Raw genomic sequence first — 288358 nt, forward strand, 5'->3', positions numbered from 1 at the left:
GCTGTAATCAACATTTTGGTATGTTTTCCATGAGAAATAAACCATGCCATCCCTGCCAGTCCCCTCATTCCAGGGCATTTCTGCAGAATGGAAAGGCTTTGGGTATCCACAGCCTCTCCCTAAACCCATCAGTCTTGTAAGAGTTTCCTTTTCTTTTTCCGATTATCAGAGTGTCCATAGCAGCTCAGTAACATCAACAGATCCCTCTGCAGCTGCTGAAGGAAGCTTCCAGGGGTTGATCCTAACCCACTCTGCGTATGGTTACTGGGACTCTTTAATATTAATCTTTAGTTTCTTCTCTTCTTCTTTTTAGTATTTACTGTCTAGGATTGGGATCTCAAATGGGTGCCTCTGGGAAACAACATGTCCTTCTGTACATCTTGTTAGTGCTTGCCAAGTTTCCCTCCCCCAGAGTAGATTCTTTTAATTCCAGATACAATTAGATGGGCATCTGGCATGCCATCAAGAAAGTGGCCAGCCTCCACTCTCATCTTTATTTTCCCCAATCCTTCTGAGCCCTCTGTGGGCTCCACAGGCATTCTTAGACAGTAGAAATGGTGGATGCAACATCCACCATGACAGTCTTTTAGTAAAGAAAACCTCTGTGTGGTAGCCATTTTAAAATATTGCCCACAATATGCGTTCAAGAGTCCACCAGCACCCAAAGTCTGGGACTTTGCATCTATAACAGTAATCTTTCAGCAATGGTTAGATACAGCAAACTAAGAAAGGATCACGAAACCCATGTACCCATAGTTTATGGAGTTCACAAAATATTCCTAGTACAGTTCAGATTTTGAACATTAATGGTTGTAAAGAGAGGATCAGTCTGGCTTACTATACAGAAAATGACTGTAATAGTCCCTGCTTTCAAGTTTTCTTCAAGCCATATTATTTCAGTCTAAGCTCCATCAGAAAGCATTGTTCAGTTCTAGAAGTTAAGTACCATAGTAAAAAGCCAGCATTTGTAACCATCTTGCAAACTCATGCCAAAAGAAATGGTAGTGATCAGTCAGTCTAGTCCCACGGAGGGCACATTTCACTGTTTGACTATTCTCTGGATGGCCATGCCATGAATGAGCCAGGCTGTCATGCGCTGCCTGCCTCTGAATAATACTCAGACACTGGTTCGTGGATCAGGCTCTGATTTATTCACCGCGCAGTTACAGCGTTGGAAGAAAAAAGCTGAGAGTGACAGGAGCGCGCCGGTGCGGGGTTTAAATACCCCGCGCCGGTCAGCGCCCCCTCACTCGCGGTCACGTCACCCCCCTTTGTCCAATACGTTGCCCTGCTGGTGGGTGAGGGGTTCCGGGATCGCCCATCATCAGGTTTTCTATTCCTCTGCTGATTGCTGTCAGCTGGGCGATCTCCATTGTATTGGCGCTGATGGCTTGGGTGTGCTCCGTGATCCGTTTAGTTATTGTTTGTTGGCCGTTAGTCGTTGTGGGTTGATGGCTACTTATCTTGCACCCCTTCACCTATTTCCTTGCTATTGTCATGTGTGCCATTGCGCTGATGACTTCAGCTCAACGGCACTCATGACATACTGCCCCCTTTCCGAATAGTGTTCCCCCCCGGTTTTCTGGGTTTTTTTTTTTTTTTTTTTTTTTCCGGTGGAGCTGTCAAAATGGCACTTTTTTTTTTTTTTTTTTTTTTCAAAATTCCCGCCGGAGTAGTTGTTGCCCCTCCCTTTGCTCCTCCCTCTACCACGTGCCTTCCCAGGGTGTGTCCATGGTGCGCATGCTCGGGTCCTGTCCTGGCGTGCGCATGCTCCAGCCACACCCTGTTTGTTTGGCTCAGTTCGGCGAGGAGAGAGGCGTGGCTGGTCGGGTGCTTATCAGCTCCAGGTGGGGCCCTTCTTTTTTCTCATTTAAAGTGCGTCGCCTTTGTTGTATCTCCTGGGCGTTGCCCCCAGGTTGCCCTGTTGACTTGCTTGCCACTCCCCCGCGGCCGGGGGGGCGGGGGGAGGGTGCTGGCGAACGCTTGTCACCACCCCGTGGGCCCGGGGCGGGGGGAGTGAGTCCCGGGGGGGGGAGGTCCACCCAAGTCGCGGGCTTGGGGGGGCCCTTTCCCTTGGGGCACGGGAGGCGGGGGGGGCCTGCGGGGGGGGGTTTGGCTTGCTGACCTTTGTTGTGGTTTGTCGGGGTATGCCCGGTGAAATGCTCTGGTCAGGTCAGGCGCGTTAACGTTGTGCGCCGCCACCCATTCCGGGTGGGGGAAGTGTTTCCACCTGACCAGATAGTGTAGAGTTCCTCGTTGCTTGCGGGAGTTGAGAATGTCCCTTATCTCGAAGTGGTGTTGCCCGTCGATCATCACCGGTGCGGGCTGTGGCGTGCTTGGGTGCCATCGGGAGGTGGTTGCCGGTTTCAGGAGGCTGGTGTGGAACACCGGGTGGAGTCTCCGTAGGTTGTGTGGCAGGTCCAAGCGTATTGCTACCGGGTTCACTATTTGCGTGACTCGGAACGGCCCGATGTACTTAGGCCCCAGTTTTTTCGAGGGTTGGGTTGACTTTAGGAACTTGGTGGATAGGTAGGCCATATCCCCCGCTTGGAACGTCGGTTGTTGGCGCCGGTGCTTGTCGGCCTGCTCTTTGTAGGCTGCCTGTGCCTCCTTCAGCGCCGCCGTGATTACTGGCCATGCTTCCGCGATCTTCCGTCCCCAGTCGCTAGCGTCCACCTGGGGTTCCGGGGGTTGAGGTAGCTCCGGTATGGGGACGAAGTCGCGCCCCGAGACTACTTCAAACGGAGTTTTCCCCGTGCTCGTGTGGACGGCGTTGTTGTATGCGACTTCGGCGAACGGGAGCAGTTCAGCCCAGTCGTCTTGGTGGTAGTTAGTATATGATCGTATGAATTGCTCCAAGGTGGCATTAAGAACCTCTGTGGCTCCGTCCGTCTGGGGGTGCCAAGCCGTAGATAGGGCCTGTTGGGTCCCCGTCAGCTTTAGGAAGGCCCGCCAGAATTTGGAGGTGAACTGTGTGCCCCTGTCGGTCACCACACGTGCGGGACATCCGTGTAGCCTGTACACGTGGATGAGGAAGAGTTTGGCTAGCTGTTGTGAGGATGGGACCGACGTGCAGGGGATGAAGTGGGCCTGCTTTGAGAAGTAGTCCTTCACCACCCAAATGGCCGTTTTCTTCTGGCTGGGTGGGAGGTCCACTATAAAATCCATAGAGATTTCCTCCCATGGGCGGGAGGGTTCTGCCACCCGTTGTAATAGCCCCGCGGGTTTTCCTGGTGCCCGTTTGGCCCTAGCGCACGTTGGGCAGGACGCTACGTAGGTTTTTACGTCTCGCCTGAGCGCGGGCCACCAGAATTGACGCCGTGTTAGGTGTAGGGTCTTGAGGAACCCAAAGTGTCCCACTTGTTTGGCGTCGTGTGACCTATGCAAGATCGCCTGGCGTTGCGAGTCTGGGACGTAGATTCTGCCTTCCCCCCATGCCAGGTCCTGTGCCATCGTTACCTTGTCGGGGTTTGCCAGGAACCAGGGGTCGGTTTTGAGGGCGGCGGCGAGGTCCGTGCGCATTCCCCCTGGTAGTTGCGGTTGGCTTCTTCCGGTCACCAGTTGTCCCGCCGTCGGCTGCGCCGTAGAGTCGAGCTGCCTCCGCGCGCCGCTTCGGGTGGTCACGGCCATCCCCAGTTGCGAGGCGGATAGGACCGTCCCAATGGTGTCTGGGGCGGGCTCTTCGTCTTGGGGCAGTCGGGAGAGGGCGTCGGCCAGGAAGTTCTTTTTGCCCGGCATGAACTTCAGCTGGAAATTAAAGCGGCTGAAGAATTGGGCCCATCGGACCTGTTTTGGGCTAAGGCGTCTAGGCGTTCGTAGGGCCTCGAGGTTCCGGTGGTCAGTCCAGACCTCGAATGGTTGGGTGGCTCCCTCGAGTAGGTGTCGCCATGTCTCTAGCGCTGATTTCACCGCGAAGGCTTCTTTCTCCCAGACGTGCCATCGCCTTTCTGTCTCGGAGAACTTCCTTGACAGGTAGGCGCATGGTTTCAGGAGTCCCGTGGGGTCTTTCTGTAGCAGGATGGCTCCCAGGGAGAAGTCTGAGGCGTCGGCTTGGACCACGAACGGCCGTTCTGGGTCCGGGTGCGCGAGGATTGGCTCCGTAGTGAACAGCGCTTTCAGCTTGTTGAATGCGGTCTGGCACGCGGGAGTCCAATTCAGCACTGTGCCTGGGTTCTTGGCGCGTCGGGTGTCCCCCACCCCTTTGGTTTTGAGGAGGTCCGTTAGGGGGAGGGCTATCTCTGCGAACCCCCGGGCGAATGACCTGTAAAAATTCGCGAATCCGAGGAAGCTCTGTAGTTGGCGTCTGTTGCGGGGGCGCTCCCAGTTTAGCACCGCTTCGACTTTTGCGGGGTCCATTTCGATGCCGTCCCCGGAGATTCGGTACCCCAGATAGTCTAGGCGCTCTTTGTGAAACTCGCACTTTGTAGGCTTGGCATAGAGCTGCGCCCTTCTGAGCTTGTCGAGGACTTGCCTGACTAGGGTCACATGTTCCTCGTGCGTTTTTGTGTAAATAAGGACGTCGTCGATGTAGACCAGGACCCCTTTGAACAGATGTTCATGCAGTACCTCATTGATGAGCTGCATGAACACCCCAGGGGCCCCCGCGAGTCCGAAGGGCAGTACTTTGTACTGGAAGGCGCCTAGGGGGCAGTTGAACGCCGTCTTCCATTCGTCCCCCTCCCTGATTCGGATGCGATAGTATGCCTCGCGAAGGTCCAGTTTGGAAAAGACTTTGCCCGTGGACAGGTGGGCGAGCATGTCCTTCACCAGGGGTAAGGGGTATTTGTTGGACAGGGAAGCCGCGTTTAGGCCCCGGTAGTCGGTGCAGAGCCGTAGGGTCCCGTCTTTCTTCTCCCGGAATAAGACGGGGGCTCCGACCGGTGAGCATGCTGGCTCTATGAATCCCCTGTCTAGGTTTTTATCGATGAACTCCCGGAGGGTTGCCATCTCCTTCGGGGTCATCGAATAGATCTTTGGTCTAGGTAAGGGGACGTCGGGCAGTAGGTCGATCCGGCAATCCGTCTTGCGGTGGGGGGGTAGTTGGTCAGCTTCTGCCTCTCCGAAGACCTCGGAGAAGTCGGCGTATTGTTCTGGTAGGTCTGCTGTGGTAGCGGCGTTGTCTTGTGTGGTCGCCTCCGCTCGTCCTACCGTGGGGTTGGTTCTGCCCGCTGGAACTGGTGCTCGATACTCGCCGTCGCCGAATGTGAAGGTGCGGGTCTCCCAGTTGATCCGCGGGTTGTTTGTCGCGAGCCATGGCATCCCCAGGACTGCAATGGGCCGTCCGATGTGCGTGACGATGAACGATGTGCGCTCGGTGTGAGTGCCCATTTGCAGGGTGACCGGCTCGGTTTGTAGCATGGCTGGTTTCCCTCCCGCTGTGGAGCCGTCCAGCTGGTGGAATGCCAGCGGCGTGGGGAGGGGGAAGCAGCGGAGGTCGAGTTTGGCGACTAGGTTGGGGTGGATGAGGTTTTTTGAGCACCCCGAGTCCACTAGTGCCGCGGCCGTGGTGGCTCCGTTGCCGGCAGAGAGTTTGATTGCTGCCATTATTACGGGGCTTTCGTCGTTCCGTCGAGGTGGTCCGCGCTGCTGTCCCACCGCCTGCCTCGCCACGTGTTTCAGGGCAGGCGGGGAGCTTTTCCCGCCGGCTGGTCGGGGTCTGCGTTATCTTCTTCCCCCCCAGTAAGCGTCCCAGCCTTCCTCTGGTGTCGCTGTGGCCACGGTCATTCGGCGGTGAGGGGGCGGCCCCAGGTTGGGTGGTTTGGGGCTAATTTTCGGGGTGGGTTTGGGCGCACTGGTCGGCGGTCGGTCGGCGAAGCAATCCACCGTCTTGTGCCCTAATTTGCCACACCTCCCGCAGGGCTCTCGGTTGAATTTCTTTTTTGGGTATATGGGGCCGGCCATCCCCACGTGTGGTGCGGGTACCTTTTTCCCGGCATAGTTTGTGTCCTCCGTGGTTGTCATGAGGAAGGTGCGGTGCGCGTGTTCGGCTTTCCCCGCGAGGTGGATCCACCCGTGTAGCGTTTCTGGGTCGTCGCGGTAGAGGGCCCATTGGAGAACGTCGCGGTTGAGCCCCCTTTTGAACATTTCCAGCAGGGTGGTCTCGGACCAGTCGCTGACCTTCCCCGCGAGGGCTTTGAACTCCAGGGCGTAGTCAGGGACTGTGCGTGTGCCCTGTTTAAGTCTTTGGAGTGCGCTTTTCGCCCTTACTTTGGCTAGTGGGTCTTCGAAGTAGTTTTTCATCTCATTGATGAAAGCAGGGAAGGTGGCGAGGGCGGGGGAGCTGGACTCGTACAGTTGGACGTACCAGTCCGCCGCCCTGTCTTGGAGTTTGATCACCACGGCGGCGATCTTGTCGGCCTCGGAGTCGTAGGAGTGTCCGTGCCTCCCCATGAACTCCCTAGCGTTCGTGACGAAAAACGAGAGTTTCGTGGGGGTCCCATCGAAGAAGATGGGGAAGTCCTTTGGGGCCCGGGCGTTTTGTGCGGCCCCGCCTCTCGCTTCCCGGTGTGTGGTGTCGTCCACCTATGCCGTCTGCTGACCCTCCGCTGGCCCGTGGGGGTTCGGTGCTTCGCTCGGGGTGTGGGCCTGTGCGGGGACGTCGTTGGGTGGCGCGGGGGGCATAAGCGACTGGAGCATGGTCCGGAGTTCCGTCAGTTGAGCCCGCATGGCCGCGAGTTCAGCTCGTGCCTCCTCGTCCACAGCCCGCGCCGCCGCTGGGGCCGGTTCCGTTGGCGCGTCCTCGGGGGTGGGTTGCCGGCGGGGTTCATCGTCCCTCTGCCGCGGGTCCGCTTCCTCCGCCGTCTGCTGGGTGTCTCCGTCGTCCTCCTCCGTGTTGACCGCCGTTGGGCTGTCGCTCCATGCCCGTTGCTGGGGTGCGATGTGGGGCGCGGGGTCCTCCGCTGGTTTCGGAAGTCGTGCTGCTCCCTCCCGCGGTCGGGTTGCCTCCGTCGCCATCTCCCCTTGGGGTTGGAGCTGAGGCTCGGGTCGGGTGGGGTGGGCGTCCATGGCTCCGGGAGTCCGCGGTGCCTCTGGCCTTGGTCGGTCCTCCTCTGTCTCTTGCCGCGCGGCTCGCCCTCCTTGCCCGCGCCGCTCCGGCCTCATCTTGCTGGTCTTCTCGCCGTCTACTCCTCCCGCGGCTCGTTGTCGTCCGGTGGGGCTCGGCGAGGCTGAGTTTATGACTCTCAGCTTTATGTCATGCGCTGCCTGCCTCTGAATAATACTCAGACACTGGTTCGTGGATCAGGCTCTGATTTATTCACCGCGCAGTTACAGCGTTGGAAGAAAAAAGCTGAGAGTGACAGGAGCGCGCCGGTGCGGGGTTTAAATACCCCGCGCCGGTCAGCGCCCCCTCACTCGCGGTCACGTCACCCCCCTTTGTCCAATACGTTGCCCTGCCGGTGGGTGAGGGGTTCCGGGATCGCCCATCATCAGGTTTTCTATTCCTCTGCTGATTGCTGTCAGCTGGGCGATCTCCGTTGTATTGGCGCTGATGGCTTGGGTGTGCTCCGTGATCCGTTTAGTTATTGTTTGTTGGCCGTTAGTCGTTGTGGGTTGATGGCTACTTATCTTGCACCCCTTCACCTATTTCCTTGCTATTGTCATGTGTGCCATTGCGCTGATGACTTCAGCTCAACGGCACTCATGACACAGGCATGAAATTGACTTGAAGCACCTTAGTGTTGTGGTGCTATAAGACTGATTTTTATTACATGCCACTGCCCTTTGGAAAAACAGCCCAGAACCTATAACTAGGTTATGCACTGAAATGTTGTGGTTTCCATAGCAAACATCTCATTTAAATATCAGTGGAGTACATACCAAAATATACAAGTTGCATGTCTCAACAGCTAATAGCTAAAGGTTAGAGAGAACTCAACTCCATTTGAAGTAGAGCTGTGCTGAATTTTTGCCCTCAGTAATTTCTGGGGTATTAAGAAGGCTTTCAAAAGAAGGAGGTGCAGGGGAGTGGGGGGGGGAAGATTATCCACTTTTTCTGGGTTTTTTTTTCCAGATCTGTTGTAAAAAAAAAGGGGGGGTGCATTAGCATTATTTTCTACTTATTGAAGAAAATTCCAAGCAGGCTGCTATGTCAGTTTACAATACCACAACAAGGATATTTTTGCCATTTGCCTATCACATTTGCTTAGTTGCTCAGTCAGGTGGTTTTATTCACTCCCTCTTAGAAAAATTTCCCCATCAGTACAGCCAGAAAATGTAGGAAGACTGTTTAGTCATTCCACCTTTCTATTGTAATAGCAAGCTTGTGTACAGCCAAATCCTTTTTTTTTTCCTTACAGGGTCTACAGGATCAGGCTGCCAACATTCTGAGATGTATAAAACAAGGACATTTTTGTGTGTGTGTGATTAAATCAAGCTCTAAAATAGGGCATTAAAAATTACAATACTACTGCTTCTCTCTACCCTATATTCTGTTTTAGTCCCTAGACTACACATGACTGGGATGCAACTGGCAGCCTACTTGAAAGCTAAAACAGTCCTATTTCTCTTGTTCGTAAATGTATTATCAAGGAATGTTGCCCCAGTGGCCAACTTCTGACATAGGAGGAGGCAGCCCCAGAATCCAACTCATCAAAGATGTTTCTTCAAAAGATGCAAGAAATAGTTTAATAACATAGGAAGCCACCGTGCTGAGTCAGACCATTATTCTCTCTAGACTAATACAAAGGACAGCCTATTGGCAACAGCAATCCAGGTTTTTGGGTTTTACCATCTCTATCTGGAGATTCCAGGGACTGAACCTCTTGCCTTTGGCAAGTCCTAAAACACATACAATCCAGCCTATAAATATCTTGATGAGAGCAAACATTTTAGAACCCACCCCCCCGCATTGCTCTGACAAGACTTTCTTAAGGATGCCATATGTGTGATGATGACAGCAAACAATACTGACTCATATCTTCTTCCAATGAGTGCTGGGCTACTAAATAATTGGGCATAGAACATCCATGAGAAAACAGCAGTTGGTCTCTTGATCAGCTGTAATCCCCAGATTTGCAGCTTTAATTTTTAGAAAAGGGTTGATCTTCAGAGCTTCTAGAAGCTGTGTTGCAAATTACTTAGACACTTTTCTGCCCTTTAGTTTTTAAAGAAAGCTGGCTTTTCAATGTTTAATACAAAAAATGAAGGATCTGACATAGAGGCTGACATAGAGAATGTCTGGAAAAAGATGTGTGTGTGTTGGGGGGATGTTTGTGGGGTTTTTCCCCACGTGAAAACAAAATAAGAAATCCAGTCCTTTGGTGTGTTATGTCCAGTGCAAAGACAGGAGTTAGTAATATTTCTAGTGCAGATTTTACTTTTTTTTAAAATGGTGGCTTTTGGGACTTTCTAAATACTTTTAAAAAGCTTTCTGGCCAAGGCATGCAAATAAAACCCATCTTTATTATATACAAATTGCAAAAACAAGTTTGGTAGCTGAGAGATTCTGAGTTATACCCATTATTATCAGGAATGAGTAGCAAAGAATTGTCCACCGTTGAAGCATTCTTCTCCAGTTTCCTGGGGTTTCTGTCCGCCCCACCGGGTAAACCAAACCAGGAAATCAACTCCACAGGAAGGTAACACTACTTTTATTGAGAGTGGCCATAATAACAGAATCTGACTGACTGTGCTGTACTTCCTCCTTATTTTTATATTCCACTGATTTAGGGAGGTGTCTGCTTGAGCAGCTTCTGAATATTATCCGGCTATTCTGGACTTAAACAATGCTTTAGCCCCTTTTGCCTTGGCAAAGGAGTCTGCATATCTCCATCAAGGTCATCTTCCTTACTCTCTACAGTTTATGAGGTCTGTTTAAGGAAAGGGATCAGATGAGGTAGGTGGAATGAAGGTGGTCTGTAGTGGCAGTGCAATTTTATAAAAACTGGAACATTCAGGTGTATGTTTGCACAGCGCTAAGCTGGGCTGCAAATGTTCTTTTCTTTTACCTCTTGGTAGACCTGTTCCCTTTCTCTCGGAACTGGCTTTGAGGTCATGATAATATTGTTAATGTTTTCCACTACAGATTAAGGTTACTATGGTAACTAATCATTTTGGCCCGGTGAAGAGGTTGAATTCAACTGTCCCCTTTTCGAATGTTAATTTTTGCACCTGGGGGGAACAACTTGCCTGGACTTGTTTTAGTTTCTGTTTCCCTTCTGTGTAGGCATGTAGAGTTAAGCAGCTCTCACTGAGAGCCTGCAAGAATGCAGAAGCCTTTAAAGATGTTTTGCTTTCTGTAAATAAAATTATTTTTATAGAAATGCCTGGTGTGTGACTTTTCTGATCTCTCCTGGGCCAAAGGCTTTCCCAGCAATCTGCCAACAAATATGCCAAATGCGTCCCCAGAAATGGGTGTTTTCTAAACAGTGTTGTTGGTGTGACATGTGAATCTCCTGCCTGCTAATTAACATTGAAAGAAAAGGGCCAGGGACTAAAAAGGCCACTGGCACCTGGATATTTCCCCCCTTCCCATCCTGCAAGCTTGACCAAGTGGCATTATGTGTCAGAGAAAGTACTTATTTATTAGGTGCATGCTGTTTTCTCTCCAAAACTGCACTCATAGCAGCTAGCATTTTCTTGATTTGCCTTTTGACTGATCTATCTAATCTGAATAGATCAGTCAAACAAACTAGTGAGATACTTACACCATACAACTGTTTCCAAATTCTAAAGAGCACAAACTTTAGCATGCTTCAACACTCCCCCCACAGCAGTTGCGGAGGGCTGATACAAAAAAGTCCCCTATGAGCTGAGACTGTGCCCCTGTGGACAAAGGGCTGTTGAAACCACAGCTCATGTCCTGCTACATTGTACCCTCTATAAGGACACAAGGACCCACCTTATCTGGTAAAACACCCAAGAAATTGCGATCTTTTTAATGTTCAGTTGTTATCAGATCAGTATGATTCAGTCTCCTTGAAGGTAGCTAAATTTTGCTATACTGCTTGTAAAATGAGACAGGCGTTGATTGTCCACTGATGAACCCACCACCATTTGTAATATTTTATCTTGCTTTGTTTTTACTTTATTTTTAATTTTAATGTGTTTTTGTTTGCAATTCTGGTCAGTGACCGTTTACATACATATGTATGTATGTATGTATGTATGTATTCTGAATTAAGTACCAGCATGTTTAATTTTATGCAGTCCATGGCCAATTTTTTTTTAAAAAATTAGAATTTGAAGAGCTTCCTTGGCTTTCATATCCTTGAGGATTTTAGCTTCAAGTGGAAAACTATTGTCAGGATACCAGATATACCCACTGAAAAGTAAGGTATACCAGGTATACCCACTGAGACTTAGTATACCAATTACTCAAGGTCAGGCCTCTGTTGCTAAAGCTATTCAGTCCGTAGAACTTACATTCATAAGAGGAGAGCTGTGTTCGTCTCTTGTAGCCAAAAATCAGGAGGTGTCTGGTAGCACCTTTTCAGGCTAACACGTTTTATTAAAAGGTATAAACTTTTGGAACTGCGGCTGATTTCATCAGATGCATGGTGTGGTTAAACTGCTGTAGGATTAAAGTAGGGATGAAGCAAGGAGTGGGGGGAGAAAGGATAACCACTATTTCTTTTCCTCCCTTGCCTCATCCCTATCTTAACCAACCTTTCTTTCTCTGCCTGCCCCCCTTCCGCTTCATCCCTATTTTAATCCTACTGCAGCTTAATCACTCCATACATCTGATGAAATCAGCCGCAGTTCATAAAAAAATATGGTTTCAAATAAAATTGAATAAGGTGCTACTAGATTCCAAAAAAACATTCTTATTTATTTGTTTATCTATGGTCCAAGATCAGGGCACAAAAAAATAAAATGTAACACATCACAGATACATACATACCCGGCAATACTTACATATAAAAGAGGAAGAACCCCTATAAAATCAACACTTCTTTGAAGGCACCAAATGGTTTCTATAAGCTAAGGCTATAAATGAAAATTCTATAAACCAAAAATATTGATTGTTGAGTAAGAATACCTCAGTCTCCTCATCATGAGTGGAGTTTATCAGATTCAGGAGGGGGTATATTATCTCTGCCAATGAGAATACAGTGGGCACTTTAAAAGGATGTGTGAAACAGACTCAACTTCTATGTTTGAGCAGATAACATGATCTTCATGTGGAAGGTTAGCATTTTGACCAGCTGTCACCCTAACAGAGAGAGCATCAATCACTCTTGTAATATATGTGACATGATTCAGGCCAATCGCACCTTTCTCCCAATGCCAGCTGTAAAATAAATTGTTCATGGACTCCACGGCCGCTCCCTACGGAATTCTCACTGGCAATGCCAAGATGATGGGAACAGTTGTGTCGACCCTCTGCCTTGCATGCAGAAACTCTCTGGCTTAATCTTTGACCACTTCAAATAGGTTGGCAAAAAGACTTCTGTCTCAAAAACATGGCGGGCAGTTCCCAGTCAGTTTGGACAATACTGTAGTAGGTGGTCTGATGCTTTTCCTGGCAAATTTTTGAAGTTATAAAATCAATTAAAAAGTTTTAAAAACGTCTGTACTGTGTTTCTGTCAGAAATGCAACACTAAGCTACAAAGCACACAGACAAGAAAAGCAGTCAGGTTTGTTGCAAATGTTTGTACAAAGTGAGCAAATTATAATAATGCCATATAATCCAGCTTTTATTTCTCCTGATTTGCAAAAGAATTCCTACGGATATCAGTGGGAGGGGGAACATCTTCTTTCCTGGTCCCAGTGATGGAAGCACTTTTGTTGGTTGAAACATACCACTGGATTTCACCCAAATTATTGAAGAATCCATTGACAGCTTTCAAATTAGGGCAAAAGAAAAATGTAAATGCATGGAACCTTTCAGAAACAAATTGATTGTAATTCTTACCGTCAGATGGAAGATCTGAACTGATGGTTTTTTTCTTCCACTATTGTATTTTAACTGAAGTTGTCATTTTAAAAATGGAAAACACAACAGATCTGTGCCAACTGTCTTTTCATGCAGCTAATGTATGCTTTAAAAACAACAGTGGTATCAATGCTGGGTTCATGCTCCTACAAGTGAGCTCCAAGGAATGCGATAAACTCTAATAGGATCATGATGTTAATAATTATTAGTTTTCTCTTAAAATAAAAGAAGAAAGGATATTTATATGTATATCAGACAACTGTATAAATTAAGAAGCAAAATAATTGAAAACTAAGTTTTTCACATATCAACAAATAATTATAATGTTGAAGCTTGGGGCTATCTACTAAAATTTCCATGAATAATATCTCTCCACTAAGGATTGTAGAAACATGGAGAAGACTGAAACATAGTAATGTGATGCCCACCAGGACAAAACAATTCCTAGATTCATAAATAGAGTGCTGGGGATGAACTATGAAAGACTGACCAGGATCTTAAGGAGCTGGTGAATATGTCAAGGAAGTATTGAGTCAGTCTGCAGCTGCTATGAAAAAGGTGCATTTCCTGTTGGGATCATTACAAAACGAATAAACAACAACACTGCCAGTATTATAGCACAATTATACAAGTCCGTGGTGCACACCGTATACAGTTCTAGTCATCCTAGCTGAAAAAATATATTGTAGAGCCAGAAAATGCCAAAGAGGGCAACCCAAATGAAGAATGGGAGCATATCGTTGATCAAGAACAGTTACAAATGTAAGATCTTTTAGGGGGGAAAGCCAAGTGGGTTTATAGAGATATATAAAATCATGCATAGTCTGGAGAGAGTGGAGAAGAAGACATTTTTCTCCTTCAAATGATTAGGGTCATCCAATTACACTGAATGGTGGGAGATTCAGAGCAGATAAAAGGAAGAAACTTAAATGCATTCTGGCAGGAAATCCCCTCCCTTAACTGACTCACTATAAGAGGATTGGGTATTAAAACCATCACTCAAAGAATGGTAACATAGGTCACATCCTCCCAGTTTAAATTCCAGAGGGAGAGGAGAATGAAGAGAATGGGATTTGGGAGACGGGGGTGGAAGGACAGGTTTGGGAAAAGCTCAAGGAAATACTTCAACGGTCAGGAATATAAATTATAAATTATTGCCAACAAAGGGAAGGTTTAGCAGCCTGCTGATACTTGGAAAAAATAGAAGTTATTAGAAGTCAATTTGCTGTGAGAGCATGTTAACCTAACTGGTACTATTCAGAGAACCGGTTTATAATTCATTTTAAGTTAATGTATAAACATATAAAAAGCAAATGTGCTGTTCCATATCTTCTCAAAGTTCTACCAAACTACCGAAAGAAATAAAGAAGAAAAGCAACATTTCCAAATCAGGAAAGGGTTTGAAGGTTGCAGCAAAACCAATAGATCCCTTAGAGATCGTCCTGGGTGAATGGGATTCCATTTTAATTTTGAAGAACGAAGTACGAAAGGAAAAGACAAGACACTGACCACAATCAGGGTGCATCACACACTGCTATAAGCAGCAGCTTGATGGGCAGAGAAATGCTGAACTCAGTGGCTGTGTTGTTGAGGAACAAAGATGAAAAAACTGCACTGGGAAAAGATAGGATTATGTGTGGGAGACGGAATGGCTCCAGGGGTGTGCCAATCTTCATAGAATAAAAATCTTTTCTGTCTATGGGTAGAGGAGAAGTCAGGAGCACCAGGACACCATGCTGACTGGGCAGGAAAAAAGAAAGAAGCTCAAGATTAAAAAAAAGTATGTTTGGACTGATTTGGTAAAAGAGGAGGGCAGACAGCATCACAGAAGAATTACTGTTTTGCTACTGTTTTATGTCAGCATAATCTCCAGGAGCCACAAAAATAGAGGTGGGGACCACATGCAATCCATGGATCAAAGGTTGCTATCCTCCCATTAGAATATGTACAGAGAGCCTGAGAATAGGGAAATCAGTCCCTACTCAGCTGTGAATCTCATTCAGAGACCTTGAAACAGTTGCTAACTTACCTCTCGGTTTATCTGGTCCCACAGGACAGTTATGAAAATAAAACAGAGAAAGAACCAGGCACACTGTCCTGAGTTCCTTGGTGGAAATAAGATGCTAATAAAATAAATGCACCCTGATGGCTCTTCATCTACTACAGAAGCTCCCTAAAATGATGGATGACTGAATTAGTAAATATTTTGCGTACTAAAAAAAGGGATGTACTTGGTAAATATAACAAATTCACTGCCACCCATAGTAAGGACAATAAAAAAATCTTTCAGAAGTTTGATAATTTAACAGTGACTGAGTTACTCTCATCTTTTTGTCCTTGTTTTAAGGCTGGCGCTGTCCATTGTATTCAACTTCTCTCCATTGAGATGGATGGGCTTTCTGGAGGCAAACAGGGATAGCAGAGTCCATAGGGAGATTCAAAGTGTATTTCAGAAAGGAACATTCTGACTCAGCCGAAGTGTGCAATGACCACCAATAAGAATAGTAGGACAAAAAGCAAATCATCATCATCATCATCATCATCATCATCATCATCATCATCCTGTTCAGACTATGAGACAGCCAGGCAGAATCACTCTTAAATTCTTTATTTACAATTAACTATTTACAACAATGAAAGTCCTTAGAATAGATTAGACAGTGCAGTTTAATCAAATCCACCCAGGCAGTGGAAGAAAACAGGACAGGGCTGAAGAATCAAAGGTGGCAGGAGATCATGGCAAAACAGCAAGGCAGAACTCAGATAAACCCCTGAATGAGGCGGCAAGACTTGGTGTGGCTAGAATGCATGGCAATGAGGAGGCTTGAGGTGCGGTTGTCTTGCTTGACAGGGAGGCTAGGCAAGGCTTGGATCTAGAGGCAAGGCAGGACTCAGGTGGAACAGCAAGGCAGGGCATGGAACTGGAAGCGGAGCTGGACTTGGCTGGAGCGACTAGACTAGGCTTGGAACTAGGAGCAAGACTAGATGTGGCTGGAGTGGTGGAATGAGGCTTGATGCTGGGAACAAGGCTGGACATGGCTGGAGTGCCAGAACGAGGCTTGGTGCTGGAAGCGAGGCTGTGTTCGGCTGGATCGGCAAAATTTGTCCTGTTCAGACTAAGCACCAGACAGGTTCTCAAAGAATAATCTTTATTAAATAACTATTTACAATAATGAAGTCCTTGATACGTGAGACTTGGCTAAACATGCCCAACTGGGCCAACTGGAGGCAACGGTTCTCAACTGGAATGGTACTGGAATGGCACTGACACTGAATCTCTGACTCACTGGACCTGGAACAGGACTACGAACAACAGACGGGGGTGAACTGGAGACTTGGGGCAGGACTCGAACTTAGAGCAAGGTTAGACTTGCCTGGGGGTTGGACTAGTCTAGGTACTCTGCACTGAAGACTTGAGGACAAGGCTTGAAACTGGAGCAAGGCTGGACTCGGCTGGAAGCCCCGAATTAGGTTGGACTCTCTGGACTGGAGACCTGGAGCAAGGCTGGAAACTAGGAACAAGACTAGACTCAGCTGGGAGCCCTGGATCAAGCTGGTTTCTCTGGACCAGAGACTTGGGGCAAGGCTGAAAGCTAGAATTAGGACTGGATCTGACTGGAAGCCCCGGACTACACTGGAACACAGATCCAGAACAAGATAGGGGTGTGATACCTGAACACGGCTGAGCACACAAAGCGTGGTAAAATGGAAGCGAGGGTACATGGTGGTGCTGGAGTTTCAAGGCACAAAGAAGCTGCTTGGAAGATTGTGGAGTTTCAAGGCTGGAAGCAAGGTGAAGACTGCTGGGCACGGTTGACACCAATTCCTTGGTTGCAGCAGACATAAGATTCAATTCCTCTTCAGAGTGGAGCTCAGGTGCTGATTCCTCTTTGGCCGCAGACACTGCCTCCAATGCCAGTAAGGACTCTTCTTCTGAAGCTGCAGGCTCAGAGGATCAGTTGTCTCTGGCAGCCCACTCTCTGTGCGGCTGCCTTTTATCCCAATCTTTGGTGCGTTTGGAGTCTCCTGCAGCCAAACGGGCTGCCAATCGGGCTGCCTTCTCCTTCACACATTTTTCAGCCTGTCTCTGGCATGCACTGATTGGCGCATTCAATTCTTCCTCCGGATCTCGCCCAATCAGCGTCGTGGATTCTTCCCGCTCTGCTGAGTCATGCTGGAGTTTTGTTTCTCCGATTCCAGCCTGGTAAGTCTCCAATTCCTCCTCTGACTCAGAAAGTGAAACTCATTCTGAGTCAGAGGCAAGCTTGGTTCCAACAAGACTAGACTCAATTGGAGTGACATGCAAAGGAAGCTGGTCCACAATGGCAGGAGGAGCTGTCTCTGATTCCGCGACAGCTACAGATCAGGCTTCTGACTCCGGTAAGGACTCTTCTGCAGAGGCTGTGAGCTTGAAGGATCAGTTGTCTCCAGAAGCTTGCTCTTGGCACTGTTGCCTTTTTATGTGATCCTTTTCACACCATTTTCCTTCAGCAGCCAATCAGGTTGCTTTTTGTTTCACACGCTTCTCTGCTCTTCTCTCTCAAGCACTGATTGGAGGATTCAAGCCTCCCTCCGGAGTTTGTCCAATCAGTGCCTGCAATTTCTCCCACTCTGCTGAGTCACTCCTGGATTCTATTTCCCCAATTCCCTCCAGATAAATCTCGTTTTCCCCTTCTGGCTCAAGGTAAGTTTCATTTTCAGAGTCAGAGTCAAACCTCACAATAATAAACAACTGGGGATTTTAATTGGAAATATAAACCAGAGCTGTTCTTCAGGGAAATTTTTGACAGTCAGGAATATGAAAGATGAGTAACTTTGTAAAGAGTTGCTACACTTGAGAGAGAGAAGAAAAGAATTTGGAGCAAATGGCTGCAAACCAACCAACATATTTCTCCTGATTTTACATCTTCAGGAGAATAAAGTCCTAATCTGGAGCGGGTACACAGACAGAGTACATGCTAAGCCCTAAGGATGGCTTCAAGAATCACTCTAAGTTAAAAAATAAACCTTGTTTTAGCAAGGAAAAGGTAGGGTCAGAACAAAAAATAAATTCAACTCATTTACCATTATATTTAATTGAAATTTAATTTAATTAGTATGATTAGTTTGTCAAATATTTAATAGTTTTCCACTTCTGCCACATTCAAACTCTCAATGTGGCAACAACTGTTGAGGGCCTCGGGAATCACATGTGATCCTGGGATCTCAGGCTCTGCTGAGCATTATTATGAACCAAGATTATTATGTGTGGCCTCAGTTAATCACTTCCTTTTCTAATTTTGCTGGAAAGAGCACAGAATTTTCTTTCATCATCATCTATCCAATAAGTTCCTATTTGTGCAAATTCCCCAGTTTCTTCTTCAAGGCTCCAGGTAAGCTGGTAAAAAGCAAGCTAATGGCATTTCACTATTGAAATGAGCAGTCCTTCCATCCCTTCTGCTATGTGATTCTATAGTTATATTCGTCTCCCCAGCCAACCAAAATGTTTTAGGATGTTGTGTTACCTCTTGCCCTTTAGTTTGGGTGAATTCCCCCATAGTGGAGAAAAAGGGGACTCACCTCAAATGTCTTTATTTGGACAGGATTCAGTCTGTGCCTGAATTAAATTTTTCTTAACCCAACCTCTTTTTCAGCTAAGACCTATTTGTATGTACACACAGAAAACAGCCTTCCAACCTCCATAGTCTTCCCTTTCTACACTTCATTAGCAATAGGAAGACCTCACCACTGAGAAGTCTGTTCTTCAAGCCACAATGAAATATTCAGTGGTTCAACGGTGCCCCCATCCTGAAGACTGATATGCTGTTCCCATGGATCCTGATGATAAATTTGTTATGACTCATGGACGTGACCTTCTCAGGAGAGATTCTGGAAGTGCCCACAGTCCAAGGAATCATAGAAAATGACATTGCCACCCACCTTAATCATTACACAAGGGCACTGCATACCAAGATGCTGGAAGTCTTTTGGGGTGGTGCCTAGATTGAAGGGTGGATACCAGGCTATGTTCAGGCTAAGTGTAATGGGGGGGTGGGGGGGTGAGGAGAGAGAAAATGAATTTTTCATTTAATAACTCATTAAGATCTTCTGTATTGAAGTTCTTTTTTCTTCAACCCACATGTTCTCAGTTTTGAGTTTCAACCCTATTTCTGATTTATTCGTTCTGTAGCATCTGTTATTTCTCATGATCATCATATCTGTGTAGGATTCTTATTTCCAGGCATATACGTTTGGGTGTTCTTGGACCCATGTCCAAGTTCTGGTCCTCATTCCACCTTCTCAGCATGTGCCTGCAAATGGTACGCACATACTACCATGAACTAACATGCCAGAAACAACTGTTAATAAATGCAATGAACTTTGTACATTGAATCTTGAAATATTAAATTCCCTCTTTCCCCCACCACTTCAGAGACATGTCATAGGTTGTAGTCAATTGCCTTCCTCTCTACAGGTACCAACAACATAGGTTAACTATTTCCTTTTTTAGGCAGACTATTCCTTTGGTGCCCATGCATTTTGCAGCTTAACACCAGGACCATGTCATTTTAGCTTACTCTCTGAAAATAAATGGAAAATGATACACAGGATTGAAAGCAGCAGTTTTCTAACTGAGTTATACAATTAGGCGGTGGCTGGAGAATCTTGTCTGCAGTTCTGGCATGCTGCTACATACAATAATATAGTGATGCAGCAGCAACAGGACCAAAGAGCAGATGGGGAACTTATGAGAGTCAGAGAGAGAGCGGGGGAGAAAGCATGCTGAAGGCCTTATCCTAACAGAAAATGGAGATGGATAGAGAAAATGAACTCTTGTCATTCATTCCAGCGGCTGCGTCTGGGGTGAGGAAATTTATCATGTTACCATCAAAAGCAGTTTAACCATCAAAAGGAATTACTTACTTATTAGATTTATCACAACTTTTCTCCCCAAATACTTGGCAGCTTACAACATCTCAGTGAAGTTGGTTGGGCTGGAGAAATCAACTGACTCAAAGTCATCCAATAAATGTCCATGGCTGAGGGTGGACTCGAATCTGGACCCTCCTAATCCCAGTCCAAAACCGTAACTAGTCTATCACACTGGTTCATTTAGGAGCAGCAAAATCCAACAGTAAACCCAAAAATAAAAGAGTAATTCTACACAAGATCATTATCCCGGTTAATAAACTTCCCATCATAGCTATTTCATGTTTTTGTACCACATAATATGGAAGAACTGCCACACCCCTTTCCTATCATCTTTCTCTTATAGGCTACACTTCAGCTGAATCCCTCACGACAATTAATCTGGATCACAACCCTTGCTTGACCCATACATCTGGATGAAAATGTATTTTCCCATGCCTTAGTCGCCATGACAGTATGGGTTCTTCAAAACATTCATTTTGGAGTGTGCAGCTTTGTGGATTCAGATGTCTGTTCTGTTCTTTTCTTGTACATTCTTATTCAGGGAATGGCAAATGCCAGCAGAGAATAATTTAACTTTCGAAATTAATTTCCACTGGAGTTGGTGGGGGAAACAGAAAGGTGTGACATGTGTGGAGGCCGAGGAATGGAAAAGCTCCAGACAGGCGGTGCCGAGACATGACTGAAGAGGATATGTCTAAGGCTAAAAAGGAGGAGAGTGTGAAAAAAAGTAGCAGCAGGGAGATTAAAAAAGCAGCTGTCATTAACACTCCCAGAATATCCTACCAACAAGGAGCGTAAAAGAGGGCAGCATCCTGACCGTTACCCTGTGGGACAGGAGAAACAACCATGAAGAAGAAATAAGAGAAGCAAATTCTTTGCTTTCTGAGACATGTGCCCAGACATACAGTGGGGTAGATGGAGAAAAGATCCGTGTCCTGCTCTTTTTTGTTCAACAAAAACAAATCAGACTAATTTGCATAATGTACAAATTAGAATGCTGGGGGGCGGGTGGTTAGGAATATGGGAACCCTTTTTTGAAGGGAAGAGGGAATGGCTAGCAGAGTCACAGTCTGTTAAGGAGTAACAAAAGCCTTTGGGCTTGCTGACAGAATGCAAGGTTGAGTAGTTTTTCAGCAAGGCAAGGCGATTAGCTGTGGAGTGCAGAGGGCTAACCGGAGACACTGCCTTGTAAGGAAGCTTTCACTCTGCTTTGAGGCAGGGTGATGGAGCAGGTTTTGCACCAGCATGCTGATTCATGAGGAAGCTGTCCAGACAGCCACGAATACCATAGCTCGAACAGGTTCAGCAGACGTGCCACTGACTGATATTTTGGGAAATCTTCCCAGCCTGCTCTGAGAAACAACAAAGAGCAACTTTTCTCTCTCCCCACCTCCCCCACCGAAAGTGCTAGACTACCCACGAGCACAAAGTCTTTGTTGTCAGGGTAGCCTTACTCCCAATAAGACACGGACTCACTTAGAGGGTCTAAGGATTTCCGGTTTATTGAAAGCAGATTGTCTACATAGAAAAAAGATGGGAATGTGGGTGTGGTGGTGGGGTACCCTGTATATACCCGCGTGGCAGACCTTGTCCCGCTCCACCCCCCATTGTCCCACAAGCTGGATCCAGATGGGCGATCTGAAGCGGTATGGGTCTGTCGATGGGCGATTCAGGTGATCTCCACTGGTCTCCTTTGTCTTCTCATTCTTGTCCGGTGCAGGTGCGTCCCCCGGGGTAATGTGTGGAAGTTCCCCCGATCTGTTAATGGTTCTTTAGGTCCGGGCAGAGGTGTGCCTCTATTGTCCTGGTGATTGTTTTAGGCGTTTGTGTGCTTAGAGGCTAATGGTTATCCCTTCCTCCTTCCTGATAGGCATGTTCCCTGTTGTGATGCACATATGCCTTGTAACGGGGAACATGACATTGCTTTAATTCTTATTGGTTATGCTCAGCCTTCTGAGATGCCAAAATTAGAGCCAGACACCATGATTTTGGGCACAGGTGTGCCATGTAATAAAGCACCCAAAGTACATCTTGGAGAACTGCCCTAGCCAGAAAGTGGATCTTCCTACGGATTGGGTGATTCTGCCAAACTAGGCTGGCTGTTAGCTTTCTTCACAGGTTATTGTTCTGGCACATCAGAAGGATTTTGTCTGGACAAAAATAGCGTATTTTTCTGGGCGTATTCTTTGGGCTCATTTTTTGATTTGGACCCTCCAGCTCTGTTGGCTCCCATCCAAAACCTGCCTTTGTTCTATGCTGAACACGCCACCTGAATGCATTTTCTTGTCTTTTTTTGGGGGGGGCGGGGGCAGAAAGTCCCTGCTGCAGGAGGGATTCACGTGGTGTACGTGAGCACTCTCCTTAAGCAGCCTTCCCTCCTGCTGCGTTGAGGTAAAGGGGGTGGACAGGATGGTGGTAGCAATGGTGACCCAGAAATGCCAGCCATGAGAGTTGATCCTTTCCCTATTTTCAGACAGAGCTTGAGCCTTCACTAGAATCCCAGCAAGGTATCCAAAACGTTTTGGCTGTTGCAGGTTTTTAAGCATATCATGTTCCAGCTCCAGCTCATCTGCCTTCAAAAAGAACATGATGCCAACAGCATGGCTATGAGGGCCTTCTCTTGCACTGCTTCCAGGCTCCATGTGCTTGGATGCGCTCTGTTATACATGTGTTCCCTTTGCAATGTTCCCTTGGATCCGACATAGCAATAATCTCGTGTGTGTTTCATTCAGAAGAAACACATTGGCTGTAAGGATTGCCTACCCTAATAGATGCAGACTCACAAGCAGGAACTTAATGATATCGGATTTATTAAAAAATAGTATGCAAATACAGAGAAAGTTGAGAATGAGCAAAAGCGCGCCAAATACAAACTAAAAACCCTCGGCTCAAACGTAATCCCTCCCCTCGCCCCGTTGTTGCAAACTCCCCCCCCCCCCCAGATGCTGGTAACTGTTTCTGCTGATGTCCTGGGAAAGGAACCTTGAACACAGGAGATAACCCAAACACATTCCAATCCAGCTGCCAACATATAACAATCCCACGAGAAGGAATCCTCCTCCCCTCCCAGACGAAACATGCATCAGCCAAATGACATGCGAAACATTACAATGCAACGGTAACATTGGAACGGTGAACATGACATACCCCCCCCCCCCAAAAAAACACTAAGGAGCAGGTTTCAGAGGATAAGCCAGATGCAAGCGTTGAACTAAAACAGGAGATTGAACATCACGGGCAGACACCCACTCAGGGTGGGGAAAGTGTTTCCACCGAATGAGGTACTGCAGGGTGCCACGAAGTCGGTGAGAATCAAGGACCTCCTTCACCTCAAAATGTTGCTGTCCGTCAATCATGATTGGAGCAGGAGGTGGGGGTTGCGGATGCCAATGATCGGAGTGGTTGGCAGGTTTGAGCAAGCTGCAATGAAAAACAGGATGTAAACGTTTCAGATTGTGTGGCAAATCCAGTTTAAACGTGACAGGGTTCACAACTCCCACAATGGGAAAAGGACCAACAAACCTAGGAGCCAACTTCCTCGAGGGCTGAGGGGACTTAATGAACTTGGTGGAAAGGTAGACCTTATCACCAACTTTAAAAGCAGGTTGAAGGGCTCATCGCTTATCAGCATGCAGTTTATAGGCAGATTGGGCATCAGCCAACGCCTGCTGAATCACTGGCCACGAATCAGCCAGTTGAGCAGCACCATTAAGAAGCAGAGCAGGGCTGCGCAGGGGGTTGAGGCAACTCAGGAATGGGAACAAAATCCCGTCCAAAAATAATATGGAAAGGGCCCTGTGCCCTGTGCTCTAGACGGCGTTGTTATAAGCCACCTCAGCAAAAGGTAGCAGATCAACCCAATTATCCTGCTGATAGTTGACAAATGCCCTCAAAAATTGCTCCAGGGTCGAATTAAGAACCTCCGTAGATCCGTCAGTCTCCAGATGCGACGCAGTGGACAACGCCTGCTTGGTGCCCACCAGCTTCAAAAATGCCTTCCAAAATTGGGAAGTGAACTGTGTCCTGTGGTCCGTGACCAAGCAGGAGGGGCTACCGTGAATCCGGTAGATGTGGATTAGAAAAAGGCAGGCCAATTGCTGAGCAGACGGAATAGAAGCACATGGAATGAAATGGGCTTGCTTGGAAAAGTAGTCCTTTACCACCCAAATCACAGTCTTTCTCTGACTAGGAGGCAAATCCACAATGAAGTCCATAGAGACCTCCTCCCAAGGATGGGAGGGGCTGGCCACCGGCTGCAGCAGCCCTTGCGGTTTACCCCCCTTCCGTTTTGACATGGCACAGACAGGACAAGAAGCAGCATAACTTTTTATATCACGTCTCAATGTGGGCCACCAAAATTGGCGGCGTACCAGATGCAAGGTTTTGACAAACCCAAAATGACCAGCCACTTTATCATCATGAGACCTAATCAAAATTTCCCTTCGCAAACTGTCAGGGACATAGAGGCAGTTTTGCTTCCAAGCTAAGCCTCTGTCAAATGTAACATTGTCTCTATTCGCTTGCAACCAAGTATCAGATTTCACCTCTAGCAGAAACTCTTGTTGCAATTGCGAGGGAATTGGTGTCCTTCCCCCAGCCGGTGAAACCGAAGCTGGGGGCAGCTGCGCACGGGTTTGACTACGTGTGACAGCTTGCAAACCCAATTGGGGTTCTGTCCACAGTGTACCCACAATGTCAGGTGCCTGGACCGAATCCTGGGGCAGGCGGGAAAGCGCATGAGCCAGGAAGTTTTTCTTGCCCGGAATGAATTTCAACTTAAAGTCAAAGCGACTGAAAAATTGAGCCCAGCGGATCTGCTTAGGACTGAGCTTACGGGGCATGCTGAGCGCTTCCAAATTTTTATGGTCAGTCCAGACCTCAAAAGGACATTTAGCCCCCTCTAAGAGGTGGCGCCATGCCTCCAAAGCAGCCTTGACTGAAAAAGCTTCTTTCTCCCAAACATGCCACTGCCTTTCCATCTCGGAAAATTTCCGGGACAGATACGCACACGGCTTCAGGCAGTTGTCAGCATCCGCTTGCAGCAAGAGCGCTCCAATTGAGAAATCAGAAGCATCCACTTGAACCACAAAGGGTTTAGTGGGATCAGGGTGTTGAAGAATGGGTTCAGCAGTGAACAGGCTTTTGAGTTTGTCGAAAGCCAACTGGCAGTCAGGTGTCCAATTGAGCAATGCCCCCAGGTTCTTTACCTTGTGTGTGTCCCCCAACCCCTTTGTATGTAACAAGTCAGTGAGAGGCAATGCAATTTTTGTGAACCCCTGGATGAATTGGCAGTAATAGTTGGAAAACCCAAGAAAACTTTGGAGCTGCCTGCGGGTGCGCGGGCGCTCCCACCCCAAAATGGCTTGAATCTTTGCAGGATCCATCTCAATGCCCTTGTCAGAGATCCTGTACTCCAGGTAGTCAAGCTGAGTCTGATGAAATTCACACTTAGAAAGCTTAGCATAGAGCTTAGCCTTTCTCAGTTTGCTAAGCACCTGTCTCACCAAGCGCTCATGTTCCTCTTCCATTTCAGTATAAATCAAAACATCATCCAAATAGACCAGTACACCCTTGAACAAATGTTCATGCAACACTTCATTGATCAATTGCATGAACACCCTTGGTGCCCCTGCCAACCCAAAAGGCAAAACTTTATACTGAAAAGAACCCAGTGGACAATTGAAAGCAGTCTTCCATTCATCCCCCTCCCGTATGCGGATGCGGAAATAGGCTTCCTGCAAATCCAGCTTAGAGAAGATTTTCCCCTTAGCCAGATGTGCTAACATGTCTTTTATTAACGGCAGAGGATATTTGTTTGATATCGAGACCACATTTAATCCGCGGTAATCTGTACAAAGTCTCAATGTCCCATCCTTCTTCACTCGAAACAAGACGGGGGCGCCCACTGGCGAATTTGCTGGTTCAATAAAACCCCTGGCCAAGTTTTTGTCCACAAACTCCCTCAACACCGCCAGTTCCTTTTGAGTCATGGCATAAATTTTTGGTTTGGGCAGTTGAACATCGGGGACCAACTCTATTGCAGTCAGTTTTTCGATGAAGTAGGAGTTGGTCCGCTTCTTTCTCACCAAACACATCCGCAAAGCCTTGGTATTGCTCCGGCAAGCCCTCCAGTGGTGTGACAGCGAAATGCGGGGTTGCTGCCGCTGCCCTCCCCACTGCAGCCTCCGGAGCGTCATCCTCCCCAGGGGCTTGATAGAAACCATCCCCAAAAGTCAAAGTCCTGTGCACCCAATTTATATAGGGGTTTTGTTGGACCAACCAAGGAATCCCCAGAATGACTAAGGGATGCCCCACAGGTGCCACCACAAACGGCAGCCCCTCATGGTGGCTGCCCATTTGCAACACCACCATGCCCGTGAAATGGGTGACTGGTTTCCCCCCCACTGTAGAACCATCCAGCTGGGTGAAAATCATGGGACGTTGCAGTGGAAAGCTGGGCAACTCCAAAGCAGCCACCACGTCAGGGTGCATCAAGCAACATGAACACCCCGAATCGATCAATGCCCAAACTTCAACGGTTCTTGTGCGGGAGCCTAACTTCACTTTCACGTTCAGTGTGGGATAGTCGGCACTCACCGAAACATGTTTGTGCCCGTCCTCCACCACCTGCCCACAGGCGCTCCTTAGAGCAGGTGGCTGGTGTTTCCCGCTGGCTGGTGTAGATCAGGCTCCCCCTCGGCCCCGAAGTAAGGAACCTCCTCCACTTCAGTTTCAGCCATGGCTGCCTTCATTTTCCTGGGTAGGGAGGGAGATTTCCCCATCGGCTTCCCCAAACGATCATCGGTCTTGCCCTTCGGGCATGCCGCCGCTCGGTGACCTTCCTTTCCACATCGGAGGCACTGCCCTTTCGCATAGCGGCGCTCCCTCTCCTCCTCCCAGGCATGTTGACCGGACTTTCCAGTGGGTGCAGCAGGGCGGGAACCCTTGCTGAGCCCGGAATATCTCATCACCTTCCTGTGAGTGAAGGTTTCATGGGCATGCTCAGCCTTCCCTGCCAACTGTATCCATTCATACAGGGTATCTGGGTCCCTACCGAGCGACCACCTCAGGACCTCCATGTTCAGACCGTCCTTAAAAAGTTCTATTAAGGTAGATTGGGACCAATCCTCAACCTTCCCAGCCAGAGCCTTAAATTCCAGAGCATAGTCTGCTACTGATCATGGCCCCTGGCTAAGCTCCCTCAGCACCCGTTTTGCCCTTTCTTTAGCTAACGGGTCTTCAAAGTGTAGCTTCAATGCCCACAGGAATTCTTTGAACTCCTCCAGTTCAGGGGCATCCGATTGGCATAACTGCACATACCAATCAGCAGCCCGCCCCTTGAGCTTAGTGGCAATGGCATTAATCTTGGCTCTTTCTGAATGAAAATACAGTTCCCATTCATCCATATAACTCCTTGCATTGGTAAGGAAGAACGATAGCTTAGTTGGATCTCCATCAAATTTAACGGTAAAGTCCTTAACCCCCACTCCGGGTGGTCCCTTCGCCACAGCTGGGCGGTCGGACTTTCTTTTAGCTCCCAGGGATCTCCGCTCTCGAGGAGGGGATCTTGAAATTCTCACCCTCGGTGCCCTTGCTTCCTCTCTGCACCGGGTCCTACTCCTTTCCTCCGAAGAAGGTGGGGGCGAAGAAGGGGACGAATGCCTATTACTAGACTCCTCTCTCCTCCTCTCCCGGGGACCCCAGTCCATTGATTTTTTCTGAAGCATAAATTCTATTGACTCCAATTTGGCCTCCACCAGTCTTATACAGTCAGGGGTTTGGGAATCCTCCTTTCCCTCCTGCCTCACCACAGTTGGGGAACTCGGGTACTGCTGTTTCCAAGATGTTTTGGGTGTCCCTGGTAGGGGTCCCTGTGTTTCACCCCAGGTGACCAGTTCGCCTGGCGACTCGCTGGTCGGTTCAGGGGCTCTTTTACCTCCAGCCTCCTCTTGTCCCAGGCTGGCGCTCGACACCTCCCAAATTTCTGAGAGCTCCCGAGTAGGGACCCTCTCTGTTCTTATCACCGTGGAGTCGGGTTCCGCCTCATTTGATTCCTCGCTTTCCGTGGTTTGGGGATTTGGATTGCTCATCGCTAGCACTTCTCCCTCACAAAATAAATCTGGAAAGGGGCTAACGGTAAATGTTTTGAGATTCCCAGCTTTATGTAAGGATTGCCTACCCTAATAGACACAGACTCACAAGCAGGAACTTAATGATATCTGATTTATTAAAGAATAGTGTGCAAATACAGAGAAAGCTGAGAATGAGCAAAAGCGCGCCAAATACAAACTAAAAACCCTCGGCTCAAACGTAATCCCTCCCCTCGCCCTGCCGTTGCAAACTCCCCCCCCCCCGCCCCCCCCAGGTGCTGGTAACTGTTTCTGCTGATGTCCTGGGAAAGGAACCTTGAACGCACGAGATAACCCAAACACATTCCAATCCAGCTGCTAACATATAACAATCCCACGAGATGGAATCCTCCTCCCCTCCCAGACGAAACACGCATCAGCCAAATGACATGCGAAACGTTACGATGTACCAGCAACATTGGAACGGTGAACGTGACATTGGCCTTCACGTGAGGTAGATTTCTGCTATACAACAAAACAACCCAACTTTTTCAGGCTTCTGTACAAGTTTGAAAAAAAAGAAGAAAGAGATGATACTACTGTACTCTGCGGAATCCATTCATTCACATTGAGAATCTGAAAGCTACAGAACCTTTTTCAGGCTTGTGGGAAGGCTGAAAAAGAGAGAATAGATATTGCACTCACATGATGTCCAAAGCTGTTCTTCCGAATCATTTCTGTAGTGTTGCTCAGACCTAAAGTATGCATTTTCTTCTAATCCATTCAGTTGTGTCCAATTCTCTGAGACTGCCTGGAGAAGTCTCAGCAGTTTTCTTGGCAAGGCTTTTCAGAAGTGGTTTGCCTTTGCCTGCTTCCCAGGGCTGAGAGAGTGACCAGCCCAAGGTCACCAGCTGGCTTTATGCCTAAGGCAGCACTAGGACTCACGGTCTCCTGGTTTCTAGCCTGGTGCCTTAACCACTACACCAAACTGGCTCTCTATATGCGTTAGGAATGGGGCAAAAAAAAAAAAAAAAGCAGAGTAGGGGAAACAGTTGCAATACCAATATTACATTTTCCATTTGCAAAATGGTACTTATTTTCTTTTTTTTTTTTAGTGCTCAACATTACTTTAGAGAGTGTCAGTCTCTTATCCCAATGTTACAGATGAAGAACAGAGCAGAACTTTTTCAGTGCCATCCTTCACATCTAGAACAAGAATAGGAATTGGACCCGTGTCATCCTGGCCTCCCTGCAGCTTCCTATCTCCTGCTGCAGATTGTGTGCCTGTGACATGAATGACTGAAATTACGCCTCTTTGGCCAGCAGACAAATATCCAGCTGTTTTCTGTAGGTGGACTGATGATGCCTAGTGAAGCTGCCGTTGATGTTTTGTACACAGGACACATTGACAAGACTGCAGAGATGGTAAGAAAGACGGTAAAATATTAATCAAAAGTGCTGGGCAGGGTGGCAAAACTCCCCTCAAGATGTTCTAGTACTCTTTCTTCTTTTCTGTGTAAAGTTGGAAGGGAAATGAAGAACTTTGATCTGTTTTATATTCCAGTTTCTTTCTCTCCCCTACAGTAAGTAAGAGTCCTTGATGGAGAGAATCAAAAGGAAACCAGCTATCATCATGACTCATATTGGGACTCCTAGAAGATGCTCTATTTCAAAGGCAAACAGTTCTAATCTTTAAAATGCCTTCACACTATGTAACCTCATTCGCATCTAAATCTGTGCCAGGGCTGACATGATATACCAAGGCCCAGGGCGAGAGCCAGACATTCTTCTGCTTTTTTTCCCCTTACCAGTTCTCATTCAGTTGCATGAAAAAGAATTCTTTCAAAGGGGTACCGGTTTAAGGAAATTCTTAAAGGTGGAGTAAGTAAGGTGGTGTATTGGGTGTCAAGGGAGGGGTAGCAACTCTGGTGGAGCGGCCTGCCATGCCCTTTCTAGGGCTGCTCATTCACCAACCTAGTGCTCAGCACTCACCTGTGGCTCCAAGTAGCTGTAGCATGCACAACAGCCACACCCTAGTAAATTGTCTCAATAGATGGGCTAAACCAGGTGAGGGTAGCCAGTTGGCCTTTGACTCTTGGTGAGATAGGGGGTTTGTCTATCCCAGTGTGTTTAGTCTGGCCCTGACAAATTGAGTGGAGGAGACTGATCAACTGTCCAACAGTCAAGAAGGCAGGCCCAGCAGGCATCATGGAGCACTAAGAGCGCAACGAGACACTTAGAGGTCCTGGCCACCCACTGCAGCAGGAGAGCTCTTCAGCCATCATGGTTCTCCATGCCACTGGATTAAGGTCTCTTATGCCGAGAGAGTGGGACTGGCCCGGTGCAATGGCTGCTCCACTTAAAACCCCATCATGCACAGGTTTCTGTTGTGCAACATTGCACAACAGCATGTCTTCTTTGAACCTGAAGGACTACCATAATGGGTGGAGTATGATAAAATGGCTGTGTGTGTGTGTGTGTATGTGTGCCTTTCCTTATCCAATCATCTCTCTAGAAATCTACAGCATTCCTGGCCTCTCACACTCTTTTCTTTTTTAAAAATATTTTTTATTGAAAAATTTTATTACAATAGTAAAGGCCAATATAAACTAAACTCAGAGAAAAAAAGAAAAATATAAAGAAAGAATCAAAAGTGCAAGGAAAGAAAAAGAAAAAGGAAAGAAAGTAAGAAAAAGGAAAGGAAAGGAATAAAGAATATTTAGTCTGGAATCTTTAGTCTCCTCTAGTGTCAATTTCTGAAATCATAAAGTCTCAAACTTCTGTTATGATCTAGGATAGACAGAACAATTTAGTACCCATGAAAGGCTGCTTATTTATATCCTTATTTCCAAAATCTTACGGTAAAAGTCCTAATATTCCAAATTTGCCTGGTCCCTTAATTCGTTGGATCAAAGTCTTATTTAGATTTTTGCCCTTTATTTCCAATTCTTTAAATTCTTAAACTTATGGTTAAGTTTTGTTTTGTTCAAGAATGAAGGTGAACTCACCAGGTGGCTTTTCAAGCTTGTAGTTTTGAAGATCTCCAATAGCCTTAAGATAGTTAAATAGGTAAGTACTGTAAGTGATTAGAAAGTGAGGCTAGTGAACCCAGTGTCTTTTAAAAGGCTCCACCATGGTTGAGAGTGTGATTGCTTTTCTTTGTCTACTGGTATTCAAACCCATGGTCTCCTCGTAAGAAGCAGCTGTCTGGAGCACATGTGGGTAACCTCCTATCCTCTCCTTAGCCGGAGAGGTTCTGTAGGACTGGTCTATTTGCTGATTCTTCAGTGTTTGCTGCAGTCGTCATCTTTGCTCATTTGTAGATGTGCTAATTTACCATTCCTCCCATGGAAGTCCCTGGATTTTCACACTTTCATTAAATTCCAGGGAAAGACAACATAAGGAAACTTGTCTATGACTGGCTCTGCTCATCTCACCGGAATGGCAGGGTTGGCACACTCCAGATCCCTTCTATTAGACAATGGCTTCTGGTGGGATCTAGGAGCCATGCCTTCTCTGTTGCTGTGCCTGCCCCAGAATCTCCCCAGAGATCCAGATGGCCCTGATCCTGCTGGCCTTTTATAAGATGTTAAAGACCTAGATGTTCCCACAGGCATTTGGGCTAGAAAGTTAAACAAGCCCTGTTGGTTGGTTGATTTATTGCTTTAGTGATTTGAAGCAGAATGATTTTTTTACCCCAGGCATGCACTATATTACTGTTTTCTGGATATTGATTTTTATAAATGGTGTTACATTACTGGGTTTTTTTGGGGGGTGGTAGTTTTATTTTGGTTTTAATCCTCTGTATACAACCTAGCATCACTTCAGTGAGATGGGTATATAAGTAGTATAAATAAATAAATAAACTTCCCATTGGGTCTTTTCAGTAATAGCACTATATTAATTGTTGCATAATTGTTGCATAATTTCTTCTTCCTTTGAAAAATTTGGAGAAAACATCCAATTTTCTCTGCCTGCAAATTTTGTACAGAATTTCCAAAGGCCCTTTATACCTACTGGAACTTCTTTACGTCTAGCTGTTCCCCAGAGTTCTGTAGAAGACAACCTGAAGTATGCTGGGGGACTTGCAGGAGCCCCTTGTTAAAGTTTTTGGGATTATATAAACAATTGATTTTAAGTAAATGGTTGGCGACATCATTACAAGTCTTAAGAAAGTGGCAGCTGAAAGCAAAAGAGGTGGTGGGTGTGAATGACAGCAGGAGAGAAGGATGGGGCAGAGGTAACCCAAAGAGTGGGGTAGTATGGTGGAGAGCAGAAGAGGGGATGAAGGAAAGGAATCTGAAGCAATTGATTGTGGAGCATGAGAAGCTATGGACGGTCTGGGATATAGAGAAAAAGGAGGGACAGAAGAAGGAGAAGCTGTTGCAAACCAAGGGGATGGACTTTAGAGGTGGAAGGCATGCGGGATGTGTGTGTGTGTGTGTGTGTGTGTGTAAAGAGTTTGTTGATGAACGGAACCAGTGGGGTGCAGGGAGATAGTTGGATTGTAGAATTAAACATTATGTCATGTTTAGTTAGTGTTTCTGTTGTGGTTTCAAACTGAAAAGGCAAAGCACTTTAAATCAAAACCAGTCAATCTATCACTGTGGAACAGAATGCTCTCCATTCATGGTAACAATGGCTACAGTAGAATTACCCAGTATAAGAAAGAACTCATCCAAATTTCTAGATTGTTGGCCTCAAATCCAAGGTTAATACTTTAAAAGCGTATTATGAATTGCTGGCTGTTAAAAGCAAATATTTAGGCTTAATATATTTTCAAATATTCACTAGACAACCTGTGACCCATTGGGTCATCTTTTCAGAGATATTTCCTATTTCTAAACAGAGAAACAGAATGACCACGGGTGGGCAAAAAAGCAGTAGGAGCAGGAGCGACTTCTGACTTCCTGCCGGCTTCCCCGTTGACTTTGCTTGTGAGAAGCTGGCAGGGAGCATTGGACATCCCTCCTCCTCCTCAGCTGAGTCACAGAACTGCCTGCCACCTGCTGGGGGGACGGGGAACAAAAGTTGCTGTGGACTGTGAGGAAAACTGCAACCCCGCTCCCTATCCTGGCATGTCCCCAAGGGCCCCCTCCCTCCAGGGAGGAAGAGGGCTCATCTGTTGACTGCTGGCACACCCCAGCCAGCCCTACTTCACCAGCAAGAATCCAAGTCACTCCCTCGTCCTTCCCTCACTGCCCCCATTTCAAATTTCAGGTTCAGTTCCAAAGCAGCCAATTGGGTACAGGGGCCAGAGGGAGGTGGGAAAGAGGGCAGGGATATGCCTCTCCCATCTTCCCTTGTGCCACACAACCTACGGGTTTCTGGGAAGTATAGTCAGAAGTTGCAGTGGCACTGAAGTGGCCACAACTTTACCAAATTTCAATCCCATGGGAGTAATGGGTCCTGGATGTTGGATGCATTCTGTAAGTTAACTCATTTGAGGTACCTTGGTTCAAAAATTGTTGCCCTATGATCTACCATTTTGACCAACTGAAGGTTACAAACAGACAAAAGAGTTTTAGTAGTATATAGATGGTTTGTGTCCAGAAAAAAGAGAAACATATCCATGTATCTGTGATTAGATAAACTTTTGGTGGGTACAAATGGAAAATCTAAGGAAGTCATCAAGTTTCTTTAAGAAAGAAGAAAATGATGAATATTCACCACTGAGTGTACATTTAAAAATGATCAACATTTTAGAATAATTTTTTAAAAGTTATTCAGTAAGTGACAGCATCAATAGAAAAGGCATGGACATTACTATTCATATTTTTAATGCAGTATACTGTCTGTCAAAACAAAATAGATCTTTGCCTGATACTGATGCTGCTCCATATAGCAGAAGAAAAATTGAGTTGATAAAAGCAATGGTCTTCATTCATGACGTTTGGCAACTCATTGTTGGACACTTTTTTTTCCAGATAAGAAATGTATAAAGAAAATTGCTTAACTAAAATGCAAAGGTATGTATAATCGATGAACTGCTAAAGAAAGTTCTTTGCATATTTTAATTAGCTTATATTTTGTGTTTTATGGAAATATTTGTTCTTAATTTATATAAACCCAACTACATTTTGTAACTAAAAGCTCTTTGTTAACAAATTGGGAGCATTCTTTGAAGACATAGCCATAAACTAAGAAAGTCTTCTTCAGTTTAAATGTTGAAGTTCACTTCCCATAATGTTCAGTCAACTGGCTTGGAGTTATTTAAGTTCAATAAATCTAGAGGATTCGGTGTTTGTATGTGTGTGTTTGTGTGTGTGTGTTTGTGTGTATGTGTATGGGTTCGTGCACATACGTGGGCCTTTAAGTCAGTATGTTGACTCCTGGCATCTGCCTCAACTTGGCAAGATTTCAGAAGTGGTTTGCCCTTGCCTGCTTCCTAGGGCTGAGAGAGAGTGACTGGCCCAAAGTCTCCCTTCTGCCTTTGTGCCTAAGGAAGGACTAGAACTCACGGTCTCCTGGTTTCTAGCCTGGTACCTCAACCACTACACCAAATCGGCTCTCTATCAAACAGTACAACGTCAAAATTCTCCTATAATGATTGTTTTTGTTTCTCAGCTGCTTCTATTTTAACTTTTATAATGTTTGTAATTGCTCAGTGCACTTGGGCAGAGCAAATAGTTAATTGCTTTGGGGGGCAGTATAAAAAATTAGTAGAAATTAAAAAAATTAAAAGGCACTTCCAATGCAAAGGAATGGTGGTACAAGAGGATACAAAAATTATGTAATTTAAGGTGGGATTACTAGGGGTGATTATAGACTAAATATGAGCCTTCAACCAACACAGCAGCAACTGGAGCCTGCTATTGCTCTCTTGAAGTTACCAGTATTTTGTTTTGGTATTACTGTGATTTATTCTTTGTCACATGCCAGCTGGGCAGCAATTGTGTTTTGGGAAAAGATAGTACTGTACGGTGCCTGATATATGAAAAGGGTTTTGGAGTAGACTCTGCTCTGGAGAGCTGTTGTGAAGCCAGTGCTGAGTTAGATAGACTGACATCTATATAAAACAGTATAAAGCAGGTTCCTATATCGTTATGACAGTTTTTGGTGTTTCTGTACTTGTGGGTGCGTGCATGAGTGTGTTTTCACTGATATGCTTTGGTAAAGAGAAATTTAAAAATGAAATGTATTTAACATTTAGTTTTAATTTGATTACTACATCTTCTGCTCTTGGCAAGGCACTTGGGCAGAAAGGGGGGCTCCAAATACATTGCATATGCCAGCAAAACGAGTTCCAATAAATTATGGAAAAAAGAATACTCTCTTTCTTTGATGCATTTTGTGTGAGTATGCATGTGCTTTGCATTTTCCCAGGGAAACAAGCATAAAAGGGACGCTTGATTAGATTAGACACTGCCTTTTATCTGGAGGAGAAAACATTCACCCTTTTGTTGTTTTGAGAGAATCAAGCTTCCTGCCTATTATGTCTGCTTTGCATGCCTCTCTATAGCTCACTCAGGAAAAAAAAAAATGCCTATATATATAAGATCAGGAGCATATAAATTAAACTTCTGGAACTCTGAAAACATGTCCTGCATCTGAATGGTATGTAAAATCATTCTGGCTTCTAGTGACGCCTGGTGGCGGGGGGTATACTAGCATTAATGTTGCTTGGGTCAAAACATGGGGTGCAGATCCAGGCTTCTAGCTGGGAGGTGGGATTTCCCTTCTCCCCTCCTTTGCAGATTCATTTTTTAAAAAACCCTCTAACTGTGAATAAGAACAGCTTTAATATTTGCAGTAAGGAAACAACAACCATACAGACAGTATTGCACTGGTACATGAAGAATGTTAAAACCACACAATGTTCTTGAGCTCTTTGGGTTGGATCCTACAGAGAAGGTTTGCTGAGAATCTAGCAGGCCATTCTTTCTCTTTCTCGCTCTCACATACATATAAATATGACAGACTGAGAATCTCCTTAAAGGTATGATACATTTCAAAGGCACAGTACATATTGAAAACAATCATCTCTCCTTCCCTTTTCAAATGCCCACGACAACAGCTGGGGCATGTAGCTGTTTCCTCACTCTTTTCCTTTTGGCTGCTTGATCCCTCCCTCTGAGTTGGATCACTCCCCTCCTCACCCAACTGATCGAGGCCGCATCTCTTTTTGGCTCAGTCCTTCCTCAATTGATTCATTGGGTGATTTTCTCATAGGGATTTGCCAGCCTCTTTCTCTCCATTGGCCAGGCATTGCCAGCTGGTGCTCTTGGTTCCTTTTGTACCGTTCTGCACTGGCATGAAATCCTCTTTGTACTTATCTTCTCAGCAGAATATCCCACCAGACAGGCCTAACAAATAGGGCACAATGTGTTCATAAGTCTTGCTTGAGGATCTACCATCTTTAGGATAGGTTACCCAATGACCGACTCAGCTTCAAATATTTTTTCCCCACAGAAGCCCAGAGATCTTATGGTCAGAAATGAATTAAAGCAAAAAGAGAGTATCTAGGAATTACACTTTCCCCAGAAGCTCAGGAGATCCTTATACCAAGTTGGAGAGCATTTACAGAATATGCTACCAGAGGAGCTAGGATTTTGACTCCTTTACAAGGCTTAGAAAAATGTGCTGTAGGCTTCTGGAGGAAGAAATGGCAGAATGAAGGTGGAGCAAAGAACAAAGAGCCAGTGAGTAGACTGGCTCTTCGAACCTCCCCAGATAAGGAAGGACAGGAGATCGCCCATTAAGTGCTCCAGACAGTTGCTCCTCATGGTCTGTGGTGGGTTTTGACCACTGGGAGACGAAGGGGTAGCCATCTTGCTCAAACTGTGGTCAGAGCCTTCAAAAGGACACTAAGCTCACATACTTTCTTTTCTAATCACATTCAGCAATTGCTTGTTAACTATTCTCAGCTATTAGAGAGCTTTGGATCAACAAATGTGAAAACACTGGGCGGATCTGTCTTCAATTCTTAATGAAAGAAAATTTTAACTACAAGCTTAAGAATTTAAGAAATTTGAAATAAACTTCAAAAAGCTAATTAAGCCTTTGGTTTTAGAAAAGTTATAACTGGATTAAGGGTCCAGATAAATTTGAAATAAGATTTTGGAATTACTTATGGTATCAGAAGTTAATATCAACAATGTCAATAACAATGTTTGCTTCTACAGATAAGACTGTGTCCAAAAGATGTTATGGAAGAAATGGCAGCAGAAGAACAAGTTGTATCCGAAAAGACAGAGACAGAGTTGACACTGAAAGTGGAACTACAAATGATAAGCTACAAGAATGACATGGTAAAAGATGATTTAAAAATCAAAAGGGAATTACAAATAATATACCAGGAGAATGACCTGGATAATTCTTTTATGCTGGATTCATAAAAGAGGTGTGTTAAAGCTTGGATGAATCTTTAGAACCCTAAACCAAGTTCTACAACATTACTTGAAAGTACTGAAGATTAGCGAGACTCATGTGGCGCAGAGGGGTAGGTGGCAGTATTGCAACTGAAACTCTCCCCATGGCCTGAGTTCGATCCCAGGGGAAGCTGGTTTCTCAGGTAGCTGGCTCAGGTTGACTCAGCCTTCCATCCTCCTGAGGTCAGTAAAATGAGTACCTGGCTTGCTGGGGGAAAGGTAATTACAACTGGGGAAGGCAATGGCAATCCACCCCACTCTATAGTCTGCCAAGAAAATGTCGCGAAAGTGGCATCCCCCAAGGAGTCAGAAAATGACTTGGGGACCTATCTTCAGAGCCTCGTGTGGCACAGTGGTAGGCAGCAGTATTGCAACCGAAAACTCTCCCCGTGACTCGAGTTCAATCCCAGCGGAAGCTGGACTCTCAGATAGCCGGCTCAGGTCGACTCAGCCTTCCATCCTTCTGAGGTCGGTAAAATGAGTACCCGGCTTGCTGGGGAAGGTGACGACTGGGGAAGGCAATGGCAAACCAGCCTGCTCTATAGTCTGCCAGGAAAATATTAGAAAAGCGGTGTCCCCCCAAAGGGTCAGACATGACTCGGTGCTTGCACAGGGGACCTTTCACCTTTCACACTGAAGATTAAGATAGTTAGAAGTAAAAGAAAGGAATATAAAGTTAGTTTATTTGATAAACATTAAAATTTCTGGCAACACTTAATGGACTTTTGCTGACATCAGGACTGAAATGACAATGTTTTACAGATTTGTTTATAGATAAGAGATGGGACATGGGATGAAGAGATCATTGGTTGTAAATTAAGAGGAGGTGAAAAGTTACTAAAATTGTTTATATTTGTAGTGATGAAGGTTGGAAATCATGTCTTTCTATTCTCTACATCTTTTTCTTTTCCTTTGCACTTTTTACTCTTTCTTTCTACTCTTATTTTTTTCTTTTAGTTTGTATTAGTTTTTACTATTGCAATTATAATATTTAATAAAATTAATTTTAAAAAAGAGAAAAGAAAAATGTGCTCTAATGGCAGGGTCAATACTTTTACTAGAATTTTCCCCTTTTTAGCAGCTATTTGTCATTTTCAGAGATGTTTCCAGTTTTAACACTATGACTTTAGTGACCTGCAGAAAGAAAAACCATAGCCTCTCAAGTCAAAGAAAGCAGTGACAGAGAAAAGGTAACAAAATTAATAATTTCATGTCTTAAAATAGAAACTACACATATTCAAAGTTCAATTCTTAAGTTATAGGTCTTGAAAGAATTCAGTATTTTTTAAACGAGTGAAAAATCTACAGACTAATTCTATGCATTATGATGTCGAAGGAACATATGATCTGCTATATGCTGCTAAACTACAGTTCTCAGCATTCTTCACCTTTGGTTATGCTGTCTGGCGCTGTTGGAAGTTGTAGTTCCCCAGTATCAGGAAAGCAAATGTTCTGTATCCATACAATACATATTTACTAGGAAAAAAAGTCTGAGTTTAATGAGACAATGGAGAACCAATATGGTATAACTGGGTGTTGGTGACCATGGTATGTCACCCAAAACGTTGTGGTGTGTCATGTTTGACACATGTGTCATAGGTTCACCATTACTGATGTATACATACCCATGCTGATGTCTCAATGTCCAAAACATTCCTGATTAATTCCACTTTAAAGTAGAATTAGTTGACTCTCTAGAAATGTCCTAAAAGTAACAACAACAACACAAAAAAACCTGGTAAAAACTGTAAGTATTTTCATTTGAAATTAGGTGTATTGCTAGAAACAAATGTGAAGCCCCAGAAGGCTCTAGTTTTGTGTGCAGCTATAATAAAATATTCCAATAACCACAAAACACCATGTGTTCTTGGCTTCATCCCATGGAAAAATGCCACTAATTGGCTTGGGGCAGAGAATATAGTTAAATAGCACCTTTCAAGATCTGGTTCCAGTTGTAGAGCAGATTTACTTGTTAATTAAGAAAAGACATAAAATAGTTGTATACAATATAATGAAAGAAAAAATAGTTGCTATATAAGAAGCATTTATTATACATTTTGTGGTTGGATTTGGCAGCTTGATACTACCTGATGCATGATTTTAACCACTGTGTATTGTTTTGCTTCCATAAACTGATGCTAAAGAAAGAAAACATGATTGGGAGTAAATCTAGCAATATTTTCCATTCCAAAAGAAATAAAATGCCAAGTTTTTTTTAGTATTTTTAGTGCTTTTTTAGATAATAACAGAAAAAAACAAAAACAAAAAACAATACATGAAGATACATACATTGTCAAAAAAATCCAACAGGTGCTTAAAAAATGAGAAAAGTATAATAGAAAAAAGTAAAATAAAAATATGAAATATATCATTACAACAATAATCAGTTACAATTCTCTATATATATTTATCTAATGCAGATATGATGCAAATATATATCTATATTTCTAATACAATTAAATAACCATCATGCTTTCCCTAAACTACTGTATAAATGAGTCCCATATTTCATTGTACTTGTCCATACAAAGTCTATGTCTATAGGCAATCCTCTCATAGGTGGCAAGTGTAACCAGGTCTTCAATTCATTGAGTAAATGGGGCCATACATTTATCTTTCCAATGCTGCAATATCAGTCTTTTGGCCATAGTAAGGGCACAGAGAATCCAATTATGTTGTCCTGTTGCCAAATTCCATGTACTAGGTATGTATTTCAGAAGAATATTGTCCTCTGAAAATTTTAGCTTTTGTCGCACAGTCACATTTATGTGCTCCACTACTTTCCCCCCAAACTTAGTAAATATAGGACACTGTAAGAACATATATTTTAAAGAAGCATTATCCTTATTACATCTCCAACAGTGTGTTGTCTTAGACAATCCTTTTCTTTACAAATGTAATGCAGTCCAAGAAATTCTAAATATTATTTTTTGTTGTATAATACATACCTTAAGGTCCATTGACATGCCATTGGATAAGGTCATCTGTTGGGACAGGGTCAAGACTCATTAGTATGCTGATGATATACAGCATTACATCTTTACCCTCGGTCAACCAAGTGGTGCCTTCAGGGTTCTTTCCCGGTGTCTGGTGACTGTGAGAGTGTAGGTGCAGAAGATAGGCTTCAGCTCAATCCAAGCAAGACCAAGTGGCTGTAGGCTTTAAGACTCCCCTGGATCTGGATACTTCCTGTCTTTAATTTTGGATGGGGTTGCACTCCTTTAGATAGAGCTGGTATGCAGTTTGGGGTCCTCTTGGACTAATGGATCCTACTTAAAAAGCAGATGACAGCTGTGGCCAAGAGTGCCATTCTCCAACTCCATCTGATGCACCAATTGTGGCCATTCTTGGATTGGGAGGCTCTGCTCACAGTCACTTGGGCTTTCGTAGCCTCCTGTACATGGGGCTGCTATTGAAGACCATCCAAATGCAACAGTTGATCCAGAACACAGAATTCCCCCTAATATCCCCCTCCCCAATCCAGAGGATAGTCATAAAATCTTTTCCCCACTCACATGCATGACACAGTTTGTTCAGGCTGCTTCATCACCCCACATGCTGCACTGATTAAGTGAAGAGCCTAGCCCCAAAGAGGTTGCCCACTGCTGTTCTCATTCTTAGAAAATACAGTGTGGAATAGGAGTGTCTGCCTTATGAATGAACATTATATCTGATTAGAGAACCCAAGGCAAACCTTTATCTCATTGCCTCCTGCCCTCTGTTCTGCAAGACACAGGGATATGCAGTGGCCTCCCTTACATGTTTGTTGCAACGAGTGCAACAAGTGCATTCAGTACTTGAGAAAGGCAGACACACACAGAACAAGCATGGCAAAAAGGGTGTTATGAGTAAGATATTCATAAGGGCTGATTAGGGTATGAATTCATTTCAGAGCCTACAAAATCGAGACTTTATGGCAAGCATATTATTCAATAATAAATTCGGGGTATAAAATAGGGCATATAATGGAAATTATTTTCTTAGATTTAATTAAGTTACCATCTTTCCTTCTTTACTTTCATGTTAAAAATGTCCCCTGAGATTTCTGGAACGCCTGAGGAAAAAATCACGATTACACGGCTTGTAATGAAATAGGAAATGGAGCTTTCTGCCTGGCAAATTTGCTCATTTTATGACAGGAAATTCCCACCAGATTCTCTTGAACATAACTGCCCATCTTTGCTGGAATTACTGTTGATGCTTGCTTACACTGCTGCTTCGTTTAGAAGCTCAAACACCTCTCAAGACCATTTTCTGGGTGTTCCTAGCATTAATTAACTCATTAGAGATTTGCACAATCATAATGGCCTCTACATTCAAGTCACATTTAACTAACACGACAATTCTGCAGTATTTGCAAGACAGTGCAGATAGAAGTACTGCAGATCCCAAAGAAATATGATTTTTTCTGAGCCAAAACCAGATCAAGAGATAAAAGATCAAATGTTTCTCAGAGAAAGAGATCCCACCACTCTTGCACACCAAACCAAAGACAGCGCTTGAGGAATGATGGCCTTTCGGGATCCTCAATGTCAGGCCCCAGATGTGGGGCAAAATCCAGGAAGCAAGGACAACACAGTTTTCAGTGAGGCACCTTTAATGCTAGTCTTGGAGTAAATATAGAATCTTGGAAACTGTTAAGAGGAATGTCGAGCTCTTGTTTCTTGTGAATTACTGTAATTATGGTGGAATCACTTTGAGTGCTTTGAACTGCTTCTTGTCTGATTTCTCTTCACCTGGGCTGAATTGCTGTTTGTAAGATAAGATGTGTGGACTTCAACTCCCAGAAGTTGAATGCTGGCTGGGGAATTCTGGGAGTTGAAGTCCACTCATCTTAAAGTTGCCAAGTTTGAAAAAAACACTGTTCTATCTCTTGATCATTTATATTTACTCTCCCTTCCGTTATTTCCACAGCCTCCCCATAATCTCTCATAATCAGGGCATTTCAGCAAAGGTTCTTTGCTCTGAGGAATCAGTTCCATTGCTACCATTCTTGTGGCCTGTGCAAAGTCCAGAAACCAAGCCAGTTTATTACCACCTTTGCTTCAATGCATATGAAACTGTGGGAAATCTGTTTGTTTAAATTTCTCTTTGCAGCTTTACAGATGTTGAGGAGTCTCACCTCATCCCCCCTTGGCTTTCTTTTTCTTGTTTTCTGCATTTCAACTATGGGGGCAATGAGGATGATTGTGGATCAGCTTCCCACTGCTTTTGTTGGGTTAGGATTAGCCCTTCAAGGTAGTCCAGACAATAAGCATAAACCATGAGTACTAACACTACCTTTATTGTTAACTTACAGTAACAGAATCTTGCAAGTCTGAAAGCACCTCTCCCTTCTTTACTTTTATTTTCCAGAAAACTAGGGAGGATTCCTTCTGAGATGCTTCCCATTCTGGAAGTTTAAGTCCACACATCTTAAAGTTGCCAAGGTTGAGAAACACTGATCTAGAAGGAAGACCAGCATCAAGGAGAGTGGAGGAAATAAACTGATGTCCTCATGGGGAGGTTGGTAGCCATGGCTTGTTTCAGTGAACTCATCATGATGAATCTTTAGGAGGTAAGGTGATCTCTTTAGAGACCTTTGTACAGCAAGGAAATCACTGATGTTCATAAATAATAGCAAAAACTGGGGTTTTTTTCCTAGACAGAATATTTCTCAACAACAGGAGCTTTGTTTTGCAGCAGTCATCCTGCCAAAATAGAAGCTACCGAGCAGGTGTGTCCACAGGAGAGGAACAAAAAAATCAAGATGGCGGCCATAATCTTGTAGTTGAAGTCCTGCCCCCTTTTGACATATGTAAAAAAAGGGTGGGACTTCAATTGCACAAATGGGTCTGCCATCTTGACATTTTTGACATCCCCTGGAATGGTCCTTCTACAGTACGTCAATTAGCTACATTTCTTATACACATTTCCATTTGAGAGGCTGTTTGAAGACAGTTCTCTCTTTGAAAGTGCTCTGTATAGGAAGAAAGTCTTATTCTAGTGAGGCAGTATGGTATAGTAGTTAAGGTGTTGGACTAGGATTGGGAAACGCAGGTTTCAGTCCATCCTCAATCACAGAATTTACTGGGTGACTTTGGGCAAGTCACTCTTTTGTAGCCAAACCTACTCCATAGAGTTGCAGTGATAATGAAAGAGGACCCTTCCATGTGAGGAACCTTGAGTTCCTGGAGAAAAGGCAGGATAACAACAACAACAACTTACTCTTTGTTCTTTTTACTGTGTTATTTCTTGAAGTACAAAAACAAATAATATACAATGCCAAGTGGCAGCAGAGTAGCTCAAAAGGAATTTAAAAAGATTGCAAAATAACAGGACTTAACGACTAAAATACAGAGATTATGATTAAACCAGCAAAAGTTTTCCCGATAACTATTGGCGCATTAGGAGTTGTATAACCATAGCATTGTCCAAAGAGTTGAAAAATTAGAATTATTTCATCTCACAACATTTAGTTTTCAAAAAACAGCTTTATTCAGAACCGTGTATATGTTATGGACAATCCTTAGACCTACAGTTGATGTCCTGACAATTGTTTATTGTTTATCTGTTATGCTAACTGCTTAACTGCTGCAGCATGTTCTAATTAGTGGGGATTTTTTTTTAATCTGCCTTGATAATGCCCAAAAAAGTTCTGCCACCTTCATCCTTCACTAAAGTGACAGTGTTGGCAGCTGATGAGTAAGATGTGATGGCTGTTTTTCTCAAGATTAGTGTACAAAAGCTATTAAAGACCCTGTTAGCACTGTAAGTTCCAGAATGTACAGTATACATGGTTGGAGGTCAGCAGATACATTTTTAACTGATTTACTTGAGATGGCTAAGACTCTTCAGGATAAAATGAAGTCTCAGTCTCACTGGGCTTTTAATCTACATGTCATTGGAGTTTTGGACAAACCTGAGGAAGCTTCCTGAATAATATTCAGGTTTGCTTGAATATTATAAGCTAGATGTTAAGAGAGTTTACTGTTTCCAGCATCTCCTTGATAAACATCTGATAAATTCCAGATATTTATTGTAAATGTTCTTTGATTTGCTATCAGGAATTACATTTAAACTTGGCCTGCTGTGCCTATATAATCAAAAGGGGGAGGGGAGCTCCTAATTTTTTCCCCTGATTATACTAAGGAAATCCAACAACCCAGCAAAATGTGAGAACCATATGAAATATCACCCAAGAGAAGAATCCTCAATATTTTATCAGGTTTCCGGTCATCATATTCTGAAATTATCAGATTGTACTCAGATATCATTGCATAAGAATGCAAAAACTGAAAAAAGCTTCTCCTGAACATACAGGATTTTTTCTTCTCCTATCTATTGTTTTGCTGTTACCTTCACTTCTCTACAGTCAGTTATACTTCGTTTTATTTGGCTCTTAATTATACCTTTGTATTAATTTATGTATGAATGTGGTTACAGTGACAGTTTATGAACTGTAAACTCTTTGCACATATTCAATCTCTTTTTCCCCTCTTTTTCTCCTCCCCCCTTGTTTTATTCCCCTCTTTTTAAAATTAGTCTTTATTCTAGTTGTTTTCAGGTGCAAGTTAAGGTCCTGATGGTCACCTACAAAACCCTTCATGGTATGGGGCTGGGATATTTGAGGGACTGCCTCTCTCCAATAACCCCCACCAGTCCCATCAAGTAGTTCAGTCAGTTTGCTTAAACAGCCGACAGACCATAACAAAATAACATGTTTTTAAAATATCCAACATTATGTAACTTCCTTAATTGTAGCCCTCAGTGTCCCTCTTTCAATTAAAAGCAAATTGCTTCCTTTTCCTAATAGTACCAGTTAGAAACTTTGCCACTTCTAAAGTCACTTCAGGAATTTCATCACAGAAAAGATATTTAACATAGAATTGATCTGAATGTCCAGGCAATGATGTTAAAATAGGATTAATCAGGTCATTATGCAAATTAAGACCAAAGCTATAACAGAGGAGTATATGCTTCGTTGAATCTACATCATGGTTATTACAAGGATATACTTGTGGGGGAGCTGGTTCCCTTATACTTTCCCCTAGCATCTGGGAGGGGAAGGCATTCAGCTTAGTCCTACCAAAAGCCCTTCTATATTTAAATATAGAAATATTTTTAATGCAAGTTGTAAGCCAAAAGGCTTTCCCCTATCTTATTCCAAAGTATACCGGGAAGCAAGATGCTTTAGCTGTTGCTTGCAAATCCTGGTGGACGTTATCTAAAAGCCTCTATCCAATTTAAACATTTGCTCAGGAATAATCTAAACCTGATAGCCTTCTCAAATCAATACCTATTTGCCATATCTTGTCTACCAAAACAGATTAGGGCCAATAGGCCATCCAATATTCTAAAAATGTATAATTTCAACCATAATTTAATAGCAGCTAACCTGGTTGAAATTGAAAGAGGACATAAACTTGTTTCCAGTAACAAGACTATACTGGGGACACAATGTAGGACTTGAAGCAGAGCATGAAGGAATTGGGCTTGTAATGAATGATGATAATCTTTCATGCCTTTAACGCAGATTGCTGCCCATATAAAAACTGTGCCACTGTTTGAGGTTTTAAAAACTTGAATTATTGTTGAGGAGTGTTAGTTTCCCTTGGAATTGAAGATTTTAAGTATTGTTGACCTAGAGGCAGATGCCTTCTTAGTAACAAAATTTGAGGAGCAGGTGGCAGCCACGGCTAGTGGGGCCTTTGCACAGCTAGGTCTTGTGTGCCAATTGTGTCCATTTCTGGACTGGGAGCCCCCCCCCACCCCCACATAGATGAACCATGTAAAGTGCCCTCTTAAGAAAACATTTACAGCAAGGTTTCCCATTTTGAAGCTGATGTACAATCTTTTTCTTTTTTAATAAGAATTTTATTAGATGTAAAGCAAAGATAAAAACTACAAAAAAAAAAAAACTACAAAAAGAAAAAAAAACTAAAAAAGTGTGAAAACACAAAGATAATTTTTTTAAAGATTACATAAAGAGGTGACTTCCAACTTTTAATAGCAAGAATATACAACAAATTTCCATAATCAATCCTTTACTCTATATTAAACAAAAATCATATTATTTCTATAAAGCATTCTATTAGCATATTATATAAATCACTAAATACCTTTGCTCCTTCCCCTTATATGAAAAAAGAAAACAAACAGACAAAACTCCTAATCAACTTCCCTCCCCAAAGATAACATTTATTTGATTATTTCCTTCCTACTATTATTTTATATCTTTCTGTCTGCTATAATAAAGATCTAACTAAAAAGCATATAAATTGTTTACCATTATAGTTAACAGTACAATTATAGTAATCATAATCATATTAAACCTAAAACCAAACATTTATTCTTATATCTTATTAAACTTAATCCAAATCACTAAAAAAATGTGAAGTCAAATAAGCCCTAAAAGCAATCCAAATAATTATTCTTAAACCCTTACCCCACTTCAAAATAAACCAAAGCATTTACATATCTCCATAATATACACGGAGCATTTTTCATAAGGAAATCAGACAACCCTGTTGGTATTTGTTTTTTTCTCCCACTTTTGGCTGTAGAGCCATTAAGGTTACCATGGTAATTGAGTACTTCCTTAAGTATCAGCAGGGTGAAGAGGTCGAATTTAATTGTCCTCAATTTAGGTGTTAATAGCTGCATTTCCTGGGGGAGGGCAACTTGCTTCTTACTTGTTTAGTTTTCACTTTTGCAGCCGAGTAAGCAGCCCGGTGCTCTCTGAGCGCGTGTGAATGCACAAACCTGTAAATATGTTTTTGAGCTTTCTGCAAATAAATTTATTTTTATAGAAATGCCTGGTGTGTGATTTTTCTGATCTCTCTGCTTACCAGCACTCTGCAACAAACCCAACTGCCCCCTTTAAAAACACTGACTTCTCAGCAGAAAAACTCCCATAGATAACAACCCCATCTTTTCCATAACATTCGATCAAAAAGTCAATCTCATTCATGGCTTGCAATTCATTCTGCTCCTTTAAATTCTTCTCAACTGCCTGACCATCATCTGGCATTTTAACAAAAGCCTCAATCTTGATGTTATTAGAAACGTTCCTATCGTTTTTCAGCTGTTCAATTTCTTCCATAACATCCCCAGCCAGCTGACACATTTTGGAACTGATGTTCTCTGCGATGTCCCGAGTATCTTGCATAATAGCTTGACAGGAATTGAAAAGAATCTGTTTAAACTCACAACGGAGCTCCAAGAAAGTCTGCTTGAAATACTCCATGTTTCACGCAGTAGATTATGGTGCCCCCTAAGTACTTAACTAGTGAAAGTAAGAGGTAATGGAAAGTTTTCAAAAGATGTTTACACAAGTGATAACAAGCAGTCCCAGAGAAAGTAGCAAGAGAAAACTAGAAGTTCAAAACAGCAGATTCAATGTGCAGGAAAATAGTAAAATCTTTAAATTTAATACAAAAATAATAACAGGGAGACGATTATGTATTCTCAGCACTCCTTAATATTTGGATGGAAAGCAAAATCCAAAGCTTAAGAAAAAAAAATTATAAAATTAATCCCAAAAATAACAATAAGCACCAAGAGAGCTTGCTTCTCCTTGCTGTGAAAATCCTCTCTTAGGGTACATAAACTTAAAAAAGGAATAAATTGGGTGGTTTAGAAATGGGGTGGCTGGTCTTAGTGTCCCTTTAAGGCTACAGCATGGCTTGGAAATGGTGTCATCCCAGCCTCCCAGCGGCTCTTACCAGATTAGCGCAAACTCTGTTTATGATCTTCTGGCTGCAAGTTGCTGTTCTGGAGGGCAAATGGGATAATTCCGAGCATTTTCTCTCCACAAAAATGCTCCAGGGCTTCAGGAAAAACCTGCCTGAGCCCCAAAAAACCTGCTGTGTCGTCAGTTCTGCCCATGGAGCCCACAGGCACAGCTGTTCACTCCGCCATGTTCCCACCAGAAGTCCGCTGATGTACAATTAAGTACCTCTTTAGTAGTCACTGGTCTACAGTATGGTAGGGAGTCATTTATATCCCCAAATGAATGAATGAGGGAATTAATACTATCAGAATCTATACAAATAGACTTAAACTGGTTCTCCCATACTAGAGCTGTTATACTAGGTTCTGGAGCTTGGGTTTGATCATACAGAGCATTACTGTAGAGTCTTAGGACGAAAATGTTTTAGAGTTATCATGTAATAATGCACTTAATACCGGAGACCAAAATTCTTAATCTTTCTTCCATTTTTTTGCCAACTAAGAGAATTTTATAGTTATTTTTCGTTTGGAAGAGGGAGCCTGGGGTTTTAGTAAGGCCAGACTGCCTATAATTTCGGTATGCTTCTCTAAGCTTCTTTTTTGACAGATGTCATTCTGAATCAAACCAAGGATGCCTATTAGGTAACAGTGATACAGTTGCACTTTGAGCAGCCCTAATAGCAGGAAATGTATCCTGAAGCAATGAGATTAAATCATTATAGGCCCTTAAAACACTCAGATGAGTCTTGAGAGCAGATCACGTATTTTAAACTGTTGGCTTTCTCAAAATCTAATAGCAACTCAGTATGTCTACAGCAGGATTTCTCAACCAGGGTTCCATGGAACCCTAGGGTTCCGTGACAGGTCACTAGGGGTTCCCTGGGAGATTTCAATATTTTTCAGGCCTCACCAGGGAACTCATTGCACATTCAGGCTCAAATACAGGCCAGAGATAACAAAATTATTATATTCATTTCATGTGTAGGCCTGTATATACTGTATGCATTAACAACGTTCTTAAACCAAAAATAAAGAATGAAACTTAACCTCTTTACTGTGAAGTTGCCTGTATTTGAAATAATTGTTTAAATAAATTGTGATCTTGTTCATATCATTTATAAAGGATTTAACCTTCTTAAATTGCATGATCTTATCCAAGAGACCTTGCTGTAATGTACTTTATTTTCACAATGTCCTTCAGACAGAATGGGAATGAAATAAAAGGAGCCATCCGTTTGCCAAAGTGCAATTTGCGATGTCATTGAGATAAATTACCCTTTGGCTTAGGAAAATTAACAAAAGCTAACTTATTAGGAACAAGAAACAGATGCCAATCGAAGTTTTGTGAATTTGCTAGTGGACAGATGGGGCAAAGGGAAGCCAAAGCTGAACAATTTAAACTCTGTGGATCTTTGCCATAATTATTGTCAATAGGTGTGTTAGTCCCACAATCAGCTGTAGCTGGATCATAAGAGTTAATTTCCTGAGGTACAGTCTCAAGTGCTGCTGGTGTAGCTGGAATCCATCTAGAAAGTGTCTTTCTTGTGCTGTTTCTTCTCAATAGTAGGCTTAAGGCTTTTCCTATGTTTATTCTCACAAATATTTAAGAGCCTCTGAATCCCTATAGGCTTTGGGTAATATTAGTCTTTTACGTTTTTAGGTTTATTAGTTCGTAGTTGTTTTCCTTTTGCTTCCAGTACATTCCTCCGAGAGGTCCTTGATATAATGGCCTGACCTTTTGATGAATTTGGGCAAACTGGGTTTATAGTAGACTGTGTTGAGGACTGTGAGGAGGTTATAAGTCCAGTCACTTGAAAATGTGAGAAGTCGTTTGTTTCCAGACTTCCTAAGCTTGCATCTGTCAATGTAGTTAGCAATGCTTCACACTCTGACAAGAACACTTTTCTCAGAAGGAATTCAGTCATCCAGAATAATGCGAATGCTAATTCACTAAACTGGACTGTTGCTTGCTCATGAATCTTGGTTTGCAGACTGTAAGTCTTGCTTGTGGATTTGGAAGGCTATTCACCAAGTTGATCTACAGTTTCACTTTCTAAAGTCAAGTTCTTTGAGCAGTTGTTGATCACATTTACAGGTGAGTACAATTCTGTACAGTTTTGTTTCTCTGCCAGAATAACTCTGTGGTTAAGGCATTATTGGGTTTGGTACGTTTGGTTATAAAAATACATGTTGGATCTAATGACCAGTCCAAAACAGAGGATTGTATTACTGGGCTTGCAACAACAGAGGAACAATTTGTTGATTGTTTTACAATAAAGAACTCAGGTATTTTAGTTTGAACTATTCTCCATCCTTCTGCCAGTGCAATCAATATCTGTTATTAGAAAAGGTAAGCCAAAAATTTTATATCCTCTTCTAGTTAATTGTAAGGATCGTCTTATCATAAACAGCATGCAGACGCTGAACTTGGAAAGCAGGTTCTGAGTTTATTTAGATAGCTACCATCCAGGAAAAAGCTGAGAGTAGCGTAGTGTTGTCACAGATTCAAATAAATTACCTTGTTCCCGCCAATGTTCCTCCCCCCCACCATTGCTCCGCCCTCTTTCCCGGATTTCCTTATTTGGGTATGGTCGAGCCGTGACTGCGCATGTCTCGACCTCGCCCTACTTGTTCCTGCATTGCTCGTTGTCGGGACAATGGTGTTGATGGTCGAGTGCCGGCTCAGCCCAGCTAAGGTAATTCCAGGCTATTGCTTTCTTTTGTCCTGCTAACTACTTCTCCCTTTTTTCTTTGTCACTGAGGCTTCCTTTTGTCATGTGGGCGCTGCCATGCTACCGCCCTCCCCCAATAGAAAGATGAGGGGGAGAGGAGAGGGGGGGGCCCAAAGGAGGGGAAAGTTTTTTAAACTGCGGGATTGGCGGGGTGTGCATCGTGGAAAGCGCAGACTAAGTCGGGGGCTCGCACATCGCGAGCTGCTACCCATTTGGGTTGGGGAAAGTGTCGCCATTTTATTAGGTATTGGAGGGTACCCCTGTACTTGCAGGAGTCCAGTACCTCTTTTACCTCGAAATGCTGTTGCTCATCAATCATGATGGGCACTGGGGTTGGTTCTTGCGGGTGCCACTGTGGGTGTTGGTTTGCTGGCTTGAGGAGGCTGCAGCGGAATACTGGCTGCAGCCGTTTTAGGTTGTGCGGGAGGTCTAGTTTTACAGTGACCGGGTTTACGATTCCTGTGATGGGGAACGGGCCTATGAATTTTGGCGCCAGCTTTTTGGAAGGTTGGGTGGACTTAATAAATTTAGTGGAGAGGTATACCAAGTCCCCTATTTGGAAAGTCGGCTGTTTGCGTCTGCGTTTGTCAGCGTGCAGCTTGTATGCGGCTTGCACTTCCCTAAGTGCATCATTGATGACCGGCCAGGACTCCATGATCTTTGCGCCCCATTCTCCAGCGCCTACTGCTGCCTCTGGTGGCTGCGGGAGATCGGGGATGGGGATGAAATCTCTGCCCGAGACCACAGCGAATGGGGTTTTCCCCGTGCTTTGATGGACGGTGTTGTTATATGCCATCTCTGCGAGTGGAAGGAGCTCGACCCAGTCGGATTGCTGGTAGTTCACGTACGCACGTAGGAATTGTTCTAGGGTCGAGTTAAGAACCTCAGTTGCGCCATCTCCTGCAGGGTGATTTGCTGTTGTGAGGGCCTGTTTGGTACCAATGAGTTTTAGGAAGGCTCTCCAAAATCGGGAGGTGAAGCTTGACCCCCTGTCTGTGAGTATACGGGATGGGCAGCTGTGCAGTCGGTACACGTGGGTCAAGAATAACTTTGCCAATTGCTGTGCCGTTGGGACGGAAGTGCAGGGCATGAAGTGCGCCTGTTTGGAGAAGAAGTCTTTGACAACCCAGATGACCGTCTTCTTTTGGCTCGGTGGCAAGTCTACAATGAAATCCATGGAGATTTCATCCCATGGTCAGGCGGGGCTAGCTACTGGCTGCAGTAATCCCTGGGGTTTTCCCGGCAGTCGTTTGGTCGCCGGGCAAACAGGGCAGGACTTTATGTATTCCTTGACATCTTTCCGCATCGACGGCCACCAGAATTGGCACCGGAGTAAATGGAGGGTCTTATGGAATCCAAAGTGTCCGGCCTGCTTGCTATCGTGCGAACGGTTAAGCGCTGTCGCCCGCTGTGGGTCCAGGACATACAGCCGCTGTCCAACCCATGCGAGACCCTGTGCCATTGCCACTTTCCCGGGGTTCGCCAGGAGCCATGGGTCTGATGTCAGCGTGGACGCAAATTCTGCCTGAAGCCCCCCCAGCTCCCGTGCGCGCCTGCGGCCCGGGCCAAGTGGCTCTGCCGGTGTTTGTGCGGCGTGAGAGTTGGCCCGATCTGCAGCGCGGCTTCTGGTAGTCGTGGTCAAGCCCAGTTGGGATGCAAAAAAGACCGTTCCCATGACTTTGGGGGCGGGCTCGTCATCTTGGGGGAGTTGAGAGAGCGCGTCCGCTAGGAAGTTCTTCTTCCCCAGGATGTATTTCAACGTAAAGTTGAACCGGCTAAAGAATTGTGCCCAACGGATTTGCTTTGGGTATAGGTGTCGGTGCGCCCGAAGGGCTTCCAAGTTCCTATGGTCCATCCATACCTCGAAGGGGTGGGTTGCCCTCTCCAGGAAATGGCACCAGTGGTCTAGGGCTGTTTTCATGGCGAAAGCCTCCTTCTCCCAAACGTGCCAGTGCCTCTCCGTCTCGGAAAATTTCCTAGACCAGTATGCGCAGGGTTTGAGGGCTCCAGTGGCGTCTCTTTGGAGGAGGATGGCCCCAATGGAGAAGTCGGAGGCATCTACCTGCACTACGAATTCCTTTTCGGGGTCCGAGTGAGCCAAAATGGGTTCGGAAGTGAATAGGGTTTTCAAGCGGTCGAATGCTGCCTGACACTCAGGGGTCCAGTTGAGCACCGCCCCCGGGTTTTTCACTCTGCGGGTCTCTCCCATGCCTCGCATGCATAACAAATCCGTGAGTGGCAGTGCAATTTCAGAAAACCCCGGTATGAAATTTCTGTAATGGTTGGCGAATCCTAAGAAGGATTGTAATTGTCTGTGCTTTCGGGGCCTTTCCCATTTGAGGATGGCCCGGACCTTGCCTGGGTCCATCTCCACCCCCTGTACCGAGATCCTGTAGCCCAAGTAATCTATGCTAGACTTGTGGAACTCACATTTCGAGAGCTTAACGTACAGTTTAGCATCCCTGAGTTTAGCAAGTACTTGTCGCACTAGCTCTACATGATCCCTTTCGTTCTTTGAATAGATTCGAATATCGTCAAAATACACAAGCACGCCTTTGAACAGAAAGTTGTGTAACACTTCGTTAATAAGTTGCATAAATACTCCCGGGGCTCCCGCTAGGCCGAATGGCAGGACTTTGTATTGAAAAGAGCCCAAGGGGCAGTTAAAAGCCGTCTTCCATTCATCGCCCGCTCTAATCCGCACCTGGTAGTATGCCTCCCTCACATCCAATTTGGAGAAAACCTTCCCCGTGCATAGGTGTGCCAACAATTGCTTCGCCAGGGGCATTGCATACTTATTACAGATAGATACAGCATTCAAATTTCGATAGTCCGTGCAAAGTCGTAGAGTCCCATCCTTCTTATCGTGGAAAAGTACAGGCACACCGACCGGGGAGTTTGCCAGTTCGATGAAGCCCCATGTGAGATTTTTGTCAATAAATTCCCGCAAAGCCATCATTTCGCGCTGCGACATTGCATACGTTTTTGGTCTTGGGAGGTGGACATCAGGGAGGAATTCAATACGACAGTCAGTTTTCCTGTGGGGGGGGGGTAATTCATCAGCTTCTTCCACCCCAAATACGTCTGCCAGGTTGGCATACTGTGCGGCAATTCCTCCAGTGGGGAGTCCTCTCCTGGAGGTTGAACGATTTCCCCCCTCCCCACCAATACAGCTGAGTCCTTGATCTCAGTTGGTGCTTGGTATGTCCCGTCGGTAAACTCGATCGATCGGGCCTTCCAATCAATGTGGGGGTTGTTACGGGTTAGCCATGTGATGCCCAGTACGACCATGGGCTGGCTTACCGGGGCGACCACAAATTGTATGGCTTCTTGGTGTGTGCCGAGTCGAAGGGTGACTACCCCCATCCCCAGAGTTGCCGGTCCCGTCCCCCCCCCCCCCGCTGTGGAACCGTCTAGTTGCTGGAAGTCCAGTGGTTCCGGGAGGGGAAAGTGAGGTGACTTCAATGCCGCGACTATGGAGGGGTGGATTAGATTTCTGGAACAACCAGAGTTTACAATGGCCCCTACTGCGATGGTCTGGCCCCCAAAAGTCAGTTCGACGATGATTTTGAGGATCGGAACGTATTTACTCACGTTGCTGGCCCTGCGTGTCTTCCCTTCCACCTGCCCCTCCGCGCCGTTCAGAACAGGTGGAAATCGTTTCCCACCAGCTGCATTGGCGAATCGGAGGCATCCTCCTCAAAGTAAGAGTCCTCAGTCACGGTTGTGGCGGCGACTTTCCCGGCAAGTATTTGCGGCTGGGGTTGAGGTTTGGAGACTGGTTTTGGCGACGCCTTGGGCAGTTGGTTCCTCGTCCGAGGTTCGCTGCAGTCCGCTGCTCTGTGGCCCTCTCTGACACATTTAAGGCATAGCCCTCGGGTCAGCCGCCGGTGCCGTTCGTCGTCCCAGATCGTTCTCGGTGGTGGTGTTGGTCTTCTTTCATGGGTGGCCATCTCGTCGCTCCGGGTCGCCATACGGAAGACGTCCTTGGCATTCTCAGTCTTCCCGGCTAGTCGTATCCATTCGTTTAGCGAGTCCGGGTTGTCCCTATACACTGCCCACTGCAGGATATCGTGGTTCAGGCCCCATTTAAATAAGTCAGTCAGTGTAGCCTCCCCCCATTCCGGGACTTTTCCGGCTAGCACCTTGAATTGCAGTGCGTATTCCGCTACGGACTTCTGTCCCTGTTTGAGTCCCGTAAGAGCGATTTTGGCCTTGTTCTTAGCTAGCGGGTCTTCAAAGTATTCTCTCAGTGTTGTTAGAAAGGTCTCGCAACTAGCCAGGGCTGGGTCCCTAGAGTCTAGCATCTGTACATACCAGTCTGCGGCCCTGCCCCTCAGTTTGGTGGCCATGGCCAAGACTATCGCTCTCTCAGAGGTAAAGTGATGGCCCTGTTGTAGCACGTAGTCTCTCGCGTTAGCTAGAAAGGAGAGGTTTGCCAGCTCACCGTCAAACTTCACGCCAAAGTCTTTTGCGACTTCACCTCTTGGATTGTTTCTCGGGCGCGCTTGAGCCAGGGTAGACGTGGTCGGAAGGTTTGCGCGCTAGTCGGCTACGAAGTCTTGCGCCTGGTCTCCATCCCTCAGAGCCAGCGATTGGTGAGGTGAGTTGCCGTTGGGCCCCCTTGGTCTTGCTGCCGCTACGTTCGTCGCGATGTCACGGAGTGCCTGCGCCATGGATTGTATCGTAGTTTCGATTGACCGTATTCGGGTCTCGATCCCTTGGCACCAGTCTCTCTGTGCTTCTGCTGCCTGCTGCTCCATCTGTCGTTTGGTGAGCACTTTCGCTGATGTTCTGACGGAGTGGGGTTGTTCCGCTTCATGGGGTGACTCTGGTTGGGGTTCGGAGGCATCGTCCCATTCCAGGGTGTCCGGCTCGCCAATCACCACATCTAGGTCTCCCATCTGTATGGAGTCTTCTTCGTGGTGGCATTGTGCCGTTGCTGTTAGGGGCCACACCGGTGTAGCCATCGCTAGCTTAATCTCTCGCAAAAAAAATTTTTCTTGGTAGAGGCTAGCGGATTTGGAAGTGACTCTCGGCTTTATGTAAGGATCGTCTTATCATAAACAGCATGCAGACGCTGAACTTGGAAAGCAGGTTCTGAGTTTATTTAGATAGCTACCATCCAGGAAAAAGCCGAGAGTAGCGTAGCGTTGTCACAGATTCAAATATATTACCTTGTTCCCGCCAATGTTCCTCCCCCCCACCATTGCTCTGCCCTCTTTCCTGGATTTCCTTATTTGGGTATGGTCGAGCCGTGACTGCACATGTCTCGACCTCGCCCTACTTGTTCCTGTGTTGCTCGTTGTCGGGACAATGGTGTTGATGGTCGAGTGCCGGCTCAGCCCAGCTAAGGTAATTCCAGGCTATTGCTTTCTTTTGTCCTGCTAACTACTTCTCCCTTTTTTCTTTGTCACTTAGGCTTCCTTTTGTCATGTGGGCGCTGCCATGCTTTGCCCCATGGCAGTGCACTCGTGACATTAATACTACTTTCTAATAGATATTGCAATTAGTATGCTGAGTCATAGATTGGCATGCAATGAAATAGATAAGCATCTGCAGTAAATTAACTTAATTTGTCCAAGCAATTAATAAACATACGACTTAAAACAATCTTATCAGCAGTAATATGAGTCAAGATACTTGTGAAAGAGCTTGTAGAAATCTATGAAAGAAAGCTCAGCATACACATCCATCCTCTAATGGTGATTTTCTCTTCTCTGCCCCAGGAAGACAGTCAGGAGGGGCATGCTCCAGGTCCATTTGATTAGGGAATGTCAACTTGCAGGACCCAGGAAGGGTGCCTTTTCTGTTGTGGCACATACCCTTTGGAACACCATAGCACCTGAGGTTAGGTTGACCCTGATCTTGCTGGCCTTTCAGAAAGCCCTTAAGCCTGGGCATGGTGGTTGGAAGATTAGGTGATCCCATTATGTGCTGATTGATGGGTTTCTTCAGTTGCCGTTTTCTGTTCTTTTGTTTCAGATTTTTATTGCTTTATTATATTATTATTTTGCATTAATATTTTAAAGGGTTAGCTGCCCTAAGCCACGTTTGTGAGATGGGCAGCCATATAAATACAGTAAATGAAAATATCAATATATAAATAAATGAATGTCAGTGGACCATATAGTAGATGGAGATGATTTAAATCCAAAGTTGGGTGAATGTTTACATTGTAATACCTCACCACCCAAATTATATTTTCAAGTTTATAATATATTGCTAGTATTAATCTTCTTGGTAGGGAGTATATCTTTCTTTCCTCCATACGTAGGGACTGATCTCAGCTAGATCTTGATTTCTTATTCTTTGATACTTAAAGTTAAAGCAGAACATGCTCTACTCATTTCCTCTATTTCATGAAAATTGCCAAATACTTTTTAAGTGATCTGGAATGTATTCTTGCAGAACGACAAAGCTTTTGTTAAACAAGAAATGGTAGAATATTTTGGTCTTAAGAGGGATTCAGTTGCATTATTGTCTTTGATGTGGGACACCACTAAATCATTTATTTGAGGTTACGGTACTGCATATGCTTCATAAAAAAGAGAACAATAATTGACTAAAGTTAAATTTTTAGCAGAGAAGAAATTATTATTTTATGTATCTTATCCACCTCCAAACTGATGATGATGATGATGATGATGATGATCCTCCTCCTCCGAAAACGGGTTTACTACATTTATCAGAGAATTGTGTTATTGACATTATATCAAATAACATACCACATCTTTCATTTCAAGAAATTGTCATACGTAAGTATGTGAACTTGGGGAAGGCTACTGGTCCTGATGGTTTTTCAGTTGCCTGCTATTAAAATTACACTGAGTTTTTGTCTCCATTTTTAAGGGATCTACTATGAAGCTTTTTCAAATAAGTCCCTTCCTTTAATTTAGTTTATTTGAAGTGAGACAACCATCATAGCTGTTCATAAGCTGGGCAAGGACTTTATTGTTCTAACTCTATTTTCTTGATTAATGTGGATAATAAGATTGTAACTACTACTTTGGTCTATAGATGATAGGATATTCTTCTAACTGTGGTGCCCTCAGCTCTGGCTTGATTTTCTATATTGCCATCGGCCTTCTGACAACGTAAGAATTTTAATTGAAGCTCTTACTCTGACTCAAAATTAACAAGACACAGCATCTATAATGTCTTTGGAAGCTGAGAAAAGTTTAATATTGTCCCTTGGCAGTTTTTACAATGGGTTTTGTTTTATTTTGGGTTTCTGCAAAGTTTTATATTTTGGATTAATAAGATTCATCCAACTCCTAAATCAGGAATGAGTATTACTCTTGTGTCTTCTTTGTTGAATTTATATCAAGATACATTTATATCAAGATACCCTTTTTCTACTTTCCTTTTAAATTTGTTTTAGAACCATTTGCCTGCATAATTACAAATTCTGAAAATATCAATAGAATTTTTAGGAATAAGAATTTACTACATGTTGATGATGTTTGATGTTTTATAAATAGACCAGAAATCTTTCTATCCTATCCTATCCTATCCTATCCTATCCTATCCTATCCTATCCTATCCTATCCTGTCCTCAGTTTTGCATCGTGTCTGGTTGATCTATAAACTGGAGTAAATCAGACTTGATGCTACTGGGTCACAATAACAATTTACAAAATTATAAGGATTGAGCTTTTGGTTTATGATCCAACTCCTTTGTCTATCTTGGTATAAGAATTCTCAGGCAAGTTTTTAACTGGAAAACTTAAACTCATCTTCTGTTTTGGTGCAGATGGAAAAACTAGACAGGCACGGGAGGGTTGCATTCTGAAACATTACATGAAGGAATACACACTTCTCTCTCTCCAGCTTCATCACACTGCCCCTTCCTTCACCACTGCTGGTCAACTGCTCTTCAGAGTGATCCAGGTCTCTGAGCTGCAGACAGGTACAGGGGGAGAGTCCAGTATGAAGGATATGGAGGATCTCCCTACCCAATGCAGAACAACCCTGGAAGCCAGTGCATAGGAACCAGAGAGGAGAGGGCAGGCCCACACCAACCTAAAGTGGCCAATAGGTATCAAACTGATGCTACCCCATTATGATCACTTGACTATGCCAGCAATGGAATGGTAGGTAAAAATACATCCTTGGCAAAACTAATGTTAGAATAAGGAGAAAAACACTCCTTTAATATCTGGGCAATTAAGAACAACTTAAGCCTGTCTCAGATATTAACTGAGGATCAGATGAAGGCAAAGTTATGAGGATCCAACATTAAAAAAGATGCTGCCTGGAAATGTTTTTGCTGCAGTTTTCAGTGGGTAGGGAAAAGTTCTGGATATTTTGGGTGTGTGTGTGTGTGTGTTTGTGGATGTTCTGATTTATGGACAAACAGGGCCTCTCATAACATTACTGTTATGGATTAACAACTCATATCTGAAGAAGTTGCTTTTAAAACTTTTCAAGAATCAAAAATAAATTTAATTTACTGCAGAGTGTTTCTTGTTAATTTATTCAGCTTAACCATTTATTACTTGGTTTCTTTAATCTTCATTAACTGCTGTTTCTGAAGTGCCATGCTAAGAAGTTCTGGAGGAATTATCTGTAGCTCCTAAGTGACTAACCCTTTTTTATATGAAGTTGGAAAAAGTTGATGAAATTGATACTAGTTATTTACATGATCTTTGAAATAACAAGCTTGAATATCCTGTTCTGGTTAATCTATAGAGGGTTTCATTAAATAACATGAAATTAGTTTATACAGCAAACAATTTTGTTTCATGTATATTGAATACTTCACAGTGTATTTAATAGGGACTGATTACATTCCGCTTTTGAAAATTTAACTCAATACTTAGAACAAAATTCATATGATTTTATCTTGTCCTCCTATTGGTAGACTTCGGGCTGACATCGATGGGATAATGACTCTGGATTAATCATTGTATGTTAAGGATGCATATGTTCATATTGACTATATCTCCAATATTGAAATTTTTAAAGAATTGTGGATTTGAGGGGAAGAGTGATTGGCTAAAAAAAAATTACTAGATAACACTGGAAGAAGTCTGTGCTTGCTTTGCAACAGTAGATTACTGATCTGTGCCATTTTTTCAGTTCTTCTATTTATAACATAATTTCCAATATGTTTTTTCTCCTTTTTCTCCTGTTTCCTTTATTTATTGCTGTGCTTATTAATTTTGTAGTTGTGCTGATCTTTTAATACTGCCGTAGGCATTCATATTTTTTCATTAGTTTACAGAATAAAATACAAAATTAAAATATTAAAGAATAGTAAGCATATAAGCCACATGATGTATTGTTCCCCACTATAAGTTAAATTTCTATTTAAATTGTATTTTTATATGTTTACATCTCTATATCTAAATTACTATATGCAAACTTCATTTACACCATCTTTTTTCTTTCTTTTTTTTTTATGAGGCATTTTCTCTGTTTGGAAGCTGGCCTGAAGCCACCAGTTTAATGACATCAAGTATGATTTGTCTGTTGCATTTTCCAATCAAGTTTTTATGTGACCAACTTAAGATTAGGGTAAAACTGTTAAGAGTCAAATTCTTTCTACATAGAAAGGAAAAGAATAACATATGTCTAAGCCTGTACTTTTGTAAAAATGATTTCTTTCTTTGGGAACAGCTGTCTTTTCAGCTGTCGTGATCTTAGACATAATAATGTAATCTCTTCGTTATTTGACATTCCCAACCTTACAGACTCTGGCTGGTAGCTCTGTCACACTCTTCATATGAGACCATTTTGAATGAACTAGAAATAATCTATAATTTAGAAGCACTGGGGTTAGTTGGGAAATTATATGTGTCAGAAATGATTTGAAAGCAATTTAAATTGTTAAAAGAGTGCACTACCTCTAGGCTGCATGGATAGTTTTTTCTCAGCTCCGTTTCAAAGTGTTAAAGTGGCCTGTCTTGGGATTAACATTTATCCTTCTTGTGCTATGTTTTTAAAAATGTTTACAGTATTCTTGAATACAAGCTCCCACTCCCATTTTTAAATGGAAGACTCTGTATTTAGAAATAATTTAGATCCCAAATGCTTAAAATAGACCCACTAAAATTCATGCAAGGTAGTTGAGACTAATGTCAATGGTGTCTGTGAATGGGTGTGTGTGTGTCAAAGAAGTCAAGAGGGCAGTCACAGAGTGCATGTGTGTGTACAAAGGGCTTTGAGTGCATGCTATGACAGCAATCTTGACTTTTTTGACTCTCTTTCCCCCAAATATTGTTTAGGTCCCATAAGATGATACTGCCTAATACAAATGACCTGAAGCATGCCAACTCTGCTGGTTCTGGTGAGGCTGTCAGAAAACCATGTTCAAAAAGACAATTAATCAGCCATTTCAGTGTTGCATCAGCCAGCCTGCCCTGTGAACTAGCTTTTCAGAAAAGGAAAGGAGAGTGCAGGCTACTAATTACAACTGCTGTGCAGTTTGCTGATAAACAAACTGTTAATGGGCAAAGCTCTCTTTCAGGATGAAACACAGGTAGCAAACTCAGGCATAGATAGATGGATGGATGGGGATATGGATAGATAGCACCCCTCCAAGAGAGTGGTGGTGGAAGTCATGTAAAATGGGGGCATGACGTAATATAACATCTGTATCTTTCTGCTCTGTGGCCATGGATTGAAATGGAGAATTCTGCTTCATTTTTAATCTTCCCATCCACCATCTATATACTACTAAAACTCTCATGTCTGTTTGTAACCTTCAGTTGAGTGAAATAGTGCATCATAGGCAACAATTTTTGAATCAACATATCTTAAATGAGTTACCTTATAGAATGTGTCCAAAATCCAGGACCCACAACTCCCACGGGATTGAAATTGGCAAAGTTGTGGCTGCTTCAGCACCACTGTGCCTTCCGACTACATTTCCCAGAAACGCATAGGTTGCATACTGCAAGGGAAGATGGGAGGGGCATATCTCTGCCCTCTTTCCTACCTCCTTCTGGCCCCTGTGCCCAATCAGGTGGTGGCAAGGCCTGACAGGCAAGCAGCAATTGGCTGCTTTGGAACCAAGGCTGAAATTTGAAATTTCTTAATGGTGTGGGGTGGTAAGAGAAGGACAAGGGAGTGACTTGGATGCCTGCTGTCAAGGTAGGGCTGGCTGGGAGGCACTGGCAGTCGATGGGTGAGCCCTCTTCCTCCCTGGAGGGAGGTGAACCTTGGGGATACACTGGCATGGGGAGCAAGGGTGCAGTTTTCCTCACAGTCTGCAGCTCCCTTTCTTCTCCCTCACCCCAGGAAAGCGGCAGGCAGTTCTGCAGGTCAGCTGAGGAGGATGAGGAGTGATTTCCAAGGCTCCCTGCCAACTTCCCACAAGCAAAGTCAGTGGGGAAGCTGGCAAAAGGTTGGAAGGCACTCCTGCTCCCACTGCTGTTTTGCCCACCTGTGGTCATTTTGTTTTTCTGTTTAGGTAAGGAAATATCTCTGACAGGATGGACCAGTGGGTCATGGGTTGTCTAGTATGCTATTATTGCCCAGATATTGGAAAGTAGAGTGAGGGTTAGATACATATGTCTATTTCACTTGTCTGAGAGACAAAATGGGCTGAATATTTCAAAGACGCATTAAGCACATGTCTGAAAAGCTACACGTTACTACTGAACAGAGGAGAGGCAAGAAATAAAATTCAAAGTTAGGAAAGAGACTGAAAGCTCTGGAGCTGTGGAAGGCAGACCCAGACAGATCTACAAGAGTGAGAAAGGAGAGAAGCAGAAGTTTAGCTTGGGGAGCAATGGTGAGGGCAAAGAAAAGGAAGAACCTACTCTAGTTAAGTCATCCTAAGAAGACCAACACAGTCTTCTTAGAGTAAGGAGAAAATATTTAATTTAAGAGAGAGGAAAAGATAACTCGTGAGTAAGAAACAACAGATGGGGGAGGGGGGAACTCTGGATTTTTCTCCCTGAAGCGCTTTGCCCAGCGAATCAGTTCCTCGAACTCAAGACCAACTTCTGTGTTACAGCAGGGGGACACTTGTTATCCCAAAGATGACATAACTAATTAACATCAATTTTATCAACTTTGTTCAACTTTCTATAAGGAAGAGTTTCTGGCATAGGAACTACTGTTAATTCCCCCCAAACCTCCAACCACTATAAGACTTCACAGCAGTAAAAGCATCTGGACTAGATGATGAAGCAACTGAATCACAACTTTTTAAAGTTTAACTACTTGCTAGGATTTCAGTGGCGTCAGATAAGAACTCTCAAGTTTTGCCTAAAGAAAAGCTGAATGTTGGTGTTATTCCAACCAGCAACACACAATACAATCCTTGCCCAGTTTAGAAATAACTGTGACATTTTCCTCATTAAAACTAAAGGCATGAATTTATGAGGGCTGAATGAAAAGTAATGCCTCCACTTTCATTGTTGTCATTTATGTAGGGATATTTTAATAAATGAAACAGGAAAATAATCCTAGAAATGAGCTCTTCTGTTACTGTATTCACCACAGTTCAGTACACACTTCTGCCAACCATGGACAAGCTTCTTAAAGCTGTCATGAAATAATATTTTGTCTCTTCTTTCAAGTCTTGACAGTCATTTCTACCTCTTCATTTGAGTCAAACAGATGCTCACAAAGGTGTTCCTTCAATTTTGGGAAAAGGTGGAAATTGCATGATACCAATTTGGGATTGTATGGCAGATGGGGTAAGACAGTGTGGTCCAACTTTGCAACTGTCTCTTGGGCGGCTCATGAAGCCTAGTGTCATGTTGCAGCAAAATATCTTTCTTGCGCTTCCAAACTCTGCTTATTCATTGTTTCAAATTTTTGAGTGTCGTAGTGCAGTGCTCTGAGTGGATCATTATGCCAGATTTGAAGAAATCCTTGTGAATAATACCATCTGCTTCCCAAAAACTTTAACCATGAGTTTTTCTGCCAAACCTGGGTTTTTATTTTTATTTTTTACAGGTGAAGCTTGCTGGTGTTATTCCATGGAGTGATGCTTCATTTCTGGGTCATAATGGTAATTCCATGTTTCATCGGCTGTCACAATGCTGTGTGAAGAAATTCCTCATTTTCATTCTTATAGCATAACAATTGCTGCAAATCTGAACTCTTCTTTATCTTTGCTGTCACCATATAAGGAACTCAGCTTGCACAAACTTTCTGATATTGAAGAACATGAATATTGTAACTTATACATTCCTGAGAATGCTCAGCAGTGATTTCCCTTTGCACGAACTGCCAATTGTCAATCAGTTCATCAACTTTCTTATTGGTTACTGTCACAGGCCATCCTGATCACACAATCAACTCTTCCTGGTTCACCACCTTTACATTTTTTGGCCCACGGATGCACAGTATTCATGTCAACACAATAATCACCATAAACAACCTGCATTTGATAGAGAATTTCAGTTGGAGGGACTCCTTTGGCAGTCAGCCATGGTGTGTTATTTAAAGTTCAGCCATGGTGTGTTATTTAAAGCACTCTGAGGAGTAATCACTGCAGACTTCCATTTCATGAACAATATGATAATGAATAAACTCTTCTCTTGACCCAATCTCTTTTCCTCCTCCCCAGATTATGATTATTAATTTTTTTTTTTATCACTTGGAATTGCCTGGAGTAATATTTGGCCTCTTGCTCTTCCTGTCTGCTTGGACTACAGGGGTGAGGGAGAAGAAAGGGAGCTGCAGACTGTGAGGAAAACTGCACCCTTGCTCCCCATGCCAGTGTATCCCCAAGGTTCACCTCCCTCCAGCGACACAACCTTTACACAGCAATGTCCAGTACCATCTCTTGGTGACTTATAACATTGAAGGCATTACTTTTCATTCAACCCTCATATTTAAAAGGGTTCATCATATATCTTTATTAAGTAGTTCGAACAAAATTTTTTATCAATCTACTGAAAAATCAAGATGACAATCTTACTGATTACACTCATTTGGAGTGCTTCCCTACAGATAAAAGACAATACGCATCACCAAATAAAAGGCACAGCATGCTTGTTCATCTTTGTATATGAGGGTCTATGTGTAATTTTTTTAAAAAGAGAGACCAAAATGGGTTAAAAAAATGAAAAAAATCCCTCGCCCCCATGCTATTAACTGCAGGAAAGTGGTACCATAAAAACCTAATCTGAAAGCACCATGTCCAGTTAATAAAGCAATGTCCCATCACTTCATCCTGAATATTACTATTCTGAACCAAGTTATGCTGATCTCCCATTTAATAGAGGTGTATGATGAATGCTTTCAAATTCGAGTGTAGGAGCCTACAGACTAATGCATGATTAGCAGTAGGAATCCATAGATCCTGTAAGCACCTACAGACAAGAGACATTAATGATATAAACATCAGCGTGACTTTTCTGACACTCTTCATCCTCCTCAATTTTCTAAAAAGTAGGTATGATTAATATGTGTTGTGCTAATCACTATATTAACGTTATATCAAGGCAATAGTGTTGATGAATATATCTTGCTAGCATGAAAGTACCATGAGACATTTTTAGCATGTTTTCATTTCAGTAATCTAATATGCCCAAGGGTTGCCTGCAGAGAGCCAAGCATGAATTTCTTGTCAAAATGTCTGAATCTCTGCTATCCAAAGCAGTTTTTTCTGGAACTATACATGTTATTTGAAATCCAATAATTTTGCTTTCCTGTCTTACAGGTCAAATTGTATAAAAGCATATAACAATGTAACAACACTAAATATAATATTCAGAATTTATTATATAATAACTAACTCCTTAAAGACAAGGCTAAGTGCAATTATTTTCAGATATGCACACTAATAGATTAAAACAGCAACCTTCCAATTAAAACCAAAAAATGCAGGCATACCTCCCCTGTAGTCCAAGCAGACAGGAAGAGCAAGAGGCCAAATATTACTCCAGGCAATTCCAAGTGATAAGAAAAAAAATTAATAATCATAATCTGGGGAGGAGGAAAAGAGATTGGGTCAAGAGAAGAGTTTATTCATTAACAGCTCTGAGCACGTATTTGACCAATTACAGTTTCTGTTCAGGATGAAAAGCTAAGCCCACAAAACCTGTCACCACTTCAGCAAATTGCTGAATCAGCTATGTCAATCTTTCTGAACCTGGGGCTCACCAGATGTCTTGGATTACAATTCCCAATGTGGGTTAACTGTACTGGCTAGAAATTCTGAGCTGTAGCTCATTAGATCCAGAGGTCATAATGCTGGGGAAGGCTGAATTATTGTTATTTTATTTACATATCTTTCTTCATCTTACTGAATTTGGAATAGCGTACAAGACAATAATTGAAATATCCGATAAAAAGTGAATGAAAATGTAAATGTGTTGTAATTGAGCGGTCAAGCTATTAATAAATATAAGATTATTTATCCAGCTTGGAACAATTCTTTAAGTGTCCTCCTCTGGAAATCCTCCTTCCAAACTTCTTTATCTCTATTTTCTTAGTAGCTGGAGATCTCGGTTTACATTACAATACAACTCATTAGAATTCTGAATGAACTATCTAGCTTCTTAAAGACTGACAGTTGCTAAATCTTTCTTTATTGATGGAATGCTTAATTGTTGTACGCTGCCCACAGTTGCCTTGTGTGAGATGGGCAGCCATTTAAATGCGAGTAATAAATAAATAAATGAATGCACTCATTATACCAAATCATAGTTTACTGAGGAGTAGTGTTGAATATCTCATGTCTTGCTGGGTCCCAACAACATGCTAAATCATGGCTGGATACCCTCAAAACTCTAAGCCAAAACTAGCTAATCTTGCTATGGCTTAGTACTAAGGCTGTGCAGAGACCACTCAAGCTGTTTTAAGAATAAGATGATTGTCCAGAAATAGCTCTTCTTAATTTTGGTTAGTCTGAGAGAAATTTGCTCTGGTTCATTCCTAGTTCTCAAGCATGATTCTTGAAACTGTAATTCCATATACTGAGGTAAGAGTTCTCCTTGTCTCCTTAAAAAAAAATCTGTTCAGGTTGTTCTGTGCTTTCACTGAAAAAGTGTTGGGGTGCAGCCATGATCTTCTAAAGGTCTCTGTTAGGCAGTGAATCGGCCAGACCTTTAAAGGAAGACTATACAAATTGCCTTTAGCAGACCTGTTCTAAGTCTTTCTCAAGAGATGGTGCAGGCTGGATCTTTGCATACAGGGAAGGGCTGACATTCCTTCTGATGCTTCCCCAGCCCATTCTGTCTGACAATACTGACTCAGGTCTTCCAGGCTTGAGTCTGGCACAACCCATCTAAGCATTTGTTACTTAGTGTTTTAATCTGTTTATGACCACAACTACTTGTTGACTTTTTCTTCAGCATCCCAGAAGCCCATTTGTTCCAGCCTGCCTACAACCTCTCTAGCTTGCCCCCTGCACTGCATAATCAGTATCTGAAAAGTCCTCTCCCTATGGTCTCACCACCCATCTAAATGGCTGCAGCTGAGTGACTGATGATGGTCTGATCACCAGGGTAACCCTCATCTGAGAACAAGCCTGTCAATCAATGCATCTAATCTCCTCCCTTCCCTACCAAGATACTTGTCTGAGAAATCTTTTTCTTTTTCTCTCCAGTCTGACAAACCTGCTACAGTGCAGCCCTTCAAAGGGCAGTGAAGCTTCATAACAACAAATCAGGATCAGAGATCTTGAAGCAAGGGGTTTGAATCAAGACTGGCAGATTAAACTCATCCACTTTATCTCAAATGAGTAAATCTCAACTTGCACAGCCCTACCTATCAAAATGTCTGAATCCCATCACAAGCTCTCTTTTGTCAACATGCATCATTTTGATTTCTATTATCTGATGATTGTAAAGAATTATGGATTGTCTAAGTTCAGAAGATGCCAGTTGTGAATAATTGGTTCACCAGCAGACTGTTCTCCTTCCTGTAGTGCAGGAGGCACTTGATATTCTTCATGCATGTGCCTGTAGGTTATTCTGAGTGAAACCTGTTCCAGCAGATCTGCAGAATTATTCAGGACTGATTTCCGCAAAGGGTTAGGAAGTTGTCAGGTTACAAGGTTATTGGTTATTCTAAAAGATAAAGGAGGTTGCAGGAGGACTGTGATCACCGCCTTTCAAGTCTTTGGCAAACTGCTTTTGGCAGCTATACAAGCTGGTGGTCTATAGCTTATTAATCGAGTCCTGCTGATTCTATTGGTGGAAGATTTTCGTGAATTTCAACCTGAATATTTTTCAGATACTCTGGAAAATGTGTGTGTGTGTGTGTGTGTGTGTGTGTGGTGTACGTCTGCATCTCCCTCTTTGGAGATCTGAACTGAGTATTGGTTGCATCAATCCTCATATCACAAAGGAAAAAAAAAATGCATAGCCTTTATCAATGGAACAACAAGGTTCCATTGTACAACTCCAGAAGATACAGCTCTGATGAGAAATCAGAGAAATTCTGAAAATCTCCTGTTCACTTGTTTTTTGTAGCCTATTGATATTTCTCATCAGTTATTTTAATTAAGCACGCATGCATTTGCTTGGATTTTGCAAATCTTCAGCAAACACTGAGGTTTTGCAAGTTTCTCCAAACATGTCATTCTTAAGAGGGGGAATTTTTGCTGTTCATTACCGTGATGGCACATGGGATATTACGTTTTCACAGAGCCATGTTTTGTGCCTGACTGAGCACACTTCTTTTGTTTATCCTCTGGGATGACTCTCTGTAAAGACTGCTACACAGGGCACATTTAATTCACCTAAGGTATTTTAAGAATATACCTAAATGTAAAGTGAGGGACGCGGTGGCGCTGCGGGTTAAACCGCTGAGCTGTCGATCGGAAGGTCAGCGGTTCGAAACCGCGCGGCGGGGTGAGCTCCCGTTGCTAGTCCCAGCTCCTGCTCACCTAGCAGTTCGAAAACATGCAAATGTGAGTAGATCAATAGGTACCGCTTCGGCGGGAAGGTAATGGCGTTCCGTGTCGTCATGCCGGCCACATGACCGAGAAGTGTCTACGGACAACGCCGGCTCTAAGGCTTAGAAACGGAGATGAGCACCGCCCCCGAGAGTCGGACACGACTGGACTTTACGTCAAGGGAAACCTTTACCTTTTCCTTTAAAGTGCAAAAGCAACACTGATTATGTTCAAACATTCAAATATGTATTTCATAATGGTACGTTTCTAAGTATGGTGTAGTTGGGTGAATATGCCAACCTCGTGTAAAGAATGAAATCTGAATCCTACATTAGTCTTTTTAAAGTTACAGGTAAGGGAAAATACCTATAATGCTGACTGGACTACTTGCCCTGAAATAGGTACTAATTCCAACACCATCCAGAAAGAAAGATTTGATTTATACCCCACGCTTTCTGCTCTGGTGAGTGCTCAAGATACTTTGGCTCTCATAATCTGAAAGCATAAACTAAATACAGAGAATTAAAAATGTAGATTAAAAATAACAGTAAAGAACAAACTCATTTCACAGGTAAAGGCTTGGTGAAAGAGTTTCATCTTGATAATTGTCCTAAACACTGAGAAAGTAGGCCCAAACATACACCCTTGAAATAATGCAGAAGCCCCTCTCCTGTATACTAAAAAGATATGCCTTTTGAGAAAGGGAGAATTTTTATAGGGCCTGTCCTGAAAAGATAGCAACCAGACAGGCTGATAACGGGAGTGTCCAGATTGAAGTTACCCAGACCGGGCATACAGAAACCCATTATGAAGAAAGTTATGCAGGTCACCATAATAGATTTCCTTGAGAAAGTGGTGGCTTTGAGTCCCTTGCACTGGCCCCTACGGCCAGCCACGTCTTCCTGCAGTGCTCTCATACTGATTGCTGCAGCAAAGCTAAATCTTGATCTTATTTTGATTTTAACAATATCTTGGCTGAATTTTGCCACAGCCTGATGGTGATTACATCCCTTTGCACACAGTAGGAAGTAATTCTAAAGACTGTGACTCCTGCTGAGAGCTCTTGAGGGTCAAATGAATGTGAGCAAAAAGGTCAAAGCAAATGTAGCAGTCTCTGAATGCTAATAACTGTACGTGTTCAGATGGGATCCACTAAAAATGGATACAAAAATACTCTAGGCTGTCAACTACAGGTTATATACCTTTGTCTACCTATACCTACGGTATACCTATACCTATACCTGAGTCTCGCGTGGCGCAGAGTGGTAGGCGGCAGTATTGCAACCAAAACTCTCCCCACAACCCAAGTTTGATCGCAGTGGAAGCTGGATTCTCGGGTAGCTGGCTCAGGTCGACTCAGCCTTCCATCCTTCCGAGGTCAGTAAAATGAGTACCCGGCTTGCTGGAGAAGGTGACGACTGAGGAAGGCAATGGCAACCCACCCTGCTCTATAGTCTGCCAAGAAAACATCGTGAAAGTGGCGTTCCCCCAGAGGGTCAGACATGACTTGGTGCTTGCACAGGGGACCTTTCATCTTCACCATACCTATAACTATACCTATTTATCTCATACATGATTACATAAGCATAAACATGAGTTTTAACATTCATTTCTAATGTATAGGTCCACCTTTCTCTACATTACAACTATTGCCAAACTTGTCAAGTTTGCAGTCCAGAATTGTATGTGTGTGTTGCACAAATTCCCTTGGTAATGTTTGTAGGCCGGATTTTACTGGTACTTATGTCAGACTGAAACATAGATATTTATCCCCTGATAAGTTTAATTTTGTGGATATTTAGTCTTCTGCCTGCCATCACAGTCCTTGGATGGGATTTGATTTCCTTTTTTTAATCATCTATTTCTTTCCTTGCTGGTACCTCTCTGCAACATATTAGAAGTAGATTGGTAGCAGTAAGTGTGTATCTTGAAATCTTACCTCATGAGAAAGTTTCTGAATGTCTTTCTTTTATTTTATTGCTCTGAAATATTAAAATGAATTCTGGCTGTTATCTAATATATGAGAGATGGACAAGCTCTCCCAGGCTCTTCTGGAATTCACTCAGAAATGATGCAACATTATCTGTGGTGAAAAAAGAGAAAATATTGGATAACTTCTTTGAATTAATTCAGATGAACCCTTTGCTGCACCTTTTTCTCTCTGCCATGATCCCCAAATACTCTCTTTTGCTCCACTCTCAAATAATCGTAAGAAATTAAAGAATGTATAGAAAAAGGAGGTGGCTTTTCCCCCATATTTGTTTTTTTTCTCAATTGCTGTGAAAAAAAATAGTATCAACCAGGAAGGGGATAAGGATATGGCAGATTTGTTCTGGCAATAGATCAAATGAATCTTACATCTAATTAAACCATTTAACTTAGAACTGTCCTTGTCTCCAGAGCTTTACACAGGAGGCCTTGTCAGTTCTTCTACATGGTGATGGCAGGGATTGAACCCAGGATCTTCTCACATGCAAAATAGATGCTTTACCATCAAGCTGTGATTCTTTTCCAATTGTAGGTGGAAGTGAGGAAGTAGGTGGGTAAATGGAAAATGCCCTTAAGCCAAATGCTTGTTTCCTTGTTTAAGTTTGTGGGAGGACTCTGTCTTTCCCTGTTCATTTGTCTGCCTGTGCTGGGACACCTCTCATTTTTAATAGCTGACTTCTGGGCATGCTGTTGTTCAAAATGAGAAGAGGAAAGAAAGGCTATGCTTCTTTTTGGTAGATAAGTAATTGTATGCAATCTAATGTTGCTACCCCGTTCGAGTTCATGTCAACCTATTCCTGTAGTTATGAACCTATGGTCAGACTCTGCAGGTTTGTTTTATGCCACTCTCTGGTCCAACATGGTACCCAAGTCTACCTTTTCTGTCTAGATGATGCTATTATAGGGGGTACTGTTCAGGGCGGTGGAGAATGATGAAGTTGAAGTGAGCCTGGCCACCATGAGTCATTCTACCCCAGGCAATGCTCTTCCATCCATAAAGGGCAGAAACATAAGTGATGGCAGCCTGGAGAATTACCGAGGGAGCCTTGGATAGCAGTCTCCTGCAGCTCTGAGAAACTCCCATGTCAAGTAACCACTGTAGTGCTTATAGCTCCTTTTATTACTTCTAAAGCAATGACTTGGTGGGAATATAGAGGGGGATGTTCTTACAGGAAGAAATAAAAGACTGAAAAAAAGAAAAGAATCCATCCCATCAAAAACAACAACCATAAATAAAACATGAAGCTTCTAAAAGAGGCCATTTGATGTTTATTTAACCTGAATAGCGCTTCAACCTTGAACAGAGCAGCTGGAATTAAAACACGACTCACAGGAAACAATCACCATGGGAAAGCAGGAGAGGTAATGTGGGGACTTGGTACCCGACTCTGATTGCAACGACATGCTCCGTTTCCCTTTCAAGTGGAAACATCCGTTTCAGGCCAATCAGCCAGGAAGAGATCCACAGGATGGCTCTGTAGAAGGAGAATCGTGTTAGTCTCTGGTGGCAAAAAATCAGAAGTCTGGTCGTACCTTTTCTGATGAACCAGTTTTTATCAAAAGACATAAGCTCACAGGTAACTCAGACAATGGGTATAGCAGATTTGGGTTCTCTTTTTCAAGATTTAGACCAAGGTGGTAGTAGGGGAACTCTGAACCCTCCAGAGGGTGTTGAAAGAAACCTCCTAGCAGCCTGGTCAGCTGGGCTGAAGGTTGCTGGGAGTTCCTATTGGACAACATCTGGAGGGCCCCTGCTTTCCCAGCCCTGATTGAAATGATTCAGTGGTGACTCACCTTTAGATTAAGTGTTCTTCAGATTGTGTCCAAAGGCTATTCTAAAGTACAGTGTGGTGCAGGCTTTCTTATTTCTGAGAAATTGGCATTATAATTTTGCTGGTGAAACAGCCAGCAGTACCGTGTTGGAAAGATAGGCAGCACTGCAAGGTAGGCCGATAGGGCCCTGTTGGGATTATAAATCATCTTTTAAAACTGGCACAGGCTGTCTAGGTACTGTTCTTAAAACAGCCGAGGGACACAGTAAGTACTGCCACTTTTACTACTGTTACTGTACTGTAGTTCAGGAATAGAATACAAGCTTTTTGCTGTAGTGAGCCAATCTGAAATTTGACAGCTTGTCATAAACACACACAAAATGGCTGCCACAGTTAAGTAAGAACACTCAGAGAGAGCAAATTGGTGAGGGTGCCCTCTTCTAATTTATTCTGGACTGTTCTCACTTCAATTTTTGCCTTCTTTTGGCCAAGCGGGAACTTTGCAAATAAACCACTGGGCCGCAGCCCCTCACCCCACCCCTTTATTTTGAAATACTGTGAAGCATATGGGTCTGAAATGGACCGTGTCCTGCTCAGGGATGTGGTGAGCTGGTCCCTGTGGCTCTCTCAAGCAGGGCTTCCTAAGACCATCCCACACAATCCTTACTGTTGCAGCCTCCCACTGCCTGGGTGAGGGGTTTCTCTGGTCCTTGCTAGCCCTGCGTTCTCTCTCTCTTTTGGCCATTTGCCTTTCTGCAGCTGCTGGAATGGCCAAGACAAGCGTAGGCTGAAAACAGCCTTTTGGAATGAGACTTACTGGTTTCAGAAGAAGATACCAGTGATTTGTTATGTAGATTAAAGTTAATGGAGAATTGAAGACAATGGGAGGAAGGAAAATAGCGTAACTTCTGCAGGCTTCTAAACTCACCCCTGTCTTCCAGACACAAATACGTGCCCAGAGACACACACACTCTATACAGCTAGAACAAGATAGGACTAAGAAGACAAAGAAATCGCTTAGGTCAATCCATACTAGAAAGAAAGATATTCCAATGTTAATGTGGATTCTAGCTCCACATTTCCCCAGGTGGCTATTTTTTTCCCAACCCTTCTCCAGGTTGGGGTGTATTTCTTAAGTAGCAGGTGCCAAAATGAGAAGCTAGACATCTCTTTGAGATGGAATGCAAAATGAAGCTGGCCCTCTCTCCTAGGGGAGACTCACAATAAATTGCCAGACTCACTATCTAGATTGGCAAATTTATTTTCGACTGATGCTTGGCAAATGTAGCACTTGTTGATTAATGCTTTCATATCTGAATCTTTGGGGGTGTTTTCTCCTTTACTATAGTAGCCTGTGTGGAACCCAGAGGTACTGGTGCAAATAAAGATGATGCCAAGGCTGCTGCACTGCTTTGTCATTTGGTTTTAAATTAAATAATCTTTTTAAAAAAGGAAAAATCAGAGGGATAGAAATCTGGTACACACTGAAGAAAGTGTCTATGGGCACACTGTTGGTAAGAAATCACTGGCAACTCCAGTCTCTTAGGTCACACTAGTTCAGCGGGTTTCCTATTCCTTGGCCTGTAGACAAATCCAAGAAATGACACCAAAATTTCAGAGATTTTCAAGGGGAAAACAACTCAAAGTGCCATGTAAGCTGTTGTTTAGGCTTAATATAGTAATAAAATGAAGCAGAAAAAAAGTTTACTGTCAACCCCAGCCCTCCTAATTTTGGTGATATCAGGACTTGACTTCCTTGACCATCATCTCTTTGATACACTGGGCAATGCTTTGCCAGAATTGATTCCACCTCTGGTGGGAACAGCTCAGGAAGAGTTCTAAAGTAAGAGACCTGGACGAAACGACAGGCCGCCTCTCCAGTGCCACACCCCCCCCCCCCAATGGAACTCCTTATCCCTAGAGATCCATAAAGCTCCCTCCCTTGTGGTTTTTGGAAGATCTTTAAAGACTGTTTTATTTTACCAGGCCTTCAAATCTAGCTAAGCTGTCCATCTTGGAGTAGGGTTCGCTTTTGTTTAAATCATTTTGATTTTTATCTATTGTTGCCTTTATCATTTTAACTGGTTGTAATCTGCCCCATTTGTTTGTTTTTTTCAGTTTGGTAGCCATAAAAACTTTTAAATAAATGAATGATTGAATGAATGAATGAATAAATAAATAAATAAATACACCCCACCCCCTGCCATAAAAAGAAAGTACAGCCTCCTACCTACCTACCTCTCTTTTAGGTTGACGTTCTTCTATTTGCTGCTCCTGTCAGTAGCAACTGCTTTCCTCCTGCTGTTTTCTCATCTGATGCTTACTCAACCTTATGTCCCTGGAAATTATGGACAATACAATGATCTAAAATCTGCTAGGTGTATCACCCTTGGTTGAGGCTAGGGATGGCTCTGCCAATCATCCTCTTCTGAATAGTTCATTCATAGCACCCATATAAACTTGATATTACATTGCAGAGTCATATATTATATTTATTTATTATATAAATTAACACAGAGAGCCAGTTTGGTATAGTGGTTAAAAAGGCAGGACCAGAATCCAGGAGACTGTGAGTTGTAGTCCTCACAGGCATGGAAGCCAGCCAGGTGACAGGAGCAGTCACCTTCTCTCAGCCCTAAATTGGGAATATTTTTCAACAGCTCTCTACCAACCTGCACTGGTTCCATGTAATAGATTACAACCTGTAACCTTCAACAGAGAGGCATTCATCCTGCAGTGGACTGATTTGGGCTGAATAATAACAATAACAGTAATGACAACAACAGATTTGAGATTAGTGCAGAACTTCCAATGATCGTACAGCATTGCCTCTTTTTCTCTAATCCACAGTTTCTCTTGCTTTGTTGGGGAGCTTTTTAAAACCAGAGCCCTGCAGGAATGAACGTTCTGCCAGGGAGTAGCAACAATCTCAAGTGTGGTTTGACCTTGGACTGCTCCTCAGATCCCGCCTCCTGCTCATCCATCATTCTGGGGAGCTGTCATAGCTGAGCAGCGGAGCTCATTAATTATATATTAACTCCATTCATGACTTTTGAGCCATAAGTGGGCAAGCAGGGGTGAGTTTAGTTTCTCTTCCCTCTTCTTCCTTTTGTTTGCTAAATTAAGTAAGCAGCACGTTCTAGGATTATAAGCAAACTGGCACTTAACATTTAAAACACCTGAAAGCAGGGAAAATAAATAATGAATGCTTTTCAAAGAAAGAGAATTAATCAGACTAGATTTTTTTAAAACAGTGATAAATCGTTGAACTTGGGGCCAGCATAGAGAACCTGTAACACTTTAGATGCTGTTGATCTACAACTCCCAGGAGCTCCAGCCTAGGCTAGTGGTGAGGAATCCTGGGAGTTCCAATCCAGCCATAATTGTAGGCCTAGACATTCCTTCCCCCTGGGGTGACTGATGCTGTGTTAGTTCAGTTAATTTAGGAAACAAAAATACACCTGTGACCAATGACAACCAAAATCTATTTGAAGGCATGTACAGGAAATGAGCACCGAGCTTAGGGTATCATTATTTTCATGAATGTAATTGGACTAGCTCCTTTCTAGAATGTAACAAGCAGCCATAGAGTAGGTATCCTATGGGAAACAAGAAGAGAAAGTTCTCTGTCTGCAAAGATCCTACCAAAACTTGCCACTCTGATTTGTACTTCAGTGGCAAGTACCTTAAAAAAGTGATTTTTGTTGGAATCTTGGCACTGAGAAAAAGGTTTAAATTGACTTCTAGCCTTCACAGTCCAGCTATTTTAGTTTTTTTTTTATCACAAAAATGTGTGTATTAATTGCATTTATTCAACTGAAGTTGTACCTGATATGCCCCTTAGGTTAAAATCAAAAGGGAGCTACTGTCCACTGAACTCAATGGGATAATTCTGGGTGACACGTATGGAGCTGTACCCATAGGATTGCATTCTATTCCTGGTCTTGTAACAGCCGTAACAAAATGACGAAGCCAGTGAAGTCTGAAACTAGAAGTGGACAAGACCAGGTCTGAATCTCTAACTCTTTCTGAGCTTAAACCAACCCACCAGTGTCTTGTAAGGATAAAAAACAGGGAGAGAATGAAGGAACAGCGTACTCTGCCTTCAGCTCCTGAAATGGAATAATGTAATATATTAAAATAAATGAAAGCAAACATTTCCATTAACTGACTTAGCAGCCCACATTCTTTTCATGTGACCCTCAATTCTGCAAGATGTGGCTATTAATAATATTGTCTTAGTTCACCCAGCAGCTGTATGTCTTACTGAAATAATAAATGAATGCTGCTTGTTTGAAATATCCTAGAAGTACTACATAAATGTTACCTGTTTATCTATGAACTAACCTGGAACAACTAGAAAGCTATAGTGCTTATTAAAAGATTGTAAGGTGAATCAAGTACATGTGCTTGGGGGGCTCCTAGGTACGTTATCAATTGTTACTTTTGAGGCAGGGAGGCTGATTTCTTCAAATAAGCAGTCGAAGCCACAACTTTTCAAATCAAAGTTCTGGATAGAGGATCTGTCAAATCATCAGGGAATCACAGCCAGCAGCATTAAAACTTTGGGAAGCAGGAGAGGGAAGAAAACTCAGACCTGACAATGCATCATTGTTGCAGGGTCCTCTTATTTATTATATGTTTTAGAACTTATTCCTCTGTGGCCTCTATTGACTATAACAGAAGTTGCCCATAAAGTACAGCTTGCTGGATCATACCAAGGATCCACCAGGTGTCATCTTCTGTAGTTTTTCCAAAGTTTCTGAGAAAATCATAGATGAGGGAGAAAGACAAGAGCTAAGTCACTTTTACTGTTTTTTGAATATTTTACATCCTTTAAATCAGTTGCCATCAGCCTGATGCCCTCCAAATGTGTTGGACTTCAGTAACTGCAAATGGAGTCTACCCTGTTCCACCAATCTTCCTAGACCAAGTTAGCAAAATGTAATTGCCTGACTCTTCAACAGTAGTCAGTGATGCCCATCTAGTCGGCTCAGATGGCATACAGCCATCAACACAAATTAAGACATGTTGAGAAACCAAGTGTTTGCCTTGAAAGAACCTTTATTTTACTGCACTGCAATCTTTTTTGGGAATGGGAGGAATTGATGTATATGGCCTTTACTCACTTGTTTCTACTATGACATGGGTCTTCAGGATCTCAGTAGAAGCCATCCCAGCCTCCTTCTGTCTCAGAAAAGAATATCTGAAGATGGATTTATGTAGATCCCAGGTGTTTCTGCTCTGTTTAGGCAGGAAGACACTTGATTAGATCTACACATTTACCCCTCTATCTCATTCCAGCTTGAATGGCCAGGGGTCAGACCTACAGCCTTGACCATTGTAAAATCTTTTCTGGGCACTCTTTGAAAGACTGAAAATGTCTGGTTTCATTCCATATTGTGATGTGACATTAGATATGGGAACTACTTTGCAATTCTGAAGGAGCTGGCTGGCTTATCCAAGTTAATGATAATATGTTGGCATAAGAAGGATCCAATCATTTAACTGAACTTGACATGCTCCTCTCCACTTGGAAGCAAACATGGACAGCAATGTAAAAACAACTTTGAAAAGGTTATTGCTCTGATGGATTGACAAAATTTAGATTGGAGAAGACATGTATTCATTCAGATTGGAATCAAATATCTACTGTTGGTAACTGAGGCTGCTCTACTATCCTCATCTTTTTGTAACAAAAATCAGCAGAAGACAATGAAGGCTAGGATGCACCACAGGAATTGGGTTCACATACTGCAATAAACACCAGACTTTTCTCAGCCATGGTTTATTAAATAAATAATTAGGTTCACAGAATGACCAAGTCCAAGCCAAACAAATGATGTTATGGCAATAAAGCAAAGTGTAAACACCATGATATACAAACGTGATTTGTCTTTTGAAGTAAGTAGTAGAAAATAACTATTATAAGATTTAGGCCTTCTAAAACTTGAAGTATTATATTCAGAATCAGTTTTCACCAGCCTTAAACTTCTTAAGATTTGATGTTTTAACTTTAAAATTCATTTTACTCCAGTTTATGAACCTTTGAAGCTGGAGCCCTTTGAATTATGTCCCAGTCTCAAGGTTCATTGGGGAAAGCATACAAAGGAAAATGGGTCAAGTGCAAGGTCACTGCATGAATACCCTTTGTGAATCACAGTTATCACACTAATTCAGTGAAAAGCCTCTTGCCAGGGAAACAATCAGTAGGATTGGGAGAAAGCATTGCTTTTCATTGGGCAACTGCTATGGGCAGACACAAAATTAACAACATTCACCGCAAAGGCAAGATTTGGATGGCAGTGCATCTGATTAAATTGCCAACACAAACAAACAGACCAAAAGTACTTCAAGTATGGCTGTTACCAACGTTTTCCCCTCCCAGCTTAGAAATCTCAACAGTTCAATAGTCTTATCACAAATACAAAGTAAGTATTATTTCTTGGAGCATTCAAGTCAGACTTTAATCCCAGATGTATACATTCACCTTCTCACTGATCTCCAGACTGTTTGCTCTCCTTCCTATTGATATATTAGTCTCCTTATCATTTTGTCAAAGTGATAAGAAGAGAGGGAGATCTACTGCTATGGCACCTGAGATGCTGTAAGTTTGAGCTAAGATTGCTGGGAAATGTAGCTTCCGGCAGAGAGATTATTGCACTTGCAAAGATGGAAAGATTCGGCATTACCCACAATGGAGGAATGGTTGGTGAAGATGATGGAACTTGCTGAGATGGCCAAATTGACTTCTTTGATCAGAGAAAAGATAATCTCTATTGCTGACTGGAAAACAGAAAAAGATGAGGTTATGATTTGTGGTTTTGATGATTAGACAGGATAGATTATAGACAGAAGAGAGTCCTGTTGTAACCTTAGAAAAAGAGGTGAATTTATAATTGTACTTATAACTGCTGTAAGGAAGATCAGAAGCCACTTCTTTGTATCTTTTTTCTTCCTTTTCTATTTTTCTTTTACTTTTTTCCTTCCTTGCAGTTTTAGCTTTCTTTCTGATTTTTTTTCTTTTCTTCTTTTTACTTTATATTACTTTATATTCGTTTGTATTAGTATCTCTCTCTCTCTCTCTCTCTCTCTCTGAAAGAGAACAGACTTTCCTACCTCCTGTCTACCACTGATGGAAGAGTTCTTTGGATTTTTCATTTTACAAAATTAATTTTCATCATATTCACCACATTCTTGATAAGGGATAGTGGATGGTCATGCTTGATAAAGGATGGTCTGAAATATTTTTCATAGATTAAAAAAAAGAGAGCGAAGGGTGAGCAACAATGGGTAGATGACTGGGTGAGATGAAGCTTGGGGAAGCTTTAGAGCCTCACCTAAGATTTCAAGTAGGAATTATATCTTGTCACAACCCCAATCTCACTGGGATTGTCAAAAAGCCAATTTGCTTTGTAATACTGTAAAGTATTTCTGATCAACAATTTGGATGCATTTGCCTCCCCACTTAGCACCCTTCAAGCATGAGAAGACAGGATTCATGCCAACAGTATTGCCTACCATGACAATGTCTTCCAAAGGGAAAATCTTGGATTCACAGTAAGGAGAGGCCAGTTTGTATCAGAGGAAATAAAAGCATCCTGCCATCTCCTGTAATGACCCTTAGGAGCATATTTTATTTTTAAAATGTATCATTGCACAAACTGCCTGACAGCACACCGCTTTTCATGTATCACTCTGCTGTGAACTTATAAATCTTACTGTGAAAAAAGAAATTAGACCTATTATTTTTGCAGAGTGCCACTGTTAGATAGGCTTTTGAATCAACAAATCGGCTGTGAAAACATATTCATCTGAGCTTGGTTTTAGCAGGCTGTTATTACGAAAATTGCCAGATATATATTATTTGTATTAATTGAGTTAGCCTAGCCATCCTACTGGGAGGATTTTGGTGATGGTGACAGAGTAAATGATGGTCATAAAACAAAAGGAAGCATGTGCCACTTTTTAATATGACCCAACCTACGCGCTCTTATGTAAGAGCAATTCTCATAAGAGGGTTCAGTGTGATTTATTTCTAAGTTAAAATGCACAGGATTGGGTTATAAAACTACAATCTATACACATATAATTTCCTTAAATGTTATCGGATGGCTTTCCTCAGTTTCAGAAGTACAGGAATACTGCCCCAGATGATGTGTTATAAAATCTGTAAAATATAATCAACTTGGGAATAAACCCCCACCGAACCAGGGACACGTTCACATAACAAGCATCAGAGCTAGAGGAGTATAAAAGCTTGGAGATTCAGCAGTGAACGAAGAAACTGCTAGTTGTCTCACCTGTGCTGTGAACGGGCTTCCAGCAAGTCTTACAATTCAACCTCGCAACTAGAACTCGGTGATAACAACATTAGCGCTGCTCTATATAAAGAAACCCTAAATGATTAATCATACAGGTTCTAACTGATTGCTGGGCAATCTTATCCTCATGTACTCTAGTAAATCCCCCTGAGTTCAACGGAATTTATTCCTAGTTAAGGATATGCTATACTCTGTATAGTAAAGGTAAAGGTTTCCCTTGACGTAAAGTCCAGTCGAATCCGACTCTAGGGGGCGGTGCTCATCTCCGTTTCAAAGCCGAAGAGCCGGCGTTTGTCCGTAGACACTTCCGGGTCATGTGGCCAGCATGACAACTCGGAACGCCGTTACCTTCCCGCCGAAGCGGTACCTATTGATCTACTCACATTTGCATGTTTTCGAACTGCTAGGTGAGCAGGAGCTGGGACTAGCAGCGGGAGCTCACCCCGCCGCGTGGTTTCGAACCGCCGACCTTCCGATCGGCAGCTAAAAAAACATTCAAAGATAACCTCATGATATACAATAAGCTTCTCCAACCAAATGTTAGGCTACAACATCCCCATGGGGCTACTACAGCCCCTTGTGCACTTAATGGCAGTTGTAGTTCAACGTTTAGAGGTGGGGAAGACCGGTGTATGATGACAAATGTGACATCATCTTGAAAGGTTCCCTCAAAGTACTCTGCATGCTGTGAAGTTGTTCCAAGCCTCACATCTGATGGTGCCGTGTTGGTAGAACTATTTTGTAAACAAAACAAAACAAAAACAGCTGCAGAGAGAGACAAACTCTTACTATGCCTTTCACCAGGGATTTTCTCCTGCAAATGAAATCCTTGAAATGAATCTCCTTTATACATTTTTTTTCCAATTTCCTTTTTTCCACTTGAAATCACAAGCTTATAGCCTACCCCATAGGAAATGTTTGTGTGCTTGTGTATATAATACATATGTGCTACCAACAGAAGCACTTAAAAACCCGTAAACAAGAGTGAAATCTTTGGAGGATCATGTTTCTATATACACAGCCTAATATTAAAGGTGAGATGAAATGTAAAATGATGGTGAACTACTTCAAAGGAGAATGCTTCAAAGTTTGTTATGAAATGACAGTTCCACTCTATGAGTGCAAGACTACACTTACCTCCTAAATCTAATTTTTAGATGCACTCAGAGAACGTTTTGCTAAGGGTGAAGATATGAAATAGAATGGAAACAGCTAAGCTTAGTTCTAGAATACCATGGAAAATAGCATTCCTTGTTAAACATAGAGTCTTAGACACTGCCCTACTGTATTGGGTTGGTATCCAATGGCAAGTTTGGATCCTGTTGGTTGAGTGACCAAATTGATGGACAGCATGTTGTTCCTTTTGTGAAAATTATTTTAAGCTTAGAACAAAACTGTTTGTAAAGTTCATTATGTTTTACTCACCTCTCAGTACAGACAATAACAACAGTCACCTCTAACTTTTCCTAGAAGTATGGCAGACTGAGATTAGAAGCAATCTGCTTTTATCTTCTAATGCCCTCTTCTTGTGGAGGAAAAAAATAAAACCCAACCATTGCAGAATTGCTTATTTGGGATCAAGATCCCACCATGGGGGGAAAGGAGAACATTCAGGAGACATGGCTAAGTATTGAATGCACATCACACTGAGCCATCGACCACATGAGTCCACACAACATGCTAAACTAAAACTAAGCAAATATGGCTTAGCACAAAGTGCGAACCCTGTTACAGAGTGCTAGAAAGCCTTTGGCCCAGGAGAGATCAGAAAAGTCACACACCAGGCATTTCTATAAAAATAATTTTATTTACAGAAAGCAAACATATTTAAAGGCTGTTTGCTGAGAGGAGAGATTTCTCTCAGCTGCATATTCTCTGCAAGCCTACACAGAAGGGAAACTGAAACTAAAACAAGTCCAGGCAAGTTCTTCTCCCCAGGTGCAAAAATTAACATTCAAAAAGAAGACAATTAAATTCAACCTCTTCACCTGGCCAAAATGATTAGTTACCGTAGTAACCTTAATCTGTAGTAGAAAACATATTAACACTCCCCCTTTTATACTACAGAATAAGATGCAAACCAATTTTCTTTGACAACTCTGTCTTTCCATTCACAATATTTTAACATTATCTCTGCTTTGGTTGAACAGAAAGCTACCATCCTTCTCCCTGTGTATTTCCAAACCTAGGTAATTTGTTACTGTTCCAAGGCTTTTTAATGTGAAATGGCTTTTCATGCAGGCTTCAAAATCAAGCCTTTGTTTTTCTGTTGGTGTGAACAGCAGCAAATCATCAGCATAAATGCACAGATACATACAGCCTTGTTTGTCTTTCTTCATATATACACATGGGTCTGCTTTTCCTTTTTCAAAACCAAAATTCTGCAGATTTTCATCTAATTTTTAGTTCCAGGATCTAGCAGCTTGTTTTAACCCATAGATTGACTTCTGCAGTTCACAGACTAGTTTCTCCCCTTTTTTCATAGCCAGGGGGTTGCTGCATGTATAATTTGTGGTCTAAATCACCATAGAGAAATGCAGTTTGAATGTCATAGTGGTGAACTGACATTCCTTTGAGTGCAGCAATTTTTAACAGTAATCTAATTGATTCACCTTTAGTAACTGGTGCAGAAGTCTTGTCAAAGTCTAAATCTTTCCTTTGAGTGAACCCTTTTGCAACCAACCTTGCTTTATATTTTTGGATTTTGCCATCAGCATCCCTTTTCAGTTTGAAAACCCACCTACAACCCAGACAGCGTTCATTGGGAGGTAGATTTACCAGTTTCCATGTTTTATTTTCTTTCAAGGATGCTAATTCCTGTTGCATGGCAGAATGCCAATTTTGTGCAATCTCAGGTGGTAAAGCATTCACTTGTTCTAAAGACTCAGGTTCTGTGAATATGTGAAAAGCCTTTACTGTTTCAGCCTGAAAATGTGATGCAGGGACACCTTTATTACTCCTATGATATCCGCAAGGTAATACAGGGCTTTAATTTTGACTCCTATCACTTTCCTGAGAAGCATCTGTCTCATCAGACAGAGATTCAGTTTGCTTTTCTGGTTTAATGTCCTCATCAGGCAAAAGATCACCATCAGCAAGTCCTTGCTGTTCTCTTGTGGTGGTCAGATCAACTGGAGAGCTAGAGTTTAATCTCCCCCAGTTTTGTTCAGCAAAAGAAGCGCTTTTGCTAATTATTAATTTCTCTCCCATTATGAACCTGTAGCTCCTCTGGCTTTGTTCATAGCCAACAAAGATGCTTTCTTTGTTGTGGGGCCTCCTTTCCTTCTCTGTTGGTTTGGAATATGAACCCAAGCAGTGCTACCAAACACTCTCAGATGGTTTACCTTTGGTTTCACACCATAAAACAAATGGAATGGAGTGTCCTGAGTCACAGTTATACAATCTGTTTTGTACATAAGTGGCAGTAGACATGGCCTCTCCCCAGTACTTAAAAGATAAATGTGAATCTTTAATCATGCATTCCATTGCATTTTGCAAGGTTCTGCCCTTTCTTTCAGCAACACCATTTTGCTGAGGGGTGTAAGGGTTAGAAAGAATTTGTTCTATCCCCTTTTCAGCTAGGAACCTTTTGAATTTGTGAGAAAGGTACTCTCCTCCTCTATCACATTGGAGTGCAGATACAGGCCTAGGGAATTTTCCATTTGCCCATGTCACAAAACCTTTAAATTTCTGAAATGCCTCTTCTTTTGTTTTAAGATGTAGATAAAAGTGTATCTTGAGAAATCATCAATGGTGGCATTGCATACCTTGCTTGTCCAAGACTTGGAGCAAAAAGACCAATAATGTCAGAGTGTACAATTTCCAAAGGTCTAGTTGTAACTCTGTCACTGTGCTTACTCACAGGAGCTTTTGGTGTTTTGCATTCTTTGCAAACTACACAATCTAAGTATTTATCACAGGGTTTTATCTTTAGGTCAGCACACAGCTGTGGCATTTGTGCTATATACTTGAAATTAGCATGACCAAATCTCCTGCGCATTAGGTGTACACATTGGTCATGATATGGCGTGTTGCCAACTGCAGCCTTGCAGCTTGGCTTCCTTGCATTTTGCACAATGTACAAGGAGTCTTTTAATATACCAGTAGCACGCAATTTCCCATTTTTACGTATCTCACATCCATTTTTCTTAAATGTTATGACATACCCTGTTGCAGCCAGTTGTGCCACAGATAAAAGGTTTGATTATAAATTTGGCACATACAACACACCTTTTACAGTTTCTCCCAAGCAGGATAAATACAAGTCACCTTGTCCCATAATTTTGGTCACAGACCCATCAGCCAAAGATACACTTTGTCTTTCAGTTTTAGACAGTGACACAAAACAGCTTTTACAATTACATAAATGACAATTGGCCCCAGAATCTAACACCCATACATCAGAATTACCCTTCTCAGCAACCTGTGCAGTTTGGGTTGTCTGAAGAGCCTTCTTCTGTGTTGCCCTTGTGTTCTTCTTCTCTGTCTTTCTACTCTTGGGTCTCAAGGCACAGTCTTTCTGCAAATGTCCAGCTGAACCACAGGTGAAGCATCGCTGGCTGGCTAGCGCTGTGGCCTCAGCTTCCTTTCCCTTCTTTTCCCTTGTTTTCTGGTACTGCAGCTTTCCAGAAGAGATGGGGGGGGGATCTTTCCTCTCTCTTCTCCCATTCAGCGAGTAAGCGCTGTGTAACATACAATGGGGTGAGGTCTGCTTCGGGCATAGCCTCCAGGGTACAAATCAGTGTGTCCCACGTTTCATTCAGTGAGGACAGGAGGATATAGGATTTTGTGTGAGGTGTAAATTCCATTCCTCTCTCCTGCAACTCAACAAACAGCTGCTGAATATAATGCAGGTGCTCAGGAAGTCTATCTCCTTCTGCAAGGTAGGCTTTGTACAGCTTTTTTGTCAGGGTAACTTTACTCCCTGCTGTTGCCTTTACCTACAAGTCTCTCAAAGCATCCCAAAGTTGCTTTGCAGACTGCATACCTCGCACGTGGACTAGCTGATTGTCCTCAACTCCCAGGATAATGGTGGCTCTAGCCCGCTCATCCTGTCTCAGCCATTCAGCATTGGGATTTTGGGGGGGTTGCTCACCAATCGGCAGCCAAAGACTCTCTCTGCGAAGATACATCTCCATCTTCAGGGCCCAATTCAAGTAGTTGGTCTCTGATAGGCGCTCCAGAGGCATCGCTGAGGGCTGGGAGGTAGCCATGGCTTCTTCTTTCTTTTGCAAGTCACCTCAGCTGGCTTCTTTGTCCTGTAGACTGGCAGTTGCTGGAAAATCTCCATGTGGCTCCAAAGAAAATCTTCACAGGTCTTTGCTACCTGCCTTTAAATTGTGCATGAAGTGTGGAGCTGATCTCTCTATTCTCTCTAGGTTTTACTGGGCTTACTGGGCTGCTTACTGGGCCCATAAACTTTCACAGAGTGCTAGAAAGTTTTGGCCCAGGAGAGATCAGAAAAGTCACACACCAGGCATTTCTATAAAAATAATTTTATTTACAGAAAGCAAACATATTTAAAGGCTGTTTGCTGAGAGGAGAGATTTCTCTCAGCTGCATATTCTCTGCAAGCCTACACAGAAGGGAGACTGAAACTAAGGCAAGTCCAGGCAAGTTCTTCCCCCCAGGTGCAAAAATTAACATCCAAAAAGAGGACAATTAAATTCAATCTCTTAACCCGGCCAAAATGATTAGTTACCATAGTAACCTTAATCTGTAGTAGAAAACATATTAACAAATCCAGCCTATTATACTTCAAAATATTGCTAAGAATCTCTACTGCTATTTCTCCACATTAAAAACTCCTGCTGGTAAAAATTAAACATCAGAGAAAAAAGGCCTTCTTTAGCCCCCTCCCTGACGTTTCCCCTGAAGTATGTTCTTAATATAGAGATTACTATTTAACAGAAAGCATTTGAACATCATTTCCCATTGTAACATAATAGGAAATAGTAGGGTGGCTTTTTTTCACTCTCTCTTCTGAATGGGCAAGCTGTCTATCCATAATTAAGCAATCTCCCAGCTACAATAAGAGGTGGAAATAATGTGTTCAGACAAAGAATCAGACATGCTTGATTGTCTTGTCAGTGAATGGAAACTGTAGTAGCCTTCCCATTGACTTAATTATGGAATCCTATCAATTTGAGTTCCAACGGTAGGTGATACAGGGTGGCTGTTGTGGGGAAAATAGGAGGAGGAAGGAGTATTAGGTATGTTCGCTGCCTTGAGTTATTTATAAAAATAAAAAAGGCGGGATAGAAAATAAATAAATAAACTTATTCATCTTTAGGACGGGCTGAGAAAGAAACCTGGAAACTACCATCAGCATGAATGATGCTGAGCTTGTCAAATTAACTGGGGAAACAGAGAACAAGGAGATTTGTAGGCTGTCAGCCCTCCCAGGTAAACCAGTCAGGAAACATGACTAGATGAGCTAATTCTACAGGTAGTCCTTGCTTAACGACCCCAATTAAGACCGGAATTTCAGTTGCTAGCAAAGTGGTCATTAAGCAAATTCAACCTGATTTTACAACCTTTTTTGCAGCGGTCATTAAGCAAATCACCACAGTCATTAAGAAAACCACATGGTCGTTAACCGAATCACCTGGTTCCCCATTCACTGTGCTTGCCAGAAGCTGGCCAGGTAGGTCAAAAATGACAATCACTTTACTGTAGGATGCTGTGACTGTCATAAATGTGAACCGGTTGCCAAGTGCCCAAATCATGATCATGTGACCACAGGGACGCTGCCACGGTTGTAAGTGTGAGCATCAGTTATAAGTCAGGTTTTTTCAGCACCATTGTAAGTCTGAACCATCACTACACAAATGGTCATTAGTGAGGACTACCTGTACTTTATTGTAAGGCTACATTAACAGATTCTAGCAAGTCTGAAAGGCCAAACCTCCCGCCCTCCCTATTTACCACCTGAGTAGTTAGGGCAGGTCCTTCCTAAGTGTCTTTCTCTGGCTGTTACTCTGTTGCGGGCTCCTTTCTCTTTTATCTGATCATTCCCTAGGTGGCATCTCCACCCCGCTTCTTCCAAGGTCACCGTCACATTCCAACATAGCTGTGAAGCATATCTTCATATCTGGGTAGTGACTACATTTGACTTTGTGTATCACTTTTAAAAAGAAATACCCCAGAGAATATACAGCAGGTGTCAAAAGTCAAATGATAATGAGAAGAGCGACAGAACAACTGTCTCCAATTAATGAATTCCTTGTGTATATTTAAATAATTCTCCCTTACTCTCAGGTATTTTCGAAATCAAGCCAAATAGAGATCTGCATTAAGAAGGCATAAATACATATTAAGCACTTTAATTTCCTCATAAATGTACCAATCAACACTGAAAGTATTTAATAATAGTAATAATAATAATACAATTTAATATAAATTTAATGCATTTATAATAAACACAAATTTATTTATTATATTATTGCAACTTTAAAATTAATAATAAATTTAATAATTATGAAATTTATAAGTCACCTGACTCCCAGTGACTCTGGGCAATTTCTAGCATACAAACCGCCCAGAGTCCCTCTTTTGGGGGCAGAAGGGCAGTGGCAAAATTTGATAAATAAATAAATACTCACTACAGTTGATGCAATTATAGGGTAATCTACTCTTCACAGGAGACTGAGAAATCCCCAGTTTGCCAGAGTCTACAAATATCAAGAGGGAGTTAAGTTCTTGGTACTTAAAATCTGCAATATAGGAAGGAGGCTGTTTCCTATGTCCTCAACTGAATATTGTTTATGATGGCTACCACAGTACTCCAGGAACTGAGGCAGGGGTCTTTGGTAAACCCATCTGGAGAACAGGCAGCATGCCCCTCAATATCACTTAAGGCCTTCCAGATGTTCACTACACCTCACAGCAACTCCAGCCAGCATAGCTAATAGTGAGATACACTGGGAGTAGATCAATAACATCTGGTTTGCCATCCCTGCCTTAATTATTTATGTTGCTTCTACCATAATGGGTTTTGTTTTAAACTTTTTTGATTTAAGCTAAACTTCCATAATAATGGAAGTAATATTGGTGTCACAGTCCAAGACATTCAGAGCGAACAGTGCTGCCGTGCCCTGGGATAGGGAGCTATTTATCTCACTCTTTCACAAAATTACAACCAGGTTATCCAAAAATGGTGGGTGGCTCAGATGAAGCACTTAAAATGGTTACATGTGGAGAAGTCCACCAATCAGGATGATTCCAGAAAATTAGAGAAATTCAAGGAGGCTACAGCTGGGGACATGTTCTAATTAGAAATTCCCCAAAGCATCTCTTTGGCCACTATGGGAGCAGAGTCCTGGACTCACCTGCCCTTTGGCCTGATCTTCCATAGCTTTCCTCATGTTCATATACAGAAGATACCCAGGTGGCCTTCTATACACAAAACATGTTCTCTGTCTACAACCTCCTTTGTTTAGTATGCTGAATCTTAAATGATAGAAGTCTGGTTCTTATTATATAATTGAGGTTACATTGCTATGCAAATGTTTGGCTACAAAGTCTCTCCCACCTTCTAAATTATCTTAGTCCATCCCTTTTGAGTAATCAGACCAAAAAGACACTATTTCCCATCTACATTCTTTTTAATACTTGCACAAGTTCCCTGGGTCTGGCACAGACGGCATGGCAGCAAATGCTCTAAAACTCGGGCTTATGCTCTCCACACAAGTAGCCTTCATGCCTTCAAAATATTATTCCCCCAAACAGTGCTCTTTATATTATTTTTCTTCTAAAAAATATGGCCAATTCAAACTGCCAATGCTGAAGGATTGTGCTCTTAAACTTAAATAATGTTGTCTTTATGATGCTAAAAATATGTATCTTAAGTTAGTCTTGGAAGGCTTTCTGCATTCATCTCAGAATTGAGGAGAATGGGCAAATTCCTCTTCCCCTAAACAGGAAATCCCCAGAGATATAGTATTTTAATTTTTTTTTAAAAGCCGTTACAACGCCAGATGGCTAGATGGAATGCATAGTGTGGAAAGACTCACACTACTCAATAATAGGAGAGCAGAAAGAGACTCAATCAGAGCTCACAGAATGCGGGATCTCTTCACAAGGATGTCATTGCTCTCCAGGTCTTCCTTACAGAGGTTAGCCCGAAAAGACTTCACTTTATCCTGGATCTCAGAAAGGATTGCGATCTTTTGTGTCAGCATGGTTTCGAACTGGGTGGCGTAAAACTCCATGTCATATTCAACATCTTCAGCCATTTTCAGGAAAGCTTTGAGCCATCTCAGAGATTCCTGATGATCTTCTGTCTGAGCTTTCTCATCAGCCTCTTTCCTCTTCTTCTGTACTTTTCCTCTGGAGATGAAGCTAACAGCTGGCAAAGGGACTTGATCCTCTTTTTGTACACAGATGACTTTGAACTCATCTGTCTCAGGCAAGCTCTGAATGTTCCAAGGCTGGGTCACCTCCTCCAGCTGATACAGGGACTTGGACAGGATAGGATGGCACTGTTTGAAGGCGCTGGGGTCAACCACCAGCCCTTTTACCCGATCAGCATATCTGAGGGTATTGAGTGTGTGCTCACATGACTTCATGCCTGGGGAGATGGTGGCAATCATGCAGGTGCAAGAGTTTTCTCCAACGAACGAGTCTCTTAGCACTTGGGTCAGCTTGCTAGCTCGAAAAGGTGTGTGGCCTTTATTGCGCCCCAAGGCTCGGATGCATTCCTTCAGGGCTAAGAGGCTCTTATTGATCTCAGCTCCCTCTAGCCTGGTCAGTCGGTCTGCCCTGGAGGTGTCTGCTCCCCGCTCGCTGCCAGCCAAGTCAATCAAGGAAAACTTGCCATATAGTCTCCCCCTGCGTTTGAGGATAATCTGGAAAACTGCATGGCTCCGGGAGGAATGGGAGTTGGCTGAGGTCTGGCCGGAGGTCCTGCATCGGTTCCCTATCTCAATGAGCTTCAAGACGTCCTCAACGCAGATGACCTTCTGTTCCAGCAGCCCCACCACCTGGACTTGCTGATTGCTATCCTCCAGGACCCTTAGCCGGTTCTTCCAGTTCAGCAAATCGTAGACTTTCCCCCAGTAGATCTCAAAAAAGGCCCCAAAGACCTGGAGCTCCAGCATCTTGTAAGTGGGCTCCTGGAGCAAGAAGAAGACATCCCGGGCAGCCATGGCGTAGATGCCTTTGGTGGAGTCCTGCTTCTTGCCAGAGAAGTCCCCTCCCATCGTGTGGGTCTTGCCGCTGCCCGTCTGCCCGTAGGCGAAGCACGTGGCCATGCCACCCCGGAAGATGGTCTCTACCAGCGGCTGGGCCGTGTGCTTGTAGACGCTTTCGTTGGTGGCGCGGTCGTCAAAGGCGTGATCGAAGCGGAAGGTCTGGTGCTCCAAGTAGCGGGTGAGGTCCAGCTTTTGCCTGGCTTCGTGCACCATCACCACGCCCGAGCACGGGATGGTCACCACGTCCACATCCTTGATCTCCGCCTCCCGCTGGTTGAGCGGCCGCTTGCGAACGCAGACGCAGATCTTGCGGGAAGCAGCCCCGCCGTTGCGGCTGCTCTCCGGCGGGCAGCTCTGGGCCAGCAAGGCAGCGGCGCCACCGCGCAGCAGGGCGGCGCGGTACCGCTCGATCGTGGCAATCACGTCCGCGTGCGGGTGCGCGTCCCGGGCCTCGCGCCGGGCCCGCATCTCCAGCAGCGCCAAGTGGCGCTTTTCCCGCTCCTCGCGCAGCCGCTCCACCTCGAGCACGCAGGGCGACTTGCGGGCAGAGCTGAGGCTGGGGCTGCTTTTGCCCGTCGAAGGGGGCCTTCTGAACTCGCGCTCCACGCTGTCCCCTCCCGGCTTCTCTTTGGTGATCGGGGTCACCACGTAGTTGGGAGGCGGCGTGGAGTGGTCGCCCTGCTCCGAGAGCGTTCCCGGGCTGAGCGCCGCTGGGGCCAGGTGAGGGTTGAGATTGAAGGCCAGGCTCAGCTCCACTTTCTTGCCCTTGTTGGCGCCCTTTTCGATCCATTCCACGGTCACGCTGTTGGTGTCCTCGTGCAGCGCCGTCACCAGCGCCGGGTGGATCCGCCCGTCGCTCCTCTTGATGTCCAGATAGGTTCCCACCCGGATGGCCCCAAACTGCTTCGCCATGGCGGTCGGCGGCTTTGGCTCGGGGTCGGAGGGGCAGCCCCTGCCAATCCCCGGCAGCAATGGGAAGCGAGAGAAGCGGGCGGGTTGGCAAGATGCCGCCCAAGATGGACAGTCACGCTCATCCAGCGCCTGGTGGTAAAAGGCACCCGTGCGCATGGCCCAGTCAGAGCCCTTGGCCGTCTGCCGTGTTTGGCGGTCATCCGCACAACGGCCTGCGTCATAAGCGCTCCCCGAAGTAATTACGACCCATGCCTCGGGCTTTACATTTGCCCCGTTGCTTTGCAGGACCTCGCAGGATCCTCTGGGTCAGGGAAGAGCCGTCGGTAAAACTTAATCTTGCAGCAGGATCTATCACCTCCGTTTACCGGTACCTTCTAACGAGCTTGTCAAGTGACCAGAAATACTGTCTTCCGTACTTAATAGGTCGCTGTTCAAAGCTCCCATTCTTATGCATCCAGCTCGTCCCAAACAGGTAGAATACGGATCCCCAAATATTGTTGAATTCCCGGTTTAAAAGCGAGAAGAGGGTGTGGGTTTGAATGAGGCTGAAATGAGTTTAATAAAGATAGAGAAAAATAATTTCCAAGTAAATCAGTTCTAATCTTCCCCATCCTTCCAGTTAAGTTAGACTGTACCTCCTAATATTCACAGCCATTGAGTAAACTGGCTGGGAGTTCTGGAGGGTCCTGGGTTGGGGAAGAGCCAGTTTGGTCTAGTGGTTAAGGCACCAGGCTAGAAACCAGGAGTCTGTGAGTTCTAGTCCTGCCTGAGGCATGACAGCCGGCTGGGTGACCTTGGGACAGTCCTTCTCTCTCAGCCCAACCCACCTCACAGGGTGGTTGTTGTGGGGAAAAGAGGAGGAGGAAGGAGTATTAGTAGGTTCCCTGCCTTGAGTTATTTATAAAAAATAATAATAAAGGGATAGAAAATAAATAAATTAATTAAAAAGATACATAGCTTTTGCCCCATGCCCCCCCCCCAATACTAGAAGGGTAGTAGCTCCCTGGTCAGTCTGCTATCCATAGCATTAAAACTATGGCATTAAGAACTTTAGTAATGGTATTGTGCAATGATGACACAGTCCATGCTCAGTTTGCTGATTGGATAATGGATTCATGGTCCAATATTGTGAGTCTACTACCTAAGCATGCATAGAACCAGAACTGATGCTTTATAGTGCGTCTTCTTAGCAGGAATCCTCCCTGAGTTGATTCTTACTTCCATGTACGTGTATGGTAACTTCAGTTCTTTCTAAATATGTTTGGTGTCCTCCAGGAAAATGGATACCTTATATTTTCCAAGTAGAAGTAGGCTAAAACTGGGAAGACCCAGGTTCAGATTTCTAATAAAGCTCATTGGGCAATTTTCGGCCTGCCACTACCTTGTGGACTAAATTGCCTTACAAAATGGGGTGGATTAGATGGAGGTGGTGGGTGTTTACCGTGTACATTGGCGTGAAGTTCTAGAAGTAAGGCAGGATATAAATGTAATAGATATTTCTAATGAATTGGAAATCTCATAAGATGTCATCATTTTTTTCTAATTTTTATGTGTTACTAAGTGTGGTCTGAAAAATGCACACTCATTTTAAACTATGCAAATTGCTAAAAATTTATTTTGCATTGGTGTTCTATTGGGAAGTAAGGCCAGGATGTTTTGGTGATGTGATGTGATTTCATTTGGGCATCATAGATCCTGGAAATTTTCCAACATCCCAATGTTAGGGGACATTAAAAAAAAGAATCCCTGAAAGCATTAATCACATCATTCATCTAGTTAACTGATTGATTTACTAATTACTGATCTACAGTAAATGCAGTGTCGCAAATAATTAATTTAATTAATATTCCTTTGTAATATCTAGTCATGGGAATCTTCACTGAATAGCTGCAAAAGAACTTATTCGTTGAAGCTGTGTTATAATGCTGTGTTTCTATTCATTGTTTAATTTAGCTGAGACATTTCACTGACTCTGAAACATTTGTGCTGATAACTTCTGTATTAAGTGAACAAGGTGCAAGTCATGGCACAGGAAAAAAAGGTCTTTAAGAACTGTCAACTTAATTTCAGAAAAGAGTATGTATGTGGACATGGTTCGCATGGTGTTCCATCTTCAGGTTAGCAAAAAAGTAGCCTCTTATTTTCTGGCTACAGTTATGTGTCAGGTTTAAATTGAACAGGTGAAGCATTATGCTGCCCATTCCTCTTGCATATCTTTTAAATATATGATTACTAATGTTAAATGCCTGCCAGAAATATGGAAGACACAATGCTCATTTGAGTGTGAGAGAGATGGGAAGGGCACATTGCATTAAATCATGATTTATTGAACCATGTTTCAGAATTGGTTGGATTCACATGAGATGGTAAACCCAAATCAAGCAAACATAATTACTGCTGAGCGTAATGTGTAATTCTGAGCATGGATTTCTTTTGCCCTTCTACAAGTGTAACTCCTCAGATCCTTAAGTACCTCACTGTTTAAATCCTGTTTTCTCTCTCTCCAAAAAGAGCTGACTAATGTGGAAAAGTAAACTATCAGGGACAGTCACGAAATGAAATATCTGGTGTAACTATATTTGCTTTGTGGGGATTTAAGATCAGTTTACGGCGTCTCATAGGAAGCCCTCCCCCCCCCCATAATTCTTACCCTGCAGACCTGCTTTTACAGTTGCATCCAGGTTTTCTTGATTGTGTTGCCTTCCCAACTGAGAACTATAACAAACAATTCCCCCCCCCCCAAAAAAAAACAAGAGAAAACCAGCCCTCGGTTGTCAGATCTAAAAAGGTCAAGAATCATTGGACTGACAAGTTGACATCCCCCAAAAGGGACCAGTGAGGGGTTAGAAAGTAGATCTTGGATTCAGTTCATGCATGTTTATCAGGACATCTTGTGGAAATTTGTGGAGGTTATTCCAAAATAACTGTTGTTCAGCTCCAGGTATTAATGACCGATTTTTATTTTTTTAAAGGGTGTTTGCAGCTTTGGCCACATCATTGTTCAGCTGAGCTTTTTATTCATCCATTTTGGAAGAGATGCACTGTAAGATTTCTTTTCCTATTCCGCTTCTGTTGTTTCTGGAAGAAACGCTAAGAGAGTGGGTGGCCAAAGAGTTGCTTGCCTGTGCGCCCCCCAGTATTCCTTTTACAGCACCCGGTGCACCCCTGTAGTGGGTTGTTGAGGAGGACCTTATAAAAGGGTTGAGAGATTTAAGGGACAAACTGATGCTTTAGTTTTTAGGGCCTGACGCACTCTTCCACCCCTTTAAAAACCTTCCTCCTTGGGGGTAATTTGAAGCAAAATAAGCCTCCGTAAGCCCTTTCACTTCCCTTCCAGTTTCCCAAAAAGGAACTGGAAATGTTGTCTAGTCTCCTGTCTAGTTTTTGGGGCGCTCATGACTAGCTTAGTAGCCAATACATTCAAAGACAATTGCCTCACACCAGGGTAAATGCCAGTGAGATTTTTGTATGAAATATAGTTTAAGATAGGTACACAATGTGTCCATTCTGCTTGTCAGGAGCCCCAGGTGTGACAGCAGAAGGACCCCCTGGAGCTGGCTGACTGGTATGTAACATCTTCCTGGATTTTCAAGTCTACACCCAAGTTCAAAATATTTGGGATGTCTTGACATCTTTTATACTTTTCAGAGAATGGGTGTATTAATAACACAACACTTGGAGATGGTTTGGTGGTACATCTTAGCAGTTTGGATGAAACCCAATCATCTGAATAATGGCCAAGAACATTCCAATTAAGATATTGTCTTTAGCATACATCTACCAATTCTTCCTCACCTTCCTTTGGCCTGGGACCAATGCCAGAATTTCAAAGCTTTCTAGAACCCCCAGGGAGAGGGTGCCATCCTTATCTGGTGCGGGGGGGATGCTGTTCCAGAGAGTGGGGGCCGCAGCAGAGAAGGCAGGTTTCCTCGGTCCCACAAGATGGCAAAGTTTAATGGAGGGGACCGGAGTGCACCGACTCTGCTGGAATGTACTGGGCAAGCAGAAACGATTGGAGACAAGCAGTCCCTCAGGTATCCAGGCCCTACACCATACAGGGCTTTATGGGGAACAACCAGCACCTTGAATTGCACTCAGAAGCCAACCGGCAGCCAATGGAGCTCATGTAGCAGTGGTGACACATGGGCACACCGAGATGAGCCCATTACTGCTTATGCTGCTGTAGTTTGAACCAGCTGTAGCTTCTGGGTGGTCTTCAAGGGCAGCCCCATGTAGAGCATATTGCAATAATCCAATTGTGAGGTGGCCAGGGCATGAGTGACTGACTGAAGGGCCTCCCGATTGAGGAAAGGGTGCAACTGGTGCACAAGATGAACTCGTGCAAAGGCCCTCCTGGCCACAGCTACCATCTGCTCTTCAAGCAGTAGCTGTGAGTCCAGAAGGACCCCCAAGTTGCAGACCAGTCTTGACTGGGGAAATGCAGCCCCATCCAAGACCAAAGATGGTGACAATCCAGACCTAGGGGGTCCGAATAGCCCCAGCCACCCAGTCTTCTTAGGATTAAGCCGAAGTCTGTTCTGCCCCATCCAGATCTGAATACCCTCTAGACACTGGTTCAATACATTGAGAGCTTCACCTGTGCTGCTCAGGGTAGAGATTTAAAGCTGGGTATCACCAACATACTGATGATACTGCACCCTGAACTCGTGAATGACCTTACCCAGTGGTTTCATGTAGATGTTGAACAGTTTATAGTATCAAAAGATGACTTAAAATCCACAAATGCAGCAAAAAGGTCTCCCTTTGGCCATCTTTTATTTGGCAATAAGATGCTGTAAAATCAGGCACTGATCAGTTGCAGAATGACTTTTTCTAAACCTGCCTGCCTGTCTGCAGTGATCTCATTATCTAACCATTATCTAACCAGCCCGCAAATTTATCACAAAGGTGCCTTGCATAGAGGTTCCCAGTTATACTTAGAAGTCTGATAGGGTGATAATTAGGCTCTTTTTTTTAGTCTGGAACAACCACAGCTAGATTCCAGTTGGCAATACATGTAAAGAGGGCAGTCAAAATCAGGGCTTACCTTCTGTAGAAATATGACCATAGCTAGCTTTTCAGACCTTTTATTTTTCAAGTTGTAATAGGAGGCCATCTTGGGAGTTGGGTGAAGTAATCTGCTATTAGCGGAGCGGGAAATGTTCTGTCTGTAAAGTGAGATTGAAAAAACAGGTCCCATCTTTTTGCTGTCATATGGCAGCCTAATATTGATGGAGGCTGCCCTAAACCTCTCCTAATTATATTCTGCAAATTACTGTTGCTATGTTATCCATCTTCAAGGCCTGTATCAATTTAGCCCAGATCTCTTTCATAGCACCTGTCTTCTTTTAATTAATTTCTTATATTGCTTCTTTGTTTGCACTAGTGAATCAGGCATTTGAAGTGAACCACTTAGTCTAAAGCTTTTAAATTATGCAACCACATCATTCTTGTTCTAACACAGTCTTCATCAAATCAAATCTTTGACTTCCCAGGTTGATGGACTATGCTTCCTATCTGAAGCAAAAGCATTCTGAATTAGTTTGAACTGAAGGATCACTATCAGTAATTTGAGAGTATAAAGTTTGCAGTGCCTCAGGCTTTTAAAAGTTCCTCAAATAACCTCTTAGGATCCCCCATTCAGCTAATTTTCTGTGGCATGCATTCAATTTCCTGATTGTTCAACAATTCCACACTATGACATCTAGGTACCCTGAATTTAGAGTCAAAATAGTACTTCCTTCTATGTTTCTCTGCTGCTGGTTTATATAAACCATGAACTAACACTTCAGGCTGTGAAACTTTGCTATCTTGCATACTGATAACATAAGATGCTAGGGTTTAAACTTGTTGTCATGGCGATTATTGGTTATTGGGATGTGTTATGTTTTAATTTGTATCTTGTTTTCAATTGTGCTATTGTTGGCTGATCTCTAATTGTAATAAATTGAAATATAAACATGTACAAGAGAAAGCATGAAAATGAAACAGATAAATCAGGGATTTAAAAATGTCACAGGGATTGTAGCTTTCTAAAAGTCACTCTCTCTCAGCCCAACTCACCTCACAGGGTTCTTGTTGTGGGGAAAATAGGTGGAGGAAGGAGTATTAGGTATGTTCGCTGCCTTATTTATAAAAAAGAAAAATAATAAAGGCGGGGTTTGTTGTTTACTCATTCAGTCGCTTCCGACTCTTCGTGACTTCATGGACCAGCCCACGCCAGAGCTTCCTGTCGGTCGTCAACACCCCCAGCTCCCCCAGGGACGAGTCCGTCACCTCTAGAATATCATCCATCCACCTTGCCCTTGGTCGGCCCCTCTTCCTTTTGCCCTCCGCTCTTCCTAGCATCAGCATCTTCTCCAGGGTGTCCTGTCTTCTCATTGTGTTGCCAAAGTATTTCAGTTTTGCCTTGAATATCATTCCCTCAAGTGAGCAGTCTGGCTTTATTTCCTGGAGGATGGACTGGTTTGATCTTCTTGCAGTCCAAGGCACTCTCAGAATTTTCCTCCAACACCACAGTTCAAAAGCATCGATCTTCCTTCGCTCAGCCTTCCTTATGGTCCAGCTCTCGCAGCCATATGTTACTACGGGGAACACCATTGCTTTAACAATGCGGACCTTTGTTGTCAGTGTGATGTCTCTGCTCTTAACTATTTTATCGAGATTTGTCATTGCTCTTCTCCCAAGGATTAAGCGTCTTCTGATTTCCTGACTGCAGTCAGCATCTGCAGTAATCTTCACACCTGGAAATACAAAGTCTTTCACTGCTTCTACATTTTCTCCCTCTATTTGCCAGTTATCGATCAAGCTGGTTGCCATAATCTTGGTTTTTTTGAGGTTTAGTTGCAAGCCTGCTTTTGCACTTTCTTCTTTCACCTTCATCATAAGGCTCCTCAGTTCCTCTTCGCTTTCAGCCATCAAAGTGGTATCATCTGCATATCTGAGATTGTTAATGTTTCTTCCAGCCATTTTAACTCCAGCTTTGGATTCCTCAAGCCCAGCATGTTGCATGATGTGTTCTGCGTACAAGTTGAATAGGTAGGGTAAGAGTATGCAGCCCTGCCGTACTCCTTTCCCAATCTTAAACCAGTCCGTTGTTCCGTGGTCTGTTCTTACTGTTGCTACTTGGTCGTTATACAGATTCTTCAGGAGGCAGACAAGATGACTTGGTATCCCCATACCGCTAAGAACTTGCCACAATTTGTTATGGTCCACACAGTCAAAGGCTTTAGAATAGTCAATAAAACAGAAATAGATCTTTTTCTGAAACTCCCTGGCTTTTTCCATTATCCAGCGGATATTGGCAATTTGGTCCCTAGTTCCTCTGCCTTTTCTAAACCCAGCCTGCACATCTGGCAATTCTCGCTCCATGAATTGCTGAAGTCTACCTTGCAGGACCTTGAGCATTACCTTACTGGCATGTGAAATGAGTGCCACTGTTCGATAGTTTGAACATTCTTTGGTGTTTCCCTTTTTTGTTGTGGGGATGTAAGTTGATTTTTTCCAATCTGATGGCCATTCCTGTGTTTTCCAAATTTGCTGGCATATAGCATGCATTACCTTGACAGCATCATCTCGCAAGGTTTTGAACAGTTCAGCTGGGATGCCGTCGTCTCCTGCTGCCTTGTTATTAGCAATGCTTCTTAAGGCCCATTCAACCTCACTCTTCAGGATGTCTGGCTCTAGCTCACTGACCACACCGTCAAAGCTATCCCCGATATTGTTATCCTTCCTATACAGGTCTTCCGTATATTCTTGCCACCTTTTCTTGATCTCTTCTTCTTCTGTTAGGTCCTTGCCATCTTTGTTTTTGATCATACCCATTTTTGCCTGGAATTTACCTCCAATGTTTCTAATTTTCTGGAAGAGGTCTCTTGTCCTTCCTATTCTATTGTCTTCTTCCACTTCCGCGTAATTCTTGTTTAAAAATAATTCCTTATCTCTTCTGGCTAACCTCTGGAATTTTGCATTTAATTGGGCATATCTCCCCCTATCACTGTATATCATATTAAGGGGCTAAGAATCACAGTTGAACTTAAGCTAAAAATGAATAACTCAAACCATGGTCAACACAATATAAGTCACTAAATGGAACTGTATATTGTACTATGTTCAGTCCATATTGCTAAAAATCTGTTCAGATATAGGTATCTCATCAAATGAAAATACAGATTCTGGGGGTTCAAACTTTAATCTCTTCCATCTCCTTTTTAAAAGTAAGCCATGGGTTCTCTGAAAAAATTGTTCTTACTGGGAGATTTAATTAGGAATGATTGGGCATCTTCAGTAGCACTGAAAGACTATGAGACTGCAGAAGCAGCTCCCCAGAATAATAGCAACATGTTCAGTATTCAACAAAGGCCCTTGGAAACTTATATTCCAAAATGGGCAAAAAGCATGAAAATGGTCAGGAAACAATGGTAAAGGTCAACAGAGACCAAGCAGAAGCTGAAACATGGGAAGAGCACAGATCGTTTTCTTGTAGTCACTAGCAAAGACAAAAAAGGGACCAAAACTTTAAGGGCCAAAGTTAAGGGGTAGATTGATGAAAAGGGTAAGAAGTCTCTTGAGCTTTAGGGCAGTATTGTTTCCTTGGCAACAGTTGCTGCCTTTTGGGATGTTTTGTTCAATTTGCCCATGTAGTCTGTGAGCCCTGTGATTTCCACATCTCCTCTCCAGGTTAACACACTATTATGCTTTTTGAGATCAGCCAAGATCACTTCAGTGCTGCCACCTAGTTGGGATGGTACAGAATAGAGGAGCTGAGACTGTATGTTTCTCAACCTTGACAACTTTAAGATGCGTGGACTTCAACTCCCAGAATTCTGGGAATTGAAGTCCACCCATCTTAAAGTTGCCAAGGTTGAGAAACACTGGTATAGTCTGTCAGGTTGATGTTAATATTCTTGCTTACACTTCCAAATTGGAGGATCCCAGTCTTCTGTTTTTGTTTTTAATCTAGGCCCTAAGTCTGCTCCCTCTTTCACTGGAAGTGTAATTTGAAATGGTAACAGAGTAGAATTCAGTGGCATCTTGGGATACCATGAACAATAAATTGCCTGTTAGAGATTCGTCTTCTAGATTGACTACGGGTTTCACATATGCAGTGGGGAGAAGCAGACAGAATCCTGGTGTGATGAAATGAACCAAACAGCTGCTAGGTGTCAATTTAGCCCAATGCTCTACAAGCTGCCAATTTTAGTTTTTTCTTCAGGGAGATTAAAGCAACTGGAATTTAATAATACTCAACACAAAACTCACTTAGAAAATTGCTCAAGGCTAAAGTGATGGGGGCATTATTCCAATTTAAGAGTTGCTATTTGGAGCTTGTATTTTTGGTTTTTAAAAATATATAAGCCATAAAGGAGTTGTATTTGCTATCTCTCATGAAACTAATCTCATGTATAAAGTAGAGCCAATAGTTGTGAAATATGAAGGATGCTAGCTTAATGTCCTGTTCAGACTATGAGACGGCCAGGCAGAACTACTAACAATATTCTTTATTGAACAAACTATTTACAATCATAAAAGTTCTTGCAATAGATTAGAACATGTAATTCAATCAAGTCCACCCAGGTGGCAAAGGACACCCAAGCAACACTGCAGAGTCAGATTGAGGCAAGGCAGCAAGGCAGAACGTGGACAATTTTTGGTTCAAAGCTGCAAGACTGGAAGGAGCTATGGTGCGTGGCAAAGGAGAGATGGGACACTCAGGTAGGTACCCTGGCACACAGGCTGGATCAGGCTGGCACACAAAGGCTAGTCTATGCTTGGCTGAAGTATCTAGACAGAGCTTGGTTCTGGAAGCAAGGCTGGACTGGACTGGAGCGTTCAGTCAAGGCTGAAGTCTGGAAGCACGCCCGGATTGTGCTGGAACTATGCAACAAGTCTTGGAGCTGGACGTGAGGCTGTGCTCAGCAGGGACAGCAGAGAGAGGCTGTACTGGAGCAAGCCGTGCAGATGGAGGTTCCGTGAAGGCAGAAGGCGCTGGCGCTGGTTCCATGCTGGCTACAGGCAAGGCTTCCGACATGGTAAGGACTCTTCTGCAGATGCTGTGAGTTCAAAGGAGCAGTTGTCTCCGGCAGCTTGCTCTTGGCACGACTGCCTTTTTATCCCCTCCTTTTCGTGCCGTTTTCCTCTAGCAGCCAATTGGGTTTCTTTTTCTTTCACACGCTTCTCTGCTCTCCTCTTTCGAGCACTGATTGGAGGCTTCAAATCTCCCTCTGGAGTTCGTCCAATCTTTTCCTGCGATTTCTCCTGCTCTGCTGAGTCACTTCCTGGATTAGATTCCTCAAGTCCTTGCTGATAGGTTTTGTTTTCCCCTTCTGACTCCGCATAGGTTTCATTTTCGGAGTCAGAAGCAGGCTGAAACCTCACACTTAATAGTCTGTGTTCTGGAAGACTATGATTAGGCTGAATGCAGGGCAATTATGTAATACAGCCTAAATAATACAGCCTAGCATGAGGTTACTAGATCTGGGCTCAAGAATCCAGAGGAACAAACCTTCTTGGAGTTGTAAACAACTCCAAGATTTTGGAATTCTAGGCAAAAACACAGATAGTTGCTTGTGGGCTACCATATTTAGATGGCAGATTACCAGCTATGTACACATGTCGTTCATTATAATAATGCCCAATGGCAAAAAATATTAACAGCATCAATAAATGAAGGAAAACAAGAACTCTGTCCTAAGAATGTGTCAGTATACTACATGTATCTCCAAGTTGGTGGGATTTGGGCAACATTATGTTAGCTTGCAAAGTAGTCCCTAGGTAGAGAGCATAGTTTGTATAGAACAGTGTCAGTAAGCTTGGAGTAAAACTGGCCTCCTTAATGGCCATGGTTTGACCTGCTAAGTACTTGGATGGGAGACCAGTGTTCTGTGACATCAGGAGATAAAGTCTGTAGTAATCATGTCTGCATTATTTTAGGCTGTAAAGTGGGCACATGGTTGGATTTATATATTTATTTTTACTAGGTCTACATGGAAATCAAGAGGAGCAAAGCTTTTTCCTTGATGAGGTAGTAAGAAAATATCTAAAGGGTTGGCAGAAAACGGTTTGATTTTTTGAAGCTTACTGAAAAAGATCATCCCAACTGTAGCTGATCTTTTATTATTTTAGGGATGTAAGATTGTCAGTTGTACAGTAAATCTAGGAGCCTGCAGGCTGTTGGATAACTCTTGATATTCTTTAATTCTAAAAGCTACTGTCCTCTTCCAATGTGAGGGAAAGGGCAGCAGGATCCAAGTTAGAAGCAGCAGCTCAATGTTTGTTTTTGTTTTTTGAGTCTGGATGGCTACAGGTTCTGAAAACAACCAAGGATTATAGGAACAGGTTTCTTGAGTGGACCTGAAACTTAGCCCCTGTGCCCCAAAACTCTGGGAGAACTGGAACTAATAGCTTGAGGTGTTGGAGAAAATATAGGCAGAAGCATCAGGGATCTTTCATTTCTTTTCAGTGCTGCTTGGCTCAGTTGGACAGCTTTATGGTCACTCCCATTCTCTGTCCCTCCATCTCTTTGTTTTGCTTGCTTGTTTTCAAGTTAATAATTGCTAGTTTTGGTACACAGTTCTAAGCCTCCTATACCCTGAGCATCCTATCCCTCACGCTCATACTTTGTGATCCTTACTGAAATAAAAACCTTTACTCCTTGCTACTTCAGAGTTGGATTACATTAGCAGAGAATACTCCAAAATCATTTGGGACTGGTTACCCTGATGAAAAAGGAAAACTGGAACTATTTATTTTAAAAACTCAGTCCTGGGGAAGGGAGATCTCCTGTTCTCTGATATCCAGGTTCCAATTTAAGAGGCTAACTCCCCATTCAAAAACAGGTGGGGACATCTACCCTGGGAAAACACTTTCACCTGGTGGAAAACAGCTACACCTTGGAACTTGGGTAGAAAGGAAAAATCCCAGGAAGGGATCTGGCAGGCTTGTGTTGGTATTTGTGACAGATATCCTTAGTACAGCTTGTTTGTTTACTACTGTATTTAAGAAGGCAAGACTTTAGGAGTGGAGCAGGTAAGTATCAACACATAAAATAGGTTTTTTTAAGTTTGTCCACCCCATTTCAATTTTGCAGCTTTTAAGGAGCATGATTTCTGAGAGATTTTTTTTTTTATATCTGCATACCTTTATGCCGTGTAAGGCATTTTTATTATATAATTGTCTGCATGCGTGTTTAAATTTAAACCTAGGACCAGACAAGGCAACATATTTACATAATACCGTAGTAAAAAATTGAACATTAGCCTGCTATTTGCCTTTCCAGAATGCTTTCTTATACCAAAAACTTTCTCTGATTAATTTTGTTGTGCTTGGTTGATGTTCAGAGCACAAGAGCAGAGCTGTTGGCAATCTGTTGTTACAAACAACTGATTTTATATGCCAACTCACTGAGCAAATGGTCAATTTTCTCTAATTTTCTCCCAGGAATCAGCACTGGGCTATTTTATTAGAGTTCCAGTGAAAATATTCAGGCTGGTGAGCCATAGTGCAATAATTTAGACCTGACACGTTTAGCCGTATTTGGCCTTCAGCCTTATTCTCACCATGCTCTCTGAGTGAGTAATTGCACTCCAATTCACAGCCTGGAGTAACTTGTTGTTCATATATCAACTAACTTTCTAATTGTGGGAGTAATCACTCAGCATTTTCTACCCTAGAGAAAGTGTGTAAAGCAAATGTCTCAAAAACTCATTTCCTTCAATAAGAAGCAATCTTAATACAGTGCCTTGTGGATGAAGCAGATGTGTTTCTGTTCAGCAACCCCTCCCAACCAGAGCATCCTCCAAGTGTGCAAATTCCCATTTTCAGAACTCTCAGCAACACCCATGCTGGCTGTGGAATTCAGGGGGCTGAAGTCCAGACAGGTTTGGAATGGTTCCTGGCTTGAATGCCTTGCCAGAAGAGGCAAGAACAAAAGTGTCAGGGACCAAGGTGACTGACCTTCAATGGACAGTCAGTGGGTATGGCTAGAGGTGTGATCACCATAATCCAGGACGGGATGGGATCCATTTCCTGAGGCAGCAGACCGGGGCACAGAAACATCTAAAATCGGGAAATCAGATCTCAGGGGCAGTTAACTGCTTGTCCAAAGGATTAGCATTGCCTTCCCCAATCTGTGGATTTCTAATTGGGTAGGGAGTACAGCCCTCGGGTTTCCCGGTGAGCCTGGCCAGGGCAAGGGACTTTCAGGAAACCCTCCTTTTCGTAGAAGGACTGGGTGGATAATTCAGTGATTTTTTCTCTTCTGTATAAAGTGAGAGTGGTTCTTGTCTAGCCTCATAAAATATCCAAGCTTCACTCCTATAAAAGGAAACATTAGAGGAGGGAACCTGATAAATGTGAGGGTCACATAACCTAGAATTTAGTCTGGGACCAAATTCCCATTCCTTACTTTATTATGCCAGAGGTTGAAGGCTGCTGTAGCTTTTAGAATATTTTCCCTCCTGTTTTTGGATTTTTTTTTTTCCCTTTTTGAGAATTCTGTTATCTTTTCTCACCAGTGCTCCTCCTGCTAGGAGCAAGGACGAAGTTGCCTCTGAATTAAATGCTAATCTAGTCTCAGTGATTGATTTTAATACCTCTGTGACCAACACATGCAGCGCTTCCAAGTCGTGGATAAAAAATGGCAAAGGCTATAATCAATCCTTGTGCCTTGGTATGTAATTCAGACAGTATTTAGAATTGATAAATTCCCTTTGCAAAATAGCTTTTATGGAAACATTTATCAGAGAGCCAGAACCTACAGGGGTACTACCTACTTTTTTATTTATTTCAGAATTTTCCAACATGACCAGATGGGATTAATTCATCCTAACATCTCCAGCAGGAAAAAACATGGAAATGCCATCATTCAGAGAGTCATTGGTCCAAAACCTGACGTCTCTCACTAGTGCTGAGAAAGATCCTAGCTGAAAGTTTTACAGTTACTGCTGTCAAGAGTCAGGCAGGCTAATGATATAAAACTTAGGATAGAGACTTATTTTTCCAGAATTTGAGCTGCCTTACTGAATCAGACCAGGGACTCATCTACACCATCAGTATGATGAGATCCCCATTAACATAGCCATGATGTAGTCATGGCTTGTTAGCTTAGTCAGCATCTGTTAGCCAGCGGTACATTGTCTTCTCCCTGGACTTGTGTCCACTATCCTTGATAGACCTCTTTTCCCTAAATTTGCTGACTTTTAAAAAGATCTAAAGTATAGCTACTCTAATGACTATATAGTGACTTTGGTGGTTGTGAATTCTATATAATTGCTCTCTGAGTGAGATGGGCTGTGAATAAGTTTGATAAATAAATAAAGTTACCATCATCATTGTTTCACTTTTTCTTAAAAGAGTTCATTACTGTACATACTCTCTTTCCCAGTCTTCTTATACTATATCTTTATAGTAACATTGGAGACAATCCCTGATAATAGATCTGGAGGGCCTAATAGATGGGCCTTTTCGAGAGCCTGTTTTGATGCCCTTCAGCACTGCTGGCGGGAAGGTTTCATGGGACTCCTTATTACAGGGAAGAGTACTAAAAATACTTTACAGAGTATTTACATTACTCTGTAAAGTCTCCTTTCAGAGACTTTGCCCTTTGTGAATCTCTTGCCCATGTCCTCACACAGTGTCCTTTTGATGATGCCCCAAGATGCGCTTTGATTTCCCCAATAATTTCTAAATTGGAGGGTCATACTAATAGATTTTACGTTTATTTCTTTTTAAGTGATGCTAACTCTATACTCACATGCCAGGTGGCCAAATATTTTTATCAAGTCATGCAATTGCGCAAAACTTTTAACTAGATATGTTATTTTACTGTTTTATTGTTTTCCTTTTTTCATGATAATGAATTGTGGGACTAAAGTATTTCTCTTCTTCTGTTGTAAATTCTGGTCAAAGACCATAATAAAGGTAATTATTTATAACAGATCTGGAGGTACGTTCCATTAAGAGTCCCAAGGCCTCAGTCCTAGCTGTCCCACATATCTTTATACTCATGATTATTTGCTACAGTAACACTTAAGCATCACAAAGCTCTTCTGTGCCTTGAACCTGCTTCCTAGCAATTTCATTATGTGACTTTGAATTCTGCTTACAGAGCAATATTTAATTCTACCACATCTATCTCTTGTACCCTTCTACTGGGCCATCTCCCAGTTTGATTGCCTCTTCCACAAACAAATGATTAAATCTTGGCCTTTTTGGTGTTTCTTCATAGGAAAGATACTTCAAGCCCAGATATATCCTACTTTTATTCATATGAAAGAAATAAAAATGTTAAAAGTGTTTAAGAGAACGTTTCCTTTCTTAGACTTTCTTCATATCTCTGGCTTTAAACTTCCAGAATTCTCTGCATCAGCTCTGCTGCCTGAAGAATTCTGGAGGCTGAAGTCCATACATCTGGAGAGTACCAAGCAGAGATGGGTGCTAAGTTTTTAAATGCAACTTTTCAAAACTTATACAATATCTTTGCAAATATTGTTAGGTGAGAACAGTGGACTGTAGCAGGACTTCCTTCATTCCTGCTGTTTGTGACCCAGCAGAATTCACTTTTGCCAATCAATATGAGATTAAAAAAATAATAATCTGGGATCAGTTTCTTTTACCTCCCTAAGACAGAGACATGAACTAAGTTTGGGTGAGGGTGTAGGTGTACTTCCCTTATCTTGCAAAATAGATAATCACATGCTTAATAATGGTGACTTTCCACCTGCATTTCTATCTTTAGAATGATGTGTACAGTCCACCTTTTCTTACATGGAATATTCTCAGCAGAATATGCTTTCAGTTTCATTGTATACCACCTGGGCTGTGCATAATTGTTCATATGCTTTCTTTCCTATTTCCCCACATATATTAACTGGTCTTGTCTTATAGGAAGTTGTTCCTGCCCTGGCAGGCTGTACCTTTCTTTTGGGCTGATACATCATTTAGCAGGTAGAGGACTTTCCTCCATCACAATGTTATGATTTTCTTTAGCTTTACAGATTGAAGCAAACCTTTCTTTTCATTCAGTATTGAACAGTAGGATTACTGCAAGTCAAAAGAATGTCGCTGACTAACTTCCACCCTTGCAGTTTTGCAGCTAGGAAGACATGTTGCCCCATGGCGGCTTCTTTCTTAACCTGCTATTGTATTCTTTTGCCACCAGTTGAGCAACAAAAGCAAAGGCTTTTGACAGTGACCAGATGAAACGGACAAGACAACACCTGTATCCTAGCTGTGAATTTCAGTGGGCATCCTCCCCCCACCTCAACTGTAAGGGTGAGGAAGATTACATCTGCAGAAATTCATGCTTTTATACCAGCGATGAGAAATCTGCAGCTCACACTTGACACACAGTATTGGCATACTCTAGTATTCTAGGTTGTTTCACTTAGCTGCAGATAAGGGTATGAGCCCACGTTGTCTCGGTACAAATCCATCCTCTGTTCCTCACCCAATAGAAATATAAGGAACTCTTATGGCATGCACCAATACTTGCTTGGCTCAGTTGCCTTGATTGAAGTGGTATATAAGTTCATAAATAAAGGCAAGTTACAAAGTTAGCAAGTGTTATATCCAGAGTAGTTCTAAATTTGAAACAGTGGAAAGATTGGTAGCAGCACTGTAGCATTAATGTACATACTCATCAGTGTAGTAAATAACTCATCCGTCACTGCCGTGCAGTAGGCCTGTAAATGGAAGCATTATGGTCTTCCTTTAATGACCCCTATCACTTGTATATTGGACAATAAAAGAAATGGCATTCCTGTTTCTTCCCTGCCCTTTGTGTGGACATGCTTACAAAACTAGCTCATACATAATGCAGCATAATAAAGCGTGGCATGTAATGGCTGTTCTGTCTTTTACCCCAGTGTGTAAATAGCAGCAGCAGCAGAAACCTATTACTCATAACGCAGCTTTCAAACAACAACTTGAACCCAACAAACTAAATAATTTGAAGCTGCAATGCAAACTGGTGTTTTCTTGGCATATCTTCCCCTCTGCCCCTGTAGCAACTCAAATACTAGGAGAAATGGATGGGTTTCTTTACAGGTAAAACTGTTCTGAATTGAAAGGGTTCCAAGAAGTGGTGCACATGCTGCATTTTCCTTGGGAAAGTGGTGCTGTTTATTACATCTCCCAGCATTTGTTAAGCCCCACACAGCCAGGCAAGATTGAGGAAACAAGAACTATACAGATTTCAATAAGGTATCTTTCATGCTAGTCTGGTGTAAATACAGGGTCTTGGAAACTGTCATAGGAACTTCCAGCCCTCATTTATAGTGAGTTAATTATGGTGGAGTCACCTTGAGTCCCTTGAACTGCTGCTTGCCAGCTTCTCTTCACCTGGGCTAAGGTGTCATTTATGAGATAAGCTGTCAACTGCCTCACCTTCTATCTCCTGCTTGTTTATGTCTACTCTCTTCCATTCCTTGCCTTTCCTCCCCATAATCTCTTCCAGCATGTGGTTTGTATCACCCAATTTGGATTGTATTTAAATGACGTGTAATGGAAGTTTTAGCTGAATATGACTTTTCCATTTCATGATTCAGTCATCATGAACTGCACCATCTCATTAAGTTCAGTTTAGTTCAGCATCCTATTTAGTTCAGTGTTGTTTTGCAGTTAATTTCTTAGCTTAGAAATAATTCTTAAGCTACCCTGGTACTCTATCTTGGCTGAAAAGTGGGACAGAAACAGAATAAATGCCTGATTATTGTAAGAGGGGACAATTTTTTTTGCAACTGGGAATTGCAGTTTTCTTTCTTGCTTTCAAGGGACTGTATCATCCCCAGATGGGGCAGGGCCAACATTGTTAGCCCACCCTACTGCCTTTTTGTTTTCTTTTAAGTTAAGATTAAATATAAAATATGAAAATATAAAATATGAATATAAATTTTCCCTACTGGAAATTTTGCTATTTTTCAGAACCCACAATCAAAGAACTGGTAGATTGTTTGATCATGCTCTCTGTCTTTTGAGTCAACGTGTGTCAAGTACCGGATGGGAGGGGGAAATTTGATGAGAGTGGGAAAGAATACTGTTTTGTCTAATGACGATGTCCAAAGTCGTATCAGCCGGAGATGGTTGGACTTGGAATGCTGGACTGTTGGGGGAAGGGGGAAGGAATGTGGAGGGGGTTCTGGCTTGCTTGTGTGCTTTTAATTAGGTAGTTTGCGCTGGAATCTTTAGTTGTGGCTTTTTGCTTCCATTTTGTACACATCTGCAATAAATCTGAAATCTTCATTTTACCTGAATGCATGAGTCAGGTTATAATTGAGTCAGTTGTGTCAGATCTTTACATGAAGCCACAACTAAAGAATTCAAGAGCCTGGTGAGAAACCTAACTGACTGGCTGGAGTCACTCAAGATGGAATTTTTCCAGATGGGATTGCAGCCCAACATCTTAGACTGGTGCATGGCCAGAGGCGACCCAGAAACCCTGAAGGTGTGGATTTGTCTAGCTGGAATCCGTAGATTCGTCTGAAGAAGCAGTATCAGTTTCAACCACCAGTCAAGAAAACAACCCCGTGAGGGAGTACAGCCTCAAGGGCGCCTTTACGGAAGCCTTGGGATGAAGAAAAGGATCATTGTTTAAAGGAGGGATTATGTTTTAATAATGAGCAAGGAGGACATCGAGAAACCCAAAATGCCCTGCAGATTTGTCATCGTGCGCTCTGTGTAAGATTTCCCCCCGCAGTGATTCGGGCACGTACAAGGCTTTCTCTTTCCAGGCGATGTTGTCTTTGAAAGATACATGTTGTTGGTTATTCTGCAACCATGTATCTTGCTGTAGTGCTTGTGTGAGTCTTTGTTGCCAGTTCGGTGAAATTGAGCGTCGGCTCCGATCGCTCCCCGCCGTTCGTGCTGGCGTGCGCTGATTCCTTGTCTGGCTCCGCGTGACAGCTGGGCAGCCGAGCTGTTTCTCGGTCCATACTGTTCCCACGATGTCGGAGGCTTGCGTGTCGTCCTGTGGCCGTCGGGAAAGGGCGTCTGCCAAGAAGTTTTTCTTGCCCGGTATGAATTTCAGCGTGAAATTGAACCGGCTGAAAAACTGAGCCCATCGCACCTGCTTCGGGCTGAGCCGTTTTGGCGTGCTGAGTGCCTCCAGGTTCTTGTGGTCCGTCCAGACCTCGAAGGGGCAGGAGGCCCCCTCCAGCAGGTGCCGCCACGTTTCCAAGGCTGTCTTTACTGCAAACGCCTCCTTTTCCCATACGTGCCATCTCCGCTCCGTTTCGGAGAATTTGCGGGAAAGGTAGGGGCAGGGCTTTAGGTGGTTGTCGGAGCCCTTTTGGAGCAGGATGGCTCCGATGGAAAAGTCGGAGGCATCTGCCTGCACCACAAAAGGCTTGGTGGGGTCGGGGTGTTGTAACATTGGCTCAGCTGTGAAGAGGGTTTTCAGTCTCTCGAATGCCGTTTGACAGTCAGCTGTCCAATTCAGTAGCGCCCCCGGGTTCCTCGATTTTCACGTGTCCCCCAAGCCCTTAGTCTTTAGCAGGTTAGTTAGGGGCAAAATAGTCTCTGCCAGCCTGGGCGTGAACCCCCTGTAGAAATTAGTGAATCCCAGGAGGCTTTGCAGCTGTCTCCTCGTGCGTGGGCGTTCCCACGCCAGGATGGCTTGGACCTTGCTGGGGTCCATTTCTATCCCTTTAGCAGAAATCCTATACCCTAGGTAGTCAATTTGTTTTTTGTGAAACTCGCACTTGGAGAGCTTAACGAACAGCTCTGCCTTGCGAAGTTTCTTGAGCACGTCCTTTACCAAGCGTTCGTGCTCACGTTCTGTTTCTGTGTAGATCAATACATCATCCAGGTAAACCAAAACCCCCTTAAAAAGGTGGTCACGCAGGACCTCATTAATTAACTGCATGAATACCCCCGGTGCTCCTGCCAGTCCGAATGGGAGTACTTTATATTGAAACGCCCCCAATGGGCAATTGAAAGCAGTCTTCCACTCATCCCCCTCCCGTATCCGTATGCGGTAGTAGGCTTCCCTTATGTCCAGTTTGGAGAATACCTTACCCTTTACCAGGTGGGACAAAATGTCCTTTATTAAGGGTAAGGGGTATTTATTTGAAATGCTTGCTGCGTTTAATCCGCGGTAGTCTGTACAGAGCCGCAATGACCCGTCCTTTTTCTCGCGAAAAAGGACTGGCGCTCCCACTGGAGAGTTTGCTGGCTCGATAAAACCTCTCGCCAGGTTTTTATCTATGAAGTCCCTTAATGCTGCTAGCTCTCGCTGGGTCATAGCATATATTTTTGGTTTGGGTAGGGGTACCCCCGGGACCAGTTCAATGGTGCAGTCCGTCTTTCTGTGGGGGGGGAGTTTGTCCACCTCTTTCTCGCCGAAAACGTCGGCGAAATCCCCGTATTTGGTTGGCAGTCCCTCTGGCAGTGCTGCCTCTCTGTGTTCCGCAGTCGTCGTCGCCCCCCCCATGGCTGCTCAGGGAACCCTGTTCCCTGAAGGTGCTTGGTAACGCCCGTCAGCAAACTTAATCTCTCTGGTTCTCCAGTTGATGACTGGGTTTTGCTGCACGAGCCATGGGATCCCCAGTATGAGTCGGGGTTGCCCCACCAGTGCCACGATTAAAGCCAATTTTTCCTCATGGCTGCCGAGCCGTAGCGCGGTTTCTCCGGTGTATTGGGTGACCGGGCCCCCTCCCGCTGCAGATCCATCGAGCTGCGAGAACACCAGGTGGTGCTGAAGTGGATAGCAGCGGAGGTCGAGTGCGGCTGCCAGGTCAGGGTGCATCAGGCTTTTGGAGCAACCCGAATCAATGAGTGCCCAGACCTTTTCGGTTTTATTTCGATGGGTGAGGGTGACACGGACATAGAGGGTGGGGCATTCCTCACTCACCCCTTTGTCGAAGCGCCTGTCAGTGTCCTCCACCTGTCCTTCGGCGCCCCTTAGGCCAGGTCGTTGTCGTTTCCCGCCGCCTCATCGGGGTTGCTTTCCTCCTCCTCTGAACTGTAGGGGACGTGTCTGCGTCGGTACTCCCCCTTCGCCGCTGGTCGCTTTCTTGGCGCTGGGGTTGGTGCTGTTTGTGCCCTCCTTGGGCTTTCTCTGGGCGTCGTTTTGGGGCATGCGGCTGCTTTGTGATCTTCCCTGCCGCACGTGAAACATTGCCCTTTTGCGAAGCGTCTGTCCCGTTCCTCCTTCCAGGGTTGGGGTCTCGCCCTCACCTGCCTTGCGCTGGTGCGTGGGGGTCTCGCTGTCTCCATCTGCTGCGTTTCCCTCCTTGCGTGGAGGAACGTGTCGTGAGCGTTCTCCGCTTCTGCTGCCAGCTGGATCCAACCCGTGAGGGAGCTGGGGTTGTCGCGGCCGAGTGCCCACCGGAGGACGTTTACGTTGAGTCCGTGTTTGAACTTCTCAATCAGTGTCGATTGAGACCAAGTGTCCACTTTTCCGGCTAGGGCTTGGAACTCCATGGCATACTCTGCCACGGAGCGCGGGCTTTGTCTGAGTGTCTCTAGCGCCCTTTTCGCCTTTTCTTGCTCCAGGGGGTCCCTGAAGTGCCGTTCCAGCGCCTGCAGAAATTCAGTGCTGTCCTGCAGCGCCCGGGCGCCTGATTGGCACAATTGGACGTACCAATCGGCGGCCCGCCCTTTTAATTTTATGGCCAGGGCATTGATTTTGCCCCGCTCAGTTCTGAAGCAGGGACCCCATTCTTCGAGGTAGTACCTCGCGTTAGTCAAAAAAAGGGAGAGTTTCGAGGGGTTCCCGTCGAACTTTATGCCAAAGTCCTTGGCGGGTGTCCTGGTCTGGCTCCTGGCCCCCTCTACGTCGTGCCTCGGGCTCTGCGGGAGCTGCTGCGGGTCGGGGTGTCTCCAGTTCTCTTGCGGCATTGGTGCCTCTCTCTGGGTCTCCTCGCAAGGTCGTCGTCCCATCGCTCGGGGGGGAGGGCGGGGTGTTCTTCCTCGGTCGGGCTCCTGGATCCAGGCTCCGCCGTCGCCGCCCGCCGGGTCGTCCCTCCGCCTCTCAGCCTGGCGTGTCTCCCGTCGTGGGGTGGGCTCCTGGGACCGGGCGCCGCCGCCGCCGAGGTTGTCCCGCCGTCTCACGTCCGGGCGCGCCTCCGATAGTTGGGTGGCCTCCTGGGGTCGGGTCCCGCCGTGGTCACCGCCGTCCGCTGGGTCTCCACCCCGTCTCGCATCCCGGTGCGCCTCCGGTCGTCGGTTGGGCTCCTTGGGTCGGGTTCCGCCGTCGCCGCCGCCCCGCTCGCCCCGCCGCCTTTCGTCCGGGGGTGCCTCTGCGCCGCCTCCGCCGCAGATTCCCTGCGCCGCCGTCAGCTGTTGGAGCATCTGCCGCACCGCCTGCATCCCTTCCTCCAACGCGTCGAGCCTCTCCGCCGTCCCCGGCTTCCCGCCGAGGTGTTCGCCGCTCCGCTCGCCCTCGCCGTTGGCCGTGGTAGAGGACGGATCGTCCCTCGTTCCCGCCGCGGTGCCAGGCGCGCCCTCGCCTTCGAGCGCCCAAGGTGGCGGTTCGTCTCGCGCTTCCTCCAGGGTTGCCTGCGGGCTTGGAGAGGGTCCCCTCGTCTCGCCCCCGGTGCCTCGCGGGCTCCAGGGCACCGGGGTGGGTCCCTCCCCCGCTGCTTCCCCCCAGCTGGGTCCCATACTTACCGGGGCGTTGCATCGCCCGGACCTCAGCTGCATCCCGCCCTGCGAGAGCGGGGCTTCATTGCCGGGCGCCGAAGGGTTGCGCCTCCTCGGTTCCTGGTTCTCCATGCCTGGCTGGGTCCCTCACAAGCTTGTTGGATAGGTACCAGGTGGAAAAAAAAATTTGGGGGGTTCCCGTTTTTATGTCAGGGCCAGCCTCGCTTCGCAATAAGACACAGACTCACTTAATGGGTATTAAGGATTTCTGGTTTATTGGAATGATAGCTGACAGAACGAAAAACGGGAACGGGGTAGGTAGTGTGGGGGCGCCCCTTTTATACCCTCCTGTATTGCCCCGGGCTTCCCCACCCCTCAATGCCCCGATCCCTCTCTATGGGACCCTTGATGGCTGCTTGGGCGTTTTCCCCAGTGTCCTCTTTGTCTCCCTGCGACGGTTGTGTCCTCCGGGGCACCATGTGCTTCTTATCTTCACTCCTCTGACGTCTCTCCTTTCAGTTGTTTATGGGTCCATGGGTGTGGGTGCCTTTGGGTGCTTGTGTTAATCCCTGGTTTGATTATCTTCTTCCCCTTTTCCTTAATGATCATGATCCACGTTGTGAGGCTCTTTGTGCCTTGCAACGAGGTCATGACACAGTATCAGTTTCAACCACCAGTCAAGAAAACAACCCCGTGAGGGAGTACAGCCTCAAGGGCGCCTTCACGGAAGCCTTGGGATGAAGAAAAGGATCATTGTTTAAAGGAGGGATTATGTTTTAATAGTGAGCAAGGAGGACATCGAGCTGTGGATTGTTCTAGCAGACTACCCACCATGTCACCAAAGTCGAAGCCCAAGCCTGCCAAGTCTCCCACTGCTAAGGGAAAAGCAGTGGTGGCCAGCGAAGCATTGCAGCTGGCAATCAGCTCAGAGACTTCCGAGGTAGACTCCTCAGATGAATCCCAGTCACTGGCGGGAATTGAGTAAAGCCTGCCTGGATGGGTGCCAGCAGGCAGGCTGGACAGAAGGGGTGCAAAAAAGTGGTGAGTGGAGATAACTGCATGGTGGTGGTTTGGGGTGCAATTAAGGGCTTTAGGGAGACATAAGAGCACTGATTTGAACATGCTGGTGGACTCAGGGTGTGGTAAATGTTTAATTCACCCTGCCATAGTAAATGGGTTGGGATTGAAAATCCAAAAATTGAAAGAGCCTATAGTATTTAACCAACTGGATGGCTTTGCCGGGGTCCCAGCGATGTTTTGCACTGAAGAGGTGGAAATGAGAGTGGGCATCCATCAGGATGTTCTCCGATTCATAGCTGCAGCCATAGCTAATTATTTAATAATATTGGGAGTACCCTGGCTAAAGGCTCACAACCCCCATGTGGATTGGGTGACAGGAAGCATTCAATTTAAATATGGACTGTCATGATTACGGATGGTGAGCAGGAGGGGGCCCCTATCCAGGGGGGAAAACGCATGTGTAGTTTAGATGCTTTGAACTGTCCTTCAAAGAAACTCAGAGCAGACCCACCTTGAGTTTTGGGGTTTATCTGTCTGGGTTTCCCACACTCCTTCAGTTTGGCAGGATTTTCTGTCTACTTTAGCAGTTAATAAACACTAGAGACTAATTTCTTGTCTCAGTGTTTTTTTTTTGCTTAAGTCAGGACATGGACTGTATAAGTGGAACCAGGAGGAAGAAGAGAGGGGAGTTGGCGAGGGCTTAGTAGCAGTGACAACTGAGATGGGGAGTAGTGCAACCATTGATGATGAACCTTATCGGGATTTGAAGGAGGTGTTTGGAGAGGTCGAATGTGACCAATCACCCCCCCCCCCTCCATTGGAAGACAGACTGTGCTATAGAAATTGAGCCAGGGGCGAAAGTCCCCAAACCTAAAATGTACGCTATGTCTCTTTAGAAATGCCCAAATTTTGTAAATGTTATCCGAGAGAAGAAAAAGCAAGTCATTTTTTAACCCACAGTACTGGTTATTTTCAACTGGATATAGAATTTGCATTTGTCAGTTGGAGATTTATTCACCCTCAAGTCTCAAGACTCCTTTGGAGCTCTTCACAGTCTCTTTTGGATCGTGTTGTGCTAAACAGTTTGGTATCACCAGTGAACTTCGGCATTTCACCAGCTATCCCTAATTCCTGTTTGTTTCTTAAGTTAAAAAGTATCAGTCTCAACCTTGATTGTTGCGGGACCCTGCTCTATTTTTCAGAATGTGTGTTCAAATAGGATTTTACAGATATTTCAGAATGGTCCTGATTTGCCAACTTCTGTTCTGTCAAATCAGTCTAAGAGAAGGGATGTGTTTCTTCAAGTGACCAAATGAAAGACTGGAATTTGCATACAAATGTACTCATTATCAGGAGCCAGTGTTTTAGTTCAAATTCCCCTTCCCTGCAGTAGGGCTCAAAACATGATGCAGGACTGAATAGAAGATGGAGCTACCTGTAAATGTTAGGAGAGCCAGAACCAATCCCCCAGCCCACCCCTCCTGCCATTACTTTTGTTTCTAGATGTGAAACTCCTGGCTACATAATTTTCCCTCAGGTTTATCATTTTCTAAAATACAACCCTGGTGCTAAAGAACCATGCAGCTTATTTTGAGATAGATCTTCCTCTCCATCCAACTCTGGCTTCCAGTTGAAACAGACTAATTAAGCTGGATATCAAATGGTTGCCACCAGTACTTACCCAGCAGGAGAGATGCCACTGAGACTTGAGCTCAGAGAAGATTGTGACTCCTACCCATGAAATTTCCAAAGACCATGGTATCTAATTCCTTTTTGCTATTTATGGCAGTCTTACCCATATTGACAAAGAAATAAGCCTACTATGTGCTATGGGATTTATCCCCCCTAATGAAATATATTTAGGTTTCTAGCCTCAAAGCTATCTCACAGAAGCACAGGAAGTTAAATCATTTGTCCATCTGGCTCTGTATTATCTATCCTGGCAGGAGCTATCCGTGGGAGGAGATTTCTGGTTTTACCAGGATATGCTGGGGGCTGAATGGGTTATGTTTGAGTTATTTAAGATGAAATAAATCTCTAGAAGATGTAAACGGGCTGGAATTTCCAAGATGGTAGCAGCAGGAAAAGAAGTCACTAATGCCCCAACAATATTATCTACTCTGAGTGAAAGCCAGTCTTCCAGTTAAAAGGATTTTAAAAAATAACTGACAAAGGATTAATTGCCTGGCATGTTAGCCTTCCCCCCTTCAGTATTTATAGCATTTCAAGTTATTAGCTTTCTAATTAACACTGAAAGATCCAAAACCACCTAATTGTATTCCACAGTAATTATAGAAACAAAGAATGAGTGCTGAAATTAGAATGTGGATGTTCTAGTATTTTTGTTTTAAGAATATACAAAGACAAGGAATGGTACTATTAGATGTCCCAAATGCATTTTTTTTTTCAATTAAATAGTGAGGAGGTGGCTTGTTCATTGAATGCCAAATATTTTTGCCTTCATCTGGGACTGCATCAGGAGAGCAGATGGTGAGCCAAAACATTACAATCGGAACACACGCCTTTTATTAGTAGGAGGGGGGTGTTCCTCCAGAGCTAATATGTTTTCTAAATTATTCAGCACATACCCACTAGGGCTTGGTATTGTATTAGGGCTTGGCAAAAAAACACCCAAAAAACAAAATGATTTGCTATCCTATTGTAGGGGAGAAGATGAAAAGATGAAAATCATGGCCTCTGCTTTTGAGATCTTGAAAGAGTAATGTTTAGGGGCAAAATTCAAGGACATGTTAAAGTTTGTGATTGCATGTTTTATCTGCTTGATGTCTGGAAGCAGAGTAGCACCCAAGTGGCCATTTGAAATCCTCTCCGCTAAATTCTTGGGGAAGGAGAAATTCACCACAACATTGCCCCTTAATGGTGATGATAGTGTCGCTAGTGAAGAAACCCAATGGGAGGAGTTCCCTCACAATGTAGATCTAATGGAAGTAAGGGAAGCCGGAGAGTTGCAGAACTCCAGAGAAGGAATTACACAATGAAAGAAAGAAAACTCTTTCCATTAGGCTTCATGCATATCTCTTGGCCACTATATAACTGTTAGGTTCAGGAACGCTCCACTTGACCCATAAGATTTTCTTTGAAAATCTCTGTGACAGTGCCAAAAAGCAGGATAAATTCTCTGCCTGTCTAGAAGGGATGATGCAGATCTAGAGGATTAGCCAGTACTTGCCCAAAAATGGGGGGACTCAGAAGAGTTGCTTCCTCCTAAAGCAAGGGTTGGGCTTTGTGACTGTCTAGCTGTTGCTGAATACTTCTTATTGGCCCTGATGGCTGGAGCTTTTAGGAGCTGGAGTTAGCAACATCTGGCTGGGGACTGGTTCTTAAAGTCTCTCCAGTGTGAGGTGGTGCATAAGTGCTACCCTCTATTGTTCCAGTTGTTGCTTAGAGTAAGTGTTGCTATGAGGACTGTAGATATGGGAGCCTTGGATGCCAAGATTTCTTTCAGAAAGAGGAAGCTTACTCTGCACTTCAGTTCTGAATCTCTCAAGGGGCCCAGGCAGGAAGACCCTGAAGGAAGAACTGCTAAATAATAGACAGTTTTCTGACACTGAGTGCAGTTTTGTCCAAGCTGGTTATCTTCCAAGATGTTGGGCGGTACCTCGGGGAATTCTCAGAGCTGCAGCTCTGGCAAGAAGGAGAATCAGATTGGCAAAAACTACAGTATCCTGGAATCTGCTGCCTCAGATGGTAAGAACTGGTTTTCTCTGAATAAACAAGATACTCATATTTCTCCTCTACATTTTGCATTAAGTTGGTTTTGTTGCAATTCAGGTTGTGGATAGGGAGAGCATTTATCCAGAAGTATGGCAGGTGTGCCCCTTGGGCAGGAGACATTAGGATATGCATAATGAAGGGAAGCAAGCAGAGTTCCCTTTCCTTGAGATTCTCAAGGCAGCTGTGATATGGTTGACAGGCAAGGGAAGGTAGGGAGGACAGGAAGAGTACAAGTTTTTGGAAGATGGTATTATTTGCCCTGGGACACTCAATCCAGCTTCTTGAGCCATCCTGTCTTGCTGCAGAATATTAATAAAGCACTTCCAGAGATGCTGAACTTCATAATTAAGGTGGGGGCATCTAATTTAATGCCTTTTATCTGCTACAGCTCTTTTAATGTGGGCTAGATCAAGAAATCCTTTTCCTTTATGGCTGCATCTTAACAAAAAAACACAAAAACAAAAACTACATAGGAGCAAAATAAACACACAAAATAGTTTGAAATGGATGAAAATGTATTTGTCATCTTAAGGAGCAATAAGGTTCTAATATTTCTGTGCAAAAGGACTGCTACAGAGATAATCCATTACAAATTATTTTGATAATATAATGAAGAAATTGAGATCAAATGTGCAGAAAAACAATATTTAATTAAAGAGATTCTTTGCTGTTAATTTTTCAGCTAATGCTGATTTTTCTATACTTTTAAATTCCATTGATCCATGAAGATACTTGTTTAGTTTTCCAGTGTTTTGCTTTGGTAAAAATCTGGCAGCTAGCACTAGAAATTGAATGCTTTCTTCTCTTGTGCCCTTTTATGCCTTGGGGAAAATGGACAATAAAGCCACATTAGCATTAATTAAAGTACCTTAGAATTAATTACCAAAGTTTCTTACATCATTTTTCCAATTTCTCCAAAACTGTTGGACAGAATGAGTAGCTAAATGGATATTACCACCAGGAATTGATATGTACCAGTTTGGTTATAACCCTCAAATATACTCTAGAAAGGCTTAGATAACATAATTTATGGTCCGAGCTATGACTTATAGTCAATTCTGGATGATTTCCCAAAATAAAGTTGAAAGAAAGTTTATAGTTCCACGTGGCTGTTTGACCTCAGAGCCTTTCCTTTCCCCTATTTTCACAGGAGCCTGTTCTGTTTGGAGTAAAGGTTTTGCATAGAATGGAAGCAATTATTTCTATTTTAAATGAGGAGAAATGGCATTGCCTTAAAAGACCGAGATTTCATTGCTAATTTTATATTGGCCCGCTAAACAATGTCTGTGTTCCCAATCATACCATTTTTAATTTTCTGGGTTTGGTTGAAGAATAAAGAATGCCTCTTATCCATCTCTGCATCTGAGAGTGCATGATTGTAGCAGGGTAGCACTGCAGAACTCCATATTCCAATAATAGCTTTATTTTAAAGGGACTGCTGCCTTTTCTGGAGTCCAGGAAGGCCTTGCAAATTTCTATATAAATCAAGGTGATTGTTTATTGATTTCTTTTTTTCTTTCCAAGATGGCTTTCAAAAATATAGTGGGAGAAGCTATCCTCATAGCATAAACTAGATAATAACCCCAGGACAGATTTGCTATTGCTGTAATTTTGTTGGCCTGGAGAGAGAGTTCATTCATTGCAATGAAGATGTTTATAGAACCAGTGTAACTGAGACACCAGCAGGATGGCATGGCAGTTCACAAAGAAATGGGGAGGAGTAATATCAATAGCAGTAAAGTGCCCTATTAATATTTTACTACCAAGTAATCCATACTGAGATGTATTGTCTTAATATATAGAATGATTTAAACATTGCATCATGTTCAGGAGTGCACAGGTACTTCAGTACAAAATCCATCTTGCGAAGCGCAACTGTTGAGGTGACCTTACAGCTCTCCTGGTTGATTGGTATTGATAAAAGGAGAGGAAGCTGCTTCTTACACATTAAAGGTTCCCTGCAATCAATTTACAATGAGGTGTAAGACCAGCAGCAGATTGGCATCTTTTAATTCAGTGTAATGAAACATGGGCCTGCGTCTCATGAATGTTTTTTTTTTTTAAATTGGAGTCAAAGAGACCAATTCAAGTGAAAAATTAAAAGCAAAGGGCGTGAGGGAAGAGGTGAAAGAAGAGAAAAATACATGCTACACTGAGGTGGCATAACAAGTTGTGGCAGAGGAACTAGGGACCAAATTGCCAATATCCGCTAGATAATGGAAAAAGCCAGGGAGTTTCAGAAAAACATCTATTTCTATTTTATTGACTATTCTAAAGCCTTGGACTGTGTGGATCATAACAAATTGTGGCAAGTTCTTAGCGGTATGGGGATACCAAGTCATCTTGTCTGCCTCCTGAAGAATCTGTATAACGACCAAGTAGCAACAGTAAGAACAGACCACGGAACAACGGACTGGTTTAAGATTGGGAAAGGAGTACGGCAGGGCTGTATACTCTCACCCTACCTATTCAACTTGTACGCAGAACACATCATGTGACATGCTGGGCTTGAGGAATCCAAGGCTGGAGTTAAAATCGCTGGAAGAAACATTAACAATCTCAGATATGCAGATGATACCACTTTGATGGCTGAAAGCGAAGAGGAACTGAGGAGCCTTATGATGAAGGTGAAAGAAGAAAGTGCAAAAGCTGGCTTGCAGCTAAACCTCAAAAAAACCAAGATTATGGCAACCAGCTTGATTGATAACTGGCAAATAGAGGGAGAAAATGTAGAGGCAGTGAAAGACTTTGTATTTCTAAGCACAAAGATTACTGCAGATGCTGACTGCAGCCAGGAAATTAGAAGATGTTTAATTCTTGGGAAGAGGGCAATGATAAATCTCGCTAAAATAGTTAAGAGCAGAGACATCACACTGACAACAAAGGTCTGCATAGTTAAAGCAATGGCATTCCCCATAGTAACATATGGCCGCGAGAGCTGAACCATAAGGAAGGAAGGAAGATCGATGCTTTTGAACTGTGGTGTTGGAGGAAAATTCTGAGAGTGCCTTGGACTGCAAGAAGATCAAACCAGTCCATCCTCCAGGAAATAAAGCCAGACTGCTCACTTGAGGGAATGATATTAAAGGCAAAACTGAAGTACTTTGGCCACATAATGAGAGGATACCCTGGAGAAGATGCTGATGCCAGGGAAAGTGGAAGGCAAAAGGAAGAGGGGCCAACCAAAGGCAAGATGGATGGATGATATTCTAGAGGTGACGGAATTGACCTTGGGGGAGCTGGGGGTGTTGACGACCGACAGGAAGCTCTGGCGTGGGCTGGTCCATGAAGTCACGAAGAGTCGGAAGCGACTGAACGAATAAACAACAACACACTGGGGTGGAGTTTCCAACAGAAGGTCAGCACCAGGCAGTTGTTGAGGCCTCTGTCTTTTACTAATCCTAGGATCCTTTTCAAACAACCAGCTGAACTTGAGAATTACCATTTTGGGAATTACCAGCATTTTCTTAACTGAATATTTTAATGCTTTTTCCCATGTAATCATCTTGAAAAAGTTTATAGAGTGAAGTGCTGTACCCTTCCTGAGCCTTGTGGGAAATTTAAATGATGTCTTCCATACCTTAAGAGTGCTCCTTCCATCCCGCAACTGGACAGAACTTCTGAGAAAAATATTAAAATCACTCATGGCAAATTACCAAACATTTTCTTTGATTTAATGGACAATTTAGGGCTTGTGGACATATTGAGACAGAAAAATTGCAATTCACAAGAGTACAGCTACTTTTCTGAAAGACATGGATATTTTTCAAGAATAGATATGATATGGATTTTGAAGAATTTGGCTACTAAGGTTTCTAAAGTAGAGATATTACCAAAGACATTTTTGGTTCATAATCCTGTGAGTTTGGTTTATAAAAGGAAATCCAGTTCTTTTAGATGGAGACTAAATGAAATGTTGTTACAGAAAGAAGCATTAGTGGAGGATTGTAAAAAGAAATTAAAAGATTTTTTTGAAAATAATTTAAACAAAGGTACTGATTTAAGAATGGTTTGGGATGCAAGTAAAACTTTTTATCAGAGATTATTTCATGCAACATAAAAGTGAACTCAAAAAAGAAGGGTCAAGAGAAAACAAGCTATTTTGGATGAAATAAGAGAAAAGAAGAATTAATTTCCAGAGAAGATAAATATTTCTCAACAAATTAAGCTTTTACAATGACAGTTATCTATGTGTTAAGTAAGAGAAATGGAAATAAAAATGAACTATGTAAAGCAAAAAAAACCGCTTTGAGTTTGTAAACAAACCAGGGAAATGGTTGGCCTATAAATTACAAAAATAAAATTATATTGAAACTACAAGAGGGAGATACTGTATTAATGGATAGCATGGCTATGCAAAAAGCATTTCATCAATATTATTCTAACTTGTGGATGGACCTATAACAATAAAGGAAATTTCTAAAGCTATAAAAAAAAGATTGAACCAGGAAAGGTTCCTGGACCAGATGGTTTATCATGCTTTGAGGATGAACTTATTTTACATGCTTTGAGGATGAACTTTTTGCAACCTTTACAAAATACAACTAACTCTATCTTACAGGGACAAAAGATGCCAGGGAGTTGGAAAAAGGCCAGTATAACAGTAATACCTAAAGAGGGACAAGATTTGACTTTCACAAGAAACTATAGGCCGATATCATTAGGCTGATATCATTGAAACATGAATAATGAGTACAAGTTATTTACAACGATTCTGGCTGATAGACTGAAAATAATTTTGCAAGAATTTTATTCATGAGGATCAATGAGGGTTTTTATCTAAAAGACAGTTAAAGGATAATCTTAGAAATGTGTTAGACATTTTGGAATATTTGAAGCAACATAATGAAAAACAATCTGCATTGATTTTCTTAGATGCGGAGAAGGCCTTTGACAACTTGAACTGGGCTTTCCTGTTCAAAGTTTTAGAAGGTAAGAATTTTGGAGAGAACTTCATAAAATGGGTAAGATCAATTTATACTTAACAGAAAGCACAAATAACTGTTAATGGATCTCTAAAAAAGCCTTGTCAGATACAAAAAGGATCAAGGCAGGGATGTACATTGTCTCCTGTCTTGTTTATTTTGATTCTTGTAATATTGAATAGAGATATAAGACAAGATGAGAGGATTGTGGGAGTAAAGATTAAAAAAGAAATTTGTAAGTTCAGTGCTTTTGCAGATGATTTGGTGTTGGTCTTGGAAGATCCTTTAAAGGGAATTGAAACGTTAAGGGGAAAACTAAAAGAATTTGGTGAATTAGCAAAGAACACTATGCTGTGAACTCTTTCAATCCTGTAAAAGTGGCAACTCAATACAAGAGGCAAACTTTTAAAAATGTTGGAAAACTTCATGGTAGCCAGGATGAAAAAGTTAGAAAAATAAATAGCCTTTGAGGTTTGTCCAAAGCCTGGAAACATGATAACAATACTCTTCTGCTAAGCAGAAATAAACCATTTTCTGACATCGAGTGTTGGAGAATACTGGGTGTACTCCCCCCATGTATTCTCAGGGAGGAAGTTCTGTACAGTAGAAAAGCAACAAAATAGCACACTTAGTATGCTGCTTTTCCTATCTGCAGGTCACCAAACATTTGGATTATAATTCTTGCTACGTTTCACCTTTAGCCAGGCTGGCTGGTATTGAATGTATTTTGTTCCCAACATCTGGAGGGTGCCATGTTTGGGAGGGCTGCTTAAAGCATCTATCTACTTTGATTGCCTGGTCCAACCAATCTATGGGGTTGTTTCTGATATAGACAATGCTGTGTTGAAGTAGGCATTTGGATTCATCGTTCATCAAGTCCCTTACATGTCATTTTTTTTTACTATTCTTCCTCCCTTTTATAATTACAATTCTAATAATGTGAGTTGTATAATTCATTGTGTTAAGATTTTCTCTCTGGCAGTGTAATTAGATACTGTGATAAAATTATGTGAAGTCAACCTGAAATAGTTATCATCAACTTAGCTGGAGTCTCAGGTTCTGTAAAATAATATAACGTTCTCCAATTTCTCCTACATTTGGAAGACAAATTGTAGTCCACTGATAATGCAAGGCTTTTATTTTACCATTTAGATGGGGCCTGGAAAAATGTTCTTCTGATGAAGGACTTTTGAATAAGAGACCTGTTAATCAGAAAGCAAATTAATCTGCTCGTGGACAGTATGGGAGGAATCCTGACATTCTAGGTAGAGCTGTTAAAAGGGTGTCTGAGATCGTTCATATGATGTGTTACATCAGTCTTTCTCAACTTACTGTGCTCAAATGAATTCCAAGACTTCTAGCCAGCGTGACTGTTTGCTAGAAATTCAAGGAGTTGTAGTACAACAGATCTAGAGGGCAAGTTTGAGCTTTATGCTAGTTCAGATATGTACCTGATACCAGTCTATGTGTCTCCATCATTAATCTATTGCCAGTATTTAAATAGACCTGTGATATGATATTTATGTGTTGCCATTCTAATCTTTCTCACAAGTGGCAGCCACTGAAGTGGGGTGTGGGACAGGGAAATGTTGAGGACAGTGTGATAATAGCCCATCTGCTTTAATTATCACCAGGAGAAGATGTGTGTGGGTGGCCATTCTTTTGAAAGTCGTGTGACATTTAGCTTTGGTGGGAAGAGAATGAAGGTGGTCATTCAACATGCCATGATCCCAGTCAACCTGTAGCAAGTAGGTTAGCAGCAATTTGACCATCACATTTTGAAGTTCAAGAGCTTAACATGAGGAAACAATTGCATTGCTTATTTCTTTTTGCAAATATAATTTTTAACATTCTGTGGATGTAACAGCCATTGTAGATGGACTGAAAGAGCATTGGAAGCTGCTTTACACCAAGTATGACTGTTATGGTTGACATGGATGGTCAATGTCTCTCCAGGATTTCAGCAAGGAATTTTTTTCCTGGAGATGCTTCACTACTCAGCTATAGCCTCATCATATCAAGACCACAGCTGTATTGACTGAACAGCAGACGAAAACTGTAGGAAAACGTGTTTCTGCTTTTAGCTTGAAATTAAATGGTTGGTTGGGTGAAAATGGATTGAATCAACTTATTTCTCACTCCTGTCCTGTTCTGTCCATTCATAGATAATACATTTGTGACTCCGTTCTCTCTCCCTCCCACTTGCTCTCTTGATTGAGCTAATCAACTAATTATTTCAGCAGGAAGGAAGGAGGAGGAAGGAACAATAGCAGAAGAATTGAATATATGTCTGCAATTGTTTTGTCATTTGTAGCAAAGGCAGCCAAACAGTTTGTGTGTAGCTGTGGATAGCAATTCTTAAGACTGGTTTTCATTCAAGCCTGGCATGGAGGTAATTTATCTGGGAAATTCCATTCCAAATGGAAATGGATGTTTTAATACAGTCTGAATGTATTTTGGCACGTATGTGCATGTGTTTTTTCTTAGACTCCTAAGGAATGAGAGGCTATCAAAAAATAGAGCACAATTCTGGACCAGTGGTAGTTGAAAAATGACTTTTCTTGCACAGAGTCTGTCTTGGCCTATAGTATAATAAGCTGTAAGAATGACCTTAAGGAGAACATGGGAAATGGAGTAATAAATTCCCTTTTGAACTCTGTTCCTCCAGGCTAAATGAACTCGATCTGGTTTCAAGACTGGACTGATCAGGATTTTCATCCATTGCATCTTTGCATTCCACATGTCATCTTGGATGCTCATTTGAATTCTCTGCTCTAGTCATGATTGCACTGAGATTCAATTTCTAAAAATCTGGATATGATTTTTACTGTGCTTGTTTTTATGTTTACATTATTGTGCTGCCTCAGTTCTCTGGAAGATGCACAAATAGTTAAAAATGCAGTCTAAAATAATAGAATGTAAACCAATTAAAAACACTACTATGCAGATTTTAGAAACAGTAGAATAATAACTAGTATGGCAAGGAAGAAGGCAATAAAATCAGCAGCAAAATAATGTTTAGTAACTGCATTCCTTTTTAATATAGTCTACAAAACTATAGACACTAGGCGAGCCTCTGGGCTGGAGAATGACATAGGGTTTATTTATTCAACTTACATGGCTGCCCAACTCCTGATGCTAGGCAGCATGCAAACAGATCTGAAATAGACATTTAAAAATATGTATCAAAATAGCAAAATGAATTGGCAACCAAAGATGTTAACCAATATACTGCTCCACTTCCTGGAGATGGGTATACTCAGTACTCTAGTCCAATGCCCAAGGGAAAAGCCAGATCTTAAGAATGATATGGAAGGCCAGTAGGGTTGGGGCTATCTAGATCTCGGGGGAAGGGGGAGGCAAGCTCTTCCGCAGGTGGAAATGCAACCAGACACACTTTCTGGATCCCATCAGATGGTATTCCTTGAGGGAAGGGATCTGGAGCATGCCAATTCTGTTGTATCTGGTGGGACAAGCAGAGCTGATGGGAGACAGGTGGTCCCACAATCCTTGTATCCCCCTAAACCACAGCATAAACATGCCCCAGCAACCATTTTTTATTCCATGTCCTCATTATGTTGTCTTCATCTCATCCCTAGTCTACAGTGGAGGCAGCTAAAATCGGTTTAAGCTTTTTCAGCTTTAAGGAAGTGTTCAATGTAAAAGCTCCAACTTCCTTCAGCCCATGTCTCTCCTCCATGATTGTGTTCTGCCAATCATTATACAGCCATTGGAGGCTCCATCTCCAGCTTCATAGGGTATGGCCCCTATGAAATCCTGTTTGGTTTCCCCATGCATCTTGGTGTGTACTGTGAAACCAGGGGAGGATATGTAGATTGGGATCAGGCATGGTTTACAAATTTAGCAGAAATAAGAACAGATATTGCCAAGGGCTTAGAACAAGCCCACCCTGGTTCCAGAAACTCCAAGGATATCCCAAGTGACGTTAAACCTGGGGATCAAGTTATGGTGAAAAAAGGAAAACCAGGGTGAGGCTTGGGACCATGGTGGAAGGGACCACACACAGTCCTTGATGCAGTTTCACCACACCTAGTTTACCTGGACACAACTGATAGTGGCACAGCTCCTAAGTTAAGCCTGTGTAAGTATCCTTGGTTACTTTTGCCCCCCATTCCCTCTTTTGTTTTACCACTCACCCATTTTTCTCTCTCCATATTCTAGCCATAACCATATTCTTTTCAAAATACTCCTCCTGGGACAATGTCTAGAAGTCCTGTGGCACAATTCCAACAACTTTTTTTTTTGGTAGAATTGGCACAAGCAGCTATGAACAGCTCAGCTTTTTGTGTAGGGTGACTACTGACTGGGGTGATGGTGGTCACGTCCGCCTGTATCGTTGGGATACCCTCAAGCCTAGAGACATGATGGAATGTTACTGCTTCAAGGGATTTTGCTAATAACTTGCGGGAGGGAATGTTCCTTCATTTTGGATCTTCTCCAGAATCGAAACCATGGACAAAAGGAAAGTGATTCTGAAACTTTTAGGCATGACCAAAACAATGCAGTGTATCTATTTCACTAATCTTAGGAATCATAAATACCCATTGCCTCCAGCTCTCCTGTTTTTACCAGTGAAAAGTTTTACAATATCTCCCATGCTACCACCCCTTTATTTTTACCTGAAGGTTTCTTTTTGTTATGTGGGCATGGGGCTCATACCTGTGCCCCGGTCTACAGTTCAGGGAGGCCTTATGCCATTGGGTGCTTGACCTCTATATGCCCTGCCTTCCATGCAGGAAAGCCCTTTGACCCGACTTAAACAGGAACTACCATCTGATTGTAAGTTTAATGTGATGCCCTTCTCCAAATCAGAAATTATGCCTCTAACCCTTTTCTTAGTGGGGTCCCTGTACTAAGCAGAAGAACCTACATGGACGTCCAAAAGTGGCAAGCACCCTAGCTAAAGGTGTCCACCTTACCTTTTCCCTCATTGTAGCCCTAACTGAAGAAATGTCAGCTATCAGGACCGTGGTCATCCAAAAATGTGTGGCCACTGACTGACTATTGTTAAGGGCAGGCAACTGCTACAAATCTTTTTGAGGTCTTTGTTGTTCCAATCTAACCAACAATGAGGACTACATCAAAGCCAAACTAGCCAAGCTTTAAAATCCAGCCTCTCCCATCTCTCAAGATCCGGAGGGATAGAACTGGTCTTGACTCACATCTTGGTTACCTGACTTGGGATTCTGGGGGAGAAAAATTATTCAAATCTTCCTTTTAGTATTATTTGCCTTTATGTTAATTTCCTCAGTCTTTCAGTATGTTAAATCTGCTTTCCTGAACTGTGCCTGCATGCCAACTGGACAGCAAACCTACTGGCAAGACTACATGATAAAATCAGTCATGCTCTGAACAGGTTATGTGTGAGTCCCACTTTGTGGCATCTCCTGTTTAACTCAATGCCAAGGGAATGTGGAGGAATATGTGAGAATGTGAGACTTGGCTGAAGTTGCCATAATCTAAAAATAGAGGAGGCACATAAACAGAGAGGACAAAATTCTTAATGACGTGATTCTTAGCTTCCTCCTGAAGGGATCTTGTCAAAAGATCCCTCCAGGAGGTAGGTAAGAAAGAATCAAGTCCTTAAGGATCAAAAGAGATGCCATCCGAAGAAGGAAAAAGGCTGGGTGCTGAGCACATGGAAACCCCCCCCCCCATCCCATTGATAGCTACCAGACTTGTGAATCAACAAAGCAAGGGCTTTTGGGGATAAAAGGAGTCCTGAAGCCTGCCCACTCTTTGAATTGTTCTGGATCTGGACTTGGCAGCATCTGTCCCTCTAGCTTATACCTGGCAGCCTAGTTGAGAAGGACATGGGGAGGCAGGGATGAGCATATGAGTGTGTGAGTGATCAAATGTACATGGTAGCCAGTAAAGTTGCATTGTGATTTTGAAGTCATTGGACCTCTGCGTATTCCATCAGAACCTGACATACCTCAGTGTTTGGTTGAAAGTGATTTGCATGTGTTCCTAATTATTTCCCGACTTTCAACCAAGGCTGTGTGTCTTGTAAACTCTAGATGCACCTATATGGAAAACCCAGGTAGCGAGCAAGGGGGAGTGAGATCCACATACCTCGATAAGCTGTGTGTGCAGAAGGGAGTGACCGAAAGCTGGACCTGGGTCTGTGTGTAACACAGGCAAGAGCAACAGTGAGACCTGGTATAGCAACAAGGATGCCTGTCTCTCACAAAAGGCTTGATCTGATCAAGCAGTTATCCCTGATGCATTCCAGGAATCTTTCAATGTCTGCTTAGCTTGTCTGTCTGAACACGGAGAGATTGTGTTTGACCCAAGGCTTGATTGCTCCAAACCTCTTTGGTCTTGTTCTCCTGTCTCCCTTGATTTCAACTTGACTTGTTCCATTGTCACACCCATAAGCAAAAGCCACTGGGGGAATAGGATACATCATGTGAGCAAGAAACAAGGGATGCATGTAATAAATCAGAACAGCTCTAGCAACTGTTCCATATAATAGGCTACAGGGGAAGTAAATGGATCAGAAATCAAGACACTCTGCAAGTTACTAAGGGGGCAAAAATGGCCATTACTATACCTTTGAACATCACTAAAATGAAGGATATCTGCCACTGATATATATAAAAAGTATCTGATGTAATTTCATACTATGATCCTTGAGGTATCAAAAACTTTATGGCTGTTTAAAAAGGTCTATTCCAGAGATGTATGGCATGCCCTCAGAAATTTCAGATGCTATTAATTCCTACCACTGTAGGGAAGGTACTACAGTGCTGTTTAGCTCGTAACTTGTAAGTTTTATTTTGACTCTATAAAGTTACTGGAAAGTTGAGGCACAAGGTTAGCAGGCTCAGTATTTAATCTCAAAGAACATGGGTGTTCTAAAAGACAGAACTGATTGTAAAGAAACAAAAAGGCCAACTTGTTCAAAAATTAAAGTTATAATTCTGTGCCACTCAAGTTTTAAAGAAGGTACCAGCAGTGATATGCAACTTTATTTATTTATTTATTTATTTATTTTCTATCCCGCCTTTATTATTTTTATAAGTACCGCAAGGTGGCGAACACTTCCTCCTCCTATTTTCCCCACAACAGCGACCCGTGAGGTGAGTTGGGCTGAGAGAGAGGGACTGTGCACAGCAAAAGCGGGATGACATTTTGGGCCTTCCTGATTATATTCCAGTCTTGATCAAAGAAGAGAATAGTTCTGGTAACAGCTTTTTAAGATGACTGCAAGCTATTCCTGTTACTTTAGGTATGTGAGTATTTTCAGAGCTCCCTTGGTTATGTTATTGATTAAAAGGCCAACCAAAATAACTTAAATAAAATCAACTGTAATTTTTAAGCTGTTCATTTTTAGAATAATGTAGGTCTTGTTAAGGATTTCTGGAGATAGGACCCAGGAACCAAATCCCCATATCCCCCACCCCACCCCACCCCACCCCACCTCCATAATTGTATACAGCAGTCCTTCACTAGTTATTATTTTTGATCATACTTATTTGAGGCTTATTTTTGTCTCTGATAATTGTCCAAACTTCATGGTGAAGGAGGTCTCCATCTGGAAAGAACATGGTCTTGGGGAGCACTGAAAGTTGCAAAAATGGGTTTGAAATGCCAAATATGACGGTGGACTTTGGATTGCCCATCACTGCATTAGAAGGACTTAAATATGTCACTTCACAGAGACCCCCTGTTGAGCTCTTATCCTCAGGAAAATCCTGCACACGCTCCATCAGCATTACTAAGAATGAATGGCTGCTTGCTTCACTGTCTGTGTGCAATGGCCAAATTAATCATTAGGCTTCTTGAGTGGATTGATATAAGTAAGATAGAGGCTGTTAACAGTTAAAAACAACCATACCTTATCTTGAAAGCAACTGTTCTTAGAGTTTCCTATACTAACAAGCTAAAAACAACAATCAGCCCAACTATACAGTATGCAGTCTTATTCATATCTTAGTTTGCCTCAGGAGCCAGAGCTTGGTAATGTTCACAATGCCTGCTGTGGTATAGGTGGTAGGAGAGGCACAAAAGTTTTGAAGAAATGTCTTCGGGAAGGAATATTTGAAAATGCTAAACTCACATGGAAGAAATGATGCCTCCTGAATGCTGAAGGCAAATATTCAGGGAGCTGTCATAATACAAATGTGCTATAATGTGTCCTATTAGTTTGAGCTTGTTGTTTTATTGTGAAGCATGTTTTCAGAGGGGAATGTTAATCTGGTCTTCTGGCAGCCATTGTTAATTCCATGAAAGACTTTACCAACCACAGCTGCATTGCAGCCTTTGTTTGGTCTGTTTTCCTTGTAAGCTTTCCCAGATTCTATTCAGCTATAATTAGAAGACAAGCAAAATCCTGTATATAATTGGTTAGCATTCCCTGAAGAGAAAATAAAAGACAGAAAAGGTGCAAGGAGATTTTGAAACACATTCTTCTTGAGATGCATAAAACTGCTAGAGTTTTATGCATCTGGTTTTTGTGTTATAGGTAACAGCCTGACAAGCATGAATGAAGCTCATTCAATTATCAACATGTATCCAACATTTCATCCTATACTGATTTACACTGAAGTCAATTCTGGGAACTGAGTATAGACTATTCCACATTTGGAAGTCTTGGCAAGACACTACATACATGGTTTAGGGATTTTCAGCTGTACCATCGGCCAGCCCCTCTTTAGAAAATAATGTATGACTTGAACCTTAGTTCAAACTTGCAGCAGCCCAGATCAATCTGAATTAATAGGTAAAAGAAAGATGGGGAATATAAAAAGAATGGAATTCATGTGACTTTACTACTAAGATCAAGAGAAAAGACCACACATGCACGTCTGATCATTTCTGAAGACCTTAAAAATTTAGAGGTAGCAAGCTGTTCCTCATTATATCATTTATATATCACAAAATGTATGCGTTTTAATTTCTAAGCAAGTTGTCTCTGTGCCTTGTAAGTACTCCAATATGCTAAATGATAAGTTTGGGTCTGTGAGGTATTACATGACACCCCCCTCCCCCCAAAAAAAAAGAATTGAAGATTTTATTTATGGCTTATTTTTCCATCCATTTTCAGATTCTTCCCTATATTCAAGGAATAAATCTCAAACAACCCAGGCTGGTGCAATATGATTCCAACAGGCTGCTTCATAGTCCTTGTTTTCTTTCTTTTTCTTTTTGCATTTCTCATCTGCTGTAATTAGACGTCATACAGACTCATATTTATAAATGCTTCTCTTTTCTGTTGAAAGAAAATAAAGGACAGAAAATGAGCCCAGGGACCTTAAAACGTTTGTCTGAGATTAATAAACATAGTACATGAATTTGCAACTTATTAAGATCACAACTGTGATGCAAAGTGAATTGGGTTGCATCAGGGGGTGGACCTGGGCATTCTTCAGGAGTGGGAGCTTTTGAAATTGGCAGACCTTGATCTTTTGTTTTGAAAAAATAGCAAGTAAAAAACTTGCTGCCCACACAAATATGTACCAGGTCAGGGATAAAGCAGAAGAGATGCCTCTGTAAAGATAAAGGTTGAAGAGGGTGCCTCATGAAGCAGTGTTAGCTCTCCATTGGAAGGATGGGAGTTAGCACCCACCATTCTTGTGGCTTTTTTGCAGACATTGGTGGTTTGCTTTAATAAGCTTGCTGACAAAAATGCAGATTAGCTTCTGCCAAAGGACATTGGTGGAGCATAAAGAACACTTTGGAGATCTCCCAGTCTTCAAGGGACAAAGTCATTCTGCAAAACAAAACAACTGTCCCCTGCTACCATAAATTTCTGACTTCTTTAACTTGGTAAGGATTCAGCTGTACAATCTGAAGGTCAGCTGAAAGGAGAGGCCCAGGAGCCTGGAAAATCAGAAAGGAGGAGGCAGACTAGACACCAGAAACTGGGTTTGCAGGGTTGCACCTAAAAACTCGTATGAATCAAAGTCTACGATTAAGGACTTGGCTTGCCAATTCTGTGTTCCAACACTTATTTATAAATTTCAATGGCTATGATTGCATAATGCTACTCTGGTCAATGACTAAAATAAAGATTTTGATCTGATGGCTTCAGTGGCTATTAATGCCATAAATGTTGAGGTGGGAATTGGGGTTATCATATATGGGCTGCAGTAAAGAGAGATTTGCAGGTTGGTCTTATTGAATTAAGTTAGGAGTGCACAATCAAGATTTCAGAGCTGCCACTGTCACAGAAATAATAATTTCCAAATATTTCTTTGTAGCAATTAAGTGGACAATGGTAGGAAAATAACCAATATTTATTCAGCAATCACAGACCACAAACTTTTGATCAAATGTGGTGCCTCCCCAGCAAAAGGGCTCAGTGAAGGACCCCTAGTACAAATTGACCTAAACTCCTCTGTTAAAAAATATGCAAATACAATTGAGCCATAGTTTCCATGGTGAAATCATGCTATCACAAGAAGTAACAATTCTCACTACTGACCTTTATGATTTAAGGCTCCCCCAACTGTCATGAACTTACTTTTAATTTTCAGAACTTATTTAATAATATTCTCTAGATAGGAGAAGAATAATATTCTCCTATTTAGAGCTGGGCTAACTGACGTCATCTTTTAATTCTCAAACACTGCAAGTCTTGAAAGCTTTGGGCAAAGCCTTGCAAATTGCCTTTGATCTCCTTCCTTTTCCAAGCAACATGAAAGAAGGCCCTTCCAGTGTAGAGGTGAAATTAACAAAGAGTTGCCCTTTGCAAGCTTAACGTCTATAAGGAAGGGGGCTTTGTAGAGATTGGAGGAAATCTCAGTTTCAACACTGCTGTTTGTAGGAATTTAAATAGAGTTAGCCGAACTCTAACTGTACTTAGCATTCAACTACATTTCTGGTCTTTTCCCCCACTTTGGGCAGCATGCAGAAGACCCGCCAATACTTTCTCTTCCCTGGACATTTAATCAGATAGAAAAAAAGTGAGTCCAGAATAGCTTCCCACAAGGGACAACATAAAACAATATGACTTTCAGGGGCTTATTGAATGTACAATATAACCACAGTTAAATATCTACAGTCCAACTAAAATGAATAATGGGAGCATGAAACCCCCAATGAAGACAGAAAATAACAAACAAAAAATTAAGAGGTGTGCAGTGCTCCTGCACCTTTAATAAGATGCCCTAAATTTCCCCTCCTATGCAGCTATTAAAGGTACAGGAGCCCTGCCCTCTTTTACATCAGGTTGCCCCAACAGATAATGAATTGGTAGGTTGCTTACAGTGTTTAGACTCTGGACCAACTCAAGGCCGCAACAGATAAGTCATTTTGCCCCTGAAGGTTTTTGCTTTTTAATGCACACAGTGATGAGAATGTTGTTGCTAATACTTCTGGTACTGAGCAATAAATTTGAAATGAAGAAATCATAATTATTTTTTTTCCTGAAATGAGATGAGTTGAAGGTAGCTGAGAATTTCTTGTGGCTGCCTAGCAACCATACTGCCCCCTCTCCCCCTGCATCATCTGTCAGGACTTAGAGACAAAGGAATGGAACACTCCTGTCAAGGTTGCATCAAGTAATGTACAGTGTCTGGATGGACCAGCAATGGCCATTCGGGTGTGGTTCCCTGACCCATTGTAATACAGGCTATACAAAATCGCCTGTATTGCAGAGGTGAGCCTACAGTCAACTTGGAGGTTTCCCAGATAATTTGTTCATGGACAGATCATTTTCCATGGGGAAGGGAGCCAGAAAATAGGAGCCATAATGCCAAGGGATTTGATACCTTCACTGCAGCAAAAATTTAAATAGAAAATGTTCCTATTTTAATACAATCAATTAAGTTCCCTGAGAGAAATGAATTGGGATTACATTCAAGCCAGACTGGAAAAAAAGTGAAAAGCTTTTTATACATACAGCATAAAATTCAATCTACGAAACTCATTGCTACAGGATGTGGTGACAGCTACTGTTATAAATGGCATCAAGTGGGATTCTGGAGGTGTCCAAGTTCATGAACACCATTATATTGTGGGCTGGTAAATTTCATAATTATGTGAAGTTTGAAATACTTTCTTTTATTGTTCGTTTGTTTGTTTGTTTTATCCCCTGCAATTTGATGACTTTCCATACCTTACAGAATATACAGTGTATAACCACAATTAAAACATCCCCAGTACTTATAAGTACAGTACAGCATTACCCAACTAAGACAGCAAACAAGACAGCAAAATAGCAACCGAAAGGAAAAACAACAACACTGCGTCAACTTTTTGTTTTTTATCAAGTTATGAGAATGCCCTCTGGAATAATGCTGTCTTCCGCAGTTTCCTGAAGGCCAGCAGGGAATCTGATCTCTGTAACGAGGCCATTGCAGAGCATCAACTGGCAGCCAGCACATTGCTACAGAACTGGTGTTATATGCTCTCAATGTTGGGATCCATTATGTTTGCAGGCCATCACATTCTGGATTAGTTGCAGTTTCCACATAGTCTTCAAGAGCAGCCCCATGTCAAGAACATTGCAATAATCCAGCTGGGTGGTAATGAGGGCATGAGTTAGTGTAGCCAGGTCTTCAGGTGGGGCACAATAGGTGTATCAGCCAAAGCTGGACAAAAGCCTGTCTAGCCCCCACCTTCTCATTGTTCAAGCAGGAGCCATGAATCCACAAGGAATCTCAAATCGTGAATCCACTCCTTCATGGGTGGTACCTCCCAATCCAGGAGAAAACACTGGTGTCCATAGAGAACCCCAATGTACACAAAGTAACTTTTGTTTTACCTGGGTGCAACTTTAACCTGTTCTCACCCTCCAGTCCCTTACAACTTCCAGGTACAGGTTAGGATGTTGACATCCAGTTTAAGAAGCAAAAAGCATTGTATGAATCAGTGTATGGAAAGAGAGATGGTTTGGAGAAGTTATGAATGGTCCTGGCATAAATTAGATTGAGCTATATTTGCTTTGCTTTGCTCTTATCTCATGATTTTAATTTCCTTCCTTCCTTTCCTTACTCTTTTTCTGCACTTTGTATAACATTGCTTATCTCAAAAGAGAATCACATGAGGGATATACTTTGCTATAGTTGTTGTTCCTATCATAATTAGTACATTGGCATCAGCATCTTTGCCTCACTCTACACCCTTTAATATCATTGTTTTAATGAGAAGGCTTTGCTTTGCTTTTTTCTTTGTGCATTGTGTCATTTTTAATTTATTTCGCTCTTTACTGCTGCTAGCCTGTTTGAGTATGGCTGTCAGATGGAAAGGCAAGTTATAACAGAGCAGTTATTATTACATGATAATAAAAGCCAGAAATCTCTGTTAGGCTTCTAGGCTAATAAGGCCTGATCCAGGAGGAAAAAGGGCTGGGGAGGGAAAAGGAAAAAAGAAGACAATTTAGGCACCAATTCTTAATATTTTATGGTTTGCATCATGGCCAGCAGAGGAGAATGGGTTGCTAGGAAAGGCCAGAGAACATCTTCGTAGGAAACAGCTTTTTCCTTGTAGGTTTTTTGGGTTTGGTGGTCTCTCTTAAAGGTGAGGAGGACTGCCAGCTCACTGGTCGCACAGCAATACTGAAGGGAGAGGAAAGCTCCTCACATGCTGCTTCTCACCTTCACAGAGCAGTTGGTCTCAGTGGCCTCAATCAGGTTTAAGTGACATTGAAAAGCAGAAGATTCAGGACTTAACTGGACCCCATTGTTGGTATTTGTTTTTTTCTGCAAGAAATTTTGCTGTAGAGGAATTCAGTTACTATGGTAACAAATCACTCTGGCAGGGTCAAACTTAAGTATCCTCAGGTTGGGGTGTGAAAAGATGACCATATAAGGAAAAGCTGCTGTTTGGGGAAATTGCCTGGAGGGGAAGGAATTTGCCTGGGCTTGTTACAATTTCAGTTTCCTTTTAGTAGCGTCTCTTTCCAGCCCTACTCTGAGCACGCGTGCATGTGTATGAGCTTGTAAGAAGCTTTTGAGCCTATCCAGGATATCTGGATATGAAACTGTTTATGTTTTTATGCTTTCTGTACATACATTTTTTTTATAGAAATGCCTGGTATGTGTTTTTTTTTCTGATCTCTCTGGCCAAATGCTTTCCAGCAAACTCTAACACCCACCCCACCGCCTTTACTGCAAGTGAGTTGGGACAGAACAGGGATTTAAATCTGAGTGCCAACAAATACTTCAGTTATCAGTCAAGGTAGAAGTTTCAATGGGTTGATGGAGGGAGTGGTAGATGGAGGCCCAATTAGGCAATATTTCATTCCAGGGTGGAGGTAATACAGGTCCCTGCACCCTAATGCTTCATTCCTTTCTCAAAACAATTCCTTGTAAATCACTAGTTGACTAGATGGTTAGATACCTGGAGGCTTTGTTGGCCACTGGAGCACAACTAGAAATGCCACAGGGAGAGTAAGAGGAAGTGGACTTCCACTCAAGTGATACTGAATGTTACTAAGCTATCCATCATTTCGGCAATTGGTTTTCATGGATTCCGGGAGAAGAATACTTCTGTCTCCGCAACCCTACTGGCAAATGCAAGCATTAGCAGTTAGAGTAGTAATTAATTCAGTTTAGCACCAGTACTGCCATTAATTACTAGAACTTTGGCTGCAAGGCTGAGAACCAAATATTAAGTTCACCTGGAATGTTATACTTGGAGAGAAGTACTATTTTACTATTATAAAAGGATAAATATATAAAAAGAGGCACAAATCCAAATGAATTTCCTAGTGCTGAAAACATCTATATTCTGACTCCAAGTTCTTTAATCCTACAAAAGCATTTTTTTCCCGAGGAATGTGATGTACATCACATAAAACCACAGATCAAATTGTACAGCTGAAGAAAGCTCATACGGCGTCATGAAATATGATGTAGAAATGAAATCTTTTTGCTGACATGGAAAATGATTGGAAAGAGGCTGTACGAAACTCAGATAATTTTCTTTTTCCATGAAAGAGTTCTTAAAGAACTTAAAAGAAATATTCCTCTTCAGGTTTTGGGGGGAAAAAACCCTAAAAATAGCCAATGAAACCAAGTAAAATGAGACATGAAAACTCCAAAATGTTCATATGAGCAGTCTTTTTCAGCTTTAGCAAGATAGTTACACATTCATCCTTTTAAGTTCTCCTTTCTAAAACTTTAGCTGCAGTCTATAAAGGTATTAAATCAATGACAAAAGCCAGATTTTTAAAGTAGAAGTATCATATAAGGGTACTAGTGATTCCGATCAATTTAGCAGCATGGAACAGTTTAAAAAATGGATGCTTCACTGAAGCGCTTCTGAGATAGTTACCCATCTGCAGATGCTCTAAATCAGCTCAAGGTGGCCTCCTAGGGATGCTGGATAAACTTTATGGGGCTGAAGTCCAACTCCTTTGGTGAGTGCAAAGTTGGGGAAAGCTACATTACTTCCAATGCCTTTGCATGGAAGATAGAATAAAGAAAATCAAAAGAAACAGGAGGATGGGGATGCACTTAAGTTTATTGATCAAGGGTGTATAAAGGATAGCGTGATGAAATCTCTGCTATATCTATATTTCTTTTAGCATTCTTGTTCAGATAGAAAAAATATGCTTTCAAAATTTATTTCAGAGTGAAAAAATTGCAACTAACTTCTCACGACTGGGGTATGGGGGTTCTATCTCTTATTTGAGCTACAAGGAGGCTAAGGGTTGTGTGAGTTCCCCATCCTGTTCGATTGTTGCTCCATGGTATGCGACAGCCTCCCTGGCTTTCTGAAAATTGTAACAGAGGACTGTCCTAGTCTTAATAGTGAAGATTAAAAAAATCTGTTCATTGCATTTCCAGCATTTTGAGGAAAAGGAGGTACTCATTTTAGCAATAACAACTGGGGTAATATACCAGTGATAAAACATCTAATACCAATTCTCTCCAAGTATGATGTTCAAGGTGAACTTAATATTCTTTTTCCATTGAAATTTCCACTGTTCCATCCTATAAACGTATTCAAATTTTGCATCCATTTTATCATACAATCTTTGACCTGTTCAGATTCTGAATCATATTTTACTAATAGATCACAAATTGTTTCAGAAAATTTTCAGTATTATGGGTTATAAGATTTTCAAATTCAGTTAAATTTCTCAATATTCCCCCTTGTTTCCACAATTCTCTGGTTGCTGTGCTATTTATTTGGAATTAGAACCAACTGAGTGTGGAAGAACACTGTGTAACAAAAGACAAATGATCTTAATTGTGTCCTGCTAATAATAATAACTTGTAATCTAAACAGATTATTTTTTCTCCATTGAGAAAATTCCTTAGTGCTTTCTTCAGAAAAGTAGGCATTCATTAAGAAAGGGGTGGGGGGAGATTGGGTGTATTCTTTTCCTATATTTATCCCAAACTTACAACTTTCAATAAGTTGCTTAATACTAGATAATCTCTTGAAAATTATTTATTTCTGTGTATATTAACCTAAATATATCTATGTGACCCCTATGGAAGATTTGCCCCTTCCATTAAAGTGCAAGAGCCATAAAGAGATACAATCGATTCTGAAATCCCTATTTGGCAACTGGCATGATAGTACAATCTTTATCTTATCAATAGCCTTTAAAATATATCCAATATTATTTCTCATATATCTGTTCAGGACAAAACCTTTCTGATCAGGATGCATTATCTCAGTTAAAAAAAACATTTATCCTCTTAGTAAGGTAGACTGGATGGACCATAACATTAATAGACAAACTTTCTACAGTGGGGAGGAGCACATTATTTTAAATTATTTTTGTAACCACTCTAGGCAGGTTACTTCTCAGTATACTGTATATAGTCCACCTGTCCTTAAGCTCTCAGAGCAGAGATACACAGATGTTATATTATGCCGTACTCCCAGTTATGGGGCATTATGATACTACTGAAGAGACCTTAGGCAGGTTTTGAGATTATTTTCACCTTTCTTGTTCTGTGGGTAGGGATTTTTCAGTTGTACTGGTAGGTTAGCCCTATTGGAGTGAGGCTTAACTCACTTATTTCCCATCATTTCCTGTTGAAAATCAGTAGGGAACTATTTAATGGTTCACACAGAATTTCAGCAGCGTGATCTTGGGGGATTATAGGCTACGGGTTGTTCCACCATTGCTGTTAGGAACAGTTAGAGTACATACTTTGGGGCCATATTAGGGCAAAGTAGTTATACTGCTACAAACTAGCTTGATTACAACCAGTGGAATTACTGCAGTAATGAATCCAGGTGAGGATGAACAAGCCCTGAAGGCAAATTCAAACCATCTCACTCTTGGAGGGGATTGAATTGACTTTTCTTTTGCACTGGCAAGCAAAATGACAGATTTGGCTACTACTAGACTGAACATGGTCAGGCTTCCCCAAATATGCATGCCTAATTTATGTTCAAGTTATCTTTCACATACACATTTTTCTAAGCACAAAATTGCTGGAGGAAGTTTATTCATGCTGTTTAAGAAAACTCTGAAAACACGTTTACATACACAAGCTTTCCCCTGAATAGGACTTACTGCTCTACCTGTGGCCCCCTAGTCAGTGGGCTTTGTCTCTTTGGGATAGATGTTCTAATGTGGCAATGTTTTTGATTTGCTGCTTTGCTTTTGATTTATTATAGGTTTAGTTAAAAATGTATATCCTTTTATATACGTGAGCTTTCTTGGGAGAACTTTTACCCTTTAAGGTGGCTTAGAAATATTTTAAATAAATACTGTATAGCTACTGTATTTGGGCTGCAAAACTCAGGATAACCACTAGAGGGCAGCAAGGATATGCAGAATAACACTTTCCTGCCTTCTGGCATGCATCCATATTTTACTGTAGGTAAGAAACAAAATATATATTAGTGCAGAGATGGGTGGATAAACATTCCAGATTTTTTGGGTCAGTGAATACATTTGAATTTTGAGAATATGATTTCAAAGCTCTCAACAAATGTATGGGAACTGCTGTTTCATAAAATGGCCCATTACAAAGCAACTACCAGAAAGTGGCTAGTGAGGTTGTCTGCCACCCCAATGATGCTGTCCATCCCTTCAGCATCATTGTCTTTGTCTTTGTCTTTGTCTTTTTTTTTTTTTTTTTGAACGGGCTGGATAGGCTGGTTCACTTCCAAAGTCTCCTTGAAAAAGCTATAGCCACCTGTCATTTTTATTTCTCAGGAATGCCTCAAACATGTGGCTCAAAGGAATTATTGAAAAAGAAAGATGACTTGAGAGGATGACACTTTGATTTGCAGCATACCACTTCACCTTTCCCTGTGAAAAGAGAATCAAATCAGGTGGGTCAGGTAGGTGCTGAGCAAGGTGTCTGTGGGCATCACATTGTCTATTCAGAATTAGTGGAATGAATATTGATAGTAAACTGCTTGGCTCAATATAATTTTAAAATAGCCTATAAGCAAAAATCAGCACCTGAATACTGACTCATTCTTGAATGTAAGGCAAAATCTCATGACATTTAATGAAAGAAAAAGAACATGTCACTGGAGGGTAAGAAGCCTAGAAGATGAGATTTTAATTACAAATGTGTGGATTGTTGCTTTCATGCTAAAGCCATCATGAGGACAATTTTCCATATTTCACTCCATGTTAGAAATTAAAACTCCTTGTTAAGCCTGCAAATGGAAGTCTCAGAAATTTCCTTCATGTAATAAGTGATGGGAGTTTACCCATGAAAAGAAAAAGAGGGAGGCAGGGAAGACACAGATGCCCACCTTCATCAGATCTGTTTTTGGGGTGAGCAACATGTGGGGTGGAGAAAAGAGTAAGAAATAAGTCGATAAATTAAATGCATGAGATAAGGAAAAGAAAAAATGAAATACAGCTAGTTTATTCCAACCTGATTCATTATACTTCTCTATACCATTCTCTCCTTGAAAGTTGTCCTCCTATGACAATCATATACCACTTCAGACATTGCCTTTTATGCTTGAACTTCTCAACTCTCTCTCTTGAGGATCTCATCAACTTCATCCAATCACTACTTTCTCAGACTTCCTCCCTCTTCCTCTCGCTCTTCCTTCTGACCAAAATACCTCAACACAGTTTTGTGCTGATCATCCCCATTTGTATTCAATTCATACTCATTCAGACCCCATTCATTCTTGACCCTATCTCTTCTTGTTTCACCAAACCCACTTCCCTTTCCTGATTGACTTTTGTACAAAACAGAAGACAGAAGTATGCTCTTTTGCACATCCTTTTTCACTTCTTCCAACAAGTATTCTTTGCAACGGCCAACATACCACCTGCTATCTGATTTGTTGTTGTTTATTCGTTTAGTCGCTTCCAACTCTTCGTGACTTCATGGACCAGCCCACGCCAGAGCTTCCTGTCGGTCGTCAACACCCCCAGCTCAGCCAGGGACGAGTCCGTCACCTCTAGAATAGCATCCATCCACCTTGCCCTTGGTCGTCCCCTCTTCCTTTTGCCCTCCACTCTCCCTAGCATCAGCATCTTCTCCAGGGTGTCCTGTCTTCTCATTATGTGGCCAAAGTAGTTCCGTTTTGCCTTTAATATCATTCCCTCAAGTGAGCAGTCTGGCTTTATTTCCTGGAGGATGGACTGGTTTGATCTTCTTGCAGTCCAAGGCACTCTCAGAATTTTCCTCCAACACCACAGTTCAAAAGCACCTATCTTCCTTCTCTCAGCCGTCCTTATGGTCCAGCTCTTGCAGCCATATGTTACTACGGGGAACACCATTGCTTTAACTATGCGGACCTTTGTTGTCAGTGTGATGTCTCTGCTCTTAACTATTTTATCGAGATTTGTCATTGCTCTTCTCCCAAGGATTAAGCGTCTTCTGATTTCCTGACTGCAGTCAGCATCTGCAGTAATCTTTGCACCTAGGAATACAAAGTTTTTCACTGCTTCTACATTTTCTCCCTCTATTTGCCAGTTATCAATCAAGCTGGTTGCCATAATCTTGGTTTTTTTGAGGTTTAGCTGCAAGCCAGCTTTTGCACTTTCTTCTTTCACCTTCATCATAAGGGTCCTCAGTTCCCCTTCGCTTTCAGCCATCAAAGTGGTATCATCTGCATATCTGAGATTGTTAATGTTTCTTCCAGCGATTTTAACTCCAGCCTTGGATTCCTCAAGCCCAGCATGTTGCATGATGTGTTCTGCGTACAAGTTGAATAGGTAGGGTGAGAGTATACAGCCCTGCCGTACTCCTTTCCCAATCTTAAACCAGTCCGTTGTTCCATGGTCTGTTCTTACTGTTGCTACTTGGTCATTATACAGATTCTTCAGGAGGCATACAAGATGACTTGGTATCCCCATTCCACTAAGAACTTGCCACAATTTGTTATGGTCCACACAGTCCAAGGCTTTAGAATAGTCAATAAAAGAGAAACAGATGTTTTTCTGAAACTCCCTGGCTTTTTCCATTATCCAGCGGATATTGGCAATTTGGTCCCTAGTTCCTTTGCCTTTTCTAAACCCAGCTTGTACATCTGGCAATTCTTGCTCCATGAATTGCTGAAGTCTACCTTGCAGGATCTTGAGCAGTACCTTACTGGCATGTGAAATGAGTGCCACTGTTCAATAGTTTGAACATTCTTTAGTGTTTCCCTTTTTTGGTATGGGGATATAAGTGGATTTTTTCCAATCGGATGGCCATTCTTGTGTTTTCCAAATTTGCCGGCATATAGCATGCATTACCTTGACAGCATCATCTTGCAAGATTTTGAACAGTTCAGCTGGGATGCTGTCGTCTCCTGTTGCCTTGTTATTAGCAATGCTTCTTAAGGCCCATTCAACCTCACTCTTCAGGATGCCTGGCTCTAGCTCACTGACCACACCATCAAAGCTATCCCCGATATTGTTATCCTTCCTATACAGGTCTTCTATATATTCTTGCCACCTTTTCTTGATCTCTTCTTCTTCTGTTAGGTCCTTCCCATCTTTGTTTTTGATCATACCCATTTTTGCCTGGAATTTACCTCCGATGTTTCTAATTTTCTGGAAGAGGTCTCTTGTCCTTCCTATTCTATTGTCTTCTTCCACTTCTGCACACTGTTTGTTTAAAAATAATTCCTTATCTCTTCTGGCTAACCTCTGGAATTTTGCATTTAATTGAGCATATCTCCCCCTATCACTGTTGCCTTTTGCTTTCCTTCTTTCTTGGGCTACTTCTAGTGTCTCAGCAGACAGCCATTTTGCCTTCTTGGTTTTCTCTTTCTTTGGGATGTATTTTGTTGCCGCCTCTTGAACAATGTTGCGAACTTCTGTCCATGTTCTTCCGGGACCCTGTCTACTAAGTCCAGTCCCTTAAATCTATTCTTCACTTCCACTGCATATTCCTTAGGAATATTAGTGAGCTCATATCTAGCTGATCTGTGGGTCTTCCCTAATCTCTTTAGTCTGATCCAAATTGTGCAAGAAGTAGTTCGTGATCTGAACTAAAGTCAGCTCCAGGTCTTGTTTTTACCGACTGTACAGATGTCCGCCATCTTTTGCTGCAAAGGATGTAGTCAATCTGATTTCGGTGTTGTCCATCTGGGGAAGTCCATGCATAAAGCCGTCTCTTAGGTTGTTGGAAGAGAGTGTTTGTTATGCAGGTGAGTTGTCTTGGCAAAATTCTATCAGCCTATGTCCTGCTTCGTTTTGTTCTCCCAGACCATGCTTACCTGTAATTCCAGGTGTCATTTGACTGCCCACCTTAGCATTCCAGTCTCCTGTGATGAAAATAACATCTCTTTTAGGCGTGTTGTCCAGTAGGTGCTGCAGACCCTCACAGAACTGCTCTACTTCAGCTTCTTCAGCATCTGTGGTTGGGGCATATATTTGGATCACTGTGGTGTTAGATGGCTTGCCCTGAATTCGAATTGAGATCATTCTCTCGTTTTTTGGATTGTATCCAAGCACTGCTTTAGCCACTTTACTATTAATTATGAAGGCTACTCCATTTCTTCTGTGGTCCTCTTTTCCACAGTAGTAGATCTGGTGGTCATCTGATGTGAAGTGGCCCATTCCAGTCCATTTCAGTTCACTGACACCCAAAATGTCTATCTTTAATCTTGACATCTCACCAATAACCACATCCAATTTGCCCTGGCTCATAGATCTTACATTCCAGGTTCCAATGGTGTGTTGATCCTTAGAACATCGGATTCGCCATTCACCACCAGCACCCTCGGCCGCTAGCCGTCCTTTCGGCTTTGAGCTAGCTGCGTCATCACGTCTGGGGCTAGTTGAACTCATCCTCTGTTCCTCCCCAGTAGCATTTTGACCATCTTCCGACCTGGGGGTCTCATCTTCCGATGGTATACCGACATATCTCTGGTTGTACTGATCCATTTAGTTTTCACGGCAAGAATACTGGGGTGGGTTGCCATTACTCATTTAGCCTGACCTCTCATGACGTTCCCATCTTGGGTGGCCCTTCACGGTTTAGGTCATGGCATCATTGAGGTGCTCAAGCTCCAGCACCACGACAAGGTAACAGTCCTTTGCTGAAGATTATCAGGTTGGCTTTTCGTTAATTGGATTTAGAGTGATAATACTTTCAGAAACAGAATGAAGATAAATCCTCCACCGATACCATGCTCATCAAATGAGTATGATCAGAATAAGCCCCCTAGAGGGGAAGAACAATTAAAAATAAATGACGTCTGGGAGAACTAGAATGAAACTGTTCAGCGTTTATTGATTTCATTTTTGGGGGTCCAGACTGTTTAATGGGATGGTTTTTTGCTATAGGATTGTACTTTGAAAACTGAGGAATTCGTGATAGAAGTATGGCCACATTCCAAATAGCCATTTGCCATTAAACTATTATTTATTTCATTTCATTTTTATTATTCTAAAAAGAGGGTGCTTTCAGGCTATTTTACTGCATAACATAGCCCCAACTGTTTAGTTTGCATTTATATCTCACTTGGGGTTCTCTCCTCAGATATTTTGCCAGACAATAATCCTGTGACGTAGGTTCTACTAAGCAAGTGATTGGTCTGGAGTGAGTAAGGAACTTGAACTGGTTCTTCTCAGTTAAACTTCAACACATTCTCATGGAACACCCACATGTGCAGCCATACCTCACACACAGTGCATTCATATTCCCCTCTGTGCTCCTTCTGGCACCACTCAATTTGCTGTTATCCTTTGTAGTAGAACTAGCAGCAGGGCTGGAAGAAGGAACAGGAGGAGGAGAAGGAGGAGGGCAGCCATAATAACAACAGAGGGCTGGATCCTGGTGGAGAAGATGAGATTTTGGGACAGAGGAAGAAGGTTGGTGAGTGGAGATGGAGACAAAGCTGCAAAGAGGCTGCTCTTCAGCCTCTCTGAAAAGAACTGAGCAATCCTGGATATCTTAGCTCCTTTTAGATTACAAACTGGACTGAGCATTTGGAGTCTAAAATCTGGACATCTAGAAATATTGGGTGTTCAGTAATATTTTTTTTTCCTGTGATAACAAACATCAGGTTTGAACTGCCAAAAGGCTGAAACAGAGTAAGTGCATTCAGAACTGGATTCAGAGGAAGAATAGGATAGGATGCGGGGGGAGTGATCAAAACGATGGACTGGAACTGAGGATACTATGGTTCAAGTCTCCACTCAGCCACAGAAGCTGACTGGGAAACTTTGGGCCAATAATCCCCCATCAACCCAGCCCACCTCACAGGGTTGTGCTTACCGAGATCACATGCAACCTTGTTAAACTCCAGAAGAAAGGCAAAGTTCGGTGTCCTGATCATTATTATCTGAATTCTGCATTGTGAAACTTAAAAGGGAAAGCTTTTTAACAATAAAAATCTGCCATTTAAGTCATAATGATAAACACCCTTGTTATGTGGGAATAATCTTTAGTTCTACTAGCAGCTTCCATTTTTTTCAAACCAGTGCCAAATCTGAAAATACGCTAGTTTTTGTATATTGACTGGGGCTGCATTAACATCAAGCTAGAGGTGGGGAGGACATCAGTAACCTGAACTGCAGCCATTTATGTATCGTTTTTATCAGGGACTTCTTGCTAATTATGATCATATAGTGTGGAGTGAGGGAGAAGTATGCTACCTTGAATCAGGCCCCCAAGTGGTACCAGATTACATAAATGCCTTCCCAAAGAGGTGTAAAAAGCCTTCACATTTGATAAAACAAAATCTTCCTCCAGGCAGTAAACACGGTCTCCCTTTTCTTGGCAGAATCGCTTTACAAGGCTGGAGCAATTCACCCAGACATTTGCTTTTGGTGACAACGCTCTGTGGCAGAGACTTCTAAAAGTGGATTGCCCCTTGCCGTCTGGCGTAAATGCTCTAGCCACATCTGTGTTCACAACATACAGCTCCGATTCCCTTTGTGCATCATGGTGAGCCTTCACTTGCTGGCCTGGCACATTTGACTGCTTTACACAAGTTGCTCTAAGTCACTCTTAAGGCGAAACCAAACATGGCTTGGAACAGGCATTTTTAAAGAGATCACAGTTCAGATCAGCATTAGGCTCACTGGATGATCTTCAGCTAGTCACTTAATTTCATTTCAATTGATAGACTGATTTGATTTCTATCCTGCTGTTTTTGTACAGAAACTCAAGGTGGCATACAGGGTACTGTCTCCTCCCATTTTTCCCCACAACAACAACCTTGTATGGTGGGTTGGGCTGAGAAAGAATAACTGGCCCAGGTCATCATTTTCTCTTAACCAAGCCTACTTCATAGGGCTATTATAAGCAGCACATGTGGGAAGGTTGTGAACCGGTCTGAGAAAGAGCAGCAGAAATATGCACAAAATGAATACTGTTCACTGTGACCTTTCTTACCTTTCTTACTGTGTTGTGTTTGGTTTGGTTTTACATTTCTACTCTGGACTCAGTCCTCTTTTATCTGATTGTTGTCTTGGTAGCAGCTCTTCCTCCTGTTTCTCAAGGCCATTCATTCTCTCTGCCCTCTACAGCATCAAGCACCTCTGTGAGAGAAAGGCTTGATGCCACAGCCAGTTTAGTCTCCAAACTGTCTGGTCTGGGAAGAAGCTCGGCTTCAAAAGAAAGATCTGTTTCTGCAAGAGAGTTTATTTTCATGGTAAGACAACCATGGTTTTTCTTAAAATAATTAAGCTGCTAGACTTCCAGAGAAGAAATGGCAGACTGAAGATGGCTCCACAAAAAGCACAGCTGGCAACCATGGCAAAGAATGAAGAGCTGGTGAGTAGACCGGATCTTTGAAACCTCTCTGGACAAGGAGAGGAAGGGAGATTGCTGACCTGCTCTCCAAACATTTGCTCCTCACAAGATCACAAGACAGCAGTCCTGGTGGGTTTTGAGCACTGGGAGACTGTGGGAATAGTCATCTTGCTCACAACTGAATTGAAATAAACAACAAAAAGCCAAATAAGACTTTGATCCTAGATCCTAGAAAGTTATAAATGGATTAAGGGTCCAGATAAATTTGGAATAAGATTTTGGATTTTAGTTATAAAGAATCCTTCCCATGGGAATTAGATTTTGTTAGACTTTTGCAAGAATAAATAAAGATTAGCAATTTTAAAAACTGGACAATAGAGGGAACTAAAGATTTTAGTTAAAGGAGAAAAATACACAAGCCTAATGAACAGCTAATTAATCAGGATGTATATAATGGCACAGGGATGCGGTGGCGCTGCGAGTTAAACTGCTGAGCTTGCTGATCGGAAGGTCGGTGGTTCAAATCCGCGTGACGGGGTGAGCTCCCGTTGCTAGTCCCAGCTCCTGCCAACCTAGCAGTTCGAAAACATGCCAATGTGAGTAGATTAATAGCTACCACTTTGGTGGGCAGGTAACGGCGTTCCGTTCAGTCATGCCGGCCACATGACCACAGAAGTGTCTACGGACAAACGCCGGCTCTTCGGCTTTGAAACGGAGATGAGCACCGCCCCCTAGAGTCGGACACGACTGGACTTAATGTCAAGGGGAACCTTTACCTTTACTATATAATGGCACAAAACATTTTAAAATACTGAAGGATACTTAAAAAATGGAATCAGAAGTTACTAGCAACAATGTCAATAGTGGTATTTGCTTCCATGGATAGACTGTGTCCAAAAGATGTTATGGAAGAAATGGCTGACGAGGAACACTGTCTTTATTTCACAAGACAGAGATGGCATCAAAAAGGGATCTACAAATGACAGGTTATGAGAATGATATAGAAGAGGATGTCTCACTGGACATACAAAAGAAACTGGTTGATGTTTTAAAAATCAAAAGGGAAATACAAGTAATAAACCAAAAGATATAAATTATATTTATTATATATACATTATTTTATATTGGATTTACAAAAGAGGCTTGTTAAGGCTTTGAAAAATCTTGTGAGAAGGGACAAAGAAGAAATAAAATCACATTCTACAGCATTATTTGAATGGACTAAAGATTAAGACTGTTAGAAGTAAAAGGAAGGAATAAGTCGGTTTATTTGATCCAAGATTAAAATAAGATACGTTGTTATTTCTGGTAACCCTTAATGGACTTTCTGCTGACACCAGGACTAAAAAGATGACATTTTATGAATTTGTCTTATAGATAAGAGATGGTTCATGGGATGAAGAGATCACTGGTTGTAAACTAAGGGGGTGAAGAGTTACAGAAATTGTTTATGCTTCCGATGAAGGTTGGAAATCACGTCTTTATATATTTCTTTTCGCTCTCTTTACTATATTCTTACTTTTCTTTCTATTTTCTATGGCTTTTTCTCCTCCTTTGCACCTTTCACTCTTTCTATTGTTTCTTTCTTTTAGTTTGTATTAGATTTTGCTATTACAATTAAAATCCTTAATAAAAATTATTATATATGCTGCTAAAAGCGCTGTGAATAACTCTTTCAGTGATCCTTTTGGTATTCAAGATACATCAATGGAGATGCCCATGAGGACAAGGGCTGCCAGCTGAATTTGCCTGGAAAGCTGAGCTTAACCTGTTTTACCTTTCTTCTTTGCGAAGGCTGATTCTAGGAGACAGATGGGATGGAGGGTGAAGATAAAGAGTAAATGTGCCAGCTATAGAATGGCTACAAGGCACCTGGAGAGAAGATAATAATAAATCAAGATTGTTCATATGTAACACTACCAAACAATATTTCTGTGTTACAAAATTATAAGGAAACTATAGGAATGGATGAGGATTGGGCACTAACTGAGGGGCAGAAGTATTGTTCACCCATGGAAGAAACAACTAAAATCAACCTTCCAATGATTCTGAAGCATATAGATGTCAATAGATGCAGCAGAAATTTACACCAACCTACACTGCACCTCAGCAGTCAGTAAGCACCTGTTGGTGCTACAATGTCCTACACCCCCCTAAATGTTGCCCGTGGAACTCCCCAACATTTAATTAAAAGTTGCTTTTTAAAAATTGAAATGGCTGAAATCTTGCAAGATTGCCCAGAGATGTTTATTTTCTCATAAGTGTGCTTCTAAGAGCTTGGGCACCAAACCACTGTACCAAAATCTTACCAGACTTGGATTCTCTCTCTTTCTTTCTCTCCTTCTTTCTCTCTCTCTCTCTCACACAGGGGCAAACATTTGTCACCCACATTATTGCAGGAAATCAGCTTTTTGATTGAAAAGTTTGGCTAGTTCCTGTATTATTTAAGACACAGATAATGGTTACATTTTTTCTTTCTTATTATTCTAAAATGAGACCCCATGGTCCCTAACTTTTCATTCTTAAATCATCTAGGATTAATCAAACTATAGCTACTTTTTCTTTATTGTTTCAAGAATAAAGATACAACTTCATACATATAGCCATTTTGTAGAGGAAGGTAAGCCATCTTAAATAATTACTTGTAAGCACAAGGATCCAGGAGACCTAGCTTGGTAATAGTACATAGTGTGTTTTTCTATGTGGGCCAGCAGTTTGACGCAGCTGCTAAAAAAGGCAAATTGCCATCTTGAGATGCATCAATAGGAACACAGAGTGCAGATCATGGGAAGTAATTGCTCCCTTCTTCTCTGCCCTGGTCAGACCCTGGCAGTCTGAGTATCACATCCACTCCTGTGTATTCAGTTCAAAAAGGACTGAGAAATTGCAGCAAATTCACAGGAGGTTTATCAAGACAGTGAAGGATCTGGGAACCAAGCCCTACAAGTCACAGCTAAAGGATCTGGGAATGTTTAGCTTTCAGATAAGTGGTGATATAACAGCAGTCTATCTGAAGGCTTGTCACACAGAAGAAGGAATGGTCTTATTCTGGTTTGCCTCAGAAGGCAGGACCAGAACCAGTGGGTTAAAATTATAAGAGAGGAGGTTTAGGCGAGACATCAGAAGGCAACTTGTGACTATACGAGCTGGCAGCCAGTGGTGTCACACAAAGTGATGAGTTCTCCTTTGCTGGAGGTCATCCAAAAGAGGCTGGAGAGTCATCTGTCAGAGATGCTTCAACGGATCCTGCACTAAGCAGGGCTGGGCTAGATGACCTCTAATATATCTTCCAGTTCAATAATTCTGTGATTCTAACCCATTAAAAAAATCAGTATTTTGCATCCACATTTTCCCACCATATGTCATGCGCTGCCTGCCGCCGAGTAAAACACAGACACTGATTTCAGGGAAGAGCAGGTTCCGGTTTATTACAGCGTAGTGCTAGACATGAAAAAAGCTGAGAGTGAAGGGAGCGCGCCGGTGCGGGGTTTAAATAGCCCGCGCCGGTCAGCGCCCCTCCTACGTCGGTTTGCGTCATCCCCCCTTTGTCCTGCATGCTTCCGTGCCGGTAGGTGAAGGGTTGCGGGGCCCCTGCTGGTGCCCCGGGCTTGCCCATGATCGGTTCCTTTCTCCGGCCGGTGATTGCTGTCAGCTGGGCGATCTCCGTTGCGCTATGCTGACAGCTTCAGGTGTGCCTTGTGACCCGCCCTGTCTGTTGTCTTTCCTTCCTCTTCTTTTGTGACTCGATGGCTGGGTCGTCCGGCCGGGGACCTTCCCTTCTCCTCGGGGTCTGTGTCTTTTGTTGTGCGTGCTTTGCTTATCCTAAATCCCTTCCCCTGCTTGATAGGTATTGTCATGTGTGCCGTTGTGCTGATGCCTTCAGCTCAACGGCACTCATGACACCATACTTACAATACATTGCCTAGAAGTTAAGAAAGGAGCTCATGTATAATAGCAAGCATGCAGTGGAAATTGCAGCAATTTGGTAAAACATTAAAAAGCAATAAAAATGTACCGAGATTTCTTAAATAAAAAATCATGCAAATCCTCAAGGATCCATGCTACAAAAGCTATTAATACCTTAAATGATAAAAGGCAACTCTATTCAGCAATTTCTTAAAGAAAGCAAAAAGCCAGCCAAAGAAAAAGATTTGAAGCAAAGCAAAATAAAACAGCACCAAGCCAGGAAAAAGCTATTAAGACCTACTTCTTTCCCCAGACACTAGGCTAGGTATTATCTGTCCAGGGTGTGTGGGGGTGGGAGCTAGTTCATTGTTGTAGTTCGGATTAGATTAACCAGTTTAATGTGCAGTACCACTTTAATCTCAGCAAAGTGTGCTATTCTAGATGGTTGAATAGAGAAATTGACAACTTATGTCCTTCTTCCCTGGTGTTCTAGGTCTTGTCAAGGATGCTGAAGCATTGATTACTTATTTTTGGTGACCATTTAATATTTAGTTGACATGCTTCAAGCTGACAAATTACTGCTTCTACAGTACAAGATTGTTTGTTCGCAATACATATAACTATGTCACAATTCTAGAGTGGAAACTCTATTTCAAGATGGAAATGGATTACATGGTGTGAAATTACCTGGTCAGAATCTAATGTATAATGTAAAATATGGGAGTAGGTTAAGTCTGTGCTACAAGAAGAGTTCAGGAGCAACTAATCAGTCGCTGGCAATACACTGGGGGGATCAGATGCTTTGTTAAACCTGAATCAGCTCATTCATACAAGAAGTTTAGCTACTTGTTCTGCATTTGGTAGAATTTATTTACCTGAGACTCATAAAACTGTTGTCTACTAGCTGTTGTCCTCCTCTGAGGATAATAAATCTTCAAAGCAAAGGATATTGAATGAACATACTTTTGCTATAGGCACCCCTCAATGGGAAATAGCACTCCAGAGACTGAAAATATCACATCCAAACTCAGACGGAATAAGAAACATTACTCTCCAAAGGGGATATCAGATTCAAAGAGATTCAAGGAGAACTAGTTTTGATATTGTTGAGGAAAAATAAAATCTTTTATAGAATATTACACTATGCTGTACTCTGACTTATGTGCTAATTTAGTGCCTTTGTTTATAAGACACTAAAATCTTTGAAAAAATAGGCACCACTGGACAAGCAGCTGCCTTAAGCAATGCCCTTGTTTCCAGAAATATGAGAAACTGGACACACTTTCCAGTAAGCAGGGCACATGCAGGCAGAATGCTTGTTCCAGTAAGAACAACACATAGATCTTGCTAGACTGCCAACACATTACAGGTACAATTATCAATGGGCCCTAGCTGGGTTGAAGTTGATTTGGGTATGTGTAACCAGTAACCACAAGAATACCCCAAACCTATCTTAGATTGTATTTTGAGGAAGTAAGCTAAGAAAATTTCTGGGGAGGGATGAGGGGTGAGCCATAGGACCATCTGCAGGGTCACTTTGAGGAATATTCTAGGCTTCTGACACAGAGTTGCTCTGATTTGCTTGGAATTGGACTCTGGCCAAGTGTTATTGACGTGATGGAAACAAGGTTATGTGGTTAGCTGGGATGAGTTTGAACCTGTAGTTCCTGGAAGTGGTGGACAGGATCCTTGGGTCTGCTAACCTGTTTATTAAATCCATGTCCCTCCTGGTTGGTGGCCACCTGGGAAATGACATGTGGTTGAGTTCATGCTGTAGTACCTGATTTGTTGAGGGACAAGATGCATCCCACTGCCTTAAAGGAAGTGGTAGTGCATCCCTTCCTCAAGAGGCCTTTGCTGGACCTAACTGCACTAGACAATTTTTGTTCAATCTCCAACCTCTGTTTCTTAGGGAAGGTTATCAAGAAAGTATTTGGGTCATAGTTATAGGGGTCGTGGTGGAAACTAATTATCTAGATCCTCTTTAGTCAGGTTTCAGGTCTGGACATAGTACTGAGAGAGCATTTGTCATATTTGTTGATGATATCTGGCAAAACTGGGATGGGGGTAGTGAAACCAACTTGGTTCTTGATCTCTCAGCAATTTTTGATACTATTGACCATGGTATTCTTCTGGCCTGCCTGCAGGGATGAGTGGGGGACATGGTGTTCATTAGTTCTCTTTTCTCTGTGGTAGGGTCCAGTGGATATTCAGGAGGGGACAGGTGAAGACTGAAGCTCCTAGTGTGTGGGGTACTTTGGGGGTCAGTACTGTCACCCTCCCATTTAACATCTACATGAGGCAATTGCATGAGATTATCAGTTGGTTTGGGATTAGGTATCCTCAATATTGTTGTTTTAACTTTATATGCCACCCAGAGTCACTGTTGTGAGATGGGCAGCCATATAAATCAAATAAATCAATACATAAGCATGGTATTTTTTTCATTCCCATCACCTAGTGATCAAATGAGAATGCAGCAAAGGAAAATGTGTTCAATTCAATGCATAGGACTGATTTTGGACACCTCCAATGCTTGCTAGATATCTTTGGGTGAATGTGGCGCTTGCATAGAAGGAACTAAATTCTTACTGTCAGACAATTCACCCTCTTTCTTACCTGTGGACTATGACCAAGTCAGGAAAGGTAAAGATGAACAATGCTATGTATGCAATCAGCAGCCCGCTTCTTTAAACCTGCATTTATTCCTGAATATTCACTAATCAAGAACTCTTTAGAACTGATAATGGAATATATACAGCAGTATAGTTCATTACCTGGATATCAGATTAATAAAAGCAGGACTCAAATGATAACATGGAACTTATCTGAAGATGAAAAACAGTATTTACAGCCAATAATGGGTTTCAACATTGCTGTCAAAAAGATTTGGTGTTTGGAACTTTATTTAACACAAATAATAAAGACTTGTTCAAGTACAATTATTCCCAGACTTGGAAAAGCATAATGGTAGATATCTGAAGATGAAGAAAGTTGAAAATGTCCTGGTTAGGTAGAAGCACAACAGTAGAAATGAACATTTTACCAAGATGTATTTTTTTTTTAAATGGTCCCAATAAAAAAAGGAGACATAATAATAAATGACTGGCAGAAAAAACCCAACTAATTTTATATGATCTAATAAAAGATTCTAGGGTTAACTTTAAGATCCTACAAAATTTGAAAGATTGAGGTGGGCTGGCAATACCAAATTTTAAATTGTATCCCCATGCTTAACTTGGCTAACAGATTGGATTACAGCACTTTCTGGTTTGCTCCTATTGAAGGAACAGGACTCTAAGGTGTTCTGCATGAATATCTTCAGCTTCTTATAAATAAAAATATACAACCAATAACCCATTCAATAATAAGTAGTATTCTGAAAGGGAAGGATCAATACAGAAATATAATTCATCCAGATATATCACCTCTTGTTTTAATATTAAATATCTCTCTTTATGAAGGAGAACATATGAAGAAATTTGACCAGTAGGGGGATAATTTATACAGATTGCAAGATTTACTTATTAACAACAAAGATGAAGTCCTTTGAGACAAATAGGCAGTGTAGTCCTACAGTGGAATTACAAAACAAGGTGGAACACTTAGACATTTGACTGAATTTGAAAAACTTATCACATAAAACTCCGATATGTTATAGGGGATTATCTACAGGTTGTTGGTGAAGTAGAGTTCAGAAAGCAGACAGGGTAAGGACTGATGAAATGGATGTTCTCATCTAAAGAGAACAATTGATTTGCAAAAATGGGAGTATCAATGGGAGAAAAACATCTTTTGTTTTTCTAATATTACACATAGAGAAAATTCATGGAAGATATTTTTATGATGGTTATATTACTCCAGTACTGATTGCCAAAATAGACAGTTTTCTAGAAACTGCTGGAAAAGCCATAACCAGATTGGATTGCTCTTCCGCATTTGGTGGCAGTGTTGTAAGGAACAACAATTCTGGAAAATAATTTATAATAGCATGAATAGATTTTAAAGGTAGACTTTTTTTTCAGCCTGTTACCTTTTTGCTAAATATTACTAAACTTTATATTTCGACCAAATATGCTGACCTGGCTTTGTACATGACAACAGCTGCTAGAATACTCTGTGCTTCTTACTGGAAAGCACAAATAATTCCTTCATAGAAGGATGGCTAATTAAGTTATGAATATATATTTTTAAAAGTGAGGGAGTAAGAGGAGTGGAATACAGAATCTTCCTATTCCTCAAGGTAGCTTAAGAAAGGAAGAATGAAATACTTTGGCGCTCTAGATGTTTTCATGAACTCCACCCAGAGAATATATTCCTTATCTCTTAGTATGTATGCATGCATTATCAGATCACCAATTAAATGCCATGGCTATGAAAGAGTGCTCCATGAAGCTGAGTTCCATACCATTTCAGACCATACTAGCCTTAAGCAAAATTCCTGAAAAATTGGCTCCTTTGTGCAGTATTTATGATCCATTTCAGCTGGAGGAAGTATTCAACATTTCCTTTGAGATTTACAGCTCAATTTCTGGATCCAAAGCACTTGGAATAAGTTCTGAATAAGCATTAATCCTACACCAGGCTCTAAAAATCAAATAATATAAATCTGTAAGCAAATAATATATATTTCCAATCCAATGACTGTCAAGTAAGGGTTTTGCCAAAGGCAAAGAAACTGAAGAAAATATTTTAACATATTCCAGGTTTTGAGTGTCTGTTCATTCTCCTTTTCTTCTTTCCCCCTTCTAATTCCATGCAGCATCCATTTTTTTTTGACTATGTGACAAATTTCCAAAAGGAAAATAAGCCAAATAAGCCAATTTGCATTGAGAAAATGCAATTAGTTCTTCTAATCAATATCTTCTAGGGTCTTCTGAATCACACCAGATAAGCTGAGTCTACAAAGTGTGACAGATTCAAGGGCGCAATGAAATGCAGCCCTATTAAGATCTGGGGAGAGTACACTGGTTTTGATTACATAAAGCCAACATGGGAGAGTTTTGCTGTCAAGAAATAGAGGAAAGAGGCTGGATGCCCTTGTAAACATCAAACTCCTTTCTTTTTCTTCATTCTTTTTTCTCTTTCTCTCTCTCTCTCTAAGTGAAAAGATCCTTGCTTAAAAACATGGTCATAAATGCCAGTACTTTTTGATGAGAATCTCCTCACAGCATAACCTTAGCCTGAATCTGTTCAACAGAAGGATTGTTGTATTCATAATTATGAAATTAATTGCTACCAACTAAATGTAAGAATCAATATAAACCCTTTTGTCTACCTGCAGCTGATAAATAGCCTGTGAGGTGAGTAATAAGTCAGGAGATAGGTTGATTCACATTTCAGGCTTGCATCATCTGGGAACGTGGATGGTCTTTTTCCAGCTCCTTTTAATTAGATGTCATATTTAGGCTTACCAGAACTGGTTGAAAACTGTAGATGACCACTAGATGGAAACTAAGAGATACAGAAAGCTTAAATGCTTTGCTGCCATCTAGAGGTCATATCCATTTTTGCAGCCCAGATCTAGCCAGGATGTGAGCCCTTTAGTTCTAAAATAGCAACAGAAGGGTCATTTTTGTTTTGCTTATATTTTCAAATGAATGAATATTACAATAACTTCTGCACCATTAACAAAAGGAATATTACACTAATTGGTAGTACAGACTATGGCCATTATTGTCCTCCAGATTAAAGAGCTAGGGTTTAAGATTGAGACAGAGCCAGAACCAGGAAATCATCACTGAGGTCCAATTGAAAGGAAGGACTTCTCAAGCAGGGGTGTTGTAAAAGAACAAAAAATCAAGATAGCGGTTGCAACCACATGATCGAAATCCTGTCTCCTTTTAATGTGTGTTTTACATTACACACGTGTAAAAAGGGTAATGTTTCAAACATGCAGTTGTGCCTGCCATCTTGATCTTTTTTTTTTTTACTCCACCTGCAGACACCCCTTTTCTTTCATTAAGAAATTTAATCAGTGATGGCAGCAAATGGAAAGTAAATAAGAATTCAGTGAACCGTATGAAGGGGCAGTGAATATTCTACAATGAAACCATTATTTCCTTTTTGGGAGATGGGCGGTGATAAATTTGATTAATAAATAAATAAAAATTATTGAAATAATAGCAAATTAAAATAGGAATCAAATGGTTGCAGTGGAATAGTACATCTGGGTGACATTCAGTAAAGAAAAGGAAGATAGCTCTTTTCTTAAATGGTTAGTTGCACAGTGTTTGAATAATGTATCTTTTATTTCACACCCCAGATTCTATCCTGTATCATTAATTAGATTCACAGCAGCAAATGGAACAATCTCCATAATCAGTTTTAAGAACTGGAACACAAATGTCTATTCTTTATTACTGTAGCTCAGAACAAAAATAGAACTTAGGTTTATGCTAATCCAATTAACAAAGAATAGGGTTGAATTAGTCTCACTTTTAAGCTGAATGTAGTCTCAAAACTTAATAAGGAAGTATAGATTAAAAAAACAGTCTTCCCAATAGTCTATATCTATGTTATACAAAGTTGTCCCCCACCCTCACCTTTATGTAATAGACATTGTTATGTTTGTGAGCTACAACTATGATTTAAAAGGAGGAAATACCACTATTTTCATCAGGTGAGTTGATAACAGGTATTGAATTTTAGGTGCAAATCTTTTAATGTTACCCTGCACTACTGAAGATTACTTGGCAAGATACTGTATTGACTTCTCCGCCTATCATTATCTTGTTGAGACATCAGATCAATGGAAAAGGTAACGTAGCCCAGAGAGAAAATGGATGAAATGCATACATTGCCAGTGTTTTGTTCTGAAAAAAATAAAAGCGAGGGTGGGGAGGGAAATACAGTATGTTTTTCCCACTGAAGACAGAATTCCCAAGCAAGAGAGTTACATTTTAAAGATTACTCTGATTATAGATACTTGTTTATATTTTATGGTTTGGTGTTTTACTGTTTTGCGCATTGCCCAAGGTTGTTGTTACAATACGGGTGGCTATATAAGTCTTTTAAAATAAGATGATGTAAGCATTTCCCTAAAGAGATTCTAAACAATCTTTGGAATCAAGAGTCACAACTTTATTAACAAGCAGAATTTGTAAGTGAGAATAAACATACAGGAAGGCTGAGTGTGAATACACAGCAATGGCAAATTCCTGGGAGAATCCGGCAGAGATTCCTATTGGACAGGACCACCTTGGCCCTCATAATGGATCTCCTTAGGAGGCTTCTAGGACTCATGACCAAAGGACTCTCAGCTTTCATGGATTCTCTGTAGAGATGTATACAAATGGGGCTCAGGGTATGGTTAGGATTAGGAAGGGATAAGCTATATTAGGGGAAACATAAGAGAGGATGGAATTGTAAGTCTTGCTGAACATGGAAAGGGTGGCCTATCAGTAACTGAAAAATGCTGCTTTCTGTACATTCCTACTCTTATCCTAAGATCATCTTCAGAAGTCCTGTTCCAGATGCTGTCCCATGCTGAAGAACGTGGGTGGTTCTTTGGCAGAAGGCCTTCTCAGTGGTAGCCCCTCTCTGCCCAGTGAGCTACACCTCACACTGATGTGATCAGTTTCTTCTTTCAGGTCCTTTTAACATAATCTACGAAGATGTCAATTTTAAATTGTACAGTATGCTGCCCCCAAAGCCCTGTAAGTACTCAGCTGGCTGCCTTAAATTAACTGTGTATTTAAATGGTTAAATTTACTTGGGGTTTTAATTATTCAAAAGTTTCATGTTGGGATAGTAATGGAGCATAAACTACCCTGTGAAAGCTTGGTTTGGAAGAATGGCACCCATGTTTTAAATCAATCAACAAAAACAGGCATAGTTTGCCACGGAGAGAGAGGTGAGCTAAACTGGACAATTGGTTCATGCTAATGCCGGGCTTATGGTACACAAGGCCTGCTTGGTTCTTGGGGCTCCTCTCCTCTTTTCAATTGGGAGCGGCTCCGCAGTCAAACAACGGCCTCCAAGATGTAAAACACACCTTCCATCCTAGCACAGTTTCTCTTGTGTCTCCTGTTTCTAGCATCGATCATGGGATGCTGGAGCAGGAGGACCATTATTGCACGAGCTGTGCATTAACCATGGTGTGGTGGTTTCTGATGTTCGCAGGGTGGATTTGACTCCCCAGGCCTCCCTTTCTTTTGTCCCAAATTGTTTCTCTTGTCAGAGAAGACAATTTTAGTGGAGGGCCTTCCACCACTTTTTTCTTGGGGAACTCAAAGTCTCCTTCCTAGCTTTGTATTCTTTAGCATGGGTGGGCAATCTGCAGACTGTGTGGGGTCCTTGAAGCCCTTCATTCTACAGATACCCATATGCCTATCCTTTCCTCTTTCCTACCTACCATTGTTGCCATTGCTCTTGCTGCTCCCTTGTTCAAATGCAGCTCCTAACACAGTTGCTTAAAATGTGATATAGTTAGCAGCCGCTTAGATAGGAGTTGGAAGAAGTCTCTGGAGTAAGTCACAGAGCCCTTTAAAAGTGGCTCCTGTCACTTTCAAGGCTTGAAGATGCTCTGCCAGCAGCTACCTTTTGATAACAGGACTGTGATAAGGATGAGTTGGGAGAACAAATGGGAGGTTCTTTCTCTGTTGCTAGCAGGGAAACAGCAGTCCTGAAATGAGTGGGCAATGTCAGAACCTCTTCTCTATGTGAACAGTTGGATGTTTGTGTGTTTATGTGCACCCATACAAACAGGGTTTCAGTGATGTGTGTATGCAGGAATGCCACCAAACCCAGGATAACATTGCAAGGATCTCTTAGGGCTGAAAAGTTTGCTCACCAGGTCCTGGAGAGGATACCACCATAGCTAGAGAAATGAGGGTATTATGATATTACGTGTTGCCTGTGTTGTGGAACTAAGTACGTATACTGAGGGATATCAGCTCCTTGGAAGATGATAGCTGCTTCCATCATCTTGGCAAGGGGATACATCTGTCAGTTCTAGCTTTGATGAGGGCCTATGAGATTTGGATTATATATTACATAGCATTACTCTTTGCAGACTAATCTACAGAGGTCAAAATTCGATTGGAGAATGCTTTGTCTTTGTAAGTCTTTAGATAGAGGATAACTTTAAAGTGTCAAGTTTAACGTGAAAGCACATTGCTTTGCATTCAAACTGTTTTTGTCTTCAAAGGCTTCAGGAAATATCTTCAAGGCATTCATGGTTTTGGCTTTTAAAACATTCTTTGTAATACTGTCATATCCCTGCAAATCTCTTGGCTTCAAGCTGGTACACTGCGTAATTTAATTATTACAAGACATCTGTTGTAGGAGTGATTACATGACAAATCCTAGTGATCCCCTCATTTTGTATACCCAAACAAATTTTAACAACTCACACACTTAACATGATCAGTGAAGCAGGGTTTCATAGTATATAGAAAGGAAGCTAACTTTGTCCTGTTGACATTCAAAAGTTCACATCTATGGACTCCCTACAGCCAGAGTAAACTGTAGAATCTTGGATCAGTCAAACAGGTTTGGATCTTGCCTCTCAAAAAAGAGAATCAGCCAAGTCATAATTGCATATGAATAGTGAAGATCTACTGCCTGACTTGTTATAAATACAGATAATCTCTCCTTCCATAGGGTCTATGACTGAGATGGACAACCTGCAGCCCATGGCCTAGTCAAAAGTGCTTTGAAGGGCCCATCTCTGTCAACAGAGATATTTTCTCTCTCCCAGTTGCCCATTGGGCAGGAGAGTATGAAGGAGAATCAGGGAGAAAATTGGGTGAGGCAAAGAGAGAAGAGGTGTACCACCAACTAGCTCATGGGTGGCTTTGGCCTCTTCTATTGTACTCCAGATCATAAGCTCCTGACTTACTTGTTCAAATCAACATTTTCTCTGTCTCAAGCAGAAGCTCATGCGTTTTGGCATGGACACAATGTGCAGATTACCCAGCTCCTCCATCTTCAATAGAGGAAAAGGCTTTCTTCTTTTAAAACCAAGCAGAAGGTGCTGGCAAGAGTCTGGAACCCACTGGGGCTCACTGTTTCCCCTCAACTTCAGATGAGTTGGACTTTGCAGGAAACAGGATTCCCCAGGTAACAAATTGGCAGAGAGGTAGCATTTGTCCCAAGGCTAGTCTATTCCCTAGAAGAAGAGGGAAAACTTAAGTAAGAACTGTACTACATTTAATGTATTTCCTGTGTCTGCTACCTAATGCTTTATGGCCTGTGCTATTTATGTTCTCTGTGCCTGCTCACTAAATTATATATATTTTAATACAACATGCAACCTCTGTACAGTAAAATTCCTTTGATATATGGGCAGACCAATACCATCTTGCATTTGCCCAGAGCCCTCTATTGTCCTTAATAGGTTTTCTACAGCAGATCTTTTTAAGTTGTGATCTGTGGTTTGACCTTTCTGCTTTTAGCAACTGTGGTGATAAAAGGTACCCCTCCATCCACTTGTCAGCTGCATTCACTACCAGTCCTATGAGATGCCCCCCCCCCATACATGTGAACTGCTCAAAATGCCCTTGTAAGAAAACATCCACAGCAAGCTGAAGTGACCCTGAGTGGCAACAGGGGGAGGAAGCAGACAGGGACCAGTGGCCCAGGAAACCTCACAGTTTATATTCAGGGGCCATATCTTGAAGATAGTATAGCTGCCTTGCTGACCTAGGAGGAAGGGAGAAATAATGAGAAGGTCATCCAGGTGGGTTTATCTAAAACATTCCAACACCATGGTGTAATTTACACTGGGTCTACATTTTTGGGTCTTGTCTTTGAACGATAGTAGGCCAAAGCTGTGGTTCTGCTTTTGCTCAGGGCTGCTCAGCAAGCTGCCAGTGCTTTGCTCATAGCTTGGTGTATATAGTTGTTGTTTGCATGCTTAATAAATGTATGTTCTATTTTCAAAGTGATTTGGTTGCTTTAGGTGAGACATGTTTTGGCCACAACACAGCCTTACCGTTGAATGTTCTACATGTGACTACTTATGCTAAAAAGGATTTTTTCCATATTCTTTTTCCTTTAGCACTTTAATCTATACTTTGTGAGACTGATCTATCTCCCAAAGGAGAGGATTGATTTCCCTTATAACACACCTCAACATGCTGGAATCAGGAGGTGATGATTCTATATAATGGATTTCATTATTTCCTTTTTGTCAAATTTCCCCCTTTTATTTGCCAGAAGCGTGCACAGCATAAAGGTTGGCGGGTCCTTTCTCTTTCACACGCCAAGACTGAAAGGTTTAGAGGAGAATGCCATGTAGAGGTGGTGGCAGTGAGCACTACCCAGCTGCTATACCGAGGCAGGAGGAGCTAGTGTGTGTAATCCCAAAGAATTTCTGCCTAGGGAGATGTTACTCCACCAGCTCAGCCCTGATGCAGCAGCTGCATTCAGTGCCAGCTTGGGGTGCACTGCTCAGTCTGTTTTGTAAGCTTTCCATAGGTTGTTCGATCATTGTTCCACACCATTCTGCAAATCTTTTGAAGGAAATCTGTGACAATTTCTCTACATTCCTGTCACTGGAATGCTGCTCTTGGTATGTTACCCTTGAAGGAATGCCCTCTTTAGTAGTGAGAGGAAAAAAGAGATCCCCCACCCTTGTGGTATAGGGGAATAAAAATTCCGGAGTCAAGGTCAACTCCTGGTGATTACATGGAACACCCAGGTAGCTTTCTGTCATGAGTGCCGTTGAGCTGAAGACATCAGCACAACGGCACACATGACAATAACGAGGAAGCAGAGGAAGGGGCTCAAGATAAGCATAGCACGCACAACAACAGCCACAGACTCTAGCCGGAGGAAGCAGCCATCAGCTCACAAAGGAGAAAGAAGAAAAGACAAAGGCTAAGCGGATCGCGAGGCACACCCAAGCTGATAGCACCAGCGCAACGGAGATCGCCCAGCTGACAGCAATCACCGGCTGAATGAGGAAACCGATGATGGGTGATCCCGAGGCACCCGCTGGGGCCTCGCAACCCTTCACCTACCGGCAAGACAGCATGCAGGTCAAAGGGGGGATGACGTAACCCAGGGTGAGGGGGCGCTGACCGGCGCGGGGTATTTAAACCCCGCACCGGCGCGCTCCTCTCACTCTCAGCTTTTTTCGCAACTGTTACTACATAAGAAATAAACTTGAACCTGCTCTCATATGAATCAGCGTCAGCGTTTTACTCTGCGGTAGGCAGTGCATGACACTTTCTTTATCATGTTAAGGAAGGGGTTTGCTATTGCCTTCTTCTGAGGCATGTTTCTGACTTCCAAATCTCCTTGAAAAGAAGATACATCCCACTGATCTGGCCTACAAAAGCTTTCAATTATTACAGACTGCTCCAACCCATTCAGAGTGCTTTGGAAGAACAAGGATTCTTCAGAAGCCATATACTGTATCCCATTTATCAAGTGATCAACAGGAAATCAGAAATGTCTAATGATCTGGGGCAACTTGAGTCCTATGTTGAATTCAACATTCAGACCCAGATACTGATCCACTGTTGTACCTTGAGACAGTCCAACTACTTCTGCCTGTTGTTGCTTGTTCTTCCAGAGCAGGGTTCCCCAAAGTGGTCAGTATTGATCTCCGGGGTTGATGGGACTATCCATTATTGTTGCTATTACTATTATTCATACTATTAGTTAAAATAGTATTGATGAAGTTATTTTCATACAATAAATGTTTGGGGGTCAATGAACAATCTGAAACTTCATGAAGGGGTTGATGAGTTGAAGAGTTTGGGGACCTCTGCTCTAGAGAATGCTGGGAATAGAATTTGATTTGGACCAGCAATATAATTCTTAAGCAAGACTGCCTTCTCCAGCTTGCTTGCTATAATAAATAGTTACATTCAAAATACAAATGTTAAGGGACCCTGTCTAAGTGCAGGGACTTTTAACAAATGCACAGCTGGCCTCTGTTTGTCCGGGAAGTGGCTGCACAAGTTAAAATGTACCACGGAGCCGTCGTTTCAAAGAAAGCAGCTCGTGCAAGACTGAAGTTGTCTTATCCCTACTGTGCAGCAACAGATCAAGATGCATCTTTGAGTTGTCTAACAGCACACTTCAGGTGCCATGTTTTGATTTGCTTAATTAACCAAATGACACATTTTGCTGATTAAGTATGCTTTGATTGAGCGGTATGTTGTGCTCTGTGTTTCACTCATTTTCCAACTTGCTTGCACACCACTACTTACCGAGATGGAGGTAAAAAGTAAATAAAACTACAGCTATCCTGAACACGTCTCAATACTGCCTACCAAATACAACCACAGGCTTCACTGAGTGGCAAAGAGTTGATAAAATTGCACACACTCTACCTACTGCTCCATTATTCTTTACTAATTGAGGTGCATAATTTAGCAAAGAATTTACACAGTCTGCTAAGAGAGATGCATACAAATTTTGTTCAATGCATTATGCTAAAGAGGAATGTTTACTACCTGCTGAGCCTTTGGAGTCATGGCAGACAACACAATTCTATAGTTATCATCTTAGTCAATACAAGCTGATAACCGTGCAAACCGTTCCTCTGGCAGGCTCATTATCTTTCCATTAGTGGTGCATTGATGAAAGCTAACCAAAGCAATTATTTGACTATGGTTGCTTCCAGGCAGGGGCTGGGGAGAGGCAAATGAAACACAAAACGCCTTGTTATCCTGGCACTACTCTTTGCTTTTTCTCTTTTAATGATTCCTAGTGAAGCTGCAGGTCATAAAGGTTGGGATCTTAGGCTTGCTTAGCTGGGAGTAATCCAGCTGGGTTCTTGAAGGGCTTGACAGGAGGTTGAAAGGATGGCTTGCCAACTAATACAGGGAAAAAAATATTAGCCATTCATAGTGGGTGGACTCCTGTATGAGTACATTGGGAACTGTTCTGTACAATTCCCCATACACTTGCATAGGAATATATCTCGCAAATCCAATACAATTTCCGTATAATTGTGCTAAAGAAGCATTGTTGGAGGTCCCAGCAAATCAGCATGCCTCATTCGTATGTGGATGAGTTCACTCCAGGATGCAAATTCTCTATGTGCTTCTGGAGGAAGCTGTTTGTTGCCCGTCCCACATTCCTCACTTCTTCCTCCTTCACCATCTGGGAAAGAAGTATGCTTTTGCAGCTCCTTCCCTCTCTCTTGGGCCATGCGGTGGGCCTAGAATTCAGGAGGTCCCCCCTTTCTCCACGCAGCCTTCATCTGCAATGAGGGCTGAGGGTAAATTAAGTTTAGGGAACAGAAAGAACCAGAATAATCAGCTTTTCTTCTGAGATGGATGTAACTGGACCAAATAAATCAATAAGACTTCTTTTTACTTACTTTTGAAACTACTTTGTCTAAGTGTGTAATTCTTTATGCTTGGTTGGGCTATGTGTGTAAGATCAATAATCTATATTTCTCTAACGTGCTTATTAATGCTATTTTAGATAATATTCTTTTTCTGTGTGCAGCTTTTGCTATGTTAAGCTCTGCTCCATTCAGTGGTTCTAGCTGTCCACTAATGGCTTCGAGCATGACTTCAATCAGTGATGACAGGTGGAAAGAGATCTTGCCCACAGCCCCTCACTTGAGGGGTGCCACAGGACTTGATGCTCTCTCTGCTTCTGTTTAATGCCCAAATGAAACTGCTGGGTGAGGTCATCCCCAGGTTTGGGGTCAGATATCATCTATTTGTGGATAGTACCCTGGCTGGCCAAGTGATGTGGTCGAAGTCCTGACCTGGAGGCTGTGCAGGCCCAGATAGGGAGAAATAGACTCAGGCTTAGTCCTGATAAGACTGAGTCACTCTGCCTATTTGCCCTCCCCTGCTCAACCCCAGATCTGAAGATACTCCATTACTGATTCTCAGTGGAACTGCACTTCCCCATTCGAGACTTATGTGTAATCTGGGGTCCTCTTGGACTCTCAGCTCCTGCTCAAAGGGTAGGTGGAAACTACGGCCAAGAGGGCTTTTGCCCAGGTTAGTTTTCTGCATCAGGAGGCACTTCAGACAGCCACTAAGCCCTAGTCACCTCACGATTGGATTGCTCTAGTGCACGCGACATGTGGCTCTCAACCTTATGTCATTCAGGAAACTCAAAAACCTGGTTGTTCCCCCAGGCCTTGAGGACAGAGCCCCTTTTTTGTCCTTGCTTGTTTTCATTACTTTGCTTTTCTAGTTTGTGGTATCTCTAATATGTTTTTATATATACAGGGAGTCCTCATTTAGTGACCACAATTGGGACTGGCAGCTCAGTTGTTAAGGAAGTGGTCGCTAAGTGAAACAGTGACTGTGCTTATAATCGTACTTCAGCTTTCCTTTGCTTTACAGACCTGCGAAGGTCATAAATACGAAGATTGGTTGTAAAGTTACTTTTACATCACTATTGTAACTGCGAATGGCCGCTGTATGAGGCTGTCACTAAACGAGGACTTCCTGTATATTAGTTTCTAGTTGTAAGTTGCCCAGAGGTATATGGGAGTTGGGCAGCCTATATATAAAATAAATAAAGTAATTGACTTACCACCGCTTACTAGAAATAATTCTAGGTAGATATATGGCACATGCTCAATTGCATAAATCACAAATATAATTGCTGATGAGGAAGGGGGTGGTAGGAAGGCTTGAGTTGCCTGAATCCATCTTGGCTATACGAACTCATGGACTGGAAACTAATCTCCATCAGCTTACTCAGAACCTAATTTTATACCTATATGAAACTGTTAGTTTTCTTATGAGTGCCGCCCTCAATATTTACAATTTGTTTATTTATTGTCTTATTTATTTATTTGTTTGTTTGTCAAATTTAGAAGGCCATCCAACTCCACAAAGACTCTTGGTGGCATACAACATTAAATACAGTAAGAACCAATAAAACAAACAAACAAACAAACGAAGACCAATATAGGCCCAAAAGAGGAGGTATTCAGACTAACCAAAAGACCCTCTAAAAGGGTCTTTTTGGTTAAGATAAGGCCACTCATCTTAACCAAAAAGTTTTCAGAGACTCCCCCAGAATGTAGTTCACCAGGTCTTGTTGCCATGCAATCTTGTTTTCTGAGTTCCAGACAGGTGGCAAAAAGGGTTTTACCAGACTTCTGAGAGTAAATGTTCTTGTTGGTTCATCAGTTACTTGCAAGGCTGACTTAGCTTGAGATGAAAAAAAAAAAAATACTTTGGTTACATCTGGTTAACTGGAAAAATGAGAAGGCCCACTTTTTCATTATTTCCTTATCTTGTCTTCTAAACCTATACAGAAAAAGAGAAAAGCCAGAGAATTATATATACGTAGGTTATATTATTCAGTCATATTGCATATCCTCATTGCATCCTTATATTGTTCTTATCTCCTGCTGATGCCAGCTGGACTCTAAGATGGTCTAAGACAATTTTGTTGGGATTGAGATGCTTCAGCAGTCATTTGGTAGGTGTTCAGTTCAAACTACTGCAGCCCCCCATCGCCAACCAACTCTCCTTCTGCTGTGCCCTCCCAAATTGCCATACCCTGTGCTAGGAAAACAAATGCAATCACTTTCCTTTCTATGAGCAGTTGTCACTGAACATATATATTTTGGTATGTATGTAGGTATGATTGTGTGTGTATGTGTGTGTGTGTGTATGTATATGTATACACACACACACACAGATACATATAAAAATATATGTATACAAAATAAAATTAAAATGTGTGTGTGTGTGTGTGTGTGTGTGTAGTTGCTCATAGAGCACTTGCCGAAGACTTAACTTCTAGACAGACCAATCAGAGCACCACCTGGATTGACTATAGGAAAGCCTATGACTCAATGCCACATACATGGATCTGTGAATGCCTGGTGCTATACAAAGTCAACAGGACACTCAGGACCTTCCTCAAGAACTCAATGGGACTGTGGAAGACAACACTGGAAGTCAACTCAAGGCAGCTTGCATCAAGTGTGGCATATGCACTGTCCCCACTGCTGTTCTGCATGGGCTTGAACCCACTCAGCCAGATAATCACAAGGACTGGATATGGATACAAGTTCAAGAGTGGAACTACCATCAGCCACCTCCTCTACATGGATGACATCAAGCTGTATGCTAAGAGTGAACGAGACATCGACTCAATGACCCACCTGACACAGATCTACGGAGGACATTGGGATGTCATTCGGACTGGAAAAGTGTGGCCAGATGGTAGTAAAGAGAGGGAAGGTAGTTAAGACTGATGGGGTGGAATTACCAGCAGGCCACATAGCAGACATACAGACCAGCTACAAGTACCTTGGTATCCCACAGACACATGGGAACCACAATGAGGAGGCAAGGAAGACAGCAACAACCAAGTACCACCAAAAGATAAGATAGATCCTAAAGAGCCAGCTCAATGGGAAGAACAAGATCCACGCCATCAACATGTATGCCCTGCCAGTCATCAGATACCCTGCCGGTAGTGAGTTGGCTAAAGGAGGACATGGAGGCTGCTGATGTGAAGACCCAGAAGCTCCTCACAATGTACGGAGGCTTCCACTACAAGTCCAGCACCCAGAGACTGTATACTAGGTGGAAAGAGGGAGGGCGGGGTCTGGTGAGTGTCCAAGCTACTGTCCTAGATGAGACCCAGAGCATCCAGGAGTACATCAGTAAGATGGCACCTAAAGATGAGCTGTTGAGAGAATGCCTGAGGCAGCAGCAGACATGGCAGGAAGATCAATCAGAGGAAGTGCCATGGCAAGACAAGACCCTGCATGGGATGTACCATCAACAGATAGTTGAGGTGGCTGACATTGGGAAATCCTACCAGTGGCTAGAAAGGGCTGGACTAAAAGACAGCACTGAGGCACTGATCACAGCAGCACAAGAACAGTCACTAAGCACCAGATCCATAGAATCAGGGGTCTACTAGACAGGACCCAAGGTGCAAACTGTGCAGAGAGGCCTCAGAGACAGTCCAACACACAGTGGCAGGCTGTAAGATGCAGGCGGGAACAGCATACACTGAACAGCACAACCAAATAGCTGGAACATCTGCACAGCGTATGGGCTAGACCCTCCCAAGTCCAGATGGGAGATTCCACAGAAGGTCATGGAGAATGACAGGGCTAAGATCCTGTGGGACTTCCAGATCCAGATGGACAGGCAGGTACTGGCCAATCAACCAGACATCGTAGTAGTAGACAAGGACCAGAAGACAGTGGTGGTGATAGATGTAGTGGTGCCAAGTGACAGCAACATCAGGAAGAAGGAGTATGAGAAGCTGGAGAAGTACCAGGGCCTGAAGGAGGAACTAGAGAGGATATCGAAAGTGAAGGCCAAAGTGGTCCCAGAGGTGGTAGGAGGACTCGAGGCTGTGACCCCCAAGCTGGGAGAGTGGCTCCAACAGATCCCGGGAACAACAACAGAGCTCTCTGTCCAGACGAGTGCAGTGCTAGGAACAGTTAAGATCCTGTGCAGAACTCTCAGACTCCCAGGCCTCTGGTAGAGGACCTGAGGTTGAGGAAGACACATACCACCCATAGGGGTGAGAAGGGATTTTTTTTTTCATACATCTATACATATACCTACACACACACATACATACCTATAAAAATATATGCATACTAAATGAAATTAAAATGTGTGTGTGTATATGTGTGTGTGTGTGTGTATGTGTGTGTATACACACACACACACAAAAGCATGAAAATACACATATATGTTAGCACAACAACCAGGTTTAAAATAAGAGTACCTTTCTTGCACTTCCCCTGCTTTAGCTCAATAAGGTCTGCTGCTGCAGCTTCTTACTAGCAGTGCTTCAATAGCATAGTGTTTATATTATCACTCGACCCAACCAGTTTGGATAGTTTTTGTCCAGTCTCCAACCTCCCCTTTTTAGGGAACGTTGTGGAGAGAGTGGTCACATGGCAGCTGCAGAGGACCCTGGATGAAGCAGATTATCTGGATCCTTTTCAGTCAAGATTCAGGCCAAGTTATGGGACTGAGATGGCATTGATCGCACTCTTAGATGACCTCTGGCAGGAGTGGGATGGGGGCAGTGCAACCATCCTTGCTCTTCTTGACCGCTCAGCGGGCTTCAATACCATCAATCATGGTATTCTTCTGGACCGGCTTCGGGAGTTGGGGGTGGGCAGCACAGTCTTGTGCTGGTTCTCCTCCCTCCTCCATGGTCAGTTCCAGTCGGTGTTGATGGGGGGGAGAGGTCCAGACCATGTCCCCTACTTTGTGGGGTGCCACAGGGCTTGGTTCTCTCCCCTCTCCTATTTAACATCCACATGAGGCCACTGGGGGAGGTGATCTGACGGTTTCGGGTGAGGTATCAATATGATACCTCACCCAAAAGGTATCCCATTGGGGAGAGATGGGCGGTGAATAAATTTATAAAATAAATAAATATGCTGATGATACCCAGTTTTATATCTCTTCCCCGGGCTGTCTGAGTGATGCTGTGGATGTCCTATCTCAGTGCCTGGAGGCTGTAGGGGCCTGGATGATGTGCAATGGGCTTTGACTCAACCCAAACAAGACTGAGTGGCTTTGGGTATGTGGGCCTTCTGGTGACAAGGTTTTTCCATCATTGGTCCTCGATGGGGTGGCACAGCCCCAGATGGACCCAGTGCGCAATCTGGGGGTCCTCATAGACTCATGGCTACTGCTTGAAGAGCAGGTAGCAGCCATGGCTAGGAGGACCTTTGCACACCTTCAGGTTGTGCGCCAGTTGTGCCCATTCCTGGACTGAGTGGCTTTGCTCACAGTCACTCATGCCCTCCTGACCTCCTCTCTGGATTACTGCCATGTGCTCTACATGGGGCTGCCCTTGAAGAGCATTCAGAAGCTTCAACTGGTACTGAATGCGGCTGTATGGGTTGTAAATGGTGTCAGATATTTGACACATGTAACACCACTACTACATGAGCTGCATTGGTTGCCAGTGTGCTTCTGGGTGCAATTCAAGGTGCTGGTTGTTAACTTTAAAGCCCTTCATGGCTTGGGACCAGGTTACCTAAGGGACTGTCTTCTCCCAGTTGTTTCTACCCATCCACTTCGGTCTGGCCGGTTGGGCATGCTTCGGGCCCTGTCAGCCAAGGAATGTCAGTTGGTGGGGACTAGAAGGCATGCCTTCTCTGCCGTAGCACCTGCCCTCTGGAATATTCTCCCTTCAGAGATCAGGATGTCCCTGACCCTGTTGGCCTTCCGTAAGGCCTTGAAGACCTGGTTATGTGCCCAGGCCTGGGGCCCTGAGTGTGTTAAGGGCCCCGTTTCTTGGCTATATTAACAGCCATGCTATGTTTGTTTGGTGACCATATATATTTGTTTTGTACTTTTAATTGTTTTTAATTATTTTAACTACTTTATGGTTTTTATAATTGTAAGCCACCCAGTCACTTGTTGAGATGGGTGGCTATAGAAATAAAATAATAAAATAAAATAAAATAAATAGTACTTACTTGATATGCAGAACTTCAGTGGTTTGAAATCTGGAAAAAAAAAATTAATTACTATTTTTCTGTCACTGTCATACTTATTTTTCCAAGTGACAGGAAAAATGATGAAAAGGGGCATCTTTTTTTTTAATTAAAAAAAAGCTCAGCAGAAAAGTAGGTAGCTCAGAGAAAGAAAAATAGTAATATAAAAAGTTACTTCCCAATTTCTGCATGTCAGGCAAGGGTTGTAACCATTAAGCTATTGAAGCAGCACTGTTCACAGTAGCTGTAGCAGAGAATAGAGAGCTACAAGGTGGCAACCACTGACCCAGGTGAGAGAACATTTCTGCATCTTCACAGTAGCCAAGCAAATTGAAGGGAGCTGTCTAGAAGAAAGTAAAGTGCAACAGGCAAAACAGACACCAACACTTGAGCTGAGTGGAAGATGGCAATGTCCATTCCTGCCCTGCAGAAATGGATGGTGGCCCATATTCACAACAGAGCAACCTGAAAGTGTAGATATACCTTAGTCTCTTTGAAGGATTGCTAAAATGAGTAGCATAGGAGTTTGAAAAGTGTTGTGTTGCAAGATTTCTATTATACACATATAAACAACAGCTATTCTACAAATCACTGATTGTCACAGAATGTAATTGGCTATAAATCTGCAATAAAAAAAACAATAAAGAGGGTCTAGTATCTTTGATCTCTCTCCTTTTAGTCTCTTAGATAATTAATTAAACACACATAAATGCTATGATTACTATCTCCTGTGTCCTTAAAACTGTGACCATGTACACACACATGCTCAAAACAGAAGATAATAAAATATAAGATTTGCATAATATTTTGAAATGTTTAAAATTCTTCCCATACATTAACCTTCTAAAGTTATTCAGCACTGCCCACTCCCTTCTCAGCAACTAGGATGCTGAAGCTAGAAAGAAACCCACGTGTTGTCTTTTATAGCAAAGTTAAAATTTGAAGTTAGGTTCCCTTGGTTCATTTTCAGTTCCTTAGCTGCTACGTTTCACCAGCAAGAATTGCCCTTGAAGAATGACCAGTTTCTCAAGGGTTAGTGAGGTTATTCTCTTATTTCCACATGAGAAGGTAAAGAAAAACAATACGCCTTAGCAGGTCTTGGAAACCAGGTCTTCAGAACTCTTACATCCGTGCTCAACTTTTCTGACCCAAATTTTTCCCCTTTTGGAAAATTTGTAATGCTTTGTTTCCCACTTTATTGTTTTGAAAGCCATAATTTTTGCATTGTGTCAACCCCCCACAAAAATCTGAGTGGCTTTAATAACACTCCCATGCAGAGTAGCAAACTAATTGGTCCCTAATGTGGAAAAAGGCACTTTAAAAAGGCCAGTTGTGTTTTAGTAGATGGTTTCTAGGCAGCATCTCTCTTTTACGCAATCCATCACTGGTTGCTCAAGAATGTGTAGAGGTTTGGTGTACCTCTGCTTCCTTATGGCACTGAAAACATTAATAATACAAAGCACAATGACAGCATATAATGACTGTGTCTGAGCTTTAATGATGCATCCCATCAATCTCAGACTCAGGGACATTAATAAGTCTGTTATACGGCACCCATCACCAGCATAGGTACATCTAACAGGTAGCTATTTTTCCCCTGGGTAACCATAGCACGTATACCAGTTCATGACTGCTCAACATTTAAAAAGGAACAGATGAAAAGGCTGAATTTCATCAACATGTTCAAAGCCTGCTCCCCCCTTTGTCATGTGAATGTTCAGGATCTGAAGCCAAGGTTGCTCTGAAGAACAGCCAAGAATAACACCTCAGACACCTTGCATCTAGCAATAGATGCTTCTAAGGAAAGCCTTGGGCATGGGGATTGCCCCATTGGGTCTACTCGTGCAAAGCCTAGGCTCATGTTGTATTAATAAGACCTGCAAGGAGGCAGCAAGTGGATAAAAAATAGATGTGCTTAATTTTAGACTATCTGTAGCTGTAGTGGCTTTTATTTCTAGCAAAGTGTGCACAGAGCACGAGGGAAATCAGTTGAGCCATAAAACCATGGCTGGGTCCCTACATCAAACTAAGCCAGTTTTTTTTTTTTTTTGGCTAATGGGTAAAAATGAGTGTCTGCTCACACAGCATTCTCCCTATGGTCTGGTGTTGTAGTGGCTCCTTTTTGGACAGTTGCTCTTTCACAAATTAATTGTGAATGAATATTACAAACTTTTATCTCCGTTAAAATAAAAGAATACTAGAAGGTCACCACCCATCCTTCATCAAGTAGTCAAGGGGCTGAGAAATTCATTTCTCTTTCTATATTTGAGCAAGCATTTTACTGATTGGTGGGCCATTTGGAGGTTTGGACTGAAGCTGCTATTATACTTCTAATTTTCCATTTGTTTCTTGTTGTTAAGCACACTGACTTCAAGGTTAATCATTCAACTGTATAATAAGACATGAACATACTGTATATTAAAGACTAGTTTTGTTCAGTTTTTGAGTGATATATAGTTTAGTGATTTTCTTTCATCTCCCTTTTCTTTTCTTGCATCTACAATACAAATAGTTTGATGAAGAAGCCACAGCGGTTGGATTTTATATATAATGCTAATCCTTAAACCATGGTCAGTTAACTACAATGGCTGGATTCAAACCATGTGCTAAACCAGGCGTGGCATTTTTTAATGTCTTAGAGGCTGCCATTCAGCCTCCTGATTGGTCAGCTGCAAAATAGCTTTGGGAAGAGGTGAGGCTGAATATTTTCTGCCTATTTCTCACTTGATTTCAGGAGGTGGGATTAACAGCAAGAATGGAAACCTTGCACTCCCATTAACATCCTTAAAATTGCCCCCAAACCCCTAATTGACAAATACTGGCAATTTTGTCACTTAATTTTGACAGCATGACCTTGAGCTGCTTCAGGTGGTGTTGGAGGGACTCTATGCAACCCCCCCCCAACCATGTGTTGCCCCCATCTTGTGCTAAACTAAAAGGAAACCAATTGTATTATAGCCTAGCATAAATGTATGTGAACTCAGTTGCTCTATGCGAAAAGGAATGTTAATCTCGTTCAAGAATAATGATTTTAATAATAGGATGTCATTGATGTTTCTTGTGTGGTGCTAAAGTTGAACAAATTAATGCTAATACAGAGCTTATTTTATATGTTTCATTTTCTCTCCTTAGAAAACAGCTGAATCTCATTCAAAAAGAGAAGATATAGTAGCAGTAAAATAGATAATATTCCAACTAATGCATGGAAAGATAAATATAATCAGTGTTGCTGTAATGCCTACTGCACAAAACCATGTATATTAATATTTTACAAGAGGTTGAGTGTAATAATTCTGTTTATAACATTTAAAACTTACATATATTGCCAAGACATTTCTAGTGACGCCTCTTCTTAAACTGCTATGTAATTCATTTAATATATTTATAACACAAGATCAATGTTTTTTAAAATTGATATTTATCATATATATGGATTTATGCTAATCAGAGCAATGCAGCACACAGTAGTTAATATAAACCATACCCTACCAAAAGCATCCTTTTCCACCAACAAAGGTTGCTTCTGAAATTCTCTCCCTCTAAATTTTACTGAACTTTCTCAATTACTTGGTCCTGTTTCTGTATAGAATATTTTAACCACCATTTATCCTTTAGTTCAAGGATTGATAGTCTGGTGTCCTCCAGTTGTTTTGGACTATAATTCACACAGTCCCTTGCTTTGGGCCATGTTCTCATCTGGAGGCCATCAAGCTGCCTACCCCTGTGTTATTTTCAGTTTGGATTTTCAAAGTACATAAACACTGCTTCACATGCAATTAGCTTTTCCTGCAGTTTTCTATATTTTAAACTCCTTCAGTCAAATGAGCTTCCTCCTTCCCTCCCTCCCTTCCTGGCACATTCTGGTTTTGAGTCTCCCAAGCTGAGCTCTGATGAGTTCAGCTCCCAAAATTCCCAGTACAAGACAAATTGCGTACAGATATACAGTAAGTGGAGATGCTTTCAGGACTCTTGATAAATTATCAAGGGTCCAAAATGCATGGGATCTCCCAATAAACCTCAGGTACTTTGAGGGCTGATTCTCCCAATGCCTAATTGGGTGGGTGGGGGGATCCTTTTAAACTTGGTTCTTCTTACTACCATGACAGCTGATGAAAATTCTAGGAGTTGGTCCTCACATCCAGAGGGCTGGGTTGGGAATATGGCTTAGTGTTATATCTGAATGTACAGTATGTGGCTTATTCAGCGAACTATGGTCAAACAAAAAGCTTGGCTTACCATGATGAGTAATTCAGCCACTCTCTACAGATTATAACAACACATTCCAAGATAGATATACATAGAGTTATAACCTAATTTATGCACAACTAAATTTAGACCTTATGCTTTTAACTGAAATTCAACCCTAATCTGGCAGCATATATCCTTTAGAAAGCAGGTAAGTAAATACAGTATATACATATATTTTTATATATACATATATACAGGATGTTGATAGAGTACAACTCTGATATGTGAAATCGCAAACTGAGCAAATAATTCTCCTTAATTCAACATCTATGTTTTGGCTGGTTAAATGCAGGTAACTGTCTGTCCTGCATGGCTGCCTACTCAGGGCATTAGGATCCATGTTGATTGTCCCAGAGTGATACTGGATGCTGAAAGGAACTCTGCGAAAGATCCTTTGTCCATTGTGGGCTGCCTATGAGACTACATTTGGATGACAGGAGATATCCTGAAAGTTGCCTGATCAAGATACTGTAGAGTGGTTGGAATGTATCATCCACAAGGGGATCCAAGTGCATTTTAATGGATATGTTGGATATATAAATATATCTGATATATCCATTAAAATAAATATATAATGGATAAAATAAATATATAATGGATATATTTTAATGGGTATAGTGGAAACTTTGAGGGACCTACATAAGAGACATTGGAGTGACTATATGAGTGTTTGTCCATGCCTGTTACAACAGCAAAAATTCTAGCAATTTCTTTTTCCATCTTTTCTTGTGTTCAGCAGAGAAGCCAGGCTTCTCCTTGTTTTGGGGTTGCTGATGATGCTGCCCCACCACAGTAAGTACTATCTGGGTTATGGTTTAAAAAATGGCCCCCAAAAACAAAAAGCAGAAGGCTTATCAACTGGCACAGGACTTTGCAGACAAAAAGTTGGCTGGAAAGATAGCCCGGTATGACACCAGGATTAAAAACAGTGCATTAAAACCAGGGGACCAGATATTCTTGAAGAAGTAGGATTTAATGGAGAGGCACAAGCTGGCTGGCTGGCTGGCAGGTGGAGGAGTTCACCCTAAGTTGTCTTTGAGAAATATTGCATACGTATAGGATGCAGCTGGAACCCAGTGAAAGTAGAATTAGAGCATTCACCCAAACCATTTTTACTCATTGGGGCAGCAATATTTGAACAGGGAAATCCTGTTAAGCCATGTCACCCAGTGAATGATTAGTTAGAGAGTAATGTTGCTATATTGCATTTCCAAATTAATGTTCTCCCCCAACATTTTATGCAACCATGTGTTTTATTTTGTTGCACAAAATATTGAGGGAGAAGAACACTGTTTGGTTTTGTTATGAATGTCTAGTAGGATCCAAACATAGGCTGATTTTTTTTCCCCCCTGGGAGGACAGAGCAAGAGGCCAGTGGGCGCCATCCTTTGTCTCTGAGTGGATGCAGCCACAGAACCACATTAGTTGAAAAACAGACTGGGACTTGGGAGAAAAGTCCCACAGAGCTCCCTCCAATCAGCCCAGTTCCTGAGCAACCGTGGAAGAGTCCCCCTGGATCGTCAGAAAAGAAGAAGGGGAAAGGGGTGCTACATGTTAGATGATCCAATCAACTAGATATACATTGCCTTGTTAGCCATATTGACATTTTGTGTAGTTGCTGCACAGTGGATCAGGAATCCATCAGACTAAGGAATGCACAGCTAAGAAGCAGGCTGTAAAATAAGCAAAAATGAAGAGCAATGTACTGAGGAGAACTCTGAACTCAGGTGCTGCCTGAGGCTTGTGGCTTGGCAATGCACTTTGGGCTGGACATCATCCTTTCAGACCTGACGGTGAATGCTAGGCAGTATCAATTTTTCAAATTTCCTGGGTATAAGAAAGGATACTTGTTTGGAAATTATTAAAGTAGGATGATTCTCTATTTCCAACCAACCAACTCTGATCCTTCCGCACAGACTCAGGGAAGAATCATATCAAATCAGGGCTAAGGTTGTAGCACAAAATCAAGGTCAATCTGATTTTTGGAAGCCCTGGGCCAAAAGTCAAGAAAACGAAAAGCTTCCAAATGGGGTTGCTTTTGAATTAACCAGAACCACTACGCATCCTTAAACGTTTAATTTGATTCATGTCTCAATGATTCTTCCAGAAGCTGGAATATATAAGCAAAAGTACGAGTTAAGACAGTTCATATAGTTCCATTCTTTATGACATCCTTGATGTAATTTACTCAGAAGCTACTCTGCTGACATAGTGAAAGCCATAAATATGGATGATTGTGTTCATCTCAAATGTTAAAAGAAGGATGAAATATGATTGCCTCTTTGCCAGCAATGCAGTTTTAATATCCCAGAATTTTTTCTCTCTCCTGTCAAAACATAGAGTCGTAAGATAGAATGACAAGCTTTGGCAAGGGGGCATGAAAAGGCAGCTGTGTAAAGTGGACTAGATGCTCTGAATTTCAGGGAGCTGTGGATTATATACTGAAAAAGGCATGGGAAGAATTATCTTGTAGAGAGTGCATTGATACCTCCTGTAATGCAATGGGGAAAAAATGGGGTGTGTGTGTGGAGGGGTCACTGTTTTGTCTTTTTCTTTTTATCACTAAAAAGGTGGTGGTATGAGAATTGATTTTATACTCTACCTTGGAAGGTTATGGTGAAGGATGTATCCTGTGTTTCTGAAATTAATTAATTAATTGAGTAATTAAAGAGCTTGACATAAATCTTAAAAGGATAAGTTCAATCATGGGCTGCTTGCCAAATGACTATTATGATCTCATTAAAAAGAAGTCTAGTCATACCCACACCCAAAATAAAGAGATGGAGCAGATACCATTCTGTTGATAAGTGCCACAAAATGGTTTACAATTTAATGTAATAAATACCAGCAATAAGTCTGACAATTGTGATTCTATAAACTATTTTTTAACTAGGGTAAGCCTGACAATCTGACCTAACAGCTGGCATCCTATTGCTTATTGATAGGATCTTCCTGTCTTACCACCATTCCAAAGCTGCATAACTCAGATCAATGGTTTCCAATCTGTGGTCTCCAGCTGTTGCACTATGGTTCCCATAATCCCTGACTATTGTCCACACTGGATCAGGATGATGAGGAAGCATTCTAACAACATCCATAGTTTTGGGCTACAAAGTTTTGGGCTACAAGGACAAGAAACGCCAAAGAAACTTCACCCTCTAGATCCCATTGTCCTGGGTGGCAAATTATCTCCCTTTCAGTACCTCTGATTTTACTAGCTTTTGTTACTGTTCCTCAAGATTCTGCTATTACTGTACATACATACATACATACATACATACATACATACAGTCATTCATTCATTCATTCATTCATTCATTCATTCATTCATTCATTCATCTATTTACCTGATATCCATCTAGCCTAATTGCCAAATTTTTCCATGGTGAACAAGGTAATGTAGATCAAACAAATTATGCCTGGTCTTCACATGCCAGTTAGTTAAGGTAATGAGTCTTAAATTAACTCTCAGACGAGCAGCTTTTTCTATCCTCCAGAATAGAAAAGGATGCAGTACATCACTACTCCAGGCTGTAAGGGAGATGTGGTTCCTGTCATGTCATGTCATGTCATGTCATGTCATGTCATGTCATGTCATTTATTTATTATTCAAATTTAGTTACCGCCCATCTCCCCCAAAAGAGTCATTCACGTCATGTCATTCGGTATATGGGAAAGAACAGGCTGAAGATGAACCCTAGTGAGATGGGGTTGCTGTTCATCCATGGTTGCTGGGGGTGGCTCCTTGACAGGCAGGCTCTACCTACGAAGGAGCAGGTCTGTGATTTGAGGGTCCTTCTGGACTCACAGCTCCTGATTCAGCAGTTGGGGGCTAGAGGGGCCTATGCCCAGCTATGGCTGGTGCACCAGTTGTAATCATAGCTGGGGCAAGAGGATCTGGCTACAGTAACTCATGCCGTCGTCATCACCCATCTAGACTACTGCAATGTGCTTTATATGGGGCTGCCCTTAAAGACTGCTTGGAAACTGAAACTGGTCCAGAATGCTGTGGCCCACAAGCTTACTAGCATTTGCTGCTAGGACCATATAACACCAATTTTGCAGGCCCTGCACTGGTTACCAGTTAGTTTCCAGGTACAGTTTAAGGTGTTGGTAGTGACCTATAAAGCCCTTTATGGCTTGGCACCCAGATACCATCAGGACCATCAGCTCCAACTGGTATTGGCCCAACCAGTTAGAAGAGCTAGCTAATCCCACATTTTCAAGAAGTTCTGGGGGCTGTACTAGATGGCGCTGCTTTTTTGTGGCATTACTTTTGAACAGCCTCCCAACTGGGATCAGGCTGGCTCCCTTCATGTTGGTTTTCTGGAAACTTTTAAAAATGGAGCCTTTTAGAGGACTTTTCCTTGGGTCTATATCTGATTCCATCTTGATTTGGGGTTCTTGTTTATTTTTTTGGGTTGTTTCCATGTCCTTATATTTTTATATGGGGGCTAATCTGGTTACTGTTTTTCTTGTTATGATTGGTTTGATTGTGGCAGGGTTGAAGTATGACAAACAAACAAATAAACAAATAAGCAGCGTGTGCACAGGCACTAACATTTCTGGCAAAGAGGGCCAGCACAGATGATGTCGGGATTAATCACCCACTACCTGCTCTGACCCAAGACAACATCTTGAAGTAACAATGGTTTGTATTTTCAAACCATTTTTCATGTGTCACATCTCCACATAGAGTCTGTGTGCAACAAACATGGCTCAATCACAGCAGGCCAAACAGAGAAGTGGTGTATGATCACGGCTCTTAACATGGCTCTTGTTGGCATTTGGTGTTAATGTAGAGACTCACATGCTTCTCCTCCTGGGCATTAAGAGTGCATTTCTCCATGCACTGTTCTGAACAGGTTAATATGCACCATGGCAATTTTTCTCCATTAAAAATGAAAACTCCCTCAGATATTGAACAAAACAAAACTCCCCCTTTTGGGGGAGATGGGCCGTAGCAAAATTTGAATAATAAATAAATAAATAAATAAATAAATAAAATAGGTAGAGATGGGTGGAAAGCTGTTTCTGACTGACTAGTGGTACAAATAATCAAGGAAACAGTCTAGTGAACTCTGCCTTAGTAACAACCAAAATAAAGTTGCCCTTTAAGGTTACAATTAATAGGGTTGAAACCCAACAGCAGGGTGTCATGAGTGCCGTTGAGCTGAAGGCATCAGCGCAACGGCACACATGACAATACCTAGGAAGCCGAGGAAGGGATTTAAGATAAGCAAAGCACGCACAACAACAGACACAGACCCCGAGGAGAAGGGAATGACCCCGGCCGGATGACCCAGCCATCAGGACACAAAAGAGGAAGAAGGAAAGACAAAGACAGGGCGGATCACGAGGCACACCTGAAGCTGTCAGCAAAGCGCAATGGAGATCGCCCAGCTGACAGCAATCACCGGCCGGAGAAAGAAACCGATTATGGGCGAAGCCCGGGGCACCAGTAGGGGCCCTGCAACCCTTCACCTACCGGCACGGAAGCATGCAGGACTAGGGGGGATGATGCAACCCAAAGTGGGGGGGGGCGCTGACCGGCGCGGGCTATTTAAACCCCGCACCGGCGCGCTCCCTTCACTCTCAGCTTTTTTCTCGTCTAGCACTACGCTGAAATAAACCTGAACCTGCTCTTCCCTGAATCAGTGTCTGTGTTTCACTCAGCGGTAGGCAGCGCATAACACAGGGTAAGAGTGGGATAAGCCCAAATTGGAAGTTTGCAAGCATGTGCTCTCACAAAATGGCTGCTATGAGGAAGTTTGCCCATTCACAAAGTGGCTGTTCAACCTACACACACACACACACACACACACACATGGCTTTCTATTGCTACTGTTTATGTTTGACTTCTCCCTTGCTATGGGGCTGATTTCTCAATGAAACCTGGACCTGTACTCTCCTCCCTACTACAATTTGCTAAGAATGTCTGTGGGTCCTAGGTGGGCCGAGAGGCATTTAGGGAAATAAAGCTGAAGCCAGACTGGTATTTTACTTTCAAAAATCCCATCTCACCATTTATTTATTTTAAAAACAAATTAAAGGAATCCTTGATTACAGAAGAGGAGAGACCACGGGAGGGGTGGTGGTGAGGGGTGTGGATATCTGACTTGCTCCACAGCTTGCCCCAGAAACTTCCTCTACAGCAGTGTCAGAAGCACCAATGCCAATTGCCTACATACACAGAGACACACCCCGAACCTCCACCTGAATCTTGTTCTGCTCTGCCTTTCCATGAGGTCGTTAACAGGCAATGTCACGCTCCCAGATCAAATGTTCTCAGAACAATTGATTGGACTCACATGCATGTTTCAGTCAACACGTGTATTCTTCTTGCGAGTCACAGGCACAGGAGGGGGAACATCAGAGCGTGAACTCATCTTGTTTGGACTATCTTGTAATGCCAAGGTCGTTTGTGAGGAGACGTTGAAGACAGCTGCAGATGCTTACGCTAACTGGCATGAGAGGGAGGGGGTGCATACCTGAGACAGGGAGTTGGGGGAAATTTCAATTCACTAAAGATGTTTAATAGGGAAAAAGCATGGGCTTTTCCATTCTCAACTTTTTCCTTAGTACTGAATGCTACACACCATTAAAGAGAATTCTAAGTAATTGCTTATGAGTCAGATTTAATGGGAAGTTGAGTATTGCAGTCATCACAGGCATCCCGAGACACTCAAAAATTAATGACAATGAAACGTTATGGGAAGAGGCTGGATGTGAGTGGACGAGGAGGGGGAGATGGGCTTTGGAGCTCATCAGACTGCTAGGAGAAACGAGCCAATGTCAGCAGAGTTAATGTCAGAAAGAAGTGCCAGAGCTTTTGTGGCACCATAAGACTATCCGATTATATGGCTGAACCACTGGTGGAACAGACTTGCTTCATCAGGCAGGTGCAGCCTTCTGGTCGGTTGGCAATTCTGCCTTCAATGTTTTTCTTCTCCCTCCTTCTAGATGGGTAGGAATGTGGAGCTGTGTGTGTGTGTGTCTATCTGCCCACTACCAGAAGCTTTATGCTTCTGATGAATTTGATTCTAATCCACTAACATATATGCCGTAGACATAATACTTTATTTGTCTTTAAAGTTGCACAGACAGTTTTGTTATTTCTACAACTTGGTATAAACAGTGAAAATAGATACGATGGGCTAATGCTAAATTCCTAACAATACTGAGGCTGTTAATCAAGCAAAAGGTATGTCTTGATGAATCACTCTCTTAACTAAAAGCCTCTTCAACAAAACATTTAAAGACCCATCTCATAATTCCGGTGGCTCGACCAAATAATTTAATCATAGCTCGATTCTTCAGGTTGAACTTTCCAGCAATAGGAGTGTTTACAATGGACTAGATTCGGTAAAAGCTTTCTGTAAACAGAATGGCTCTGTCTCTCATTGAGAAGCTTATGATCCAGCTGAGTTTTTGCATTAGCAGATCAGTGGAGGAAGTTTTGCCCTTGCTTACGTCCCCCAAAAATGGGCCTCTGCAGCATAGCATGGTGGCAAACTGCAAGACTGTAGTAGCAGTGCAGAGAGAAGACCAATCAGCTAAGATTACTTCCTTTCCCCCTTTTACCACCAGCAGGACTGTTCTGGGTATAATTCTACTTAGGGAATATCCTGCTGGCAGAATAAAAAAATTGGATCCAGTCCTATATTACTCCTACATTATGTTCTTATCTTATTTCCCTAAGCAGCTCAGGAAAGTGCCTGTCTGCCTTTCCCCACAACTGGGTGCTTTCCAAATATTTGGGAGTTCAGCCTTCACAATCCCCCAGCCAGCATGACTATTTGGGCACTAAATTAGGAACAGCTATCATCTATGTTTTTTTTCACACCATCTTATTGCTTAGGGGCAACCCACAAGCTTAGTTTTTTTCATTTTAGCTAATATAGTTACATTCTATGGAGGTTGCCAGAAATTGGAAATGAGGCAGAAAGAATTGCCAAAAGTAGGTTGTTGTTGTTTTTTAATCCATTCAATTGTGTCCGGTTCTCGGAGACTGCCTAGACAAGTTCCTGCAGTTTTCTTGGCAAGATTTCAGAAGTCCTTTGCCCTTGCCTGTTTTCCAGGGCTGAGAGAGAGTGACTGGCCCAAGGTCACCCAGCTGGCTTTGTGCCTAAGGCAGAACTAGAACTCACAGTCTTCTGGTTTCTAGCCTGGTGCCTTAACCACTGCACCAAACTGCCTCTCGATCTATGTTTTTTCACACTATTTTATTGCTTAGGGGCAACCCCAATCTAGTTTTTCATTTTGGCTAATACACATAAGTTCTATGGAGATTGCCAGAAATTGGAAATGAGGCAGAAAGGATTGCCAAAAGAAGGTAATGGCCAGTTATTTCCATACTGTTCCCAAGAAAACTTACTTACTTACTTACTTACTTACTTACTTACTTACTTACTTACTTACTTACTTACTTTATTTATTTATTTATTTATTTATTTATTTATTTATTTTTCAAATTTAATTACTGCCCATCTCCCCCAAGAGAGGGACTCTGGGTGGTTTACAATAAAATCTTGTATAAGTGTGTACATGACATTTCCCAAATTCAAACTTAGCTGAAAGAAGACTTTACAGCAGAACAGCACTCAGTTAGGAAAGGCTGTTCTAGATGCCTGGACAGAAATACCAAGAGCTGTGTTCATAGCATAATAGCTGTATAAGTAGAAATACTAGTCCTTCTCTGTGGCCTTCATTTTAAGTCACACTGTGCCTCAAGAATTAAAGGATGGTTGACTCACAAAGGACCTGGGTTGACTTTCCCAAAGAGGGTATTCTCCAGTCATAGAGATGACAATTCTCAGAACATTCCAGCTGCAATGGTCATTGCTGAGAATTCTGGAAGTTGAAGCCCACATAGCTGGAGAGTGTCATGGTTGGAGAAGGCTCTTCTAGATGAATGCCATGATTTGCAGAAGTTATGTGTACAGTATAAAGCCCATCTCCACCCCACACATATACACTACTTCCCTTCCTTAATCTGGGTCACTTCAGAAATTCTTCTGCTCTGGTCTTCTTGGATCTAACAGAAATATCCAAAATGTTAAGCATTTTAATTTTCAGAGAATTTATTCATATCCTTGGCATGTCAGATGCAATTTTATGGATAGGCATAAGAACTTCATATCTGTAAACACATGCTCATCTTACATTTTTTTAAAAAGATAGAAAACTAGGTTTGAGATTATAACCACCACTGGGGAAAGAGGCTATTCAGAATTCATTGCTAAAGAGCTTGCCTGTTACTGTAATAATGACATATGAATGATGATGCAACCAATTTCAGGTGGCATCATAAGAAGGTGATAGATGAGGACAAGGATCAGTCCCTGTATGTTGCCACAAGACTCTTTAAATTGTCAAATTGTCCTAAAGGGAGGCGAGACTATTCAGGCTTTGCCTAAGACAGAACAAAGACTTGGGCCAGTGATGGATGAGAGCAGACCAAAAAGGAAACATGCAATTTAAGTCTCAAAAAAAATATACCAGAGGTGTATCTACTTTAAAACTGGGGCAAATAATTTTTTCTAGGCAGCAAAACTTCTAATAGTATTGGTGGTGTTTAGGTAAGTTTACAGCAGACCCAAATATTTTACTTGGAAATCAAACTTAAAACCTGGAGAACAATCCTCAAATTCTTTACTGGTAAAGACAGTTTGAGAGCCAGTTTGGTGTAGCGATTAAGACACCAGGCTAGAAACTGGGACACTGTGGGTTCTATTCTAGTCTTAGGCATGAAACCAGCTGGGTGACTTTGGGCCAGTCACTCTCTCTCAGCCCAAGGAAGAAGGCAAGGGAAAGCCACTTCTGAAAATCTTGCCAAGAAAACTGCAGGGGCTTGTCCAGGCAATCACCAGGAGCCTACACTGATTCAAAGGCACACACACACAAACACACAGACATACAATATTTAGATTTGTTAGCTATAAACAAGAAATATAATAAAACAATGTGACTGCTCACTTACTCTTTACTGGATTAGAACACCTGGATCCTTAATAGGTAGTTAGATAAATGCTAGAAAATGGTTATTATGGGTCACAGAGCTGGTTGGGAGATTCAGGAGGTAAGGTTTTCACTCAAAAGAATGTTTAGTTTCTATCAATAAGGGGAGGAAGAAAACACAAGAGAAGCATGGTTATCTTGGGGGCAGGGGGAGAGGAGACCAAGAGCATGTCAAATGATGACACATACATGATAATGTCTTCATGCAAATGCCACATCATATGTCCTTGTGTAAGACATTCTGACTCAAGTATGTAATTGTAGCATTTGTGTGGGCACGGCTGAAGTGAAGTGCTGATCATTCACATCAGTTTCTACCTCAGATCAAGGAAGGAGGGCTAACGTTTTTCTGTCAGATCCTTTCAGAATGGAGTAGGGACTGGAATGTAAGGAAAGGAATGGATTTCTTCTCCAAAGCCTAATTATGGTGTTTTAAGCCCAAATCTTGCCCTTTGACAAATGAGCTAACATGTCCTTCATGAGGGGCAGAGGGTACTTGTTGACAATAGAGATGGAATTTAACCCCCGATAGTCCGTACAAAGTCTAAGTGTGCCATCTTTCTTTTCCCAGAATAACACAGGAGCCCCAACTGGGGAATTAGCAGGTTCAATAAACCCCCTTGACAGATTTTTGTCAATGAAGTCCCGTAATGCCTCGAGCTCCTTCTGAGTCATCGGATAAATTTTTGGCTTGAGCAATTGAGCATTGGGGACCAACTCTATTGCACAGTCAGTTTTCCAGTGGGGGGGGGGGTAACTGATTTGCCTCCATCTCCCCAAATACATCTGCAAATTCTTGGTATTGAGCAGGCAAGCCTTCTAAATGTGGCAAGTCAGGGCATGGTGTGGCGATTGCTGCCCTTCCAACCCCCGCACGTGCAACTATCTCCGCTGTAGGAGCTTGGTAAAATCCATCTTTAAAAGTCACAGTTCTGTGCTCCCAATTTATATGGGGGCTTCGATAGGTCAACCAGGGGATCCCCAGGATTACCAAGGGATTGCCAACAGGTGCTACAATGAATTTCAAAGTCTCACGGTGGCTGCCCATTTGCATTGCCACAGTTCCAGTGAAATGGGTTGCCGCCCATCCACCCACCCCGCTGTTGAACCATCCAACTGTGTGAAGATCAAAGGATGCTGGAGGGGGAAACTAGGCAGTTCCAAAGCAGCAACCAGATCAGGGTGAATTAAACACCTGGAACACCCAGAGTCAACTAAAGCCCATACCTCTGTAGTTTTTGTGTGAGAACCCAATTTCACTTTTACTGCTAAAGTAGGACAGTCAGCACTCACCATAGCATCTTCGCACCCATCCTCTTCCACCTGCCCGCTGGCGCCCTTCATGGCAGGTGGCTGGCGTTTCCCGCTGGCTCCTTACAGTCATCTTCAGCCTCTCCCGAGAAGTAGATTACTTCTTCAGTGTTGGCTGTCCCTTTGGCTGCTGTCATTCGCTGGGGGGGGGGGCGATTTGGCCGGCGGCTTCCCCACTCGATCTCCAGCCTTGGCTTTTGGGCAATCAGCTGCTCGATGGCCCTCCTTTTCACATCAGAGACACTGACCCCTCGCGTAGCGCCGATCTCTCTCCTCATCCCAGGCTCTATAGCTTGGGCGGGCAGCAGTCGCAGCACTTCGGGGTCCTCCCATGGTGGCGGGTGGTTTTTCAGAATTTTTAGTTTGCATGAAGGTATGCTGAGCATGCTCAGCCTTTCCTGCCAGACAGATCCAGTCGTACAATGACTCGGACTCATCTCTACACAATGCCCAACACAGGACGTCCCAGTTGAGTCCCTCTTTAAAACGCTCTATTAGAGTTGACTCAGACCAGTCAGTGATTTTCCCAGCCAGAGCTTTAAACTCTAGGGCGTAATCAGCTACTGACATTTGGCCCTGGGTGAGATCCTTCAGTGCCTTCTTAGCTCTTGCCTTGGCCAGAGGATCTTCAAAATGCAGCTTTAAAGCCCACATGAAATCATCGAAATAATCAAGTGCAGGGGAGTCAGTGTCACTTAACTGAACATACCAGTCAGCCGCTCGACCCTTCAACTTGGTGGCAATGGCAGTTATTTTAACTTCTTCGGAAGGGAAGCATGCCCCAAACTGCCTCATATAACTTTTAGCATTAGTTAAAAAGAAAGATACCTTTGTTGGATCCCCATCAAACTTGACAGAAAAGTCTCTCACTCTGCCTCCGGTTAGAGTGGAACCAGCAGTCACTTGAGTGGTTGGGCCCCAGGTTACAGTAGCTTTCCCTTTTTGGGGTGGGGATACTGATGGCCAGGCTCTGCGGGGTGGAGTCTCTGGCCCTGCTCCGCAGGTGGTCTGGATGGGAGGATGGGGGATGGTTGCGGGAAGCTGGGATCTCCTCCGTGCCTCCCCTGCCCCTCCAGTGACAAAGACAGGTTTTTCAACATGTACTCCATCGTTTCTATTTTGGCTTCCACCACTCTTAGTCTCTCAGGGGTTCGAGAGTCCCCTCTCCTTCACATGCCCGGTTTCCTCTCAGTTGACACCATAGTAGATTCTTTGTCTGGGGTTAGTGGGAACCGATACTTCCAGGACGTCCCCAACATCCCTGGTTGGGGTTCCCCCACTTCATCCAAGGTGATCAACTCTGCGAGCAATTCGCTGGGTGCCGGTTGCTTTGGCTCTTCCCCATTGTCAGATTCCTCTGCATCAGAATTGGAGTTCGATTCATCCCTTGACAGATCTCGGGATTCTGAAGGTTCTGGGGTGAGATTCAGTTCTCCGCTCTTGACCGTCGACTCGGGCATCAAGCTAGCCATCTCCTTGAGTCCCCTGGTCATGGATTTTGACTCAGCCATCATTAACTATTTTCCCTCACAAGAGACGGATCTTGGTAGGAGCTAACGGTACAACTTTGGGATTCTCAGCTTTATGTAACGGTTGCCTATTCTAAAACACCATCAGACTCATGAGCGGGAATTCAAAGATATCTGATTTATTAAAGAATAGTATGCAGGATCACAGAGAAAGCTGAGAATGATGAAAGCGCGCCAAATTCAAACTAAAAACCCTCAGTGCAAATTAGATCCCTCCCCCCGTAGAATCTTCCCAAGTTCACAATCCCAGGTGCTCCTAACGGTTTCTGATGGTCTGCGGGAAAAGTCCTTGAGCAGAGAAAATAACCCAAACACATTCCATTGTCCTGATTCCACATACAGAGCTTGGTACAAGGTCTCACAGCAGCTCCCTCCCAAACAGAAACGTGCGTCAGCGCCATGGCAGGTGAAACGTTACGATGTATAAACTACATGGAATCAGTGAACATGACACTGAGTATAAATGAAGCTAGCAGTAAGCCTCCTGAGATTCCTATTTCTGTGCCAAGGAAGAGGGGTTCCTGCATCATCACTATATATTTAGTAAATGCCTAAGAGATCTATAGCCCAAGGATGGAAGTTGATTAGCATAGACATTGCTGTACCTCTTACCTTTGGGGGAGGAAGATGGCCATGACAGTTAGCTCAAAGATGTATTTCCCTACATAGAGAAAATCAATATAGTTACTGCTTTGGGAAGTAATACTATGCTGTAAATTCTGTCTACTTCATGTCCTGTTTTAGACTGCTCAAACATACCACAGCAAGTTGCAATTGGTTTAATGATGAGTTGCATTTTGGGCAAATACAAAAGTAGGTAGAAAGCTGACTGAGCAGACACACACACACTCTAGGCAGTGAAGTCTTGTCTGATAGCCAGGCACAATGCAGGTAGCACAAAGTCCAGTCCAGAGTTGTAGTTATAGAAGACAAACTGTGGGGAGGGAAGACAGGCAGCCAATGTAGCACAGATTTGGGGAAATGGGGCAAGACAGCAGCAGAGAGGCAAGACTGGTTCGGGGCAGTCCAGGAGTCAAACACTAGAAGGTTCCTTAAGTCAGTCTGGATGCAAAGATGAGAGTCAAGGAACCAAACCAGAAGCATGGCTGCAGGAATACATTGGGACATGCAACATACAATGCAACACTGTCTCCAGTGGAGAACCAGTCTCTGGCAACTGCTCTTAAATAGTCCTAGCTGAAGGTGCATCTCTGCTTCTTGCGGAATCAAGCAGATCTCCTTTGCCCTGCTCTCCAAAGTTGCTGACACATCTGGGAGCTTGGAGCTGGCCCCTCATCTGAGTCTGCCCTCACCTGCTTATGTGGGCTAACTGCCTGGTCATCCTCAGGTTATTGATTGTCTGCTGGTTCCTGAGCTGCAACTCAGTGGATCAGACCCCTCAGCCACTGAGTCCAAGAAGTCTGAGTAGACCATAACACCTCCCACCAATGAATGGCTGAGCTGTTATCAAACAGAACTGCAAAGCAGGGCATATTGTCCTTCTGCCTTCCGAAGACATCTCATGGATTCCCTTGCACACACCCACCAAGAGCTTTGTATTTAAGGAGCACCTTCTTTAGTTCTTATTCAAGGCCTGGAGGTAAAGTCTGATTTATAGAATCAGGAGGGAGAGCTTGGTTTCGGGGAAAGAAATAAAACTGGCCCATTTCTTGCCCTTGCTATTTCTGTGGCAGTGGCCTCAACACTGAAAAAGAGTCTGGGAGAATGAATTGCCTCAGTTCACCAAAGTATGGTCCAGTCCTTGAAATGACCAGTTGGATCAAAAGTTTTCATTCATGGCTGGAGATGAAATCAGTTGAAATATCACTCCAAGAGTTTTTTAAATGTCTTCATACAGTGCTTCCTAGCTGTTGACTTCAAGGCACAAGAAAGAAGAAAGGAACACTTACATTAGCATGGCATGCACTCGGAAGAACGAGGTCTGAATGTTCAAAGGCCATGCCCAAGGGTTTGTCTTCCAACTCTCAGGGACATGAAGCAGTAGTGGACCTTTTTTCCCCCCAATTCTCACTCAGTCTGATGAGATATTTGCTTCAGAAATTATTGCAAAGAAGAGAAACCAAATGGGATAGGGGACTGTGGTGTTCATATCCTACCTAGTTACAAGGTTGCTAAAGGGCAAAGATGAATGGCTACACCCTCCCTTATTTGCATTACATCCCAAAGGAAGGCATCAGGAGGACTTTCCTCCCATGGATTTTTTCCTAGAGCAGTGCTACTCTCTCCTCTAAGGAGAAGCCCGGCAGGAGAATTTCTCCTTCCCTTGGAAAAGTTTAGAGAAATCCTCCACCAGCCTCTCTGCCTCTGACTTTGATGGAGGATTTTGGAAAGGGGTTTGTGTTTAGCTCTGGTAGGAAGGCTGCCCAAGTGTTGCGGTTGAGACAGGAGCAAGAATGGGAAAAAGTGCATGGGTACCATTGTGAGGTTTGCTGAAAAGTACCTGGAGCAGGGGGGGTGGGAAGCAATTGTATACAGTCTTCTGCCTCTTAAGTATACCTCTTGAAAATACCTTCCATTTTCTTAAGAAAGAAAGTGTCATGTTCACCGTTTCAACATTCTGTTAACATCGTAACGTTTCACATGTCACAGCTCTGATCCGTGTATTGCAGGCTTGCAGGCTTGCTGGTACATTTCCGTTTCTCTTTGTTTCTTATTTTGCTGCTTAGGAATGTATGTTTGGGTTTGTAACTCTGTTCAAGGTTACTTTCTCAGGCCGATGTGGGTAACGGTCGCTAGCACCTGGGAGGGGGTGGTTGCTAAGAGGGGGTAAGGGCGGGACTGGTTTTGAAGCAAGGGTTTTTAGTTTGTATTTGGCGTGCTTTTGCTCATTCTCAGCTTTCTCTGTGTTTGCATACTATTCTTTTAATAAATCAGTTATCTTTAAGCTCTGGCTTGTGAGACTGAGTATTTTGGAGTAGGCAACCATTACATAAAGCTGAGAATCATAATTAAATTTTCCACTAGCCCCCATCCAAGCCTTTGGTGAAGGGGAGCACTAGCGATGACAGAACCCAGGCTGCAAGAGAGCGAAGGGAGCGAAGAGGAACCAGATACCACAAAGGCTACTGTGATCCCGAGCTCCCGAGCTCAGAGGGCAGCCCGCTGGGATAAGCGGGGTATCCAGATGGAAGACCGGGGTTTAGCGTCTGAAGGGAGGGGCGCTACAGGTGATGGCTATCGAACCGGGGAGGAAGAAGACTCCGAGGTCGAGTCGCCACAAGCGTCCTGGGAACCGGAGATTCCGTTGTCACCTACGGTTTTGGTGTCCACGGGGCCACTGGAGGAACCTGTTACCCCCACCCGCATAAAAGCACTAGAGGAGAAAATCGAATCTCTAGTAGCCATGTTAAAAGAAAACCCCAGAGGGTTGGGGTCCCTGGGGGAGGGTCCGGAGGAAATTCAAACCCGCAGGCCCAACCCGGTGGCGAGGTCCCAATCGCCCAGGGGGAGAAGTAGGACTCGGTTTTTCCGGCAGTTGAAGGGAAAAGGGTCGGGAGTGACCAGGGAAAGGTCACAGGAGGTGGGCAGGCGTTCGTTGGCATTCGCGGAACAACCTGAGCCAAAAAAGTTGACACGAACCCCTCCACCTTTTATGGTCAAGTTTGATGGCGATCCCACAAAGTTGTCCTTCTTTATTACTAATGCTAGGAACTATATGGAGAACTGGGGGCGAAGTTTTCGCTCAGAACATGGCAAAATCAACGCCATTGCCAACAAGCTAAAGGGGAGGGCAGTGGACTGGTATGTCCAGTTGTGCCAAGCTGAAGCCACGGAATTAAAAGACTTGAGGAGTTCCTGTGGGTGTTAAAACAGCACTTCGAAGATCCCTTGGCCCAAGAACGGGTGAAACGGGCATTGAAGAAACTTTCCCAGGGGTCTCTCTCAGTAGCGGACTACGCCTTAGAATTTAAAGCCCTGGCTGGAAAGGTGGAGGATTGGTCCCAGTCAACTCTAGTGGAAATGTTCAAACAGGGGCTGGAGACGGAGGTCCTCCGATGGGCTTTGGGACGTGATGATCCGAAAATGTTGTATGGGTGGATTCAGCTGGCAGGCAGTGCTGAAAATGCCCTAGAGACTTTCGCACATAACAAGGAATTGAAGCAAGGGAAGTCAGGTAAAAGCGCCCGTGCCCCAGGATTCTCAGGTCGCCCCAAACAGAAAAGTTGGGAGGAAGAAAGGGAACGGCGCTTTGCGAAAGGTCAGTGCCTGAGATGCAGGAAAGAAGGACATAGAGCAGCTTCGTGCCCAAAAAAGAGATCCGAGGAGTGGCCAGGGAAGTTGTCCAGAAAGTTTCCTTCTGTACCGAGGAAGATGAGGGCTGCCCGCGCGGAGGTCGATCCTAGCGACAACCCTTTCGGGGGAAAGGAGGAAGAACTGGATTTCGAACAGCCAGCGGGAAAAGGCAACCACCTGCTCTGAAGGGCGCTGTGGGGCAGGTGGAAGAAGATGGGCGCGACCATGATTCGGTGAGTGGGAATTTTCCTACCCTAACTGTCAAGGTGAAATTGGGATCCAGTACCTGAACTGTGGAGGTGTGGGCTATGCTTGACTCAGGCTGCTCACGTTCATTGATGCACCCCGACCTCGTAGCTGCCTTAGAACTCCCTATGTTCCCCTTGAAGCGGCCAATGATTTTTACACAATTGGACGGGACTATGGCTGGGGGAAAACCAGTCACCCACTCTACAGGACTGGTGGCACTACAAATGGGTAGTCATTGGGAGAAATTACCCTTTGTCATAGCGCCGGTGGGGGGCCCATTAGTCATTTTAGGGATGCCCTGGTTTGTCACACAAAATCCTTTTATCAACTGGATGCATAGGACTGTGACATTTGCTGATGGATTTTATAAAGTGCCAGGAAAAGATTTACTGGGAGACAATGAGGGTGGATGGGCAGCCACAATGACTGTACAAACTCTTGAACCACTAGAAGGGCTGCCCGAGCAATATCAAGACTTTGCAGATGTGTTTGGATAAAAGGAGGTGGATCGCTTGCCGCCTCACCGAAAGACAGACTGTGCTATTGAATTCCTACCAAATGTGAAATTGCCTAATCCTAAAATCTATGCTATGTCCCCAAAGGAGCTGGCCACACTGAGGGAATTCATTGACAAAAACCTAGCCAGGGATTTTATTGAGCCAGCCAACTCTCTGGTGGGCGCACCTGTCCTCTTTAGACCTAAAAAAGATGGTTCTTTGAGACTATGTACGGATTTCCGTGGGCTCAATGCAGTCTCAATTTTAAATAAATATCCTTTACCCTTAATCAAAGATATGTTATCACATCTGGCCAGAGGCAAAATCTTCTCAAAATTGGACTTGAGGGAAGCCTATTTTCGTATCCGTATAAGGGAGGGGGATGAGTGGAAAACAGTGTTTAACTGTCCTCTGGGTGCTTTCCAATATAAAGTGTTACCCTTTGGCTTGTCAGGAGCGCCTGGGGTTTTTATGCAACTAATTAATGAGGTCTTGCATGACCACCTGTTCAAAGGGGTGTTGGTATATTTGGATGATGTATTGATTTATACTGAGACAATGACAGAACATGTTCACTTGGTGCGTCAAGTGCTCACTAAATTGAGAAATGCTGAGTTGTATGCTAAACTATCAAAATGTGCTTTTCATAAGTCTGAAACCCCTGCTAAAATTGAAGCCATTGTCGCATGGGAACCCCCACGCACGCGACGCCAATTACAAAGTTTCCTTGGCTTCGCCAATTTCTATCGGGCATTTGTCCAAAAATTCGCAGAAATTGCCCTCCCCCTCACTGACTTACTAAAAACTAAAGCTCAGGGGGATACTCGATGTTCAAAAAATCCAGGGGCATTACTTAAGTGGACCCCAGCATGCCAACAAGCGTTTGACACGTTCAAACAACTCTTTACAACAGAACCCATCCTGAAGCATCCTGACCTGACCAAGCCGTTTGTGGTGCAGGTCGATGCCTCCGATTTTTCCATTGAAGCCCTTCTGCTCCAAGCAGATCAATCTGGCAGCTTAAAACCCTGTGCATACCTCTCTCGCAAGTTCACGGAAACAGAGAGAAGGTGGCATGTTTGGGAAAAAGGCGTTCGCTGTAAAAGCAGCACTGGAAACATGGCGGCACTTATTAGAGGGGACTTCTCACCCTTTTGAAGTCTGGACTGACAATAAAAACCTTGAGGCACTGAGCACCAGTCGAAAACTCAGCCCTAAACAACTTAGATGGGCTGAATTCTTTAGCCGCTTTGATTTTTGCCTCAAATTCATTCCGGGAAAGAAAAACTTTTTGGCAGACGCCTTATCCCGCAGACCCCAAGATTCTGGCCCTGCACCAATCGTTCAGGGTACTGTGTGGACTGAAAAGCAATTGGGCTTTGCAGCTGTGACGCGTAGTCAGACGCGGACCCAGCGAGCTCAACAAACAGCCACTCCTCCTCCCTCCAGTCCGGGACATTTGCCAATTACTGCAGATTTGCAACAACAATTTCTTTTCCACTTGAAATCTGATACTTGGTTGCAGGCAAACTTAGACAGTGTTACTTTTGACCGGGGTTTTGCTTGGAAGAATGATCGTCTTTACGTACCTGAGGCTTTACGAAAAACGATCCTTGTACGTTCTCATGATGATAAACTGGCTGGATATTTTGGGTACCTTAAGACTCTCCATCTCATCAGATGTCAGTTTTGGTGGCCGACTATCATGCGGGATATAAAAGCTTATGTGGCTGCTTGTCCTGTTTGCGCTGCGACCAAGCGAAAGGGAGGTAAACCCCAAGGCTTTCTGCAACCTGTGGCTACCCCCTCCTATCCTTGGCAAGAAATCTCCATGGACTTTATAGTTGACCTACCCCCCAGTCAACGTAAAACGGTGATTTGGGTTGTGAAATACTTTTTCTCTAAACAAGCGCATTTCATTCCATGCGCTTCTATTCCCACCACGCAACAGTTAGCCCGCCTATTTCTAGTACATGTGTACCGTCTTCACGGGAGCCCCTCCCGCTTGGTGAGTGACAGGGGCTCACAATTTACGTCACAATTTTGGCGGGCATTTATGAAATTGGTTGGTACTAAACAAGCCCTCTCTACAGCGTGGCATCCTGAGACAGATGGATCTACTGAGGCTGTTAATTCCACATTGGAACAATATTTGTGTGCTTTTGTCAATTATCAACAAGACAACTGGGTGGATCTTCTTCCATTTGCTGAGGTTGCTTACAACAACGCTGTACATCAAAGCACTGGCCAAGTTCCCTTTAAAACTGTTTTTGGCCGTGATTTCATCCCGATACCAGAACTCCCTCACCCGCAATCTCTGCCTTCCTCTCTAACTGATTGGGCACGACATCTAACGGACTCTTGGCAAAAAATTCAACAAGCACTGCAACATGCCCAAGCCTCTTATAAGAGACATGCGGATGCAAGGTGCTCCCCGCAGCCTACATTTGCGGTGGGAGATAAAGTCTATCTCTCCACGAAGTTCATCAAATCACCACAACCATCCAAGAAGCTTGGTCCCAAATTTGTCGGTCCTTTTCCCATTGTTGCACAAATAAATCCTGTGACTTTTAAATTAGATCTACCACATAATCTTAAACGTTTGCATCCTGTTTTTCATTGCAGCTTACTCAAGCCGTTTCAGCAATCCGACCGATGGCATCCACAACCATCACCACCCCCACCCATTATGATTGATAACCAACAACACTTTGAAGTAAAAGATGTTCTTGATTCCCGCCACCAGCGGTCTACATTGCAATACCTCATTCGTTGGAAGCATTTTCCACATCCTGAATGGGTCGTCGCTCACGATGTTCGGTCCCCTGATTTGGTTGCTAAATTTCATGCTGCCTATCCAGCCAAGCCGGCCCCTTAGCCCCTTTTTCTTTTAGGGGGGCAATATGTCATGTTCACCGTTTCAACGTTCTGTTAACATCGTAACGTTTCACATGTCACAGCTCTGATCCGTGTATTGCAGGCTTGCAGGCTTGCTGGTACTTTTCCGTTTCTCTTTGTTTCTTATTTTGCTGCTTAGGAATGTATGTTTGGGTTTGTAACTCTGTTCAAGGTTACTTTCTCAGGCCGATGTGGGTAATGATCGCTAGCACCTGGGAGGGGGTGGTTGCTAAGAGGGGGTAAGGGCGGGACTGGTTTTGAAGCAAGGGTTTTTAGTTTGTATTTGGCACGCTTTTGCTCATTCTCAGCTTTCTCTGTGTTTGCATACTATTCTTTTAATAAATCAGTTATCTTTAAGCTCTGGCTTGTGAGACTGAGTATTTTGGAGTAGGCAACCATTACAGAAAGAAAGAAAGAGGAGGAGGAGGAGGAGGAGGAGGAGGAGGAAATAATAATAGTAATAGTAATAATGCATTCTCCCAGAAGCTGGGTAGCTAACAAGCTTCAGTAGCACTGGTTTCCTTCTGGCCTTTTATTTCCACCCATGAATTCAAGCACAAAGGATGTGCTCCTATAAAAAATGGAACGATCTTGCTCAACATGGATCATATTTCTGACTGACTGCTTGCAAGGGCTCTCTCACTACATGCTGCCTGTAAACCCCCCCCCCCCCGCACTGCTTTCTTACTCAACAATTTATCTTTATCAAAACTTGGCTATCTACTCTCTACTCCCCACCCCCTTGCCCCCCCATGGATCTCTTTTTTCATGCATACAACTCCAGAACTTCCATTTCTCATTTCCAGAACTGATTACATGCTATTTGGAATGACAGAGCCGGTGCAGTTTTTAAAGCCCACATTATTTAGAGACCAGTAGCCAGGGCTATGCAAACAGCCTTCAGCTCTTCAGTGCAGCATCTTGCCCAGTGTTAAGGACAAATGGCTAATATATCACACTTATTAGGTGAGCTGAATAAATCACAGTGCAATCTCAGCCAGATAGTTTAGAATCAACCAGCATTACCAAGAGGAAACAGCCGCAACAAAACAACAGCAATAAATTGAAGAATGGTGGTCTCCTGGACACTGAGAACTGAATCTTATTTCAAAGACATTTGTGGAAGCTTGATGACAAACATTACCTTTTAATAGGCCATCATTCTTTTACCTTATTTACGTTGCATTAATCAATTGCTTGTCCACACAAACTCTAGGCTCTAGAACAAGAGTGCAACTTTTCTCCCATTGACAACACAGGTTGGCCTTTAAGTGATGGGTCAGGTGCTATACCCCCCTAAAAATAGGCTGGGGCCAGGACAAAATAAACATGATTTAATGTGGCTGTATAATGTATAATTAAATAATACTCTCCATATTATTAAATACTTGGAATCATATTAATTGCATTAATAATTTTCCCTTTCTGTCATATTAAACTTAAAATATCTTGGCAAGTTCTCTGAGAACCATAGTCAAAACTTTTGGGGTTCAAAGATTACCCTATAGAGTTTGAGCTCTGTAGAGCATATTAATCTATTGCTGTCCTGAGGAGTGGTGTGGAGGGAATGCAATTATTGGGGGGGGGGGGCAATAACCAAGGGGTTAGGTTCAGTGAAGGTTGTTGTTTGTGTGCGTAGGTGTGTGTGTGCACACCTTCAAGCAAGCTTTTTTTTATAGTAAATTTTATTAAGTTTCAAAGAAAGAATAAAAGCTACAATAAAAACAAAAAACTTCAAAAACAGAAAAAATAAAAAATAAAAAAGTGCAGAAACACAAAAGAAGATTTTTTAAAAAAAAATTACAGGAAGGTGTAGCTTCCAACGTTTAACAACAAGGCTATAGAAAGTTTCCATAATCAATCTCTTACTCTATATTAAACCAAAACACCACATTATTTCTATAAATCATTCCCCTTTAACACATAATAAAAATAACTAAGTACAGTTACTCCTCCCCCTTATATTAAACTAAAGGGAAAAAAAATTATAAACCTCCTGAACATCTTTCTCCCCTCCAAAAGATAAATCTTATTTATTTATTTATTTATTTATTTATTTATTCATTCATTCATTCATTCATTCATTCATTCATTCATTCATTCATTCCTCATATTTCACCACCGCCCATCTCCCCCAGAAGAGGGACTCTGGGCAGTTTACAATAAAATTCTCCATAAAATATAAACATTAAAATCACATAAAACAATTACAATAAAACCCAATAAATAAATAAAATCCAAGAGAAATGTAAAATCCAGGCTGGTGGGAGGGACTTTAGGGTGCAAGCCATCCCCAAGAATGGTTATTCCCTTTCCCGCCCCAGGCGAGATGGCAAAACCAGGTCTTCAGGGCCTTCTGGAAGGTCAGGAGTGAAGGGGCCTGCCTCACTGCCGGGGGCAAGATATTCCAGAGAGCGGGGGCCACCACAGAGAAGACCCGTTTCCTGAACCCCGCCAGATGAAATTCTCTTATGGACGGGGTCCGTAACATGCCCTCTCTGGATGATTGGGTGGGGTGGGCTGATGTAATGGGGATGAGACAGTCCCTCAGGTAACCTGGCCCCATGCCATGTAGGGCTTTAAAGGTAATAACCAACACCTTGAATTGGACCCAGAAACAAACTGGCACCCAGTGCAGCTCACGCAGCAACGGTGTTATATGTACCCACCTAGGTGCACCAAAAATAGCCCACACGGCTGCATTTTGGACCAGCTGAAGCTTCCGGACACTCTTCAGGGGTAGCCCCATGTAAAGCTCATTGCAGTAGTCTATATGGGAGATAACCAGGGCGTGAGTGACTGTTCGGAGGGCTTCACGATCCAGGAACGGGCGTAACTGGCGCACAACCCGAAGTTGCGCAAAGGCCCTCCTGGCCACGACTGCCACCTGCTTTTCGAGCAGGAGTCGTGAGTCCAGGAGAACCCACAGATTACGCACTGAGTCTGTCTGGGGCAGTGCCACCCTATCCTGTTGTTCCCCATCCAGACCCACACAGCCCGCAGGCACTGAGAAAGGGCAGTCACTGCATCACTTACCTCACCCAGGATAGAGATATATAATTGGGTATCATCAGCATACTGATGATACCTCAACCCGTGGTGATGGATGATCTCACCCAGTCGTTTCATGTAGATGTTAAACAAGAGAGGAGAGAGAACCGAACCCTGCGGCACCCCGCAATGGAGGGGTTGAGGGTCTCTCCTCTCCTATCACCACCGACTGGGACCGGCCCTGGAGGAAGGAGGTGAACCAGAGCAGAACTACGCCATCCACCCCCAACTCCCTGAACCATCCCAAAAGGATACCATGGTCGATGGTATCAAAAGCCGCTGAGAGGTCAAGGAGAGCGAGGATGGATGCACTGCCTCCATCCCACTCCTGCCAGAGATCATCCATAAATGTGACCAATGCAGTTTCTGTCCCATATCCTGGCCTGAAACCTGACTGAAAGGAGTTCAGATAATCTGTTTCCTCCAGGACCCTCTGAAGTTGTAATGCCACCACCTTCTCAACCACCTTCCCTAAAAAGGGGAGGTGGGAGACTGGACGAAAATTGTCCAGCACAGTTGGGTCCAGAGATGGCTTCTTGAGGAGGGGGTGCACCAGTGCCTCCTTAATGGCAACTGGGAACACCCCCTCCCTCAAGGATGTATTTACCATCGCTTGGACCCAACCACACGTCACCTCCCGAGCTGCCTTCTCCAGCCAGGAGGGGCATGGATCTAAATAACAGGTGGTGGCATTCACAATCTGGAGGATCCTGTCCACTTCCTCAGGTCCAACCGGATCAAACTGCTCCCAGATAACAAGGCTAAAACGTTCCCTCAGTATCTCCACAGACCCTGCTTCACGCATGGAGTCCAACTTAGACCGGATCTGAGTGATTTTATCCTGCAGATGCTCAGAAAACTCTTCCGCACAGCCCTGTAGGGGGGTCACTGAGCCCACTTTCCCCAAAAGGGTACGTGTGATCTTAAACAGGACTGTTGGACGGCAATCTGCGGATGCAATAAGAGTGGAGAAATACTGCTGTTTCGCCACTCTTACCGCCACAAGGTAGGCCTTAATAGCGGCCCTAGCTTGTGTTCGGTTGGATTTGGTCTTTGTCTTCCTCCAGCGGCACTCTAGGCGTCTCTTAAGCCTCTTCAAAACCCTCAGCCCCTCCGTGAACCACGGGGAGTGTCAGGTTGGATGAGGCAAGAGAGGAATTATCCATATATAATTATTCCCTTCCTACCACTATTCTATACATTTCTGTCTACTATAATAAAATTCATAAATTTTATGAATTTATAAAATAAATTGAAAGGCAGATAAGTTGTCAGCTATTATACTTAATACTATAACAATTTTAATAATCCCAATCTTAATAAACACAAAAACAAAGCCAATTCAAAACAGTAAATCCAAATCTTTAAAGGCAAATAACATCAGTCAAATCCTTAAAGCAAACCAAATAAACAATCTTCAACCCTTATCCCACTTCAAAATAAACCAGAGCAGTTACATGTTCCCAAGATAAACATAGAGCTTTCTTCTTAATAAAATTGAACAGCCCAGCTGCCCCCCTCAAAAATTCCATGATCCTTTCATGGCATTCCACAAGGAGATCGATCCTATTCATAGCTTGCAGATCACGCTGTCCCCTAGATTTCTCCAACTCTATTATCTAGTCTTCATCCAGCATCTTGACAGAAATCCCAATCTCAATCTTAAAACAAACCTTTCTGTCACTCTTTTATTCCTCAGTTTCATCCACCACATCCCCAACCTGATGGTACATTTTAGCTCTCATATTTTCCATAATGTCCTGGATATCTTTCATAAAGCTTTGATAGAAGTAAAAAGATATTTGTTTGAAGTCCTGGTGAGGATCAGAAAGGATCTGTTTGAAATTCTCCAGGTCTCATGCAGTATATTATGGCACCCCCTAGGAACTTAATCAGCAAAAGTCAAAGATATGGGAAAGTTTGAAAGTTGTTTACACAAAGTGAGAGTGAATAGCAGACAGTTCCCAAGGGAAAATGAAGACAGAAAGCTGAAGATTCAAATCAGCTGATTCAGCATGTAGGAAAATGCTAATATCTTCAAATTTAATACAAAAATAATAACAGGAAGACAATTATTTACTCGATCTTTGAAATTTCCTTTGGAAGGAAAATGAAATCCAAAGCTTAAAAAAAATGTAAAAAGTAATCCCCAAAATAACCTTAAGTACCAAGAGGACCAGCTGCTCCTCGCTGTAAAAAGCATCTCTTGGGGTACATATATTTAAAAAAAACCACACAAATTGGTGATTTAGAAATGGGGTGGCCAGACTTAGTGTCTCTTTAAGGCTACAGCATGGCTTGGAAATGGTGATGTCTCCGCCTCCCAGGTGCTCTTACCAGTCAAAAGCAAAACGTGATCTTCTGGCTGCAAGCTGCTGTTTTGGAGGACGAATGGGATAATTCCAAGTATTCTCCTTAATCTGGAGAACGTTTGGGTTTCAGGAAAGCCTTCCTGAGCCTGAAAAAAGTTGATGCATCGTCAGTTCTGCCCGTCGAGCCAGCGGGCACAGCCATTCAGTCCGCCATCCCCACTGGAAGCCCACCTTCAAGCAAGCTTTTTGACTCCTGGTGACTGCCTGGACTAATTCTTGAAGTTTTCTAGGCAAGGTTTATTGGAAATGGTTTGCCCTTGCCTGCTTCCTAGGGCTGAGAGTGTGTGACTGGCCCAAGGTCACACTGGCTTTGTGCCTCAGGTGGGACTAGAACTCACAATCTCCCATTTTCTAGTCTGGTGCCCTAACCACTACACCAAACCTCCTGTCATTATTAAAACTAGCTCTATTTACATCTGTAGCCATTTTCTTCTAGCTTTACCCAACTGTGTTAATATCTTTTGCAGATGCAGCTACTGCACTTAGTTATTGATTGATACAATCAGGCTCAAGGCAGATACTTTATAACCTTAAGAAATCTATATGACAATGAAACAATGGTTTTTATGTTTGGAATTAGCCAGACATTAATTCCTGCTGCTTCCATTCTGAGCAGCGTAAGCAGAAGGATCGGGTTGAAATGGTATTACTTAAAACAGAAAACTGACAAGAGAATTCAAGAAGGGGAGAGCTGTACAGAATTCTCTACTACCCTCTTACATGTTTTTCAATCTTGGAGGAAAACTCTTAACTGTGATTTACCCATGTTAGGGCTTATACTACAATTTTTACATGTTTCCCATCTCAAAGTGGCAAAAAATTGTGCTGCCAGTTTTCAACAATCACAATCAGAGAGGGCATGCAGGCCTAGAGCCATAGGTAGCTCACCCCTGCTCAAAACGGTCTAAGTTCAATATAGAAAACCATATAAATTTAATAAAAGAATAAATAGGAAACACCCAAGCCTATACACTGAAATCAGCCCCATTGTGTGAAAAGGTGGAGTGTACAGTTTAATAATGAACCATAAAAAGAAATATTTCATCACTACACACACACACACATTATGTTAATAATGAAGCTTTTGCTGCAAGTCGATGGGGACTGCTCCTCACCTCTGTTAAAAAGGAAACATTGAAAATAAGCAGAAATGCTTTCTAAAACACTAGTGTAAAGTTTTCAAGGGTAATGGAAGAGAAGATAAACACAGCTCTTCAGAATAATTAAATACGCTTTGTTGTTGTTTATTTGTTTAGACGCTCCGACTCTTCGTGACTTCATGGACCAGCCCATGCCAGAGTTTCCTGTCAGTCGTCAACACCCCCAGCTCCCCCAGGGACGAGTCCGTCACCTCTAGAATATCATCCATCCATCTTGCCCTTGGTCGGCCCCTCTTCCTTTTGCCTTCCACTCTCCCTAGCATCAGCATCTTCTCCAGACTGTCCTGCCTTCTCATTATGTGGCCAAAGTATTTCAGTTTTGCCTTTAATATCATTCCCTCAAGTGAGCAGTCTGGCTTTATTTCCTGGAGGATGGACTGGTTTGATCTTCTTGCAGTCCAAGGCACTCTCAGAATTTTCCTCCAACACCACAGTTCAAAAGCATCGATCTTCCTTCGCTCAGCCTTCCTTATGGTCCAGCTCTCACAGCCATATGTTACTACAGGGAACACCATTGCTTTAACTATGTGGGCCTTTGTTGTCAGTGTGATGTCTCTGCTCTTAACTATTTTATCGAGATTTGTCATTGCTCTTCTCCCAAGGATTAAGCGTCTTCTGATTTCCTGACTGCAGTCAGCATCTGCAGTAATCTTTGCACCTAGGAATACAAAGTCTTTCACTGCTTCTACATTTTCTCCCTCTATTTGCCAGTTATCGATCAAGCTGGTTGCCATAATCTTGGTTTTTTTGAGGTTTAGCTGCAGGCCAGCTTTTGCACTTTCTTCTTTCACCTTCATCATAAGGCTCCTCAGTTCCTCTTCGCTTTCAGCCATCAAAGTGGTATCATCTGCATATCTGAGATTGTTAATGTTTCTTCCAGAGATTTTAACTCCAGCCTTGGATTCCTCAAGCCCAGCTTGTCGCATGATGTGTTCTGCATACAAGTTGAATAGGTAGGGTGAGAGTATACAGCCCTGCCGTACTACTTTCCCAATCTTAAACCAGTCCGTTGTTCCGTGGTCTGTTCTTACTGTTGCTACTTGGTCGTTATACAGATTCTTCAGGAGGCAGACAAGATGACTTGGTATCCCCATACCACTAAGAACTTGCCACAATTTGTTATGGTCCACACAGTCAAAGGCTTTAGAATAGTCAATAAAACAGAAATAGATCTTTTTCTGAAACACCCTGGCTTTTTCCATTATCCAGCGGATATTGGCAATTTGGTCTCTAGTTCCTCTGCCTTTTCGAAAGCCAGCTTGTACATCTGGCAATTCTCACTCCATGAACTGCTGAAGTCTACCTTGCAGGATCTTGAGCATTACCTTACTGGCATGTGAAATGAGTGCCACTGTTCGATAGTTTGAACAGTCTTTAGTGTTTCCCTTTTTTGGTATGGGGATATAAGTTGATTTTTTCTAATCTGATGGCCATTCTTGTGTTTTCCAAATTTGCTGGCATATAGCATGCATTACCTTGACAGCATCATCTTGCAAGATTTTGAACAGTTCAGCTGGGATGCCGTCATCTCCTGCTGCCTTGTTATTAGCAATGCTTCTTAAGGCCCACTCAACCTCACTCTTCAGGATGTCTGGCTCTAGCTCACTGACTACACCATCAAAGCTATCCCCGATATTGTTATCCTTCCTATACAGGTCTTCTGTATATTCTTGCCACCTTTTCTTGATCTCTTCTTCTTCTGTTAGGTCCTTGCCATCTTTGTTTTTGATCATACCCATTTTGGCCTGGAATTTACCTCCAATGTTTCTAATTTTCTGGAAGAGGTCTCTTGTCCTTCCTATTCTATTGTCTTCTTCCACTTCCGCACATTGCTTGTTTTAAAATAATTCCTTATCTCCTCTGGCTAACCTCTGGAATTTTGCATTTAATTGGGCATATCTCCCCCTATCGCTGTTGCCTTTTGCTTTCCTTCTTTCTTGGGCTACTTCTAGTGTCTCAGCAGACAGCCATTTTGCCTTCTTGGTTTTCTTTCTTTGGGATGTATTTTGTTGCTGCCTCCTGAACAATGCTGCCAACTTCTGTCCAGAGTTCTTCCGGGACCCTATCTACTAAGTCCAGTCCCTTAAATCGATTCCTCACCTCCACTGCATATTCCTTAGGAATATTAGTGAGCTCATATCTAGCTGATCTGTGGGTCTTCCCTAATGTCTTGAGTCTGATCCTAAATTGTGCAAGAAGAAGTTCGTGATCTGAACTACAGTCAGCTCCAGGCCTTGTTTTTACCGACTGTACAGATGTCTGCCACCTTTGGCTGCAAAGGATGTAGTCAATCTGATTTCAGTGTTGTCCATCTGGTGAAGTCCATGTATAAAGCTCTCTCTTTGGTTGTTGGAAGAGAGTGTTTGTTATGCAGAGTGAATTGTCTTGGCAAAATTCTATCAGCCTATGTCATGCTTCATTTTGTTCTCCCAGGCCATACTTACCTGTAATTCGAGGTGTCATTTGACTGCCCACCTTAGCATTCCAGTCTCTTGTGATGAAAATAACATCTCTTTTAGGCATGTTGTCCAGTAGGTGCTGCAGATCCTCATAGAACTGCTCTACTTCAGCATTTGTGGTTGGGGCGTATATTTGGATCACTGTGATGCTAGATGGCTTGCCCTGAATTCGAATTGAGATCATTCTGTCGTTTTTGGGGTTGTATCCAAGCACTGCTTTAGCCACTTTACTATTAATTATGAAGGCTACTCCATTTCTTCTGTGGTCCTCTTGTCCACAGTAGTAGATCTGGTGGTCATTTGATGTGAAGTGGCCCATTCCAGTCCATTTCAGTTCACTGACGCCCAGAATGTCTATCTTTAATCTTGACATCTCACCAATAACCACATCCAATTTGCCCTGGCTCATAGATCTTACATTCCAGGTTCCAATGGTGTGTTGATCCTTAGAACATCGGATTCGCCGTTCACCACCAGCACCGTCGGCTGCTAGCCGTCCTTTCGGCTTTGAGCTAGCTGCGTCATCACGTCTGGGTCTAGTTGAGCTCATCCTCTGTTCCTCCCCAGTAGCATTTTGACCATCTTCTGACCTGGGGGTCTCATCTTCCGATGGTATACCGACATATCTCTGGTTGTACTGATCCATTTAGTTTTCACGGCAAGAATACTGGGGTGGGTTGCCATTACCTTCCCCAGGGATCACATTTAGTCTGACCTCTCTGTCATGACCTTCCCGTCTTGGGTGGTCCCACAGTTTAGCTCATGGCATCATTGAGGTGCTCAAGCTCCAGCACCACGACAAGGTAACGATCCTTTGCTGAAGTAAATACGCTTAGAATTGTTTTATTCAATGGAAACAGTAATGAACCAAGACACTACAGTGCTGGATTCATGTTGGGGGAAAGCCAAACAAACCAAGGTCTACAAGAAGAGAAGAGGGAGCACATCCTTGTCATTATTGTCTAGGCTTCTCTGTCATGAGCCAAGTTGCAGCTGATGAAAAAGTGAGAAGATACTCTCCTCTCCAAAGGTGTAGTTGAGGGCAAGGCAATTGTTCTGTACACACAAACACAAATACACACACCTGCCACTGCACTGAACAAAGGAACATTCCTTCTTCTTTACCAAGCAACTGCTGGAGCCTTGGCTAATTATTAACAAAGAAAAAGGACCGTCAGCTGGGGAGAAATGGTGGTATTCTACTGTGGATCCAATGACATATCTCACTAGGTCTGGATTACATAAGAATAAACTGGGCTGTTAGATATACACCATGCTGTAGATCAGTGTTTCTCAAGTTTGGCAAGTTTAAGAAGGGTGGACTTCAACTCCAGCCCAGCATGGGGAGAAACAATGCTTAGATACGTAACATCATGTAATTTCTTTGGGATGAAGCTTGAACCATCCTTGTTTTGGTTTGATATAGTAAGCTTTTTGGAAATAGATGGTTCAGAAAGTCACTTTTTTGAAAGTTTTGCCAACAAAGACCTAAGATATCATTTCAGCTTGGACGCCTTTCTTCCATTTTCTGAATGTTCGCATCTTTAAACCTGATTTTTTCTTTGCAAACATTTTTGAATCATATGGAGTAGAGGCAGGCAATGTGGGACAGATGGGAACAGGAAAAAACCTCCAATATATGTTACTGAACACAAAGATGATTATATTTAAAGTGAATACACAAGAAAAACAACAGCACAATTATCAGTTTAAAACTTCTATGAAATATTCAATACTGGTGGAATATCATTCCAGGTAACATATATCTTTTGGTAGAAGTATCTCTGTTCCTTATCAGGAAAGCCCAATGAGAAAATGATGTTGGAAAATTCCAATTAAAATTAGGATTTTCAGCAAAGAAAGGAAGAACTGGCCAAGTCAAAGAAACCGCATGATCTCTTAGCACGATGTATGGATCCAGACATTGACATTTCATTGGCAGAAAAGTTCAGCACAACTTTCAGATTATGGCTACTCTTTTAGTCCTTCCTGAATATAACTAAAACTTTCCTTCACTCCAATCTTCCTACAAGACAGGGGACTCTGCAGATTCAATAGTTAGAAGTGATCCCAAGGACGGTCAAGAACATGAAAATTGTGGGCATGACTGGGCAATCAAGGCCCTGCCCCTTTTTATACCCATGTAATGCAGTTTTAAAAGTGGGGCTTAATTGCCTGGTCATACCTACCATTTTGTCACTGACTACTCTTGCAGATGTCCTTGTTTTTTTTCCTTGAAATTCCATATTTTTAAATACATTATTTTTTAGCCAGCAAAAAGGCAAAAAGGTTTATTGGCTAGAAGAAGAGAAATCCAACCATGCTTCCCTAGTCTTTGTAGAGTGGGACAAATGAACAAATGAATCAAGGAAACCCTTCTAATTGCCAGAGATCAGGACATATACACACAGACACCCATATATGCAAATGCATGTATTCTTTTTCTCTTTTTCTTTCTTATTTCTCATATGCAGATAGACATACAAAGAGAGAGAGAGAGAGAGAGAGAGAGAGAGAGAGAGAGAGAGAGAGAGAGAGATCGGCTAAATTAAAATTGAGCTTAAGACCAAGGTTGTGCAGATAATATTATTCAAGAACTATTGTGTTATTTGGGATATTGAGGCACTCTTCTTGGCTGTGTGATCCTACAAGACCCATGATTGACCATGTAGAGCCACCCAGATTCCATCCAAGCACAAACCACATTTGCAGACTCTGTAGGTCCTTGATAATTTGATAAATAAAGACATTTACAGACACCATCTAAAATATGCCCTTTAAGAATCATCTGCTAAAATATTCCATTGATCTGTATTTTTTAAGAATGGAATAAGGTGATTTATTTTTCCATTGTATTCATAGATCTTTCTTTGTATCATGAAGTTTCCATCCATATCCTACCCTTGCCAAAAGCTCAATAAATATTCTTAGTATTACAAACCTAATCTTTATGGGCTATTTAGTAAATTAATATGCTTGGAATACTGGAATGTATTTTATTGGTGTTTATCAATATATTGTTATTATTGTTATTATTGCTATTATTATTGCTATTATTACTATGATGACTACTACTATTATTTATGCTGCTACCAACACAACTGAGTCCCATTCTGAGCACTCATGCAGTCAGGTTACAGTATTAGTATTTCTCTGAGTACCAGGCCTTTCCCATCGAGTCTGAAAGTAATATGCCACGTTGAAAAATCAATAAGGCAACGTGTGCAACATCATGTACAGCAGGAGAAAAGAATGGCTAAACAATATGATGAACTTGTAGAAAATCAATGGAGTATTCAACCAAATGGAAAAGAACAGATAGAAGAGTTTGCCGGCATCCTTTTTTTTTGCTTAATCCCTCAGATACTAAAAAGATCAATGAAATATGCAGTCAAAATATTTTAAAGCACATAACAGAATAACAAAATGAAAGACTATTACCTGTAGGAATTAGTTCAGTAAATCTAAAGAAAACTGTTTCTACCATAGTTTGGCAAAAGCATGACATAACTATGGACTGTCGTCTTCTCTTGCTGTTCACATGGCATAATCATGTCTTGATAATAGCAATTTCTCCTCTTATGCCCATGATGTCCTTATTTCATCCCCAGCTCATGAACAGACAAACTTAGGGTGCTATTACCTCATGGCCCGGTGAATGTGCATTCATCCCATTCTTGAGCTGACAAAAAAGCATGTCAGAGTAATGTATATTATCCTGACAATCAAGCTCTGTTCTATTTCAGTGGCAAGGCTGGCAACTGATGTTGTCCTCACAGGTTTAATGCAGGACTAGTTAAGGACAGCAGTTGGTGGATTCCCCTAGTTGTATTTCTTCTGCCACTGAGCATCAGCTACTGGTGGGACCACCAATTGCTGATCTTAACATGCAATGGGACAGAGCTGGGTCACTGTGGCTGAAACAGCTTCATCCTTTTTAGGTTGCCTGAGTGACAGGTCCCCAGTGCCTTGTCATGCTGGCTATTTCCGAACCTGGTACATCTAATGTTCTTCAGTAAGACTGCTAAACTCATAGCTAAAAAGGAGCCTAGCCTCCTCCACTCCACTCTACTAATCTGCCATATGGTGAATTTTGGGACATGGGTTTAGTGGTCTCCCATAAAATTGTATGAATCTCATGTTCAGAAATAGACTGAGCGACAGGACATCAGTGTGCTGGAGAGGTTGCAAGGAACACTGAGTGATATTTCTCCCACTTGACCTTTGCTTGCATCTGGGACCTGCAGTTCAGCCTAAAACGAAAACTGACAGAACTCTCATCCATTTTCCCTGGCTCTCACATATACCTAATCAGTATGTACCTCAGGAATGTTAGTACTTAGGCTAGTTAGGGAATATTAGCAGCAAATGGTCATGGGCAGCAGTACCAAAAGCAGACCACGGGGTATCCAAAATGGGATTGGAGTAGGCAAAATGGCCACACCTCCCCCAGATAATAAAACTGTAAAACATAGTATTTCTCCCTTATTCCAAGAACAGCCTCAAGGAATATACTGTAAAATCTGTAATGCTTTGCAGAACATTAGCTCAGAGATTAGTTACCCATTATGGCTATGATGAGAGTTGTGATTGGGGAGGGTCTGGAGGCATGGGCCTGCCCCTCCCCTCTAATCCCCTCCAAACACTTAATCTTAGCAGTTTCAGGACAACCTCATCACTAGTGACTTGGAATAGGCTCAACAAAGGCAGGATAGAGGGTGGCAATAGGGACAATAAGTTTTATGCTGACATTTTTTGTGCCAGCTCAAACAAGGGAGAATAGCTCTTTAACTCAGTATAACATTAATTTTGCTTCATGGTGTGGGGTGTAGTGATTAAGGTGCTGGATTGCTACTGAAGACCCAGGTTCAATTTCATCCTCAGCCACAGTTTACTAGGTGACTTTTGGCCAATCACCTTCTCTCAGCCGAAATGGGTAAGGACCCCATCCACAGCATAGGTTATTGCCTGATATCTCTGTTAAATCTTGATGCTAACACTGGTAAGAAGATTGGAGAAGGTATTACCCACAATACTTCACCCTGCACAATCCACTTTGATGTAAGGGTGTCAAGCTTCAGATAAAATAAGGCTTTTGGTTGATATAATAGTCTTGTATGCTAATAATTATAAATCAGTAATGGGGCTTTGTTGGATGCTGAAAAAGCCTTTGAAATGTTGAAACATTGAAATGTTGCAGAAGTTTAGATGACCTAAATATTTTTTCTCAGATAATAATTTATTCTTCAAATCCCTCCACTTGAACATTTATTAATGGGATCATTTCAGCAACAAATAAAATTATACATAGAATCTATCTATGTCCTTTATCTCCTCTAATTTTCAGTGTGGTGTTAGAACCATTGGCTTGACTAAAAAGACACTTTTCTTATTAGCTAACAGGAAATCTAGTTAGGTTTGAATATAAATTGCTGTTACTGTATATGTTAAGAATATTTTGGATTTTTTTCAGTCATTACCCAAAAAATCTTTACCTAAATTTGTAAAAACGGTAGGTATACAGTACATTGGAATAAGTCAAAATTATGCCAATTAGCAAGAAAATTCCAGTGGATGTAGGGAAAAAAAGGCTTTTTTAATTACTGAGAATTGATTAAAAACCTGGGGATAATTATCCCCAGGAAAATATCTTGTTTAGTGGGAAGGGATATGTGTATATATATTACCCCTATGAAAGTGGATATTAAGAGGTGTGTGAAATTACCCTTCAGTTTATGGAGTAATATTATTATAATGAAAATGATTTTTGTATCAAGACCTACACATTTTGAGAGCAATACTTGTGTTGGTTCTACTAAAGTATTTTAATAGATTAACAAATTAATAGTTACCTTTTTATGGAAGAAACAACTACCCAGGATCTCTCCATTAAAGTTATGTTTCTCTTATGATAATGGTGGCTTTAATTTTTTCTAATTTTAAACAATATCCTGGGGCATACTTGTTAAATGGAACCATGTTTTATAATAAAAATGATATTATTTACCACTGTGGATTCAATTTCTCCAAAGTGGTTAAACGGGTTTTAAAAGAACAAATATTTTGTGCAGAGTCATGCAGTTTGGTCACATATGAAATAATGGGATCTGATCAGGAAAGAGATCTTGGATCTTGGGGGAGACTCAGTGAAAACACAAACCCAACCCAAGGTACATCCATTGTAAAGAAGGGGATGATGGGAAATGGAACTGAAAATAAAACCACCACTGCAATAATGTCCTGATGCAAACTGAGGTGTGGCCATACTTAGAGTATTATGTTCAATTTCCAAAAAAGAATATTGTGGAACTGGAAAACAGGCAACAGCAGGATCCAAAATTAAGGCAGCTTCACCATGAGGAAAGGACTACAGAACCTGGGTTTTTTTTAGTTTGGAGCAAACGGAAGGCATTATAGAGGTCCATACAATCATGCATTGGGTGGAAAATATGAATGGAGAAGATTGGAAGTTAAGGCAAGCCGTTAAAAATAAATGCGAAGTCATTCTGGACAGAGAAAAGGAAAGACATTTTTACACAGTGCTTTGTTACACCATGAAAAGCTCTGCCTTGAGGGGCAGAAATGCTCACTGAAGGCTGGCCCGGTGGAGAGCAGGATTCCGTAACCCATGCCACCCCTACAGCGGCGTTAGAGGCTGCTGCTTTTCTCAGGATGAGCAAGCCCTGCCCCTTTTGGGGGAGGGGTGTGTGCAAGTAGGAAAAGGGTGGGGCTTGCATTGCATTGCAATACTGCAATAGTGCTTTTGTCTGTTTCCAGCCTATGTGTGGGTGCCACATCTATCTGCATCCTGTGGCCTGGTCCCACCTCATTTGACTGCCCCACAGCACAAGCCCTGCTATCTCTTTGCCCAGCTACACTGATGGCTGAGGAGCCTTCCCCTTTCTCGGATAATGCCGGTGGAGGGATTAGAAGGAACTTTGGTAATAAAGGTAAATAATGGATACAAGGATGGCTTCTGTTGCTCCATCTAGTGAAAATAAATGTTTTTTTTTCTTAGCTCAACCATGTCAGATCAGTGACTGGGAACTGAAAGGTCATCACAGATTACTGGGTCCGTAATTAAACGGGTTATACACTAATGAACAGAAGCTTAAATTAATTTTGCTGATGGTTGGGTAGGACAGTGTAGCACATGGATCCTACCGGGAATGTGAGGAATAATATGCATTCTTGGCTTGATAAACGAGTGTTACCCAGCTGTTTGTTTCCTTCTTGCCATGAAAAGCTCTCTTCTGAGAATTAAAATAACACAAATGAAACAAGGTGGTTTTGATGCTGAGAGAACTAAAAAACTTAGCTTGCTGGTCAGCAATCTATGGTCTTTCAGGAAGTCTGTCCCCACTCAATTCTCTTTAAACAGGCTGTTGCCTTCCCTAAACTTTATTAAAGCAGGCTAAGATCCAGAACAATTTAATACACTTGTACATAACTTTCTGTTCTCATCCATTACTTATACATGATCAGAATATCTCATTATATGTGGGAAGTGGCAGTAAAGGGGGTTCCTTGCCCACGCCTGCTTTGGGCACCTGAGGGAGCATGCTGCCTCTTTCCCTCAGCCTGGGGGATGGGAAGAGGGACATTTCTGGAGATGCACATATTTCCACATATAGATTTGCATGTAAAGAAACCATGGACTAGATAAGTCCAACTTCTCTAGGGCATTCTAGTGGAGGTCAAGGAGAGTGTTCTGGTCTTCAGCTCTGATTATTCTGCATTAATATGAGTCTGAGGAGAGATTGGAAGCGTGATTCTCAAGTTTGTCACAATGATGGGGCAGTTACGATTTCATATAAAAATGGTGGACAGAAGTGGATGGAAGGGACAGTTACTAACTGGAGATCTTTCTCTTAGTTTTTCTCTGGCATGTTCTACAATGTGGTGAATCATCTGTGAATCAACTTGATGTATGTTTGACCTTATTTAAATGAGCCCTTAAAATCTGGCTCTATCCTGAGGTCCTGGGTTAGAGTGGACAGTGGACTTCTTGTACAATGTTCTGCTTTTTAAAATGATCGTTAGTTTTTTTCCAGACTTTTGATGACTTTTTGTGTTTTATTGTATCATTATTGTCATATTTTGTAAGTTGTAACAGATTGGGGTGGCCTATATATGTCATAAACACCTATCTGCAAGTAATGCAAATAGCAAGGTGAAGCTGAAACTGGCTCTACATACCTAAGGATACCCAACTAAGATGTCAAACATCCCAGTTCACATTTGCTTCCCTCCATAAGGAAAAGTGCATGTTCAGTGCAGCTCTTAGATGAACTGGAGGTGGCTTTTCCCCACTCAGAACTGAGTCAGTGCCATGCAGTTGTGAAGATGTTGGACTGTGACCAGGATGCCCAAGCTGTACTAATGCATTTAGTTCACTGATCAACTTTGGGCCAGTGACCTCACTTGCAGCTGATCTCAAATGGTTGTTTTGTGGGGGACAAAATTATTCTCTCCCACAGTTATACTCCCTTGTACACTGTCTTTTGCTCCCACAAAAAAGGTGGAGTAGAAATAAAGAGAACAAGAGGAATTGGGTCTTTATGAATAATTTGAGTGAAGGTAGCAGTTGCTTGAGAGCCAGTCTGGTGCAGTGGTAAAGGCATCAGGCTAGAAACCGGGAGACCTTGAGTTCTAGTCATGCCTTAAGTACAAAGCCAGCTGGGTAACCTTGGCCAGTCACTTTTCTCAGCCCCCAGGGAGGAGGCAATGGCAAACCACTTCTGAAAAACCTTGCCAAGAAATCTGCAGGGACTTGTCCAGAGAAGCAGACATGATTGAACAGATTTTTTAAAAAAGTGGTTGCTTATTTAAAGGGGAGATTAAAATTTATTTCATTTTATTTATTCAAATTTTTAGCCACCCAACTCCAAATCAAGGGAATAGATGCTATCCTAATAGGGTCCATCGGAGTGGGTGGCCATATTAAATCTAAATCTCTAAACCATCATCATCATCATCATCCTGTTTCCCTGGAAAAGCTGAGGTGGGTAAATTCACACACACATACCATTCAGTGACTGCAAGGGGATGCTTGGGCAAGAGAACACCACCAGCTGCTTTAACAATTCTGTTTCCCCTATGACTGATGTTTCACACCAGAAAGTAATCACAGGACAGAGTGAAAGTGGGGAGGGGAGAAAGAAACCACTCCAGAAGAATTACTTGAGCTTAAAGTAATTTAAGTGCAGGAGAAGGAGAAATTCCATTCCTTTATGACAGCAGGAATGGCAAGAGAAGCTAAGTGTAAAAAACATGATGAAGCCTGGTTTTTTTTTTAAAAAAGCACCACTGAATGAGACTGCAAATTTTGAAAGCAGCACCAAGTTTTCTCCACTGTTTTGTGTGCATAGTTGATGCCATTAACCAATTTTATGACTGACCAGAAGTTCTCAGTTGAGGAAAAAAACAGAGTTCAGGAGTATAGGTGTAGAAAAACACCCTCCTGTTTTATGTTTCATGGAAGTTAATTGCAGAAGTGGAGAAAAGGGAACATTTTCCAGTATTCCTAAGGGTGTGCAAAGAATTTGATCACTGTAAATTCCACTAGAGCAGAATTGGGCCTGTACTGTCCAGACGAAAACACGGGCCAGCTGGGTGACTCTGGGCCAATCCCGCTCACTCAGCCCCACCCATCACACAGGATTGTTGTAGAGGAGGGAGCATTAAGGACACCACCATGAGTTTTGCAAAGTAAAGGCTGTATACAAATCTAATCAATTCAGGAAATGAATGACTATCGTGTAGATAGAAGACCCAACCATTTCAAGCTATTCAGCACGTGGGATTTTGATGTCATACTATGGGGGTGTTCACAAAATGCCTTCTATTTACCAAAGGCACACAGATGGGGTTGCTGCCTGCCACCATAGCTACCTCAGCCCCCAGATGCCTTTTAACACTTCAGTTCATCTGGACACAAAGGCATACTTTCAAAGCGGCCTTTCTCAACCTTCTGACCCTGGAGGAACCCTTGAAATATTTTTTTTTGTCCTCAGGGAACCCCTGCACATTCAGGCTCAAATATAGGCCATACATTACAAAATTATTATATTTGTTTCATGTTTAGGCCTGCATATATTCACTAACAGTGTTCTTAAACTAAAAATAAAAAGTGAAACTTACCTCTTTAATGTGAAGTTGCCCGAATTTGAAATAATTTTTTAAATGAATCGTGATCTACCTAGAGACCTCTCACAGAATCCTAGGGCTCCACAGGACCCTGCTTGAGAAACCCTGCTCCAAAGCAATAAGCTGCAGCCCCTTTGCTCTGTATTTCTGTTTTCATATCAAATTATCCTGGAAAAGACTTGCAGGTTTTCATGCAACAGTGACATGAAGTGGAAACAGATTGATCCACCCCTCTCTTCCCATTTTACCTTTGCTTCTACTCCGATAGAAGCACAACTGTGCCTTCCCCAAAATGCTCCAGCATGGCTGTATTTCAAGATGTTTTGTCTGCAAATATCAGAGCAAGTTGTGTACAAAGTGGATGCATCTAGGTCTGTACCAGGTGGGCCCAGACGGGACTCTGCTGGAAGAAAATAATGCTTATGGATGAGAAAAGCTCTTGCACTTATTACACAGAGTAGCAATCCTTATATTGGCTGTCTTTCTTTCTCAGGAAAGGCAGGCAAGGGCAGGCTGCATCTTATTAACCCATTCAATCCAGCAGATAGAGCCCCTCTTCCAGTGGATAATTGCGATTTCCATCAGAGGACTGTTGTGAAGGTAAACACCAAAATGCAGTGCTGCTGTTCCTGGGAGATTCTGGGGACAAATGTTGATCTCCTTCTTCCTCAAAGGTGTGGATACGGGGGTGCAGGGAGAAGGTGAAGGAGATCAAGGGGGAGCACTGCCATCAAAGGAGATCTGACTTGCACGCTCCTTTCACATTTGTCCTATATTTCCATAAAGAATATAAAGGTAACCTATCTGGAAAAACATGGTTAAACATCGTGGTCAGATTTCAGTAATGTGGTCCTTAATTGTAAATGAGCCAACAATTTGTTTTTAAAAAAGCATGGTTTTCAGAATAACAAACCTAGCACCTAACAACAAGAATTTCTTAACATAATATCAATTTGTATACCTTACGAATAACTGGGCATAAACTAACACTGAGATTCATGGTCAAGAATTATCTATGATTTTCCTAATTTCTTCAAAAAAGTTTTGGTGAATTGGGGAATTGTTTGCTCCAGTGAAACATTCTGAAAAATTGTAAGAGAAGCCAGAAAAAAAAAAAAAAGAATAAAAATAGCACAATTCCTTCTAAGCATCATCTTAAAATATGCAACATTGGAGAGCTGACCTTGATGAAGGGGGTATGAAAGCTGTCTGAACTTACAACATTTGCCAGCCGGAAAGTTTTGTTATGCATTGTTAAAACCCTTGCTTATTCTTTTATCTGGAGAATGTAGCCACTCATGTATTGTCCTTTGGGCTTTACCTTTATCAGTATTTGAGATCCAAGTGTGCCTTGTCTCATCCAACAATCATTTATCTTCCTCCATTATGTATCTGGAAGCAACGCATCAGCATTCTAATTGACATAATAGCAATTTTATGTTTGCTATTGATTAACATACTTACAAAAGGTCAATAAGTATTTTAAGCACTTTGCTGATACAGTACACACTCCAATTATCCTGAAGCATTCATAATCATTTTGTTAAATGTCAATTAAATGCAAGCGCCATTTCCTACCAGTGTGACACTGATATGTAATGAAGTGTAGAACTTTGATACTTGATTGATTGTGCACTTTTTTCAGACAATTAGTCCACGATCAAGCCAGCCTTACAGTGATATGATGGGGCCCTGTGTTCAATTAAGGTAAAGGATATAATTTAAAAGCAATGGATGAATAATCCCTAAGAACTAGCTGGGTCAGTTCTAATATGATAGCAGCACTCAGTGTTAAGAACTATTCTACATAGAAACAAATAGGTTTGTTTGTACCAGATTATTAGCTGGTATAGTCTGGTCATCACTCAGAATATAACCCATAAGGTTATAATCTTAGAGAAGAACCATGTGGTTAATGGTTTGATTTCAGTATAAATAAGCCCTTATTTGATGCAAATCAATGCAAATGCAAATCAATGATTTGAGATTTGAAGAGGCTTGATTCAATTTGCAATTCTACTTGGATTCCTATAGATGTTGCACTCCTTGATGAACTGTAACTTTTTCATTAATTAACGATTTATCACCTCCCTTGTCCATAGAAGCATACAGGATCAGTTTGTTAGAATAACCATTAAGAGTTGGTCTATTTATTTTCCATATTTTCCTATTATCTCTTTCCTTTATCAGCTGTAAAACAGTTTCTCTGACATCCTGTATAAGAACTTTGCAACAATGTGGTCTTGCTCTTGACTACTGGCTCTCTATAACCTGCTGTATATTTAATGATGGCATTAAATAAACAACAGTTGGATCCTCTCCAGCTGTTGGCTTTTCTTGGATGAGTTTTTCATCACAAATATGACCCAAGGACACAACGGCAAAAAGCCAGAGCTTGCTTCATGACATTATGACTCACATTTTGTTATTCTGGTATCACTGTAGCTAGCTATGGATTCCTGTGCCTGTAGCTGCTTCATTTTTTTGGACAAAATGGAATGGAAATAACAGGGATGGTAGGCACTTTAGAGAATGTTGAAATTTTTCTAGTTGGATGTCTTCAAAGGTTTAATTGAAATAAAATTTTGAAATTTTCCCTTTGCACCTCTGTTAAATTACAGATAGTTAGGATAAGCAAAGCAGAGCAGTCTCCAAATGGAGAAGTTATAGTGAACCAGAACCAGAACCAAAATGTTTCTTTTAAACCAAGAAAGGTGGTTGAGAAGTAAAACATTAAAAAAACCTATTTTAAAAGGAAGCTTTTATTTTCCACTTGCCATGACACTGGAGAATGACCATTGAGTTAGCCTTGTGGGTAGAATGCTTTGGTACTCCGATTTTCTGGGGTCAAGAGGGCTAATTGGCAGGCTTGTCCTCCCTGGGAAGGACCCCTCATCACTGACTTTGGTGAGGACCCAGGATGGGCAGTGCCCATGGCACATGGGCAAAGCCTGACCTCTTCAGCTCAGAAGGTAGAAGAATGACCACCGATCTGCCCTTCAGTGATTGGATCATTTGGTGCCTCTGACCATGAGTTTTTCTGGGGGGGTAGCCGGCTGGCAAACTCTTGGAAAAACAAACCTCATCAGTGAGAGTTGGTGTCAGGGTTGGGACTCACTTGCAGTCCTCTATGCTACTTAGCTAATTAGCAGAGGCAGAAGAAACAGGCTGCCATAAGGAGATATAATGTCACAGAGGGACTGAGAAAGTTGGTGACACTGAACTAGGAGCATCTGTGGCCTTGCCACCCCTTATTCTTAAAAACAGTAAATGTCTAAGTCCATTCATTAATGATTATATTATTACACCATTTATTCTGGTGCAACTCATGATGAATGAATTGATTAATTAATTAAATGTATATGGCTGCCCATCTCACAAGAAGTGATTCTGGGCAGTGTACAGCAAAAAAAAAAAAAAGGTATAAAACAATAAACATGTCAAACAGTCATATTTAAAAAGTTTTTTTTTTTTATAATTGCACTCAAGAGACTTATTTATTTATTTATTAAATTTATGTCACTGCCCATCTCCTACAATGGGGGGCTCTGGGCGGTTTACAATAAAATAACACTAAAAACATAACCACCTAAATTACCATTAAAATATAAATACAAATGAATGAAAAATCCAAGTGGAGATGGAACACAATCAGTAAGAGGTGCTATGGCGCCAGCCATCCCCAGGTGGAGCTGACCTTTCAGTTGGGTTGGCAGGATCAACACAGGAGTGTAATATTCCATTAACACAAAAGAGAGCAAAGTTAAGGCTTGTAGAAGGCCACATTAAAGCAACTGAGAGCTGAGAAAGAGTACGAAGCCCAAAGCAAGGTTAGAATTCCTACCCCAAAAGACTTGTTGAAGAGAAAACACTTATCAGCCAGCAGCAGCATCCATAACAAGCTACAATTATCTCATTGCACCAATAGGACAATCATTAAATGATGTCATGATCTGACACAGATATATAAATAACAGTATTTGTGAGATGTCATCACACAATGTTGTTACCTGTCGCTCTTCCTTCCAGGGATGATGATGCAACCAGCCTACTCATCGCAATAGTGGGAAGCCCATACATACATCACTTCTCTGTTATAGCATGTCTATGTAATTGCAACATTGCATATTGTCTACAACAACTCAAAAGCAGTGGAAGAGCACCATGGTATCTGTAAAGTGCTTCATACAACCTTGAAGTGCTTCAAAGATGCCAGTAATATATATGAAATACCAATTGAGAGGCCTGTGGCCAAAGAATTATTGAAATTTGAATAAATCGTTACTGGTCATTGTCATTATGCATTTATTAAGGTCATTGACACTTGTTCATTTATTCAGTCATTTCCATTGCATTTCTGCACCACCTCTGCACATGTATACTTTAAAATGCACTTTTAGATTTCTTTTGTGCAAAATACATATTTCTAAATGTATTTACTTTAAAAGTAAACACTTCTAATGCACTTTATCGTAATATAACATCTACTTCTAAGCATGGCATTTGAAGAAATAACTGCACTGCAAAATGCAAAATGCAAAGAAATGTGAAATTTGAAGGAAGACTACATTGCACATAGTCTAGACCAGTGTTGGATGTGTGGACTTTAACTCCCAGAATCCCCCAGTCAGCTGCACATCTTAAAGTTGCCAAGTTTGAGAAACACTGGTCTAGAAGATGCAGTTGGAATTCATATTGATCAGATTTCTCAAGCATCTATAGATTAGATCGAGAGCACTGGAAAATTCCATTGGCAAAAAAATTAACATAACAAAACCTCTTGAAGAGCTCTACACTTATGGATGACTTTATTCAAATATGATTTCCATTTCATAACTATATAAGCAAAAGAATTTAATTTTTTTTTAAATATTACCTTCATCTCTACAAATATCCTTTTGGGCAGAATTAGTTCCATTGACGTGAAACATTTCTGTATCCTTTCAATTATATTTGTATTATTTCTGTACAAGATTTCACACGTTCTTCTTCTTTTGAGTACACACAAAGATGAAGGACACTACTGTATTAAAGTACCAACAACCAATTATAAACTTAGACTTTTTTTAATGCAATCCCATGGACAATATATAATATAAGCTGCCAAGGTCTTCAAGAAACATCAACAATTCCACAAACTGTTCTAGCATTCTTCAAACACCATCAAATGTTTCAAAACATAGCCCTCATCAGTTTGGGAAGTGTGTCTTTTTTCAAGAAGTTATATACTAAATAACAGTCATAATTTTAAATTATATGATGTCTATTACATCTTCATCTCCTACAATGGTAACCACAAACCCATCTACTTATCCACATCTTTGCACAAGGGTGACCGGCAAGACAAATTCTTACTCACAGTAATAAGGACAACAAAATTTTATACGTCAGTCAATATGTCATATTTCAAAGTAATTTGTTTTAGATTAGGTTTTTTTTTAAATTATTCTGCTTTGGTGGATCAAGTTGTTGACTCTTCAACTGGCCAGGTTGCAATTTCAGACCATGCTCCTTTGATTCTTACACTGAAACTTAAAAATTACTCCAGATGGTACCTGAATATTTCTTTACTAAAAGATCTCTCTTTTGTAGGATGTATTCTGAAAGAAACTTGGTTTTCGGTGTTTTTTTTTTTCTTCCTTTAAATGAACAAGGGTTCTACCAATGCATTCACACCACAGGATACATTTAAAGAATATATTAATGGATCCACAATCACTTCAAAAAAAGATACATAGAGATTTTAATTTTGTACAGTTGGCAAAAACAGTTAAAGGCTCACTCTCATCTTATGCCAGAAGTCCTGCAGATGAATCATATAAAGTATTTATGATAAAAAAAAAATCAAAGTATTTAGTCCTTTTGGTGTTTATACTATCTGCATCTTGTTTTTAGCTGCAGAACATTCTTCTCTTCTTCCCTTCAAAATTACTCCTACAATATTTTTAGACAGGAATGTTCAGACCATCATGGTTTTCAGTCTGCAAGCAATGAGACAACCACTAGATGGTGGCAATGTGTATTCTGAAGCATTTTCCTGCCATCTATGGCTGTTTGGATTTCTGCAGACTGGATGTGGTAGGGTTTAATGAATAGGCAAATGATGTGTCTCACTAAGCACAGAAACTGCAATCCACACAGGCTTATTCAGAACAGCTCACTTAACATTGTGCTCATTTTAACAGTGAAAGCAGAAAGTTGGGTAATGGAATGTCTGATTATCTGGAAGTCTCCTGAGAGGCTTTCCTAGAAACCCCTCAGAAGGGCTCTCCAATTTAGCATCAAGTTTTGAGTTGAAATTTCAGTGGCATCATGATTTTCAAAGTCAAGATATACACAAAACTCTCTTGCACTCCAATAATTGTTTCTGTCAGTTCAACATCATCACTGGCTCCCAATGGCATTGCTCAGCTTTTCTGCCATAACATTAATCCTGACTTTGGATCTGTATTTTCTATGTGGTGGTTCAATGCCATCTCAGCTCAGATGGATCAAAAACTGGAGAACTGAACACTGCCTTTAAATTTGGTTTTGAAAAATGAATTACATGTTGACAGGACCCATCCCTCACCTCCTGCTGTTTAGCTTACTGCTTATATAATGCTTTAATGTGAATAAATATGACTTGTGGTTGGCAAGATTAATTGACCTTGGTTTTCAACTGAATGGCATGAATCAAGGTGCTTCTTATTTATTTCTGAGTTCTTGCATGTGTGTGATTTTCAGCACTTTCAGCACCAGAAATCAGGAGAGCTTTCAAAAAAACTGCTCTGAAAACCCATACACATTCTTTCCACCTCCTGATTTTCCAGGAGCAAAAATTCTCCTTGCACCATCTATGCAGTGTCCACCCACTTTCTTTTTCAAGGACATGGGTAGGAGATCAGAGTGAAGAAACAGCCAAAGGCAAGCAGGAAAAGGTTTAATATATGACCAAAGTCTGTTTCTTCTGTTAAGCACTCTGAAGGCACCTTGACTCAGAAGAGATTCCCATTCTGTCCAGTCGGGGCTTCTTCCTCTAGAGCAGTGTTTCTCAACCTTGGCAGCTTTAAGAGATGTGGACTTCAACTCCCAGGATTCCCCAGCAGATGTCCACACCTCTTAAAGTTGCCAAGGTTGAGAAACACTGCTCTAGAGCTTAGACACAGAGGTCTATATCTGCTCAAAGTCATGTTCCCTCTTTGGCTGCTCTGAGTTTTCTTGTTCCAATCCCACTAATAAAGGAGAGGGGATGAATAAGCCTTGAATCCCCTGTGCTGATAATGCTATTTCAGAACAATAGATACTCACTTTTAATGTTGCAGCATGTGGCCATGCCAGTGACTTTTTCTTACTAAAAGTAAGCATAGAAGACCCAGTCCATCTTTTGATCTTAAGCCTTGGAACAGGCAAATATATATATGAATGGAGAGGAGGAGGAGGAGGAGGAGGAGGTGGTGGTGGTGGTGGTGGTGGTGGTGGTGGTGGTGGACAAAGAAGAGGAGAAGGAAGAGGTGAAGGAAGAAGAAGAATCATATAACCAATGATCAGCAAATTTACAAAAAACACATCTGTAGAACAATAATCTGTCTTGTTTGCATCATCTGTTGCCCTGTTTTCACCGTGCCTACTACACACGTTTGTCTGACCTAGAGGTCATAGTATGTTTCATATTGGAAATAAGTAATTTAATATAAATACTGGCACAGAAGGGGCAAATGGGCAAGCAGGGGCAAAGCATAACATTTATAGAGAAACTCTACTGTATAACAGAACATGCTGCATTGTTTCAATTTCTCCAGAGTTACCTGGACAAGTGTGCTGAGCTGATGGGCTTTTTTGGATTACAGTCTTACTTAGCTTTTTGCCATTTGTTTTGAAACTCTTAAGCTTATAGTTAATTTTTTCTTTTATTCTGGAATGAAGGTAAGCTCGCCAGGTGGCTTTGCAAACTTCTTGTTTTGAAGATCTCTAATAGCCTTAAGATAGTTAAATAGGTAATTTCGGAAAGTGGTTAGAAAGTGAAATTAGCAAACCCAGTGTCCTTTAAAAGGCTCTGCCACAGCTGAGAGCATGATGGCTTCTCTTCATCTCCCAAGGCTCAAACCCATGGGAAACTGCTATCTTGCAGTCTCCTTGCAAGGAGTAGCCATCCAGAGCACAACTGGGCAATCTCCTGGCCTCTCCTTATCCAGAGAGATTCCATGGGTCCAGTTTATTTTCCAGTTCTTCGGTCACAGCTGCATTGTCGTCTCCATTCATTCAGAGATGTGCTAGCTCACCATTTCTCACCCAGAAGTCTGATAATTTGTGGGTTTCAAAGTAAATATTGCGACTTGCAATGAAAGATGGTATCCAAAACCATCAAGAGACCTTATTAGTTAGTGGTATTTTTCTTCAGTGGCCACAGGAATTACATGATGTCACTGTTAGAATTTATGGTTAGACTTTTCAACCATTTTAATATCATTCTATGGTGTGGATTTGTTTGGATTCTTTAAAACAAAAGATAAAAAAGGTATAGTAAACCTACCAAAGTTTAATGCAACTATCTGACTAGTTTGACCCAAATGGTAGGAAACCATGCCACTGTTCCTTGGTTGCTTGCTGCTGAAATTCCTAACTCGATCTTGGCATCCTCTGTGGGACCACAACAATGCATGTGTTGTGCTGCACTTTACTTTCAGACTCTGGAATACAAAGGGGTTTGTTTGTGTGCTGTTCTGTACTTCACACAAATAAGTCCTGCAAATGTTTTTGAAGCTGTGAAAATGCAATGACTACAAGGACAACGTTGGTTCATTGAAACTGGGCATGTGTGTATTTGTATGCTGTTGAACTTCAGAATGTTGAACTTCCCCTTTCGCTTAATCTGTTCACTCTTTCTTCATATATTTGTTTTGCAATTTGATCCCCAGGGGACTGATGGAATAAAGCAGAAAGGGCTGATTTTTCAATGGTGACAGCAGATCTGTGTCCCATTGTTTCCTGGGGAATTTGATTTATTTGTCAAAAATGCTTTAAAACTATGCTTTTGGCCATTTTCTTCTTGGAAGATGGCTGGCTGGTGGTAATCAGCAAGAACTGCCATTCTACCTACTCTTATAGCCCTGGGGTAAAAAAAAATGGGGCAAGGGGACAGAGACTCCCCATTGTTTCACACGGCTAGAAGACTCAAAACTTTTTTAGTGTTGCTCTAAAAGAACATGAACACTTGAGTCTTTCAGGGTTGTTTTTTTTTTTTGCAGAACATAGCCAACTCAAAACATTTGGGCAGAATATTCAGATTTGGTTGTTTGTTCCAGGCTCAAACCATAACATGTTTTCTGTTTTTTATTTCATGCATACTGTTAATCAGTCTCCTACCTCCTCCTCAAATGTTGTCTTAACTGCTTTCAGCAGTTTAGTTGTACGGTTGTTCTATGGGCATGATGTTACATTTTATATAGCATCATTCTCAGTGATTGAAGACGACTTCCCCTTTTGAGGCCAACTTCCACAAGGGAGAGACTGAATCTGAAGATTCATTCTATATAGAAATACAACATTTACATGTTCAATAAAATTGGGCCATTAGCCCTAACAATATTAAAATAAACTATGCAAAGTAAAATACAAAATTCCTCATTGCAAAAGTATATCAAACATGGATTTATTCATAATTTTTTAAAGCTGTGAAGATAAGAATAATTATGGGTCACTGTGAGAATTTGAGCTCAGGTTACTATTTCTTTGATTTACACCTTTTTTTGTATATGGACATTTATATATGGAGATTTACGCAGTTACGTATAAAGAATCAGATGATGATATGATGTGATGAGATTGATATGATTGATATGATGTGATATGATTAGATGTGGCTGCTAGGAGTTGAAAATGACTTGATGGCACATAATCAATCAAAGAATAAGTTCCCCAACTTTAATAAGGAAAAATGGTGTCCCTGTATATATCAGCCTTCTCCAATTTGGTATTTTCAAAATGTACTGAGATTAAAATTACCAGCATTCTCAGCCACCAACCATGCTGTCTGAAAGTTCAAGCCCCAACACATGAGGAGGGTTTTAAGTTGGGGAAGGCTGAGCTATCTGAATCCATGTATTTAACTTGGAATAGGACAACAGTATTCTTATGAGCATCCTAACACATATCCAAGCATTAAAAGACAGTTGTAATTACAGTTTTCACATTCTGTTATCAGTTCTGCTTCCAGACACCAAGGAGCTTCCTGTTACCTATATAAACTCAGGAAAATATAAAATCAGAATGCCATCTAAGTTTCAGGAAGAAATGCTTTATGCAGACCTCAAGTTGCATGTGAGTTAGTAAAATATTTTTTCTTGTTGATAATGTTATTCTGAAATAATGTATTTGGAAAACAAAAAGGACCAATGGAGGATGGTATTTTACTTGCTGATTTGGTTTTTTCAACAGTGGCTTATCTCCTCATTCCATTTGTTCTTCCACTGCACAATTTATAGGATTTCAGCTATCTGCTTAGACAGCTATTCTCTGGCAATTCTGTATGACTTTCTACATTCCTGCGCCCAGCTGAAAAATCTATAAACCATATTTGCCTCACTGTCTCCATGCTTGCCTTGTTGGTGACGGCAACCTTGAAGCAAAATCACTAACATTTCTACCTGAAAAACACATATCATGATTGTGTAAATCTTTCTAACAAGTTAGTGGCAGAAGAGCCATAAAGACTATCTCCCCATATATTTTAGTTGGCACTCAATGCTTTCCACCCCACTTTTTTAAAAAAGAGCATATACAACATTGCGTAATTCGTAATGATTGATGAATCTGCAATCTCCTAGAGAAAACTATCACTTGAGAAAATAACTGAATGCTTCTGTCCCAATAACTATTTGTTCTCCCAACTGTTGACTTGATTCATGATGTTATTTTATCCTTCCAAGTTGTGCTTCTTTTTCTTTCATACATCCTCATAAGTCGTATCTTAAAAATTGGGCCTCAAAGAACCTGGTCATATCTAGCAATTTCTCCCATCCCTTCCCAGCAGCATAAATTATTTAATATCTAATGACATTAAGATTTCATGATGCTTACATAAGGTGAGGAGAAAGAGGTGGTAGAAATGCTAGTGACTTTGAAATCCTAAGTACTCTTTGTTGCTACGTTGTAATCCCCCAAGAGAAGCTTGATTTATTTTGTGAGAATATGGGCATCAAAGTGAGTGGGAACAAAAGGATGTAGTTTCTAGGCTTGGCCTATCTGGACATTTTAATGTAAGCACATACATTGTTCCTTTATTTAAGGGGCCAATGTATCTACTTCTAGCTCTATCATCTCTCTCTCTCTCTCTCTCTCTCTCTCTCTCTCTTGAAGCAAGAAGACTTAGAATCTTTCCATCAAGGAGTGTCCACAAAGGGTGGGTCAAAAAGTGATAACTGTGGCCACAACTGTCCAATTGAAGCCCCTCCTTTTGTTTCTGCATGAGATGTAGACACACTTACAAAGAGGGCATGCCTTTGACCTTAAGTTGTGACTATCATTTTGGTTTTTTTTTTACACCCTGCCACCCCTCCAGTTATCTTTGTTTCCATCACTCCTTTCCAGGTCTTTCAATGGAGCTAGCCACATAGTTTTGAAAATAACTTAAAATACTGTAACAACCAAACTAAACTCTATGATACGAAGCAGCATACCTTAAAAATAAAGTGGGTCAACAATATTGCGTATCTTTGCCCATCTAGTAGAGCAGAATCATTTGACTAATGGTTAAATGACCAGGGGAATTAATACCAAGCAAATTTCTCTGTGGATGGAGTTCCTTAAGGGAGAGCCACTACTGAGAAGTCCTGCCTTTGAAAATTATCTGCATAAATTGGGGAGGGGAGACACTTAGGGCTGACTTGACTTGATGATCTCAGAAAATGGGCAGGCTTCTTGGGACTGGATTAGCTATGTTTGCTCCAAAATGCATTCTGTTAGGTTCAACAGCATTTACTGTCAGATGGTTCCCTGAATGGCTGCAACTTTAACTAGTTCTTTAGATTCCCCTCTAAGACAAGATGCTGAGTAGCAATCTAAGCCTCCACCAACATATAAGATTTAGTTCAGTTGTAAACTTTGTGGAGATGACTTGTCTGTAAACAGAAAGCTGCTGCTGCTGCTGCTGCATGTTTTAGATGGGGTTAAAAATAATCTGCTATGTATCCTGTAAGCAGAAAATTTAGGAGTTTGCCCATGTACCTACTTCTGCTACTTTGCTATTCGCAGGTAGCATTCCCCAGCTGGAATCTGCAGATGCTGAGGCCATAGCTCCTAAATCCTCAGCCAGCATGGTCCCAACATAGTCTTCTGGCCAGGCTACCAGGACATGGACAGTCCTTTATGAGAATTTGGGACCACAATCGTGTTTTGGAGGTTTCAGTAACAAGTACTGTACTGCATAGGAATACTACCTCTGCATACTACTAGCGACATTTTAAAAGCAATTTTAGATGCAGACTATTTGAATGTTTTTTAAAAAAACATATTTATATTTCAGAAGTAATAACTCTGACACCCACTGACATATATAGTACCATAAAACTTTTTTTTCCACATTGAAACTTAAAAGTTTTCAAAACTGGAAAGCAATTGACACATTTCTAATATTATAAAGCCCAAACTGAATGCAGTTTGCATCTCATATGTAGCAGCACTAATATGTTTCTATGAAGTCAACAAAATACATAATATTGTAGAGAAACAATATTTAAATGAACAGGGGGAAATGCAAGACTGTGGTCCCATATGGTTACAGACAGCGTATAATCTAATAGCTATTATAAACAGAAATCACTGAATGTTTCTTTGTTTGTTTTTTGGTAGAAAGAATGCTGTTAATCCTAAATCACCTTCACAAAATTATGTCTTGTGACAGTACATCAGAAAAGACATTTGATTTCTTCGTGTTTGCTTCAGAATGTAACAGATTGCCAGATAAATACAACTGCAATATCAGATCATGACCCATTTACAGTTTCTTTTCAACTGGAGAATTTCTGTAAAATAATGAACATTTGGTGTTTGAATGCTTCATGGTGAAATGGCAACAATTAAAAAAACAAACAAAAACAAATAGCTATTGAGCTTCAAACATATTTTAATTTGAACGATAGTTCAGCATCCTCTTGTGTTACTGAGTGGGAAGCATGAAAACATGCATGAAAGAACAAAAAACATCCTAGGTTGCAAGTAAGAAAAGAAACAGAAAAGAAAGGAAATTATAAGAAATAAAATCAGATAGGAAGGCTATCCTTTCATAGTTCAGTCTGCAATTCATATGCTTCATTTGTTGTTCATTCATTTAGTCGCTTCTGACTCTTCGTGACTTCATGGACCAGCCCATACCAAAGCTTCCTGTCGGTCGTCAACACCCCCAGCTCCCCCAGGGACAAATCCACCACCTCTAGAATATCATCCATCCACCTTGCCCTCGGTCGGCCCCTCTTCCTTTTGCCTTCCACTCTCCCTAGCATCAGCATCTTCTCTAGGACGTCCTGCCTTCTCATTATGTGGCCAAAGTATTTCAGTTTTGCCTTTAATATCATTCCCTCAAGTGAGCAGTCTGGCTTTATTTCCTGGAGGATGGACTGGTTTGATCTTCTTGCAGTCCAAGGCACTCTCAGAATTTTCCTCCAACACCACAGTTCAAAAGCATCTATCTTCCTTCACTCAGCCTTCCTTATGGTCCAGCTCTCACAGCCATATGTTACTACGGGGAACACCATTGCTTTAATTATGCGGACCTTTGTTGTCAGTGTGATGTCTCTGCTCTTAACTATTTTATCGAGATTTGTCATTGCTCTTCTCCCAAGGATTAAGCGTCTTCTGATTTCCTGACTGCAGTCAGCATCTGCAGTAATCTTCGCACCTAGAAATACAAAGTCTTTCACTACTTCTACATTTTCTCCCTCTATTTGCCAGTTATCAATCAAGCTGGTTGCCATCATCTTGGTTTTTTTGAGGTTTAGCTGCAAACCAGCTTTTGCACTTTCTTCTTTCACCTTCATCATAAGGCTCCTCAGTTCCTCTTCGCTTTCAGCCATCAAAGTGGTATCATCTGCATATCTGAGATGGTTAATGTTTCTTCCAGCCATTTTAACTCCAGCCTTGGATTCCTCAAGCCCAGCATGTCGCATGATGTATTCTGCGTACAAGTTGAATAGGTAGGGTGAGAGTAAACAGCCCTGCCGTACTCCTTTCCCAATCTTAAACCAGTCCGTTGTTCCGTGGTCTGTTCTTACTGTTGCTACTTGGTCGTTATACAGATTCTTCAGGAGGCAGACAAGATTACTTGGTATCCCCATACCACTAAGAACTTGCCACAATTTGTTATGGTTCACCCAGTCCAAGGCTTTAGAATAGTCAATAAAACAGAAATAGATGTTTTTCTGAAACTCCCTCTCTTTTTCCATTATCCAGCGGATATTGGCAATTTGGTCCCTAGTTCCTCTGCCTTTTCTAAACCCAGCTTGTACATCTGGCAATTCTCGCTCCATGAATTGCTGAAGTCTACCTTGCAGGATCTTGAGCATTACCTTACTGGCATGTGAAATGAGTGCCACTGTTCGATAGTTTGAACATTCTTTAGTGTTCCCCTTTTTTGGTATGGGGATATAAGTTGATTTTTTCCAATCTGATGGCCATTCTTGTGTTTTCCAAATTCGCTGGCATATAGCATGCATTACCTTGACAGCATCATCTTGCAAGATTTTGAACAATTCAGCTGGGATACCATCGTCTCCTGCTGCCTTGTTATTAGCAATGCTTCCCAAGGCCCATTCAACCTCATTCTTCAGGATGTCTGGCTCTAACCCACTGACTACATTGTCAAAGATATCCCCAATATTGTTATCCTTCCTATACAGGTCTTCCATATATTCTTGCCACCTTTTCTTGATCTCTTCTTCTTCTGGTAGGTCCTTGCCATCTTTGTTTTTGATCATGCCCATTTTGGCCTGGAATTTACCTCCAGTGTTTCTAATTTTCTGGAAGAGGTCTCTTGTCCTTCCTGTTCTATTGTCTTCTTCCACTTCTGCGCATTGCTTGTTTAAAAATAATTCCTTATCTCTTCTGGCTAACCTCTGGAATTTTGCATTTAATTGGGTATATCTCCCCCTATCACTGTTGCCTTTTGCTTTCCTTCTTTCTTGGGCTACTTCTAGTGTCTCAGCAGACAGCCATTTTGCCTTCTTGGTTTTCTCTTTCTTTGGGATGTATTTTGTTGCTGCCTCCTGAACAATGTTGCAAACTTCTGTCCATAGTTCTTCTGGGATCCTATCTACTAAGTCCAGTCCCTTAAATCTATTCTTCACTTCCACTTCATATTCCTTAGGAATATTAGTGAGCTCATATCTAGCTGATCTGTGGGTCTTCCCTAATCTCTTTAGTCTGATCCTAAATTGTGCAAGAAGAAGTTCGTGATCTGAACTACAGTCAGCTCCAGGTCTTGTTTTTACCAACTGTATAGATGTCCGCCACCTTTGGCTGCAAAGGATGTAGTCAATCTGATTTCGGTGTTGTCCATCCGGTGAAGTCCATGTATAAAGCCATCTCTTAGGTTGTTGGAAGAGAGTGTTTGTTATGCAGAGTGAGTTATCTTGGCAAAATTCTATCAGCCTATGTCCTGCTTCGTTTTGTTCTCCCAGGCCATGCTTACCTGTAATTCCAGGTGTCATTTGACTGCCCACCTTAGCATTCCAGTCTCCTGTGATGAAAATAACGTCTCTTTTAGGTGTGATGTCCAGTAGGTGCTGCAGATCCTCATAGAACTGCTCTACTTCAGTTTCTTCAGCATCTGTGGTTGGGGCGTATATTTGGATCACTGTGATGTTAGATGGCTTGCCCTGAATTCAAATTGAGATCATTCTGTGGTTTTTTGGATTGTATCCAAGCACTGCTTTCGCCACTTTACTATTAATTATGAAGGCTACTCCATTTCTTCTGTGGTCCTCTTGTCCACAGTAGTAGATCTGGTGGTCATTTGATGTGAAGTGGCCCATTCCAGTCCATTTCAGTTCTCTGACACCCAAAATGTCTATCTTTAATCTTGACATCTCACCAATACTATATCCAATTTGCCCTGGCTCATAGATCTTACATTCCAGGTTCCAATGGTGTGTTGATCCTTAGAACATCGAATTCGCCGTTCACCACCAGCACCGTCGGCCGCTAGCCGTCCTTTCGGCTTTGAGCTAGCTGCGTCATCACATCTGGGGCTAGTTGAACTCATCCTCTGTTCCTCCCCAGTAGCATTTTGACCATCTTCTGACCTGGGGGTCTCATCTTCCGATGGTATACCGACATATCTCTGGTTGTACTGATCCATTTAGTTTTCACGGCAAGAATACTGGGGTGGGTTGCCATTACCTTCCCCAGGGATCGCATTTAATCTGACCTCTCTGTCATGACCTTCCCGTCTTGGGTTGCCCTTCATGGTTTAGCTCATGGCATAATTGAGGTGCTCAAGCTCCAGCACCACGACAAGGTAACGATCCTTTGCTGAAGCATATGCTTCATAGTATAAAGCAAATACAGACATTTTGGCTTTTAAACTTCAATGTCTTTATCAGAATGTATTTGTGACGAAGTATCATTTTGTTTGGGAAAGAGCTGGCTAGTGAGGAAACAATGATATCCCGATGTAATTTATTTCATAATTTTACTCCTGTCACAAGGCCCTGTCCTTTCTTTTATAGGTCCCCTTCCTCCAAAGCCACAGGACACAGAGTATTGATAACTCTACCAATTTTAATTGATTTATACAATATTTTTCCAACTTTACTCTTCAAGACAAGGAAGAGATGAGGAATGCCACTTCTTTACTGTGGGAAGATGCTTTTACTTTCTCCTTCACAATAAAGCAAGACATGGGGATCCTCCTGAGTGTCACATACTGTAGGTATCCCAGCAATCCAATGGAGAAGATGGTTCAGCTGCTCCAGCTACTCTGAACACAGTAAGGCTCCCTATCAGCCTCTTCCCAACCAACACAGTATCATACAGAGCGTATGGCAGCTCTCTTTTTTTTTCCTTTGCATAATGAATGCCTTACATGCATTTTGATTGTGCCTGGGGATAAGAATGACTTCATCTAAAGTTCTGAATGGGACCTACTGTAGGTCACCTGATCAGCCATGAAGCTCCAAGGTTGACTCTAAATTAAGCAGAATGAGACAACTGACTGAGATGGCAGATCCTGGGAGGCAGCCCTGAGTTGCTGCAGAACAAAAATACGGGTGCTTTGCAACCTGAGCTGCACTCCCTAAACTATCCTGCTGTCCTCAAGGGTAATGAAGGACGTTGCCACACCAGAGTAAAAAATAAAATTCAGTACCAGCTGGGTCAGCTTCTGTGTGTAAAAGATCTTTTGGCTCTGACAGCAAAATATCTTGGGATGGTTCTGAAGGCTTTTTAGTGCATGACGGTCTGATCTATTCATTCAAGTAGGCGATTAAGTGAGGACAATAGGGACTGCATTGTTATGCCTCTGCGTATGAGCCTGTTTGTGATGGTTATGAAATGTTAAAATGCCCAAGTTTATGTGATCCAGTATTATGAAACCCTTTTTGACAGGTCACTATCTAATGCTGTCCGGATACATTGGAGTATAACTCTTACAAGTCAGCATGACCGGAGTTGCTACTCAATACAATTGGAGGTACCAACTTGGGGAAAGCTCCATTAAGGACATCAACAATAATGAAGACTGATCGTTGAAGAAAGTGTCATTTCATGTACTATGGCATATTTATATATCTCAGCAAGTGGAACATTTGGATGACCTTCTTGGTCCTGATTAGTATTTGGATGGGATATCATCAGGAACTTTTAGGGCTGAATACTAGTTTGGTTTGCATTCTGGAAGAAATACTTCCATAATTTTGCTGAGAAAGCTACATAAACATGTCCAGGTAGTCACCAAGAGTTGAGTTTGACTTGAAAGCATTGTTATCTTTAGCGCACTGACCCACTGCACCATCTCTACTTCCCAATCCCTCCAGAATGCTTTGAAGGAGACCTCTGATTGTCATCACTCTTGCCAGGCTTGGAGCCCTGAGAATATTCTGAAAAACAATAAACCAGTCACCTCCAGATGACCAATAAGAATGGGAAATACAGTACAAATAAAATTCATGGACTGTCTAAGCTACTGCTGGTTTTGAAGCAACAATAATAACAAAATCTTCCATCTCCATGAAAAAGGAACTGAAGTAAATGCTACTACTCTTCCATATGCATGTGTTCAGAACATGTTATGTGCTCTCTAAGATTCTGTTACTCTCTCTTACAACAATAAAGTAACATTCCTGGAAGCCCTGCTTCCTGTTTCTTGACTTGGGTGAAGTCAGTCTTGAGAACCTGTCCAACTTTCTCTCTGTCCTATCATATACTAAACAAAATCAAGGTGAGGTTATTGTGAGTTTCTTTTCCATGCTTCTCTCTTTCTTGGGGCTGTGTAGAATCTGCAAGACCATCCTTAATAAAGCACATTAAATCAGTATATTTCAAGGGCTAATTCAAAATGAGCTTTTTGATCTTTCTGTGAAAAATGCCTTGTGTTAATTGTGGAGATATATGAATGCTTTAGTCTATTTCGAAGTGGGGTAAGGATTTGAGAATGTTTATCTGGATTGCTTTTAAGGCTTGTTTGACTTCATACTCTTTTTCAATTATTTGGATTAAGAATAATAAAGTATAAACAATAAATGCTGGTTTTAGGTTTAATAGACTTAATATTGTTATAATTTCAGTATTATTAATTTTAAGAGTAGACAATTTATATGTCTTTTAGTTTTATTTTTATTATAGTGTACAGAAATCTATAGAAAGAGTGGTAGCAAGGAAATAATTAAATAAATGTTGTTTTGTGGGGAGTTGATGAAGAGGTTTATATATTTCTTTTTCTTTTAATGTAAGGGGAAGGAGCCATTGTATTTAGTGATTTTTATAATGTGCCAATAGAATGATTTATAGAAATAATGTGATTTTGGTTTGATATAGAGTAAGTGATTGTTTATGGAAATTGCTGTATATTCTTGTTTTTAAAAGTTGGAAGTCACCTCTTTATGCAATCTTTAAAATTCTTTTTTTCTTGTGTTTTCGCACTTTTTAGTTTTTTTTTCTTTTTGTAGGTTTTTTTTGCTTTTTTGTAGTTTTTATCTTTGTTTTAAATCTAATAAAATTCTTATAAAAAGGGTGAATTCAAAACAAAAAGTGTTCTGTGAAACAGCTCAGGTTTTTTTTAGCATTTTCTTAAATGAGATCAGAGGGGAGGCAGGACTGGGACAGTCTAATTTCACCTGGAAGGTTGTTCTGAAGGGCTGGTACTGCTGCTACTGAGAAGCAACACCTGCTGGTTTTGAGCCGCTTGTTGGCCTCTTGGGGTAATTCAGATAGGAATCACAACCAGATGAGCTAATCCTACTTTATTGTAAAGCTACATTGACAGAATTCCTGCAATTCTGAAAGTATAATTTCCCACCCACCCCCTTTACAGCCAAAGGGTCTCTTCTGAGCCTCTGGCCCCACCCACTATCCAGCTGTGGGCTATACTGTCTGTTATCTGACCGTTCCCTTGGCAATGTCTCTTTGCCCAGTCTCCCAACGTCTTTCCCACATACTATTACACCCTTTGCATCGTGCAAGTGGTAAACTATCAGGTGTTTCTCCTGAGATGACCTTACAGGTTGTGTTGATTCCAGCAGCCCTGGAGATAACTGTGTCCTTTATTTATAGGTCAAAACCAGCCCTGAAACTGCACCCAGAAACTGATCAGAAGCCACTGTAAAGCCCAAACCACAGGTAGAATATGCTTCCCATGACAGGTGGCAATTAGCACAAGGGTCACTGCATCCCAGTGGTCTTTAGAGGTAGTTCCATATAAAATACACTGCAGTTGTCTAACTGGGTAGTATAAGGGCCTGAATTATTGTTCCGGAGGCCCACTTATTGGCCAGTGCTTGTGCCTTTGATCATATTGCGCCTATTTTGTGTGCCATAAATTTGCTACCAGTAGGTTTCTGGGAGAAATTCAAAGTTCTTGCTTGGACTTATAATGCCTTAAGTTTTGGTACCAAGGTATCTCCAAGACTGCCTGTTCTGTCCAGACACAATTCCCTAGGATAAATGGCTAGCAGTGCCTCATGTTTCTGAGGTGAAGGGGACTGAGGCCAGAAAATGTTGCTTTTTGGTAAGGTTCCAACATGCCTCTCTCTTAAAAGTGAGATTGGCTCCTTTGGTAATGGTGGCCTGGAAACTAGTAAAAACCAAGTTTTTCTGGAGGGCCTCTGGAGTGATTCTCACCACTGTATTAATCACACTGATATATTATTTAAGCTGGGTTCTGTATTTCATTTTTGTTTTGTGGGTAGGTGAGGTTTCATTAAGGTCGTTACAATGGATGTCTTCATTTTTATTGTATGTTTCTCTTCTTGACAGCTGCTGGGAGCCTGGGAGGATGCAGCAGCACACCAGTCCCATGAATAAGTAATTGCTAACCTGGCAGTTGTTGCAATGCAAGGCACTTCTGCCCCGCCATCATTTCCACTCTACTGTAGTTACCAAAATTCCCTCATCCCTCCTACTTCAAATGGAAAGAACTGGAGTTAAAAACTCAAGGTATCTGGCACTTTGCATGTCAGCTTAGCCTCTGCAAAGGAATTTAGAGCTAACTGTGGGAAAGCTATGAAAGAGCTGTTAGGAGGGACTTGGATAAGAGATTACACAGTCCAGAGATTGAAGGAACATGAGAAAGAAATTTGAAATAATTCTGCCTTGATTTTCTTTAGTATAAGATAGGACAGATAGAAACTTGAACAGGCTTTCAAGATTTTGTTATTATACCCTACAACAATAAAGTAGCATTCCTGGAATCTGCAGTGTCTGTTTCTTGACTGGGCCTTCCTTGAAGATCTGACAGCTTCTGACAAAGAGAAGGGGGAAAATAACAGAGTGAAGGTCAATTTCACCCCTCTGGAATCAATCCAGAATTCCTTTAAAAGGCCCTGCTAATGTGGTTGAAGTTCAGGAGCTAAAAGAAAGAGTAAAACAAGTGTTGTTGTTTTTTTCCCCTGTGGGGAAATCAACTGCCTACTAGCTTTGTAGGACTTCCCCACTGCAGAAGGTGTATGTATGTCTGTATATCTATCTGTCAGTCTGTCTATTGTAGGATCAGAGTTCAGAGATCCTTTTGAACTGGCATGGAGTTCTTACATGGAAGGGCCTGAAATTCACTCTCCCCTTAGAATATAGAATGCTGACATTCCTGATGCAGATAGATGAAGGATAAATGAGAGATGTCACAGCTATCTACTTCTGCCCTGTGCCACACAGTCACGCTGGAGATATCAGCTTCTGGCATGACCCAATTTCTAAACCCAAAGTAAAGTAATCTATGAGGAGCTGATAGAATAACAAGCTGCATGCATTTTCTCTGCTTCAGCTCCTGACTGAAATTTGGAATAAATATTTTCCTTGATCTTCATGCCATTACTGCATCCATGGTACCTTTAGATGTAAAAGGCAATCTAATATCCACTAGAAGAACCCAAGGACTCTGCAATCTAACATTTCGATCCAGTATTGTCATAGCATGAAAATCAGTCATTTGACATCCAAAGGGAGATTAGTACAATAGAGCTTTCTGAAGCAGTGAGTTCTCAATTATTACCCAGCAGTAAAGGCCTCATATTAATGGGAACACTTGCCATTTGAGTCCATTATGTCTTATGCCTAATTATACTGCTGGTTTTCAAACTTCCAATTAACAAGGACCTCTTAAAAAATAAATCTATTAATGCTGCCCTTAAAGAATCAAAAGTAAGTCCTCAATTATTATCTCAGTTCTGAGCTGGGAAACTGAATTTTTATTTTAGCCAGATAATGGGATGGAATGCACTGTACTGGAGATATTTGCAACTCTGCAGAGAAGATAAATCCTTCTTGCTGAAGCCCCTGAAAAACATGGCATTTTACCTTAGGACTTATCTCTAATATTAGACCCAAAGCCCGAGGCAAAAGTTCATGTTAGTTTTGTCTTGGGGCAAGATTAGTAACTGCATTCCTAGGTAACCAAGAGGTTGTAACCAGTTTAGTGGTAGGATTACCACTTTTGTTTGAGAAATCAAAACACGATCCAATCGTGGAGGAAGAGCAGTATCCATACACAAATGAAGATGGCTGTTTTTTGTTTCTTTGCTTGTGTATCCCTCTTGTAAAGGTAGAACTGCTAAATTGAAATGGAGCCTCAAATACTTCGTAATTCTGAAGTAATGTAAAGGATGTGCCTGAACGGAGCCCTGAGGAACATTTCACAGAGGCACATGAACAGCGACTTCTAAGCAGCTGAGGCATTTGTGTGGTGTGGATTAGTACTATCCATACTGTAAGTCACCCAAAGTGACATGCAGTGAGGGCAGTCCTGAGAAACAAGGCACATTATTCTAGAAATGAAATGGGCCAGGTAGTCCTTTCATTCATGGTGCTGCACCGTGCTGTTAGGTGCAATCATGGTCTGCCTAATACTCAGAAGTGGTCAGTGGTCAGTGACCAGCAGGACCAGTGGGTGGGGGAAGATTCTATTTCACCTTCAAAGGATACCTTTACTTTCCCAGATGTTTCTCTTGTTGCTTGTTTTTCCCTGGCTTTTGTTTCACTTTTCACTATGGCAACAGAAGTGCATCATGTTGCTCTCGGTTTGTTTATTTCTTATTATTTATAAAATCTGTATCCTGGATTTTCATTGCTCTGTGAAGTGTGGGAGAGTCAGTATTGTTCCCTGAGACGTGGGTTTTCTGGAGAATTTTGGATTTTTTTCCTATGCAAATTGAGCATAATTCCAATTAACACGTTCACCTCAATATCCAGTCTGTACAAGTATTTGAGTTACATAATTTGATGTGAAAAAAAAAAAATCTAGCCTTTCTTCTGAGGTTTGAACATTATATTCAAAGAAACTAAAATCTTTGATATGTGGAGAACAACTAATTTAATTGGAAACACTGTTGGAAAATAGGCAATAAAATAATATGCAATTACAATGTACTTTTAGCTTTACAATGTTTAGAACAATTGCCTGAAAAAAACCCCACACAACTTTGAAACTGCCAGACTTAGAAAAGTGGAAAACTTTCCAAGATCTGGGAAAGACTGATTTACAGCATGGGTGCAGAAGATACTCTGTTTATTAACTTACTTACTTACTTACTTATTTATTATATTTCTTATCCCGCCTTCTCTTCAGGAACTCATAACCCTCTTTTATTTTTCCTCACAGTGACAACCCTGTAAAGTTGCTTAGGCTCGAGAGAGAATGTGTGGGCCAAAGTTACTTACTGAGCTTCCATGGCTAAGGGCAGACTAGAACCTGGCTCTCCTTGGTGACAAGCCAACACTTTGACTACTATACTGTTAGTATATTGTTTTCTGCTACAGATTAAGGTTACTATGGTAACTAATAATTTTGGAAGGGTTAAGAGGTTGAATTTAATTGTCCCCTTTTCAGGTGTTAATAGTTGCACTGAGGGGGAGGAACTTTGCCTGGACTTGTTTTAGTTTCAGTTTTCCTTCTCTCTTAGGCATGTAGAGAGTATGCAGCTGAGGGAGATCTCTCTCCTCTCTGAGAGCCTGTGAGAATGCAGAAGCCTGTAAATAGGTTTTTGGGCTTTCTGTAAATAAATTTATTTTTATAGAAATGCCTGGTGTGTGACTTTTCTGATCTCCCCTGGGCCAAATGCTTTCTAGCACTCGGCCAACATATACCTCATGGGCTTAAATGAGGGACTGGATTGAGAGTGGAAAACAGAAGAGGAGAATAAACTCCATGGCCTGAAGCATCCCAGTTAGAATCTAACTCCTTCTCCCGCTATTCACACTGAAATGGAAGCTCTCCCTTTCACTAATGGAAAGTCTTTTCTCTTCATGAATACCAGACACTCAGGAGTCCAGTTCTAATAGGGACTGGAGCAAAGACAAAACTCAGAGTGATGCACAATGCATTAAGCTAAACTTAAGGTTGAAGAAACAAGGAACTGACATCGTCACATTCATTTTTTGAATGATTTATTGTGTTTGTTTGTGAAATGTCTGCACTGCCAAAATCAGGATCAATTCCCACTGGTGTACAGTGAACAGCACATACAATAAAATAATAAAAAAAGAAACATTCAGACAATTAAATATTAACTGCAAAAACAATAATGTACATATTAAATGTAAAAATAATAATAAAATAAAATAAAATCATCCATTGCTATTACATACTGCCAGATTTTTTTTCCTGTTCAGAGTTAGCTGGAAAATGTTGACTGCTATTGTTGTGTTCTTTCTTGAAACAGACTCCAGAATAAGTTGTAACTTGAATTTTTTTATTACATTTCTTACATAACAGTTTTGCACATAGTATTCTCACACTTTTCGTTTCATCTCCATCTTCATTCTTCCCCTATATCCTTCCTCCTTCTGTCTGCTGCAGTGTCTCCTGGAATATGTAGTACTCCATTATAACTATTGCAAATTTTAGAAGACGATCAGAAACAATAGCATATACTTGCCCAATGGTTACACATCCACAGAACATCCACCATCAACATTTGCAGCCGAACATTGTATCAAGAAGACTTTCTTTGGGTCACTTTTTTCATTTTTGAACTGTTAGCTCTACAAAAAATGACTCTACAATGGATCTAAGTCACCTAATTCCCATTAGGCCTGACTTCAATTTGTGTTGTTCCTTCTTGGGAAGGAAAAACAAAAGCAATTTTCCTCTTGGCATTACTGTATCAATCTTGGTAGTTATCATAGATTCCTGATACTTTGAAGTCAAGGGATGTAGAGATGCATAACCTGTTGTTGAAGAGAAGTCTAATTGTGCTGAATTAGAAATTTCTAGAGCTCTGAACAATTTTTGGTTAAGGAATGCTTATCATTCTGATAACGCTGTATGGGAAGACATTGATTAAATGTCATGTCCAAGAACTAGAAGATGAGATGATCTGAGATGTTCTCTTTAGAGAGGAACCCAGAGATCTTTGTCAGTTCTGGAAAAGAGGACACAGCGGTATTTTTCCTAACTCTTCTAGTCAGGAGCCAACTGGAACAGGGTGGAATTTAGTGTTTATTTGTAAGGTTGCTAAAGATAACTGTTCTAACTTTGGCGTTAAACTTTTGCACGTTACAAGCTTCTCTCTCTTTTTTTATTCCCTCTGAATTCCTGTGATTTACAAGGCTTGGGATCTTAGGCTTACTTTCTAACTAACTTACTGTATACTGATGTTACTCTTTTAAGATGTTTCCCATTCTTTGACAGACTAACGATTCAAACATCTTCCTTTCACCTGATGTGACTTCTGAACTGAAACCTGACTTTGTAATTAACTTGTGAGGATCTCTAGTGAAACAGTTGGTGTAGCACAGTATATAGGGATGTGGAAAAAACTGGTTAGGTTCTCATTTTAATACGAAACAACTTAATTCATACTTCTCAAATATAAAGTGAATGCAGTCGTTTTTTTTGCTTTTTGCAGTCAGCTTCTTGATGCGGTTCTCTGATTTAAAAACATGCACCAATTACATGATATACAGAAAAGATGAACACAAATGTATAAAAAAACCTCATTGATGAGAATAAACAGCAGCTAGCAGAAGAAGGAGGGATGGAAGGGGAGGACACCTTGATTTGTCTCCTGGCTTTGCAAGGGGAATTCAATTTTAGCCTGTGGCTGCGCAAAGCATGGGAAAGGGTGCTTCACAAGGTTTGTTAGCACAAGGGGAACATCCCTTCTGGAAGTGTTAAACCAGCCATGTCCTTCTAAAGTTCTGGCGAAGCTGCTTCAAGGGTTTTCTGTGACTGTCTGTGCAGGTATGTGCAGGCACCAACTATGCTTCCATTGAGATTAGCAATGAATCATGGCTGTGACATGCACATGCAGATGCAGTGTGGGCCAGTCTCCAAAGCAACTGCACAACCCTTCCAAAAGATGCAGCTGGTCTCAGACTTTGGGAAGGGGTGTTCAGCTGATGTGGATATGCTTTGCAAAGCCCCTCTTTGCCTCGTCCAGCCCTCTTTCAGACTGCTTCTGTCAACTACCTTCGATTTTATTTTTTGCATTCAGAAAGAAAAATGGGAAGACATAGGAATGAGTGGTAAAAATAAACAAACGTGAAAGAAGAACTTGGTTCTGGATGTGACAGAACAACATTATAACAAGCAGTAAGGCTCTTGGGCTGAGCAGATCTGGGTATTAGCTTTGCCGCGCATTGCACCTTAGCAGGTTCAATGGTTGTAGGAATTGAAACAGTGAAATACGGGGAGCGCATCAGCCCTGTCACTGCTCTGTCCTGCCACAACATGAGTCAACTTGGCTGAGAACCATGGAATAGTTGGCACATTTAAAATGCTATAAAAATACTAATATCTGAAGCTGCTCATTATCCAAATCCACTGGGTGTCTCTCTTGTCAGCGTAAATCTTTGGAAACAGCACTCCCATTTATCAAAACTTCTAATTATCTAAACTGTTGTGAAACTCTCCCAGGCCATTCCCATGAATGGGGATGAATGAAAGAACATTTTACAGTCTGCATCTGGGGTCTTCAGAACATCCAGTCTAAAATTAAAAATGGCAGGGAGGAAAAAGGGTTCAAGCAAAATTCTGGGAGAGAAATGAGGAAAAGCATCAAGAGTGACAAGCATCAAGAGTAAAAAGCATCAGAGGTTTGAGAAGCAGGGTCTGAGGGAAATCCCAAATACCTTGTAGAAAAACTGAAAGCAACTGTAAAAAGAGCTTTTGAGCAGTTGCACCAAAGGTGATGTGCAAAATCGAGCCCCAAAGGAAAGGAAGCAAAGAAGGATAAGCTGGGTATAAAATATGCAGAAGGGGCAGGAAGATGAGTAAAATTACAGGAATTTCTCTCACTTTTCTTCTAACATGAGATCAATGATTTTGGAAGAAGATAGCTCTTTCTTGGCATCAAAGAACTTCATGGGAAGTCTAAAAAGGAGATAGGATTGATTTACATATTGCTAACACAAAGCAGTAAATGGAAATCTAAAGACTGTGGAAGATTAAGCACAGACTTGAAGAACACAGGCAGGACTGGCATCAGAGCTCTGTATCACAGGCCCCCGCCAAGCAGAGGTCCCATTACTGACCTCCTGAGACCCTCTTTCTTTTCATTCTGTTGACGATTTATATTTTCTTGGCAAGTATGCAAATTACAGGAGCCAGGATGAAAGGAAAAAAAAAATAGCAGCCTCTCTTTATTTTGCACCCCTTTGGGTTCCCCCAGCAGTAGTGTAATATGGCAGTTTTGAGACTGGCCAGTTAGCATGTTGGCTGCTACCTTCTGGACCAACTGAAGTTTTTGGTGCCCTTCAAGGGCAGCCTTGATTAGTAATTAATTCAACGTATGGTGAATTGCAGTAATCTAAGTGAGAGGTGGTGTCAGGATGTAGAGCGAAGAACCATGCTGAGATCAGAAGCGTTAGCTCTAGTGTTTATTGTTCTACCCTACAATACAGAATCCTGCTAAACTGAGAAAGTACCAGCAAATTCCTGCCAGAAAAGCTTAGAAGGCTAAGGCGGTTCTCTTCTGGATTTCTTGATAGGGAAGTGAAGAGAATCAGTACTGTGCATGCGTTTTTCCCCCTGGAGAGGGCCCTCCTCTCCTTCATCAGCAATGTCCATCACAGGTGGCAAGGGCATGAACGACTATCCTCAGTACATCCTGTTGCAAGTGGTCCACCACCAAAGCAGAGCAAACTCCATCCTGGCCATAGCCTCCACCTGCTCTTCCAGCAGCAGCCATGAGTTCAGGGGAACCCTCCCTACCCCAGCTTGCAGGCCTGCTCCCTCTGGGGGAGCACATCCCCATCAAGAGTCAATGTTGGTAGAGTTGGCTTCTGGATTCAAATGTTCTTCTGAGAATAGGGCTAATTACAAGAAGCCATTTAACAGACAGAGAACAGGTGAGGTTAAAAGGCAAATAACCTGTCTAAGTACAAAACAAAACTGTTCCCCCAGTTTTATACTGCACCTGAATCACATTTCACAGAAGACAAATCAATTGGGGTCCCCCAAATATTTTATCACCACATTTTTTTTTCTAAAGTTATTTCATTACTCACCCACCACCTCCTTCCAGTCAATCCTCCTTCAGTGAACTCTAAATCCACATGTCTTGTTCTGCCAGCCCAAATTAACACACTCTCTACAACACGCCACATTTTTGTCTTCCCACAATCAATTGATGACCAAGTTTGTCTCTTCCACACATACATCTTCCCTTTTTTGTCACTGCTTCTTCTTTTTCCATTCATGCCACAACTCCTCATGATTGTTCTATTTTTAAAAATCTCTTTCCCCCTCCCTATTTTTATCTCTCTCTTCCTTCTTAGATCCTTCTTGTTTTCCATTTAGATACAGCCTTCCGCTTTTCCTGGTCTGGAAACTGCTGGACAAGAAAGTTGCTGCTGTTTTCCAGTCAAGGCAATATAGCTCTGGACACTGACTTTGGGCAGTCAAGGGGCTGGTGGTTGGGAACTGGTGCCATTCTCAATTTCAGATCTATTATCAAGTATCTGGAGGAGGCCTATGGATATCCTGATGCATCTTTGTGTACAACCTAAGCTGTGTAGAAAAATCTGTCTTTTTTCCCCCCTAGCAGTTTTAATTCAATTTTACGAAAGAGATTTTGCTTTTGAGATTTCTTTCCAAGAAGAAAAGAAGGGCTAGAGCATGCTATTCTTGGAATTCATTAGTCTTGAAGATTTTAATATTGCATTAGTATCATCACCACAATGGATGTCAAGCTGGGGATTCTGGGTGTAGTTAAGCTTTTGGCTGAAAATATGGAGGCCTAGAGATAGTATGCATTTGCTCAGTTGAGCGAATCCAGGAGCTTAAGTTAAAACTCACTTTTCCAATGAAGCCCCATTCCATAGGCTTGTATGTATCAATCCAAATCCAAATGAAGTAGCTGAATCAACAACTGAACAACTGGAAAATAAATCCTATTCAATGGGAGAATTCAGATAATGTCAAAAAATGAATCTGATTCAATAATTCAAACTGATGTGGAAAATTGATTGAATTCAGTATGGATGTTTGAACCAAATGGTTAAATCAAGTTGATTCAGATTTCTGAAAAGCCATTTCTGGGTATGCATAGAAGTGCCAAATTTATTCAAAGGTATCAATTCAATCATCTGAACTGACTTTCTTATTTGATTAAGAATGCCAATTCAGTTTAGAGATTTAGTCAAATATTTACATAGTCTTACTATCCCAGCCAAAAATGTTTATTTATTTCCTAGCTAGAGATATGCAAATTGTGCAGAATGAGAAGTACATGTTGATTCTCATTTTGTTACTAATCCACTGTTTAGTTAAGTGAAACATCATGGGGCAAAAATATCCACAGCTGTTTCCAATTAAAAAAAAAACATTTTATTTTTTCTATAGCATTGGCCTAAACAATCTGTACTTCATGTTCTATAAAAAAATACCCCACAATAATAGATTATTAAATATATTCTACCACACTGCTGGCCTCAAAGCTGTATCAGATAAGACTCAAGCCTGTAAATGTAAAGACTTATCTACTTCCTGCCCCCTTTTTTTGCTGTGAGGTGAGAAAAGTTGCTCTGTATTTATGACAGCAAAAAATATAGGTGTTTCTTCTTGATCAACCCCTTTTCCATTACGATAACCTACATTACTCTTTTAGAAGAAACGTAAGGCACACAGTGAAGTGCCACTCAACTTTTAAACTTAGTTTGAAATTTCCAGAGATTCAGAGGATTATGATTTGTAATATCCTCATACCTGTATTAGATGGTTATTTTTTATTACTATGGTAGCAGAAGCTCCTTTATCCATCAGCAAATGTCTAAAGGTCTCATCAGTCAGAGGTCAGCAACCTTTCCAGGTAGGAGTTCCCACAGTGTAATGCTGAAAAGTGGGACAAGAATCAAAGCAATTAAATTCAGTGGAAACTAAACTAGTTGAAATGTCATCAGATCACCAAATTTTGCAAGATTTGAACAAATCCATCTTGAGATTAGGAAAAACAAACGTGTGTATGTATGTATGTATGTATGTGTGTATGTGTGTGTGTGTATATATATATATATATATATATACACATACATACATACATACACACACACATACACACACACACACATACAATATATATATATACATACACACACACACACACACACATATTCCCAGTGGTGCTTGGAGCACTCGGGGCTGTGACCCCAAAGCTGGGAGAGTGGCTCCCACAGATCCCAGGAGCAACGTCAGAGCTCTCTGTCCAGACGAGTGCAGTGCTGGGAACAGCCAAGATACTGCGCAGAACCCTCAACCTCCCAGGCCTCTGGTAGAGGACCCGAGGTTGAGGAAGACACATACCACCCACAGGGGTGAGAAGGGAATTTTTTTGAAATGTACGTATTTGTATTGTAATTTTAAAATAATCCAGACTGAGCTTATATGGAAGCATTGCAATAAATCAATTTATATACACACATTTCCCAAAAACACTTTATTCCAAAGCATGACTGTATCAAATAATTTCAACAGCTCCCGTCCAACTCCTCTTTGTGCTCCAAGACAGTTGAAAGACTACAAGTTCACAGTGTAGTAACTAAAACTCATAGAACAATAACTTAGTCCAAAAGCCTGACAGTCTAAAACCCCAGTTGTGGCACCTCCATAATCAAGATAACCCATCAGTGAAGAAATAAAGGGAAGGTAGGACATCCACATCCAGGGATTTCTGTCCTTCATTTACATCCTTACTTCTCCAAGAATCTGAGGGGATGGATAAGACTGAGTGCAGTGTGGAAGTAGACAATGAGTTAACTTCTATGGCAGCAAACTAAATTGGGGCTCACAGCAAGACTGGGGTTTCTGCTGCCAATACTCGGCAAAATTTCAACCCATGTGTTTCAGCAACATTATCAATATATTTCACACCTCCATTGAATTGTCTGTACATTCATGTCTGGGCTGTTGGGAAAATCAGGAAGTATTCATTTTGGTTTCGACATCTAGATGAACAAGTGCAGGTTTTCACAATGCTACAGATAGGTATGTGCCAGAAGTCTTCTACTTCTTAAGAGCTACTAAAATAAAATCTTAGACTGGGAAGTAAAAGAAAAAGAAACTGTACTGTTACCGAGAAAACTGCATCATGGTGCCCATGTTGTCACCATAAATCAAGCCTAATCTGAGAGTATCTTTACTGCTACTACAAAGCCTATGTTGTTTTGCTGTCCCAGCACACAGAATGATATATGAATCATTCTCTCTTTTGGTTTTATCGTGTGGCCATTTAAAAAAGCAGCATGATTCTTCCTCTTGCATACATGCACCCAGCCTCATAGCTTAACATTACTTCACCAAGTGGCTATCCAGCTTAGCCTCCACAATTCTACTGACACACACATGGCCATTCAAAACGTCCCCTTCATTTTGATGAGAGGAGTTTTCTGTCAGTTTCTTGTGGTGGAGAATGTCCCTCTGTCATAGGCCATGTTCAAACTAAGCATGATCAGAAGAATTTCTGCAGGAGAGTTCAGTGTTACTTAGAATCCAAGGCTGCAAACCAATAGTACTGCAAAACGCCTTAACTGTAACACTAATCAATTTGAAAGAAAAAAAAGTCTTATGAACAAATCTGATACACATAATTAACCTAATTTGAGTAATGCATGATAGAACCTTCATCTAATAAATTAAGTCCTGATAAAAACTTACTGTCCTCCAGTCATCAACTGACTTTATGCATTAATGTATGGCATCATGTAAGAGTCATTAAGTCAAAAATGAATGAATCTCCTACTTCTTGCACTATTTATTTTAGCCCTTTAATTTTTATACTACTGTTACATATTGTATATTATGCTTGATTAACTTTATATTACAGTGTTTAAGTAAGGCAACTTGTAGTGTGATAAGAATACATTGGCTTTTGCTGAAAATCTAAGTTGACCTACAGGATGATTTTTCTGGGGGTATATTCCTAATTGGGACTTTCTGGAATGCAGAGGTCCATCCTGATATTATGTTCAGGTTTAATTCTGGCAATCCAGAATACAAAGTTACTTTAAAAATAGAAATGACCCTCAAGAGTCACTAAATTAAGATGGGGAATTTGAGGCCCTAAGTCTGTAGGATTTCTCTCTCTATTTATTTATCTACTGTGATTCCTAAACTCCTTCTGACCAGAATTGCCAAATGTTTTTATAATATAATTGTTATTGAAAATGTTTTTAGCAAGATAAAAGCAGTACAAATATTAGAAAAGAAACAAAAATAAAGAAAGAAAGAATAGTTAAAAGTAAGAAAGAAAGTAGAAAAAGAAAAAATAGAAAAGATTATAAAGTGGCTTCTGATCTTTTTGACAGTGGTTATAAATGCATTTATATTTTACCCTCTCTCTCTTAGATTACATCAAAATTTCCTTGCAGCAGTGATCATATATAAAAACAGTCTTCCGTGGCCCTTTTTTAGTTGTCTGTCCATTAATCCCAACAAGAACAATTCTGGTTTCAGTTGAATCTTAGTCTTTAAAATTCTTTGTATCAGTCTATATATTTGAACCCAAAATTTTCTGGCTTTTTTACAAGTCCACCAGGAATGATGAAATGACCTTTCTTATTGCCCGCGCCCGTGTCAACACCACCTGGATGAAGTGGCGCCAGGTGACTGGAGTCCTGTGTGATCGTCGGATGCCCCTACACCTCAAGTCAAAGGTCTACAGAAAGGTAGTGTGCCCGGTCACCCTCTACGGATCGGAGTGCTGGCCAGCGACAGCAAAGCACAAGCAGGCCCTGCACATGATGGAAATGCGAATGCTCTGATGGTGCCTTGGACTAACATGATTCGACCACACCATGAACAATGACGTCTGATGACGACTGGGCATCACGCCAATCGTGGCAAAACTGCGGGAAGGAAGGCTTAGATGGTATGGACATGTCATACACGGCAAAGAAGACTTGGTGGTGAGAACAGCCATGCGCTTGGACCCTGGTGGCCAGCAGCCCCACGGTAGACCCAAGAAACGGTGGATGGACCACATTAAGGAGGACATGGAATGCGTGAACGTCACCCCTGAAGATGCCTTGGACCGAGCCAAATGGAGACAGATACGCCAACAAGCGGACCCTGCCATAGCACAGGAAAAATGCTAAGAAGAAGAAGAAGAAGAGTATTGCCCACATTTCTAACATAAATTTGAAGTACCCTTATACATTCTAGCTAATTTTTATTGAGTCATATACCAGTGGTACATCATTTTGTAGAAATTCTCTTTTAAGTTATAATGTAAATTTCCATTCTTTCAACCACATAATTTTCCCACTGTTCCAACAATGTTATGTCCAAAATTCTTAGCCCATTTCATCATACACTCTTTCAATTCTTTGTCCTCCATTTAAATTTCAGCAAGAGTTTATACATTTTGGCAATTACATGTTCATCATTTGTATGTAATTCAACTTCAAGTTCCATCTTTTGTTGCTCAATTCCAAATATCCTGTTATCTACCTTGAATCTTTCTCTTAGCTGTGCATGCAAAAACCATTGAAAACTAAATCCCTCTGCAGTCATTTTTTCTTTTGATTTCATCTTATATTCTCCATGTTCTTGTTCTAACAGCTCTCAGTAGGTTAACTATTTTTCTTTACCTGCTGTTTCTTTCCTATAAAATGCTTCTTGTGCTGAGACCCATAAAGGCATTTTCAGGCATGGTCTGGCTTATATCTATTCCATATTCTCAATATGGAACTTCTAATATAATGATTCTTAAAATCTACATTAACCTTAACTTTATTGTACCATAGAAAACCATGCCAACCAAACCTCAGATCGTGCACTTCTAATTCTAAAATTCTTTTATTTCTCAGCAGCACCCATTCTTTCATACAAACCAGATAGCTAGCTGCAAAATACAGTTTTAAATCAGGCAAACCCAATCCTCCTCATTCCTTTGCATCTTGAAGGACTTTTCTGAATATTTAGCCCTTGGCGCTTTCCCTTGCCTAAATATATCTTTCTACCATTGCTTAAATGGCACATCAGTTGTCAAAATAAGTATTGTTTGAAACAAAAACATCATTACAGGCAGTACATTCATTTTAGTAACAGAGATTCTCCCTAGCAGTGACAATTGTAGTTTCTCCCATCTTAACATGTCCTTCTTAATTTCATTCCATGTCTTAACATAATTGTTCTGAAATAACATACAAATGTTGATGACATGTTAAGGATGGAAATCACAAAAGAACTTAGTGAAAACTCTGAGATTCATCAGAGAACGGAGCATGGCCTAGAAGTAAATATTGATATAGTAATTGGCAGAGGGACCTGACTATTGCAGAGATAGAAAGTTTGTTTAGATACTATCATGAGAATGGGTTAAAAAAGACTAGAAGAAAAGCAAAGCAGAGTTGGTTTTACACTTGCTTGCTTTCATTCCTACAAACAACCATGAATCCAACAACTATAGTGAGCATCTCTTATCAGGATAGTAACATATTTCTTAGTAGCAAAGTTCCTGCATAAATAGAAATATATTCCACTTCCATAAGGCAATATTGTAGAGCTCAGCTTGATTATACATTCCTGTCAAAGAATAAATGCTAACTTAGAATGCCATCTAAGCATAATGATATTGCAACAATGGGAAATCTTGGTGGGCTTCACAGAGCTGTCCAACAGCAGAATGTATGGAGACTACCTCTTGCCTCATTTTTAAAGGTGTGGAAAGGTTCACTGTTGGGGTAGTTGTTTTCCATTTTCTTCCTGTCATTCTCAAGGCCAGGAGAAAAGCCCTTAGCAGGAGTTGGTGGGGAACTAGCCCTGAGGAAGTGCTGGATAGCATGGCAATTAAGTGGATGTATAGCTGTACTCATCAACTTTTGCAATTGCCATCAACTATTCCTCATCAAACTGGAGAGATATTGAGTAGGGTGTCATAAAGTTCAGCTCTGTGACCTCTACTGATCAATACGTTTTATTAATAATTTGATGAAGAGGTGGAAGGAATTGCTTATCAGATTTTCAAGTGACACAAAATTGGGTGTGTTACCTAATGTCTTAGAAGACAGAAATAACATTCAAGTTTCCAAGAAGTTAGAGAAATAGGCTGAAAGTAACTGAAAACATGTTCACTTTCCTTACTTAAGAAACCAATAGGTAGGTAAAGGTAAAGGTTTCCCTTGACGTAAAGTCCAGTCGTGTCCGACTCTAGGGGGCGGTGCTCATCTCCGTTTCTAAGCCTTGGAGCCGGCGTTGTCCCTTAGGACACTTCCGGGTCATGTGGCCGGCATGACTCACGGAACGCCGTTACCTTCCCGCCGAAGCGGTACCAATTAATCTACTCACATTTGCATGTTTTCGAACTGCTTGGTGTGCAGGAGCTGGGACGAGCAACGGGAGCTCACCCCGCCGCGCGGTTTCGAACCGCCGACCTTCCGATCGAGAGCTCAGCGGTTTAACCCACAGCGCCACCGCGTCCCTACAGAGGTGGAAAACACCTGTGTTGATAGTAGCACTTGTAAAAAAGATTTTGGAATAGTAGTGATTACCAACTAAACCTGAGTCAGCAGTGTGATGTGGCTACAAAAAAGGGCAAAAGAATTGTTAGGCTTTCAACAGAAACTTAGAAATCACAGAAAATAATCACTCCACTATATTGTGCTTTGAGTCCATATCTGAGTACAATCCAATAAAAACTCAGAGCAACTGGAACCTTCTCTGAGAAGGGGAATCAGGATGATCAATCAACTACAAGTCAAGCCCAAGTGAAAAAAGCTGGGTATATTTATTTTTGAGAGGAGAAGATTGAGGAAACATATGACTGCACTCTTCAAATACATGAAAGAATGTCACACAGAAAGTCAAAACTGTACTTTCTCATTCCAGGATATGGGGCATGAGTAATAGATTTAAATTACAGGAGGTTAAATTCCAATTGAATGCTAGGAAAAAAACTTCCTAACAGTAATAGCAGCTCAGCAGTGGAACCAACTACCTGGAAAAGTGCTTGGTCACCCTTCACTGGCTGTCTTCTAGGGGAGACAGATCTGTCAGAGATGCTTTAATTTGGATTCTTGCACTTAATGACAACATAGTCCCTTTCATCTCTGTAATTCTATTAAGAATGTGAGGCAATTATGTGATACCTTCTATGATCACCTCCACTTTATACACACTGAAGAACAGGGCTGAGGGTATACCTTCCTACCCACTGTAAAGGTGCCATCAATAATTCAGGTGAGAAGGTAATGTCCTCTGGGATCTATGGATATATTGGCTCAAATTCTGTCATTAATTTCTGGAGTTTATTTGGGAAACTGAGCATGTGAAATAGGCATGGGTTTCACACAGACTGTAAGTGCAAATTCCTTTTCATTCAAGAATTGTATGAATGACTGGTGCCATTTGAGAAGGAACAGAGGAGGAGGGGATTAAGGCACCTAATTATTCTTTCTTTACAAGAGTGATCCAGCTCTGTTTTTCACCTCTCTTAGTTCCTCTAAATTGAGAATGTCATTATTTTAGGAAACCTTGATTAATGTTCCATGTTTGTTTGCTCCCCTCTCTTTTTGAACCCATATCCAAGAAATCCGGAACCCGGGTAGCCAGTTTCCTAAGCCAGGGTGGGCAACACACACTTGCACGTAGGTCCCCATCATCTTTGTATTCTCCAGGGCAACTACAGAATTAGGAAGCGGTCTAGGCAGAGAAACAATTCCTTGCAGATATCAGGGTAGTCATTTTATCCCTTTAAACCCAGGAACTCCCCAATTTGGGTAATTTTCTCCATTTTAGAGTGGCCTCGAGGAGCAAAATGGATACTTTCAGCCTTAAGACATTACACCCACTAAAACTTCCAAACTTCAGAACAATGGACAGAATTTTGATCACGCTCACTCCAGTGGTGTCATGACTTTTTTGTGGTCTTCAGAGGCCTTTAAAAAAAAAATTGTCCCTGGCTCACATCTTCCCTAATATGAAAGGGAATTTCCTAGTGTAGATTTCTTTAGAAAATAATTGTTAGACTAGTGTGTGTATACTGTCATACAAGTAGCCCTCATTTAGTGACTGCCTCATTTAGCAACCATTTGCAGTTAGGACAGTGATGAAAAAGTAACTTTGTGACCAATCCCCACATTTATGACATTTGCAGGTCTGCAGACCAAAGGAAAGCTGAAGTAAGATCATAAGCAGAGTTGCAGTTTCACTTAGCAACCACTTCACTTAACAACCAAGTTGCCAGTCCCTATTGTGGTTTCTAAATGAGGACTACCTGTATAAGCAACAAATAACATCTAACAAATATACTGTGTTTTATAGTATGTTGTTTGGTTTTGTCAGTAAGTGGCACTGTTTAAGGTTATTCTGTGTTTTAGACTTTATTATATGATGTCATATCCTCCTCCTTCTTCATGTTGTATAAAGAATAAACTGTCAGACATATCTGAAGTATCATCCTGACTGGAAAGTGTCCTGACTGAAGCAGCATCTCCAGATATCAAAAACACAAGGATAAATGTTACTTAATTTCAAACTAAAGATTAAGGACAGTTTTATTTTGGAACTGGGCACTTTGTGGTTCTTCCAATGATATGCACTTTATTCAAAGGACCCCTTCAGCCCTCTCCCTCAGAACTGTGTGCAAGTTAGTTCAAATCAACCTCCTCCTCCTGCTATAAGAGATTTCCATTTCACATATGCTGAGTCAAAACTACTGAATGATTTCTCTGAGAGGATTGCAGAATAAAACAGGTGAAGTGGTAGAAGTGCTATTGATCCTGCATCACTCATTACATTATAACAAATATTGAGAAGTAATGCCAGATGCCCTAAGGCCTTACTGGAATAATCAACATTTTTTTTCTCCCTAGCATTTTTCCCGCAGGTGCAGGGTCTGCTTTTTTCCCCCTCTGGACCATCCAAATGTTGATCCGTTGGTTGTGACAGGAATTGACCAACCAGCTTGTCGCCTGAGCCTGACATTGGGGGCTGAGAGAGAGTGACCCAAAGTCACCCAACCAGCTTTCATGCCTAAGGTGGGACTAGAACTCACATATAATGTACATATGTGGTAGAGAAAGAAGCCACTTCTTAATTTTAAAAAAGTATACAGTAGTGATTTCTCTGCATCCACTGGTCCAGCTCATAAAATGTTAGAATCAGAACACTGTTTCTTATCAGCATAAGGATGTTATCCTGGATGCAGAGAACTTTCATAGAGAGTGGCAGCATTTAATGGTGGGTTAGCCATACAGGGAGTCCTCTTTTAGCATCTGCCTCCTTTAGTGACCGTTTGCAGTTACAGCTGTGATAAAAAAGTAACTTTATGACCAATCCTCGCATTTATGACCAATCCTCGCATTTATGACCTATCCTCGCATTTATGACCTTCACAGCTTTATAAAGCAAAGGAAAGCTGTAGCAAGATCATAAGCACAGTCATGGTTTCACTTAGCGACTGTTTTGCTTAACTTTTTAACCAAAAGAGTAAAACAGTCCTTTCTGATATGCAATCCAACCACAGGCTACTAACCACCAATGGTAACCTTTTCTTAATATAATTGTACTGAAAATTTTAAAGAGTAAGAATTAATACAAACAAAATAGAAAAAAGAAAAAGGAAGAAATAAAAGAGAAAGCTAAAGTGCAAAAAAAAAAGAAGAAAAGAAAAATAGAAAAGAAAGAAAAAAGCTATAAAAGAAGTGGCTTCTGATCTTCTTTGCAGCAGTTGTAAGTACAATTGTAAATTTACCTCTTTCATTAAAGTCACATCATGACTCTCTTCCTTCAATAATCTATCCTTTCCAATCATCAGAACCATAGATCATCAGTTTATTTTTTTCCGTTTTACACAAAAAATCCATAAGGGGTTTCCAATCAGCAATAAATGTAGGTTATTATATTTTCTCTAATCAAATAGGTCAGTTTGGCCATCTCAACCACCAATGGTAATCTCTCAGAGGTTCATAACTCCATTATTTCCTCAGAAGCACCACAAACAACAGAACCTGGAGACCTACTGAGCTTTTCTGAAGCCTCCTTCCGACATCACCCACTCAGTTTACTGCATGGCCTATGTCTGGCCTTGACTATACCAAGCATCTTAATAGAATAGTAATACAAATACCAAATACCCAGCAAATGGGAAATATCCGTACTCATGAAACAGAAATAGACTACACTACACTAATATCTCTAAAAGGCCAAGGGATCAAGCCACTCTGTAGCTGAAGAATCATTGTGTATTATACATTATGCGTATATAATAAGGTATTGTGAAAGAACACTGTAACAACCTAGCACATCCTATCCTAGTTGCTAGAAAATGCATGGAATGTTTATTGTCATACACTCCCACTTTACAAATAAGGCAAAAAATCATTGAGCAACTGTCCATTCAGGTTATTAGCTATGGTTCAGCAGAAAAAAAAAAGGGGGCCTATGTGAATTTGACAGGTTTTCCTGGCTAAATTTATGAGGACTGGGAATTCTGCAATTGCCCTGGAAGTAATATATGATATTATAAACAATTTATTGTCTTTCTATAACATACTTAGTTTGTTTGCATTATTAATGTTTTTTTCAGTGTAACACATATATTCAGGGAAAATACTTGGGTTCCACTGAACTTTTATGTTGATTAAACTGATTAAAGTGTGAAATACTTCTCAGTTATATAGCTTTCCAAAACAGTATTTGGAAACTAACAGTTGCATACAGAAGTTCTTACAATGATTTTTGAGGAGGTAGACAGAGCTTTTCCCATTGTTTTCAATCTCTGAATGGCTTAACATCATTACCTTAAGGTACAATTTTTCATGCAACCCTAAAAATCCAGATGGCATCATACATCTTCTGTTCAAATACATATTAATCAATGGATGACAATGTTTCTCACACAGTGATGTGATTAAAAGGTGCTGAAAATAAAGATGTTTATCCTCCCAAAAGTTTCCCTTTGCAAGCTTCAAGGTCATATAAAATGTCCTCAATTCAAAAGTATGGCAGATATTTAAAAAAGTTTAAAACAACTACCGTAAATAACAGGCCTAGCTTTATTTTAATCTGATGCATGGAACAGCATTAAAAAATAAATAAATAAATTTAAGACAGCTCTGAAATATCCTGCAGTTAAATCAAAGTTGAGCTCACCTCCTGGTGGCGCTGTGGACATGTCCGCGCAGCTCAGGCAAGTTTGGCTAGGTATGACCACCTGCGGAGCTTGTAAGGTATTTGTGTCTTTTAAGATCAGCCTTTTCATGAATTAGCACACCACGATGCCTGTGCATATGAGGAAGGAGGTTGGGGGTCTTCATTCACTTTCACAGTTAATAGGTGAAGGCTTGCTGACCAAAGTCTTCTTTTGTCATGTTCACTGTTTCAATGTGCACTGTACATCGTAACGTTGAACATGCCATGGTGCTGACACGCATTTCTGTTGGGAAGGAGCTGCTGTGAAACCTTGTGCCAAGCTCTGTATCTAGGTTCATTTCAATGGAATGTGTTTGGGTTATGTGCTCTGCTCAAGGACTTTTGCCACGGACCAGCAGAAGCCGTTAGGAGCACCTGGGATTGTGAGCCTGGGAAGATTCCACGGGGGGAGGGATCTCGTTTGTACCGAGGGTTTTTTAGTTTGCATTTGGTGTGTTTTTTCCATTCTCAGCTTTCTTTGTGATCCTGCATACTATTCTTTAATAAATCAGATATCTTTATGAACCTGTTCATGAGTCTGATGGTGTTTTAGATAGCCAATCATTACATCTTTATCTCTGGAGATGCTCCATGTAACTGAGAAAGTTACCTTTTGCGGGCTGCTTTAAGGATGGGCTATAGCTCATTGCTGAAGCACATGCATTACATGCATACACTCCCAGTTACAATCCCCAGCATTTCCAAATACCACTCAGAAAGCCCATGGCTGAAATCTTGGAGAGCCTGTGGATATTGGTAGTACTAGGCTAGATGGACTAATGATATTCAGTACAAGGCGATGTGAACAGTGGGAGAAGGGATGGAGCTAATATGTTCATTTCTCTTCTTTGCACATCTAGCCCAGAGAGGGCTTACTGGCAATAGTAGTGAGGTTACAGCTGCTTCCTCAGTCACTCATATGGAGAGTTCTGTCCTACCCACAATGAATACATAGGACTTCCCTTCAAAAGAAACTGATTATCTATCCCCCATTGTGCAGTGGTCTGTGGGGGGCTTCCTGCTTCTAGACAATCTCAGAAAAAAGCTGATGAGTGAACAGATGGAACATCTTATATATGATGCTGGGGCCAGATGGATGCAGTGATTATTAATTGTTTGAGATGGCCCAAGCTTTGTCTGCATGTTGCATCACTGGGTTAAAATTCAGTATGGTCCATGTGATCAAATAACTATTTTTTACAATGAACTTCCATGTTGGCTCAATGTTTGTTCCCAACTTACTCTATACCAAACTTTTAGGAATGAAGGAGGTGCTATTAAATATCCAGGATTTCATCACAAGACTGGTGTGCATTAAAGTGAGGGTAGATAGAGACTGAGTTACTGTCAAGCATAAGGAAGCATCTTCAAAGGGCTGCTACATCTTCTAGCCTCACTACATCACCCATTGACAGAGTATGACTTGAGGAATTGTGACTCAGGAGACTCTGTTCAATACCTGAAAAGGACCTAAGGCTGGGGACTATCATTAGACATTCGGCTGAATGATGGAAGAGGATTGCCTTTGCTGAATAACCCTGTAATGGCTGCACATTCTACAACTTTTACTACTGCAGATGTTAATTATGAAGTAATCCTATCGATCTCTGAAAGGGAAACAATGGCAAGCCACTTCTGTATTGTTGCCAAGAAACTGCATTAGTAGTCACTAAGAGTTATGCTTGATTCAAGGACATCACTACCTTTTTTACCTTTTTTATCTGATTTACTCAACTTCTGGTCTTTGTTCCTGGATATAGCCACTACTGCGGATTCCACTGATTTCCAGATCTTTTGCAATGCAAGAGTGTTTTAGTCAGATACAATAGGTATAAACTGTGGTGGATCAAAAGTATACAACCAGTATTGCAGAAGAGAGATTTGCCAAAGATTGAATGAGTATAATGGATGCTGTAGGAGATAATTAAGCAGCCAGTCTTCTGAAGAAGGCTAATTGCAAAACAAACCACACACCAGGTCAAGGTTAGAACATTTCAGAAATGGACCCCAATGTTATATATTCTTGCAAATTTTATTCAGAAGGTTTTTTGGTTTCAGAAAAAGGAATATTGTGAAACCTGATATACATATTGACCTCCTGAAAGCATCTGCAGATCAAAACATTGCTCCCCTTCAGATTTCCAAATGTTATGATGCCATTTTTGGCTCTGAAACATTATCATATGTTTAAAATGTATAATATTAGAATATATGTTTTGAGAGGAAGAAAAATGAATATTTTTTGACAAAATTCATTTAAAAATGTATTCAGATATATGCAATTAACTGGGAATTTTCTTGCAGACTGTTTTTCTTAAAGCTAGAGAGGAATCTGGAAAGAGGACAAAATTAATGAGCCTGTGAGCATGAGCACCATATAAGCGTGATATATGTCTCTATGATCCACTGAAAAATAACTAGGAACCTGCAAAGATATGAAATTAGCTTATGAAAACTTATGTTACAGACTCTTTCCTTGTGAATTATGACAATACCAGAGAAAACACAGAGGTAGCTGAAGGAAGTGAAAAGTTTTTTTTTTTTTTCCCATGAAATTAATTTTGGGGAAGTGGTGGGAGAAGATATTCACTCCCAAGAGCTGTTTGATTTCATAGGATCACTGAAGCATGTGCTCGTTCTGCTTGCTGTAGTTGTAGACTAGCTTAACTCTGTTTTAATTTATCTCATTATGTTGTTCCTCCCTCCTTTTGCCTGGGTTCTCCCTGGAGTCACATTCTGTACTACTCTGTAGCTGGGATTAAATGCAGGAAGAAAACCAGCTAATCTATTCCAATTAAAACTATAACCTCCCTTTCTACCCAGCTCCTCCACCATAGGCACACTAAGCAGATTTTTCTAGTCACTCTCATTTAAGAAAGCAAATAGTTCACCTATAAAGCTATCATTATCAGCCAAGTGGAGAATGGGTTTTCTCATTTGCTTTCATTAGTCGTGACTTCTGATAAAGGGACACATTGTTCCTCTCAGACTCATTGCTTTTAAACTAAAAATGGAAATATTTAAGAGAATGCACCAGAAATGCACACATATCCAAGAACCAATTAAGATGCAAAATCATCATCATCATCATCATCATCATCATCATCATCATCTTCATCCTCATCCTATAGAAGTTGTGCAACCTGGCAACCATAAATTAAGCTTCAAAAATCCATTGAAAGGGCTTATGTAGAGCCTCCCCCAAAAACTACAATCCCTACTAATGTGTAAGGCACCAAGCATTAAGTAGACTATCCAAAGACCACCCCCAATATGTTTAAAACCCCAGATGGCACCAGTTAATCAACAAATGCTCTACAGAAATGCTCAGATTTCACCGTCTTCCAAAATGAAATCAAGATGGAGGCAAACCTGATTTCAACAGGGAGGTTTTTCCAAAGAGTAGGCATTGCTACTGAAAAGCAATACCTTTGTACCTCGTGGATGTGGGGTGCTACTAGCAGCCTCTTCCAGGACAACTAAGTTGGCCAGGAGGATTCTAGCTCAAGAATGCAGTGCCATATGTAAAGAAGTGCCAAGCCATATAAGGCTTTCCAGATCAAAACTAGCACTTTGAATCACACCCATAGGAAGCCACCAAAATGGAGTCTGTAATACATACGTAATGTGTTTTTGGTGACAAGTGCTGATTATGGGCTGCCCCCCACCCCCAGCCTGTCTGCTCAACCAACAGTAGCTGTGAGTCCAGGAAGTTATGGAGCTCCTCCTTCAAGGGTAGTGCTTCCTTGTCAAGAGATAACACTAAAGAGGTTTGATTCAAAAGTGGCAATTCTGTCTTGCTTAAGTTCAGCTTTAGCCTGTTTCATTCCAACCAGACTCTAACAGCCTCAAGGCATCAGGATGGGACATTAACATCAACTGCAGCATGGCTTGGGGTAATAACATAAAGCTTAATATCATCCACATATTTATGTAACCAGACTGAGGAAAGAGTTCTCCCAACAGCTTCCATCAGAAGATCATCCTTGTTGGCATTTCTTTGTTTTTTGCTCGGACCAAGCCACTAGGTTCCCACAGTAATTGAGTACTTCCTTAAGTATCAGCAGAGTGAAGAGGTTGAACTTAATTGTCCTCAGTTTGGGTGTTAATAGCTGCATTGCCTAGGGGAGGGCAGCTTGCCTGGGCTTGTTTAGTTTTGCTTTTGTAGCCTCCAGGCCAGTTGCAGCCCAGTCCTCTCTGAACACGTGTGAATGCACAGCTTGTAAAATATGTTTTTGTGTTTTCTGTAAATACATTTATTTTTATAGAAATGCCTGGTGTGTGTGATTTTTCTGATCTCTTGGGCCAAATGCTTTCTAGCACTCTGACAATCCTGTTTACTATTCAGGACATGAAAGACAAAGAAGAAATGTATGGAAGATATAGCAAGGACAGTACTTGAGTACAATATAATCAATGATGGAATAATATCAATTAGACTTTGCAGACAACCCTTTAATATCATAATTATCCAAGTTTATCCTCCAACTACTGATACAGAAGAAGAGCTTAATGAGTTTAAAGGTCAAGTTCGTTCTGCGACCAACAAAACATGAACACAAGATGTGCTGCTTGTGGCTGGAGACTAAATGTCAGAGTTGGAAATAGTAAGGAGGAAAATGTAGTTGGGTAGTATGGACTAGGAAACCAAAATGAAGGAGGATGACTTATCAATTTCTGCAAATCCAATAATTCTTCATTGCTAGTACATATTTCCAGCAACCAAAATGATGCCTATATACATGGACATTACTAGATGGAGAACACAGAAATGAAATTGACTATACTATTGATACAAGGAGATGGAAGATTTCTATTATAACAGTAAAGACATGGCCAGGGACTGATGGGAACAGATCACAAACTGGTTATGTACAAGTTTCAATTCAACCTAAAGCAGAAGAAAGTCAACCAAGTTCCATGAAATGGCTGTAACCATATACCCACCATTTTAAAGCAATTTTAGGAATCCTGAACCTCACTGATAGGTAAGTCATAACTTCATTGATAGGGAACCAGAGGACCCATGGAAGGAAATCAAAGAAGTTAAGGATGAATGTAAAAAGACACTGCCAAAAGCAAAAACAGAAGAAAGCAAACTGGATGTCAGAACAGTGGAAATTGCCAAGAAAAGAAGAGAAATCTAAAGATAAAGACAAAGATCTCAGGAAGGAACTTAACAAAGCATTTCAGAGAGCTGCTAGAAGACACAAGAAGCAGTGTTATACAACATCTGTAAAGACACTGAAGATGGAAAAAGACATGGAAAAACAAGAAAGGCCTTCTGAAAGGTTTCCAAACTCAGAAGGAGGTTCCAACCTCAGATTAGTGTGCTAAAGGATTCTAATGGGCAGATGGAATTGATTCCAAGAACATCAAAGAAAGATGGATGGGCTATACTGGAATTTGGTACATTAGAAATGTCAATATATAAGATACCTTGAAAGATATTCCTTACTTGCAAGAACCTCTAGTACTAGCAGATGAAGTCAAATTAGCACTGCAGCCGTTACTAAATTGGAACACTGCAAGAATTCATGGAATATTTATCGAATTATGGCAAGCACCAGAAGAAGAACCTGTAAAAGTTCTAACCAAACTATGCCAGCAAATCTGGAGAATGATGTAGTGCCCAAAGATTGGAAGAAGTCAGACTACATAGCAATATCAGGCAAAGGAGACTTAACAGAATATGCAAACTATGATACAATATTCTTAATTTCACATGCTAGCAAAATAGTGCTTAGAATCATCCAGTGAAGATTAGAACCCTAACAGAGATGCCAAATGTTCAAGTAGGTTTTAGAAAAAGTCAAAGAACAAGAAACATTCTTGATCATGTATGCTGGTTAATTTAGAAAGCCAGAGAGTATCACCCCCCCCCACCCCAAATATGTGCTTCATTGATTATAGAAGGGCATTTGATTGTGTCAATCGTATGAATGTGCTTAGGAAAATGGGAATCCCAGAACATCTCATTGTCTTCATGCCAAATCTATACACAGGTTAGGAAACCACAGTCTGGATGGAGTGTGGTGAAAGAGAATTTCTTTAGGTTGGCAAAAGAGTGATACAAGGCTATATACTCTCTCCTTATTTATTCAATCTATATGCTGAATATATACTGAAGGAAGCTGGATCGGAAAGAAAGATGAGCATGGTTTTAAAATTGGAGGAGGAAACATAAATAATCTCCAATATCCTGATGACTGAAAATGCAAATGACCTGGAAGCTCTAGTAATGAAAGTCAGGGACAGAATGAAAAAAAATGGGGTTAAGATTAAATGTGAAGAAGACCAAACTAATGACAACAGATACAACAACCAGCCTTGGAATTCACAATGAAGATACTGGTGGGGATAGCTTCTAAATCCTAAAACATAGATTATCTCCAATATCCTGATGACTGAAAATACTTCAGGAAATGCTTTACTTTTAGGATTGACTATCAATGCAAAGGAACCAGCAATCAAGAAATACACTGCAGACTAGCACTTGGTTAAGTATCAATAAAAGCCTTTGAAAAGATATTCAGATGCTGTGCTGTGTCTACAGCTACAAAGATTACACAGGCAAGGGTTTTCCCTGTGATACTCTATGGAAGCAGAAGTTGGACAGAAATATTTTGATGCTTTTAAGCTTTGGTGTTGAAAAAGATTCCTAAGAATACCATGGATAGTCAAGAAAACAAACAAATGGGTCATAGAACAAATCAATCAAAGCATTCTCACTCGAAGCACAAATAACCAGTTTCAAATCATTGTATTTTGGACACTTTATGTGAAGACCTAGCTCTTTTGAGAAATCCACAATGCTGGGAAAGGTGGAAAGAAAGAGAAAAAGAGGATGACCAGCAGCAAGATGGATGCATTCAGTTACAGCAGTGATGAGTGCAATGTTGGAAGACCTGAAGGACCAGTCTGGAGACAGAACATCCTGAAGAAAATCTATCTATGTGATCCCTAAGAGTTGATATGAACTTGATGATGCATAATCATTATCACTGGGAGGCAGAGCTCCTGGTCACAGGTCCTTCTTGGCCTAGGCATCCAAATTGCTAAAAGACCTAAAGCTCAAGAGGGCATATCTCAGAAAAGTTGAAATCACTGCCCTTGTCCAACCAGGTCTCAGTAATTTATATCAGGTCTGCTTGCTCATCCACCGTAAGGTCTTGCACAGTATAAACAAGCTGTTATTGCCGATGGATTTACCATCAGTAAAAACGCCCTTGCAAAATGAACAAATTAGGAAAGGCTGTATATAAAAGTGAGTATTTTAGGAGAAAACACCCTGTTTTCATGCAGTTCTTTTAAAATTGTAAAGTGAATTGGAAATTTAGTAGTACGAACCTAAGTTTGGAAAAAAAGAGAAACAGAGGGTAAGATTTGTCCATCCTTAACTGTAACCTTATTTATTTACTGTGGATGATGTTCGTGAGACACCTTAATAATTTTGAATTCTGCCAGAGTTCTGTAGGTATTTTGCAGACCTGTTTTTTGATCTTTAGTGACAAGAGATTTATACAGAGAAATAGGTAAAACCTTTTTCTGCATATGTACTCTATTCTTCAGACTTTCTCTGATCCAGCATTAATCTTGACAGAAGGTGTGCGTATTAAAGGGCATAAGATGAATACTGATTGTCTGAACATAGTGACAACATATACACTATTTTTTTTTAACTGAATAGCAAAAGGCTCTAAAAGTCCAGTCAGAATAACAAGACATGTCCTCTGATTTTCATGCCTCTGCTGTGGATTTTCAAGGAGAATATTGAATAAAGGCAGCAAACCCAGGTAAAGTTCTGGACTCTTTGTATAAGAGAATTTGAACTTTTTCACTGAAATTTCATATTGAAGGTATGTCAGAATTAGAGCACTGTTGCATTATTGAAATCTAAAGTTGAAAATATGGGTCAAATAACTAAGAGGAAAAGCCAGGACGAAAATATAGACAGAGGCAGTTTACATTAATGGGCAGAAGTGGAGACGGCATGGCTACATTTCCAGTGCCAATGACCCAACAATTTAATTAGCAGTTGTAATGGAGAAGTTGCATGCCCCAAAGGACCATGCTCAAATTGCAGTCTTTTGGAGCCTGGAAGCCTAAATGGTGTGTAAATAAAGAGGAGAAGATATAGGCTCAAATTCCTACTTAACAGAAGCAGGACTGCATTGGGTTACTCTCTCAATCAAAGTTATCTCATAGGGTTCTTCTAAGAATAAAATTACTGCAGGGCCCTATGTGTGATACCTTCAGCATTGGCAGGAAAGGCAAGATATGAATGTAATGAAAGAAATAATAAAGAAACAAACATATAAAGAATGCCAAGTTGGAAAGGGAAAAGTAGAATGACCAAATGCCCTCCTTTAAGACCCTTTAACCTATTATAGGCTCTACTCATCTGGAGAGCAACGTGTTGAAGAAACTGACCTGCTTCATACTGAGCAGCCTTATGCTTCCCTGTTTATGCATTACAATTTTGAGAATCCAGATAAATTCTTCCCCTGCCAATTTCAGTAGGAGCAAAAATGGGGAGAGGGATTTTTATGTGCAAATGAGTTGCTGTTCTTTCTTACTAATGGACCCATTTAAAGATTAACCATGTCCCTGTTTGTCACTCTCAGATTGAAAACTAAAATAGGGGTCAGGAAAAGCTAATTACGTGGACTTTTTTTTTAGTTATAAACTATGCACCATTTATTCTCCTTAGTAAGTAATCTATGAATCAAAATATCAAAGAAAGTTGTAAATTGATTTGCATGCTTTATCACCTCAAGAAATACACATCTTTGTGAGGTATAAGGAGAGTTGATTTTTTTTTTCCAGCTATGTATCATTTATTCTAGCATGTGTGTCCAACATACTGTGGAGCGCTGGATTTTTAAATCTTCCAATGTTCATTAAGTTTGGTGACATGACATTTTTACTAACTCAGCAATTTACAGTGACAGAACAAATGTGGATGAGAGAGGCATAAAATTGTGGGGAAAAAATCACCCCCAAATAAAGGGGCTAAAGTATTTTTTTAAGAAAAACCTTTTATAACAATTATTTTAAAAAATGAATATATTTTCTTCATTTGGATTAGCTGTGAAGAAGACTCACAATTTGCACTATATTAAGATTGAAAGGAGCCATTCTGATTGATTGAGACAGTGTGGTGTAGTGGTGAAGGCATCAGGCTAGAGACCGGGAGATGGTGAGTCCTAGTCTCACCTTAGGCACAGAGCCAGCTGGGTGACCTTGGGCCAGTCACTCTCTCTCAGCCCTAGGAAGCAGGCAAGGGCAAGCCACTTCTGAAAAACCTTGCCAAGAAAACTGCAGGGACTGGTCCAGGCAGTCTCTGAGAATCAGACGCAATTGAATGGGTAAAAAAAAAAAGGATTGAATTGGGCATCTATGAAGGTGAACTTAGATTCCTTTCTATCTTTAATTAAAGTGATCACACTGTGCCTGAGTTGTTTAATAGCTCTGATGCAGAGAAAAATTCAGAGATGATCTCAACCTTTCAGAATTGTGCCAAAGGAAAGGCTATGGGAGGAAAAAGTTGCAGGTGAAACACAGAGAGATTCTACCCAAGATATATTTTCTTTACCACTGAGATCAAATGAGCTATTGCATTCTACTGCAATGCTAACTTGGAAAGACCTTGTAAGTCATGCAAGTTTTCTAGTTGTCAGAACTAGATTCTCTACTGATCTGTGTCACTGAGTACATTCTAATCTATGTTTCAGCAGCAATCTCTGCAGTTGCTACAGGAGATATTTTAATTCTCTTATACTGACTGCCAGCCCTAATGTATATAATATAGAATTTAACAAATATCTTCATACTGATGCCTGTGTTGATTTCTCATCTGAAAGATTTTAAACAGTAAGTATCTAGGCTGAGAGAAGTACAAGGAACCCAGCATAATTGTGTGTTTGTTTTCATTCCTGAGCTGTATCCCAGTTCTACCAAGTTGTTGAAAGAGACGTTCTAAAGTCCGTGCGGTTGGCTGGGATCACAGAATATACTGTAGCTTCTTATTCTGACCTGATTAACCATTATAATTCAAGAACTGATATAGTAAACCTTGATTTCGGATTCAGTTCAACATATAGCTTGACAGTAAGACCCAAATAGTCCAATTTGCAGTAAAAAAAATGCCAGAATCCATCCTTCCTTCCTTCCTTCCTTCCTTCCTTCCTTCCTTCCTTCCTTCCTTCCTTCCTTCCTTCCCTCCCTCCCTCCCTCCCTCCCTCCCTCCTTCCTTCCTTCCTTCCTTCCTTCCTTCCTTCCTTCCTTTTTTCAGTATTGTCCTACAGCCTGAAACAAGTTATTACTTTTATAGGAAACTATAACTTAGTATAATCTGTTGTGCAATATAATTATTGTGAGACACATAAAGGAGACACATTTTCTTAGTGAGTAGAGTTGGGCCATGTTGGTGGAAATCTAATGAGGAAATGAGCATTTGGGGCTGATACAGTACATTACAGGGGGAGTCTATGTAGCTATTGCTATAAAATACTGTAGCTTGCTATTGACATAAATTATTTAGAGCAGTAGAAATGAGTTGTCAATCAAGTCTATGTGGATAAGCTCTGAAGTCAAATGGCATGTGGAATCCCATAATATCCTGTCTGTAACCCATTATGATGCTGGTTTCCATTTTTAATTTTATAGAAAGAGAGCCTAGAACTTTGAATATGACACATTTTGTTATTTTGACATTCCTGAATTGACTTGTTTTTCTTTTTTAGAAAATTGTATAATGCTGCCTTTCTGATATTTCTATATCCAGTGGAAATTAATATTGAATAGAACAGCTACAAATTGTAGGGCTTATGTTTTGAAACTTGCACAGCCATATCCTAATTTTAAATATTAGAGGAGACGTAGGATGGTATCGGGATGTCAGTGAGGTATTCACATCTCACTAGGCAATGAAATACATTTTATTTTTCAAAAGTTAAAGATTAAAACTGGAGAGTACATATATTTATATGTGAGAATGCTCATATTTTTTTCAGACAATAAAAACAAAACACTGAAAACTACTTATCACACCTGGTTTCTATAACTGTTGATAGCCCTGATTAACTGTAGACAATTGGATTGTTTTCTGACAACTGATATTTTTTATTCCAGTAGCTGGCAGAAAAAAAAATGGCAATGGGTTTTTATGCATTCCTTAGGGTCAGTATAACAGAATTAGAATTTTTATCTTGTGATCAGTTGGCCCCAATATGCACTTCTATTAGTTTAGGAACTTCTAACATTAATAGCAAGCAGAAGCTATTTCATCAGAGGTGTGATAAAATTCTCATTTCTGTTTTAGATGACTCCTTTAATTTGATGTTATCTCTCTAGGAAGCCTTGCTTCATCTTATATGGAGGGACTGGAAGACTGCCCTTTAAAATACAGTGTATATATATGTCTGTGTGTGTATATACTCTGTGTGTGTGTGTGCGTGTGTGTATACTGTATGTGTATACTGTATGTGTATGTGTATGTGCATGTGTGGGTATGTGTGTGTGTGTGTGTGGGTGTATATTAGTGATGATAAGCATAATGCATAATTAGGAACATTTCAGAATTTCCTGTTCAGAATATTAAAATTCCAACTTGCAAGACTATTTCTGTTGTGAATCAAGCAACATTTCAGAGGCTGGACGGTCATCTGTCAAAAATGGTCTAGTGGATCCTGTGCCAAGCAGGGGATTAGATTAAGTGTCCTCTAAGGTTCCTTCCAACTCTATGATTCTATTCCCCATCCCCACCTCCAACAGTTCTTATGAGATGCCACCAAATGAACACTGCAGACTCCAGTGAAATGAAGCAAAAATCGCTTCTCGGCCTTTTGGCTTAGATCAAGTGTAGTATCTGTTCTTATCAGTTTAATATTTGATATGTCCTCTATTTGAGGACCACACTCCAGTGAAACGAAGCAAAGATCTCTTCTATATGAAGCACAACCTATACCAGACCATAGAAGCCTCATTTCAATATTCCCAAAGGATTCATATGCTTTTGCAGCAGTTAAGGAACAGCCTTTTGATGAATCCATTTATTGTTGTTGCAAAATGTTTGAATTGGTTGAAGCAGCTGGCATTACAAATCTAAACTGTCTCATCCTGCATTTTGTCATCATGTCAGTCCGGGGTTACAATTAGTAATCTGCAAAGATGGATGACTGGTTTAATTGGCAATCCTACAGGTATTGAACAGGAACATTCTATTGTTGTCAGGAGATCCAAGACACACAAGTTGCAACAGAAAGCTTCTCCTGCTTAGCATCTAATTAAAAGGAAGGAAAAAGGAGCTATTTACTAACACTATAGCACATTAATTTTTCCCTGTGCATTTATCTGGAAGCTCTGAAATTTGAGGAACTCAGCTAATCTCTCGACCATCCTGCGCAGATGGACTAGAAGGCTGAGGAATCCTGATTGATGTATTTTTGGAAAAGGAATAAACCCCCATGAACACTGTTCCTTGAAAACTTTCAAGGAGACTTTGAGTGTTCAATATGAGTTGGCCACTTATGCAGAAGCAAAAAGTGGATAAAAGAGGGCAGATATACATCATTTTTTTCAAGTGTTAATACAAGTGCAGAGGTATGGAATTAGAAAGGTTTACAAGATAATTTAGGAAGAAATGTATTTAATCATAATAGGAACAAAGAAGAATACTAGATGGTCTGTGTGCTCATTCTGTTGCACAGGTGCTTCACATTAATAGATAACTTCAAGGCCATATTCTCTTTAGATGAGACTTAAATTTTATCTTTAAATCAGATTTGAAACAGAGTATTCCTCAAAAGCCTGTCCTCTGTAAAGCTGGACAAGAAGTCATATGTATCTGATACACTGGAGATCTGTTGATAAAAGTATTTTTCTGAATTAAAAACAAATACTAATGCAACACTGGTGAGTTTTACATGTTTAACAGTTAAGGGGGTTGTTAAGTAGAAAGGTTGGAAAAGACCCTGACCAGGTGGCCCCTCTAAGCCAAGCACCCAAGTTGAATGCCTGCATTACTGGTCTCTGCATTTGGACTTAGGATGGGATATTGGATGGCTATATCATGAAGAGCTGGACTCAAAAGGCCTTTTGAAATTCTGCACTAGAATGGTGAGAAGAGAAAGGTTCAGGATATGGATACTTACAGGACCATCTTTCTTCAGTTGTCTCTGTCCAGTAAGATCTGATGGGGTTAGCGTGCTCCAGGTCCCATCATTAAAGCAATGCCATCTTATAGGGCTTCAGAGGCTGGGTTTCTCTGTGGCTTTACCTGCCCTATGGAATAGCATTCCTTCAAAGTCCACATGGCCTTGACATTGCTGTCCTTAGGAAAGCCCTGAAGACTTTGTGCTTTCAGCAGGGTGATTGTTGTCAGACTTGTGAGGTAGAACAGACAAGAAGCACAACCAGAAATACTAGGTCTAACTTTACTGTAAAGTTACATTAACAGAATCTTGCTAGTCTAAAAGTACATCCCTCCCCTCTCACCTTTACAGCTCAAGAAAATAGGGCAAGTCCCTTCTGAGACCTTTGCCATGCCCCCATTCCTTCTGCAGGCTCAGCCGCCTCTTATCTGACTGTTGTTTAGTCTGCAGCTCTTTCTCCTGTCTCCCAAGGTCATTCCCACATGCCATTACAATTTGTGACTCTGCTTTGGATATTGACTTGAGATTCACTGTTGCATGTTAGATGTGCAATTGTTATGTTATGTCTACAACATGGGTTCTTAATTCTTTTATTTTGGTTCTTCTTTCATTGTTGCATATCATTATTGTATATTGCCTATACAATATAGTGGCCACTGAGGGTGCTTGTAAATGGATCAAATAAATAAATAAATAAATCTGGTGGATTTCTCTGGATTTCTCCAGGGGAAGGAGAAATTCTCCAAGCAATTCCTGAAGGGTAGGATTTCTCTCTAGTCATGATAGTAGCACTCTATTGAAAAAGCACCATTGAGGAGTTTCCTCACAAAGGAGGCTGCAGATGTCTGGAAAGAAGATTGCACAATAAAATACAAGCTACACACATAAGCATACCCACATCTCAGTCACTCCATGTAATGATTGCCCTAGCCCAAATACTCAGACTCACAAGAGGCTGCTAAATGAAATCTGATTTATTAGGGAACTAAAGACAAATACAGAGAAAGCTGAGAATGAGCAAAAGCGCGCCAAATACAAACTTAAACCCTTGGTGCAAACATATCCCGCCTCCCTCGTAACAGCCCCGCCCGGCACAGGTGCTAGCAATCGTCAGAGTTGCTAGCCTGGGAAAGTAACCTTGAGCGCAGTAGATAATACAAATACATTCCAAAGCAAAGCCAAAAGATAACTGTTCCCATCCTCCCCAGAGAGATGAAACATGCATCCAATTAATGACATGCGAAACGTTACGATGCATCAAAGACATTGAAACGGCGAACATGACATACCGCCTCCCTAAAAATACACCTAGGGACCCGGCTTAGTGGGATAAGCAGAGTGGAAACGCCACATCTGGTGCAGCGACCCACTCTGGATGAGGGAAATGTTTCCACCGAACTAAATATTGTAAAGTATTGCGAAGACGTCTAGAATCCAAAATTTCTTTCACTTCAAAGTGTTGCTGACCGTCAATCATGATGGGGGTTGGCGGTGGAGGTTGGCGATGCCAGCGGTCAGAAGGAATAGTCGGTTTGAGCAAACTGCAATGAAAAACAGGGTGTAAGCGTTTGAGGTTATGAGGCAAGTCAAGTTTAAAAGTCACAGGGTTAATCTGAGCGGTAATCGGGAAAGGACCCACAAATTTAGGCGCAAGTTTCTTTGAAGGTTGTGAGGACTTGAGGAACTTGGTGGAAAGGTAAACCGAGTCCCCGACTTGGAATGCAGGCTGGGGGGCCCGCTTCCGATCAGCATACAGTTTATAATCCGATTGTGCATCAGCTAATGCCTGTTGAATCATTGGCCAGGAGTCTGCCAGTTGCGTTGTCCAATCATCTGGAGTGGCTGATCCTGCCGGAGGTTGCGGTAGATCAGGGATAGGTACAAAGTCTTTACCCTGGGCTACCCGAAATGGGGTTTGGCCAGTGCTTTGATGCACTGCATTGTTGTAAGCCACTTCAGCAAACGGTAGGAGGTCTACCCAATTGTCCTGCTGATAATTCACAAAAGCTCGAAGGTACTGCTCCAGAGTAGAATTTACAGCCTCAGTGGCCCCGTCCGTCTGAGGATGCCAAGCCGTGGACAGGGCTTGCTTCGTGCCTAACAATTTGAGGAACACCCACCAAAATTGTGAGGTAAATTGTGTACCTCTGTCCGAAATCAAGCGGGAGGGACATCCGTGTAGCCTGTACACGTGTACAAGAAATAGGCGAGCCAATTGACGTGCCGACGGAATGGACACGCAAGGGATGAAATGAGCTTGTTTGGAGAAATAGTCTTTGACCACCCAAATGACCGTTTTGCGTTGGCTGGGTGGTAGCTCTACAATAAAGTCCATGGAGATTTCCTCCCAAGGGGAAGAAGGGGCGGCCACCGGCTGCAGAAGCCCCTGGGGCTTGCCCACCTTGCGTTTCGACATTGCACAAACAGTGCAGGAGGCAATGTAGTCTTTGACATCTTTACGTAATGTGGGCCACCAGAATTGCCTCCGTACCAGGTGCAAGGTTTTTACAAACCCGAAGTGACCTGCGAGTTTGTCATCGTGTGAACGTAGTAACACATCTTTTCTGAGGCTTTCAGGAACATAGAGGCGGTTAGATTTCCAAGCGAAGCCTCTGTCAAAAGTAACACTGTCTTTATTCGCAAGCAACCAAGTATCCGTTTTCAGTTCTTTTAGAAACTTTTGTTGCAACTGGGAGGGAATTGACAAAGTGCTTGGCTGGGCAGCGTCCGTGGTGGGCGGCTGCTGCGCGCGCGTTTGGCTTCGCGTCACAGCCTGCATGCCCAATTGGGGCGCCGTCCATAGGGTGCTAACCACTTCTGGCGCTGCCCCGGAGTCCTGAGGTTGCCTTGACAAGGCATCAGCCAAGAAGTTCTTTTTCCCCGGAATAAATTTCAATTGAAAATTGAATCGATTGAAAAATTGAGCCCAACGGACCTGTTTGGGGCTCAGTTTTCGAGGGGTACTAAGAGCCTCCAAGTTTTTATGATCAGTCCATACTTCAAAGGGATGATTTGCCCCCTCTAACAGATGCCGCCAAGCTTCTAATGCGGCTTTTACTGCAAATGCCTCCTTCTCCCAGACATGCCAACGTCTCTCAGTCTCGGAGAATTTGCGGGACAAGTAGGCACAGGGCTTGAGGCATCCTGTCTCGTCTTGTTGCATCAACAATGCCCCAATGGAATAATCGGAGGCATCTGCCTGTACTACAAAAGGCTTTGAGGGATCAGGATGCTGTAAAATGGGCTCTTTGACAAACGCTGCTTTTAGCCGCTCAAACGCCGTTTGACAAGCAGGCGTCCACCGCAACAGCGCCCCGGGATTCTTGACTCTCCGAGTATCTCCCACCCCTTTTGTTCGAAGCAGTTCAGTTAGTGGCAAGGCAATCTCAGCGAATCCCCTTATGAATAATCTGTAGTAGTTACTGAACCCCAGGAAACTTTGAAGTTGCCTGCGGGTGCGGGGACTCTCCCAGTCCATGATAGCCTGCACCTTGGCAGGGTCCATTTCTATGCCTTTATCTGAAATTCTATACCCCAAGTAGTCAATTTGGGTCTGATGAAAGGCACATTTAGACAGTTTGGCATACAATTCAGCTGATCTGAGTTTACACAATACTTTCCTTACCAGAGCCACATGCTCTTCCATGGTTTCAGTATAAATCAATACATCATCCAAATACACGAGTACCCCTTTAAACAGATGTTCATGCAGTACCTCATTGATTAATTGCATAAATACCCCAGGGGCCCCAGCCAAACCAAACGGTAACACCTTATACTGGAAAGCTCCCAACGGGCAATTGAATGCAGTTTTCCACTCATCCCCCTCCTTGATTCGTACACGATAGTAGGCTTCTCTTAAATCAAGCTTAGAGAAGATCTTTCCCTTGGCCAGATGTGACAACATGTCCTTGATCAATGGCAAGGGATATTTGTTGGAAATTGAGACGGCATTTAATCCGCGGAAATCGGTACAAAGTCTCAATGTCCCATCCTTTTTTGGGCGAAAAAGAACCGGCGCCCCCACCGGTGAATTCGCCGGCTCAATGAATCCGCGCGCCAGATTTTTGTCCACAAAGTCTCTCAACAGAGTCAGTTCCTTTTGTGTCATGGAATAAATCTTTGGCTTGGGCAATTGGGTGTTGGGCAGCAGTTCTATGGCGCAGTCCGTCTTTCGATGGGGGGGCAACTGGTCGGCTTCCTTTTCACCGAATACATCAGCAAACATCCTGTACTCGGCCGGCAAGCCGTCCAGAGGAGGGGCCGGGTAAGGCGGAGTCGCAGCTGCCGCAACCCCCACCATCTCCTCTGGGGCACCCTTCCCCTCGGCCGCTTGATAGAACCCATCCCTAAACGTGATAGTTCGGTAAACCCAGTTTATTTGGGGGTTTTGCTGCACCAACCAGGGCACCCCCAACACCACCAAGGGTCCCCCCACAGGAGCCACGACAAAAGACAACCCTTCCTGGTGGCTGCCCAGTTGCAAGGCTACGCGCCCTGTAAAATGGGTGACCGGTTTGCCCCCTGCCATGGACCCATCCAGTTGTGTAAAAGCGATGGGTCGTTGTAACGGGAAAGTGGGTAGCTCCAAAGCCGCTACCACGTCAGGATGCATAAGACACCGGGAACACCCCGAATCAATCATGGCCCATACTTCTACAGTCTTGGACTGGGAGCCCAATTTCAATTTCACCGTGAGAATGCGGTAACTGCCACTCACCGATGAAGGCTCGCGCCCTTCCTCTACCACCTGCCCAGCGGCGCCCTTTAGAGCAGGTGGCTGGCGTTTCCCGCCGGCTGCAGGATTTCGGTCTCCCCTTCAATATCGTAGAACATCACATCGTCTCCCTCGGTTTCAGCCACTGCGGCTTTCTGCTTCCTCGGCAATGCAGGGGACTTCGCCGACGGTTTTCCGGGCCGTTCCTCTCCCTTTGCCTTCGGGCATGCTGCCACTCGATGCCCCTCCTTACCACATCTCAAACACAAGCCTTTTGCGTACCGCTTCTCCCGCTCCTCGTCCCAGGGTCGTTGTCCTGGTTTCCCCCCGGTGCTTGATGGGCGGCTGGGTTTCACCTCCCGCCCCGATTTGGCGGTCTTCCGCTGGGCAAAGATCTCCTGGGCATGTTCAGCCCTCCCCGCCAGCAGGATCCATTCGTACAGCGTATATGGGTCGTCCCTCCCCAGGGACCAGCGCAGCACCTCTGTATTCAAGCCATCCTTGAATAGCTCGATAATGGTTGCTTGGGACCAGTCATCCACCTTCCCAGCTAGCGCTTTAAACTCCAAAGCATAATCTGCCACTGATCTGAACCCCTGCTTGAGTTCCTTCAGGGCTCGCTTCGCTCTCTCTTTTGCTAAGGGGTCCTCGAAGTGTTGTTTCAACGCCCAGAGGAACTCATCGAAACTTTCCAGTTCAGGCGCTTCCGACTGGCACATCTGGACATACCAGTCTGCCGCCTTCCCCTTCAGTTTGGTGGCAATGGTGATGATCCTTGCCTTTTCCGAGTGGAAAAACGCCCCCCATTCTTCCATGTAAGCTTTCGCATTCGTCAGGAAGAACGAGAGTTTGGTCGGGTCCCCATCAAACTTGACAGGGAAGTCTCGCATGCCGCCTCCCGCCGGGCTGCGCCCCACCACCGGTGCTGCCGCGGCTTGTGCTTCCCTGGCTCGGGGCAGCACAGGGCCCCGGGGCGATCGCCCTGGCGATGCTGCGATTTCCATCTGGACCGACTGGTCCCCTTCGCGCCTCCGCACCGCCTGTCGCCGTTCCGGGAACAGCCCCTGGGAAGAAGAGGTTGAATGCCGCTGGCTTGATTCTTCCCGGACCTCTCGCAACGAGGTCACATCCAAGCTCAGCTGTTTCAGTATAGCCTCCAATGAATCCATTTTGGACTCCAGCACTCGGATCCGATCCGGAGTGGGTGAGCCCTCCATTGGCTGCACCTGCACCACGTTGGGGGATAATGGGTATCTCTGCCTCCAGGATGGGCCCCCCGCTACCGTGGCATCTCCTTGGGTCTCATCCCAGGTGAGCAGCTCGCCCGGAGAAGTTACGGTGGTCTCCGGGGCTGTTTTCCGCCCCCCGGCTTCACTTTCCGACTCGGAGCTCGCCTCTTCTCGGATGGTTGACAGCTCCCCACCTTGGGATGGTCGGCCGGACTGCCTCACGGTCGAGTCCGGTTCCCCTTCTTCCATCATCATGATGTCGGGTTCGGTCATCGCGGGCTCTCTCCCTCACAGGGTTAGACACTTGTCTTTCCTGGATAGGGGCCAGCGGAGTTAGGATCTTAGATTCTCAGCTTTATGTAATGATTGCCCTAGCCCAAATACTCAGACTCACAAGAGGCTGCTAAATGAAATCTGATTTATTAGGGAACTAAAGACAAATACAGAGAAAGCTGAGAATGAGCAAAAGCGCGCCAAATACAAACTTAAACCCTTGGTGCAAACATATCCCGCCTCCCTCGTAACAGCCCCGCCCGGCACAGGTGCTAGCAATCGTCAGAGTTGCTAGCCTGGGAAAGTAACCTTGAGCGCAGTAGATAATACAAATACATTCCAAAGCAAAGCCAAAAGATAACTGTTCCCATCCTCCCCAGAGAGATGAAACACGCATCCAATTAATGACATGCGAAACGTTACGATGCATCAAAGACATTGAAACGGCGAACATGACACTCCATCCCTAAATAAGTGCAAGAACACCACACTCCAACCCAAAGAATTTCTCTGAAATCTTTTTCTGAAGGAAATTCTCTTTTATCAAACTGAATAACAAGTGGTAGGAAAATTGCAAGATAAATTTTCATTTTGCATTAGGATCATGGATCCATGTTAATCACTTAGGGGACTAGAGAACACCAATGAAATGTTGGATGTAGTAAAATGGGAATGTATTGAAAACAATATTTGAGAAACTAAGGAAAAATATGATTGGCTTTTGTTTTTTTTTTACTTAATGAGGTAGAAAGATGATAAATGATCACCACTGAGGTTGGTTAAAGAAGCTTGAAGTTGATAAATGTGCAATTCTCAAAATGTGAAAATGTTTCATCCCTCATGATCTTGAAAGAATAGTTTAAAAGAAGAATACAACTTTGATACTGAGGGAAGAAAAAAGACGGCTGGCGAAACCATGATGATCATCACTAGACTGGAGTCATACTAAAAATGTTATAAAGATTCACAACAAAAATGAGAAGGCAGGTATTTCTATGAACACCATGCAAGCATGTAATAATTGGTGTTCTGCCATTTGAACAAATTAAAAAGGAGTGGAAATGGTTGTGTGTATATATGCATTATTTTAAAGGGTGAGAAAATCTAGTGAAGATAATACTCTCCAAAAGAGGAGTCTTCTCCCTCCCTCCCTTCTCTCACATGGTCATGTGAACAGCGTTCTAGTGTTATGAAATGTTGAGGGGAAAAGTAATATTCATTCATTTGGAGAGTGTTTTTTTTAAATGCAGCAGGTATGATATAACCCTTTTTGATAATAAAAATTACAGATTCTTGCATCACTATTCGTAAATCCACATTTCTATTGTTCCAATATTAATTGCACAGGCCACCCTTTTTCCAACTTTGAACTTTGGCATTGGGTAACATCACATGATGGCTCAGTACTTTACCAAAACAGTGATACATTCCATCATGCTAGTCAGCTAAGCTTTTCCTGCAAATTATTCTAATTTTTCCAGTGATCATAGCAAAGAGTAAATCTCTCCATGAAAAATACAACAGCAAAATTGTCTATGCAGTTTACGTTAAGCAATTAGAAATGAACTTGCACATAGCTGATCAACTTACTTAACATTTGACAATATAAATAAGCTCACAAATTTTAAATTACTCTCCATATATTAATAGAGTTGCACTGAAAATTTAATTTAATTAGATGGGCAATAGCTATGGCGCTATTCTTATTAACCTTAAAAAATGTGGTAAAAATCAGACCTTGTAGGGCCTAGGCACATTTATCTTTGCAGGCCCTTGTTGTGGTAATAACCCATATGCTTTAGGGACATATATTATTCAATATATTGCAGGGAATAAGTCAAAGTAAGTATATGCATAATAAAATAGTAAAAATCATATAGTATAGTATAAAATAGTAAAATAAAATAGCAATGATATGTTGTATATCATTGATTTTGAGCTATACAAATTTTGATGTTATTGCTACTTTTCATATTTTCAGGATTTTTTTTAAAACTTAAAACATTTTCTTAGGCCCTAGACACTGTGCCTTTTGTGCCTAATGGAGAATATACAGTGTTTGTGTGCATGTGTGTGTGTGTATTCCATTCAGTTGTGTCTGATTCATGGAGACTGCCTGGACAAATTTTCTTGGCAAGATTTTTTCAAAAGTGGTTTGCCATTGCTTCCTTCCTAGGGCTGAGAGAGAGTGACTGGCCCAAGGTCACCCAGCTGGCTTTGTGCCTAAGGCAGCACTAGAACTCACCGTCTCCTGGTTTCTAGCCTGATGCCTTAACCATTAGACCAAACTGGCTCTCAATGGAGAATATAGGCATGTCAAAAATCAACCCATACTGCAGGAACTCACAAGCAGGGTTTAGCATGCATAATTTCTCATTTTAAAAAGATCTTGTGACATCAGAAACTATTCCTTGACTTTGAATGGAATGTGGGTACTGACCATAAGGAGAGTGAAATGAAACCATAGGCTAACAGGCATTCTTCACATTGATTTATATTGGATTTTTTCCCAGAAGCCAAAGGAGTCACCTTGGAACATCAAACTAAAGATGGTAAAGGTTTCTTATTCAATTATTCTCAGCATTTATTTATTTAATTTATATAGCCACCCATCTCAGACCAGTGATTCTGCATGGTGAACAATAATAAAAACAATCAAAAAATTAAAACAATACAAAAAATTAAATATAAATACAGCCAAGAGATCTTAAAAACCATCAGTGTCAACACAACCATGAAACAGGGCCCTTTGCACAGTCGGGGCCTCAGGCCCGGGCACAAAGCCAGGTCTTCAAGGCCTTCCGAAAAGCCAAAAGGGTTGGGGCCATCCTAATTTCAGGAGGGAGGATGTTCCAGAGGGCAGGCACTATAGCATAAAAGACACATCACCTGGTCCCCACCATCTGACATTCCTTGGCTGACGGGACCTGGATCATGCCCATCCTGCCAGACTGGACCAGATTGGATGGGTAGAAACAACTGGGAAAAGATGGTCCCTCAGGTAACCTAGTCCCAAGCCATGAAGGGCTTTAAAGGTGACCATGAGCACCTTCAATTGAATCCAGAAAGACAATGGCAACCAATGCAATCCATGAAGCAGCGGCGTTACATGTGCTGAGTAGCCGAAAACATTTGCAACCTTTGCAGCTGCATTCTGTACCAGCTGAAGCTTCTGAATGCTCTTCAAGGGCAGCCCCATGCAAAGCGCATTGCAATAGTCCAAATGGGAGGTCACAAGGGCATGAGCAACAGTGAGTAGAGCCTCCCAGTCCAGGAATGGGCACAACTGGCGCACAACCCGAAGGTGTGCAAAGGCCCTCTTACCCACGGCTGCCACCTGCTCTTCCAGCAGGAGACATGAGTCCAAGAGGACCCCCAGGTTGCACACCGGGTCCATCTGAGGCAGTGCCACCCCATCCAGGACCAAAGGTGGAAAAACTTTGACACGGGAAGGCCCAAGTACCCAAAGCCACTCAGTCTTGCTTGGGTTGACCAAAGCCCATTGCACTTCATCCAGCCCCTACAGCCTCCAGGCACTGAGACAGGACATCCACGGCATCGCTCAGGCAGCCAGGGGAGGAGATATAAAGCTGGATATCATCAGCATACTGATGATACCTCACCCCAAACCACTGGATCACCTTACCCAGTGGCCTCATGTGGATGTTAAATAGGAGAGGGGAGAGAACTGAGCCCTCTGGCACCCCACACAACAGGGGACGTGGTCTGGACCTCTCCCCTCCTATCAACACCGACTGGAACCGACACCGGAGGAGGGAGGAGAACCAGTGCAACACTGTGCCACCCACCCCCAACTCCTGAAGCCGGTCCATAAGCATACCATGATCAGTGGTATCGAAAGCCATAGAGGCAGGGAATTATCATAGTTTCTAGTCAGCCTATCGCTTATAAATACATCTCCATGCAGTGGGAAAACATGTATTTTATATGAAGAAGCATTTGGGATTGATGCAGGTAAAATAACCCCCCAGGAAGACCTGAAAGAATGTGGTGAGGAGGACTCTCTTCTTCCCCCTGATGGCCATTCTGGGTTAGACTCAGTTTGATCTATGTAGGGAATCCAGAATGGCTTATAGTGAAATTAGGCATGGCTCCTTTAAAAATATCTAAAATGCTAACTGTAGCATAAAAGCTAAATCTTACACCTCTCTTCCTAAGTAGTAACGAGAAGATGATTCAGGCAAGCGGGTGATGATTCTTATGGATCTTAACACATTGCCACTACATTCACTTTAACACAAGCTGATATAAGAAAGCTCCATTTGTTCTTATATGAAAGTTGCCCTACACCAGCAAGGGTCTTGAAAGCATGATCACAGGACTAGATGAACCCCTGCCCCAATTTTGGGCCCTCTTCTCTATGAAATAAGGAAAATGTTGGCAATTTTTACCCTTTTCAAGAGAGAGTTTCTTTAGCCCTCTTTCCAGGTAATAGCTGCTGATTTCTGAGCATCCCATTCTGAGAAAAATTGGTGAAGAGAGGGAAACAATAACCTATAAAAAATGCCCATTTTTGTGCTCAACATCTTTTTTACTTCCTAGGAGAAATTTCATCCTACCGTAATAGGGCAATCTGGGAAATTTAAAATGGTGCCTGTCACCTAGAGTGAGTTCTTCAACTGCTTTGACAGGTTTTGTTCTGAAACCCAATTTGCAATTTTGTCTGATTGATACTTCCCCTACCAACGTTTCAAGCAAGGGATTGTTCTCTTCTCCACTAGAAGACCAATAAAAGCAGCCATCTAGTGAAAGAGCAAGAAATACTCCCTGATCAAGAACTGGTCTTCAGACTGCTGCTGTTCTGATCTTCAAGACATTTCTTTGAGAAATAATCCACCCAGCCCTCCCGTTATATGCAACCTGGGATTAGACAACTGACCTCCCCCATTTATTTTTTTTAAAAAGAAACCTTCATGTTGCTAAGAGAGGCATGATCTTTGCAGTTAATCTAGCCAACTATTTTCTTTTCCTACCTTTTAATGAAAACAGCTGGTATGCCAGTGTAAACTGGGAGGAAACTGGAAATATATCCTGATAAAAAAACTGAGGTACCATTAAGATTAGTATATTGTCTCCCATAACTGTAGATGCCTATGGTTGCAAATGTACAGTTATGGCAGGCAATATCCTAATAATTCACATTGTTTTCAGGGCTTCTAAGAGAGGAATATGCAGCCTTTCCCTCTGAGAATTTCCATGATACTTATTGATTCCACAACTGACCTTAGATTATGCAGACGGAAGAGAATTCTCACATTTTCTGTGTTCTCTGCAACAGAGAGAGCCCTTTGGCTATTGTACATCAGTTTTTGTTTACAGAAACTATCCTGTCCTCCACATGGGAAAAAATAAAACCACATGTAAAACACAGCAAGAGGGACCCAGCATGCTGCACTGGGGAAGTTCCATTCATTTTTCAGTGAAGAATGAATTGCCCTTGGTTTCCTTACAGGTCCAGGTATACTGAGCTATAAAAATCAGCTTTAAAAAAAAGAAGAATTGAAAAAATCCCAAGCTTTAGGTCATGTCAGAATTTTTAGAAAATAATCAACAGTTTGTATAAACCTTGTGACAGAATAGGCACATGGTTTAATGATCTTTTTGTTGGAAAATCACAGATTGCTTCAGATGCTCATTCTGTGGCTAATGAATGTTTCCCCTTTGACCGGCTGGTTTGGTAATGTATGGAAGGGGTGGGGGGAGGAATGGGGAAGGCATCTGAATGGACAGACTCTACTTTCTATACTCCTACTTTCACCTGGTAGTGGTGAGGTAGACATCCTCCTCCTCCTCTTCCTCCTCATCTTCTTGGCCTTGACATTTGTACAACTTTTACTCAGCGGGAACTGGACAAAATGTGCTTCATTTCTATGGACTAGTTCTTTTTCCTTCTTTTTCCCCACAGTCACTTATGAGAACTATTCTCTAAATTTGAAAAACAAAACAAAACACGGCAGGCTGTCAGAAGAAGGGAAGTGATTGTGGAGTATAACCCGTCAAATGGCAGGTGTGGTCTTTTGAGCAGAAGGCAGGGTTGGATGGTTATATTTTGAAATGCTTCAGCACCTAAAAAAACCCCTCAAACCTGCATGCATTCAACTAACACATCCATGCCTTTTTGTGCAAGCCAAAGTGAAAAAGCAATTGTGCAGGGATGATACCTCCACAGAAGCAGCTTATGACCAAAGCTTCCAAGTAGCCTGGCGGGGGAATTCCAGCTTCTCCAGGAGAGTGCCGGGGCTCTTGAAGGCTGTATCAGTTAACCATGTTAGTGTGCAGTGGAATTCTTCCGAACTAGCCAATTTACTAGAGAGCATTGAACAGCTCTTCCGGCAACCTCACAGGCACACACACGCACACACCACTGCTCCCAGCTGCCTGTTCACGGCTAATCAAAGGCCTTTCAAAGCTCCTTTTCATTAAAAAAAAATGTTGAGGAAAAAAACCTGAACCATCAAGCTGACTTTGGCTATGAGAAAGAGGAACTTGATAGCTTGATGGATGACAGAAAGAAATGTGGAAGAGACTGAGGAAACGAGAGGATAGGAAGTATAGAAAAGTAGAGATGGGAGGGAAAGAAAGAGACCCTTATAGAAGGAATGAGAGCCAGCTTGTTGTAGTGGGCAAAAAACCAACATCAGGCTAGAAACCAAGAGACCATGAGTTCTAGTCCCTCCTTAGGCACAAAGCCAGCTGGGTGACCTTGGGCTAGTCACTTGTGAAGATTCTGCAGTTGTTTCAGTTATGATGTGGCAGTTAAGATGGTGGTAAGATAATTATTTTGCACAAACTCAGTGACACCTCTTTAATGCTACTTCATATTATATTTCATAAATGGAATTACAAGCACGGGGATCTGCTTGGCATCCATGATTATCCATAAGTAACAGCCTGGGAGTTCTATGGAGCCTACTCATGAGTAAGTGCCTTAGGTTCCAACTTTAATTTTGCACTGATTAGGACCACAGCAGAGAGGAGAAACCAGGAAACCATGAGTTCTAGTCCTGCCTTAGGCACAAAGCCAGCTGGGTGACCTTGGGCCAGTCACCCTCTTTCAGCCCTGGGAAGCAGGCAAGGACAAACCTCTTCCAAAATACTTTGCCAAGAAAACTGCAGGGGCTAGTCCAGGCAGTCACCAGGAATCAGCACTGACTTGAAGGAACAAAAATAAATAAGTAATTATTATTAAAAAATAGAAGGAATGTCTAATGTCTTTCCAAGACAAAACAACAACACAATAATAGCACTGTGGCATCCAAGGACAATCAAATTCAAACCACATGACCGCAGTCCTGTCAAAGAGAACCACAGTGATAAGCCCAGTCAACCCACAGACCCCATGACAAGGAAAAAATCCAAGTCTTCAAGGATTTATGAAATACCAGCAGGATCGGGGCCAAATGAATGTTAGAGAGTGTGAAGTTCTAAAGGGTAGGTACTGCAACAGAGAAGTCCTGCCTTCTGGGTCCTGCCAGATAGCACTGTTTAATAGATAGGACCCAGAGCATGCCTACCCTGCCAGATCTCATGGGCTGGACAGAAACAATGGGTGAAAGGTGGTCCTGCAATAATATGGCCCCAGGCCATGAATGGCTTTATAGGGGGTAACCGATACCTTGAAGGTAACCAGTACCTTGAATTCTACCTAGAAGTCTACTGGGAGCCAGTGCAGCTCATGTAGCAATAGTGTAACCTGAGTATATTGAGTTGTGCCAATAACTGTGCGCTGCTGCATTCTGGACCCATTGCAGCTTCTGATTGGTCTTCAGGGGTAACTCCTTCAAAACAATTTCTCTTTAATCAGGTTGAATAGAGACAGAGAGAAAAAAGGGGGGGTATATAGTGAAAAGCTGTGGGCTTTGCATCACTGTGCAAAACAGTACAGTATTCCCAAATGTATCGTTTTGAATGACTGGGTAGCCTTGAAAAAGCTCCTGATATAATCCAAGTTTTTCAGTTTTGAGAAATGTATGATACAGGTTTATTTAAAAGAACCTATTTGAAATAGAGCAATACAATTAACTAAGGTAAAAATAAGGAAGCACAATTAAACGCTTATCTGAAGTATACAGAACCTGCTCTACACAAAGAGAAGGAGATATAATCTCCTTGAAAATAAGAACAGGTATCTGTTAAAATTGTCAGATAGCAAGTGGCTTTATACAACAGAAAGAGTGCATACAGAGAGAAACACTAAATTAGGATTGTAAATAAAGTATTGTTGTGGTTGGTGCTTGTGAGAGAGACTATGAAGATAAGCTTTAGGTGAAAATAACATGGTGATGGGAAAGCCGGAGTTATTTAAGACTATTTGCAGTTCAGAGCCTGCATTGGATTCTTATGGAGAGACAGCAAATTAGGTGAGAACCTGAACTGCACAGCTCAGAATCAGAAGGAACTGAACTGATGAAATCCCTGAAAATTCCAGTTTAAGCAACAGGAGGTATCAATATTTTGAGGCAGACCAGGTCTGGAAACAGGCACCAGATGAACAACCATAACTCTGCTTTGTTGTGATAGAGTATAGTAACAGAATCTTGAAAACCTGACAGAAATTCTCTCTCTCCCCTCTTATACAAAAGAAAATCAAGGCATGGCAGTCTTGAGTTTCTTCCTCACCCTTTCCTGTCTATCTGGGCTAGGTTGACATTTACATAACAGCCACTGAATTCCACCTTCAAGGCCTTCTTTGTATTCTACAGGAGGCATGTTACATAGAAACATGCAAAGTGAATCTTTTTAGATCAGGAGATTAACCATTATCTCCAGCTCTGGATTAACCATTAAGCAAAGTAAGCACATACTTAGGGCACCCAGGGAAGGGGGTACCACAGAATTTTTCCCCCCTAGCTATCATGCCCTTACCTCTTTCACTTCCACACTTGACTTCAGTCAATTTTTTTGCAATTGTTCATATCTGCCATGTTTGACTTTGACCTGCTTTATTAAAAAAACCTTTTCTTTGGCATTAAAAGTTTGGTTTGAAGGCATCATCAGATACCACATTTGCTTCCATCTCATAGTGTGAGAGTTTTGCTTCCATTGATGGGCACCATTGTTGGGCTGTGCTTAGGGCATCAGTTGCCTTCATCCAGCCCTGCATCTCTCTTTCTATTCCCCATATGGTCGATAGATGTATAAATGCGGAACGCCAGTACATAAACTGAATTCCAGCAAAATTATATTCCTTTTATTTTGCTTCCTCATTAAAATACAGCATTTCTTTCTGCTATTCCATCTAAGCAGACTTGATCTTGCTTTCCAGCCTCAGTCTTCTCATTCTTCCTACGATGCCCCTTGTTCACTAACTTTACCCACCTTGACTCCCAACCTTGTTTTTAATGGAGTAGCACTGCTGAACTAAATGGTTTGGTTATTTTCCAAAGAAGCTGCTATAACTGAAGGAACAGAATACTCAGACTGTTTATTCCAACTCCAGATTAGGCCAAGTTGGTATCTGATAAATATACATTATGGAAACTTACAAGTTCCATACGAATGTCATTGTGCTCTATAGGTGAGAAAAGCAAAGCATCAATACAAATAATAAATAGTATCTTCTCACAGAGAGTAAAATTCAACCTCGTGTGAGTGAAAGATACCTCACACAACAAATCGTTCTGTTCCTTTTTCCTTTACCCAGGTCTCTATAACATCCACAACCCTCCAGAGATGATCCTACTAGTTAATTGGGGGCATCTACCAGACTTTGTGGGCTGTGTCTTATGGGGTGCCTATATGTTGTATATTTCTCAACTGCTGACTGAACAATTTCCATAGACAGTAGCAACCAGACAAGGCAGGAGCAATCTTTTTCTACAATTCTGCCAGGGAAAAAATTGGACCAATATCAGATCCCACCACTGGAGCAGGCAGCAGGAATGTGTTCCAAACCACTGGTGACACTGATTGAAAGCTCTGGATCCATAAATACAGTCCAAATAGTTTACCTAACAGAGGATGTATTAAGCAACACAGCAGGCAGTCCTGCATTTTTTGAGATACTGTCACTAGAGGCTAGCTTTAGTGGCCATTAAGTCAACCAAGCAATTATGTGAGTGTGGTTTATCATCAGGCACTACTTTATACAGGCATGTAATTACTTTTTGTATGCGTGAAATTTTGATTAGGGAAATGTCAGTTTGTACATTCCATCCTGCAAAGCGGAATGCTGGTCAAATGAGATTTTAAAATGTTCCGATTCCTTGTATTATTTGTCAAGTGTATACGTGTGTGTGTGTGTGTGTTTAATTTTATGAATTTAAATTTATTCAGAGAGAGGAGTGAGGTCAGTTGTAGAAAGTGTTTTGAATTCCCAACAAAAGTGTTGCCTAGACTAGAAGACAAGCAGCATTTTGGTCAGGATCACCATGTCTCCAATACAGTGCAAGACAAGATCCTGAGCATCGTTTATTTGACTGCAGAGATTGATCTATGTGCCACATTGAGCTTATTCTAACTTGGCTTTACATCTGAGATGCCACAGAGCTGGCTAAGAAGCTGTACCCAGGATACTGATTAAGAACTTATAAGTAACAAGAATTGGTGAGTAACATTTTATTCTGAGAAGCTGCCAAAGCAATCATGTTAGTGTGCTCTGAGATTGTTGGAACCAGAAGCTCAGATTACTGCTCCTCTGGGAATAGTTCTTGTTATTTTAATTAATTGTCACATTCCCTAAAGGAATTTGCTGGCTCTTCTAACAAGGCCGTTAAGCCTGATTTTAAATAATCTGCTGTGTTCTGTTTTGGAAAGCTTGGTCCTGAAAAAGTAAGCATGACCAGCTATAACCGTGGATGTGTTATGAACTCCCACTTTGGGAAGCTTGAATAAATTTAAGTTTGGGGGCTAAATGAGTGAGTGATTCTTCCAGTGAAAGGGAGCATGCTAATACTGCCAATACAGGTAGCCCTCCTCTCATTCACTTAGTGAGTGAACTTGTCATGGCTTCCACAGAGTATATGTCTTCAGTCAAATTTGGCAGCTCTTGAGGTCTTAAGCCAAAGAGATATTACGCCTCTTTGCTTCTACAAATAAAGGTTCCAAGGCAGGTTCATGTACTGCGTCCCAAAGTGATGATTTTCACCTGTATATGCAACTGAGATAGATGTACAGTGTAATGTTTAGTTAGCCTCTGCTGAACTGGGTGCACCTGAGAGGTGGGAAAAACCTTAAGTGAAGCTGTGTTGGAATCTTTCCCAAGCCATGTGCC

The 288358-nt window shown here is 42.0% G+C and overlaps 1 protein-coding gene and 1 pseudogene across 1 annotated transcript; one reads left to right on the top strand and one right to left on the bottom strand.

Annotated features, from left to right (window-relative positions):
- Positions 1 to 89631: 89631 nt before the first annotated feature.
- Positions 89632 to 91695, bottom strand: KIF2B (kinesin family member 2B). Its single transcript, XM_063296561.1, has one exon. It carries the CDS (start codon positions 91678 to 91680, stop codon positions 89632 to 89634), a length of 2049 nt encoding a protein of 682 aa, XP_063152631.1. The 5' UTR covers positions 91681 to 91695.
- Positions 91696 to 269582: 177887 nt separating this feature from the next.
- On the top strand, positions 269583 to 269698 carry LOC134492625 (U2 spliceosomal RNA; annotated as a pseudogene).
- The last annotated feature ends 18660 nt before the right edge of the window (positions 269699 to 288358 follow it).

Source organism: Candoia aspera, chromosome 2 (genome assembly GCF_035149785.1).
Source record: "Candoia aspera isolate rCanAsp1 chromosome 2, rCanAsp1.hap2, whole genome shotgun sequence".
Lineage (NCBI taxonomy): Eukaryota > Metazoa > Chordata > Lepidosauria > Squamata > Boidae > Candoia > Candoia aspera.

Excerpts from the sequence above, each read along its gene's own strand:
- KIF2B (XM_063296561.1), bottom strand. The coding sequence starts at position 91,680 with ATGGCGAAGCAGTTTGGGGCCATCCGGGTGGGAACCTATCTGGACATC.